The sequence below is a fragment of the Ambystoma mexicanum genome, chromosome 5q (genome assembly GCF_040938575.1).
Source record: "Ambystoma mexicanum isolate Mex_15411 chromosome 5q, UKY_AmexF1_1, whole genome shotgun sequence".
Lineage (NCBI taxonomy): Eukaryota > Metazoa > Chordata > Amphibia > Caudata > Ambystomatidae > Ambystoma > Ambystoma mexicanum.
In genome coordinates, this window is record NC_090933.1 from 455,320,578 (window position 1) to 455,608,935 (window position 288,358).

A 288,358-nucleotide genomic window follows, 5' to 3' on the forward strand; every position below is an offset into this window, starting at 1 on the left:
AGAGGAGTTATTTGAGCAGATTCTAAAAAGCCTTCCGCCGAAGGACAGATCAAGGAAGCCGAATAAAGAACTTCACTTGTTGTACCTGTTGTTATTTTTTCCTATTTCTTCATAGTGATAGTGTCCAACATGTCCTCAGGGCTGAAGCAAATCCGAGGAGTGGATTGGGAGCTTACCTACTTTGAACATGCACAGTAAAGGGGACTCACTGAAGTGTTATTTAATTTGATTTTTCCCATAGTCTAGCAAAGGAACTGTATCCTGAAAACAAGAGACAATTGTTAATCATAAGAGGGGAATACTTGTGGAACACCTGACACTCTCAAACGCAGAACTTGAAAGATGATATTGGGTAAAGGAATACTAACATTGACATTTGGCGAATGATCGAGATGGGGTCCAGAGCAGCAACCTGGTCCTCCCACAAGAAGAGTGTCACCCCCGCTTCTCTGGAAGAAAATGCTGCCGCCTGACTTACAGGGGCATGATCCATGCATCATATTCATCATTATTGGTACACAAAGCGTTCTGATTTCAGTACACCCACCTAATGATGCACACATAGCACCCACCAAAGCCCCCAGACCTTATATGGTCATTCCAGTCCATAGTGGAGTGAATGAACTTGAAATGGATGTGATTAGCAATGATACACACACTCTTGTGGTAACAAATGAAAAGGAAAGCCAGAGACAGGGTCGGCACAGAATGAATGAAGTAACACCACTGACAACTACATCCATGCAAACACTGAAGGCACACGAAAAAGGCCTAGTATCAATGATTGCAGAACCACAAACAAAAGCAGCAGAGAAGAAGAGACTGTCTGCCATAAGAAGCTCCACAGCAGATGTTGTGAGAAAACAAGAGTTAATGCAAAAACCAACAGAGACAGTTATATCAGAAACTCTTAAGAAAGCGAGAGCCAACAATGAGAAACTCTCTACAAAGGGAACTGAAGAACAAAACCACAGAAACTGTATTGCCAAGCATATATATTCCAACGCAAGGGACAATTACCAGTTCTACAATACAACCATACACCAGACCAGTTTTCAGGCTGGTTGGCATGGGCATTTGTAACCAGCAAGAGAAAGATGTATGAAGAGCGGGAAAGATCTGCCAGACTCTTGTCCACTCAAATGACGCAGAGGAGAAGGCCTGCACCATGGACCAGAATACCTGAGACTCCTCCAGCAAGGAAAATCCATACCGATTCTTTTCAGAGATGTAGTCATAGCAAACTGCAGGAAAAAACTAAGAATCAAGAGAAGTATGCATGAAGATGACAATGAACTAAATGACTACCTGGATAGCACAGCACATATAGGTAACAACATTTGGTACCTGCACATGAAGGAGATTGGAAGACGAAATTCCGAAGGGGAATGCTTTGTTTGTGCACTTCTACCATACAGCATGGGAAAATCCAAGATCTTCGTGGCTGTAGAAATTGATGTCCCAACACCACACTGTCTCTCACACGTAACAATGCGCAAGACCAGAGGCCAGTTCATGGGAAGTGATACCTCGTTGATATGGGCAACTGAACTTACCCCGATGAAGATGATTATGTCCAAGACATTAAGACAAGAAACAGAGCTCATACTAAGAATCATGTGATCAGGTACGAGAAGCCTGGAGTTAAAGGAGCAGGAATAAGATGAGAAGTGAACCCGAGACTAAATGTTCAAGGAAAAACTCCAGAAGAGGCTAAAATCTGGAAGAACAGAGGCCAAATGCAGATTTGGGGAACAGTGCTTTCACCAGATGGATGGGAGAAAAGAGTAATTACCTGTAGAGCATGGATTGTCCTCGGAGACTGCAAAGAAGCAATTGAAAATTCACAAAGACTGTGCAAGCCATTTTGGCCGAAACTTGCAAAAATGCTGCCATGGGTCGAAGACAGGGGAGGACCCTTGCAGATAGTGCCACTAGAAAGCCCAAAATTGTGCTTCAGGAATAATGGCACAAGGAAAAGGGGGGAGAATCAGAATTGTGGACACATTTTTGATGCTCCAGGAATGGTGCATGGAACTGTAGTAATTATGGATCATTATTGGGCATGCGGGCCCGAAGCATACATCAGCCGAAAAACTGGGGAGGCATTGGTGATCCCGAAAAGTGCCCTGAACATTGACAGTTTCCCGAAAGCAGATGCTCACCTGATAAAGAAGAGATCCGTGGAACTGATACGAATGAAGAGAGAAAATTACTTCTCTGCTAAATCAGAAGAAGCATTTCATGGCATCCCATATGAACATAGGCTGTTCAGCCTCACCTCATCAGTGTTCACAACGATTTTTATGCCAAGAATCCAAGTTGGAGTAAATACTAAATGGTTGCAGATAACCAGATGAGAGTTACTGCAGACGATCAACACAACCATAAAAGGATTTAACGCAATTAGGGAAGAGTTAAGAGCCACCCGACTGATGACTCTCCAGAACAGATATGTCAGCTATGGATGAAGGAGTTTGTGCAAAAATAGGAGAATCATGTTGCACATTTATACCTTCTCACGATGAGGAAAATAGAACTTTAATAGAAGAATTAGGTATGCTGACAAACCTGCAGAACAAGATGATATACAAAACCGACGAAGTTGATGATGACAGCTGGTTTGGATCACTGTTTTCATGGGTTCCACAATGAATGGCAGACACATTCAAGTTCTTAGGAGCCCTGCTAGTGATGATATTAATAGGATTTTGCGTTATCAATATTGCAATGCCAGAAAACTGTGAAGAAAGCAATAGGGATGAAGATCATGATTGATGTCAAGCCAGGATGGAAGTCCAGAGACCTGACTGATGAATAAATAAGAGACTTTGTGAAGGCCAGCAGGCACGCATAAGAAGGTACAAAGTTTCTCTATCCCAGGAAAAGCAGAAATTATGTGGGATGATGGATTAACTGCAGCTCAAATGGACAATGTCAACTAATGACATGGAATAAAGATGAACATGAAAGGACAGCGGGAAAACTAAAGAGAGTAATGAAGATATGGACTCCAAAAAAGACACTTCTTCAAACCGTCATGTACAGACCCAGAAGATGGAGAAGGAATGAACCCAGATGATGGAGTGAAGATAAACATAGAAGAATCAAGTGAATTGCATCCAAAGAAGGAGGTGAACGTTGTTGATGAATCGTCCAGATGGGGGTAATGTAGAGGAGGTCCCAAATAAAGCATGCACTCTATTCGTCCATTTTGAAGTACCAGGAATGTTCACATGAAAATATGTGCCGTACTTTTAGTGACGTCTACAGTAGTCATATTTGAAGGAAGGGCTTAGACGCCCACCTAACAGTGTTTATCCAATCCCCTCACTCCGTTACCATATACCGATATTGGACCTATATTAAAGTTACCTTTTCCTAACCAATAGAAATATTTATAATCTTTTGAGTGTTACACGTCACTTATGACAAATTTTCAGTATAAACGATGTGCTTTGTATGAAGTTTAGTGGAGTTGAAGTGAGACGGACTATCGTATCACTGCTGATTGCCATGACTCCCCATTTTTTGTACTTGTCATTAAACTGACTCCCTTTGCCAAACCATTGAGTTGTCCTTATTGATTGGTGTTGGAGTAATAAATCTGCACCCCCATCCATCTCAAGGTGCAGCTATCTCATCTTAAAGTACTTTTGGAGCAAACCCCGACTCTATGGGCCGGCCAGGGGTCTCCTTAGTACAGGCGAATTTTAGCTTCTCTGTATCAAGCAAAGAAAGCACACCACTGGGCTTGCAATACCTTTGAATTCTAGTCTCCAATGCCCCTCTCAACACAACCAAACGGTCTATCTGAAATGACCCAGCCAGGGCCACTGAAAATACTTCTGTAACCTCAAATAAAAATTCCATTGTGTCAAAAATTTACAGGAAAAAAACCCATAAATCGAAAACATATAGAAGGCATCAGTTCCTACAGGTGGAGTGGGAGGTTCCCTCTTAGATGCCCCCAAGCCCATCAGCCCTGAATGGTATAGTGCGAGTGACTCAGAAAGGTAGTAGGCCTGCAGCACTTGCAGACAAAAGTAGGGACATACAGACAATGTGAATATAATTGGTATTTATCCCCGGTGACAGCGTGACATACAACAAGAGACACTCGGGGCAACAAGAGTGGATATATTTATGGAGATAAATTGGGCACAGGTAATGGCAAAGGGAGACCAGAAACATTACATCTCTCAAATGCACAAAAACAAAAACTACTTAAGTAGTTCTTGGCTCCTCTTTTCATTTCTAGAGCACGAACGAAGAGACACAGACAAGAACTGCAAGGCTCAGGGTGTTGAATAGCTCAAATCAGTAACTGGGTTCAGAAAAAACACAATTGTTTTTGTTTTTTCCTTTTTTTTATTATTGCAACTCCACATGTGTGCTACGCATAGCATGTAGCAATCTTGGTATACTAGAGTGAGCGCAGAAAAGAAAATACAGGGAGGGAGTAAACCCATACGGCCATCCACAACAGGCAGATGTGGCAAATAATCAACACAGTACACATATCTAGGTCACAACCACAAGAAAAAACTAGGTATACAAGGCGTGTGCAGCAAGCATAGGGTAGTAACTGGAATTCTCATTAGGTAAACCTGCAGGCAAATTTAAAGAGCTCTGGAGTAAATGGAGATGTTCAGTGGTAATGGCATACCACTATGACGTGTGGGGAGGGAGTGGCAACGGCAAACCACGGTGTTAACCACATAAAAACCACTTCAGGAGAGTACACAATGACATTAGCATTTTTTCTACAAATCTATATCCAACTTTATTCCTCACAATAGCACCTTAACTGCATACAGATGCATAACCTCTAAGTGAAAACAGTAGGCATAGACAAAAGCGAAATTTCAGCGCACTTGACCATGTGACTTCTTCTCTTCCCAAGTCACCCAGCCAGAAGACCCAAACATGCAAGCCTAAAAAACACTAAGCAGTATCCCACTTCAATGCAATTAACTGCGACACTCAAAAAGCAAATTCTCAATGGCAGGCATGTCGGGCTGGACTGCCCCTTTTGGGGTGGGGCCAAGCCTGATTTGCATATGGTCTTTCCCTTCTGTAAAGGCTTGGCAGGCGAAGAACGGTGGTCTGGAGGGTTGCCCAGAGCATTGCCAGTGGTAAAGATTAAGTCTAAACCTTCCAGCCATCACCTCTTTGTTTTTGCTATGTCACCCCGAGTGGGATGGGTATGCCCAGACGTGGGTCCCGTGTCTGCTGGGCCTAGAGACCCAAGCTACTCCTCACTGATGAGCCCCAACAAGGGCGAAACATGTTTGGGGATGCTTGTGGTCTCATGCAGAGGGGATGTGGCCTAGCAGTTCGGGCTGGACTGCCCTTTTTGGGGTGGGGCCAAGCCTGATTTGCATATGGTCTTTCCCTTCTGTAAAGGCTTGGCAGGCGAAGAACAGTGGTCTGGAGGGTTGCCCAGAGCATTGCCAGTGGTAAAGATTAAGTCTAAACCTTCCAGCCATCACCTCTTTGTTTTTGCAATGTCACCCCGAGTGGGACGGGTATGCCCAGACGTGGGTCCCATGCCTGCTGGGCCTAGAGACCCAAGCTACTCCTCACTGATGAGCCCCAACAAGGGCGAAACATGTTTGGGGATGCTTGTGGTCTCGTGCAGAGGGGATGTGGCCTAGCAGTTCGGGCTGGACTGCCCCTTTTGGGGTGGGGCCAAGCCTGATTTGCATATGGTCTTTCCCTTCTGTAAAGGCTTGGCAGGCGAAGAATGGTGGTCTGGAGGTTTGCCCAGAGCATTGCCAGTGGTAAAGATTAAGTCTAAACCTTCCAGCCATCACCTCTTTGTTTTTGCTATGTCACCCCGAGTGGGACGGGTATGCCCAGACGTGGGTCCCGTGCCTGCTGGGCCTAGAGACCCAAGCTACTCCTCACTGATGAGCCCCAACAAGGGCGAAACATGTTTGGGGATGCTTGTGGTCTCATGCAGAGGGGATGTGGCCTAGCAGTTCGGGCTGGACTGCCCCTTTTGTGGTGGGGCCAAGCCTGATTTGCATATGGTCTTTCCCTTCTGTAAAGGCTTGGCAGGCGAAGAACGGTGGTCTGGAGGGTTGCCCAGAGCATTGCCAGTGGTAAAGATTAAGTCTAAACCTTCCAGCCATCACCTCTTTGTTTTGGCATGGGACATTGGCATGACCCTTCCCTGCAGCACTAACAAGGCCACTTGCACTCCCTCAAAGGCATGAGGGGCTGGTAGTCAGCACACTATAAAGTAACACCACAAGACAGGGTACAGTACATGTACAGGCAAACACGGAAACACTGATGTAACAGAGCCACAGATAACAGAAATAGCTGCAGCACTTTACATACAATGCAACGAAAAAATACACAGACGAGATGCACATTGGTTACCAGTACGTGACAGAATTAAACTGGAACACGCTCCCTACAGACATTAGAGCCAAACCCGCCTTCTGGTCTTTTAGATCCAAAGTGAAGGACTGGCTATTCACCCAGTAACCTTAGCTCACCACTCATCAGATATGCACCTTGAGCACTTGGGCCAAGCTCTTCTTGTTTGCCCTTAATAACTGTACCTGTACTACTGCTATGTCTATCACCACTGATTTTCAATCTGGGGAGCACTTATTCTCAGCCCAACGTGTCCTGTCGGGTCCGCTCACCTTCCCACTATCTGTCAGGTTGCCAGGCATATAGACCACCCTGTAACCCGGTCCGTTCGCCTGCTGTCGCTATCCCGACCATCTTGTAACCTGGTCTTCACAATTCTTCATTCTTCATCTACTGTAATTTGTACTCCGACCATATTGTAACCTGTTCTTCACAATCCCTTGTTCTTCATCTACTGTACTGTAATTTTAACATGTGTTTCAGGGTTAAGTGCCCAGATACCTCAGAGTTAGGTTGCGCTATACAAATAATAAACTAAACTAAACTAAAGAGCTGAATCCCAGTGCATAAAAACACAATCACAGAGGCTTCTATTTATTGTCTCCATGTTACCTCTCCTGTGGCTTGCATTGCTGGTAAACGCTGCCTACAGCTGAATTTGAGCACCATGTCAAATACAGGAAGAGGTAGCTGGGGCTGGCAGCTTTCTCAAATACAGTGTGTTCAGCGTGAAAATAGGCAAGTGGCCAATGGCGAGCATTGAAGGGCCGCATACAGCAGAAAAGGGAATTGACCGTGGCAGAGGCTGTAACCCTGGCTTCTGACACTGGCAGGCTGCTCCAGGTGCTTTTCTAAGCGCTACAGTGTTGTGTGTAATGGACTGTTTACTTGAAAAAAGTTGTGCCTGATAATCCCACAACTGTCAGCAAGACTGTTGTACTAGACTATCTGTCCTTTGGGTGGTGAACTTTGCATCCTAAAGATCTATCCAAAGTGGCACTTTACTGACTAGGCCCACAGGAAATGCCTGTGTCCCGAGATTCTTTTTTGGAAGGTACCCTGTGCGCAGTCCCTACTCTGGAGCTGGTAAAAAACACATAATAACAATGATCATTAAAACAGCACATATGACAAGAAAACATGGCTGAAGCTAAATACATCACTGCACCCACTGAAGCCAACATAACAAACACCATGCTTCATTACAAAATAAGTGTACCCATGGAGAGCACAATATTCAGAGAGCCATGCACAGAGCTACCATGTCATGCAGGTACTGCAAATGAAGATATACCCTGGCATTGAAAGAACAAAACATAACATGGAGCAAATGCAAAAATAATAAATATGACATGGAGAAAATGCAACATTGTTAACACAATGGCGTGGAGATGATAAAGAAAAAGGATCACAAAGAAAATTCTAAAGAAAAGCAGTTTAATTTACCCACCAGCTGTAATACACAAGTTCACAATCCGTGATGCACTCAGCTTGCTGCAGACCACCAAGGGGACCATCACAAGAAATATCTGGCACCTTTGATGTAACAGCCATGCCCTGCTTGCTACAAAAAATGACCTTTCAGGACCACTGTGGTGTGTCTTGGCAACCTCTCTGGTGGTCTGCAGAAATCAGGAGGCAAACAGGAAATCCGAGTCAAGGCACCATTCTGATGTAGAATTGGTCCACCCCTAGGACCCTGCAGCAAGTAATACTCCAGAGACCGATAGATAAATCAAAGGTTTCTTATTGGAAATTACAATACAGTTATTGCAATAGCGATAGAGAATGACACTTGTGTGGAACAGTTGTCAAATGTAGCTCTGCCCTCATTGGGTCAATGGGCCTCATTACGATCTTGGTGCAAATGGTTTAACGGCACCGTAAAGAGCGTTGGCGCAGTTAAACCATTAGCACCTGATTACAAGGTCCCTTAGCGGGTTGGAGGCTTTAACGCCTGCTTTTTGCACCAATAGCACCATGGTCCAGCGCCTGGGTCGTAATGAGGCCAAATGTCTTTGTTATATAGTAACATCATTAATATCTTGTTACAGTTTCTTAATGATTCCATCACTATTGTAGGCATTTTGTAATAACAGACAGCAGCTTGTTGTTCTAAAGCCTTACGGTTTCAAGCAGGGTACATTACGTCGAAAAATCAGTAAGCAGCTTTAGCAATATCAGTAAGCCGTCTTGGCATCAATGCTCTTATACTCTTTATAAGGTGATATTGTGCACAGCTATGTCTTGCAAGGTGACACTGTGTGTGAGGCTAAGGAGGGGTGTGGACAAGGCAGGGGCCTTTGACCCGAGACAATTTGGAGAGAGTAATGCCTCATGGATCTGGCAAGTTCTAATGTATATGTATATGTCAAGGCCTAATTTATATGTTCAGGCCATAACATGTAGGTCTAGGGCCTTAATGTATAAGTGTGGTTATTGTGATATATAGCAGCAGGTGAATCCTGTCAAGTCAGTTGGGAAAATCAGTTCCGCTCTTGTCTGGGCCATTTGCTCCATATTGAGGAAGGAGCAAATGTTCAAGGGCATTTTTGGAGCAAATCCAGTGGTCAGGTTGTGTTATTTTATATTATCTTATGTTGACAAGGTGGTCTCCAGGACTCACGTGGCTCTGCAAGAAAGTGGATGGGATTGGTTAGTGACGATAGAGTGATAGGATAGTTTCAGAACCAGTAGAAATTGGCATCTGTGGGGGTTGATTGTGTGCACTGGCTTGTTGAATCCATAAGGGTGAGGCCCAATGCCTGGGTTGTTTGTTGTATGTGAATGTCGGTTATGTTGCGTGTGTGTCTGTGTGTTTTATGTGTACATTGGCTGTTATTTAAGATTGTGGTTGTGTGCACTGGCATGTTGTATCCATAGGGTTAAGGTCCAGTGTCTGGGATGTATTGTTGTATGCAAGTACTACTTATGTTGGGAGTGTGCTTGTGTGTAGTTTGAGAAGCCCATAGGGCATGTATTGTGCTTGGGAGGTGTATTAGAGGGGATCGGGAGCGGGGTGGTCAGTACATTGGGTACCCTCAAAGTTCTTCTAGTAGGCTAAACTTCACAATTCTATATGATGTGCCGCGTGACTAATCTTCACAATTCTATCCAAATGTGAGACATGGGTAATCGTCACAATTTTATATCAGTGTGACACATGGCTAATCTTCACAATTCTATCTAATGTGACGCATGGCTAATGTTGACAATTCTATTGAAATGTGAGGCAAGGCTAATCTTCACACTTCTATCTAATGTGACTCATGGCTAATGTTGACAATTCTATTGAAATCTATTGAAATCTGACGCAAGTCTAATCTTCACAGTTATATCTAATGTGACGCTTGGCTAATCTTCACAATTCTATCTACCAGTGACGTATGACTGATCTTCACAATTCTATCTAAATGTGATACATGACTTATCTTCACATATATATCTAGTGTCATGCATGGATGATCTTCATAACACTATGCTTTGTGGCTATAGTTGGTAATATGTCTTGTGCACACATTTCCTCCACCCACTATACATCTAAGTGCAACACCTTTAATGCCCCCAAAGTACACCTGGGATCAACAAATTTCCTTTCCCGCAAAATACTTCTAAATCCATCACAATGTCTGCCCTCTAGCATACATCTAGGTGCAACACATTTACTTCCACGATTCAGTACATTGTTTAACTATGAACTGCAGCACAATGGCTGACTATGGAGGGTAGCACAATTCAACACAACTGCTATCTATGGTGTGCAGCACAGTTCACAATGGTAGTAGTGTAATAGTGGCTGGGTTTTCTGGAGTACCGTAATGGATGTGCTCCCTGCCCGTATCACCTTACGATGGCTCATTATAGGGCGTGGCAGGGTTCAACACAAGCTAACTATGCGGAACACAATGGCTAACTATAGGGCGCAGCACTCTTCAACACAGGGGCCTACCCACAGGGTGCAGCACAGTTCAACACAGTGGCACTGTGCAGTTCAACATAGTGGCTAGCTGTAGGGCTCAGGACAGTTTAATTCAAGTTAATTATGGGGCAGGATACAGTTCAACACAGGCTAGCAATGGGGCTAAAAACAGTTGCTAACTATAGGGCTCAGCAAAGTTCAACGCAAGCTAACTATGGGCTGAAAAACAGTCGCTAACTGTAAGGTACAGCACAGTTCAGCCAGTGGCTGACTATAGGGTGCTGCATGTTGAATACAGTGGTAAACTACAGAGAACAGCAAAATTCAACATAGCAGCTAGCTATAGGGTGTAGCACAGTTCAACATGAGTGCAAAATGGGAATGAATACAATGGCTAACTATAGGGCCCAGCACAATTTGACACAGAGGCTAACTTTAGGGCATTGCACAGATCAAAACTATGGCTAGCTATAGGGTATAGCAAAGTTCGAAACAGTGACTAACTATAGGGTGCAGCACTGTTCAGCCCAATGGCCAACTATGGGGCACAGCAAGGTTTAACACTGAAGGCAATTTTGAGGCGCAGTACCATTCAATATAGTGGCTAGCTCTTGAGCGCTGCACAGTTCAACACAAGCTAAACGTGGGGCGAGAAACATTTCAACATAAGCTAACTATGTGGCTAAACACATTGGGGGTCATTCCGAGGTTGGAGGTAAGGGATTACCGGCGCCTTTAAGGGCACCGATGGCGGTAATCCCTTACCTCCGTATTCCGAGTTCCCTTTGCGGGTCCCTCTTTACCTCCTACTTTTAGCAGGAGTAAATTACGGGACCTGCAAACTGACCTTGAAGTAAATTACTGCACCATAATTTACGGTGCCGTAATTACCTCCTTCCCCATTCCCATTGAGCCCTATGGGGGCAGAAATGGGGATGGGGAAGGGCTATGGTGAATGGGGAATTACCGGTCCATCCAACCTTGGAATGGACCGGAAATTACTCCATTCACCATGCCGGTATTCCATGGAGTAAATAGCTCCATGGTTGCCAACCATGGAGCTGTTTACTCCATGGTGTAGTCCTAACTCGGAATGAGGGCCATTGCGTAACTATAGTGTGTGGAATGGTCAGTGGAAAACCACCTGGAATGCATTTTGGTAGTTCAATGGAAAAACCTAATGTAACTATCTGGAATCAACTTTGGCAGAGCAATGGAAACACACTCAGATTAAACTTTGGGTGAGCAATTGAAAACCACTCAGACTCAACTTTGGCATGGCAATGAAAAAACAATCAGATTCAACTTTGGCACAGCAATTGAAAAACACTCAGATTGTACTTTGGCAGGGCAATTGAACAGGACCAAGAGTTAACTTTCAATAAAAAGGTACACTGAATACCAGGTACTTAATTATGCTATGTGCATGTACGTGTAAAATATTAGGTAGTAAGAGTGATGGGGTTTTAATGGAGTACTGTAATGACTGCACTACCCGCCCACACCACACTTACCTTATTGGTTGCTGTAGATAGTCTGCATAAGGCATCCTAGCCGAACACAGGCAAACCCAGAGTGGAGCTGTTTAGGAGGGAGCTGCCACTTGCCTGTAGTCCTTAGCCAATGCCTGCCTGGGCAGGGCTGCCCAGGAAGGGCCTCTGAAATGCAGCTATTCTGGTCATGTGGGGAACACGGACCAATGAAAACCAAATGGGTGGGCAGAGGGGGACTTGGGAGGGAGGGTCAGAGAAAGGATGAAGGTGGATGGAGAAGGCAGAGGAAGCAGGGAGGGATGGCCACCAGGACAAAAGCTAAGAGACACCTGACTGCCTAAGATAATTGCTAAGGGGTTGGGTGGGGAAAGGAAAAAGACATAAATAAACAAAGGACTACAACACAATGACTCGGCACTCTAGATGCAGACCAGCTCAAAAAACAGATTGGGAATCCAAGGAAAGCACAAAATAAACCCCTCAGAAAGCCAATAACCATCCCAAAAATCAGATGCAAACACCCACACAAGTCACTCAAATGGTAAACAAACCAAGCCAAAAAAACAGTTTGCAAATTAAAGTTAAACACTCGCAAAGCATCGTCCAGCCCTAGGACTGCTTTCCAAGTGGTTCTAGTGAAATATGGCTACAGATTACAGCCAGGAAAGGCATAAGAAGCACGAAGAATTGGCCACCAGGACAAAAGCTAAGAGACACCTGACTGTATGAGATAATTGTTGCGGGATTGGGTGGGGAAAGGAAAAAGCCAGAAACAAACAAAGGATCACAACACAAAAACAGGGCACTCTAGATGCAGAACAGCTAAAAAAACAGATTGGGGTTCGAAGAAAAACAAAAAGTAAACCCCTCAGAAAACCACCAACCAGCCCAAAAAACAGATTCAAACACGCACAAGTCATTCCAAAGGTACCCAGACCAGACCAAAAACCAGATTGCAAATTAAACACTCAAAAGCACCAGCCATGCCCTAGGACTGATTACCAGGTGGTTCTAGTGGAGGAGGGTGACAGACTACCATCAGGAAAGGCAGAGGTATCAAGGAGAGATGGCCGCCAGGACAAAAGCTAAGAGACACCTAAATGGCTGAGCCAATTGCTAAGGGATTGGGTGAGGAATAGAAAAAGACAGAAATAAATGACTACAACACAAAGAAAGGGCACACTAAATGCAGACCATCTCGAAATTCAAGTTGGGAGTCCAAGGAAAGCCAAAATAAAACCCTCAAAAAACCACCAACTAGCCTAAAAAACGGATTCAAACACTCACACAAGTCACTCCAAAGGTACTCAAACCAAGCCAAAAAAGGATTGCAAATTAAAGTAAAACACTCACAGAGCACCGCCCAGGCCCTGGGACTGCTTACCAAGTGATTCTAGTGCAGGATGGCTACAGATTACTGTCAGGAAAGGCAGAGGAAGCAGGGAGAGAGAATCAGTATGTTGAGTTATCGTTGCTCACTTTTCCTGGTCATTCCCCTTTGAATTCTTAATTTAGATTATTTGCATGATTTCCATCCATGTTGCACATATTGTGCTCACATTGTGCACTCCATTACAATAGGGGTGAATCTCTGAGATGTGCACTTCTGTGAATAGGGTGCATCTATTTCTAGCACATTTTTGCCACATCTCAGAATTGACCACTTTTATATTTTTGTTAATCTGGCCCAGTGTTTTTTCTCCATCCATTCATTCAAAGGCTGGTAGAACACTACTGGGCTTGATGCTGGTGCATGCACAGTTGGAAGCAGCCGCTAGGCCATACAGCGACTTACATAGCACTGCGACTATACATCTTGAGGCTATTGATTTGGCTTTTCCTGTTGAAAATGAAGTTGGTGGGTTTTTCCCGAAACTGAAGACTAAGACAAGGGACTGTGACTGTGTCCAGTCCTTGGCTACTCTTGCTTAGAAGAGAAGATTTAATGCCTACACGCATGAATGCCTTTTTACTAGGGCTCTATGTAGCTATTTAGTTAAACTACGTAATCCAGGACTAGTGCGTTTTATAACATGTGTGTGTTTCGTCACCCTTCCTGTGCTCGAATACATGGGCGATTGGAGGGGTTTATCCCTCGAAGATCGAGTGTGTCGCAGTGTGGAAAGGGTGTTGAGACAGCCCGACGTGCCTTAATCAACTGCCCTATACTCGAGCCTGTATACTGCAAAGTCTACAGAAGATTTGCTAACTCCTCTTCTGACCAATTCTTGTCGACGATGTTTGGGGCTGCATCCCTTGTAATCACTGCAGCTGCACACCACATATGGATGCAAGCGAAGGAGTGGCTTGCTTTATCACCTGTATGATTGTTAATTGCTGCTATGTTTTAAGGGGATCATTTTACCTTTTGTGTTTTATGGAATGTTTAAGTACCTCCTTTTTTGTAAATTGTTTTTATTATATGTGTATGTAATGTAATGTATGAGTATTTTGTTGGTGTATAACAGGCTTGTTTAATTGCCAAAAGCACTTATTAAAACAAATAAAAAAGGCTGGCAGATGAGAATGTTATGTGTTTTACGTATTACCCATGTGTTACTCTGGTTTGGACATTTAAGTAATGGGCAAAGATGAATTGAGCATTTCTGGTCTAATGATATATCAAGCAATCTTTTTATTTGTGTATATCATTTAATAGATTGTAGGACATAACACGCCTTAACCCCCATTCCCACCCATGTACATCCTCGCGCCCTTAACAGTTCCGCGCCAACACCAGGTATCAATCCTTTCTCAACTGTTCAGCCCTGTCGCACACCATGACATTTAAATCTGTGCCGTCTAGCTGGTTGACTGAAAAATCGTTTGCAAGTGCCTTGGTTTGAAACAACTTAGTCTCATGGAGCTCAGATGATGTCTCGAGGGGTTCCATCTTGATTCGAATTTTCCCGAGTTGCCTGTAACACGAGCTGGTAGTTTCGCCATGGCAGCAATTTCCCATAACTTATGAAGCTATGACCCATCGACGGTGCATCCCTCTTACCCCACATAGAGGTAATAGTAGGTTTTGCAGCCAGTGTCATGTTCTTTATCACATGTAGCTGGATGCCCATTACCTCCCACGTTTCTAACAGTGAACCCCTTTCCAGTATAGCCTAGGGTCTGAACTATGGTGATACATACACGTGAGTCTCAGGCCTTTACTGCAAGCCACTAGCAGCCTCGTGAATTCACTCTTATTCAGAAGATAGTTGCAGACTATTTTACTCCTCATAGAGGGACCAGTGTGTTTCATTCAAAAACACACACCAAAAAAAGGGAATGTGTCAAGGAGCATGTCCTGACACAGGGATTTCAGAACTGCAGAACAACAACGTGTATTTGTCAAGGAAGTCAACCGTTTCTACAGAATGAGAGGGGTCAGCAAAGGCCAGGAGGTGTCCACCAGGTCAGGGAAATTTAAGTGAACCGGAAGGAGAAAGATGGTGGATAAGGCTATCTTTAGATAGGCAGATAATGGCGGTAAAGTAAATTACGAGAAATCATTGATGTGATGCAAAATGTGATGCCTGGTTTTGCATATGAGATCTTGTGGGAGCTCTTCCTTAAATTAACTACTCCCTAGAAGTTTCCTGCACATCCCAGACATTACAGAGGTTTGTGTAAATGGAAATCTGAGATTGAGCGCATGGTAAACTACGAGGAAAATGTGCGGTGTGCCTTGCAGCAGATATTAACAACCATGCACTTATCTGTATTTACAGGCAAGCATGAAACGTAGCAATAACATGGTTCTGCCAATAATACAATGGAATGCATTAAGCATGAATTTAAGCACATTAGGAATGCACAATCCTCCAGAAAAGAAAGATATTTGACTTTTAACAATTACCTCTTCAACTTTACACACCACGAATATGCATGCAGTGTATCTGTTGATCGTGTTTTGTGCGTCCACAAGCTGGTCAGTCCTTCCAAAAGCACATAAACATGAGTTAACTGCTAATTGCATTCCTTAAAATGTGAGCCCCCGCCTCCCAGATCATAACGTCTAGTTTGGTTGAAAGTACGCTATGATCAAACAGTATGACTGGGATTAATAATACATTATGAGACAATTATTTATTTTTTTTACAGTTTTTGCATGAGGTATCCCTTTTTCTGTCGCATTATACATTAGTAAGGAATGGCAAAGTAGTGTATGACTGCAAATGAAGAATACATCTCGGAAATGAACATATGCAATTATTTTCAGAATCCATGACGTGTCTGCTCCCCGATACAGGTGCTATGTTGCGCATATGTGTGTGTCTGCTTCAAACCTACTTCATCATATTTTGTAAGCAAATGGAAATAGGTTATTGTCCAACATAATATGAATATCTTGCGAATGCCCTACATCAGTGAATAGCATTGCTCATGACGATCTTCGCAAAGTACATTCAGCTAAAACTCCACCATGACACCATGACGTAATTCTGAGTCTTCTAGAATGTATTGATTCTGGATGAGGACATAATGACGCCAAAACATGTTCACATGCCGTACAAATGTTTGCAACAAGCTGGCTTTCATAATGAATACTGAACCTATACTGAATTGCAGCCTAGAATATATTATGTTCACATGGATGTCACCCTGGCCCTATGCATCACATTATTGCCAAGTTTTCTATTACAGACATATATGTTTCTCTAATAAATGCCACCAAGATATTACTTTGCAGAGGATAATCATGTGCACATAATGGCTCATCTTTTCAACGGGGACCTATTTAGATCTGTGGCCCCAGGAGTTACGCTCTGCCACAAAAATATAGATTAGTGTCTCTGAGCTTCTGCTGTGAGATGGGGAAAAACACAAATATCCACAGCATCCAATGAGGGAGCAGAAGGGGGATCGGGAACAACCAACACGCATTCCAGAGTTCAGAAAATATCACAACCCAGAGTCAAAACTACATGAGGGGGGGAGAAGAGACGTTATTGGGGAAATTATACATGGGAGGATCACCGTATTTCAACTGGCTGATGAAGAGGTCACCCAGAGGTACCACTTTGCACACCATATCATATTGGAGATGGTGAGTAATCGAGAGGGAGCCCTCACCTCACCCACAATGCAATCCATGTCATACCACCACTCATCAATGTACTGTTAGCGCTGTATTTCTTTTCACCATTTGCTGTATGGGCGCATTATAATTACCCAATAAATACATACATAAATACAGGCTCCTTCCGGATTACCAGTGGCATCATGGTGATATCATAATCCTCACAGTCACGGGCCCTAAAAAATGGCTTCAACAAGATCCTTACACATGCTACAGTATAAATATAGGCATGCCTCATTATACATGTTTCAGTGCAGGATTGGTGTGGGAATGTCATGCCATAGCAGGGTACTATGCATTTGTCTTGCCATTGTATTACCAATGTGGCCCTAATAACTCTGTGACCATAGAACACTTGTATAGGAATGAGAGGATATTAGGAAGTTGTGGGGTACATTTAAGGCCTAAGGCAGAACCCCCCTACAACATAAACTGCATTTCAGCAGTCACCAAAAATGGCTGTGCTTTGGTATGCTGAGCACATATGAGATGAAAGTTGAACACAGCCACCTCAATAATAGCTGCATTATGTTGTCATTCACATGATTCCAGAGAAAACAACTAAATTCAGCATGGCTGTGCATTGCTGTTCTGTCATTTAAACATTCAAGGCTTCACAAGAATATGACCTGCATTTAAAACGGCATTGCACTGGTGCCACTTTAATTTCAAACATCACACATTTTTGTTTTATTAAAACACAGCCCTTTCCGTGTATTTCATTTTGAACACCATCATATAAGGCCATCCATCCCAGAACGACATTGTTTCATCAGTAAAGTCCATGAAAAGCAAAAGAATCCTGCTTCAAGGCCGCACAGCTTGGATTTACTTTTTTGAAATAAACCAACACACGAAAAGTACTTCAAAGGAAAGATGCGCTCTCTTGCCTTGTGTCAATTACTGAGAAACCATTTTCAAGCATATCGCGGTGTCCAGAAACTGACCAGATCTATAAAAAGCCTTTCAAAAAGTAAATGCAAAGGAAGCTGTGTGTGGGGAAAACACATTTTGTGAAATGATCAGGAGAGAAAAGGTACATGGGTAAAATCCACTTTTGCAAAGCAGAAAATGACATTGGAAAAGCTAAATATGAAATAATACTGTAGCTCGGACAGAAACACAAGTTTACATGTGGGGAGAGGGGCTGCAAAGACACGTGTATTGTTATCTGTTTTCCCCCAGAAGACAAATCATCCTGGCTGACGCCCAGGAATTTCTGTCAAACCAGTTTGGCAGCAAGGCTAATTTAACACCTACCAGTGACTAAGGCTGCAAGGGCATGTGCCCTGTTCTTATGAACCTGACAGTTTGATAATTACAGGTTGTCCCAGACTTCCAAGCAGAGCTTCTCCCAAGGACAAAGGATGGTGGAGTGAAGCCCTGTGTTTTGCCTCGGTAGTGTGATTTCCTCTGCATTCATTCCCAGTATCCACTGGAGGACTTCATTGGGAAGTCATGGAAACCATTCTGCAAGCTCACCCAGGGGAGACAATTTGGATTGTGGGGTGGCAGCACCAACCACATCCTTGGCAAATCCACCTCATTGACAATGCAGGATATTTATACTTGAAGACATTTTTCCCCGCAATCTGAATAAGCAGTAAAGTGATATTGTGACAGTTTTAATGTGATTTTTGGACAAGCACAATAAGACTATGTGCATCTCTATGGCATGTGGTGAGATGAAATGGCGTGAAAAATGCATTTCTGGGTGAAGCAGACATAGCACAGATATTACATTTTGGGAAGCTATGCCAAATACTATTATGCATATGTGTAGCCATTTGCTGAATTTTAGATAAAATGTTTCTCCTGGAAATGGCAAAATGATGCCCATGGACGAGGCAACATCGCACAGAATTGGCTTTCAAACTGGGAACTTCCTTGTGAAATATGGGATCTGCCTATCTGATTTTCATGATGGTGACTATTGTAAATATAAAGTTTTTTTCTATTACCCACGTTTGTGAAAAATAGGCTTGTGAGACAAAGGGAGTCTTAAAAGTACACACACACATAAGGTGAGGTCACTTTCCTGGAACCAATCAGGCTGCAGGGAGGAGGGGAGACCCGTAGCCTGGGCTATCCCTTGCAAGGGGTAAGTCCAGATTACCTCTGCCCAGAATTGTAAAATTCGGTGATGTCACTCTGCCTACATAAGGGGTAGACAGGGAGACACAGATATTCAACATTCAAAATTCACCCTTCAAGATCCTAAGGCCCCAGAACCAGGTCAAGAGGCAGCTGATCCCTTGCAGATCCAGGCAGAATCACCTATTCAGAACCACCTATTCAGAACCACCCACCCAGAACCACATTCATCCCAATAATCCAGGGATAAAGGAGAAAAGGCAGCTGATCCCTTTAGGAGAATCCAGTGACCAGACTCTTTGCCCAGCTGACCTATCCCACTGTCCACAGTGACCAAACTTTGCCCAGCTGTTCCCCACCAGGAGAGCCCATCTTACCCAGTAACCAGATCTCTTGACCCACCTGCCATTGACCAGATCCATGACCCCACCATCTAGAGACCCTGCTAGCTGTCCAAATTACCAAACCCAAGCTTGCATTGTAAGTATCCCATCATCCAGTACCGAAAAACTGCATATCCCGCTCTTTTACCTTGCTTTCTGTTCATACCCTATTCAAATCCCATAAAAACCGTAGTCATTTCCCAAATTGCCAGTATCCTCTGTTCAACCTTTCCTTAGAAGAATCTGTGTTAGTCTATATCTGTTAACATATTTGTTATTTATTTCTTTCAGTTACCTGTGTAAGTCCCTAGTATCATTTGGAATAACTCAATTCATTTCCCTATGAAGAGATTTACAGTGAGTTGGTTGTAATTCGAACTCAACCTCCTCATGACAGGTGCCTTTCTTTAACAATTATAGTCTTTAAAATATAGTTTCAGTAAAACTAATCATTGTGCTTACAAAACCGATTGTATCCGTGTATTTTGCTTTCCTTTCAAAATCCGATTCGCATTGACCCATAAAAAAACCATATCATCCTATAAAGAGTCATCCCTTCCCCTCAGTATCCTATCTGTTCTGTGTCTTTGTTTCCCATCCCAAAACCGATTTATGATTTTGATTGCTAAGCCCATTTTCTTAGCTGTTTGCCAGTTTAAAGCATGTGTGAAATAAGAAATTGCAATTCTGCCTTGTGTGATTGTGTTGCATTGTTTTCCTCCCAAAATCGATCTTTTCACCTGTGTTCACGTTGCTTTAGTGTCCTGCTCAGTAGCATGTAAGCTTCCTTGTCTCTTTAGTGCAGCCACACAAATGTCTGTCATATCTATCCTACCGCAAATGTAAACTGATTACAAGTAACAAGTAAACTATTTTGCTCATTTTGAAGGTTTTCATTTTTCGTTTTTTGCATCCCATTCTGGGGTGGTGGGTTGAATTTAAAAAAACGATTTTCCCTCTTCTTTCTGACTCCTTGCCACTGCTTTCCATCCACACAGAATTTAGTTAACAGGTGTTTGGGGGAGTGTTGCAGGGGGAGTGCATAACCTACGTGTTATCTATGCTTGTGAAGAAAAGTGATTTTATTTCCATTTCTATTTAAGGTTTATGTAGATGATGTCAGAAAGTTGAATTAATTGTATTATAACATTTTGCATTATATTGTCACCAAACAGTGATTGCTGCCCTAAACTTTGTTTTTCTCAGAATTTTATTTAAATTTTAAAAATAAATATTTCTTTGTTACACACCGGCCTGGTACATGGTCCATTGCGACACGGGGTGTTTGTTAAGATGGGTGTGAGACGGGTTGGGTGCCCCTTCAAGAAAGAATCCAGGGTTCAAATAAAAATAAAAAGGCGTGTTTTATTGTGCACCACTTCCGTGTCAGTGGAAGAAGTCTCTGGCCGGAGTGTGCCGTGTCTTAAAATCCATTACAAAGTATACCACTTTCCATTTGGCTAACAATCACACTGCCAGTTTTTAAATGATTATATGAATTAAATAATCCAACTCTACATAAAAACAAATTAGAGACATCAGAGCCATCGCTCTAGGACATTCTTGAATGACATTGCAAAACCTACCACCTGAGACATTTAAATGGTATACACTTAGTCCCATGGGAAGTGATCCACTCTACAAAGTAAACTCTACTTAAAGCTGAAATTGAAAAATGCACATTGTCTTTGTCTCAGACTCCTTATTAAAAACTGTTGGTGAGAGCAAGACTTGCAGCAAGAGGTGAGTTAAGTGAGAGTGAATGACTGGATGAAGTAAAAATCTGTTTAAGGGCAGCGGCACAGGCCCTTGAATGGAGAACATGGCAGGATTGATTCACTGAAGGTTGCCCTTTCCTGATTGTAGGGGACTCAAGGGGTGGATCATCAAAGCTCTCATGCAGGTCACTTATGAGTATTTTAACTTGAGGTCATTATAGCTAACTCCCTCATTATGGCCTTGGTGCATGGTACCGTGCAGAGGACAATGTAGAGACTCATGGGGGAATTGTTGACAACACTAGTAGTGACCAATCTGACTGCTTATACATATGTAAGGCACAACTTCATTGGGCTTCCACTCAAAATCGTGTGCATGGACAGAGAGGTCTGGGAGGTAAGAGGCTGTTCAGGATACAGAAATAGATGGAAAGAGGGTGAGTCAACAGAGAGATGGAATGGAGAGTTTGAAGTGGTGCAAGTGAGGGAGGGTAGGTGGAAGGAGAGAAAAAAGGAGAAAGTAGTGAGCGTTCATATAAAGCTAGTCTGAGAGAGTGAAGGCGTGGTTGAAGAGAACAAAAGGAGCGACAAAGGAGAGGATGGAAAGGTGACAAATCAAGGGAGAGATAAAGTGGAGCAGGACAGAGAGAGATTGAGATTAGGAGATAAACCAAGAAACTGTAATGTTTGCGAAAATTCAGGAGGAGGAGGAAATGGGAGAAAGTGCTCAGAGGAACACACATAGGGCCTCATCACAAGTTGGGCTGTATTCCCGGCTGTAATACCGCGGACTGTAATAGCCCTAGCACCGACTGGTCCGGTGGTATTACCACCGGATCATGGGTTGGGCCTTAACGGTAAATCCCCATTCCTGATTGGGTCCATTGGATCCAATGGGGACTTTTCGGTGCTAATACTGCGGGCTAATACAGCCGACTGTAATACCGCCGAAAACAGGGATTTTCACCTCCAGAAAAAAGCTGCAGGTAAACCAGCCGATTTAGTGCCCAACTCGTGATAGTGCCAGCCCTTAAATGCAGCCGTAATACTGTTACCACCGCATTTAAGGGCTACAGCCCAACTCGTGATGAGGCCCATAGGGGAATTTTTGCGCTCTTACCGCCGGTGGATTTCCTGCCGGCGGTAATAGCGCAATTTTTCGGCGGATTTCCCCCCAGCTCTGAGCTGGGGAGAAATCCGCTGAAGCCCTGATTTGGCAGACCCTTCAATCTAGCGGTAATATCGCAACTGCCGGATTTAAGGGTTACCGCCAAACTCGTGATGAGGTCCAGGGGCTTTTACATTGTGGAGGAAGGAGAGACAATACGGACCAAAATAAAAGAGTTTAATAACAGATGTATTGCACAGACTATTTCATCATCAAACTGCTTAAAATAGGACTGTGTTTGAGCCCTGTTGTTGTTTAATTTATATTTTGCTGATATCATGTCTATACTGATCGAACTTGAAGGTAAGACCTTCCCTCTTCAGATGCGGTACACAAAAATCAAATGGCTTGGGTACTCAGATGAATTAATATTGTTACATTCAACACCTACGATTTCCAGCACTTACTACATGACTCAAGACTATTCTAATGTGAATGGTCTCAAAATAAACTACTCAAAAACAAAAATCACAGTGTTCAATCTACAAAAACGAAAATGATTAATGGCACATCAATGGGACGAATTTGAGCACATGACAGACTACATCTACTTAGGAATACAGGTAGACATAAGACTAAACTGGAGCTCCCATATAAATAGTCTAAAGAGCAGATGCGTCCAACTGACACAAATACTAAGGAAACAACTGAAGCAATATGGTGGATCGACTCGAATGCCATTGATTGAATGTTATGATTACAAAATAACTTCTGTTAGACTGTATGAAAGCGAAGTATAGGCTCGCCATATTTGAAACAAAATATAAAAATTGAAATAAAATGCCTAAAAGAACTACTTGAGCTACCTTCATCCACCGCTTTAGAATATATTGTTTCCGAAATAAGAATTAGATCCATAAAATCTAGCATATATAAGAGACAATTCATCGATCCTACCCCAAAATACAAAAAGTGAGATTTAGGAATGCAAGAGGGAAGATGAACACATTCATCCGCAGGCCACAAACCCTTAAGCTTTCAGTTCATGTTACTAATGTTATTAGCAATATTAATAATTTGATATTTATATAGCGCTTTGATCCACTATTTACATACATTATAATTATTGAATTTAGAATTGAGAAAAAAGACATTCAGTTAATCAATAATACACATTAAGACGTGCAAAAAACAGGCATATATGTAAACTTTATATACAATCATCTATAAAATCCATTTAAAATAGCAATGATAAAATATAAAGTTAATTATCATTATAGGTTAAAGCCAATCATTTGTTGTATTGCTACCAATCAATAGGATCTTATTTCATAGCTTAAAATCCCATTAAAATCCTATTAAAATGGGATATATCTTTATTGTTTCATATTCTGGAAAATAATTTGGGCGAGTGCCTTCTGTCATACAAAATAAGTGGCTCCAGATTTTACAACATATTTGCCCGAAAGAAATTGCAGCCGAGAATTGAATCTCTTGTATAGATATAACAGTAGTTACAAACTTACTATAGCCATAACCATACTCGGTTGTTAATTGTGAACAATGGGTTAGGATGTGTCTGGCGGTCCTCACAGGAAGACAGCACAGTCTTTTCTCTCAGGGGATCTTGGTCCATCGTCCAGTATTCTCAAGGGTCAGAAGAATATTGAATCGTAGATATGTAATAAATCTTCAAATCTCTTTAGAGCAGATTTTAGTGAGATACGAGCGAGGGACACCCAAAGTGAAAGACTGTGTACTGTATTCCTTATACATAGTACAGTTAGACAAATATTCAATGTTCGTAATAGATTCCTGTTCTTTGGCATTCTTTTTAATGAGATTCATTCAATTGAAGTTAGTTAATATTGTATCAGAGTCTATGTTAAGCAATTTCAAGTATTTCCTACACCTTCTTTCAGATCAATCAAGAAAGTATTAGAGCAGTTTCTCTTATATTGATCTGTCAATAACCCATTTATCGAATTTTCTTCTGGCGACGTCAAGATAATATTAAAATATAAAGCTCATTTTTGTATTAATCGTATAGTTTTAATTGATGTAATACCAAGCTCCCCACGCAAAGCAGTCACAGGAACTGACTTTGGAACATTTTACATTGTACGTATAATTGTGGCCTCTAATATAATGATACCTTCTAGCTAAGTTTCAGGTATTGTAGCAAGTGCACAGGTGATACTGGGTATAATGCTACTTGTGTAGACCTTAATGAGGCCCTTAATACTATTGCCACCTTTTTTATACATAATCCTTGTGTGAAGGAGCCATTTTTTCAGCACCTTTAACCGTATATTAGTACGATAAAAATGTGTGCAAGGATTACTTTTGTTTGGTACTCCTAAATAGATATATCTATGAGCCACCTCTAGTTTCTCTCCATTAATATGCCAGGCAACTTTGGATGTTTTCTTCCTTGTTCCAAATATTTATATTTTCGTTTTGAAGCCATTTATTTGGGGATTGTTACTCTGAGTGTGATCTACTAATGCAATGAGTGATCATTGTAGTCCAGTAGGAGTGTGATGGTATTGTCAGCATAGCTAATCCACTGTACTGTTGAGGTTCCTATAACAGGAGGAAAGTTGTGAATACTTCTCATGTGTTGGTCCATATCTGCAACATACAAATTATATAAAGTCACTGCCAGTACACAACCCTGTTTGATACCAATGTTCGTTGGCATTTCTGGTGGGAGTGTGCCACCATTATTTGTTTTTATCCTCACAGTTGTATCAGAGTATAGACATATAATTAAATACAATAGGGTTGGATCAAAACCTAGATTGTCTAACACCAGCTATTGTACCAATACCGCAGCGAGTATATGGAAGACGGTATCCATTAAGGCGACCATATCGAATATACCCTTGAGTTGATGACATCCTACAGGAGGAACCCCCTGAAGGAATATGAGAAAGAGATAGGAAAATGGACTGATGACATCATAAGAAAGAGTGCACAACGTCCTGAAATACTAAATGAACACGATGTATGGATCCTAGAGGAGAAATGATGAAGTAAAGAATCAAGTAAACCTTAAAGTGTAAAAGAATAATATTACACGTTAAAAAGTGCTGCATAAATCAGAAGTATGAAGAATGTACATGTGTTGCGAGGTTTTCAGGCCTGAAGTCAAGAACTGAGAAGTCGAGGTCAGCTATCTACGCTGAAGAGGAACGTGTGTGCAGAGGATGATTCTCCCATTAAGGTGCAAGAAAGAACAAAAAGGAAGGCAAGTCTTCATTCATTTGAAAACATTTAAAAACTTGCAAAATGAACAGAATAATGGTCTCTTGACAAGTGAGTCAAGATCCAGACATAATAGCAAGTGTCCTCACTTCCGTTGCATTCCCAGGGCAAGAATAAACTGCAAGGACAAGTACAAAGAGAATTTCATGGCACAAGGCATGGGTGATGAGAGATGTTAAGCTAATTGGGTGGTAGGGAAGCTTCATGTCCTATCCTATGCACCTGGTTCTAGGCTTGCGTGCTGCTAATTGAACCGAATGTTCCAGCAAGGCACAAGCATGCCAAACCAATTGTATTAGTCCACATAACAAAGGACCTTTTTAGCTTAAGAAACCAATGAAAGACTGTTTTTTTCTTAAATGACACACATGAAGAGGTAGCATAAATTGTCCACATGATATCGGCCAGCCAATAACAAACCTAGCTCCTATATGATTGTATATCTAGATGTGTAGTTTAGCCATTCCCAACCCTTGATAGGTTTTTCATTATTGCCACGTAGCATGACGTCATTCTGACGCACACAGAAGTATGCAATTGTATTTCTTATGGAAATCGCTGAGAATGAGTGTCCGTCCGTTGATGTTCATTGTAAACTGCCTGTTTTGGACAATTGCTAATAAAACAACAACTTCTTGAGTTTGTTCGGTTATTTTGAATCAGAATTAATCTGGTGTAATCCTATCTAGTAATAGATGCACGTTCCAAGGGCCATAAACTCATGTAGTAGCCGTGTGGATGGTTTCAGATCTAAACTAGTTGTACTTCAGAGTTTCATACGATCAGGCATCCTGCAAGAAAAATCAAGACAGTGGTCAGGTCTCTCTTTGAAGAAAACCCTGCTCTGTTTCCACAGGTGCTCTGCAGACAGAAGGCAAAGTGGCCAGATTAGAGAAGGAGTCGATACCAAAGGCCTCAAGTCAATTAAACAGATGTATGTAGACTAAGAGAAAGGGCAATATAAAGGGGAATGATTGTGATATTTTATGAAAATAAGTGGGTAACTGGAAATTTTGTGTGGATAAAGGAATGCCTAAGTCATCCTATTTCAAGGGAAATAGAAGAGGACGTCTCAAATTCCAGTCGGAATATTAATAGAGAGAATATACTATTTTATATTTATTTATTTAGCATTTGTAGCACGCACCAAACCCATAGGTATCTGGGTGCTGGAAAGCAGGTAATACACATTACAGGGTCAGCACATGTAACTATAGAAAACAATGGTTTGGCATAAATAATATTACACATATTTACAGAAATAAGATATTTACATATACATTTTTTCGTTCCCCAGCCTTTGTTCTTTTGAATTTCGGGACAGACAGAAGAAAGGCTGAAGCGGATCATGCGGTCTTGATGTTATCAGTTGGTGTTAACAGGTTGATAAGATATTTAGGAGCTATGTTAATGAGGCATTTGTGGGTGGTTGCCATTGTTTTGAATTTGATCTGGTCCTGAACCGGAAGCTGCACACTTTGCGTCTGATTTCTGAGATATGTTCTCTTCTTGGTATGTTTAGTGCTGCTCGTATGGGGTTGTTTTGAGTGATTTGTAGTTTTTTGATGCTGGTAGTCGCAGTGCCAGCCAGGACGATATTATAATAGTCGAGTTTCGACAGTATGAGGGCTCTTGCTAAGGTTAGGCAGCTGGCTGCAGATAAGTAGGGTCTGAAGGCATTGATGAGTTTGGCTGTGTATGCTGCTCAAAAGATTATGGAATTGACTTGTCCTGAGAAGGTTAAAGAGGAAACAAAGTACACACCCAGCGTTTTAACTTCTTTCGAGACGGTAATGGTATTTCCATCTATTATGAAGTGTTTGTATTTGGGGTCAAGTTTTTTGAGATGTGTTTGGGTGTCTACAAGGGGTAGCTCAGTTTTGTCGTCATTTCGACAAAGTTCATGTTGGGCCATCTAGGATTGGATCATCTGGTAAATGTCATTGAGGATGATGGAGTCAGTGTTGTAGTATCCAGTTAGATGAATTAGAATTTGCGTATCGTCTGCATAGTTTGTGTAGGATACTCCACGTTCATCAAGGCAGTCGAATATCAGCTTGGTGAATATGTTGTAAAGCATTGGTGACACGCAAGATTCTTGAAGAACCCCACATGGAACGGAGTCAGGGTGGCGTTAGCTAGGTTTGAGAAAACTCTCATGGTATGCTCGGAGAGGAATGATCTTATCAAGGCAATGGCATTGGGTGAGAAGTGTGCAGCACTGTCCAGGTGGTGGCATAGTATTTTATGATTTACTAAGTCAAATGCCGCAGAGGGTATAGAAGGAGTAGCATGGCTTTATTTAGAACAATAAAATAGAAAAGGGGAATCAGTAGAAACAGGAAGACACAAAGCATAATTGTGCCTATGTATATCACAAACAACATATTAATACCCACCACTTATGCCATTCTGGAATCTCCTGAGCTTGCTCATTCTCTGAAATCATGTAAACTTCAACATTTCTAATTTTTACTTCCATTTAAGGAAGTGAAAGCACTTTTATTCCGGCAATTGCAATAGATCTGGCAACTGCAGTAATTCCTCTACTGTTGCTACAAGCAGCCTTCTAATGACTGGGCCATTCTTAGGATCATGTAAAAATGGGTGAATATCCATGTTTCTTCTGACCAGAGCAGGATAAGCTTGGAGGATGAATACAAAAACAGCAAGTACGAGTCTGTGAGCATCGCCATCTGACAAGCCCATAGATTGAACCAAACAGGTATTCAGTAAGAAATGAGTCAGGGTATTATTCCCTTTTCCAATTATCAAACTAAAAATCCAAATTAGGCATATTTGTGATACATCAATTTTTTCTAAAGTAAATTTTTTCTGAATTCCTGTGACTACTGGAAAATATTTGCACAACTGCCATAATATCTATAAGGAGTGTCCACGGGGAGTCACAGTCCAAAAGCAAATCTGCATTTTTAATCAACTTGTAACTTTACTGTTCTTCTACCTCGTCATCAATCGAGTCTGCACACAGTGAAATTCTTCTTCTTGTCTTGCTTCTGGATTGATAACTGGGGGTGCTGCTGTCTTGCCGATGTGCAGCTTTACATCGTTTAGATGTATCCAAGCCTGTCTGCCTTGGACTTTTACTGCTGAGCGAGGGACATTTTCTACAACAAAGGACCCATTTAATCTCGGCTCATGCCATTTCCTAGTGAAGTTTCTTATTAGCACAGTATCGCCAAAAAATAGTCTTGGTATTTCAGGAGATCCGGTTGCTGGATGGTTTTCATCTGTGTTCTGAGACCGGCCCCCCTGGTGCTTGAGTTAATCTGAAATGAGAGAGATACTAGCGGTCATACCTGTCAAATATGCATGTAACTCATTTCCTAACATGTATACTGTACTATGGGCATAACTACTAATCCTCAATGGTGGTGTAAGAGGTGTTCTCATTTGTGTGAGGTGGTGGTCTGAACCAGGCTGATTCCTTAGGGCATATAAAGCTAAGGGCAGGCAATATAGCCATCCCTTTTTCAATGTTAATTTGAGTTTGTCAATCCTTTACTGAAGGAGGCCGTTGAGTCTCTCACATTCTCTGTTTGTTTGTGGGTGATAAGCAGAAGAAAACTTGTGCCTTGTGCTCAATAAAAGCCCTATCTGTTTGAATACTTGATTGCCAAAATGAAGCCCATTGTCAAATCTCAGCACTTCACACAAACCCAATCTTTGAAAGACTTTGCACACTAGAAACTTTGCTGTGCAAGTGACTTTGGGGTGTGTACATGGACACACCACCACTATCAGATACCTATATCCACTGCACACCTGCAGCATATCAACATAATCAATATGTAAATGCTGAAAACGACCATTCAGTCAAGGAATAACTCCTCTAATTGTTCACAGTGTATGCCCAGCGGTAAACCTTTGACATATGATACAGTTCACTATGTAAAATGCAACATGTTCTAACAGGTATGGAATAAACCAGTCTTCTGCAATTGTTGCAGCAGGACTTTCCCTAGTTATATGTGCAGGGTAGTGCAGCTGTTCAAGCGCTACCTTTAACAATGCTACTGGCATCACCAGCTTTCCAGTGCTGTCTAGTTGCCACAAGACTTCAGTGGGGGATGACGATCACCCCCTTTAATTCATAATTCCTGCTCTTCCTGTGGTGCACTGTCTTGAATCTCCATTAGTTGTGTTTTCGGCAAATGATTAAACCATTCTTTCACTATCATAATCATGACTACCTTTTCTTTGACATTCAGAGTATCAAATGTTGAAATTTCTGGGGAATATGCAAACCTCTTGGCCTCTGCATCTGCAGCTTAATTACTGCAAGAAATAAAGTCTGTTTGCTTAGTATGAGTGGTGCATTTAATGACCGCTATGGCTACTGGGAGCTGTAGTGCCTTAATAAGCATGTCCAATAAGGCCATCCTTTTCCAAACCGCTAGCCCTACGTGTATGGAAATGTCACATAGGCGGAGTCACTGTACACTGTCAGTTCCGGCCATTCATGTTTCTCAAGCGTGACAATAAGCGCCACTAATTCTTCTGCTTGTGCCGAAAAGTGAGATTGTAGCCTGGTACTTGCTACAGTTTCAAAACTTGTCATTTGCTGTATGCCTTATAACAGCTGCACCAGAATGCCTTTCTCCACCAATTTGATCAATTTTCAGAGAACCATGAATAAAGAGAATGTCCCCTCCCACCAATGTGTTCTCCTTAATACAAGGCATATCATCATAAAATTCAAAATAGTTTGCACTATCATGCACATGCTCACCCTCCGCCACTGGCTCAGCTACAAATGTGGCTGGGTTTGCTATTTTACTGCTAACAATTTTGATCACTGTGTTCAAGATCATTACTTTATAAGCATAAGCTCTCTGAGATGTTAATGTACCCTTGGGTTTCTCTAAAATAGCAAATAAAGCATGCTCCATGAAAAGCGTCATAGAGCAATCCATCACAATACTTGTAGACTTGTCAATTGCAAACGCAGCGGCTGCCAATGACTGTTTGCAAGGAAAGTGTCCCTTCATAACTGGGTTTAACATCCCACTGTTATATACTACAGAATAATACCCCAATGTGCTCCTCTGTGTAAGCACTGCAGTCATGACTGTCCCATCTGTGTGCGAGAATAAGAAAAACTCCTTGGCAAATTGGGGATTCTGAAAACAGGAGCTATACAAATTGCTTTTTTCAACTCTGCAAATCCCTCCTCCATCTCCTCAGTCCATTCTAGTGTAACTTTGTCCATTTCTTCCTTTTTCAAAGCCTGCAAAAGGGGTATTGTACAAAAACTATAATCAAACACCCAGGATCTAACATAATTACACAATCCTGGTTTTGCAGTTTTCATAATAGCCTCTGCTCTTTCAGGTGTCACCCTGTTTTCCCTCATGTGAAATAAACTGTCCTATGTATTACACCTTTTCTTGGCAGTGCTGCAACTTCTCTTTGTCTACCTTGTATCCTTTATCTGCTAGAATAGTCAACAACTGAATCGAATCTTGCCTGCATCTTCTGTCGTGCATTTTCATTTCCCCTCGTACTATGGCTGCATCTAATTCTAAAGGGATAGACTGTCCCCCCTCTTCGTCCATAGGTATCTATGGTCTCAACAAGAATTTGTCAGGTATTCTCATAGTCTTCCCCAGTAAGCCAGGTAACCATTTTAATAGAATGCTCGCCCATAAAGGAAAACCTCTGGCTCAACTAAAAAATCTTGTAGAGCCACTTGTCCTGTGAATGCCATCATAAATTCACTCACATTTTAATAGTGTATGCCAGGAGTGGAACACAGAATACCTTTGTCAGTAAATGAAATCGTCATGTTAAGTTTGGTTATCAAATTTCTTCCCACCCAAAATGTAACTGGTGTCTGCCATAAATACAATAACGGAACAGACATGTCACACTCTCCTATAGAGACTGGTAATTTGTCAGTAAAACAAACTCGACTTGTAGCTCCAGAGAACCCAGGAGCATTCATGGCATTTCTCGATATTGGATATTTTCCCTCTCATAGACATGAGCGTGTAGCCCCAGTGACTACTAAAAAATAAAAAGATTTGCCTCCTATTGTCACATCGAACCTTGGTTCCTCTTGGGGGTCTGGTCTCAAATGTAGTACTGAACACATCAAGTCACTCTGTGAGCTGTCCTATTGCGGGTCCATGCATACCCCTGTACTTGTGAAAGGATTCCCTACAGTGACACCCCCTATTCTAGGTATCAACAATTGTCACGTGTTTGCATACTGATGTGTCTGCATGGGGGTGTGCTGCGACTGTCCTTGTGGTGGATTCATTGGTGGTTGCTGTGCCTGTTGCATTTGCGGTACTTGTGTCTGATATACTGTCTGATCTTGGGCAAACCCTTCCCTAGCTTGTGAGCTATATGATGGAGGATAAGCTGTCCCCCTTCTCGAGAATTGGCCATTCTGTACAGTCCCTGGGCCCCCACACATGTGCACAATGTGGCCTGTCAGCCCACAAATCCAACACACAGGGGGAGGCTGCCTAAGTAATCCCCTTTGGTTAAACCCTCTGTGCGCATTTTGATTCTCATTCTGCGCATTTTGAAATCCACCTGATTATTTTAAAATCTGCCCCTTCCTCTGTAACCCATACCTCTACCATGTGGCATGAACCCATAACCGCCTTGGTCCATTGGGCGCTGATTATTCACCTGAGATACACCCACTGCTTGCTGTATTCCCATTCCTTCTCTGCTTGTCAATACCGCCCCTTCTATGGCGTATGTTGACAATTATTTCTGAACTAATTTGGCTTCTTCATGTTTCCTAGCCTCATCATTCTTCTTTTTTTTCTCTTGTAATAACCGTCAGTGATGCACTATTGTCAGATCTATCTCAGCCCATGGTTTGTCTTCCATCCCAACGTGCTTTTTCATTTTCATCTGTACTTGCTCTGGCAACCCTTTGCATAGAATATGGTAAAATAATGACACTGGTTTTCCCACGGCTCTTTTGTTTCAAGAGTCCAACGCTCTTGAAAGACCTGAATGTAAGCAAAAGGATCCTCATCTTCCTTCATCTCATGTGTCATAATTGCATCCATATCTGTTGTGTCAGGATACTGTAGCCTGAGAGCCCCCCATACATCTGCTCTACAATTATTAAATGGCGCTCCATCGTGCACTGTGTTCTGTGCTGTCACACTTGAATACCATGCTCTCCTCCATATGTCATCAGCTCGTTCTCCAATGATGGCTGCTAAGAGGCCCTTAATGTCCCCTATGGCCAACGTAATTCCTCCTGTCAACTCAGGAGTTTGCATCTTAAATTATCCTTATCCTTCTGGGACCATGTAATATACTGCGGTCTTGCTCCCCCTTTTTCTAATAAGGGAAACTGCGTAAACCCTAACCCGCAGTCAGCTCCCATTGTCGGCCTATCCATAGCAGGAACAATTGTTCCTGACCGTTTCCTCCCTGATAGCGATCTTATCCTACTCACATATGGTGGTGATTCTCCCTTTTCATTATGAGATCCTCCACGGGGACACTTTGGATATGCTATGGGATCTGGTGTCCTATCCTTTGGTTGCTCTAAATCAGACCATCTCACTTCCTTGTCTGCCTGCAACCTTCCCTCAGGAGCAAATCAGAGCACCGAATTGCTAGGCATTTCTACTCTGAACAAGGGTACCACAGCAACCCCATACTCGTGTTTCAGCCTAGTTGGGCATCATCAGTGAAGTGAAGCTGTGCCTCTCTAAGAGCAGTGAACAAAGGGTCCACGTCTGGATTCCCCTGGTAACTTAGGGTGAAACCCAAAGTAACTGTTATGCAAATCAGAGGGGGGTCTGGGAAACTCTCTACCAGCACGAACACAGCCCATTGACTTGTTCTTGGGGGGATGGCCCCTGGGAGAGTCTCAACCTAGTCCAACATTTCATTGGGCTGTGTTAGTGCTGGAAGAGAGATTCCCAGACCCCCCCTTGTTTTCCGTCAGGAGCACATGCACCTCCTCCCTCTTCTCAATGGAAGGATCCTCTTTCCTCATCTGACATATCTAGTCCCCAACTAGTATGTCTCTCGTCCCCTTCACCCTTATCTAAAGTCAGTCTGCTTAAGGATAAGGCCGGATACTCAAGACTGAATGGATTTTCCTCTTTGCTTTGCAATTGAAAAATTGGGAATTGCTCTCCCTTGCCTTTGTTTCCCGATTTGATACTTTCCCTTAATTCCTGATGGGCCTTATCAATCCTATCTCCGATACTTCCTATATCAAAGTTCTCTTCATCTAGTGTTACTCTAGATGTCCCTAACATTGCTTCCTTTAACAGAAGGAATTCTTCTATTCTGTCCCATTGGTCCAATCAGCTCCTTTTGAATGTGATTGCTGTCAAATTCCGATGTCTCCTCTTATGTTCTAATTCTTCATCTAATTATCTTTGCTTTCTCGCTTCCCATCTAACTCTCGCCTCTTCTTGTCATATCTCTTCTGTCCTTATTTATGCTCTTCTTTCTTCCTCTTCCCTCCATCTCTGTATCAATTTGTCTCTTCATTTCTGTGCTTCCTCCTCCTCTCTGTCTTCTTTTCTCTTCTGTCTCTGTCTTCCATTGCTCTCTGTCTATTGTCATACTTTCTTTGCTCCTCTGCTCTTTCTTCTTTCTTTTGTTCTTCCTCTTGATACACCTGTTCTCGCAGCTGTCTACTCTTTCCTTTACACTCATCTTCCTTTAATCTCTTTTCTCTGTCCCTGTCTTTTCTATCTTGTTGGTCCTGGTCTTCATTTTGCCTTACTTCCTCAATGCTTTTCCCACCTAGCTTGAGTAATATCCGTCCTCCCATCCATTCTCTCTGTGCGAGCATTACATCGTCAGCTTTATCCTTTTCTCCTATCCATCTCTTAATCTCCCATTCTATTTCTGTCAATATGTTTGACTGCTCACTCTTCTCTTCTTTGTCTCGTATAATCTTAAAAGTCTCTTCTTTTTTCTTACGCTCCTCCAGACTATCATCACTGCTATACGCAGTTGGTTCTTATATCAGATTACTGTACATTGCCGCCGCTTTTAGTTCCATAAACGGCTTAACCCATTCTTCTTCCGTATTAGCGCCTTTCACTTCAGGCGAGGTAAGGGGAGCAGAAGGCTTGACACCTTCCTCCTTACTCATCACTACTTGGGTGGCCGATCATCTCTCTCTTCATGGTACATTTTCCAGAGCTCTAGCCTTGTCTATAATTACTTGCCTGTGTATGTAGCGTGCAAGTATGTGGTCATGTGTTGCAATAGTATGGTATGGTATGGTAATGTTTATTGATATAGCACCTATACACAGGCGAGTGTTTCAAAGCACTCAAGGAGGCAAGGAACATGGGGAAAAACAACAGTCGCATAGAGCCCTTGCATTTCTGGGATGATAACGGTCTGCACAGGCAGATTAAGTGCAATATTATACATTTAACAGTTTAGATACAGCAAATGTTTTTTCAAGTGCAAATTAAGGGGGGAACACAAGGGAGAACAGACAGAACGATCTTCAGGCAGGGCTGTATACAGATTGTGCAAGTGCGGGAGGGCAAGTGAGGGGCAAGGGAACCAAGTGCGCCCAGTCAGTAAAGACGGGTGAAGTGCGGATAGAGAAGCTCTCAAGGTTTTATTACAAGTGCAGTGGGATGTAGGGCCTTGCAGCAAGTGCAGAAGGACTGGCAGGGGTGCCTGGGACCTCTGAGACTCGGCAGTCAATAATCTGTGTGGAAGAGGGAGAGAAGAGCAGAGAGCTTGGTTAGCAGGTTAGGGTGAGAGAGAAGGAAGAGGAGAAGAGGTCTTGAGGAGTTTCCAGAATTTGAGAATTTCAGGCTCAAGACGGAGGGTGGCAGGGAAGCTGTTACAGAGGGAGGCACCTGCTGAGGAAAGGGATCTCCTTCCAAATCTCTGCTTGAAGAACCGGCTCACCCGCAGAAGATTGGAGGTAGGTGAGCGGAGGGCTCGAAGGGACAGTATTTAGGAAGGCAACGTTGAAGGTAAGTAGGTCCCAGACCCCAGAAAGCCTTGTGGACAATGCAGAGGGTCTTCAATTTGATCCTTGCAGCCACAGAGAGCCAGTGGAGTTATTTCAGCACCAGAGAGATGTGGTCCCTGGGCTTGAGGCCAAGGTTAAGTCTTGCGGTTCTGTTCTAGATGAGTTGCAGGGGGTGCAGGGTGGAAGCAGCGAGCTTGAGGAAGAGGCAATACCGTTTTTGACAGTGATCCCACTTGTGGCCAAGGCATGAACAACTTATCTGCTGTGCCTTTGCTTGGACATATGCTTTGGCAGTGCATTACATAAAAGCATCAATGGGGTGATATCTCCCATTGTGATGATTCTCAATTTCCTGTCAATACTTACCAGACTTTATAAAAATACCTTCACCAAAAACAACAAATATGAGCATGCTCTACAATTGCTGCTCAAGCTTCTACCTTTTCACTGATCTCTGTCTACCTCTGGATTGGTACCAACCGCTTTCCTAGATAGACAATATCACTTTTTAACTTTATCTCAACTTTTTTACAACTTGTTGTAGCTCTTCGACACCTTAATTTAACACAAACACATGAACAGACAAACTAGTCGACTTTTCACATTTAAACAATGGAGATCACCCTTATTTCTTCTCTGCCACTAATCAATACTATAATCATAGAGTTTAGCTTGTCTTCTTATATGGACCTGTCCTACGTATCGAAGAGACTTCAACTGGAGTGTAAGACAAACTCCTCTGAAACCCTTGGGTCAGGCATCTCTGCGCTATCTTTTTCTCTCTCTCTCTCTTCATACAATATTTCCCGTTACTCCTGTTACTTTCACAATTACCACAAACCCGTTCCCTTAATTTGCCATTCCCCTCACACCATTCGTTTGTTTTGGCTCAAGGACCTCCATATCGTCTCCTCCACCAATCCGACCACTTTTGCCGTCTGTCCACAAAGCACCTGTGGCAACCAGGTAGGGATTTTGTCAAAGAGGGACCCTGCCCACCGTCTCGATTTTATTGCAAGTTTTCTATTCTGCCGCTCTCCACAGGGAACCCTAAGATATTCTGTCTGAATGACAGAGGATATCCGATTGTCCGAAATACTGGAGTTTTGACAGGTGGATGGGACTTTTTCTAACCATCCGACAATGCTACCACATGAACAAAAGGTCCTTAATTAGTAACATATCATGGGATGCAGAGTAACTCATACACCAAATAATAAGACCGACTCAGGAAGTTTGGCTAAAGTCTTGTCGGACTGTTTTAACATCAAATGCCTAAAACAGGGAGTTACAAAGGACATCAATGGATGTTCCCTTAAGTTCTCTCACACATTACCCATAAAAAACACAGCTTTACAAAATAGAAAATCTTTTTCCCGCTGCATACATTAAACATTAAAAGTTTAATTTCCTTCTTGTCCATTGATAATGTTTGTTAGAAATAGAGCTTATTACTTCAGTTCATCATTTGAAGCTCTAATCATAGTAAAAATGTTAGAAGCAATTTAAATAATGCCAAAGTGAGCAAAATATAATTCCCCAACAAAAGTTCAGACCACCACTTCCATAGATTGTGAGCCATATTTCGTTGTGATTTCTGACATTAAACTCAATCTAGTATCCTTCATTGCTGCGCAGTATAGTACCAAATGTTTTAATGATTCAAAAGAGTCATCTTCATGACACAATCTAGACACCCCCCCCCCATGCTACTTTTTTGGCTCAATATCTCCCCTGTCAGGAACAGATGCAGGCAGAATCTCATAAATTGATCCCTAAAGTACCAGTTAGGGAATAACACAATATATGTAGGTAATGAGTTCAGCTTTCTTGCTTCCTGGAATAGTTTTCTGTAGAGTTTCAGTGGTTGTCGGTCTTCCTGAGTTGTAATCTAGTCTTGAATATATCCGTTTTTTTTTATACTTTATCTGGATTCTCCCACAACGTTCGATCAGATTCTCCCAAGTCTGCTATAAACTCTTGGCAAATCAGTCTCCATTCAGCCAATGTGATGTTGTTGTTATTTGCAAGTGCTTCTCTTAAAACCACAAAGCTACCTGACTTAGAATCATCGGGACATTTCTTATATATGGAGAGGGATTTCAAGTTTACTACAGTTTTCATAGCTTTGAGTCCTAGTTCCATGCGGATTGCTTGAATCAGAGTGCTCCTTGGTAGATGGAGCACTCTTTCCCAAAAGATTCCCTCAATCCTTGACCAGTTCTCTACCTGAAAGGGGAAAGAGGTTTCCGCTCCATATATTAGGAGGGGTAAAACCTTCATGCGATAGACCGAGATCAGTGGCAACATCAAGAAACCACAGAATCTTTTTACTAGTGTCCTTCCTTGGCTCGCCAGATTTATGGCTTTAGATCTCAGAAGATCTAATCTTGAGATATCCCTTTTGTTTGTGTTCAAACATACTCCCAAACATATCAATGACTTTACCTGCATTATTCTCTTTCGCATTAAATGCCATGCATTAGATTTCTTAGAAGTCTGTCCTGGCCGTGCTTTAAAAGACATAATCCTTGATTTAGATGGGTTGACCTTAAGGTCGTTTGATTCCACATATTTTTGTAATGCTTCAAGTTGCCGCTGTAGGCCCACCAGCATCTGGTCCATAAGAACCACATCATCAGCATATAGTAGGGGGAAAGTATCTGATGTTGGTAAAAGCGTCTTCTATATCAGATATATGCAAGTTCAACAGTTCGGGCGACAGTGGGCATCCTTGATTGAGACCTTTGTTTGTCAGGATCACTTTTGTGAGAAGACCTGATTTATCCATTCTTACACTCATTGAGGTCCCAGAGTAAAGATCTTGAATTACCTCCAGGGCGTTGTTAGGGCATCCCCAATGTTGTTGTTTATTCCATAGTTTCAGATGATTTACAGTGTCAAAGGCCTGTGAGCAGTCTATAAAGGCCATAAAGACCTTTTTTCCTTTGTTTCTCTCAACTTGGGTCTTGAGCACATTGATGATGAAAATGTTAATTGAAGAACCGACAGCCTTGACAAACCCTGCTTGCCATTCATCCCTGTGGCTTAATTCTATGCTCCACTTCCCCAAGATCTTCAATGTGAGTGAAGTGAATACCTTGCCCACCACGGAGAGCAACGCGATTGGCCGGTAAGTGCTGGGGTCCAATCTAGGGCCTGTTTTATAAATTGGAGTAATCACTGGTTTTTTCCAAGATACTGGTATTGCCTGAGATTTCATAATGTAGTCAAATAACGTCATCAGAAATATAGACCAGCGAATGGGATCTTGTTTTAGTAAGAAGTTGGCCATCCCGTTGGGGGGCCGTGGCTGGAGTTGTTGAAATTACTTATGATCTCTTGTACGGCCAAAGTATTGATAGTCCCATGCACTGTTATTTCTTGTCTCAATTGTTGTTTCCGATTGTTCTGGGTCGAAAGGTTTAGAAAAATATGTGACCCATTTTTCCACTGGAATTGGATTTAATACCAGAGCCCCCTGTGGTGCATTCAACCCATTAATCATGGTCCAGATTTCCGCTGTGTTCTTCGACTTTATGTTTGAAAGCATAGCTTCACGTCCACTTGCACAAGCCTTTTTTGATGCAATTTATGCCAGTTTTGATATAGCTGTCTTAATTTATAGTACTTCATTTTTGTCTGTGATGGTGTTTGTTTCTTTGGACTACGTACACATTGGTTTAATCTTTTCTTTTTGTAAAAGATAGCTAGATCAAATATATGATGATGGAAAATGATGGGCTTATTCCCAGTGCCTTTTATGGTTTTGAAGGCTTTAAATAACCTGGAGTAGTCAATCTTTTGGTTGCCACTTTGAGCAGTATTCTGCAATATGGCTGATGTGAGCCTTCCTGTTAAACCCGGTATCTCATTTACTCAGATCCTCAGTCTGTTCCTTCCTGGAGTCACTTCTGGATCACTAGTGTAATAGGGTCCTTTATGGTAATTAGGGAAGGCCCAAGTCATACTCAAAAGATTGTGGTCGCTCAAGGATTTGACCTCAATCAACAATGACTGGACTGCAATAATCAAATTTTGTGACACGCAAATATAATCAATGATTTGACCACCACCTTTCTGGTTGTATTTCCTGGCATGTCTCCCTGTGGACTTACGTTCAAGATCAATATGCCTCTCGAACTGATGACATTTTTCCATAGTTGTCCCCTTTTTCCGGAATCTGTTGTTGTCAATAGGTCATCTTCAATTTCACGTCCAGTTATATCACTGCATTGCGAGTTGAGATCACCATACAAAAAATATGGGGATCTCTCCATTTCTCTCTCACGTTGTCAATCAAGGAGACCACCTGATCTGGAAAACTGTTTGATTCCTGCATTTTTGGATTCCAGTATAAGTTTATGAAGGACACAATCTTCTCTGATTCCTTTCATCCTGGAGGTACTCTACCCACTAAGAGTTGAATATAAGGACTGGGATTAAGCACTTTTAGGAAGCCAACTTGAAATAGATTTTTAATAGCTATCAAGATTTTTACATGGGCCGCCCTCTTGCTTCTTTAATAGTAGGGTTCAGTTAAACAGTGTATCTGTCTAAAATCAGGGGTTCTCTCAGCCTCGTTTCTTGTAGAAAAATGACATCATAACTTCCTCTGGAAATATCTTTGTCCACAAACAGGCGAGAGAACCCCTGGTGTTCCAACTTGCTAGTCTACACTGCTTACTGTCTAGAATTTGTTGGCCTTATGGTTTATTTATCTTTTCAGCCAGTAGTCCTGGCAACCATTTTTAATTCTCATCCCCTCCTTCTTTTTCTTTTGATCTCTTTTCTGACTCTTTATGGCCCTTCCTATCAAATTCCCCAGGTGGCTTTGATCTCCCACCCTTATTTCTATGTATGTACTGCTTTTCTTGTCCTCCACTTCAAACATTAAGGCCTTGGATGATTCTGGCTTTTTTCTTTTTGTTTGTGATGTCCATTGGGTTGCCACGTTATGTTTTGTTATGTCAAATCCCATGAGTCTCAATAGAGATGCCTCTTCCATTAGTAGCTGTGTGGTCAATGGAGTTGACGGGTATAGAATTACCCGGTCCGTCCTTTCTTCTTCAGTGAACTCAATTGTGGTCAGGTCGTCCATTGTCAGCAATCTCAGGGCAGGGACATGGTGAAGTAACCTGATCATATTGGCTCTATTAAAAATTAGGCCGTCCTTCAGAGGGATCAATCTTTCTAATACCAAGCATGAAATAAGTTTGGTGTGTCTTTCATTATTAGTTCTGTAGTTTCTCTCATGTGTTCCATTTTTGCTGGTCTCTCTCCGATCACTTCGTTCTACTGTTCCATTTCTCGATTTAGGAATTTAAACGGGATATCACATAAGAATCCTTCTTGCAGTGAATAAGGCTTTCTTCAAATTGATAGTGGACTTTGAGTAAAGCCGATTTGTCCTTGTTCTTATTCATTCCATTCACTTTAGTTGGAGTTTCGTCTGTATTCTTCCCAGATGACCTCCTGTACTTAACATCCTTGTCCGACCCTTGACTGGGCTCCCTATTCTTCTCCTTTCCATTTTGAACAGGAACTAGCTGATTATCCTGTTGTATAGTATTCAAGGTCAACTGTTTTCCATCACAAACACACAGTCTTCTGCCTCTTAAGATGATGTTTCTCTCATTTGAAGGTTCTAAGATTCCGTCATCTTGCCAACTCCTACACAAATTTGTGTGAGAGTCATGTGATCTTGCAGCTAATGAAAAAGATACCAGTCCAAGCAAACCCAGTTGTTTGAGCACTTTTGGATCTAGTAGCTTTTTAGTCCTTCTTGGCTCTCTCTGTTCAATCCGGTCGTCGTCACTCTCTGAAGATGCAGCATCGTAAATTGGTTCCTCAAATTCAGAGGTTTTTGCCTCTTCCTCCAACATGCTCTGAGACAGTATAAGTTAATAGATCTAGTAAGTCGACTGAAGTTGTATCTTCATTCTCTTCAATAAGCTGCAATTGCCCTTGTTCACTTGCCATTGGTGGTTTGCATAGTGGGATGGTGTTTTCACTCATATTTGATTTTATTATACTCCTAGATGTCATGCCCAGATTTGGTTTTGGCAAAGTCATGTTTTTGATAAACACGTTACTTCCCTTAACCTTTTGTTTTGGTTGAGGGGCTTGATTCTTCGCTTTCTTCAGGTTAGTTAAGGTATCACCTGCCCCTCTTTTATGAGTCACTTTTGCAGTCTGTTTCTTTACTTCTTCAGTGGGGAGTATTAATATGTTTTCTTTTTGTATTAGTTTTGATTTGACAAAGATTTCATACATTTTTTGAGAGGGGTTAGTGTTTACTTTGTTAACATTCATTGCATTGTTATGTGTTTTCGAGTCACCAGCTAATGATACTGAGGACACTGTTGGTACATTGTCCTCTATGACCATGGTTGCCTCCGTAGAACCCTGCCGAATTACTGTCTCCTCTTTGTTAACAATCTGATGAGTCCCAAGATCAGTGTCCATATTCGGTTTTGTTAGAAGATGACAATTCAGGGTTGAATTACTCTAACTAGCCAAATCCGCCGCACTTTCAAAAGGATCATGAGAGCCTCCCTGGGCCTCTGTTTGCATCGCCCTAGAAGCTTGAAGTCTTGTAGACACATCTACCGATGCTTGCAACTCCGTCAGATCACATCCTCTGGACAATCTCCTATTTTGTTTTTCTTTAATTATAGGGTCTAGTATGGTATGTAGTAAGTTCGACACACTCACTGTGCTATAGTCCAAGTTGTTCTGGACAGCTGTGACGAACACCTCAACGTGCACCATCTTCGAATGTAGCATAGCTAACATTGTAGTTGCTCATTGAGCTGATCTCCCATTTGCTCGTACAGTTTCATGAATGGGGCTATTACCGATGTTAAGGTTGAAATAATTAAGAAGTCCAGCTCTCTCAATATTCCTTGTAAGGCACCCGTATGTTCCTTTGGGGTGTTGACTCCATTAATTTCAGTTTGAGTCATTTCAGAAACAGTCTCAGGTTTAGTCCTTATGACCACTTCTATTTCTTCTGAGAGCTCTGTTCTCCCTCTTTTCATGGGTCCTTGATGGGCTCCAGAATGGGGCGTCAACCTGGAGATATTATTCAACTTTACAAATACTTCTCGAATGAGTCCAACTCCATTTCACGTCCATGACTCACCTGCATTAGAGTTAAGCAAGTCATCTGACCCTGGTAGACTCATATTTCCCTCCGACGACTGGGCATTTTTACGGGATGCTCGCAATGGGTAGTCGTCTGCAGTTTCCACCACCAGAGATGTTTTTAAAAGGAGTTGGTCTGACACCTCGATCTCCAAGTGAGCAATCCCTGTACCTACTGGAGAGGTATGTGATTGATCACTTTGATCACTTTGGTTACCCCCACATCCTGCATTCGGCTCCTGATAAAAGAAGCACACTCCATTTGTGTCCTCATGAGGTTTGAGACCTCTTGGTTTCCAGATGTTTCTTTCTTCGTGCATTTTCGACAACTGACACTTAACAGTTCCTTTTTGATGACTGTCCTTTGTAAGGATATTTTTCCGATTACCGTGGTTACAGTTAATCCGCTACTCCGCTGGTCATTTGACATAAATAGATTATGCCATGTGTTGGAGAGCAGTGTACTCATTTTGGTGCTTGTTGTTGTCCAATGGAAGCCTAAGGGATTGATATCCACTCCTTTTTCTTTAAACGGGTGTGGGTGATCTGTATATTCCATATTGGCCGTGCTAACGATGGTAGCAAACCCCTGATTCTTAACTTGGCTGTGGGCTGTGACATTACTAACAGCCTCACTCCCACTGCATTCCGCATTAGCTTCAATATCGTATGAACAAGCATTTATAGCATCTGTTACGTCATTGGGAGCTGGCTCCGTCACATCAGCCAACAGTTCACTCATGATGTTTGATTTTGAAATTGTGTCCTCATTTGATTCCACAGGCTTCGCCACAAGCAGCCCCTCCTTCAGCTGTGGGGTTGGGGATAAATTTGGAGCGAGCGATGCCTGCACCTGCAGGCTATCTATTTAGAGCGTGGTTCGAGCCGCAACAGATACCTCTACTTTCAATGGCTGTGGCGCTCTCTCCCTGCGCCTATCAATATAAGGTGCATCGGTATTACTTTCGCACTGGCCTGATGGTGGTCTCCTGGGCAACGGTGTTACGCCCTGCTTAACGAGGACTTCTTTCAATGAGCTTTCTTTAAATGCCGTTGTACACGTCAGGGACATGGACAGTCCGCAAGACAGCATCACATATCTCGAAAGATGTCGGGGTATCCATCTGGGCTTCTTTTATATGGCTTCCTGCACCAGTGGATTACTTTAAGTGCTCAGATGGTTTAATAACTGACTGGATCACAAAAAATAATGATTTCATCCGATTTTAATGCTCTACAGTTTTTCCAAGCAGTATTAAACTCCTACGGATCCAGTTGAATTTGAATTTTGTGCTTTCTTAGAATGATGACGGCTCACCACTTGGGCCAATCAGGACGGAGTGCGACTTGAGTTACCTAGGCAACTCAGTCCAGGGTGCCTAAATTCCCCTCCATCCCTCCTAAGTACCCCAGACATAGTGGCACCACTTTGGAGGGCTTCTGTGGAGAAGCCCGCCAAAAAGTGGAACAAAGGGCTCGACTTGGGTTGGAGTCACAGAAGAGAACACAAACGCCATTTTAGAATCAAGTTTTGGCAAAAAATACCAACCGGAGAATTAATATTAATTAAATAAACCAGCGGTATGTTCGAGGCTACCGTAAATAATTAAATAAAGACAGTAGCCTAAAACAATGGGAAATCCCATGGGAAAATATTCGCGGTTGAATATAAAAAGTAGTATCCACTGCCACCAGCCAAAACTCGATCAGGGGGGATGGAGACGTGCCCCCCCGACTAACAGACCCTGGGGCAATCGAATTGCCCCAGTCAGTACGTCCACAATATGATGGTTTGTACTGGTTCTGTTCAGAATTTAAGACTAGTAAAGTCAATGGTGACTTTACATGCCCTGGGAGACAGTAGTCAGTCCCAGGGTATGGAGTCTATACTGGGGGGTCACTATGACACCCCTGTGTTACTGCACAGAGGGTGCTGTGTAACACACATCACAAAAACACATGAAACCCTATGGAGTAAAAGACCCCATAGCCCATTAAACACATCTAGATTCAAAGAAACACACTCAAATCATGTCCAAGAGTGAGGGTAAAAGAGTCTCACTCTTGGCAGGAGAAAAAAATAAACCCCAGAAATCCAGCAAAGCTGCTGGGGGACTCACTAGGTTAGGAAATTCAGCCTAAACAGAGAATTCTCCCTAACACTCGCCCCCCCCCCAGACTAAGGGACAGGAGGATTTAATCCACTCCTGGATGAACCTCATACCTCTAGTCGATGACATACATCCTAGAGAGTCCATCAGCATTTTGATGGTGACACCCTGACCTGTGCTCAATGGTGAAATCAAACCCTTGCAGGCAGATTGACCATCTCAATAGTTTTGGATTTTCTCCCTTCATTTGCATTAACCATCTCAAGGGTTGGTGGTCAGTCTGAATGACAAAAGTAGAACCATACAAGTATGGCCTAAACTTCTTCAGTGCCCACACAATAGCAAAGCATTCTCTTTCTATTGTTGCCCACCTTGTCTCAGGATCCTTCATCTTACGGCTGATGAAGCAAATGGGGTGCTCCCTACCCTTCTCATCCAGTTGGCTGAGGACTGCACCTATACCTACATTGGAAGCATCAGTTTGTACAATGAAAGTTTGGTGGTAGTCAGGAGCTCTCAATACTGGAGCTTGGCAAAGAGCTTTCTTCAGTTTTTCAAAGGCCTGATTTGACCTTCTTAGGGAATTTTGGAGAGGAGATTACATTCAGTGGAGAAGCTATGGTCCCATAGTTCTCAATGAAATTCCTGTAGTACCCAGTGAGGCCTAGGAAGGCTCTCACTTGGGTTTGAGTAGTAGGTGTTGTCCAATTTTGCACGGCTTCAATCTTGCTGAGCAATGGCCTTATTTCTCCACCTCCTACCTCATGTCCAAGGTAGACCACCTTACTTTCACCTATCTGGCATTTACTTGCCTTGATAGTCAAATTGGCCTGTCCAAGAGCCTGCAAAACATGTCCTAGGTGGTTCACATGATCCTCCCAGGAGTGGCTGAAGACTGCAATGTCATCCAAGTATGCCATGCAGAAGTCCTCCATCCCAGCTAGAACTTGGTTTACCATCCTTTGGAATGTAGCAGGTGCATTTTTTAATCCAAAAGGCATGACCTTAAACTGGTACAAGCCAACTGGGGTGGAAAATGCAGTTTTCTCCTTGCCATGGTCTCTCAAGGCTATTTGCCAATAGCCTGACATAAGTTCAAATGTGCTGAGGTACTTGGCTGCACCAAGTTAATCTACCAACTCATCTGTTCTTGGTAAAGGGTGGGCATCAGTCTTGGTGACTGCATTAAGAGCTCTATAGTCCACACAGAATATCAAGTCTTTGGACCCTGCCTTTGGTACTAACACAACTGGGCTAGACCATGGACTCATAGAGGGTTCTATTACCCCGAGATCAAGCATCTTCTTGACCTCCCCCTTGATATGGGTTCTCACATTTTCTGACATTCGGTATCCTCTGCTTTTGACTGGCAGACAGTCACCAGTGAGTATCTCGTGCTGTCCCCAAGGGGTCAAGCCTGGTGAGAACAGGGAGGCAAACTGATTTAACATATATTTGCACTCCTCTTGTTGCTCAGGTGTCAGATCTGAAGAGAGATTGACTCCTTCAATTTTTTCATCTAAAGGTACATCTCTGAGGAGATCAGGGAGTGACTCACTCTCTTCTTCCTCTGCTGATGAAGCTAGAAGCAAGGCCCCTACTTCAGGTCTGGAGATGTACGCTTTCAGTCGGTTTGTGTGGAAGACCCTAGGAGCTTCCCTGGGTCTGCCCAGATCCACCAGATAGTTGACCTCTCCAAGTTTCCCCAAAACTTTGAAGGGTCCCATCCATTTGTCTTGCAAGGCCCTCTGCCTTGTTGGGAGCATAACGAGAACTAGCTGGTCTTGAGTGAACTCAACCATGTTAGCCTTTTGATCATGCCAATGCTTGACCAAAGCTTGTCCAGCTTTCAGGTTATCACTAGCCTCTGCCATCATGTGTGACATTCTCCTTCGGAGACCTATCACATAGTCAGTCACTCTGACTGGCTTGAGGGGAGGTGCGCCTTCCAACCCCTCCTTAATCAGGGCCAATGGACCTCTGACCGGATGGCCATAGAGAAGTTCAAAGGGAGAATAACCTACTCCCTCCTGAGGGACTTCTCTATAAGCAAAGAGAAGGCATGGCAGTAGAAGGTCCCATTTTCTTTTCAGGGGTTCCTCTAAAGCACCTATCATGCTCTTCATGGTTCTGTTAAATCTTTCTACCAGCCCATTGGTTTGGGGGTGGTAGGCGGTTGAGAACTTGTAAGTAACTCCACAGGTTTTCCACATGGCTTTCATGTAGTGGGACATAAAGTTTGATCCCCTGTCAGAGATTACTTCCTTAGGAAACCCAATCCTGGTAAAAATACCAAGGAGGGCCTTAGCCACAGCCGGAGCTGTAACAGTTCTCATAGGTATTGCCTCAGGATATCTAGTAGCATGGTCTACTACAACAAGGATAAACCTGTTGCCTGAGGATGTAGGACGATCAAGGGGACCAACAATGTCAATCCCTACCCTCTCAAATGGGACTCCCACAACTGGGAGAGGCACTAATGGTGCCACATTCTTGGCACCAACCTTACCAGAAGTTTGGCAGGTATGGCAGCTCTTGCAGAACTTATCTACTTCGGCCCCCATTTTTGGCCAGTAGAAGTAGAGTGAGAGCCTTTCCTGGTCTTCTTGAAACTCAAGTGACCAGCCAAAGGAATCTCGTGGGCTAAGTGCAAGAACTGTTGTCTGTTTTCTTGAGGTACTACAAGGCGTTTGTAGTCTCCAGGTTCAGACTCAGTTGGTTCACTGTAGAACAGGCCATCTTCCCAGTGCAACCTATACTTCCCAGGCTCTTGCCCATCAGCCTGAGCAGCTGCCTGTTGGCGGAGACCCTCCAGAGTTGGACATTCTCTTTGTCCCTTACGGAAAGCTGCCCTGCTAGGCCCACCTTCTGCCAGTAAAGACTGCAGCTCAGGATGGTCCTCAGGGTCTAGATCTCCAATAAGTTCTGGGCCTCCCACTAGCTCTTCTTCAGAGTCTAGTTCAACCATACAGGGTTGTACCTCCCTCTCAGCCTCAGCTGAAGGGGGAGTTACAGGTGTAACTGTTGGAAGAACTGGAGTGCTTGCTGCTGACTTTTTCCTAGGAGTCTTGGGTTGCCCCTTTGCTCCTGATCTGGTAGTTACTGCAGTGAGTTGCTCCAGTGGAAAAGGAATGATCTCTGTCATCATCTCCTGAGATAACCCTCTCAGGGTTTTCTCTCTTGCAGGTTTCGTGAGCTCCTGTAACCGCTTACTAGGTGGTCTAGGGGTATGTCACACAACTCCAAGAGCTTTCAGGTCATTACCCAACAGAACCCTACGTGGCACTTCACATTGCACACTGACAGGTATTTTTACAGCCATGTCATTACACTGGATGAGAACTGGTAACTGGGGACACATCTGCACAGGCCCTCCAGCTATCTTGGTGAGACATTTGGGTGCCTTAGCAACATCCTCTGCCTTGAAAAAAAGATTCATCCACCACAGTTATGCTGGCCCCAGTGTCTCTAATGGCAGGAGTCTCCTGACCATTTACCTGGACACTGTCTTTATAATACTCTTTAGTATTATCTGGGGTATAATTATACATATCTAAATTCTGTTGTTCCCACAACCCCAGAGAGACTAAAGAAACACTGGCTGAGACTCCAATGGGTTCATCAGCCAGCAGTAGAAAGTTTCCACTTGCCATTGGGACTTCCTCGTCTGGAGCGAAGGCTAAGGAGGCAAGTTGGATCCCTGAAGGTTTACCCTTGCATCTGGGATCTCCTTTCACATGGTCAGTAGAGCCACAAACAAAGCATTTCCCAAATGCCTTCTGGAATGGAGGCTTGTTCTGACCTCCCTCTGGTTTAGCACCAGAGGAGACACTATTCTGCTGTGGTTTCCCTGGTGGCTTACCCTTCTGGTTTTGTTTGGGGCCCTCTTTGGAATTTGCAGTATTAGAATTCTCTTTGGAGTCCTTTTCAGGCTGTTTCCCTTCATCCTTTTTCTGAGTTACCCCAGATTCCTTGTGAGTGGCCCTGTTGGCAACCCACAAGTCAGCAGCCTTAGCTAGTTTTCGGGAATCTAATTCCTTTGAATCAGCCAAGTGCTGTCTGAGCTCAGGAGAGCAGGCATCATAAATTGACTCCAACATAACAAGATTCTTCATACCTTCATAAGTGTTCACTTTGTAACCCTTAATCCATCCCTCTAAGTTTTTCAACCCTTCACTCACCCAGGTAGCCCAAGGGGTACCATCATGCTTTTTGAGGGTTCTAAACCTCTTAAGATACTGGGAAGGGGTATTCCCAACCCTAGCTATCAAAGCTAGTTTCACACATTCATACTCTTTCCTATCCTCCTCCCCCAACTCCATTACCACATCAGTTGCAACAGGGGGAAGCCTAGAGAACAACCAGGTGAGTAAGTAATTTCCTGTGATGTTCTGGAGCCCATGATTATATTCAAACAGAGACAACCAATCCAACACATCCAACTTAGGCTCATACATACCAACCAATTCTTTAGGCATCCGGGGTCTTTTAGGACTGGAACTTCTAGAGGAGCCAGAGAGAGAAGCATTTTCGACAGACAATTTCTTCATTTCTAGCTCATGCTTGAGCTCCATTTCCCTTAGCCTTAGTTCTTGATTCATTTCCTGATCTCTCTGTTCAGCCAGAGTATTCAGTTTCTTGAACTCTAGTTCAAGTTTCATTTTCTCTAATTCGAGATATTGAGGACTTACTGTGGGACTTGGTAAAGGCCCAGTAGGTACAGCAGGTAGGGCAGACAAGGCCTAGGGGGGACAGTCACAGCAGTCTCACCCTCCTCTTCTGACTCTTCCTCAAGATTATCAATATTTGGATCAATATCAATTTCTATACTGTTATCTACATTTTCTGGCATGGTAGGTTCCTCAGACCCATCATCCAGACTTTGGTTAGCTAACAACCTTTCTATTAACTCCATTTTCTGGCCTTTAGTCAGGAGGTTCTTATTCTTACACAATACTCTTAAACAATCAGCAGTTTTTGTAGCAAGGGACTCTTGACTATAAGTTTCCATAGTTGACATGTTAGAAAGATTACTTTTTCAGTGCTAAGCTTTGTGGTTAGTTGTACTAAGGTATCCTCAAGCACTCTAAAGTGTATACTCAATACAAATCCCACCGCTGTACACCAGTGTTAGGCAGAAACCTGTAAAGTTCCCTTAGGGACCACTGCAAAAGATTTAAGACTACAGGTGTTAGCAGTAAACCCACTTGGTAGCAGTCTGTACCACCCAGATTTACCTGGTAGCTGTGGCTGAGCAGTCAGACTTCCCTCAAGAAGAGTTAGGCAGTATGCAAAGTATACTCAAAAGGCACTCAGATACAATAATACAAGCATACACTGACCAGAGCTTTGGTATCAAAGTATATAATTATTTATTTATAAACGCACAGTTGAAACACTTAAGCACTCTTATTGTAAAATATTCTAAACACAGTTACTATTATGATATATAATTTCCCTAATTAGAAAATCACAGTAAGACACCACTTATTTTCATACAAAGGTGAGCGCTTAACTAGATTGCACTCTACTAAGGTTGTGAAAAAGGGAGGGAAAAAGGCAGAATATGCAGGATTACACCACTCTACGGTTCAGAAACACTATTAGCAAGGCAGAGAGCAAAAAGTCACTGGTGAGCCAAAGTCCAAAGGCTGGGCCCACTCTTAGAGAGAGCAGAGCACAAATGCGCCCTAGATCACACAGTTACACTAGGCTTAGAAAGTCTTGCAGAGGGTTCAGAAAAGAGTTTAGAGAGGCTTAGAATAGTTTAGCCAGGGTGTCCCAGGCTAACCCAGGTTCAAAAGCCGGGGGCTAAATCTACCCCGTACAGTCGGTTGCAAGGGAAGCCAGGCGGGACACGGTACCTTAAGTGGGAAGGATCCTCCAGCGGTGGCAGTTGTTCCTGGTAGTGGTTGCAAGTTGCGGCGTAGTCCAGGGGAAGAGAAGATCTCGACGTGGAGGAAAGATGCAGGTCGTTGTACTACCATGGCAGAAACCATCCGTGGAGTTTTCTGGTAAAAGGTGGTACCTTTATCTCGCGGTCTTGGTAAAACGTGGTATCCCGGTTGCCGGGGTGCTTAGCACGGGCAAGGCGGCCACGAAATATGTCGGGAAAGCGAAAAGACGGTGAAACTGGTTATCCCCACCAGTCAAAGGAAGAAGGCTCTCCGGCGGGAGATCTCCTCTGTCGTTGGGAAAAGTGGTGAGATGGTCCAGCAGGGCTCCACCGGTCGTGGTGTCGTGGCAGGTCGGCTCAGCTTCTCCCTCGTCAGATTCTTAGGTCCTGTGGCGACTTCTGAAGTTCCAGTCCCCAAAGCCCTGCTTTTATGCAGCAAACCCCCATTCACTCAGCCTAGCTGTCACTCAAACATGCTAAGTGGTGAGCCGGCCGGCTCACCACTTGGGCCAATCAGGACGGAGTGTGACTTGAGTTGCCGAGGCAACTCAGTCCAGGGTGCCTAAATTCCCCTCCACGCCTCCTAAGTACCCCAGACATAGTGGCACCACTTTGGAGGGCTTCTGTGGAGAAGCCCGCCAAAAAGTGGAACAAAGGGCTCGACTTGGGTTGGAGTCACAGAAGAGAACACAAACGCCATTTTAGAATCAAGTTTTGGCAAAAAATACCAACCGGAGAATTAATATTAATTAAATAAACCGGCGGTATGTTCGAGGCTACCGTAAATAATTAAATAAAGATAGTAACCTAAAACAATGGGAAATCCCATAGGAAAATATTTGCGGTTGAATATAAAAAGTAGTATCCACTACCACCAGCCAAAACTCGATCAGGGGGGATGGAGACGTGCCCCCTCGACTAACAGACCCTGGGGCAATCGAATTGGCCCGGCCAGTACGTCCACAATATGATGGTTTGTACTGGTTCTGTTCAGAATTTAAGACTAGTAAAGTCAATGGTGACTTTACATGCCCTAGGAGACAGTAGTCAGTCCCAGGGTATGGAGTCTATACTGGGGGGTCACTATGACACCCCTGTGTTACTGCACGGAGGGTGCTGTGTAACACACATCACAAAAACACATGAAACCCTATGGAGTAAAAGACCCCATAGCCCATTAAACACATCTAGATTCAAAGAAACACACTCAAATCATGTCCAAGCGTGAGAGTAAAAGAGTCTCACTCTTGGCAGGAGAAAAAAATAAACCCCAAAAATCCAGCAAAGCTGCTGGGGGACTCACTAGGTTAGGAAATTCAGCCTAAACAGAGAATTCTCCCTAACAGGCTGGTCAGTCCACTGGATGGCCCAGGGACACTTCTGAAGGCTTTCGTACAGGATTTGGTGAAGATGCCGAGAATAGTTGTTCCCACTATTCTAAAGGGTCAAAGCGCCAGTACAGGCCTTCACATTTCGAGCAGAGGCAGAGGGGTCTCACAGGACGACAGCAGTGCAGGGTACCAAACCTTCAGCGGGTCACCAGCGATTCCTCGACTCAGCTTCTTAGTTGCAGGATACTTGGCTCCTTATCCTTTGTTCGTGAGAACTCAGGAGATCGACCTGGTAGTGGTGTTTCCAGCCTCCTCTTATCCAGAGTTCCCTTCGCACCAAAACGGAGAGGACCCAATGGGAGATCTGCTCACAACACACTCACACCATACGTGGACTTATCACGGACCACGGTGGTCCCAGGCATTCAAGACACTCTAGATTCTCTGGCACCCAGGGTGTGTATTGGGAACAGACATCCCAGCCCACATCCTGGAGGAACACACAAGGCATGCAGAAGCCCGCGAAAGCATTGTGTTTTGCGGGAAAGTGCATGACCAAATAAGGACTGCCACGGGTCGGATCGACCTGGGGGAAGGTGAAGGGGCAAGACGGTCAGCAGACAGGACAAAGAACCTCATGGCATGGCCATTTTGGAGGCCAGGCCACCCATTTGGGCCAAACGCGGGAAGCACGGTTAACATGGCAGAAAGTGGTTCAAAACACAAAGAAACGATAGCTGCCACCAGTCCCGTCCGTGACACACTTGCACATTTCATGATAAGTCCAGCGAGAGTTTCTAGGGCCAGTGGAATGACTAGAGACCCAAGAGCGCGGTAATGTAAGTTACGGTGCTCTCTTGTTTCATGTTGCTCAAAAGCTGCAACATGAGGAAAGGACTAAGGGAAACAAAGTCTCTGGGTACTGACTGTTTTAAGGGCAAGTCAGTTTCCCCATATGAATGGAGCGAAAGCCCAGAGGAGTGCAGCGGAAGACTGCGCTTCTCCGGCAAAGTCTAGATCAGGGTGTACAACAACAGCAAAAAGTTTGGGGGTTGCCACATGGAAGGAAAAATACCTACAATCATGAAATCTTTCCTAACAATGATGGATAGAGAACCCAACAGTAAATTCTCTCCATTATGGCTAAATCAGATGTCAGGGATCAAGAAAGTAAATGAAGATGCCATTGCTGATAAAATGCTGGAAACTCAGAGCAAGAATAAGGAAAACCACGACAAAAGGGTCAGTTTAAAAAAAGCAGTGGACAGATATCATATTGGAGATATGGTAAAAGTGAGATGGAGAAGGCAAATTAACAAAGGAGTGTAGAAATTCTTTGATCCTTTGAAGGTGATCAAGTGTTTTACGAGTGCGGTAAGGGTGGACGATGGCATAATGTGGAATTTAAATATAGTGGTGAAATGTGTACATGGAAATGTGGTTAAGGAAAAGAAGAGATTGTAGGATCATTGGGATTAGTGGATGTTGAAGGATGTGGGAGAGAGTAATTTGATGTGTTTATTTGTAAAGCTCACCAAGCCCTCGGGCATCTGGGTGCATTTCTTAATGTTACACATCTAGGTTCCATAAATACATTTCTTGCAGAATTACAGAGGATATGCATTTAACATTGAACATGTTTACATGGATGCAAGCTGGTACCGAATGTAGCAAGTAGGGTGTGAGCAGCGTCTAGGATGGTAGAGCTATTGTTCTTGCGCTAGGAGCTAGATTTTGACTTTGCTTCCGAAGGAATGGTAGGATGGTTCAGATATGAGTGCCATGGGTAGTTTTCCATAGTTTTGTGGCGAGCACAGGGAAGCTGCTACCCCCGCCTTCTGAGCTTAAACCTCAGGAGCTTGAGGCAGTGTTCCTGAGCAGCTCTGACGGGACAGTCAGAAATGTTGCCTGATCATAGATTGGACAGGTAACTTGGAGCAAGGTTTGCAAGGCATTTATGCATGAGTTATAGTGATTTAGCAGCGATTCTTTGGTTGACCAATAGCCAGTTTAGGTTATGTCTCGTTTCTGAGATATGTTATTCATTGCTGCACTGATGGCATTGTTTTGTAGTACTTGCATCTTGTTTGTATTTTGTTGGCTCGTCCCTCGATAAAGCGCATTGCAATAGTCTAGTTTAGACAGGACTAATGCTCTGGCTATGGTGGTGCAATTGAACGTGGTTAAGAAGGGTGTACATGCAGTAATTAGTTTACACGTATAGGCCGTTGAGGAGGTTATTGCGTTGGTTTGTCTGTCTAAGGTATGGGTGGAGTCTATGTACATGCCAAGAGTTTTCACAACCTTAGAGACATTGATGGGGGGGCATCTATGGTGAGGGAGTCGAACTTGGCATCTGTGTTGTGATCCAAGGAGAAGTATCTCTGTCTTATTGTCCTTAGAACAGAGCCCATGTTGCGCCATCCAGGCATGAATGACCAGGTAAATGTCATAGAGTGCTATAGAATCTGCTTTGTGGACTCCAGTGATGGGGATGAGTATTTGGGTGTCATCTGCATAGTTTGTGTAGGTGACACCCACATAATCAAGGTCATCTTGCTGAACACATTGTAAAGAGTTGGAGACACACATGAACCTTGGGGGACTCTGCAAAAGACTGGTGCGTGTTCGGCAGAGGCTGACGGAAAAAAGACCCTTACTGATCTGTTCTATAGAAATTATAGGATCTAAGTACTGGCTTTCTTTGAAAAGTGTGCTGCCGAGATAAGATGGTTGCATAGGACTTGGTGATTTCCCAAGTCAAATGCTGCCGACAAATCAAGCAGTAAGAGGAGGGCCAGTTCGCTGTTGTCTTATTTCTTCTAGTTGTGTTTTCAAGTGAATGAAGGCCAACTCTGTCCCGTGCCTTGGTCTAAGGCCTGATTGCCTGAGGCCGAGGAGGTTATTTGTTTCTAAGTGCTCCTGAATCTGCAGGCATGCTGCTCTATCCAGGATTTTCAGTAGAAAGGGGACAGTAGTGATGGGTCTATAATTGGTGGGGATACTAGGGTCAAGTGAAGGTTTCTTAAGTAATGGAAGAACTCAAGCATCTTTTAGGTTGTTAGGGATGATGATTGTGCTAAATGAGGGGTTGATTATTGAGGTGCTAAATGGAGCCAGATCCTTAGTTGCCTTCTTGATGAAAGTGTCATGGAAGGTGTCTCCCTGGCAATTAGATGGTTGAAGTTTCTGAATTATGTTTTCTACCTCTTTAGTGGAGAGTGGGAGAAGTCGAAAGGCTTGCAGGTATTCTTAGGTGCGGTTGGTGTGGTGATTTTAGGAATGACGAGGAAGAGGTTTTTTTAATTAAATTTTACTTGGAGCAGAGTGATTTTATCTTGGATCGCTTTTTGAATGTTGGAGCACCATTTGATGTCTTTAACATAGGTGTGGGGCTGAGCTGACAGGAATTCTAATTCTTTGAGTATATTGAAGAGTTCTTTGGTACTCGATTTGGCTTGTATGATCCGGTTGTTGTACGTGCCTTTTTAGCATTTACGATCGCCTCTTTGTAGTTGAGGGATGATATCAGAAGGCTGTCCTTATTAGTTGCTATGAGGAGGCTCTTCCAGAGTAATGATGGAGGAATAAAAGTTATGAATGGAGTTGTGGATGGTGCGACTAGAGGTATGGAGAGGGAAAAGGGTGTAGATATGAGTAGAGATATGAGAATTCGGAAAATACCATAAACATTTCAAGAATATTTAGTTTATAAGAAGTGTTGCAGTTACTGTCTTTGGGAAATGCTGAACAAATTTTAAGAATATGTAGTTGACAAAATGAATGATGCAAGTCATTGTTGTATTAGTTATAATCTTTTATTATGTTGTTTCATTTTGTTATCTTTTTATTTTTAAACCTTGTTTGGGGGGATGTGCAATGTTGTAATATTCTGATTTCATGCATGAAGAATTGAATCAGAATATGGAAATAGAATGGAGTATGGTAAGGGTTCCTGGGGGGAACAGTTGGAGAGAAGAGAGAAGAAGTTGCACCGCTTCTAGTGGAAATGGAGTGGTGTACGAGGGGCCATTTAAGAGATACTATCCAAATAGAAAAGTAGTGAATTGTATACTTGCCTGGACCTTCATATTTCACCAGGCCTATCCTACAATGGGAGAACTGTTTTAGTGCACTAAAACAGTGTCCTGCTGCAGGTGGTGGCGAGACCACATCACTACCGTGGTGGGCAGAGCGCCCAACCAATCACACTGGGACCATTCGAAAAGGAAATTGGAAATATGAGCAGCTTCCAAGTGGTATATCCCATGTACGGCATAAGGGAAGTCGAGAAGGGGAGACCAACAAGCATGCAGAATGAAAGAGTCATTGAGAATGAAAGCAGCTTCCCAATCACCCACTCCACATCTGGCAGAAGGACAGCCTGAGACACGTGTGCAAAGAAGAGAAGGAAAAAGAAACCCTGTACTGGAGAAGAACACCTGAGCAAACGCAGGAGCCTGCAACATTCCCCAGCCTGCAGAGAGTTAAAGGGGAGAATGGGAGAAGCGGGAGTGTCACAGGGCAATGGAAGATGAGAAAATGATCTTGTCCCAGTATTCACAAAGAGTTACTTAATATAATGTAATTGGCTGTATGAAGAAGAGAAGGAGGGGATTGAATAATCCTGGATGGAAAGTCGATGGTGGTTCCAAACCAAAACCCAGTAACAAAGGGAAAATACTATGCCACAATTTCTAATCTGTGAAGCTTGTTGCACAGATAAGAAACTGTGACATAAAGTCTGGTAACAGAGGAGGACAGACATGTTAGTCAAGTACAGAAAGTGGCAATAAAGAGAGAATCCATAAGTGGGGAAATATCAAGTGGGCAGAAACCACAACCAAGCTGAGAGAGCCTGGATCAACAGACTTTGGAAGGTCTAAAACCTCCAACCAACAAGTGACAAAGTATCACGAGGAAGGTTAGCCTTAATATTTTGTTAAAGAGAATATCAAATCCAAGACCATTGTAGAGGAATTACAAGAGTTAATTCAAGAAAATAAGGGAGCTTATTGGTGAAAATTCAGCTAGATAAATAACAACCAAAATAAAGACATTGATATAAAGAAGCTGTTGTACAAGACTGTACATCAGGAGAAACAAGCCAATCCCCTGGAACTGTTTAAGTCTCGTTTCTTAGTGATAGGGTCAGGGTAGCACTAGATTTGTAAGAGGACTGTTCTTTCTATGGGACTTCCTGATGATAGACAAGCCCCTTTATTTGCTTCAGATAGGTAGGGTACCCCCTTTAGAATAGGGAAAGCTAGGCCATTCTCTTATCATTTAAAACAAATGTAATTTGGAAATGTCCTCCAAGGGTTTGACTCCTTCCTCTGACCCACCACCTATGGTGTCAAATGTGGGATGCTAAAGTCTTGACATAGAGTCAGAGCCCACAATCTCAAAAGTATATGGCAACAGCTATCGCTGGCTCCCACCAATAGGAATGTTGGGAATAAAATCTTCTTTAGGACTAAAATCCCACACTGTCTGTGCTGAACCTTTAACAACCACGGCCCTCAACTTCAAACTACCCGATGACTAAGACCATGAGAAAATGTTAGAATATAAATCCCAATTTGTCCTCTTCAGTTAACTCCAACATCAAAATGAGTATTCTTGAGTACATCCTAGAGTGACTAGTAGAACATCAGGTCCAAGTGGATATGCGACTCCAAGAAGGGCTTGACCAAGTATGAATTGAGCCCTCCCACCGAAAAGTACCTGATAGGGTACCCAAACTCTATCAGGAAGAGAAAGATTTGGGGGCATTTTATTTAAACCTTGTAACGATAGCCACCCAGTTGAACTGGAACCACGGTTAAAAAGTCTGTTATCTGACACCCTTACTAAAATGAGACTTACAAGCCTCATATCAAAATATTTATCCTTTGGGGACTACCACTTTTCCTGAGATAAAGACGGCCTTGTTAGAACTGGAGGGACAAACTTACACTTTTTACCAGCAAATATTTCAGGGCATTCATGTAGTACCCAATGAAAGTCCCTCGGAATTAGCAGGCCGGGTGCAAAGTTTTCTTACCCAGTTGCTGAGAAGGAAAACCCTATCAGAGGTCTTGGAGATCCTGGCTCTGGAAAAATATATTAGTGCCCTTCCCCTATCTCTGAAAAGAGGCATATTACAACAGCCTTATCCTTAGCTCAAGTCTACCATTCAGGTTGCCCAAAACCACTCGGCGAGGGTCAAATATTTAAAACACCTATGGAAAATGGTAGTATTAAAGAGGGATATAAGATCATATCCCAAATTCGTATCAGCAGAGAAAGTTCAGGGAATCGAGAAAACACCTTTCTGAGAAAACATAGAAAATATGGAAACCCCTAAATGAAACCCTTTTCTGACAATAACCAATACCCGACCAACTCCGAGTGAAGAAATAGGGTGAATAAAAAACATATTCCCATCTTCCTCCCTTTGTTTTTCATTTGCAGAAATGGGACATCTCTACAGGTTCTATCCTAAATGCACCCGAGAAGAACCTATGGAGGTTGGGTAGTTAGTGGCAGAACAATAGGATAAGGAGGCCCAGGAGACAGAGGACGTCCCTGTTAGGACAGAGATATATTATTGTACCTGTCAATCTTTTCAGACTCATGTACACATAAATGGAGTATGGGCTAAAGCCCTCCTAGAATGAGGCAGTTGACAAACCACAGTAAGAGCCAATCTCATGTACCCGAAAGATATCTATGGTAATCCACAAGTTAGATTAGCATGCATACATGGGGTTGTGCAAACTGATCCTAAGGTCCCTCTTTTATTGAGTGTCAGAGGTCAACCCATGACCATGAAGATTGCCATCGTACCTGGCCTTCTTGAAGAGGTAATCATTGGCATGGACTTCCCGACCTTTGCAGAACTATTAGGTCCTCCTTTGGCCCAGGACAAGAACACCCAGTACTCTCCTTTAAAATCTTGGCAAAGCTCTGTGGACCTCCTGGTTACTTCCATCTGGAAACTGGAAGAGACCATGGGGCTCATTACAAGTTTGCAGGTAAAATGCTGATAATTCCATCTTTGGAAGGGCAATGGATTAACCGGCATTGGCATCAATTTGCCAGTATTACTGGCAGAAATGTGCTATTAATACCGATACCAGCCCCCAAACTGCCAGAATTACCAGCGCTGGATTTTCTGGCAAAGGAATTAGCATCATCGCCGGAGTGCCACAGCATACACTTGACCCTGCAGCACATGCAGAGCCAGGGATATGACCCAACAGGCAAAGAGCCCCATAGTGAAGAGGAACCACATGTGACTATAGAACACTGGCAGGGTGCATCACTGGGTGTTTGGTGAGGGGGGGTTTGGGGAGGCTTGGAGAGTAGGGTGTTTGTTGAGGGGGTCAGGGAAGAGGTTTTCAGAAGGACATATATTTGGGCAGGGTAGTGGGGGGTGTTTGGGAAGAGGTGGTGTTTGGGGTTGCCACTGTTCATGTTTGAATACAAAACATTTCACTTGAAGAAATGACTCGACATTCCTTTTTTCAAACAAGTGTCTACTGTGATGGTGCATGATATTCACAAAGGTGCAATGGGTGTGCAGATTGGAGGGTGAACTTCAAAAAAGTTCCTAAGCAGTTGTCAATGGCTAATCTGTGCATGCATGCTCCATTTCACATCGTGCCACACTGTTCCACGTCCCAATCCTTGAATGCGTATTGAAAAATACCAAGGGGTTGTCCAATCTGACATATTAATACTTGCACACATTACACAGCCAACACATATTGCATTTTGGCAACTGATTGTGAGGGCACCATGCCATGGGGGTGTGAACTGGGCCTGTTCATTTCCACCCTGCGATGTACCTGATGGGAGTCTGGGTCACATATGAAGGTGTTCTGTGTGGCATCCATGATGGTGTGTGTCATTACTTATGAACACAGTGCATGCCAGGTCTGATGGCAGGTTAGTGACCCTCAGTATTGGATTGGCAGTGTCTCATCCCATGTATGGAGGTGTAATTGGGTGGCGATACTTACGGCATTGCCAAGTTCAATATTGTTGTTCTTGTGCCCTGCACCTTGTCATGGCCTGTGTCCCAGAGCTTACGCCAGGTGTGTGTGGGCTTGGACAGCCTATTCTGGCTATGTGCATGGCATTGTATAGACAAAGGTATATGTGCATCACTGTAATGTGTTGTTCCATGTGACTGTACATAGAGCTTGGTCTTAGTTGTTGTTGCTTTCAGTCATCTGTAGGCTTGACAGAGGGCTATTAGCATGCCCGTGGACGTATGTTTGATTCCAGTCAGTGGCCAATCACTTCCAATGAAAGGGATGTTGCATTCTGGTACCTGTAGTGCATTGCATGTCATTGTCCTGTTGGGGTTAGATAAGCCCGGTCAGTGACTGATGCATCCCCAGTCATGTGATACTTCTGTCATTTGAGGGGTGCTCTTGGGGGTTCTACATTCACAGGCACCACTTCAGATATGGATTTGTGACATTGTTGTCCCCCCACATTTGCCTGACAGTCATGCTGAAAAATAGATGGGATTGTACATCTACTCACCCAGCATCCAGGTCCTTCGTTCTCTGTGATGCTCCATGTAGGCAGGCAGTGTGCAGTTAGTATCTGCCTGTTAGTGAGGGCCCAGGGTGTGGACCTTGTGCGAGGGATCACTGCATGCCTCTGCCTCACCACCTGTATCCTCGTCTTCCTCATCTTCATCCTCCTTCTCTACCTGGCCTCTTGTTGACTCTGCTTGCACTCTAGCCCCTGCAGCAGAGGATTAGCATGCAGCACCTCCAGCTCCATGCTTGCATCAATGACTGTCAGCATGGTTGTTGTGGGAAGTGTTTTGGTGGAAGGTGTGGCCCTTTTGCACTCTTCCTGTGTGATCTAGGTGCACCTGGGTGTATTAGGTGCACCTGTGGTTTTATTTCCTTCCCCTGTGTCCATTTACCAGCTGCTCTGAAGTGTTGTTTTCTCCACCTTGGTTTTGCTGGTATTACTGGTAAATATCAGCCAGTATTACTGGCAAATCCATTCTCGTAATATGTTGGTGATACCATTGTGCTGGGATTACTGGTGCAGGTTTCTTTCCCATCTGGTATTATCATTGCAGTATTATCCATGCCGCTAATTACAGATGAGGCAATACCAGTGCAGGTAATTTTGGCAACCTTGTACTTGGCCAGAACGGTAAAAGTGCTGGTTAACGGTATTACCAGCACTTTTACAGAATACATATCTTCAGACCATGGGAAAACTTCAAAGACAGCCCAAAACAGGCCATACCTTCAACACGGAGATGGGTAAGCCACCAACGTAAGGGAAAGGGTATGTGATAAATCAAAGGCATTCATCCCTTCTCCCCAAGGGGGAGCCTTCCCCTTTAAGTGTAGGGGTTGAGCCCACTCTGCAAGACTCTCCCTAGCGGTCTTGGCAAGTGGGACCTCACTGGGAGGGACTCCTCCTTAGGGGGCAAGAACTGCGATTCCTGTGAGGAACTCTCTAAGCTACACAGCCTAATAGTATACATGGAACTAATTGCTACAACGACTACTGTACCATTTACCTGTTTGGCTGAGGGTAATGCTGGAACCTACAAGCATAAAGAAGGAAATGAGAATATCTCTCTAAGAGGTCATTCATTAACTGGGACGAGTGGAGAAAGTTGGAGAAGCAGAGAGTATCCTACACTGGGAGGGACCCTGACCTGAGCATGCCTGAACAAGGCGGACGAGAGAACAGTTGAGGAGTCCGCGACTTTCATAGCGTGTCTGAATGCCCAGGTGAGACACCGGAAACCGGGTGCATCCATCAACGGGAGGAAAACAGAGTCCTGTTGCAGCTGGTGGCGAGACCATGGGCCTCATTCCGAGGTTCGTGTTAAATATCTGACTTTACCGGCATGGCGGAAATACCGTATCCGCGTTGGTAGCAGGGCGTAATTAGCACCATATTCCGACCTCACGGGCATGACCTTTCCGCCAATCCGGTAAACCCCATAGCGCCATACCGGTAAAGGGCGCGTCAAACCCCTTACCGACAACAACCGAGACGAACTAACACCATCGCCCTCCACGTAGTGCGTAAATAGCGGTGCCCGTAATTAACGATGACCGTAAATTACGGGCACCAGTAAAAACCGGAGACGGAAATTACATCATCGAACAGGAACGGGAAGCATCCATTGCAATCCTCTCCATACAGGACTCGTGGGCATATCGTGATAGGCAAAATAGACTCCAGAGACCAGCATCATGCCAAAAGCATTGAAAAAGGGTGCTGCGCGCATCAGGAAGGAGAAATTCACCCAGGATGAGCTCCAGGTACTCGTAGATACTCTGCATGAACATGCTGAGATTGTTTTCAGCAGCGACATGCGCAGGCCCACCATCCTCAGGAAGAAGGAGATATGGGAGCTGGTCTCGCAGAGGGTGAGTGCTGTCGGAAACACCCCCCGCAGCACGACGCATTGCCGCAAACGCTGGGATGACCTCCGTCTGAGGGTGCGGGCCATCCTCTCAGCAAACCGCAATCTGGCACTAGAGACAGGAGGAGGCCCAGCCTCACCCATAAAAATGATGCCCTGGGAGGAAACATGTGCGGAGATGATGGGCACAGAAGCCATCGAAGGTGTCGCGATATGGATTGCGGTGATCCTTCATCAGCTGACGCAGGTGAGTGCCATGAGTGTAAACAGTACATGCATCCCTAATGCAGTCATCGCCAAGGGCTGGTCAAGCAGTCAAATCATGTTTGGGTAAACCCCGCCCCCCCTCCAATGATGCCGTAACAACTGGGACCCAGGATGATGTCAGGTACAAGGCTGACACCCATATTGTGCATGCCACACAAAAAGCTGGTCAATGTCAGTCACCACAGTACTCCGCCAACATGGGTGGAGTGACCCTGCCGACAGTATGCTTTTCCCATCCAAGCAAAGATCACAGTCCCACTCAGCACCCAAATGTCACCAAAACGCTGCTATCCCATCGTAATACCTTTATCTGGAAGTAATTCTGACCCCCAGATCATTGCTCATGCCGTCTCTCTCTTGCCCCCCACAGGCACCGGTCATGAAAGTGAGGACCAGGAAGGGCCCCGGACAAGTACCTCCCGGGGCACAGGCAGGGGACAGCGCACACCTGCAAGCAGGAAGAAGGCACATTCCACACCACCTGCCCCAGCAACCCCCATGGAGGGTACACAACCCCCATCCACGGCCCTGGACATGCCTGCAGTTCTGCGGGACACATGCCCCACGCTGCACCATGAGGAATCGAGTGCATCAGGGGAGAATGCTGCCATGTGCATCCTCGATGTGCCAGGCAGCACATCACCAAACACCATTGACAACGTGGAGGAGCCCAATGACTATGTACAGATCCCAGACACTCCCTCGTACAGCCAGGTTGCCCATAGCGACCCTGGGTCGAGTGACGGCCCAGGGCTCACAGGCGAAGGGGATACACCTGTCTGTCATGAACCCACTTCCCCTGCAGGAAGTCCTGAAAGTCCTGCAGGCACAACAACACGAACCCTGCCGACCACATCGCCCACATCAGCTGCAGAAACAGTGCGCTGCCAGCACCTCACGGGCATGATAGAGGAGTTTCTCCGGGACAACCGGGAATCAGGGTTGGTGCTTCATAATGACCTTCAGGCTCTGGGCGAGATCATCAGTACCAGCACAAACCGCATCTGTGAGATGCTTGGCAGGATTGCCGATGCCCTGGAGGCAGCACCCCCCAGACCACAGCCCCAGCAGGAGGTGCCACCCTCCCAGAGCTCCTCCACGCAGACCAGCCCGGTCCGTAGGTCACTGTGCATGATACGCCGGAATGGAAGGGATGCCCCAGGCTCTGGCAGTGCCCATTGACCGTGCAGCCACACACATGTGGCCAATGCTGCACTGATGGGAACATTGTGGGGTTGTTGTGGGGGGAGGGTGAGGGGGTTGAGGGTGTGTGTGGGAGTTGGGGGGGAGTAGGAGGGGGGTGAGGGTGTGTGTGGGAGTTGGGGGGGAGAGGGAAGGGGGTGAGGGTGTGTGTGGGAGTTGGGGGAGGGGGAGGGGAGGGGGAGGAGGATGAGGGTGTGTGTGGGAGTTGGGGGGGAGGGTGAGGGGGTTGAGGGTGTGTGTGGGAGTTGGGGGGGAGGGGGAGGGGGGTGAGGGTGAAGGATCCGTTGTACACGTTTGGACATCATCATACAATACACAGTTTGGTCTATCCTACAATACAGAGTGGACATTCATTATTGTGCATGTGTCTTTTAATGTCTCACAGTGCATGTAGTACATGTATCCCCACACCCAGTGCCCAATGCCCTGTCATCCTCACCCCCTCAGCTGACCTGTGATTCGATCAATGCTTGTCGCACGGAACGTCCCTCCCGTGCATCGGCACCGTGTTGCTGTTCTGCCATTCCTTCCTCCACCTCCTCCTCCTACTCATCTGGTGGTAGCAGTCCCACGTCAGGGGGCAGTGGCACGTTCCGACGGATGCACATGTTGTGCAGCATTACACATGCCATGGTGATCTTGGACACCTTCTCGTGGCTGTAGATGAGGGCCCCACCTGACCGACTGAGGCAACGGAATCGTGCCTTCAGAAGGCCGAAGGCCTGCTCTATGACCACCCGTGTACGGGTATGAGATCTATTATAGTCCTCCTCGTGCCTGTTTTGGGGGTTGCGAACCGGGGTCATGAGCCACGGTTTCAAAGGGTAGCCAGCATCACCTGCATGAGAGTGGAATGAAGGTAAGTGTTAGTACATTCATGGTGGAGAACTGTGCTAGTCTTACATTGCAGCGGGTGATGACTGGCCATGCACACATGTCCCTGGATACAGTCAACCCATTACTGGTCCGGCCATGTGTGCTGGTTAATGGAATAATGGAGGGGGTAGCTTCTCCCTGATGGGTCATGGTGCGCACTCATGTCTTGTTGCATGTGCATCGTTAATGCATGCAGCAGTGTTGGACTGCATTAGTTGATGACTTGCGTAAGACCTGCTGTAAGGGTGTGTTGGTAGTAGTTGGTAGCATACCCTTCATTCAGCACTGATCCCTATCATGGGGATTTGCAGCTATCCTATGGATGTGCCGAACCAGTCACACGCAGTAGGATCCCTGTTAGACTAACCTCTATGCACTCCCATGGATGACTGTCCTTTGTGTTGAGATGCAGGAGTCAGCGACATGGTGCTATTGCACTGCATGGTGCACGATGACCTTACGGTGTGTAAGGTCCACCGATGTGTGGTGCATGTGTCGTGGTCTTTGGCCAGGGTAACTGTTTGTCAGGTACCATTAGGTGTTGGCTCGTATTCACAACTGTGTGGTTGGGTGGTAATGTGGCGTACCACTTGTCATTGGGCACAGTGTTCTGTGAGGTGCACAATGTACAATGGCGTTGACATTCCCTCCCGGGTGGAGTATGCACCCCCCCCCCCCAATTTCCCTCCCGGGTGGAGTATGCATCTCCCCCACCCCCTTTCACAGTGGGGTATGCTGAAAACCTACTCAGAGCCCCAATGCACTGCCATGGCCCATTACGGTTACTCACCAAGCAGCCAGGTACGTTGTCCGGCATGTCGGTCCATGTAGCGTGGTAGTGTTGAGTTCCGCAGGACCAAGGAGTCATGAGTTGATCCGGGGTACCGAGCATTGCATTGTGTGATGGCTTTACTGGCATTACACACCATCTGGACGTTGATGGAGTGGTATTGCTTGCGGTTGCGATACGGCACCTCCATGGCATGAGGAACCACCAATTATACGTGGGTGCAGTCGAGGGCACCTATGCAATTTGGCATGCCTGCAAGTGCATGGAAGGCAGCTTTGGTATCATATATCTCCTGTGGAGTCCGGGGGAGGCATATGTAGTCCCTTCTGTGCTTGAGGAGGGCATCCAGCACTTGGTTGAGTATCCGGGAAAATATAGGCTGTGAAATGCCATGCATGTGCCCCACTGGATGCTGGTAGGTGCCTGTGGCAAGGAAGTGGAGCACGGACACTACCTTTAGTAGAGGGGGGATGGCAGTGCTGATTTCTATGAGACTCACTATGTCGGTATGTATCAGGGCCACTATGGTGGTTATGGTGTCCCAGTCAAGCCGGTACAGGGTGTGGATCTGCTCTGGTGTGAGGTTGAAGGGGGTGGCTCTGATGCGGGGAATTGGGGGCTGCCGGCGTGGTAATGGTGGCTGCACCGGTAGGGCATGCTGGCCCTGTCTCACCCTCCTTCTCCTCCTGTGTATCCTCTGTGGTGGGGGCTGTGGTTGCTGTGGTTGCTGTTGTTGCTGTTGTTGTAGTTGCTGCCTTGCAAGCAGGGCCTCCAGCTCCAGGAATGCTGCTACAATTGGTATCATCTTGGTGTGGGAGGGGGTGTTGTGTGTGGGTGTGCTCCTTTTGTGCTGTGCCAGACTCTATTGCCTCCACCTGTGCTGATTGGGTGCACCTGTTCCTCTTCCAAACACTGATCAGGGTTGTTAACACCTTCCCCGCGATGCCGGTATTAACGCTATGGCGGTAAGGTACTTTGCGCCCTTGTGGAGGTCGTTATTTCCGTGTTCGCTTTGCTTGGAATCGGAGATGGTTTACGCCTTCCCGTTATTTCCGCGATGGTGTGTCGGGCGCACAACACTGGTCCGCTATTTACGCCAGCGTAGTTTACGGTGACGTAAATAACGGTGTGGCGGGTCAGAATGGCCCGTAACGGTAAAGGAAGTCGTTATTCCTTTACCGGCCTCGTTTATCCCTTAACGCTGGACTCGGAATGACCCCCCATGTCTCTAGCACGGTGGACAGGGTGCCCAAACAAAAATGCCAAGACCATCCGAAAAGGTAACTACAAGCATGAGCTTCTTGCAAGAGGTAAAACCCATGTACATCGGATGGGAAGCCAAGAATGAGAGACCATTGAGCATGCAGAACAAAAGATTAATTGGGAGTGTGAGAAGCTTTGAAATCGCCCACTCTGTGTATGGCAAGAGAAACACATGAAATGAGGACAGTACGGTTGGGAGAGACACGCTGAACATGACAGAAGTCACACAGACACTGCATCAAGCCAATAAGAGCCCCAGAGCCCCGGCGAGCCAAAGAGAGATGAAGGGAATCCTGGAACTGACTAGAGGGCTGCAGCCAAGACCCTAAAGGAATTTGTGTGGCTGAGCATATGGTTGGGAGTCCCCAGAGGGTACAAGGAACCCTAAAGGCAACAATGCACATGGAAAGAAGGGAAAAGAGAATAACCCCTAAGCGACATTAAGAGAAACATTATCAGGACACTATGACAAGGAGAATAGGGTCTCAGACCCTTACACGAAAAGGACATATCACGTAACAAGCGTCCTTAATCTTCTTTGTGACTGTACTTGCAGGGAAGGCAACCCAGGGCTGTCAAATAATAGAGGGGTATGTGAAGAAAACTGTGAGAGTAATTCCTTTGAATGCAGTGCATGGCAGTGGAGTAAACCAAGTCTGTGTTTAATACTGAGAAACCTGGTAGAAAAGGGAACCAGGTCTGCAAACCACGGTCAGAGAACTACCACAGTTTGGAGAAGCATCGAAACTCCTCTTCTCATCATTGTGCTTGATAGAAGGGACCCAGGTCTGCCAACCAGGCTCAGAGACCCACCACCATTTGGAAGAGCACCCAAACCACTCTTCTTCATCACAGTACCTGGTAGAAGGGAGCCAGGTATGCCACACGGGGTCTGGGACCCCCAGAGACAGAGAAGAAGCCTAAGAATGGTTAGTTGGGGAGGAGAGGCCCTGCATTATAATGGATCATTTATGTTGCCATCATTTATACCAATTATTGTTTAAAATAATCTACTATACATACAATATTTGAATTTATACAGCATTAGAGGGATATGGAGTATTTGTGAAAAGATGGGGTATGAGCCGTGTCTAAAAAATTAAGCCCCTAATTGCCCAGAAAATATTAACAAACAACATATATCTACATTAGTTAAAACTACAAAAACATATAAAAAAAACAGTATTTAATGGAAACACTACATTTGCAAAGCGTCAAAACACATTTGAACCATTTTATTTATCATTTTAAGGGTCTTTGTTGGGTCTTCATCCCAAGATCATAAACACATGAATATGCCATAATTTCTAACATCAATTCAGTTCATTAACCATTAATGAGATGTGTTGATCCATTTTTTAAACCAATTGCACAGGAAACACTGAGTTGTGTGCCAGATACAATGCACATGTTTAAAATTATAAAAAATACACCTTTTAATACCAGGAGCGATCTATTAATCTCCTTGGACGTGGAAGCATTATAAAAGAATATTCTGTGAATCGATTAATTTGAAATATTGAAGGATGCATTAGACAAATGCATCAAACCACATAGAGTACAAACTGAATTTCTAATTCATCACTCTCAAATGATATTAACAAATCATTATTTCTGTTCAAAGATCAATACATTTGGCAAATCAAAGGCATGAGCATGGGGTCAGCATTTTCTCCAAATGTTCCCAATTAATGCATGGCCGATTATGAGGATAAATTGGTGTATGCTGATATTTATTCCTTTAAGAAGTATATACTAAAATGACATTGTTTAATCAATCAAATATTCATAATTTGGCATGGCAATACATTTAAATTAATGAATTTCAAAAAGTGGCTACAAGATGAAAACATGCTAATCAAATTCATGTTTTGGACTTGATGGTACAAGATCATCAAATGCCCTTTTGCACAGCTATATGTCAACATAATAAAAATAACAACAAAACGGATAGGAGAACAATGTTTAAGTCTTAAAAGTGGAAATATTACAAAACCTCTGGTGCAACACTAAATTGACGAAAAATATACTGCTGAATCAACACAATCCTCATTGAAATAATTAAGCCTATTATGAGAAGAGGTAATAGCCATTCTACTAGACAAAGAACAAACATATATATACTGTCTTCAGACCACCAATATAAGTCTGAAAGAACAGATCCAATGGTTCACTTTAGCTACTTTTAAATGAAGCCCATACATTGTTGGTTTCAGTCTATTTTTAGATTTGAATCGTGTACAAATTCAACCACAGTATTGCCAAAGTTAAATTGTATATCAGTTCAAAAGGCTTCATTCGACACAATGTCACCCAGCCACAATTACATATCCAAAAACACAAATTTGCCATTTTTAAGTAACACGAGTGTGCAGCAATTTCAATACATTCATCAATTTCCATATCTCTCTGTTCCCAACAGACTCTCCGCAGTCCAATCAATTGTTATATCAAGACTGGACGATGCTAACCCCCTCTACTTCGGAGTCCACGCTTACCAACTGAATAAACTTCAAATAGCACAAAACGCTGCCGCCAAACTGCTACTATAGCTCGGCCCAAAAGACCACATCTCCCTAGCCCTTAAAACTCCACAATGGCTTCCAGTGGCCCGAAGGGTGACTTTCAAAACCTTATGCATTTCTCATCGAGCAGTGTATAAACCGGACCTCAATATCTTCAAGACAAGCTTAAACCCTATCACCCTCCACGTACTCTTAGATCAAGCTCAGCCGGCCTTCTAGTCATACCTAAAACAAACTCAGTCAGGTTAGGCGGATCATCATTCTCAGCCTTAGCCCCCGCGCTGTGGAATGCACTCCCTCTCCACATCCGCCTAACTGAAAATCTAATGTCTTTCTGCAAACTACTGAAAACTTGACTCTTCCCCTAAAACCAACCCCACGCAAACTAACCCAAACTGTACAACAGCATCTCAATGACACCAACCCAACAAACTACTAGATCTTGAACAACAATAAGACAAATAACAATGCAACATCAAGATCCATGCGAGAAAGCGACAACTAATAACCGTTAATGTAAACAAAAAGGACAAACAGAATAGAACGAGTGAAGTAGATCAAAGCAGTGAAGTGGATAAAAATAATAAATCGTACGAAAACAGTAATGAGGTTTAAATTAATGAGTATGTTGTGCGGATGAGTGTGTTGAGCGGATAGGGTGTAGAACAGATGAATGTATAGAATGGACGAGTTTGTAGAGCGGATGAGTGCGTAAGTGCAGAGGAGTGTGTAGAACGCAGGAGTGCATAGAGCAAATTAATGTGCAGAGGGGACGAGTATAGAGCGGATGAGTAAGTAGAGCAGATGAGTGTGTAGGGCGGATGAGTGCGTAAGTGGGGAGGAGTGTGGAGAACGCAGGAGTGCATAGAACAGATGAATGTGCAGGGCAAATGAGTGTATAGAGCAGATGAGTGTATAGAGTGGACGAGTGTATAGGGCAGATAAGTGTATAGAGCAGATAAGTGTTTTGAGAGGACGAGTGCATAGAGCGGATGAGTGCGTATGAGCGAACGACTTGGTAGAGCAGATGAGTGCATATAGCAGATGAGTGCATGAAAAGAATGAGTGCATAGAGCGAAAGAGTGCCAGGAACGGAAGAGTGCATGGAGCGATGGGTACGCAGAATGGATGTGTGCGCAGAACATGATAGGTGCGCAGAGAGTGATTGGGGCGCAGAGAGTGATAGGTGCGCAGAGTGGAAGAGTGCGCAGAGCGGAAAAATGCACAGAGCAGAAGAGTGCACGGAGCGGAAGAGTGCGCAAAGCAAAGGAGTGTGTAGAACAGAGGAGTGAGTAAGAACGGAGGAGTGTGTAGAGTGGATTAATGCGTTGAACATATTAGTGGGTAGAGCAGATGAGTGTATGGAGCAGACGAGTGCGTAAGAGCGAATGAATGCGTGAGAGTGGAGGGGTGCGTGAGAGCGGAGGGGTGCATGAGAGCAGGTGAGCGCATAGAGCAGATGAGTGCGTAGAGCGGATGAGTGCGTAGAGCAGATCAATGCATAGTGCATGCAGAGAGGATGAGTACTTAGAGCGGCTGAGTGCCTAGAGCAGATGAGTGCCTAGAGCGGATGAGTGCATAGAGCGGAGGAGTGCGTAGAGCGGATGACTACTTAGGGCCGTTGAGTGCCTATAGCGGACAGAACGGGTGAAGTTTGTGGAAGGAATGGGTGACGTATGTAGATAGAACAAGTGATGTATGTTGATGGAACGGGTGAAGTATGTGGATGGAACGGGTGATGTATGTGGATGGAACGAGTGACGTATGCGGGTGAAACAGGTGAAATATGTGGATGGAAGGGTGAAATATGTGGATAGAACAAATTAAGTATGTGGAAGGTACTGGTGTAATATGTGAAAGGTACCAGGAAGTATCTGGATGGTACAGGTGAAATATGAGGATCGAGTGCATAAAACAACTGGAGTGGAGCGGACTGTAGTGCGTGGAGCGGACCAGAGTGTGTGGAGCAGACTGGGGTGTGTGGAGCGGACTGGAGTGCGTGGAGCGGACTCGAGTGCATGGAGTGGACTCGAGGGCATGGAGCGGACTGGAGGGCATGGAGCGAACTGGAGTGCATAGAATTGCGTGACTTACCTGGAATGGTTTGAAATGCATGGAACGTTTGATGAGCATGTAACCCACCATCTCACATCACCACGCTTACTCTCTTCTTTACACCACCATTCAACTAGAACACAGAGATACTATGACACCAATCGGTATAACTGTTCTCATACCAACATCTGCCTCATACTCCACATCACTCTAACTAAACACTGCTGGTTACTCACCCCCCAGCCAGGCGTTCTCCTCAGGCCTAACGCAGCCACAATCGGTCTGGATAAATCCTGCCAGAACTAACACATACTCTTGACCTCTCAACCACCACACCTACCGCTAAGAAGCAGCTTTTACACGAATACTGCACCAGCTACACACATATCCGGTGCTCACACGCACCTTTGACTCTCTCTACTCTCCCTACTGACCTGAACTTCGGTTCCCAAGGGCGTTGAACCTACCAGCGCCTTCAGACCATACCAATAGTATATAAGGCACTATATGACTACAAAATAACATAACATAACATAACAATACTAGAAATAAAAATTTCTAAAAGATCTATTTGAACCATATTAATAGTACTGTCAGTGTCTTATAAAATCTTATAAAAGGCCACCTTACAGGTTCACATTGAGCCATTATGAGGCATTAGTCATTCCCCTGTTACATGCTTTTAACACTTTCCCCCTCACTCTCCAGGCTTCAGTCAAATAAGTGGCAACACAGTAAACCACTATTGTCACGTCACATTTTTTCGTAAGAAGAGGAGCGCATAGTCTACAGTCCGTATGCCATTTTCAATCAATAGGGGGATCAAGAACCTCCTTCTGGGAGCTTGGTAACCAATACAAAAAAAGAGAAAATGAGATACGGTCTCCTCCGCTCCCAAACACATGGGGAATATGCCGCTCCCATTTGGGGCCCACTTTTTAGTAATGCTAGCCAGGTTTAAATTAAAGATTCTAAACCTTATGTAAAGGTTACACGAGTATTATGGTTTAATCATACCTAAATAACTCTCAAAACTAGGTCTTGTCTTGCCTGCTAGATATGTGGGGCACCCTGAGAGTAGCCGGCCCTCAATTGCCAATTCAACCTCCAACACAGATCTAGCAAGGTTCCTAGCTTCCAAGCAGTGTGCTTTGTTAATGGCCTGGGGTTTTAGCCATAGATCAGAGAGGCCCAGTTGTCCCAAAGTTTGTTTTACATGGTTGAACCATGGCAGTGATTTACCTCCTTTTGCCTCCAGAATATAGAGGACATCATCTTGGTAGTTTCTTAACTCATTTGGTGACCAGAGCCTCAACCACAAAAGTGCTGGCCTAACGTTTGCCTCTCTCTGAATCAGTCTCAATCCCAATTCCATGTAGAGGGTAGCAGTTGGTGAGGTTCTGGGGAGTCCCAATATGGCTCGCTCCACCACCCCTAGTTTGTTACAGTCACCACTACTACAGACCTCAGCACCATATTTGAGGTTTCTTGATGAAAGTAATAATCGTCACAGTTTTGAATTATAGATGTAGTGAAGCAGTTAATAAAGAGTAACCGAGATGCCTGCATTGCGAGCTTAATGCAGCAACTACACTACTCAGCTAGACTAAGTCCAATGGTTAACATGTGAAAGGAAGCGCCCCCAATTTCAGCACGATCCTCCCCGCAATGAGAGACAATAAGGGACTCTCCCGTAGTGGGAATAAGACCAAGACAGAGTGCGGGTGAGCGTAAGTGGGAGTTTATCCAAAGAATAGGGCATGCAAAGAACTCTGCAACCTCCGAGAGCGCTCTGTCTGACAATAGCAAAGACAGGCGTATTTCTAATACAAAAAACGTCATCAGAACCTACACACTATAGGGGGCACAAGTTAATTGGGATTGGGTGGCGTCGACTAACTATAGGTGTTGCTGCAGCGTGGTTGGTCTTGGCGTGAGGACGTCACTGGTCAGCCTCGTGGGTTGGGTTGGGCCTGGCAGGCCAGCTTGAGGTCATCCGAGCGGTGTTGGTATGCTGGGGCAGCCTGTGACAAAGATGAATACCTTTCCTGACTCGTTTGCCCTAGGCCATGCACACTGCAGTTATTCAAGAAACGACATCTAAGTTCATCAATAAATCGCTCAGCAGTTTGTCTTATAAAATAAACGCAACACATGAGGAATGCACCTCGTGAGAGGTCCGGTGGTTGTCGGTTGGGGTGAGATTTACCTGTGTCCTATTGACCGGTATTTTAGGTCGAGGGGCTGGGCTCTGGGGCCTGAGCCGAATGATACATGTCTGTCTGCCGCGTTAGAAGTTATTATATAAATGGGTCTCTGTGTCTTGTCCCAGTGATGGGGGTCGTCTTTGCACGGGGTCATGATTCTTGGGGTGGTCTAGGGGGGGTTGTGGAATTTACGAGAGGGTGCTGGTAGATCAGTGGATTTAAACGTGGGTTTATTACCGTGCTGTAAATAACACAGGTGGCGGGCTGTGGCCTTGGGTGCGGTACCGGGGCCTCTGACTCTCTGAAGCGGCTCCAGCTTGGTTGGGGGAGGTGAGGGAGCGCGGCACAGGCCTTAGCTTCTTTATCTGGCAGGCTTGGTAGGGTGGGAGGGAGAATGGCCTTGCATATATTCACAAAGGTTTTTTCCTCGTGCGTTGCTAACTTTTGAATGCAGAACTTTTATAATGTTCCGCCTTATTTTGATGTTATTTAAACACACATATATATTTCAATTTCGTTACACATTTCTTTAATACAGTCGGTCCGAGTACCTTTTCGTTACCTAACATTATATTTACTACATGGTGTGATTATTTTATGTACATTAGACGTTACACGAGGTAGTTCTAGGTTATGGCCTACAGAAATTGATGCTCGCTGCTTTAGGTGATTAAGAAAACATATATGAGTTCAGGTTTCTACATAAAATTGTAAGAACACTTATACAGATAAAGGCTATACATTTGGTCGACATCTTTCTCTGTGGTTATAGCAGCACTAGTCCAGACCTGGGGTGGTATCATGTAACGTTACATCTTTATGGTTTATTCACAGTTTACAGGATCTGTTTAAACAGAGGTAGTTCGTTGATACCAATACTTGAATTATTTTCTACTTTCTTCAGATAGTGATGCTTCAGCTTTTTTCCCGTCACCCCGGCCTCGCGGACCAGGTCATGCGGGGTGCAATATTACATTGTGAACGATAAAATGTTACAGTGTTAGCATCTCGGGTTAGCTCATACCCGACTTTCTCATGGGAACGCGCTCGCAGCGGATCTACCAGGGCTACTGCGGCGGCGGAGATGCATGAAAGGCCCTCCAAAGGTGGGGGCCTCGTTACAGTGTGCTGAACTCACGCCATGTTTGCTAAACAAGATGGCTTCTAGGCCTAACTGAATTTTGGTATATGCAGGGAACGGATATGTGTGGGCAATGTCGTCGGCGGGTGACCCCTCCTCCACCTGGGCCCGGGTGGCATGAGGGGACGGCCACCGAGTCATGGTCCTCACCTGGGGAGAAGGCTGCAGGTGAGGAGGGCCTCGCGGCCAGTCCTCCCCTACATTTCCCCCCTTTCGTTACTAAAGTAACGAATTCTTTAGCTCTTCTAATCTTCTACATTCTTGCTCCTCTATCACTGCGTCATCCCATGCGGGTGTTCCTTTTCTAGGCATCCAGGCTCTGCATACCCCCCTCAAGCTCTCACCTCTCCTAGCATACTCATCTGGTGTACATGTTAAATATATACAGTCATCAGTTTCTTCCAAGTCTACCCAGACCTCCTCATACCATTCCAGTTCCACGTCTCGGGGTTCTTTGATAGTGGTGTGCCATAGTTTATCTACTATGTACTTATCACGGCACATAGGCACTAACTGGTATCTGGGAGTGTTATCTGTTCCTGTCTGTACATGTACTTCTTGTGTCGCCTTAATCGTACCACCAGAGTTGCCCATTGTCACCATCATCATTGCACCGTTAGGGACTGCGTTAGCACAACATCGGAGGCCCACCTGGCACAGGCAGAACACCACGAGGAGGACCACCACAACTGGTATCAAGAACTTCATCGCCATTCCAAGCCATGAGGGAACCCAGGAGAAGATATTGTCGAACCATGAGCTATCTTTAGCCCCACCTTCCAGCTTCATCTTCTCTCCCAGGTTATGTACTGCTTCAATGACGTGGGACAGGGACCCATTTTCTGCGTCTTCAGAAGGTACGAACGTGCAGCACGCACTTCCTATTTTTCGGCAAACACCTCCATCGATCGCTGTTAGCAGGTCCAGAACATACCTGTTCTGCATGGTCATTAGTCGCAGAGCTCGTAGTTCCACCTTTATTATGTTGAACCCTTCTTCAGTGTCATTGGCCAGCTGAATCAGTTCCCACCGTGTGATCTGGAGCCATTTTGCATTTGCTCTTGCTTGGACACTTGAAACTAGTGAAGCAAAAAATGTTTCCACGGAGCTGAACAGGCGATACCTGTCTGGGATCTGTGCCAATAAATCGGATGATGCTTGTGATATGTAGTTTGATGCTCGCTTGTTCCGTGATAGCTCCTCTTCTTTCCCTCCGGAGGACAGGACATAGAGGTGCGCTTCTGCAGTGGGAGACGTCGCATCCTTGTTCACGTTTCCTTGCGTCCTTTTATTTTCGTCGACGTGACTTTCTGGAATCACCATTAGGGCCGAATGCAAAGTGGCCATTGAGCAGCTGCCACTCCATGCCTGGGGAAGGTGCAAGTAAGCCTGATTCCCGCATACCCAGTATGTGTCCATTAGTGCTGCTGTTCCTTTTTTCATGTCTGGGATGGTGAGAGTTTTGTTACAGTTTTTATTCGTTCCCATTGCCACTTTTCCTTCTCCCTTGAAACATAGTTCGTTTTGTATTTCACTTTGTAGCTTGAAGGGTTTCTCCATCGCTGTTACCCATGTTAGTTTAGAGATGTGTTCTTTCCATATTGGTAAGCACGTTTTTTCCATCCACCGCAGCTTGTCTGGTTGGACACCTCTCAGTGCTTCCGCTTTGCACAGTACTTCTTCATCTTTCCATTTGTTTTCGGAAAACAGCGTCCCTTGTATTGCAAAGAAAGGTTCTTTAAGACAGACCACTCCAGACGCTTTTGAATAGCACGTTTTGTTGTCCTGTATCATTTTGAAAGAGACATCGTGTGCTTGGAAGGTGTTCTTTATTCTACACAGTGTGAGATGAAGGAGACATTGGGCATCCACAATGGGCAATTCTCTTGGCAACAACACTTTGGGTGTACCTGATGCATGGGGGATGAGCGAACAGACATAGCAGCTTTCATTGGTTGTCTGTTTAGCTGTTGTACTCATATCTGCATACCATTTATTTGCTTGGTGGGGGTGTCGTGGGTCTTCCATCTTGTCTAATCCTAACCCATAATACTCATCATACCCCCTCCTGCTTGTCTCTCTTCTTCGCCTACTTCTCTCCCCCCTCCTATACCTTTTAGTTTCGATAGGTGAAATAATAGGCCCCCCTCTCTCATTCCCACCCCCCTTTTCCAATTCCTCATATAGGAGCTTGTGTTCTGTCATCGTAATTACTTTTCCATTTTCCTCAATAAACAACAAATCGCTGTTTTGTATCGGGGCGGGAAGGGTAGTGGGGCTGTTATATATTTCAGGTAGGGGCATTGTGTCATTTTCCATATCTTTATATCTTGATTGTGACGGGGCAGCAGTGGGTGGTGCAGTGTAGTAACCCCATACAAGGCGTGATCCATCCCAGACCAAAAAATCACCTTCTTTAATATTCATACTTGTAATTGAATTCGTGGCAGGGGCAAGGGTGGTGTTACTCCCCCCTCCCCCCTCGTTCATCTCGGTAGAGATGAACGCTATGACCCAATATGTCACTAGGCAAAATATTGAGATGAAGAACACAATAACACACATTGATAAACCACATTCGTATGAATATGTCAATCTATCTACTAACATTTCTCTAAATCTAACAAATCTATTAGTTGCAGGCTGCCCATTCGATGCCATAGTAAATCCTGTTTGAAACATAAAAGTGCATTAAGTACAAGCATGTAAACATTTATAACGTTGTGACATTTTTTCGACAAAGTATGGGAGTGGGTGAGGGAGGGGGTGTGTCCACAGACAAGGTAACTTTACAATCATTACTATCCGTACATTATTTCATATATAAAGAGGAAAGTCGAGAGAGAAAAAAAAACTTCTCCAAAACCAAAAAAAAACCACAAAAACCTTCAAAAGTTGTAAAAAATTATATGTATATATACACATATTTATTTCAGTACACTTGTCGTGCGCCAGTCGCGTTCAAGGTTCATCACTTAATGCACACAAAATTCCCATCATTCATTCTGCACAACTTCATTGTCCGCAGTTGCCTGTGCCTCGTCCTGTACCTCACCTTCCACGGCGCTATAGGCTCTGCGTACGTCTGTCAAATGTACCCAGTATCGTAGGCCCTTCACCTTTACTGCTGTGGGTGTGCAAAACACTACCTCATAAGGGCCATGGAAACGTGGCGCATTCCACCTTCGCACAAAACTTCTGACATATATGAGGTCACCAGGCATTAGTTGTAATGGTTTTTCAGGCAGTGTCTCTGTTTCTGTTGTGTTCCCCTCCTCTCTTGTAGAGGGGGGGGCTAGTTGCTTCGCAATTACGCGCGCTGCCCGTGTCAGTTTTTTCAAGTACTCTGTGAACTCCTCTCCCAATATCGCTGCACTTCTGTGTGCATCAGAACGTTCACGGAGAGGCGAATGCGCTGTGTGCATTCTCCTTCCCGTGACGATCTCATGCGGGGACAAATGGTGGTCTTTACTTGGCTGATTTCGTAACTCAAACAGGGCCAAAGGCAGGCAGTACATCCAGGTCTTTTTAAGGGAAAAACACAATTTTGACAATCTGCTTTTTAACAGACCGTTCATCTTTTCCACTACGCCATTACTTTGAGGATGATAAATCGAACATAATTTGTGCTTTATTCCCAGTAGCGTAGTCACTTCCTTGAATAGTTCATTAACAAAATGCGTGCCGTTGTCTGAGCGAATAACTTCGCAAATCCCCCAGCGCGGGAACACTTCCCGCACTAGGAACTTCGCGGCGCCCTTCGCATCAGGGCGCGCACAGGGGCCTGCCTCCACCCACCTCGAAAATGGACATACAACCACAATCATGTAGCGAGCCCCGTTACATCTTTCTCCCATGTCTACATAATCAATGTGGAGCTCTCTGAATGGGCCATTTGGTTTTGGTATCGTTCCTCTCAGTGTGCGCAATGTCATACCTGAGTTGTAAATCTGACATGTCGTGCATTCTAAAGCCAGCCTTGTGATGTGTTCATGGAGGCAAGGTGCAAACCAATCTTCTTGTATGTCCGCCATTATGTGTTGCTTTGCGTTATGTGCGGGAAAGTGTAGTTGTTGAAATGCTATTTCTAACAATGTAACTGGCATTACCGCTTTTCCTGAACTTTTTTGTCGCCACAATAAATCAGTCGGCGATTTGCTGCATCCCCTCTTAGTCCACAGCAATTTTTCTTCTGCACTAGCTCCCTCTTGCAGCTCTATTATTTCCTGTGTGGGCATCATGTTGTATCCTGTGGGGACCTCTTGGCTTGCTGTGTGGTGCAACATGTACTCTCCTACTTCACCTTTCTGTAAATACGAAGCTTCTTTGGCAGCGGCGTCTGCTGCCGCGTTCCCCAAGATATAAAATCTGTATTTGTGGTGTGGGCTTGGCATTTTACGATGGCCACTGCCGTGGGGTCTTGCAGGGCCTCAATCAGTTCTTTCAATAATTCTGCATGCTGAACCGGTGTTCCATCTGCTCGTCGAAACCCTCTCCGCCCCCACCGTGCCAACCCGCCGTGTACTGTTGTTGTCATGTATGCTGAGTCGGTATATATTGTCACTGCGCACCCCTTGGCGGCATGTAATGCTTCTATTAGCGCTATTAGTTCTGCTGCTTGGGCTGAATAGTGTGATGGGAGGCGGTGTTGCACTAGTGTCTCGTATTCATCTTCCTCTAATCGTACAACTGCCATACCCACATGTTTCTCTCCTGTCTCCATGTCTATTGATGCTGACCCGTCCACGAAATACACCTCTCCCTCGTTCAGGGCATTCTCAAAAATCACTTGATCCTGACCTTCGTCACCTGTGTACGTAGCGCAGTTGTGGTTCTGCATGTCCTCTACGGTGCACGCCTCTGTGATGAATGTGGCCGGGTTCACTGTTTTACATCTTACTATGTGGATGTTTGCGCTGGACAGTATTATTTCATATGCCGTGGCGCGCTGTGTCGTCAATGTGCTCTTTGATCGCTCTAATATTGCAAATAGTGAGTGTTCCACAAACAGTGTCACAGGACAGCCCATCACTATCGTGGCACTTTTCTCAATCGCGAACGCGGCTGCAGCTAGGGATTGCTCGCACGCGAAATGACCTTGCATTACTGCGTCTAGGGTGCCACTATAGTAAGCCAGTGGTTTGTGCCCTAACGATGTCTTTTGTGTCAGTACTGCTGTCATCAGTGTTCCTTTGCAGTGTGAAAATAAGAAGAATTCGCGCCCATAATCTGGATTTGCCAGTACTGGAGCGCTTGATATCAGCTCTTTTAGTGAGTTAAATGCTGTGTTCATCTCTTCTGTCCATTCTATGTGTTTGTTTTCCTGCTGTGCCTCTTTTAGTGCCTGTAACAAGGGCCTTGTGTATGCTGCATAATCCAATATCCATGCTCGGCAATAGTTGCACATACCCAGAAATTTCTGCATCTCTTTTACTGTTTTGGGCTCCCCAACTGCTCTAATCGCCTGTGCCCTGTCTGGTATGATCCGCTTGCCATCCTTTGATATCAGCTGTCCCAAGTATAGGACCTCTGTCAGACAGTATTGTAACTTCCCCTTGTCCACCTTGTACCCTTTATTGGCCAATAATGTCAGGAGTGTTATTGAGTCCCTTCTACACTCTTCCTCAGTTTGTGCACAGATCAATAAATCATCAACGTACTGAATCACTGTGCTTTCTACAGACAAATTCCCCAGATCTTCATGTAGTACCCTGTTGAATATGCTTGGGCTCTCGCAATATCCTTGTGGTAGTCTGCAGTGTTCGAACCTCCTCCCCCCTAGTGTTAACGCTGTTAAGTACCTGCTCTCTTCTGCTAAGGGAATCGAGAAAAATGCATTTTTTAAGTCAATAACTGTGAAGTGGGATGCCGTTTTCGGAATGTTGCACAGTATTGTCGCCGGGTTCGGGACTAAAGGGAACTCCTTCTGAATCACATCATTGAGTGGGCGTAAATCTTGTATCATCCTCCATGAACCTCCCTTCGCCTTTTTAATCGGGTAAATGCATGTGTTGCATGGGGAGTTTGAGGGCACTATTATTCCTTGTGCTAGCAGTGCATCTAGTGTCTCTCTGATCCCTTCTTCTGCTTCGCGTGACAATGGATATTGTTTTACCCGGGGTAGAATTGCTCCCGGTTTCAGTTTTATTACCACAGGCTGAACCCCATGTAATAACCCCACATCATGGGGGCCATTTGTCCATATGTTAGTGGGTACTAACCTCATGTCGTCATCAAAAAATGCATGTGGCGCTCCTACTACTGCCATTAATTCAACTTGAGTTTTTCTGGCTGTAACTACAATGTCACACGGCATTGCTAGTTCCATCACTATTTCGCCATCTGTCTCAGTGTCAGAAAATAGCTCCTCGTCCGAGAGCTCCCTCAGTGGGATATTTGCATTTGTACACAGTACTGTCCGCCACTCACATCCTTCCATGTCAACGCCAATCACACATATTCTGTTTGCTGACACGTGTACTGCGTGTAAATCCAACGATAGCACTGACCCGGGAGCAGTGTCGGGGCTTGCTATGGGGCGGAAGAGGAATTCGGCTGGAATCCTCCAATCCATCCTTTTTAGTTCTGGTACTATGAGAGCCAATGTTCTCATGCCCTCAACAAACATCTCCTCGTTTCTTGGTAACCCTCTGATCTCTTGCATGATTGTGTGGCCGTGTATTACTGCTAATATGCGGAGGGGGCATATGCCTGGCGTCGAACATACGATACCGCTCCCTGTGAATGATATTGTCATATTTAGTTTGCTTAAGAGATCTCTCCCCAGCAAATTGATGGGAGAGTGTTCATAGTACAGTAAGGGTGCTTTCACTGTTTTACCCCCCACTGTCACATCCAATGCCTCTGTGTAAGGAACTTCAATTACAGCCCCAGAGAACCCCTGCGTCTCTAACGTTCTATTAGATAACGGGAACCGGCCCTCTCTAATGCATGATTTCTCCGCTCCCGAATCCACCATGAATATGAACTGCTTGTCTCCTATCTGCGCTCCTATCAATGGTTCCTCTGATGCATTGTGGGTCGTAGATAGTACTGGACACGCAAGTGCTCTCTGTGGGCTGTCCTATGCGGGGTGTCTCATTGCCCCCCCTTGATCAAAAATGTTCCCCGAAACTACTGACACCCCGCTGTAAGGTGCGGGAGCAGGCGCTCCGTTAGCTACTGTGGCGAAAGTGTTACCTGGCGTGTATTGCATATTGTCATTATTCTGTGGGTGGTTTTGTGTTCTGTACTGATGTCCGTGTAGTTGTGCATTACTTCTTTGTCCTACATTTTCTGGTTGTTGGTATTGTCCCATGGGGAGGCCGTAGGGGCTTCCTGGGTGGGGGTGACCGTACTGTTCTGTCTCCTGGAACCCGTTGTTTTGTCTGCTCCTGCACTCTCTTGAGTAGTGCCCCCATCTCCCACAATTCCAGCAGCTCCCCTGTGGACCTCTGGGACCCTGCCACCCATTTCCTCCCATTCCTCCATACCCTTGTCCTCCTCTTCGGCCCCTGTACCCACCTCTTCCCCCTCTTGGGGCCCACTCTTGCCACGTTGGACCTCCGTTCTGCTCCTGCTCAGTCCACTGTCGTTGTCCTTGTCCTGCCCAATTTGCTGCTATTCTTCCTTGTATTGCTATTTGCCCCTCCTCTCCTTCGTCTCCCTCCCTCATGAGTGGGAGCCCTGCTACCGCTGCTGCAACCTTCACCAGTTTTGATTGTACCAACTTCGCCTCGTCTGCCAACCTTTTCTGTGCTACTTCCCTCTCTCTCTCTTTGATCCTTTTGCAATGGTGCACTATTATACTTTGGATCTCTGGCCACCCCTTTGCCTCAACGCCCGCTATTTTATCGAGTGCCTTCTGCACCTCTTTTGGGAGCCCTCTCTTAATGATAAAATAAAATAGAGATGTGGATTGGTGCCAGGGCGTGCCCGTTTCCGCTCTCCACATCTCCTGCACCCGGAGAATGTAATCCATAGCATCCTCCCCGTCATTCATTGTACATTGCATTACTGACTGTAAATCAGGGGTATCTGGGAATGTCTCCCGCAGTGCGTCCCACACCCTTGCTCGTACTGTATTAAAGGAAGCCCCATCATGGCGATCGCAGTCCAACGTCACGGCCGGGAAACCAGCCTTAGCCCATACTCTGTCCGCTTGATCTCCTACTGCGGTTACTAGTAGGCTTTTCACATCGCCTACTGCCAACGGTATGCCGGCGGTATGTTTCTCAAATGCATATATCCACTTGCTCGCCCCTCCTGACAGCTGGGGCAATAATTTCATTAAATTAGCCTTATCCATCTGAGCCCATGGTATATAGTTTGGTCTCCCCCCCCCTCTGTGTATCAATGGAAGTTGTAACTTCCCTTTTGCGGTTGCACCCTCCCTTTCCTTAGTCGCTGCTGACTCCAATGACGCCATCTTCCCCACCCTATTTCTTAGTCGTCCCATCCATTCGTCGTCTATAGTCCCTAGCGAACATGCACCGTCCACCTCCTCGCTTTCCCCTCCTACTGCCATACTCAACCTATCACTCTCATCCAACCCTCCTCTGACATCACATAACAAGTCCTCTCTGATCCCTCTCTCTCGTGATACATCACCAATGCTCCCTTCTACTGCTCCTACCTCTATTATTCGTGTCGGCTCTTCCTCAATTCTGTACAGTATTTCCCCCTTTTTCCATCCTTCCTCAATTTGTCTACTTTCGCTCGACGCTCTAGACGTGCGTCCTGATTGTGTAGGGGCGCACGCCGTGCGCTCACATATGTCTTTTATTCTTGAGAGTTCATCCCATGCCACAGTAAGCCTCGACTCTAAGTCACTCGTTAACTTCTCTATATCCACCCTCTGTGTGCTTCCCTGGGCGCGCTCTCTGGTGCTTTCGTATGGCGGGGGGGCTGTTGGTCTTTGTGGTGTACCAGTTGTGGGGGGAGGCACATAAGTAGGGTCGCTATATCCTGCTGCGGGGGCTGGTTTAGGCAATATCGGGTACAAACTAATCACCTCCGCAGGTTGTTCTGTACGTAGCTGTTCCTTTTCCTCTCTTGGAATCATCAGTGGATTATCTGTGGTGGAAGGTAGATCAATATTTGGTGCCGGAGCTTTGGGTGGGGCTACTTCCTCAAACAATCTCCAGAGGTCTAATATCTCCTTCCTATTTTGCCATTGTTTCCCCTTATACTTGAGGCTAATGCATGCTCGTACCATATCAAGAACGCTTTTGTCAAAAGACCCTCCCTCGGGCCAAATCTGGGGCAGACCCTCCCCTTTCAATTCTGTTACCCATTGATCGTGATATTTATTTATTCGTTCAGCGTATCCCGGTAAGCTCTTACAAATGTGTGACAAGGGAGTTTCGGCCCCCATCCTCTAAATCACTAACACAGCCGTGTCCACCTTCTTTACTTTTAGTTAGGTGTAGATATGTGTATGTATACCTTTATGGCACAGACAAGAGCGGACGTCTCAAAAATTATCACCCAATTTTATTCACTGCGCAAATCCTTTCTCACTCACCATAGCTCATCTCCTTCCCATTCCCATACACTCTCATGTGATTCCGCTTGCAACTGATCAAGTACTAGTTATGGTCAACACTCTCTGGCGCCACCTCGCGGTCAACCGGTCGTCTCCAACACTCACACGGTGCGCGCACCCTTCACAATGCTTTTCCACTCACACCTCGTCTTTTTTTTTCCTCCCTTTCCTCCCTGGCCAGCTGTCCCTGTTTTTCTGCTAAGGTTACTATATTCACGTCTGTACGTGCCACTACTTAATCCCCTCTCCTACAAATGTGCTCCCTATTTTATAGTTCTTCTACGAGTATATTTACCTTGTACCCTTTTCGCTTTCTCCCCCTGCCCCGTGGAATGGAAAAAAGAAATAGAGAGAGTAGCAATCACTAAAAAATATTCCCGGTGTCTCCCTTTGCCAGACACCAATAACTTATTTCTTACTTCTTCATATATTCCCAGTACTAATTTAGATAGCACTATGCGGCGCCGCCTTCCACCCCCTTTCGGAGCTAGGTTTCCGTCACTTCTACCACTTCACTTATTTCTTACTCCTAATGGCCATATGCAAAGAAAAGATAAAGAAAGTTTCAAGACCCGTCTTTAGTAGACCCCCGTTATTCTTCTCCTCTACCTGTCCCCGTTCTTCTGTTCACAATTTCCCCTCCCTTCCCCTTTACGATCGCTCGCACTCAGTACTCACGTGCCCGTCTTGAACCGATAGTCTCCGAAACTGGGTCCGTCCAGGCAGTGTCACCGGTAACTCAACGGTCAGCCCCTGGCTCCGGCGAGCGGCACTCAAAGGGGATTTTTTTCCAATCGGGATCCCGTACCCTTTCTCATTGAGTGCGCACTTCTTATTGTGCCGGTCGCCGTTGGCGGGCAGCCTCCCGGAGCCGGCTCACCGTGCGTATCCCTTCTCGACCGGAGATTCTCGTGCCACAAGGGGGTCGTTAAAAAGGAGTTAGGAAAAATAATTTGGAGATATCACGCTATCGGGGTCACCACTGAAAGGAAGCGCCCCCAATTTCAGCACGATCCTCCCCGCAATGAGAGACAATAAGGGACTCTCCCGTAGTGGGAATAAGACCAAGACAGAGTGCGGGTGAGCGTAAGTGGGAGTTTATCCAAAGAATAGGGCATGCAAAGAACTCTGCAACCTCCGAGAGCGCTCTGTCTGACAATAGCAAAGACAGGCGTATTTCTAATACAAAAAACGTCATCAGAACCTACACACTATAGGGGGCACAAGTTAATTGGGATTGGGTGGCGTCGACTAACTATAGGTGTTGCTGCAGCGTGGTTGGTCTTGGCGTGAGGACGTCACTGGTCAGCCTCGTGGGTTGGGTTGGGCCTGGCAGGCCAGCTTGAGGTCATCCGAGCGGTGTTGGTATGCTGGGGCAGCCTGTGACAAAGATGAATACCTTTCCTGACTCGTTTGCCCTAGGCCATGCACACTGCAGTTATTCAAGAAACAACATCTAAGTTCATCAATAAATCGCTCAGCAGTTTGTCTTATAAAATAAACGCAACACATGAGGAATGCACCTCGTGAGAGGTCCGGTGGTTGTCGGTTGGGGTGAGATTTACCTGTGTCCTATTGACCGGTATTTTAGGTCGAGGGGCTGGGCTCTGGGGCCTGAGCCGAATGATACATGTCTGTCTGCCGCGTTAGAAGTTATTATATAAATGGGTCTCTGTGTCTTGTCCCAGTGATGGGGGTCGTCTTTGCACGGGGTCATGATTCTTGGGGTGGTCTAGGGGGGGTTGTGGAATTTACGAGAGGGTGCTGGTAGATCAGTGGATTTAAACGTGGGTTTATTACCGTGCTGTAAATAACACAGGTGGCGGGCTGTGGCCTTGGGTGCGGTACCGGGGCCTCTGACTCTCTGAAGCGGCTCCAGCTTGGTTGGGGGAGGTGAGGGAGCGCGGCACAGGCCTTAGCTTCTTTATCTGGCAGGCTTGGTAGGGTGGGAGGGAGAATGGCCTTGCATATATTCACAAAGGTTTTTTCCTCGTGCGTTGCTAACTTTTGAATGCAGAACTTTTATAATGTTCCGCCTTATTTTGATGTTATTTAAACACACATATATATTTCAATTTCGTTACACATTTCTTTAATACAGTCGGTCCGAGTACCTTTTCGTTACCTAACATTATATTTACTACATGGTGTGATTATTTTATGTACATTAGACGTTACACGAGGTAGTTCTAGGTTATGGCCTACAGAAATTGATGCTCGCTGCTTTAGAAAACATATATGAGTTCAGGTTTCTACATAAAATTGTAAGAACACTTATACAGATAAAGGCTATACATTTGGTCGACATCTTTCTCTGTGGTTATAGCAGCACTAGTCCAGACCTGGGGTGGTATCATGTAACGTTACATCTTTATGGTTTATTCACAGTTTACAGGATCTGTTTAAACAGAGGTAGTTCGTTGATACCAATACTTGAATTATTTTCTACTTTCTTCAGATAGTGATGCTTCAGCTTTTTTCCCGTCACCCCGGCCTCGCGGACCAGGTCATGCGGGGTGCAATATTACATTGTGAACGATAAAATGTTACAGTGTTAGCATCTCGGGTTAGCTCATACCCGACTTTCTCATGGGAACGCGCTCGCAACGGATCTACCAGGGCTACTGCGGCGGCGGAGATGCATGAAAGGCCCTCCAAAGGTGGGGGCCTCGTTACAGTGTGCTGAACTCACGCCATGTTTGCTAAACAAGATGGCTTGTAGGCCTAACTGAATTTTGGTATATGCAGGGAACGGATATGTGTGGGCAATGTCGTCGGCGGGTGACCCCTCCTCCACCTGGGCCCGGGTGGCATGAGGGGACGGCCACCGAGTCATGGTCCTCACCTGGGGAGAAGGCTGCAGGTGAGGAGGGCCTCGCGGCCAGTCCTCCCCTACACATGTAAGGTTCAACTGAAAATAAACACATGCCTATAAGTATAAGTGAACATGTTACTTATGAGAAAATTGCTAGGTAATGCGGAGGAAAATGTTGGGTTCATGATTACCAGCATCAAGAACAAACACAACATGCCACACATAAATATTGCAGCACGGATAGCTTGTGAAAGCACATTTTCTTTCTTGTATCGGCTCCAGTTAAATTAAAACTCGCCATTTGAAAACATATCCTATATTGGAATCTATGAGGCTTTGCCATTTTCTTTCCCAAATGGTAACATTGCTTATTTTCCTTTCACCATTTGTACCTCTTTCTTTTACCACAGAATGTGGGGGGAGAACCTCTGCAGCCTCCCTTTGGGTCCACACCATCCTCTATTTTCTGTAAGGGTGCAGAAATAAGACTCAGACACAGAGGGGTCATTGGGGTTGGTATACATGTTTATTCAAGTGAGAAAATGAAAAGAAAAACCTATCTTGCTCTAGCTCTAAGAGGGATTCCACTGCCTCAACCAGAATTACTAATGTCATAGCCAGGATGCCAAAATCAAGAGTCTACAGTCCTATGTTAGAATCTAAATAATATCTTCCTAGTCCAGAAGAATGACTCCCTTTCTGTCTCTGTGACTGAGTACATTCTCCGCACAATGGTCTGGGTTATGGAACAAATTAAGGCCAGTGCCCTTCATGGCAATGGGTTGGGTCGTATGTCATGCTATAAAAGATCGGTGAAGTTAACTACCTCATTGGTATGAAGACCCCAAGGTAGACACACTGGGCCTCATTACGACCCAGGCGGTAAGTTACCGCCTGGGCCGTGACTTTACCACCATGGCGTAAACTACATTTACGCCATGGTGGTTGGCGGACTTACCGCCCCATTCCGACCTTGGCGGGGCGGTAAGTCCCCAATCCCCATTTACCCTTCCCCATTCCCATTTTTGCCCCATAGGGCATAATGGGAGTGGGGAAGGCGTTAATTACGCCACCGTAAATTACGGTGGCGTAATTAACTCCATGGTCCCTTAGCGCCATGGATTTTAACACCCGCTAAAATCGGGTGTTAAAACCTCCATGGCGCTAGGGGAACTCGTAATTGGCGGTAAGGGGTCGGCGCAGCTAACGCTGGCGTTAACCCCTTACCGCCAGGGTCGTAATGAGGCCTACTGGGTCTTCCACACTAATCGGCTGAAGCTCCAGTGCAGCCAGGATCACTTAGTGAAGGGTCTGGTCACTCATGCTGAGACCAAGGACTCCCCTCCCAAGTCCACTCATGGGTCTCTAGAGGGAGTTCAAATCTCCCCAGAACTTACTGAGCAGCAAATGAGACACTGCGAGCTGCTAATAGGCCACTTTACAGGTCTGCTCTCCCTGACTCCAGGAAAGACTGATTGGCGCATCCATGACATCGATACTGGAGACAGAAAGGCAATGAAGAACAGAATTTATCGGATGTCTGACAAGGTCAAGAATACCATTAAGGAGGAAGTCTCCTAATTGTTTGACTTTGGGGTTACTGAGCCATCCCTCAGCCCCTGGCCCAGCCCAGTGGTACTGTGCCTAAAACATCTAGTAGCAAAAAGACAGAAGGCCAGTTTTGTGTGGGCTTCTGAGGACTAACTTCTATCACCAAGACAGTAGCAGGTGAACTCATTGACAGATTAGGAGCTTCCAGTGCTTTTGACTTCACAGAAGGGTAGTGGCAGGTTGGTATAACTGATCCAGCAAAGAAGGGGTCAGAGCTCCCCTCTCCAGAACGGCACTATCAGTTCATGGTTATGCAACTGTGGTTAAACAATGTCCCAGCCAACTTTCAGTGGATGGTTAACCAGGTATTGTCAGGACTGGAGAAGTTCAGTGTTGCCTAGCTTGATGACTTTGCAGTGTTCAGTCATCTTTGAGAGAACCACCTATCCCATCTGAGACAGGAGCTAAAGGCATGCAGAAGGTTGGATTGACTATCAAGGCCTACAAGTGCCAGATGGTGCAGGGAAATGTATCTTACCTAGAACAGCAACTGGGTAGCAGTAAGAAGCAGCCTCACCAGGACAAAGTCCAGGCAGTGGTGTATTGGGACATCCCCACTATCCAGACTCAAGTGAGAGCCCTCCTTGACCTCAAGGGTTATTATAGGCCTTTTGTCAAGGGGTATGGAATGCTTGCCCTTCGCCTGAATGGAGTCACCTCCAAAACGTTGCAGAAGAAGTTCACTTTAACCCCCATATGTCAGATATCCTTCCAGAGCTTGAGGGATGGCCTGTGCAAAGCTGATTCCCCAAGATCTCAGAATACAGACAGGAATTCATAATACGGGCAGATGCCTGTGGATTCGGAATTGAGGCATTGCTAGCACAGCTGAACTCTGAGGAGGTAGAACACACTTGAGAATACCATAGCAGGCGCTTGACCTAGCGAAAACACGACTGGGCCACAATTGAAAAAGATGCATTTGCAGACGTTTTGGCAGTATGCAAGGTGAAAGCCTAAATTTTTGACTCTCACTTCACTGTCCAGACAGACCACCAATATGTCAGATGGCTTAAGGTCATGCAGTGAGGGAATCCCAAGTTATTGCTTTGGGCCTTATCCAAAACAAACCTGGATCACAGAACATTGCCATCTGGCAAGGGTGTAGAGTCCTGGCTTTTTAATATTTATTTAAACATAAAATATTTCTGGTAATTATCTCTCTAATAAAGAGGTGTGCTGACCAGACACTATCTCCACAAAATTCCATTCCAAATCCATACTGCACACCCCTCCCCAGCTTCATAATCATCTTGATCTTCAGCCCCTTCTCTCAGGACACCCATCTTCACACCCATTCACAAATGGCATAGCCTCACACCAGGGTGCTGCATAACAAAAGGCCCTTTCATTATCTTGTAATCGGAAGGGTAGGATATTAGATAAGAGAGAGGGAATCCTTACAGATGGTGGAAGGTTTCAACCTCCTGTTTCTCTCTGCCTCTGTCTTACTGACCTCCTGTAGTGCAAAGCACTTTGGGTGTGATGTCAGGAGGCGAGGTCCACTTGGTACAAGGACAGAGATTGGACCCCTAAAACAGGCAAGCTTTAGTACAATCACTTGATACTTTTTGTCTTTTGAAGAAGGAGTCTCCCACTCATTCTCAGATTCACTTTGGAACATACACATAAGGAAGAAGTTTTGTGACCTCTGTTTGGAGAGTTGACTTCCCATAGTCCTTCACCAGTGAGGTAAAGACTGAGGGTCCAAGGCAGAGGTGAGCTCTGCTCCCTACCCATCCCCAGGGCACAATGGGGGTGATCCTGCTGCTGGAAAAAGACCTGCATCTCTTCCAGTCACACTGTTGTCCAGACCCTAATCCTGGTGAAGGACTCCCAGCAGTGTGCACCAACATTACTTGTACTGATAGCCCGACAACAAGGATTACACTTGCCCCTTAGACCTCTGAGAGGGACTCAAAGCACCTGAGAGCCAAGCCAGTAATGATTCTTGCATATCCTGCTGTTGAAACACTGCAAACCTTAATTTGAGCGTATTCAACTTGATTAAACCATCTTGATCCTCAGTAGGTTCGGTTGGCACGCACCTGCTCTTTGAACCGCTGATCTGAATGTTCAAACCTGTTCACCACCTCTCTGTGCTATCTGAGCATGTTGTTGCCTCGGCTTGAACTAAAAGCTCTTTGTGGCATAAGCCCCCTTGAACCACTGCTCAACCCACCTCCATGTTCAATACTGATCATCACCGCCAGTCAAAAGGATCCTGTTGGTTAATTGAGTCCCAACCATTGGACAGCACATCCAACCACTCAAACCGAGCTGCACTTCCAGTCTCCAGCATCTTTGCTGTCTAATCAACTCTCACACCGACCCTGTTGGCTCTCACGATCTACAGTCCCTCGAGCACTTCATCGAACCAATCATGTAGAGCAGTGCATCCAGTCACCAGCATTCTCCTAGTCAAATGACTGTCAAACCAACCCTTGTGGCCCTCATGATCGAGTCTTCTTCATGCATCGCCTTCGAACCTGAAGGAGTTCCTTTTCGATCCCTGCTAGTCAATGATCCCCATCTAGACCAATGTGATGTCTGCTGTCATGATGCCCGCTCCCGGGGAGCCGGTTCAAGCCCGTGTCCCCGAAAGCGGACATCCAGTCCCCAAGGAAGGACCCAGCAACCCCATATAGGGGCCCTTTGGACAATTGTCCTGGCGCCTATGGCGCCAGGCTCATTAAAGACATCAGTCCTGGCGCCATAGGCGCCAGGCTCATTATGGGAATGCTTGGGTGCACTTACCTGATGCAGACCATGCTGCAGGATCCCGGCCTCCTTGAGGCCTGAAAGGAACTACTTTACCTGTGGGACTAATTTACCATCCGGGCGTGGTCGGGGAAGGATACATACCTGATTGGAGGAAAGATACATACCTGGAACTTCTTCCAAGGCTATTTAAACCCCACCCGAACAGCCACACGTGCTTCGCGTTGTTCTGCATCTAGCAGCTGGACGCTCACCGTGTCTGCTCCTGCATCCTGACTTCGGCCACGCCTGCCAGCATCCTGGATCACCTGCAAAGGAAGAGAAGAAGAGAACAGAAGAAGGAAAAGTCCTTACCTGCTAAATCCGCATCCCGGAGACATCTCGCCGACAATCCTGAAAAGGAAGACTTTAATTTAAAAGCTCATCGCGTCAATCGCTGCAGCGCCGCATTCCACTCACCTTTACAGGGCGCCTCCATGTTCAGCAGCGATCATCCAGATTCGCAGTCACGCCACAGCGCCTAGGGAGAAAAAGACCAGAACAAAAGGTGAGAGAGAGAAGGGGAATAAGGAAAGCTAAATCTCCATGTTAAGACTTACCTATTGATTCATTCCCTCTTCATTTCGGGTCCGCGCCGCATCCTGGCATTTCCGGACCCCGGCCCCTAAGGGGAAAAAAAGACATCAGCGTTAATGAGCGAATGAAAAGACATTACCAAAAAACGCTCATTAAAGACTTACCTGATTTCTACAAGGATTTCACCTCTCATCTCGGGTCGGTGCCTGTTCCCCGGCTTTCCGTACCCCGGCCCCTATGGGGAAAAAGACACTAGCATTAGTACATTAATGCATGGCACAAGGGGAACCTCTTATCAAAAAAACGTACTTGGAAGCCAAGCAAGTTTGGTTCTCACCAATCCGAAAATCCAGTGAAGTAACTGGATACCAACGCGCCCCTGCATCAGAAGCAGGATGGAGAGCTCGTCCTTCCAGACCCTAAGGTGAGACGCTACGAGAAATTACAGAAAGGTTTCAAGGAGGGTGAGAGGGGAAAGTGGGAGGCCGATTGCATTACCCCGCAGACAGTTAATCCCCTATTTTCGCCTACAGAAGGATACTTCTGCGAGCCAGACAAGCCAGATTTGGGGGCCCGGTCCAGTCCGTCTTCCGAACCCTGTGCATCACCTTAGAAGAGGTCACAGCAGCGCGAACCAGGCCAGCGCCTCCGTGGGAGTCAGGTGAGCGTAACATCTGCATACAAACTGGATCAAACAGCACAGACAGTGCCAAGAAGGTACTATCGGCCCATAACTACCCCTCTGGGCCATTTTGGATCCTAGAGACTGGTCAAAACACTTGCGCATATTTTAACTCAAAGACATACCATGTGGTCATTGATATGCCTTTCACCTCTGCATTCTTGCCAAGAATGCTTCATTCTCTTTTTCCTTGCTTATTCTCCGGAGAGGTTGGTTTTGTCCAGTATTTCGTCTTAGTTTTCTTGCAGATGGTGTGTTACTTAAAGTATATATATATATTTTGTAATGAAACTTCATTGGCCATTCCCTTTATTTTGGACTGTTATACTTTGCTGTTTGGGTTGATACTGAAATACATTCACACCTCTCTTGAGAGTATAGCCTTCCCTCGGACCAAGTTACCACAAAAAGCAAAGGAGGTATATCTTTTAACTGTGTCTGTTTTACCTTTATAATTGGCATTGCTGTTGGTTTGTAGAAGTGTGTGGGCTGAGTCTGTGGTTTATCACTACTCACCCCTATACTACTGCAGAGCAGAAGTCATTTCATCACAGTTGGTTCTCCCAGTTGCAAGCTCATGACACCACTTTTATTTTATTTTCTTGGGGTGTAAGCTTTTGGGGTCTTTGTTGTTGCAGCAGGCTAATGTCCTGTGTTGGGTTTTTGATATTAGAGAAAAGGGGGAACGTATTTCCTTAGAGGTTTAGCAGTGCCCATAGATGTTGTCATAGTCTATTTATTGGTATTGTCCCTTAATTTAATGAGATTGTTTGTACTTGGATGGTAGGACGCTAGCATGGCAGTTCCTTAAGGTATGTCAGTGTATGGTAGTGTTGTCAGTGTAAGGTTGTGTGTCTAGTTTTGTGTGTCTAGTTTCAATTGGTTACGAATTGGAAAACAGGTTTTTCGATTTTTCCTGAATTTCAAATGGTCCTGTAAGATGTGGCTTTCCATTGGAAGCATGTTGCACAGTTTGTTAACTGCAGTGGACAAGGGGAGCTTCTGTGTCTTTTTTTGCAGACTCTCCTGGTTTCTATTGGCATGTCATTTCTGGATCTTAGGTCTGTTGTTTGTTGGTAAATAAGATGTTCCTTACATGGCCAGGGTGCATAGCACCTTTGACATCTTTTAACTGGTGATATGTGGTATGTGTTCCCTCCTGTTAAGTCTTTGGCCCTTCCTCTAATGATTATTAGGAACCACTCGGACCCAGGCATGAAATTGAGCCAGCAGCAATGCTGACACTCCTGAACACCGTATTATACTGTAAGTAACACGTCCTGCTGAAATCTCTAAATGCATAGCAATGTTTCAATCAATTATGTATACATGCTGTGGTAATACCTATCTTTCTCCAAATTAATTGGTAACAGCAGGAAAAGAGGTAGAGGGAGAGTGTTAATAGCTATATGGGCCATCATGGAGTTTATTGAATCAGTGATATGATATAATATGATATGATAGTTTATTTATATAGCACCTAGACACATTGGCCCTCATTACGAGTTTGGCGGTAACCATGCCGCCAATGGCGGCATGGCTGCCGCCGAAATTGCATAGGGGTCCGGGTCCTCGTAATGAGGACTTACCGAGCCATTCTGATTTCGGAAGGCCCGGTAATTCCTCCCTCCAAGGACCCGGACACAGTCCTTCCCCATTCCAATTTCAGCCCCCATAGGGCTGAATAGGAATGGGAGAGGGAGCAAACAATGGGTCATTACGAGTCATTGCTCCCTCTTCCCCTCCCGGGACCCGGTAAGCACGCCTGGTTTTCCCACGCGTGCTTACCGTGTCCCGCGTGGGAACTCGTAATGCGGCGGTACGGAGAGAATGGCGCCGGAACATTTTACGGTGCCGTTCACTCCGTAACGCTACGGTTGTAATGAGGCCAATGTGTTTCAAAGCACTTCAAGGCAAAGGAGGGAACAAAGGAAAATACAATGACATTCTTACAGGCCATGAACAGTAAGGATGTGAAATTAACTATCGTACTTGGCCTGATGACATTTCAGATAGTGCAAGAGCTAAGACATAGTTAAGGAAGGGATGGGGAGAGTCGAAAGAAAATGGAAACAGACAGGCTACTACCGTACTAGGCCTGACAACTTTTCTGTTCGAGCCGGAGAAAACAAAAGGTGAGGTAGAGGGGTGCAGAAAGGGAGGGGAGGAACAAAATAAGTGACTATTGTACTAGGCCTGGTGACATTTCAGATAGTGCTGGGGGGGGAACAAGTAAGGGTAGGGGGAGGAGACAGATGAGGTTGCTATCATACTAAGTCCAAGGACAATTCTGATAGAGTAAGTGAATAGAAAAAAGTAAGGGGAGGAGATAGGAAAAGGGAGAAAGGGAGAGGAAGATGGAAAAAGAGCTGCAACCAGGAAAGCACCAGGTGGGCAGGGCTTGCTAAGTGGGGAAAAGGAGTGGCAACCAGGAGGGCAGCAGGTAGACGGTCCTTAGGCCAGGTGACCAAGATCCTCTTGCACCTGCTCCCCATCTTCAAAGGATAAGAGGCTGGAGGGCTCCTTAAGTTTGGGAAAAGAGCAGCAACCAGGAAGGGACCAGGTGTCAGTGTTACGCTCACCTGACTCCCACTGAGGTGCTGGCCTGGTTCGCGCTGCTGTGACCTCTTCTAAGGTGATGCGCAGGGTTCGGAAGATGGACTGGACCGGGCCCCCAAATCTGGCTTGTCTGGCTCGCAGAAGTATCCCTCTGTAGGCGAAAATAGGGGATTAACTGTCTGCGGGGTAATGCAATCGGCCTCCCACTTTCCCCTCTCACCCGCCTTGAAACCCCTTCTGTGATTTCTCATAGCGTCTCACCTTAGGGTCTGGAAGGACGAGCTCCCCATCCTGCTTCTGATGCAGGGGCGCGTTGGTATCCAGTTACTTCACTGGATTTTCAGATTGGTGAGAACCAAACTTGCTTGGTTTCCAGGTAAGTTTTTTGATAAGAGGTTCCCCTTGTGTCCATGCATTAATGTACTAATGCTAGTGTCTTTTTCCCCATAGGGGCCGGGGTACGGAATGCCGGGGGACAGGCACCGACCCGAGATGAGAGGTGAAATCCTTGTAGAAATCAGGTAAGTCTTTAATGACCGTTTTTTGGTAATGTCTTTTCATTCGCTCATTAACGCTGATGTCTCTTTTTCTCCTTAGGGGCCGGGGTCCGGAAATGCCAGGATGCGGCGCAGACCCGAAATGAAGAGGGAATGAATCAAGAAGTAAGTCTTAACATGGAGATTTAACTTTCCTTATTTCCTTCTCTCTCTCACCTTTTGTTCTGGTCTTTTTCTCCCTAGGCGCTGGGGCGTGACTGCGAATGCGGATGATTGCTGCTGAACATGGAGGCGCCCTGTAAAGGTGAGTGGAATGGGGCGCTGCAGCGATCAACGCGATGAGCTTTTAAATTAAAGTCTTCCTTTTCAGGATTGTCGGAGAGATGTCTCCGGGATGTGGATTTAGCAGGTAACGTCTCTTCCTTCTTCTGTTCTCTTCTTCTCTTCCTTTGCAGGTGATCCAGGATGCTGGCAGGCCTTGCAGAAGTCAGGATGCAGGAGCAGACACGGTGAGCGTCCAGCTGCTAGATGCAGAACAACGCGAAGCACGTGTGGCTGTTCGGGTGGGGTTGAAATAGCCTTGTAAGAAGTTCCAGGTATGTATCCTTCCTCCAATCAGGTATGTATCCTTCCCCGACCACGCCCGGATGGTAAATTAGTCCCACAGGTAAAGTAGTTCCTTTCAGGCCTCAAGGAGGCCGGGATCCTGCAGCATGGTCTGCATCAGGTAAGTGCACCCAAGCATTCCCATAATGAGCCTGGCGCCTATGGCGCCAGGACTGATGTCTTTTATGAGCCTGGCACCATAGGCGCCAAGACACTGTCCAAAGGGCCCCTATATGGGGTTGCTGGGTCCTTCCTTGGGGACTGGATGTCTGCTTTCGGGGACACCGGGCTTGAACCGGCTCCCCGGGAGCGGGCATCATGACAGCACTCCCCCCAAGGCCCCTCCCAAGGTTGTTCCCTCCGGGGGTTTTGGTTTGTCTGGGAAGAGTCGGTGGAATTTCCTGACTAATCGAGGTGCATGCACATGGTCGCTGGGTTCCCACGACCTCTCCTGAGGTCCGTACCCCTTCCAATCAATTAGGTAGAACAGTTTTGACCTAAACATTTTTGAGTCTAAAATGTTCTTCACTTCGAATTCGGGCTCCCCATCTAGTAGAATAGGTTCTGGAGGTTTGAGTAGTCGGGTTCCGGGTACCAATGGTTTCAGAAGTGACACATGAAAAACAGGGTGAATTTGCATACTAGCTGGTAAATCAAGTTTAACAGCCACTGGGTTAATTATTGCCGTAATAGAATAAGGTCCCAGATATTTTGGGTTAAAAGTTCGAGGCCCTTTGAGTGGTAAATGTCTGGTAGCTAACCACACTTGATCCCCAATCTGATACGGAGGTGCTTCACTCCGATGTAGATCAGCATTCTCCTTGTATTTTCTCTTGGCTTGTTGTAAATGCGTAGTTGCCTCTTTGAAGGCTTGGGTAATTGTAGAATGCAGATGTTCTACTGCAGGCATTCCGAGGTTCTGAGGTGAGTCAAGGTTTGAGGTTCGAGGGTGATGCCCAAACAAAGTATAAAAAGGACTGTGGCCAGTTCCAGAGTGTACCGAATTATTATATGCATATTCGGCTATCCAAAGAATGTCTTTCCAGTTGCTTTCAGATTGCTATAACATACACCGTAAGTAATGTTTAAGGGTCTGATTTGTCCTCTCGGTCTGACCATCGGTCTGAGGGTGGTGACTGGTCGATAATCTTACGTCGATCTGCGCCATTTGACAACATTGGCGCCAGAAGTGGGAAATGAATTTACTTCCCCGGTCAGAGATTAGTAAAGATGGGAATCCATGTAGCCGAACAATATTTTCGAGGAATTCTTTGGCTAGGACAGAAGCTGAAGGTAAACCTTTCAAAGGAATAAAGTGGGCCATTTTGGAAAACAAATCCACAATTACCAGAATAGTATTGTACCCCGAACAAGGAGGCAGGTCCGTGATAAAATCCATTGATTGGGTGTGCCAGGGTGCTGGTGGTATGTCTAGAGGTTGAAGGAGACCGGCTGGTCTTTTCTTTTGACTTTTATTTTGGGCGCAAACACCACAGGACATCACAAAAGATTTAACATCTTTTCGCCAAGAGGGCCACCAAAATTGTCGTTTCACCTTTTCCTCTGTCTTGGCAATACCGGGGTGTCCCTCTATTAATGTATCATGATAACCGGAAATAACTAGTTCGTGTAATTCCTTATGTGGCAGGAATAAGCGTCCTTGGAAATAAGGTAAACCATTATCTGTGGTAAAGTCTGATCCCTTTTGTATCCATTCCTGTAAGGTTGTAGGGTCCAGGAGTTGTTTCACACTGGCTTGAATGTCTTCAAGCATCTGGAACAAAGTCATACCTAGAATCCTCTGTTCGGGAATTATTGGTACTGGTTCTGAGTTTGTATCAGATTCTCCCATTCCAATTCGGGATAAGGCGTCTGCTTTGCCATTCTTGCAGCCAGGTCAATAGGTAATCACGAAATCAAATTCAGCGAAAAACAAAGCCCATCGGAGCTGCCGTGATGACTGAGCCTTGGCGGTTTTCAAATACTGTAAATTCCGGTGATCAGTGATCACTGTGATGGTATGTCGAGCGCTAAGCAGATAATGCCGCCAAGGCTTTAAAAGCGGATTTAATGGCTAACAGTTCTTTATCCGTGATGGCATAATTAACCTCGGGTGCCGAGAATTTTCTGGACCAAAATGCTACGGGATGCAGTTGGTTGGTTTCGGGATCTCTTTGAGACAGGACAGCTCCCATGGCTAGGCTAGATGCGTCAGTCTCGACGACATAAGGGAGATCTGGACGCGGGTGTTTCAATATAGGTGCGGAGATAAATTTAGCTTTTAAATCCTGAAAGGCCTGCACGGCTTCTTCAGACCATTCAAAACGTTTATTTTTCCTCAAGAGTGCAGTAATGGGTTGTACCACGCGTGAAAATTCCGGGATAAACCTGCGATAGAAATTGGCAAAGCCGAGCATGCTTTGAACCCTTTTTACAGAGCTAGGTGATGGCCATTTCAGGATGGCATCCACTTTTCTTGAATCCATTCGGACTCCTTTGGGTGTCAGGATGAAACCTAGAAACTCGACTTCTGTGGTATGGAAAACACATTTCTCCAATTTAGCAAATAGTTTGTGTTGGCGCAGTTTTTCAAGTACTGCCCCGACGTGTTTTCTGTGATCAGATTCCGAAGAGGAGTACACCAGAATGTCATCGATATATACGACAACACAAACATCGATGAGTTCCCGAAGGACATCCTTCATGAAGTATTGGAAGGCAGCCGGCGCGTTACACAATCCGAAAGGCATCACCTGATACTCGAATAATCCGTATTTAGTACAGAAGGCAGTTTTCCATTCATCGCCTTCTTTAACTCGTACCAGATGATAAGCCCCCCGGAGATCTAACTTGGTGTATATGCAAGCGTCCTTCACCTGGTCAAGGAGTTCAGGGATCAGAGGCAGAGGATAACGGTTTTTAACCGTTATCTGGTTCAATGCGCGGTAATCGATACAAGTTCTAAGGTCGCCTTCTTTTTTGGGCACGAAGAACAAAGCCGAGGATGCCGGGGACTTTGACGGGCGAATAAAACCATTAGCTAGGTATTGATCCAAATATTGTCTCAAATGCAGATTCTCAGGTTCGGTAAGGGCATAAATCCTGCTACAAGGGGGTTGTGCACCGGGCACCAGATCGATTTGGCAATCGTACGACCTGTGAGGAGGTAACGTGTTGGCCTGTTCCTTTTGGAAGACGTCCTGAAAGTCTTGGTATTCCGGAGGTAGTTGCATGGAGGCAGAGGTTACAGATGCTAGATTAATCTTCAGGTTTTCTGGGTAGCAGGTGTGTGTACAATCCGGGAAGGTTATTCTCTTAGCTCGCCAATCAATTCGAGGATTATGTGTCTCTAACCAAGGGATTCCAAGAATAACCTGAAACTGTGGAGCCTTGATTACATCAAACACAACACCCTCCCGATGGCCGTCGGGACCAATAAGAGTCACCTCAGTAGTGGAATGTGTAACCGGTCCAGAGGCAATTTCAGTTCCATCGACTGTGGTGATGACATCTTTGCTGGTTTTAGGACGGAGAGGGAGGTTAATCCTAGAGACCAATTCACGATCCACATAGTTTTCAATAGCCCCACTATCGATGTATGCCTTTATTGCATGCAACCGCTTAGGCTGTTCTGGATCTACGAGAACCATTGGCACAATGAAATGCGAAGTCTGAGAGTTAGTTTTCAAGCTCGGCAAGCGGACCCCTACACTTGTCGGGCGGAGTCGTTTCCCGATACAGAGTCTTCATGGTTTTTATCAGCGGCTCCTACCGCCTTTCGGGGCGGTTTTGCCAGGCAATCTCGTAGAAAGTGTCCAGAATTCCCACAATAAAGACATAATTTTAACTGTCACCTCCTTTCACATTCCTTTTGAGTTAAGGGTCCTTTAACCCCTCCAATTTGCATAGGCTCAGAGACATCAACTCCTTTGGGATTAGCATGGGTCTTGACCAACACCCGGGTCTCAAACCTGGACCGATCTGCTTTTCTGTTTTGAAGTCTGTGATCCAATTGGACCACTAAGTCTATATACTCGGTGCATTCTTGGGGCGGATTTACAACTTGGGCCAAGACATCTTTAAGTTCTCCGCGAAGGCCTCAATAAAACCACGTGACTCTTTTATCCTCTGGCCATCCCGTTTCCACAATTAGTCTATTAAAGGTTGCAATATAGGATAGGTGGTCCTGATTGCCCTGTCGCAGGGATAGAAGTTCGTCATCCAGAGCCTGCCCCTGAGAGTGTCGAGCAAATAACCTTTCCATGCTTGCTTGAAACCTTTGAAAATCACAGAGAATCGGGTCATCTTGAGTAACCAGTGGAACTGACCAATCGGCAGCGCAGCCGCTGAGATATGACAATACAAAGACTACCTTGGTCTGATCATTAGTGAAGGCCCCAGGTCTGCATAGGAAGTGCAAACGACACTGATTCATGAATACGGTGAATCGTTTGGGGTCCCCAGCAAAGCGTTCGGGTGGGGCCAGCGGCATGTTTCCAGGTAGATTAATCTGCACAGGGTTACTGGAAACCACAGGAGCGGGGTTCCCTCCGGAACCGGGTAGAGGAGTTTGCCCAGCTTGACCTTGCAAAAGCTGTCTGGCCAGGTCATCAGTTCTTTCCTTTGATATTATTAATTCCCTCCTGAGGGCATTAGTCTCTTGACGAGCGGCATGTACTTCGGCCCGTATTTCCCCAGTAATTAGGCCAACTGATCAGTCTCAGCACTTTCCATAGCGCCTGGGTGGGAATTTGTAGGAAGGCTTTGCGTTCTGTTACGCTCACCTGACTCCCACGGAGGCGCTGGCCTGGTTCGCGCTGCTGTGACCTCTTCTAAGGTGATGCGCAGGGTTCGGAAGACGGACTGGACCGGGCCCCCAAATCTGGCTTGTCTGGCTCGCAGAAGTATCCTTCTGTAGGCGAAAATAGGGGATTAACTGTCTGCGGGGTAATGCAATCGGCCTCCCACTTTCCCCTCTCACCCTCCTTGAAACCCCTTCTGTGATTTCTCGTAGCATCTCACCTTAGGGTCTGGAAGGACGAGCTCTCCATCCTGCTTCTGATGCAGGGGCGCGTTGGTATCGTTACTTCACTGGATTTTCAGATTGGTGAGAACCAAACTTGCTTGGCTTCCAGGTAAGTTTTTTGATAAGAGGTTCCCCTTGTGTCCATGCATTAATGTACTAATGCTAGTGTCTTTTTCCCCATAGGGGCCGGGGTACGGAATGCCGGGGAACAGGCACCGACCCGAGATGAGAGGTGAAATCCTTGTAGAAATCAGGTAAGTCTTTAATGAGCGTTTTTTGGTAATGTCTTTTCATTCGCTCATTAACGCTGATGTCTCTTTTTCCCCTTAGGGGCCGGGGTTCGGAAATGCCAGGATGCGGCGCGGACCCGAAATGAAGAGGGAATGAATCAAGAGGTAAGTCTTAACATGGAGATTTAGCTTTCCTTATTCCCTTCTCTCTCTCACCTTTTGTTCTGGTCTTTTTCTCCCTAGGCGCTGGGGCGTGACTGCGAATCCGGATGATCGCTGCTGAACATGGAGGCGCCCTGTAAAGGTGAGTGGAATGGAGCGCTGCAGCGATCGACGCGATGAGCTTTTTTAAACTAAAGTCTTCCTTTTCAGGATTGTCGGAGAGATGTCTCCGGGATGTGGATTTAGCAGGTAATGACTCTTCCTTCTTCTGTTCTCTTCTTCTCTTCCTTTGCAGGTGATCCAGGATGCTGGCAGGCGTGGCAGAAGTCAGGATGCAGGAGCAGACCCGGTGAGCGTCCAGCTGCTAGAAGCAGAACAACGCGAAGCACGTGTGGCTGTTCGGGTGGGGTTTAAATAGCCTTGGAAGAAGTTACAGGTATGTATCCTTCCTCCAATTAGGTATGTATCCTTCCCCGACCACGCCCGGATGGTAAATTAGTCCCACAGGTAAAGTAGTTCCTTTCAGGCCTCAAGGAGGCCGGGATCCTGCAGCATGGTCTGCATCAGGTAAGTGCACCCAAGCATTCCCATAATGAGCCTGGCACCTATGGCGCCAGGACTGATGTCTTTTATGAGCCTGGCACCATAGGCGCCAGGACACTGTCCAAAGGGCCCCTATATGGGGTTGCTGGGTCCTTCCTTGGGGACTGGATGTCTGCTTTCGGGGACGCCGGGCTTGAACCGGCTCCCCGGGAGCGGGCATCATGACAGCCGGGGCTTGATGGGTGGGGAAAAAGAGCAGCAACCAGGAAGGCACCAGGTGGGTGGGGCTTAATAACTGGGGAAAAAGAGCGGCAACCAGGAAGGCACCAAGTGGACGGGGCTTAGGCCAGGTGACCAAGATCCACTTGCACCTGCACCCCATCTGCAAAGGAAAAGAGGCTGCTAAGGCCAGGAAGTCACCAGGTGAGCAGAGCTAAGGCTGGAGGGCTCCTTAAGGAGGGAAAAAGAGCGGCAAACAGGAAGGTACCAGGTGGGTGGGGCTTTCTAAGTGGGGAAAAAGAGTGGCAACCATGAAGGCATCAGGTGGGCGGGGCTACGGTCAAAAGCAGCAACCGGGAAGGCACCAGGTGGGCGGGGCTAAGGCCAAAAGAGTGGCAACCAGGAAGGCACCAGGTGGGCGGGACTTAGGGCAGGTGACCTAGATCCAATTGCACCTGCTCCAAATCTGCAAAGGAAAAGAGGCTGGAGGGCTTCTTGAGTAGGGAAAAATAGCGGCAAACAGGAAGGCACCAGGTGGGCGGGACTATGGTCAAAAAAGCAGCAACCACGAAGGCACCAAGTGTGGGGGGATAAGGCCAAAATAGTGGCAAATAGGAAGGCATCTGGTGGGCGGGATTTAGGGCAAGTGATCTAGATCCACTGCACCTGCTCCCCAGCTGCAAAGGAAAAGAGGCTGGAGAGCTGCTTAAGTAGGAAAAAAGAGCAGAAACCAGGAAGGCACCAAGGGGCAGGGCCAAGGCCAAAAGAGTGGCAACCAGGAAGGCAGCAGGTGGGCGTGGCTATGGCCAAAAGAGCAGCAACCAGGAAGGCACGAGGTGGGCAGAGCTAAGGCCAAAAGAGTGCCCATCAGGAAGACATCAGGTGGGCAGGGCTTAGGCCAGGTGACATAGATCCACCTGCACCTGCTCCCCATCTGCAAAGGAAAAGAGGCTGAAGGGCTGCTTAGGTAGGGAAAAAGAGCGGCAACCAAGAAGGCACCAGGTAGGTGGGGGTAAGGCCAAAAGAGCAGCAACCAGGAAGGCACCAGGTGGGTGCGGCTAAGGCCAAAAGAGCAGCAACCAGGAAGGCATCAGCTGGGCAGGGCTTAGGCCAGGCAACCTAGATCCACTTGGACCTGCTCCCCATCTGCAAAGGAAAAGTGGCTGAAGGCCTGCTTAAGCAGGGAAAAAGATCAGCAACCAGAAAGGCACCAGGTGAGCGGGGCTAAGGCCAAAGGAATGGCAACCAGGAAGGCACCAGATGGGCAGGGATAAGGCCAAGAGAGCGGCAGACATAGAGAAATAGAGATTTATGGTAGCTGTAGTCAGTGGCTTTTCACTTTATTTATTCATGGTGCTTTTGATTAAAGAAAAAAAGTGAAACGCATAAAAGGAACCCTCCGTGCAACACCATAGAATACATTTGAGGTGTGGCCCTCACAAAATTGTGTCAATTACCACTTTGGCATTTCCATCAAGAGGAACAGGTTTATTGGATTGGTGAACCCAAACAGTATGGTATCCCTCTGACAAAAAGTGGTGTGCTGACACTGCACAACAACAACTAGCAAGAGTTCTGACTGGAACAAGTGAATGCACATGGATGTTAATCAGGACCATCTCCATGCTCAGTTCCGGCTCCAATATTTAGCCACATTCTTAAGAGCAGCTCCACCTCTTCTTTTTCTATGAATGTGTGTGTCAATGGCCTTGCAATCCTATAATGATATGGTTTGCCTCTGTTCTGAAAGGTTAGATGCCTACTTTCTCCTCCAAGCAAAGTTGCATACTCCAGATGGAGCATTGTCAATCAATACGCATGTGCTGGATCTTCAATTAGCTCCTGGGATATTCACTAGAGAACAATCCCTGACCAATGTGCAAATTATATTAGTGAATAGAGGGGATGCACACTGTGCACACAGTGGCCTTCACCGTGCATGCCAATTGCGAGTGAGCAGATCTGAAACATATTTGAATTGGTCTCAATGGGCCAGATTCTCAGAAAGTAACGCAATTGAAAGGAGAGCAGAGAATGTGCTCGTTACATTTTAGTTACTTTCAGAAATACTCAGGTCACCTTATTCTCAAAGATGTCCTGTCAGAGGTCGAAGTGGGCGGGAGTGGTCGGGAGCGATGCTCCCATACTTTTTATTTTGAAGTTTTGCCGTTTCTATACTTTTACTTTAAAAGGAAACCTTTCTAGAGTGCTTTAGTTTTAAAATAAAAGTGTATGAAGAAGTTGCAGCTTGGACTTCAGTGCACTGCACTGCAAATTCCCATAAAAACCAGGTTTGTTTGTTTGGGGGTTTGTATTGTGTGTGGGGGGGGGCAGAGATGGGGTTTGTGGGGAGCGGGGCCAACGAGTAGGGAACATAGTTCCACTACTTCTTTTCGTACACTTCGACCACTGTGTCCTGTGCATTTCTGGAGGCGCTGGACAGTGGTGCAGAGTTGACACCAATGTATGCCAGGCTCCCGGCACGTCACTGAGACAGGATCTTACAGGGCCTGTCTCCTTCAACTGTTCGTACAAAAAAGAAACCACATTTGCATCCACGGTTACACTTCAATAAAAAAAAAATTAAAAAATCATGCCAGGGTTAGAGATGACTCTCGTTTCTGGGCATTTTAAAGGGCATCCCCTTTGTGAATTCGAACTGTGCTTTAAAATGCCCAGACAATTCTCTTTATTTGCTGAAATGGGGAGCTGGGCTGCTACTTTCTATGACGCCAGTGAGGAGATGCTCGAGTGCATCTCCTCACTTGTGACACAAAGTTTTGAGAATCTGGCTCAGTGTGTTTAGTTTTCTGTGTTTTCTTTACCACAGTGTATGGCAAATTGTATAATTCTAGAGTAATATCACTATTGTATGCTCATCCTCACAGTACATGTTAACTTAAAAATCCTTCAAAAATAACGCTTTCAGAATTGGAAATTAATGTAGAATTGACGCTCAGCGGACACCTTTCACCCCGCAATTACACTGAAACAATGACAGGTGCATACATCAACAGACGCTTTTCAAGTTCACTGCCACTAATGGCTGTACCAAGAAAACATAATGATTCTATAACATAGACCCAAAACAGATGAATGTAAAATAGTTCCAGGTCTTGTTCAGCGTTCTCGCTTAACAGCTGTTCCCCTGTAATTCTACAATGAAATGGCGGTAGTAATCGCTGAAATGCTGCCAGATACGGGGTGAGGGCGCACATCTGAAACCGTCCCACTCAGCAAAGTATGATTGGCAGTCGCGGTCTCGGGACACCACTGATGAGCACCGCCCACACAAACGGTGCAGCCGACTGATCTGATGACTGACATTGCTGCGTCACTTCTCATTAGGGAAGGCCTCTCATTGTCCCAGCTCACGTGATGAGGGCACATACCATGCCCCTTTATTGCGTGCTTGCGCAGTACGTGCGCCTATATGAGCTTACCGTTTCATTTCACCTACTGTGACAAGACCACACAGACCAAGAAGAATACAAACCCACGACTACACAGTCAACCCGAGAAGATGGAGTAATGAGGCTCAAGCCTCGGTATCCAAAATTCACCACTGATGGATAAAAATCTATCAGCAAGAAGAAGAACAAGCTCGGGTCACTCACCACGTCCATTGCCAAGATTGAGTGCCGCACGTGGTTGCAGCTAATTTACCGACTACGTGCATTTTCCCCACAAGTGTTAAGAATATACTTTTCGCTTAGGCGTATGTCCAAAGGGAAACATTAGTGCAATTTAACGACTTTCTCTAAACAATTACTAAAATATAAACCTAATGACTCCATGCAATGCAGGCTCTCAGTAACTATAAGAATCCACGTCTAATATATGTCAGCCAACAAAACGATCTCAGCAATCAGCTAATCAGCTGCAGCTTTGTCTAAAAAATCTGTTTTGACTTTGTGTGTGTACTACACATGCGTGTACCAGTAGTTGAAGTGGGCGGGAATGATTGGGGGCGGTGCTCCTCTATTTTTTTTATTAAGTTTTACTGTTCCTATACTTTTATTTTTAAAAGAAACCGTTCCGGAATTATTGCGTTTTAAAATAAAAGTGTAGGAAGAAGTTGAAACTTGCACTTTCAGTGCACTGGACTGAACGTTCCCTTAAACGGCAGGTACATGTGTTTGAGGGTTTGCATTGTGCGTGGGAGGGGATGTGGTGATGGAGTTTGTGGAGAGCGAGGGGCAGGCTACTAGGGAATATACTTCCACTACGATTGTATACGCAAGGCATGTGTGAAAGAAAATAGTTTTGGAGGGGGACACACATTGTGTGGGAGTACAAAACGTCCTCCCAACTTTGGCATCATTGGATTTGCCAGATTCAAAATGCAATAAGGCTTTTCATGTCTCTCAGCTTGGCTTCCAGACAGAAGGAAACGGTGGCTCTGCATGGCATGGCACAAATGACACCTGACACAAAAGGATCTCTTTACAAACCCCTTGCAGTTTCATAAGGGGAGCTGAATTTTCTCCTATTTGTAATTTTTCTGCCATGGTACATTTGCTCTCAGATGTAGCCAAGTCCCTGCCGCCACATTTTCCACATTTGCATGGCTGAGTGCAGATTGGCAGGGTGAAAGGCAGCGTACACACGTGTATGTCGCCTTCTGCCCTGCACTTTTGAACTCCGCCATGCAAAGCGAGTAAACACTGCCTGGCATGCTCACAGCTTGTACTTTTAATTGTGAACCTTGCTTACTATGTGCGCAGAAAGCTTCCTTCACAACAAGTAAACTCTGCCCGACACGCAAGCATGTTTGCAATAGATCCATAATGGGTCTTCCTGCTTTATGCTCCTGCATAAAACTGGCAGATCCCATAGGGATCTCCAGCATTTGCCGGGGCATTAAAATTCATACCGGCGCAAATGCTTGAACATTTGAATGGCGGTGAGGAAGGAAGGTGGCAGACACCCAAGTTGCGCTTCGTCCCTCTTCTCCGCCAGATAAATGATTGAAAATGATGCGTGACGTTAATGGAAGGTGTATAAGCCTTACTCAAGGCTTTTACGTCTTCCATTACCATTTTACCCCTATGTAACATGATCTGCAGGGTGGTTTTCACCAGTCTTTGACATGATCAAATGGAACAAATTCCTTCACAAGCAATTGCTGGAGGGACACAGAAATCTCTATAATTAACAGTTATCCTCAGTATTCTGGACACATATGTGACACATTTTTAAAGAACCTACACAGAGTCCTTTTACCAATACAACGATATTGAAGGTACCAAACAAGCTTACTGTCCATTTGTGTTGAATTTTCATAAGTTTAAGCCATCAGTACAAAGCAGTCTGTACCACACAGATTCACTTGGTAGCTGTGGCTGAGCAGTCAGACTTCCCTCAAGAAGAGTTAGGCAGTATGTGGAGTATACAAAATAGGGCAATTTACACAGTAGAACAAGCAGACACGGAACAGAGCTTGGGTGTAAAGATATATAGTTATTTATTTATAAAAACACATCTATGAAAAACACTCTGGCACTAATACGGCAAACAACTTCAATTACAATTACTATAAGTATCTCACTCCTCTAACAATATTTCGACAAGTCTAGGTTCAACGGCACCACTTATTTGCAGACAGAGGTGAATGCTTCAACCTAGATGGCACTCTAATATTCGTTAGAACGGGAGAGAAAAGGCAGGGTATGAAACCAACTCGGTACCAACTCTTTTACGAAGCAAATGCAGGGCAAGTAAGGCAGGGTCTACTGTGGATCACAAAGTTCAGAGGCCAGGCCCACTCGGAGAGGGGCAAGGCTATATGTCCCAAAAAGTATCACAGTGGAAATGCACTTCGAGTCTTTGTAGCAATTTGTCACAGAAAGGTTGGACCAGTTTAGAACAAAAAGTTAAGAAGGTCTGCAGGTGACCCAATGGGAAGGTAAGGATTTAAGACACCTCACGCTAACCGTCACAAGGGAAGCCAGGTGGACACGGTACCTTGTAAGTGAAGAGACAGTTCCGGCGGGGGCAGTTGTTCCTGGTGGTGGATGCAAGTCGGGGCGTTGCCAAGAGATGAGATGATCTCGTTGTCGAAGGAAAGTTGAAGATCGTTGCACCACCAGGGAAGAGACGAGCTGCGGAGTGCTCCGTCACAAGGCACCACCTTTTGGTCGCGGTATGGGCTAGTGGCTATCCGGTTGCCGGGGTGCTCAGCATGGGCAATTCGACCACTACACCCTGGAAGCGAAGAAAAAGCAAAGGGACTGGTTGTTCCTACCAGTCAGGGGAAGAAGACTCTCCAGCCGGAAGATCTCCTCTGTCTTTGGGAAGTGGTGAGTCGGTTCAGCAGGGCTCCACCGGAGGTGTCATCGTTGCAGGTCGGCTCAGCTTTACCCTCGACGGATTCTTAGGTCCTGTGGCGACTTCTGAAGATCCAGTCCCAAAAGCCCTGCTTTTATGCAGAAAACCCCCATTCATTCAGCCTCGCTGTCAATCAAAACACGCTAAGTGGTGAGCGGGGAGGCTCACCACTTGGGCCAATCACACCAGAGTGCGACTTGAGTTGGCAAGGCAACTCAGTCCAGGGTGCCTAAACCCCCTCCCACACCCCCTGTGGTAGCCAGACAGAATGGCACCATTCTGGAGGGCCTCTGTGTAGAAGCCTGCCAAAAGTGGAACAAAGGGCTCAACCTTTGGTTCGGAGTTACAGAGGTGAACACAGACGCCATTTTAAAAACCGAGTTCTGGCAGAAAATACCGACCGGTAGATTTATTTAAGACAAATAAACCGGCGGTATGTTAGAGACTAACGGGAAAAAGTATTAGCCTCCAACAATGGGAAGAATCCCATAGAGTTATATTCGGGGTCGAATATAACAAGTAGTTTCCACTGCCACCAGCCAAAACTCGACGAGGGGGGACGGGACAGTGCCCCCTCGAATAACAGACCCAGGGGTAATCGAATTACCCCTACTAGTACGTCCACAATAGGATGGTTTGTACTAGTTCTGTTAGTAAATTTAGGTCTAGTAAAGCCAATGGTGACTTTACATGCCCTGGGAGACAGTAGTCAGTCCCAGGGTATGGAGTCTATGGTGGGGATCCTCTAGGACGCCCCAGTGTTACGGCACGGAGGGTGCGGTGTAACACACATAGAAAAAGATATGAGACCCTATGGAGTAAAAGACCCCATGGCCCATAGAACACATTGACATTCAAAGGAATTACCCACATTCATGTCCAAGAGTGGGCGAAAAGAGTCTCACTCTTGGCAGGATGGACAAAAACAAACTCCAGAAATCCAGCAAAGCTGCTGGGGGACTCACTAGGTTAGGAAATTCAGCCTAAACAGAGAATTCTCCCGAACAATAACTAAAATCAGCCTGGTGAGTTCGAAATGCAAAGCTTTATGGATAAGAATGCAGAGATCTCAGCAGTTTCTGCTTTGATTCATTTGTCCTTTACAGGCAACACAATGCTTTTCATTTTTATTCAAATAATGAAAGGTTTTTATGAGGCCTTGCATGATATTAGCATGTAGGAAATTAGTCATCATATCACATTTAAAAAAAACGCTTCATGAAATATTCAAACTGCTTTTAAGCGCTGCAATAGTATGAGTAACCATCAGTCACTTTAATGATACTCTACCCAAACTGAAGGATGAAGGACCGATTCACTGATGCCTTGTCTCAATCCTCCCCAAATCCAGTGTGAAACTCACTCAGCATCCATTTGGAAGTCAACATATTAAACCCTATGCAAGAGCAGTATGGACAACTGCTTCATAGATGTGTACGTTCTACTAATGTGTATGTCTAGTGAAGGTGTGATCCTCGCTTCGTCATCAGCGTCAGTGAGGTGTCTGATGCAGTAAGGTTTCCAAAGAGCGCTTGGAGAAAGGCGACTCACTTCAGGGAGGAACAGTCCAGTTCTTAAGGGACCGCATACCACATGTGTTGCTGATAACTAGCCCTGAACACTTGTGGTACCTCCATCCACTTATGCTGGATTTGCAAGTATCAGATGGGCAACAGTCTTTGTCTGCCACACAGAGCCTCTTTCTAGTCTAATAAAGACATTTGGTGTTGACAAAATAGGATGGCAGGGATCATGTGTTTAGGAAGGATGCAGCCTGGCTGATGCGCATTCATCTGCTTTTCTTCTTTTATGGCTCCAGACTCGTCTTTACGCGTGTCATGATTCCCACAGAGTATAGGCGAATTTCCCAAGGTTACTCCTGAAATTGTGAGGTGAGTGGGTACTGCTCTATCAAATCATAGAGTTGCAGCCATCAAACAGTTGGTGGCCCCTGAATCAATGGATGCTGCCGCATTCAAAACATTCTGGGGCATCGTAAGGGGCTTTTGCTCAGGTGTACATTCAAAGTCAGTTACAGACCCCATTCAAGCAACCGACCACATCAGGCAACTGCGGCCCTCACTCACTGAGGCAAGTAGAAGCCAAGACCATAAACAGCAACATGTGTGCCCCACTCACGGTTGGGGGACACAACTTTAGGCTGTTAGACTCTGTACTGGATTTACCGGAGGCTGTACGCCATGGAAATCAGACACGAAGGGCTGTCACCAACAAGTGAAGCTCAGACAGACAAAACAGAATATCTGCTGGGGACCCTAATCTTGCACGTTTTAAGACATGTGCAGGGACACATTTAGAGCTGCTCCCATGAGGAAGCATGTAATACGCACCGAACAAGGAAAAGCCAATGGCCTTTTAGTCTCAAAGGGAAACGTGGGTCTTACGTTTTTCAGATGCAGTAGATACGCTCTCTAATACTATTTGTAAGTTTGAACTTTGATCTTTTTACCTAATGGGTAACCATAAACATAATGAAACTGAATACTCACATTCTGTCACTCATGTTTGATTGTATACCTGAGTTAGCCCCCACAACTTCCCCGTACCATGAGGCGAGGCTCTGCCAGAATGTGCATTCATATGTATTATGTCACAAATGTTTGCTTGCATACCTGAAGTAGCCTCTCGTACCATGAGGCAAGGCTTTACTGGAGTGTGCTCTCAAGGTATAGCCTTATATTTGTAACCCTTTGCGTGGTTTTGCACTTGCGGACTATGCTATTGTACTTTCTGTAACTAGCGCCTAGATGCCCCCGGGCTTTGTGCGCTGCTATAAAAGTAAAAATAAATAAATAAATGAAAAAATACAAATATAGCAACTGCAAGAACAAGAACCAAGAATTGTCTCAATGTGCAATTAGTGCATTTTCAGAAGATTTTTCTCAGCGTGAATATCAGCAAGGTGAGCTTTCCACAGCTGTGGTCCATCAGCCGCAAACCCAAGGAGGCCTTTGAATCCGTGGAATGTTCTATTGATTTGGCATGGAGTTTGGTGGACAGATCAGAGGAATAATCTGGGTTTAGTGTCCACTTTACAAAGAGGTATTGCTGATCTTTCTACAAAGACCTTTGTGGGTGAAGACTGTTGTCAAAATCTGCTTGCACATCGAATGGGAGGAAAGCGTTTTTCCTAGAGCAGACTCCATATCCTTTCATTCCTAACGTCACCTGTGTGTGAAGAGAGTATGGAATGGCTAAACGCCAATGAGCTGCATGCATATGATCCCTGAGGGCACGTGTGCTTATTAGTCTGACCTCTGAATCTTAGGCTGAAATCATAATTGCAGAGATGTCTAATGGCTCACGATCCTACGTTTTCTTAGAAGTTGCAAATTAAGCCTAATGAAAAACGAATGTTGGTAAGAAAGAGCAGTCACAATAGCTCCAGAGTAACAAAATTGAGAAATAGCTGTGAAGAGCAAGTGATAGAGTGATGGAATATAGCAATGATTAGTGTAAAATGAGTCATATTTTTAAGCATTTCCAGCTTACCACTTCATGGCTGGTCAGATAGCACAGCGAGTAGAGCACTCGCTTCACTTTGACATTTGTACAGAGCCTATAGATGCAAGTTCGAATCCTGGCATGGCTTTCATCCTTCCAAGGCCGATAAATGAGCACCACACATGTGGATAATAATAAGCAGCGCTCTGATGCCTGAGTGGTCACAGCACTATATTAATGCAAATTATTATTATTATGAATATTCAGAAACATGAGCAAATTCGAGAAAATGCCATGAATAAGTTTAACAGCCCACAGACAAAGTTATTGAGCGCACATTGGAAAATATACACTGATTACCAGTGCATCTGCAACCCGAGGTGATTTCAATTGTTATACAGTTCTCCACAGTACTGCCAACCTTGGAAAAACACACCAAGTCCAGACCATCAATGACACTCGATTGTAAACTATAAAGAAAGGACAGCACATCTCTCTGGTGGCAAATCCCACCTGGACTCACGCTGAGTCGCTACATTACTGACACGAGACATGGAAGAACAGAAAAGAAAGAAGTAAAACATACATTTAATACAGAAAAATGAAAGGTAAAAAAAAAGATCCATTTTAAAGTCCATTAAGGTCTTGTCCCAGCACAGACCAGAGCCAAGGTGTAATATTGTGGCTGGCTGTCTCTCGTGGCATTCCACCTTTCCTTTCCATTACCCTCACCTCAGGTTGACCTCTCCCTGTTCCTTTTTCTTTTGCCCACCCTTAAATTTCTTCCTAGCCCCTGAATTAACTTTAAGCCGTATGTTTAGCATCCATTGGAGCCGGTTTCTTTGTCTCCTTTCAGTATTTTGATTATTTATTAGCTAATAGTGTGTTTGCAAAACTAAAAAGACGTAATGCAAGATGCAATCTGAATTCGAAGCCACCTTACATATTGACAATTAATGTATTCTGTAACACAAACATGTGCTTCAGTGCATGTAAAAGTGACCATAACATCCCTTAACAATATTTTTTCACTGAATTCGACAGGTTTTTATTAGTGCAACTTAACCATAACATCCCTTTAACAAAGTGTTTTCACTGAATATATAAAGGGACGTTATGGTTAAGTTGCGCTACTAAAAACACCTATGAAATTCATTGAAAAAACGTTGTTAAAGGGACGTTATGGTTCCAAGTAAAACCGAAAACCCCCTGATATTCGCCAGTTATGGTAAGCTAAGCAACCATAACTTGTGCCACCACCGTGCACTGCTAAGACTAACACACAGGACATCAAAGATGACATCACACATGTCATTGATGACATCACTGATGACATCACATGTCTGGCTCCCTCTTTTTTCCTTTACTGATATATCTAGGCCAGTAATAGGAACAAAAAATTCAAAAAGTACTATATTTGTAGACTTATACTTCAAATATGTTCTTACTTTAATTCATCTAGGGTCCACTCACAGCATATGAAACATACATAGGGGAAAACATAGAGTTGGAAGACAACAATGCTTTCTATGTATGAAGATGATTAGTAAGGTTATCAACACTTTTGTATAGGTCTGCTGTTTTTTTATTACTGTACTTTCCCTGGATATGCTCATAATTGTACACATTGCACTTACACTACTTTCCTTAGGGCCTAGTCACAATATGTGATAGTTATGCATAGGGAAGTAGTAGCTTTGAAGCAGAGCAATCATTTCTGTGCATGAAAGTATCAGTTAGGTTATGTAGATTGTCGGGTAATACTGCTGTTTTTTTGTTTACTTCACTTTCACTGTATATGCTCATATTTGTATGTGTTGTTGTCTGTTTGTGTTTTGTGTGCAATAATGCAGTAATGTAGTAAGTGGGTTTTAGTAGGTACTTATTAAATGTTTCACAGTATGCAAAAATCTAATAAGACAGCATTTATAATTTTAGTATTCAACATGGCAAGATTATTAATATTGCATATCCATCATGTCTGCCGCACACTATGCCTATGTTACTACATGTGTACCTTAATATATTGGAAACAACTTCATAATACAATGCTATTTGGATTAATGCATTGCTTAATGCACTACCTACCTCATGATATTTATTCCAATGATCCTTGACACTTTTTTATTAACATTACAATAAGAATCCCTTGTACATAATTTTCATGAAAAGTAAATGCACATGTGATGTCATCAGTGATTTCATAAATGACATTTGTGCTGTCATCTTTGATGTACTGGCTGTTAGTCTTAGCAGTGCACGGTGGTGGCGCAAGTTATGGTTGCTTAGCTTACCATAACTGGCGAATTTTTTGGTTTTAATTGGAACCATAACATCCATAAAGTTTTTACCCTGAATTTCATAGGTTTTTTAGCAGAACTTAGCCATAACGTCCCCTTAACAAAGTTTTTTCATTGAATTTCATAGGTTTTTATTAATGCAACTTAACCATAACGTCCCATTAACAAAGTTTTTTCACTGAATTTCATAGATTTTTATGAGTCCAACTTAACCATAACATCCCTTTAACCAAGTTTTTTTCATTGAATTTCATAGGTTTTTATTAGTGCAACTTAACCATTACGTCCCCTTAACAAAGTTTTTTCATTGAATTTCATAGGTTTTTATTAGTGCAAATGAACCATAACGTCTACGAACATCTGACTTCATTGCGGAGCTTCCGGACAGTGCCAGATGACCATATGCTAGTGTGCGGCATGATGACGTGTCCGAGAACCCGTCCGCACTTCACGATAAGATCCGTGCTTTGCAGACATTTCGGAACTGCATTTTCTACCGATCTAGGAATTTTCAACTTCAAAATTTCCCTTGCACAGCTCCAACACCTATTCCTACTCATCCATTAACAATCTAGTACACAGTACATACTTTTAGCAAAACTGCTATTTATCTTAAAATGAAATCAGCTAATGCCATCCCTCCTCCCCAAGAGACACCACCACTGCTGTAATCAAGGAGCATGAGAAACACTGCTCCCTAACTTAGAAATAACACATGTGCAAAAATTTCCCCTGTCCACTTGCCCCTCCATATTAGTGTTTGGTGCCTCTTCCCTCATTTCCCTCCCCACCTTTCGTTCTAAGCTCTCCTGCCAAAAAAGAAAATACATCCAAAAACAATAAAATAAATGTTCCTTTATGAACCACCTTTCACAGTTAAAAAATAGAACTAAAAAAAGAACATGTATAGACTCCATCTACTTTATATTTCTCAGTAAAGTACATAGGCTCAATAAGATTTTCCAACATTTCCATTTGAATTTTGTGTTATGCTAATGGTGATATTCCCGTTCCAGGGACTTGAATGGTGGATACCGGCATGGCAGCCCAAGTTATCAGCCCAAGCAAAGCGAGGGTGGATAACAAGGTCTCCGGACCATTATCCCCCCATTCCAGCTCCTGTAATGGGGGATGAAGGCCATTAGCACCCTAGGTTCCCAAAGCGGGAACCCGGGAGGCTAAAAAAAGGATTTTTTTTCCTACACCGGGGCGCCTTCCCCAAGATGGCCACCATGGAAAGGGAAGTGGGGCTCAGTACAGGGACACTCTTCATTTTCCATGGCAGCCTGCAGAAAGCAAAAAGAGAACCCTAGGGCCACATTACCACAAGCACATTTTTCTTCCCTTTCAAACCTATCCCAAATTCGAATAACTTTACCACAAAGCCAGTCCCATGTGGACATGGCCACTTTAACCCCATGTGATGTCCCTCTTGGTCATGGCCAGTAGCCGTATTGTCCAGATCAATACCTTATTCCATGACCCGGACAATCTGGCCACTGCCCATGGCCACAGGCTACACCTCAGTCACCAAAGGTATATCACAATGTTTTGTACCTACACTGTGACATTTTTTGTAGCTACATTATGACACTTGTCAAAAAATAAAACACTGGCACATTTGCAAAACCATGCTTTCAGGTCCTTGTCAATGCTCCTTACACAAGTTGGATGGAAATCCACCCATGTTTTATTTTTTCAAAAGTGTTAAATGTATGCACATACAATAGTCATATAACCTAGCCCCCACTTGACAAAATCCATTCAGACTTTACAAAAACATTTATTTCTAGATCTATAATCTTTTTGCAAACCTTTGTATAGATTTGTCAAATGGCACCACATGTATAAGCCTTTACAATATTTTGGGCCCCCCCTCTAATTTTACCCCCTCTTGACAAAATTCCACCAAACTTTGCCATAAAATTTATATCTAGATCTATAATCTTTTTGCAAAGCTTTGTGTAGATTTGTCAAATGACACCACATGTATAAGCCTTTACAATATTTTGGGACACCCTCTAATTTTGCCCCCTCTTGACAAAATCTGACCAAACTTCACAAAAACATTTATATCGAAATCTATTATCAGTTTGCCAAATTAAGTGTAGATTCGTCAAATGGCACCTCATTTATAAGCCTTTACATTATTTTGGGACCCCCCGCTAATTTTGTCCCCTCTTGACAGAATCCAACCAAACTTTGCCAACTCATTCGGAATCAAGTCAGGAAATAATTGCAAGTTTTTATGCAGTTTCGTTAAGTGGCGTTAAAATTAAAAGCCTTCCAGAACTGCTTTTCACCAACCCTGTAATGCATAGGTGTCTGTGAACTTCACAGGACTGTTTGCGCACTTTTATGGCGAAAAACACCTGTTTCTTTTGCTTCTTGTAGCCATATCCCATCCTATCCTCATCACCCTCAAATCCCCAGAGAATATTTGATAAGCTTGACGAGTGCAATGTTGTGTTTTTAAATATGTTTTTACCGCGATGTCCGTGGTCAGCGGCTGAAGTCTGTGAATCTAAGATGGCTGGCGTTTCCAAAAATCTGATGCACTTAACGCTTTTCACCATCCAATTAGTGGGCGCGTCCGATGTCCGTGGACAGCACGTTGCTTTCTAAGCCAATCATAGTCTAGTCTGCGGACCCAACAGGGAAATGAGTCAGTGGACCGGACACAGATATCACTAATTTTTGTGGACCTACTTTTTGGTCGTTTTAAAAATATCTACTGGATGGATTTCCACCAAATTTACAAAAGCACACTTTCGGACCAAACCGCAGCTCCAGCTGCAAATTTGGTGAAAATCAATCCAGCGGTTTGGGCTGTAGGCCTGAGCAAGGTTTTTCTCCATTCAGTCTATGGAAAAAAAGAAATTTTGGGAGCCCCCTATAACGTTGACCCCCTGGACGAAACCTCACCGAACTAAAATAAATTCAGAGCGGGCCATATACTTTTTTTTGCAAAGTTTGGTGAGGATTCGTCCACGGGGAGCGAAGTTATTAGCCACCCAAAAAGTGGTCTTCCTATGGGTTTAGCAACTTAACTATAACTAAACGGCTGCTACTGTGGGCCGTATATATATACATATGTAACTCGTTGGAAGCATTTAGTCTTTTTATGAGAAGGAGGGTGTGGATGTAAGGAGTGATGTGGCTGAAGAGTATGCACAATAAATCAAGAATTAAGATGGTACATTTTATGAGGAGGAGAAGCTGCCCATTTTCTGAACATGTGATTTCCGGAGAAGCCACGTTTGTAAATTCAGCTGGTGATACATTCCTCATATGTATGCAGATGTTCTGAAGGGATGCAGTCATGTTGGTATTTCAGTTGCATCAGAAAGGTAAGAGGGGGTGAATGTGGGCAGTTAGGCCGGCAAAGGCAGATAAGGAGAAAAGCAAGATGAAGAGGTGGTGGGGCGGGTTCTTGTGGGGATCACCTCAACAAAGATATAAAGCATAAAATGAGGAAGTAAGCAAGTGGGCTGTGTGAGATAGCAAATGGTTTGGGCCTTCAATGCACTAGGCATACAGATGGGGATAGACAGAAATTGGGAGTGTGTGACCCTGGCATAAAAGGCAAGCAGCAGAAAAGGGCTGCAACCAAATGGGCACACAAATGGGATAGACCAGATATATTAAAAGTGTGTCAGGAAAGGTGGATTCGGGAGAAGTAAAAGCCATAAACGTGCCATAGAACAAAGAGGGATGTAGCATAGTCCTCTCCATAGTATTCTCGCCTCCTTACTACTCAAAAAAAATATGGCCATCGGATGTCTTCAACCCACTCTGGAAAATGTTCAACTCTATTGTTCTCTCCTCCCAAGTAGTCATAAAACGATGATGCACTGAGCACAACAATGAGATCTTCTCCCATCCAGTAGTCATTTCAGCAAATGTCAGGTGCATGTATGTCATGCAAGGTGGTCACTGAGATTCCCTCCTCTTTAGTTGCAACAAAAGTATAGTACACTCAGAAGCAGCCACTGAAAGTAATCTCCTGCCTTCAATCACCTGGGATTTTCAAAATAATTACAAACATATCTTATTTATACATCATCAATGAGTACCTGTGAAAGGAAATAGAACTTACATTAGTCATAAGTGAAGTTCAACACCTTATTTAATTCGGTCAGGAGAGTTGTTGTAACAGCTACAATTACTATTGGAATTGAACAAGAATTGTTAAGGTAGTCTTCAAGGGCCGCTCATCCAAAATGGGCAAGCAGGTGCTAACCCACTAGTACCCTCACCCATTATGAGGAGCCACAGTTAACCCACCAAAGGAAACATGGTTTCCCTTTGACAGTTTATGTTCCTCAGGGTGCATGTTCAATAGAGCATGGAAGGCTGGGGATGATTTGCTTTTGTCTGCCTTGTACGGCCCATTGGGGAACCAGGCTGTAGAACTGTATGTCTGATTGTGCAATGGTGTGCTTTGGTGCCTACCCACACCTTAAGACTGAATAGGGTGCTGACAATGCAGCGTTCCAGTTCCTGCACACGTGCAGGAACCTGGAAGCATTATGTGCTTCCTGGTTCTTATTCTTGTGCAAAGTTGCCAGAGGGCCCTTATCACAGGAGATAGTGTTTGGAAGGATCAGAATCCAGACAGGGGCTAAGGAATGTGTGTATGTATATAGCACCTTGAGACCATACCAATAGTGAAATGCGCTATGAAACTGACCATTACATTACATATGTGTGTAAATGAGTGCTACACTGGCTGCACTGAAATGCCAGTCTAGCCACATAAGAACGGCAAGCATGATACGTTTTATTACCTGGCTAGACTGGCATTTTGATGTAGCCAGTCTCACAATGTCTTACTGTGACATGACATATTTTACTGGGAAGCAATGATAAAACAAGCATGATAAGTAGTATTATGTGTCTAGACTGGCATTTTGGTGTAGCCATTCTAGTCATTTCTTACTCTGGCATATTTTATTTTTATTGTACATTTTTGATACTGTATCATAGATGCCCAGTAAAAAATGACATACCACAGTAAGAAATGCCTATACTGGTTGCACCAGAAGGCAAAGCTAGTCATGTAATAACAGTTATCATGCTTGCTGTATCATTCAAAATATTCACGATGAGAGAGGTCCACCCAAACCTTGGTTGGTTCAGACTCCCTCCCTTTGCACAGTCACTCTCACAAATGTGTGGGATCTATGTACACCCCTCAAATTAAAGAAATCACCAGCTGTCACTGGTTGTCTAAAATATGAATCTCAGCATCTGACCATTTAATGTATCACAAAATGAGGATTGTAGTAACAGACCCCAGATTACTAAATGTGACAATTTTGAGTGGCTTTTCAAATTGATTATCACAAGTGTTTGTTACTTATAACTTGGTTCCAATTAATTGTTAACAGGAAACTTTTGCTTCCTCGGAAGTGACAATTATTAGTTTCATATTGATTCACATATTTTTACATGTGGTTAGTCAATAATTAACTTTTTACACCATAACATGCATCAAAACAATCTCAATCTTATAAGGAAAACAATATACATCATCACAGATAAAATACATTACACAGAATACGATTCATAAAGATAATACACAGTTCCAGTTTCTATATATTTAATGTTCGGTAACCAGTCCTCTATTAGTGCGCATCATTCTTTGTCTCATAGTGGTGAACACCTGACTAAATAACATACATCAAAACAAGATATTTGTTCGAATTATGAAACAGACTTCAGGCCCATCCATGATACACAATAATTTGGCCCATACAAAGAGCCAAACTCTCATCACAGCACGTGTCAAAGAAAAACTGTAGCCAGATACACATCTTAACCAAAATGCATCCTCAAAAATATTATTGATATCATTCACATGAGGTTCGTAATATATTGCATGTGTTGAACATCACTTTTTTCGGCTATAAAACCATAAAAACAGCAGCACAATACCTGTTGCACATACAGTTATTAAAGAATAAAAAGTTCAACCATGCCATATCATGTACATTAAAACCAAATCCAGCGTTAATGAGTTCATACAACGAATAACGTTATTACAACAATCTAAAATTGCTTGATCGTCTTACCCAAGCTTGAAAGAAATACTTCGAGATAAAATACACTGCATTGAAATCATGTGTAGTTTTACAAAAAAGTACAGTTACAATTGCCAGTGTAACATTCCGAGACCTAAAGAATGGCAGAAAATAGTGTTCCCTCAAGTCCTTGTAACGTGCATGGTCGTTTCCTGACGGAATCCAAAGACCTTACATTGACAGGCATTAAGACTGGGCAATTTCTCTGTAAATGAGGCCACCTTTAGTGAATAATTGTGCAACTGGGTACACAAGGGACAACATGATATAAATAAGGTTCAAAGCACACCTAGCTTTCAACTGCATATACAAGAGGTCAGTGCTCAGTTTAATGCATGCCATTGTTTTATGGCACTGTTTTTATTTACCAGCTCCTTTACACCTGAGGTCAGACTTGCAGGGCTTGACCAGCAAATAGCCATGTTCAAACCCGCTAGTCTGTTACGGAAATGCCTGAGCAAGGGCAAGGAGACCAATCCTGGTACATTCAACAGGCTAATTAATGCATCTCTATATTTATAGTCCAGTATAGCAAAGGTTGATTTGACAGTACCACAGATATTGGTTTAAAATAATTTTCCCACAACAGGCGTGCCATGGGTGCTCCGGTGGTTTGCATAAGAAGTGCTCCTAATAATGTGTTGTCAACTACATTTAAAGGGGAACTAAAATAGTGCCACCACAACTCAGCCCCCGAGTTGCCACAGCCTTTAGGTGCTGAGTCGATGATGTAAGATCCTCAGAGGACATGATCCCCAAGTAGTCGTATGAGCTCACTTTTTCCAGAGCACAGCCCACATTTACAATCTTCAATTTAATTTTCTTACAAGAGTTTTGTCCAAATGCCATCACTTTCTTTTTCTCAGAGTTAAGCACCATAGACAGTTCCTAACATTTTCCAACAAATAATTGCAGATTGTGTGTTAGCCCCATAGGGATGGTTGATAGTAGCACTGAATCATCTCCGTAGAATAACACGGGCAACCTGTCATGGCCCAGTTTGGGTGTGTCAAGGCTACTTACAAAAAGGTCCTCAATAATTACATTAATACATATGCAGAACGAGAGGGGGCCAACACACACCCTTTGTGAAACCCCCTCTCTACTGCAAAGGATTCCCTTGCCTCCCCTCCTACACCCCACCTTACAGATGTTCTGTCTCAAAGGGCGCTAGATCAGTCTCACTCTGGTCTATTATGCATAGATTACTAAAATGTATGAACCATTCAATTGGGGATATGGCTGGATACTGACCTCATTGGATTCAGTTATCTTCCTCCTATGCTATTCCAAAAATTGATCTGATCACCATTAACACAGCAGGACAACAATTCATCCAATTTACCTTTTACAAAATCTGCTTTCTTTACAGCCAGAACGTCCTTATGTTTGGCCTGCACATTTTTCGGATGGGTTAATATATTACATAAATAGGCCACAGTGATCTGCATGACATTATCATATGTCTAATAGTTTCCACCCAGTTATTGTCCCTGCACAATCTGCTTACGCGTTACTTCACAGGCGTCCCCTCCCAACCCCTTGTAGTGGGCAAAACGTTCAATGTGTCAACCTGAATAACAGAAATGTTCTTCTTAACGAGGGTTAGGGAAACTGATAAAGATACCACTGGGGTTTCTTGTATGGGAAAAACATTATAGAGAAAGTACTTAAAGATTTAAGTCTACCTATATGTTCACGATTCATTGTACAATCCCATTTATCTACACAACGTATAAAGGGCTACAATAATAACACAGGGCCAATCAGAACTCCAAGCAATTCACTCAAAATAAATGCACGTTAGTTCCGTGAAATTCTTTGAGGGCTGTTAAAGCTTGTGGATATCTCACGTTTGTCTTGGAAGCAAGACAGTGCAGAACAACACAGGTTTGAAACCTGGTCTCGCACTTAGAAACTGTTCTCTGGTATAAAAGAACAATTAGAATGACTTCTCAATACTGATAAAACCAAACCCTCACCAGCACAAAGGATTTTAATGTACACATTACCCCTATTAATCCTATTCAGATTTCCTATAGATGTCACGTCCAACTCTAGCCTTATGCCTTGAAAAGGGGTAGCATTGGAGAGGCCAGAGTTTTTTTGCCATAAAAATCCTTCCAATTTATCAGCCCATTCATCACAATTAGAATAGGAGGTTTCTAAGGTATTAATCATGCTGCTCGAAGACTGGTCTTTGCCTATATATCTGGATCATCCCAAAGAGACTATATCCCAAGTTTCTAGCAACAAATTTCTCAATAGCCATCATAATCAAAAATGCCTTCAACTTTCTCTTATGTAATAATCCTACATCACCTCTATCTACACCGATAACGTACCACAGTTAGCAATAATTATCAGTCTTCTCCAATACACTTTCCTGAGTGTGAATATGCTCACTAACGTAGTTCGATTTACCAAATTGCATACATTTCTTTTCCATTATATATTCACAGTTAAGCCGGTCTTTTAGCATAATCGAATAGTGCTTGTGCAATTCTGCTCATACCCACGAAGGTAATAACGAAAATGACTTGATCCACCACGTAGACGAGCGATGCAATTTTCGTCAGGCCCAGCCTAAGGAGGAAACTATTTGTTTCCTGTAAAGCATTTACAATGCCTGCCAAGAATATATTAAATAAGTAGGGGGCCAGCACACACCCATGTTTCACCCCCCCTCCCAATATGAACTGATACAATTGTTGACAAGCTTATAATAAATCCGTAGGTGCTCTTAGCTTCACTTATTTATTCCACAATTCATCTCTGTCAATCGTGCCACATGCTGTCACAAAGTCAACAAATTGTATATACCGAGGGTAATTATTCGTACTCCCTGCTTCTGTATCAAGGAATTCATAATCAGAATATTATAAGAGGTAGACAGGCCTTTATGAAAGTAATTCAAGACTTGTTTTTCAACTGCCCATCTGGTCAATTGTTGAGAACACACAAGGCAAAGATTTTGCTGGCCCTGTCCTGTGATGACAATAACCTGTAATTCTCAGGATTATCACCTTTACCCTGTTTAAATACAGAGGTCAGATGGGTGACATGCCAAGAATCTGGTATAGCCCCCTGATATAAACTTTATTAACCAAGTCCAACAGTATATTGGTCCACATTATCGGATTCACCCTCAAGACTACATTCGAAACACAATCAGGGCCTGGTGCACCTGATTGCTTGAGTTTCAGTATAATGGTGAAAATATCCTCTTGCTCAAAATTGATAGCTGAATGGGGCCTTGGGAATAGTATTTTCCCAATCTGCTTGAAATGTATTCCATATAAATGTATACCATGTATCATCCTTAACGCCAATTACCAGGGAGTGATTAACATCAATTTGAAGTACACAATTAAAAGTAGCCCATAGTTCCTTAGTGTCCCTGGAGTTAAGCGCAGCATACATCCTTTGCCAGGTCTTATTGTCAGAAAATGCATTATAGTATCTAAGCCAATTTCTAGATTTGTTTTTAACCCTCTTGCTTTCCTTACTTTTTATGGCCGTATCACCAATGTTAATATTAATGTATCGCAATTCTTGCCGCATTTGTTTTTTCTCCCAGCATATTCTTTTATTATAAGGGTGAGAGGATATTTTACCATTCTTTACAAACCTACAACTACCCATCTGCAAAAAACGAGCTGTAATAGCCGATATTCAGTCCACAATCTTATCTGATGTAGTCAAAGATTTATATTCATCATTCACTGTGAGCATAAAGCTAGAGATGTCTTCCAGTTTATGGTCAGACCAACCCAGCCTATTCAACCCACTGTTAATAAGGACCTCTCCAACATTATCCATAGATTTCATTTGGAACCAATCAGCCTTAAATTGGATAGTTAAAAAAAATACCATGATCACTGTATTCTGTAAAACAAGAACTCATATTGTCCACATTCTGGATTACCTCTTCACATCCATATAAATAATCAATGGTAGAAGACTTAGTCCCACACCTTCAGATTTGCGCAGGAGGTATGTCTCCCTCCACTGTGCCATTCATCATTTGTAGTTCTACATCATAACAGAATTCTACCCAGGAGATTTAATTTCGTTCCTATTCACATGCTTCAAATGTGGTACTTGATCAGCCCCACCTTTAACAGCTTCATAATTAACAGAATGGACCTCATTCCGAGAGGGGCGGTAAGGGATAACGGGCACCGGTAAGGAGACCGGTGCCAGTAATCCCTTACCACCCTACTATGAGTTCCCTTAGCGGGTCCCTCCTTTAATGCCTGGTCTGACCAGGCGTTATGGACAGGACCCGTTAAGGGAAATCAGGGCCAATAACGGTACCGCAAAATGAGGTACCGTTATTAGATTCTTCCCCCTTCCCATTGAGGCTCAAATGGGAATGGGGAATGGTTTGTTCAATGGGGACTTACCGGTCCCGCAACGGTCGGACTATACCGGTAAGCCCCCCTTGAACAAGACCAGTGCGGGTACCGTTATTGGAGGCAGTCAAGGTGCAAATAGTGCCATGACTACTTCCAATCTCGGAATGAGGCCCAATGTGGGTTAAAATCACCTCCAAACACTATTCCGGCTTCAGGGTTCAGGATTATCCACAAAGATATTAAATCATAAATGTACACCTGTACAACTTCTATGCATTCTCAATTAGGAGGGTCATGCACATGTATAACTAAAATGTATGTGTCTGCCACAACTTCAATTTCAACTGCTAAGACATTAGGATTAATGCCATCACCCATTTCTTCATAACATTTAAGGCGGTTAGCACTCACAATTAAAAGACCACCATAACAGCGGCCTAGCCAACCCTTCCTAGATCATTTACTAAAACACGTATACCCATGAAATGTAGCCGCCCCCAAAAGACAAGTCTCTTGAAGCATAGAAATGTCTGCATTAAGCAGTATGTTGGAGCCATCCTTTATAAATAGATGAGTTTGGCCCAGGCTAGATGAGTATGGTGGCAGGAAAGAGACTAGTCATTCCCAATGTATTTTACAAACAGATTCATTAATTAATTGGTAGTACTTATTATCTACATACACTTTCTTAAGGGCATCCTGCTTCGCCTCCCTGATTTCAACACTTGGTATGTCACTTGGTATGTCATCTCCCCATTTTAATATTAATTCAGCATTCTCACGAACAAGAGATGCAACTTCAGATGTATATCAATGGACTTTATTTACAGGGAAGGGTAGCCCTTCCAGGCTTCAACAAAGTCAAAGTCCAGAGTTTTTAATACTCGTGAGGTCAGAAAATTGCTGAACAATTCTAATATACCCCCACGATTCACAGGAGACTTTACCATATCAAACAGATGGGTGATCATAATTGATGTTAATGTTTTGAGTTCCTGAGTCGGCCGTGACTCTGCTCTACCTACTACACTTTTGGCCCCAGTCTATCCCTGACAGAACATCAGAGGGGCATGACTCAATAGATTCCAACTCATCCAAAAATTCAACTTCAAGAACCTCACCAAGGTTGTTGTTAATTAAGGTCGGTGGACAATCTCTAATTATTACCTGTTTAGTGGATTTGTTTTCCATTCTATCTGCCTAAGAGCCAGTAAGTCAAATTTCCCATGTTCATTTTTGCTCTTTTAAGGCACTCACCAGCCTTCTTACTGACCCTTTTATATGTTATCAGTGATCCTTGATTACTTTCTGCGTAGCATCAATAGCAATTATGGAAGGAGCTCACTGTTCAGTGGGCTTATTCCCGGTTTTAAGCTTTTGAACCTTTTTCAATGTACACCTTTCTTTCCTTGATAGGAAAAAGTTGAACGCTGATTTCTCTTGTTTGGTGTTAGCTTCCTGTGCATTTGGTTAGTCAGTTTTCATAGATTCAATGTTTCTACATTCGTTACCTCCAGTTAAACTTTATCTTCCATGACCATTTGTTCTCTCTCAGCCACTGGCATATTGACTTTCCTAGACTGACAGCTGGTATTAGATTTATTTGATCTACTTCGTAAGTTTTCATTCAGCTCTCCCATTATAACTGAGTGCTTGTGTAACTTGGTTTGAATGTGCTTACAAAGTTTCAGCAATTTTTTTCAGAGCAAAATTAGTAACCTCATTATGCACTAGGTTCTTGCCAGTACCCACCGTTAAACAGGTCACTTCAGATATTGGCTGATTCTAAGTGTAGTTGTATTACCCACCACACCCAGTGACTCCTCCTATGCTAAACCTACCAGTCTTGGTGTTCCTAATAACCTCACGGAAGACAAAGGGAGCCCCTGAGATCTTCTTAATGCTTGTTCCTCTCGAATAGTAGGAGTCACAATGTGTTTGACAGACTCACTAGCCAGTTATTGAACTTCTGATGGTAGGGAGCAACAAAGATTCAATAACAAATTATTATAGTTAATTCCAGCTAAAACTCTACTTCCACAGACCCTTTGTTGTTTTTTGAAGTGTTCAAATCACTAGGTATAGCTTGTATAATGTCTGTGGGATCTTTAAAATAGTTTGTAATTTTCCAATTTTTTTTATTTTTATTTTTTATTTTTTATTTTGTGTTTATCAAATTTCTTTGATTTTACAAAAAGCTGCTCGGTCTGTGCAGGAAAGATCTTTGTCTTTTGTTTTGGGAGTGAGTTACTCTGCAAGTAAAAACGTTTGATTTACAGATGCTTGGAGGTTATCTTCTTTGAGGCATTTTGCCAAGGATAAACCTATGATCTTTGCTGCTGCAATCGTCCAAGATGTTTTGTTACCACTTATGAGTCGGTTCCACCAGACTTCTTCTTCTCGTAAAACAGAGGGCTTTAGTAGCGGGAGTAAAAAGGCTTGCTTTAGGTCGATTGTTTTTGTGCAGAATATTAAAAGATGGCGTATTGTTTCGGTTTGTGTGGGATCTTTGCACAGTCTGCAAGTACTCACGTTGGAATGACCTCTCAATGCTCTAATTTCGTTTGTTGGTAAGAGGTTTAGTCGTGCCCTTAAAAACAGATGTCTTGTTGTTTTGTCAGGAAATCTTCTCAAGATTAGTGGGTGATCGTTTAGTTTTTTTTGTGTTGCGGCAAATGGGCGAACAGTTTATTTGTTGTTGCTTTTTCTTGCGTGAGTATCCAGTCTTGTAGATCCATTTTCTTTTTGATTTTGTTGGGGGTGAGGAAAAGTTCTTCTTTGGTGAAACCGAGTTCTATCAGAGTATTTTCCTTTTTTTCGCCCAGGCGGATAACGATTTGCAGTTTCCTCTTTGAATTTCTTGATTGATTAGTTTGTACTGACTTGGAGTGTCTGGCATGATTATTTTCCTGTTTAGCAACCTTTCATTTGCATCCACTGTCGCTTTCAATGAAGTTAGTCCTAGTTCTCTTTGGATTGCCGCTATCGCTGTTGATTTTGGGAATTGCATTACTTCTCGCCAAAAGTAGCCCTCCAACTTGTCCCAGATGGTTTTTGGGATTGTCAGGAAGGCTTCCCCACCATATGTCAGCGCTGGAACCACTTTGCCCTTGAAAAACTTTATGATAGGGAGCAAAGAGAAGCGGCCAGATTTCCTGTCCATTGCTCGACCCTGAGCTGTTAGTTTTCTGGTCTTTTCCCAAAGATTGTGTTGCATTCTTACTTCGTTGCCGGAGCTGTCAATGAGTACTCCAAGATATTTGAACTCTTTTACCACTTCAATTTTGGTGTTCTCGATTGACCAGTGGAATGTTTTTTTTCTAGCAGTTGATTTTTCGAGGATCAGAATTTTTGTTTTCTCCTTGTTTATTTCGAGGTTGTTTTCTGAAATATAGTTTGCTAAGTTGTTTAGTTGGCGTTGCAGCCCAACAGGGGTTTGATCAAGGAGTATAATTTCATCTGCGTAGAGAAGCCTTGGAGTTAGGATATCACCCAGTTTTGGTGCGATGGTTCTGAGATCTTTACCGGAGTCTTTGTAATCCCCAATGAAAGCCGTAAAAAGTGCTGGAGCCAACGGGCATCCTTGCTTTACGCCTCTGCTGATTGTGATCTCTTTTGATAGAGTTCCAGCGTGGTTTAGTTTTACCCTCATTGATGTGTCTTGATGCAGTGCCTTTATAGGCTCTAGTAATTGAGCTGGGCATTTCCATTGTTCCAGTTTGGCCCATAGCCTGCTTCGGTCGATTTTGTCAAAAGCCTGTGTTAAGTCCACAAAGGCTATGAAGACCTTACGTTGCTGTGCTCGAGTTTTGTTCTTTATGATATTGAGTATCATGATGTTTACTTGTGTGCCAGTGTTCTTCATAAAGCCTGATTGGAGGGGATCCTAGCTGGGTGAGGTTGAAGCCCACCTTTGGAAGCCTTTTAGCAACAGTGAGCCAAAGATTTTCCCGATGGTATCTAAAAGTGCTATTGGGCGGTAGTTAGTGGGATCAGTTCTGTCGCCCTTTTTGAAGATCGGGAGTACCGTGGCCTTTGTCCATGAGCGGGGTATCAATTTTGAGGTTGTTACCGTTTCGAAAACTCGGCCCATTCTTTTGGGTTGTTTTTTAAGTCTACATTTGTTATTCCATCTGGTCCTGGCGCACGACTACGCTTTAGTTTGCGGATTGCATCTTCTATATCTTCAATGTCGGAGATGTCTTCCCAATTTGAATTGTCGTTAGCAGTGTTTAGGGGTTGTAGTCCGTTGGGGTTTTGGAATAGGGTGGAAAAGTGGGTGGTCCATCTTTCTTCACTCACTGTGTTGGCTAGGTTGTTGGCCTGGTTGCTGTCTATCTTTTTTATGAGTGACCAGAAATCTCTGGAGTTTCTTCCCATTACCTTTTTGAGCATTTCTTCGGAGTCTTGTTGGTATAGTAGAATGCGGTAAGATTTTAACCAAGCTTTATATTTTGCTGTTTCTTAGTTTTTTTTCCATAAGTATCGATCTTGATTTTGCTGCAAAGCGTTTTAGTTTCCTTAGTGCACGGCGGTTGAGTACCAATAGTTTATCGTACTTATGATGTCTTTGGGGGTTGTCTTTTTTCTGACCCGTTATGGGGTTTGTCTGGTATTGAATTAACAGGGGTTGGTAGTCTGGTTCAGTTTTACAGTGATTAGGCTCTTTGTCAAGTTTCTTTTTGTAGTTTTGTGCCAGATCTTTTATCCTTTCAGCGTTCAGTCTTAGGCGATTGCCTTGGGTTGTTACTTCCACTTCTTCCGACATTACGTGTTTGACTGGGCGTTGTGTGGTCCATGATATTAGAAGGATGTTATGAACGCTTTCCTCTGTGCATAGGACCTCAAATGAGGTTAAGAGTTCTAACATACCTTCTGAAGCGAATATAAAGTCGATTGTTCCCGCTTGAGATGCGCTTTCCCAAGTTTGAATTAGGGGTTTTGTTGTTGACAGCAATGCCGTGTTGTGGAGGTTTCTGGAGTCCATTAATTTTAGCCATTTTTTGCCTCTTGAGTCTCCTCTTGTCTCGCAGTTGGGTACTGTTGGGTAAGAGCTTTTATGGGGACATTTAGTGTTCAGGTCTCCGCAGATAATTAATTTGGTGGTTTCGGAAGTTTTTTTGGGTCTCGTCTATTTCTGTTTCAATTATACGAAGAAAATCGTCATCTGAGATTTTGCCTGGGTTCCAGTACGTTGTTATTATTACGATCGGGGTTTCCCAGCTTTTGTTCGTGATCGTGTTTTGTCAGGTCCACTTCACCTTAATTGATAGATGGTTCTGTGAGGAAGATAGCTCTTTGTCTATTTTCAGACCGCTTCCTGTTCGAACTGCGATCAGGAGGCCTCCAGATGGACGGCCCGGTTTTCCTCTTACGGCTTTTGAGGTTGTCAGTTCGTAGCCGTCTGAAGCTGGCGAGGTTGTAAGCCAGGTTTCTTGTAGTGCTAGAATGTCAAAGTCTCCTAGATTAGTTTTTCCTGTTTTCATCAGGTGTTTGAATCCTCGGGTGTTCCACGATGCCATTTTCAAAGTTGTTGTCGTTGAGAGCAGGTTTGTTGTTTTTCCTAAGGGTGAATCTTTCTCTGCTCTCGTTGGTCGTTGCTATTTAGTAGGCCTGTTTGGGGTTGTTTTAGGAAACCAGGACTATAGCTGTTTTATTGATCCAAGGGAGAGTCTGGTTGTCCTTTTCTGTTCTTTGTCTTTAAGGTTGATTCTTGGTGTTGGGAGCTTTTCTGCTGTCGTTTTGTTGCCAGCGTCGTTGTTTATCTTTCTGGGTTCTTTCTGTTTCAGTTGATGGGGTATTTCTTTCTCGCCTTCTCGACTGGTTTTCAGCGTTAGATGACAGGTTTTTTGCGGGGTGTTTCCGGTGGTGTTATCACCTTTTCTGTTAGCTCCGAGGAGGTGCGACTGGAAGTTGTCCGGGCTGGACTGGATCTGCCGGTTGGGTGTTTGGTTGTTGGTCCAGTATTCCGTCAGGAGATAGCCTATTTGTCGTAGATCTGTGTCGGTTTCTTTAGGCTGGGTGATTCTTGCATTCTTTTTTATGTGTATGTATGCTTTTGCTTTGCGGGCTTTGTGGTATGGTTCTACTAGAGGGATGTCTTCTGGTTTCAGGTGTCTAAGGGACTTGATGTTTCTGAAAATTTTCATTATCGTTCCTCTATTTAGAGTTACTGCTTCAGAGTTGTGATCTGTTTGTTCCATTTTGAGGATTATTGTTTGGCGGTTTTCATCATTCTTTTTCTTTAATGCGCGGGAGGTCCATTCTTTTCTGGGCTTATTCCAAGGGGCCTTTTTTCCTGATCAGGATCGGCTTATTGGTCTGCGTCGAGGGGTTCTTTCCTTTGACCTCCTGGTTTTATTTCTTTCAATGTTGGGGGTGTCTTTGTTGTTGACGTTGCATCTTTCATCCAAGAATAGGGCTTGACTTTTTTGGGATACTGGCAGTGTTGGCTTTGGTTGGGAGGAGAGGTTCGGTCCTTTCGGATATCTTAAGTTCACTCTGGGGGTGTTGCGATGTGGTGTTGCGCTTTTTCGTCTTCTTTTTGTTTGTTGCTTTGATTTTGGTGGGGTCGAGTCGATGCTGATTGTTGAGACCTCTTCATCATCTTGATCTGGCGTTAAGTGTATGGACAGGTTCATTAAGTTTGTATCCGCCAAGAAGTCTTCCGTTGTTCTTGGCGATTTTTGAATAGATTGTTGTCCCAGTTGATGAGTGGGGAGTGATTTTGGTTGCTGGTTAGTAGAAGTAGTTTGTTTTGGAAGAAGTATTTTGTCTGGTCTGCCGCGATCGGTAGTTGAATCTTTGGTCATTGTGCCATTTTCTGCCAGTGTATTTTTTTCTGAGAATTGGGTCGGTAGATCTGTTGTTGTGTTGAGTTGGTTGGGTGACTGATTCTTCTTGCGTGTTTCTTTTCCTTTGGTTCCCAGGATTTTCTTTATTTTGGGCTCTTCTGGTAGTCTGCTTCGGAAACCGAAGATCTGGGCGCATAGTGGTTGCTCTGTTTGCGTTTCTGCAGTCGAGTACTGTTTTTGTTCTCCCTTTTTAGCTCTCGAAGTATGGTCTTTAGTTTTTATTTCTTGTTCCTTGGCCGTGATGAAGCCTTCTAGAAAGATTAGTTTTGCATGCATGAGAGCAATTAGGGTTGTGTTGTCTTTTAGCGTGTCATTCAGGGTCTCGTAAAGTTTGCCGAAAGGAGCTAGAGCTATGGTTATCGCTGACATTATGGTCATAATGTCTGGTTTCCTTGACGCGGCTTCTGTTGTTTGAGGGAGGCTTGTTCTGCCGGGTCTAGCTGGTGATGTTTGGGGCTGTTCAGATCTTGATCTTTCTTGTGTCTGATTGTGTGGCAGGTAACTTCCTCTTTGGTCCCTTGTTAGGGTGTTTGTTCTCATGGGTCTGGGCGTTAGCAAAATTTCCCAGTCTGCTCCGACTGCTGGAGCTGGTGGGTCTTGTCTTTGATCAATGATTTTATTTGTTGCTGTTTTGGGAGTTTGGGATTCCGGCGGCTTGGTTTGGGATCCAATGTTTGTTTCTGCTTCTGAGTGGGTTCCATTGGCTTGGGAGGGTGCATCTTCGTCCAGCTGTGACTTGGTTTCCTTTTGATGCAGAGGGTCGATAGAGTGCTGTGGGTGTTCATCTATGATTGCCGCTTTTGGTGGTGGTTTGTCCATGAGTTTGCCAATTGGCGTTGTCGCATCATGTGTTATGCTGTTGAAGTTTTGACTAGGCTGATCACCTTGTTTGGCGATGTCTAACGTTTTTTCCTCTAAGTCTAGGGCCTTGGATGTCGTTTTGCGAGCTTTAGTTGTCGGCATTGGGTCAGTTAGGGCCTCCAGTATCTCGTCGTCAGTTAATTCATTGAGAATATCGTGTTTACGTTTCCCCTGTCTGGAGAAAAAGTCTTTCAGGGAATTGCAGAAGGTGGCTTTTAGTAGTGCTTCATTTGTGGGGTCCTGTTTCCCTTTTATCGTTTTTTGCTGATTGCGGTTTTTGTTAGTTTTTCTTTTTGTCTGGCAGCCATTAGCCTGCTTGGTTTTCTGTGTTTTTTGAGCAGGCTGTGTCAGACATTTTTTTTTCTTGTTAGTTTCTGTGCCGGGTGCTGAGTCTGTTTCAGGTGTGACTTTTTTGCCTGGAGCGAACTCTTCCCAAACACTGTTTGGTTGAGTTCCGTCGATTGCCTCTAGGGGCGCTCTTCCAGACTGCGGGGGTGTTGGAGCGAGGGGCCGGGGAGGCGTGCTGTGATTCTCCCAGCCCTCAGCTCCTGCTGCTTCCTCCGCGGTCTCCGACACGTGAATCATAGCTGCGACAGTGCTGCGAGACGGTCTCTCCGCGGGAGCTGGAGCTGCCGGCGACCTGGTCGAAAGCCTCGGCGTTCGTCCTTCGGAGGTGGTGCTGGGAGCCGGTGAGATTTCTCGGTTTCCTGCGGTGCTCGTGTTATTGTTGTGAGTGGGCTCATCCGCGGTTGCTCCCCCCGCTGGGGCGAAGCCCCTCACAGCCTGTCCTCCGACCTGCTGCAATGGGCTGCTCTCGGCGGGGGGGAGTTGGCGCGAGGTTGGGTCTTCGTTCGGCTCCGCATTTGATTCTTTTGTGATTTGCGGCTGAGAGGCCGAATTATGGTGCGTTGTCACGCCGGCTTTGGTCGCAGGCGACGACTGAATGCTTTGAAAGTCTTTAGCCAATGACATGGCTTTTTTTGGTGCTGCAGGGTTAAAGATGCAGTTTGAGCGACCGCTGGGAGTCCCGCTTGGGGTGGTTGAGAGTAGGGGGGGGGGATTTAGGGCCAGGATTTGCTTGAACTGGTAAGCGTGCTTTAGGTGCTTGTTTTGTGGCTGGTTGGTTTGTTGATTGTGAGGTTTGAAGTATTGGTGGAGCCGGGCCCGTACTCCTCAGATATCTTTTTTCCGGTTCTTCGAACTCTGTTGTTGGTCTCCCCTGCGAAGATTGCGTGGGGTACGCGGGTTCTGAGTTCATTTCTTTTGCAGCCTGACAGCCTTTCAGTCCTGACAAGGACTGCAAAGACTGCTCAACTCTGCTCGAACTCCGAGACCGCTCCGCGGTGCTGGGTAAGTTTTTGTAGGTCCTCCCACAAAATGGTGGCTGTAGAATGGAGCACAGAGAGAGAGGCAGCCTGGGTGTCTCCTGCAAAGACTGCTCAACTCTGCTCGAACACAATTGGGACATCTTGACATTCAATGCTTATTTCCTCAACTCATTCATTAGTGACTTTAGTAACTTTATGCGTTTTCATTTTCTCTGCCATACTGCCACCAGACTTGGCAGATTTGTTTACTGATACACAGGCTGTATTTTTTCTTACCTTCAGAAGTAGACATAACCAACTTAAAGTGGCCCAACTTCACTCACTGTAAAGCTAAAAAAATCTTTAAACAGCCTATTTCATGTTAGGGTGCTTCTCTCCGCTCCACACTAAACTGCCAAACTGTGCAGCACTTGCCAAACACACTTTTCCAAAAGCGCACATACAAAAGCACGCTGCACACAGTTTAAATCTTCTTCCCAGAACATAGGCAGAGTCACAGGTCGCACCAATGAGGGAGCAGCAGCTAATCCACAGAAAGGTTAAAGAGTGTCCTGCCAAACTGTGCAGAACTTGCCAAAAGCACTTTTCCAATACACATGTAGTCCCAGGATGTCCCTCGCCTAAACACCTGGATCCCCTCTACCCCTTGTATTTTGTGTAGGATTAGAGATTAATTTAAGATTGTGCAGTGGTTTGTATAAGTTTGTGATATGAAAGTATAGGAGATGACCTTTTTGTGAAGCTTAATATGTGCTAATATATAAACTGAAGTTGTGAAAGAGTTGTATTGCCTTCCAATATTCTGAGTATGGTATCAGCTCCTCTCAGGAAAAGGGAGAGTAAAAGAAGGAGGTGTAAGAGATAGAATGTCATGAGAACATACTCATTTGATCTTTTCTTGATAATTCTCAGGATATTTTCTCTCTTACACCACCCGCTTTTGACCTCCTTTTTAATGAGGGGAGCAGGCACCATAATGAGAGGTAAGAGGATGAGGCAGTTATGAGAACACAAAAGAGTGAGAGAGACAAAGAGGGAGAGCGAGAGACAGAGAGTGATATAGAGAGATAGAGAGAGATAGAGAGAGAGAGAGAGAGAGAGAGAGAGAGCGAGAGAGAGAAACATAGTGAGAGAAAGAGAAAGAGAGCCAGTTGATGAGAAATCGATGGGGTCTGATAGAAAAGGATGTTTGAGAGAAGGGCAAGTCGGAAAGGAGAGAGTGCTAGAGAGCTGGGCAAAGGGGAATCATTTCTCAAAGAGAAAAAAAGGTGTGTGTGAGAAAAGGCTGTATGGAAAGAGGGTTTAATATGTGAGTTTTTGAGGGAATAGATATGGGAGTGCAAAGGAAGACACGTTCCCTTTTGTGTGAAATGGTGCACAGAATCGCATACTGCAAGCAGTGAAGTGAAGTGCAAATAATTGCAGTGAGTGAGTACAACTGCCATGGTAGGACTACACACTTTAGACAATATCACCTTCCACATTTTCTGGAGAATGATTATTTTTCATCTCAGTATACCAGATTTTATTAAATAAATCTGTGTCTCCGATCATCAGCTTGTAACACTGGTTTAATACAATGTCTTGCTGTTGCTCTCCATGCATTCACAACCCCACACATTCACATATTCCTAGCTAGTAAACTAATGTGATAATAACTGCTTCATATGCCCATTGTAAGACCTAGATACGCAACCTCATATGCTTCAACCATCAAATAATCAGATAGGGCTCATATTCCAATCAGGGCCTCATATGCCATGATGAGTTGTACATGCCTAGATGCAACCTGACATACCCTAGAGAAGCATGATAATGTCTGCCTTCATCCTTTGAATGTCCATATTGTGCAGAGATGGTCTCATATGTTCATGTTTCCAACAAATGTACTGATTCAGGGTCATATGCCAAGGTTCAGCCCTCTATATCCAGAAATTGACGTTATGGCTGGTGACCAATGTTACCTGTAATCACCTGACTAACAAGGTCAACCACTTTGTGAGTATGCAAAGTTAGTGAGCTATCTTCTCCAAAGAGCTTGGATGGGGATATCCAACCACTGCAGTTCTTTACAATTCTTTAAAAATCAGTGTACAAAGTTTACCTTTCAACACTGTTTACAAACACATAAGCTAAACATGATGTTATATTTGATTATATAGCAAGCTCCTCAACCAGTCCAATACTTCAAGATCTGACATACAAATCCACCAAAAGTAATCCACTGCAGAGAAAAGAAGTGTGTTCCCATTATAAATAGTAGGTTTAGTATCCATTTCTCAACACTGCTCAGACACAATACAGACAGTGGTTCATTCTATTGGAGAAAGAAAATCCCCCATGTGCATTTGTCTCATGTTTATTACAAAATAAAAATATTGCATATTACTGATGTGGCTGTCAATTAAACCCAGACAGGATGCAATATTTGAGGAAGCACAAATGGTAACTAAACAGACATATCCGATAACACACCAGTAGGAGTTAATGTGCTACTTTAATGAAGTAATTCAAGGTCAAGGAGAACATGTCTCTCATAATTTATATAAGAACAATAATTTCTTCAGAATATCTGCACCACAGAATATGATGATCAGAATGCTTGGTCCTCTGCTTACTAGCCACGATTCGTTGTCCTGTCAGTTATGACAACACTTACCCAAAACAGATTTACAGCTAAAAGGCATTTTACCATCCATTTTACTCCCTAAAAACAGCAAACTGATTGCAGCACATACACTGAACATATAGGAATCTACCCCCTGTTTCTAGCCACACAGATTCACTGATATTTTTGGGAATCAGTGACCAGCAGAGCAATGACATAGAAGGAACTTTAATAATATTAATGCTCAATATCAACAATTCTAAGGGGAAAGATAAGGTATCCCTACTGGCAAAGCTATTTTTATCTTTTTACTCCCTGAACAAACACTTGTTTGCAAGTAGGAGTGAAATCTTATCGGAGCTGTGCTTATAATCCTGACATAGGAAGTGAAATCACAGGGCACATAAAACAGCTTATAGTTTTCATCACCACAGTTTAGATAAAATGCAACAAACCTGTGCCAAGCATTCTTCTGGAGCCCTCTTGAAGAAAATCACATATATTTGCCTTTTAAGTTAAAAGCAGCAAAGCTCATAGGTACAACATATTGAGTGCCTTCTACTTTAACTAGGGACCCCTATTCTGCAATTCACTGTTATCATTTAAACTAGGTGCATTGGGATGCTAGAGTCGATGAACGCACAAGACATGATTATATTGAAAAGCCCTCAGCAGCGGAGCATAGAAAGAAACAGACGGTGCTGTTTACTAGACTGTTACTGGAGTTTCCTATGCTTTAGTAAACAAACAGCCCATTTCCTTCATTGTACTGCACTGCCAAATCGTCTGACTTGGTTTTTGGAAGTAGCCCATTTGTTTTTCTATACCCCAAAAAAGTGATCGGCTGTGCCCTTGTTTGTTTGTTTGTTTATTTATTTATATTGCGCCCTGCGACCCAAAAGTATCTGGGTGCATTACAAGGATATGCATTTTCTTAGTTACACACAGTAGTTATATAGTACATGGTACAGGAATACACGGATACATTGAGGAACACGATACATTATTAACACTGGGCAAATACAGTCAGTTGAGCAGTAGCCAAACATGTTACATTATTTACACATTGGGCAAATACAGTAAGTCAAGCAGTAGCAAAATATACAATTAGAAATTACAGGCAGTAAAGATAATGCCGAAATGCTATACATGGAACAAGTTGGATAGGGTCTTTTAAAGACTAGTAGGGTGCATAATTAGAGATCAGCCAGCTTTTCATGTCTTTCCTGAATTTATAGAAGGACTGGTTAGATCTTAGTGAAGAAGGTAGGGAGTTCCAGATTTGAGAAGCCAAAACTGGGAAGCTTTTTTTGAGTTTGTACCTATGCACTTGTAGGCAGCTGGAGTTGGATGACCTGGTAAGTCGGGCATGATGGATTTTGGTGAATTTTCTCAGTCACGTATTGAGGGGCTGCATTGTTACGGCATTTATAAGTCAAGGATGCAGTTTTCAGTTGTATTCTCTCCTTGATGGGGAGCCAATTATTGTCACATCTAAATACAGAAATATGTTGTCTGTGAGGTATGCTCAGGGCAGCTCTAAGCCAGTACCCAGACAGGTGTCTGTAAAAAAGTGAAGAACTGGAGCAATTAAACACTCACTGATGTTTTTGCCCCACTCACTAGCGACGATTTCAGCCCGGCCACTGGCCGAAAGGCCGAGGGGCCAATCCGACCCTGCCCCGGGAAGTAAATTCCTCCCAGTCTTCACATACCAATCCTGTCACCCTCTCTACACAGACTTCCCACCAGACTCTCCCAGAACACCTGCACCTCACCCAGCCCCCAAACAGACCCCTCCTCCTCGAGGCCTTCCTTCTGCCTCTCACAGTCCCTCCTCTCAACCACTCAGCCATTTCCCATCCTTTGCCTCCCTAAGCTCTGTTGGGCTATCCTAGCAACAACCGTCAATTTGCTAACCTGCTGAGCCTCACACACACCATGGGCCCCACAGAACCACCTACAATGCAAACACTGCACTACCTGGGCACTTTCCTCACTGCACACATCACCCCATCTCTCTTTCAGACCCATGACATCTCCTTCAAATACACCCATATGGCTTCCCCTAAATCACCCAAACCAGTGATATCCCTCTTCAGCCTATCATACAACATATCAGTCACTGACACCAGACACTCCACCCTTGCTCCTCTTCAAGTCAGCCCACTGACCCTGTCACCAACCTATTAAGACATTCACCTGCCCTCTCCCTTGCAGTAGGAGGTCAGCATGACTTTATCAGTCGCTGCCCTGCACACCCTCCCTCCCCTCTCCCCTCCTCTGTTTCCATACCACTTCCTACCCCTCAGAACAGGGATTCCACCCCGCAACTCACGCACACAATCCCACCCCCATTAACCACCACATCAGCTAACACCCATAGGACCCTAACCTCACAGGCTCTCTTCTCACATGCACCAACAATACATTCATCCTCCCTCACCACTCACCACTTCCCAGAAAAGAGACAATAGGATAACCCTTAGAAGCCCCTCACCTCCCAAAAACTACCAGACCCTACTCCGCGCCACCCACTCAACTCCTCCTTCTCTACAAACCCCTATCACCCACAGGACTACTCTGAATGGATCTCAGCTCCAGCCCTCACCTACCCTCTCATCTGCACCACCTTTGCACCCTGCACTTTAGGCAGCCATCTCCATCCCCCTAAACCTGCCCTTCTCACAGCAAACACCCATCCTAGCAGTGGACCAAAATGCACAGGTAGCATGGCTCAGTGGCAATGCGCTTGTGTTGGAGACAAGACGACACAGAGCAACACAGGCTCGAATCCTGGGTCTGCGCTTAGAAACCTCTTCAGTATTAAGCGTGTTACAAATAACCAATTATAATTATAATTATATGCATCGTAATCAATGCCAGATCTGTTGTAAAAATCAGCACAACATTTACGACTTGATATTCTCTGAAGCCCTGACCCTCTTTTCTTCACAGAAACCTGGTTCTCACAGGATTTACGGCCCATCATGCACAAGGCCTTCCCTGCAGGCTACACACTTATTGTGCATAGCAGAACTTGCAGGGCAGCTGTATTTGCAATCCTCTACAAATCCCACCTCTCCATTTCACACTCTGAGGAACAAGCCTGCAACTCAGGTTGCAAATCCCTCCTAGTGAAATTTGGAATCACCCCTACTCTTACCCTCCGATTCGTACTAATTTACAGACCTCTGGACTACAACAGAAATGTTGCTGAAAACCTCTGCGAGTGGCCATCATGGTTACCCACCCATCGCTCACCATGCTAGGGGATTTCAATACATTATTTGACATCCTACATAACCCCATGAAAAAACCTTTCCTGGACAGCCAGGAATCCCTCCACCTGGCTCAACTGGTAAAAACCCAACTCAATCTGCAGGCCACACCCTATACACACTCTTCAGCTCTTCTGAACTGGTCTCCACTCTCCCACCTCGGCCAATTATCTGGATGGACCAATCAGCCATTTTTTTCACCCTCTCAACAGCAGATCCTCCAGACCCCTCTAATAACTTAGGATGCTCCTCCTGCTTCCTGCAATGGAACTAGGGCAAAGTAACCCTGGACTTGGCTGACCCCCTGCTTGTTTCCCTACCCTCACTCCTATTACAGTCGGTTCAGCTGTCCATCAGCCATGTTGGCAAATGGCTTTCTGAAGCGCTTAGCCCTCTCACCCCTATCAGACCCTCCTTCAACAGACAAGGCCACTCCCCCATAGGGTTCACCCCAGCTCTCAAATATCTCAAATACCAAAACCACAACCTGGAATGCAGATGGCATTTGGCCCCTTTACCATAGAATAGAACTTCATACAGACAACAAATGAAAGCCTACAGGGCATAAATTCTATAGGGCCAAATTACTGGAATAGAATCATCGATTCCCGTAACACCTGCAGGGAACACCACAAGATCATCTCTGAATTCATGGCCACACTTTGCAACTCCCCTCCCCATCAATCTCCAAGCACTCTGTGACGCTCTCTCTAACCACTTCCACAACATAGCCATGGAAAGAAAGTTCACCATTGGCTCTAAATTAGTGTTGCTCCCACCCCACTCCCTTCCATCCATGTCCAAGATCTCAACCCCCAACACTTTCTTCCCACTCTTCTCTTCCTTCTCTCCCATCTCCCATCCTGAATTTCTTAAGCTACTAGCCAACAGCCATCCCTCGGGATCCTCGGAGATCCATGCCCTCCTTCTCTTCTAAAATAAATCATTTCCTCAAACTGTGCTGTTCTGGCAGCATTACAAGAATGATCATTATTACATATCTCACTTCAAGCACATCCCCAGCTGATTTCAAGACATCCCACATCAAACCCCTGTTCAAAAAAACATTCTCTTGGCCCCATTCTGCTGGCCAACTACAGACCTATCTCAAATGACCATTTATTTGCCAAACGTATTCACTGAACAGTTTACACCCAGCTATGCCTCTTCACAGAGCCTAACTTCCTCTTCGACACCGCACTCCATCTTCAGACGGTACGAGGAACTGAATCTTGCATAATCACCATCTGGGATGATCTCAAAAGAACCTCAGATTCCGAAGATTGTGCCACACCAATCCTTATTGACCTCTGGGTGGCACTCCAAACCATTGACCACCGCACCATCACAGACAGACTCCAGGGATGCAGCATTAAAGTGGATCTCCTCCTTCCTCTCCAACAGATCCCAAATAACAGAGTTAACTCCCTTATCATCAACTCTGTGCCCTCTCACCAATAGTGTACCACAGGGCTGTTATCTCTCACCCCTGCTTTTTAACATCTACCTGAGCACCTTCCCCGCTGTCATCCATTCACACTATCAAAGCACATCAACTCTGTCAAAATCCTTCTATCTACATATTCTCTGACGCATCTTCCTCTACCTTACTCACCCACACAGATCCGCCGCAATCACGACCATCATCCTCTCTCGTCTAGACTACGCCAACTCCCTATATGTGGGCGCACCTACATCGCAACTTAGAAAACTCCAACTGGTCCAAAATACTGCTGCTAGACTCCTTCTTGCCCTAGGCCCCAGAGATCAAATCACACCCATCATCTGTGTCCTTCACTGGCTCCTGGTCAGGAGACGGTCCACCTTCAAGGCTATGTGCATCACCAAACAAGCCCTGCATAACTCAGGCCCCTGAATATCTACAACAAAAGCTCACCCCATGCAGACCCAAGAGAAACCTGAGATAAGGCAGAGCTCTGATCCTTGTCATTCCTTTTGCCAAATCAATCAGAATAGTGGGATCTTCCTTCTAGTCCAAACACCCACCATATGGAACTCTATCACTTTTAGTAAATGCCACATAGAGAATCACTTCACCTTCTGGAAGGCATTCAAGACCTAGCTCTTCCCCTCTGCATCATGACTGACCTAATCCACCCCTTGGGTGAACATTCACCCCCAGACAGGTAGGTGGGGCATTGATGAGTCACATGAGGAGACAATAAGACAGTACTGAGTATGCACAGAAAGGATTCCGGTCCATCAGTAGGATAGGATCTAAAAACCCTCATCGCATCTCCAAATCAGCCATGACTCACTGGTACTAATCACAGTCCATCTCAATGGAAGATAGCCATATTCCTCAGAGGGTATGGCCAGAGACCCACATAGACCTTCAATTATCCACTACTCAAACCCATATCGCACATCACCTCTGCCACTAGAATTCAGCTAAGTCTCATGAAATAATTCATTTTAGCTGGGCACATAATCAGTTTCCTTTACTCAAATGCTCTCCCAACAGCCCATTATAGCACCCATCCACGTGTCAGTTGACCATGGGTCACTAGCAGGGACTTCGCCACCCCAACCTACCTTCTTACTGGATTAAATGCACACACGCATTCTAAAATCCACTTACCAATTCTCATACCTCAGACTTTGGTCCTTCAAGGGCATTCACCCACAGTGATTTGGGGCCATACCAATGGCAATAGGCAATATTCAAATACCAAATAACATAACATACCCCACACTTATTTTGTTGGGTAGAATTATACAAACCTCACTGATGATCCCCAACAAGGGTGAAACACGTGTATGGGGTTGCTGGTGGTACTCTCGTTCAGGTTGGAATTGCCATTGCATTTCAGTGCTGGACTGCCCCTGGGCAGGACAAAGACTGATATGCAAATGGATTATTTCCCATCTGTGAAAGGCACAGTGAGTAAAAGCAGTGGCTGCGAACTCTCAAGTGGTTAATAACCACTGAACAGGTTATCAGGCCTTGTTCTGTCGAGAGAGGGGCGCCCGCTACCTTTGCAAACTAAATTTCAAGGAACCTAAGATTGGTAACCCTAGGTCTCCTGGGGGCAACCAGACGTGGTCTCCCGCTCACTGTTCTTAGAGAGGCATCAGCTTCACCTCACTGATGATCCCCAACAAGGGTGAAACACGTGTATGGGGTTGCTGGTGGTACTCTCGTTCAGGTTGGAATTGCCATTGCATTTCGGTGCTGGACTGCCCCTGGGCAGGACAAAGACTGATATGCAAATGGATTATTTCCCATCTGTGAAAGGCACAGTGAGTAAAAGCAGTGGCTGCGAACTCTCAAGTGGTTAATAACAAATGAACAGGTTATCAGGCCTTGTTCTGTCGAGAGAGGGGCGCCCGCTACCTTTGCAAACTAGAATTATACAAATGCTCAGTGAAACTGTTTTTGTAAAGCCGTGAGTTACCATATACTTTTTTATGGTCTATACCCAATGGAACTCTGAAAACCTCGAAAGGATTTAGATTGTGTGAAAAGCATTCTAGCTGTCTAAATATACTTTGCCCTGATGCTATATACAAATAATGCCAGGCATAATTCATACAGCTTATTCCTTTGCAGGCCAAGCAAATGATATTGTGATCTTGATCTAAAGTAGGAGACTCCGAGCATGACATGTGCCCAGTCAAAATTTGAACATGCAAATTCATATTTGAATTTTTAAATGCATTAACCTACAAGGAGACTGCTTCAAAGTGCTTGTGTGCAGATGTACAAAGAATAGGAAATATGAGATGAATGTAAACAATGAGGCAGCATGCTCACTTACAGACAGTATATGATATTTGAGCTGATAGTTGGGTTACATAGTGTATGTGATGTTTTTGCTAAGACACCATGAGTAACAGAAATGCTCGTGCTTGAACATTATTCATATTATAACAAACACAAAACAAGTGGATGTAAGTATAAGTCTGAAAACTTTTTGCAGGAGCAAAGTAGGTAGAGTCAAGGTTGTCCCGAAATATCTTAATGTGGACTTTGGCAGAAGTTAGAGTCATAAGGTATAATTGTGGTACAGTCAAGCATAGGAGTCAAGGGTGCGGGGGAAGATCATTTGGTTAATGTGCGCAGGTATATTGTGGTTAGATCTTCTGTTCATGGGCCACTTTTTCATATATGTTTTATCCTCTTGCGGGTATATTCTGTTTTTAGGGTTTCATTTTATTTATTGTTTTTCCACAAATACAAAAAAAACACATAACAAAACAAAACCGGAGTCCGAAACTGCAAGAGCAACGCTGCTTTACAACATTATTCTGAAGTATATATAGACAGAATTGTTATGGTATCATTCCGACCACCCAAAGCCTACTAAAGCATTTAACAACTATTGAACATAGCTCACCCAATTCTCAGGCGGTCTCGTATGTGCTGGCAAAGTTCAGATAAAGGCTGTTTACAGGTCATGGTGGCAATATGCCACGTCCTCCCATGTTTACATGCCAGGTTGGGACCCCTCCCCCATGACATTGCAATCCTCCTACGAGCCAGTGCAAGCAGGAGACCTGTGAGTCACTGGGTTGCCAATGGTAGGTTCCTCGTGTTCCCCAATAGTACCAGCATAGGATCAAATTCAAGCTCTTCACCCAAAATAAGCGAGACCCTGAGCACCACCTCATCCCAGAACTTGTATATAACCGGACAGGACCATTCCAGATGTAAAAAGTCACTGTGGCTATTCCCGCATTTTGAACATTCATCCGGGGTGTCTACAAATTGTCTATGCATTTTCACCGGTGTATGATGCACCAATTTTACAAAGTTAAAATGAATCAATTGCAATCTTGAGTTAAAAAAGACCTGTGTCTGCAGTGCCCCATAATTCCAGTCTTCTTCAGGAATTAGTCTGCACAGTGACCTCTACCACCTCCGTTTGGGGCCATCCCCCACCCATGGGATCTCTTCCATAATAGCATGGTATAAATTGGAAACCAGCAAAACAAAACCGTGTGTTGCCATATGCTAGCCCTGATGTGCACTCCTCTGGGGACTACTAGTCCCAAAAACAACACTATGGTCGGCAATCTAAGTGCCCAAGGGTGGGGGAGCCTACTTGAAGACCTTGAAAATCAATACATTCACAGACCTTAAATTGGGTAATAGCAGAGTAAATTCAAATTCACTAATTCATGAGTTTTGTTGAATTGTTCAGAGCTCAGATGAGGTCCGACAAGACGATCTTAGTGTATAGAGGCAATTGCATCAATGTAGAAGTAAGCAAAAGGTTCAAACTTTATCCCATCAACGTTAGGAGACTATCCGTATACCACTTATATGTAGTATTGATAAGCATACAAGCAATCATAACCATCTTCAAGACAATCATCAATTTATTGGACATAAATTGTCTATTGTGTAGCAGTTCATATTGCAAACAAATAACACGAAATGAAAGGGATGAACTCTAACATCCATATGTTATCCCATTGAACAATTTACATTTACAATATTCACAAATAACTGTATGATTATACACAGTAGATAGGCACACAAATCCAAAATAGCTCCTTTCAGATTGGTGTTCGGCCAACGCGTTTCAGATTCCAAACAATCCTTCTTCAGGGACAGGTTGCTATGTGTTACTATTGCTTATAGTGTTTCAATCATAGGCACCTGAGGGGTACAGACAATACTTATAAGTGTGGGCCCTGGAGTTCATAATGTGGTAATACCATTGTGTGTATCTAACAAATGCATAGTACTAACCTTCAAGCATGTACAGAAGTACTGCAGGAAATGTCCTACCTAATGAGTAAGGATAGATGCCATTTAAAACAAGTCCCAACAATTTGAGGTGTTTACATGTCATGGTGAGTGCATGGCATTGAGCGGTATACAAATTGGGTGATAAAACACTGAACCCACCCACGATTACAGCAACAGAGTTTGTGTGGTGAGACGTCTTCAGGATACTGTGTTGAAATGCGGGATGGCGAGAAAACAAATAATCGGAGGCCAGAGTCAGACTTAAAGGTTACTGATAGCATGGTGTCATTCTGACATTCTACAGTGAATCTGTGTTACAGAATATATGCAGTGGTTGTCTAATTTTTGATAGGACCCCATGAGATCCTTGCAAAAGCTTAAAATAGGTTGCTCAGCCAAGTGAACTGGCGTGACAGGCATATAAAAGCCGCGTTTTTCTAGAGAAACCTCTGGATATTGATCACAAATCTCGGCGTCCGTACGAGAAAACTGGGAAGTTAAGGTGCATCTACACAGTTCTCTACAGTTAATCTTGGGTTGCATACTTCATGCCTGTATAGGTACGAGCTTACCTGCATAATGCATACGAAAGGGAACCGCCGTACGCCAGAGGGGCGCGGGGCTGGACAGCAATAGTTATACATGTTGTCATGGAGACCACGCGCGTGCGCAATGGACCTGATCTGGGTTACCTCCATCTTGGTGTGGGAGCTGGAGTTTCTCCACGTTACTGTGTTGCTATGGAAACTGATGAAGCATACAAGATTGGGTGAAATCCTCATTCTCGTTTACTATCACGTTAATGTCTTAAAGACAGTTGGTAAGGAAGAAAGTGGTATATGTAAGAGATGAAAATGTTCCGTTTTCAGACTGTTTTTGGGAATGTTCTGCTGGGACATACGAGTGGACATCTACTGCTTGTCACTATCCGTGGGCAGTTGTCACAGCTGTTCTGGATCAAGGGAAAAAACTCTCAAGTATATACTTGCTAAACATGTTAATAGGGATGAAACACAAATACATGATGTGGTCCGAGGAGGGGACCCAAAATTAGGGTAGCACTGCGGGCACCGGGGGAGGATAGCAGGACAGGGTCTGCTGGGGCCCCTGTGCCGCCCAAATTAAGGTCACCAAGGGAAGAGGCCACAAACCGGAGACAATCCGTAAGTCGCCACTGTCCCAATGGTGAAATTATATAAAGTATCAGGTTGTGATTCAACATGTTGTGAAACTATGGAGGAATCAACAGCGTACTAATCTCAGTTCAAAAACCCAGCGTCAAAGCCAAGAAATCACCCTCTCAGTCATACAGCATCAAGTTAGATTCAGGCTCTCTGGGCCAATCCCGCATGCAGTCTAAGGCTGTGTTTCAACGTATTGTGTAATCCTTACTTCTACAGCTGGGTGAGTTCAGTTTTTTATCACCCAATTTGTATACCGCTCAATGCCATGTGCTCACCATGACATGTAAACACCTCTAATTGTTGGGACCTGTTTTAAATGGCATCTATCCTCACTCAAAAGGTAGGACCTTTCCTGTGGGACTTCTGTACCAGCTGGAAGGTTAGTGCTATGCATTTGTTAGATACACGCAATGGTATTACCACATTATGAACTCCAGTGCCCACACTTATAATCTTTGTCTATACCCCTCAGGTGTCTACGATTGAAACACTATGAGCAATAGGAACACATAGCCCCCTGGCCCTGAAGAAGGATTGTTAGGAATCTGAAACGCGTTGGCTATACACCAATCAGAAAGGAGCTATTTCGGATTGTTTGCCTATCTACTGTGTATAATCATACAGTTATTTGTGAATATTGTAAATAAAAAATGTTCAATGGGATAGCCTATGGATGTTAGAGTTCATCCCTTTCATTTCATGTTATTTGTTTTCGATATGAACCGCTACACAATAGACAATGTATGTCTAATAAATTGATGATTGTCTTAAAGATGCTTATGATTGCTTTTATGCTTATCAGTACTACATATAAGTGGTATACTGATATTCTCCTAACGTTGATGGGATAAAGTTTGAACCTTTTGCTTACTTCTACATTGATGAAATTGCCTCTATAGACTAAGATCTTCTTGTCGGACCTCATCTGAGCTCTGAACAATTCAACACAACTTGTGAATTTTTGAATTTGAATATACTCTGCTATTACCCAATTAAAGGTTTGTGAATGTATTGAATTTCAAGGTCTTCAAGTAGGCTCCCTCACCCTTGGGCACCTAGATTCTTGACCATAGTATTGTTTTTGGGACTAGTAGTCCCCAGAGGAGTGCACATCAGGGCTCACGTATGGCAACATACGGTTTTGTTTTGCTTACATTTTGCTGTACCGAGTGGCCTCGAGACATTCTCCTTGCTGCACATGAAATTGACCTAACTGATACTAATATATTAGCACTATAGCTTTACAGAACTCCTTTATGTTATTGACCTGTTAGTGCCCCCACTCCCTCACTATAAATTGGAAAGCAGCCTGGCTGTTCCCTGCAATTGTATCATCCTGTGCATCAGCTTCCAAGTGGCTGGCTATTTGGGGAACGATTGGAACATGGACTTCAGAGTGTTTGCACTCGGAAATACATAAGCATATCCAACACCAATGCCCCTCCAGGGATGTCATTTAGGGGTCAACAGAGGTCGCAGTTGCGACCTCTGAGGTCTCCCTTGCGACCTCTGGGCTCTCCCTTTTTTTGTTTGGTAATGCAAACTCTTGGGCTGTGGTCAGCACCATGTGGCTCTTTACTTCTGGAATGGCTGGCTTTCTTGTTCAGGCCCCTTAAAATAAAAAAAAAAGAAGAAAAATAAGAACACGAGTGCCACAAGTCTAACACTTTCAGCACTGACACTAAATAAGAAAGAATAGGAATACCAAATAATGTGTCTTTCTGGAATTCTATACAATAAATGATAGACTCATTAAAGGTTTATTTCAGGCACACTTCAGGGGGTGAGTCACTGATTTAGCCTGTTCTTAAACACCTCAACTCAGCCTTTCATCCTTCTGAGGTCGGTAAATGAGTACCAACACAGGTTGGGTGATATTGGGTTTATATTTTTTTCTATTTAAAGCGCTAAAGTGTAAGTGCTATATAATAAAACATCGTTATCATTTGGTTATGGATGTCTGCTTGCATTCACAGTAATTTGGTATTATGCACCTATAAACACTGATCTTGATGATACATATGGCAATCCATTCTTGCATGAAATGTACATCACATTATAGTGATACCGTAACCATATTTATCGTAGTGTACAATGCTATGTGATGCCACTTCTTGTTTTGTCGTGTATAACTGGGGGGATGGTAGCCGCCGAAAGAATTAAACCATTCTTAAATTGTAGAATGTTGTATTGTTTAGAAGGGAATTGTGGTGGTGTTAAAGATAATCACCCTATTCCCAGCATGCGAGTATTTCAAATTATGCTCACATTTAAAGGAAATAACAGAATATATCTGAATAAATCATAACAACTGTTGTAAACCCCTTAATTCAGGTGACATGTGTTTATTTACATGTATTGTCAATAGGTGAAAGGTCGTGTTCCATCACTTTCCGCGATATCACTTTGGGGTGTGGTCAAATGACATCACTTCCTGTGATGTGATCAGGGCTCAAGGGTCGTGTGATGTCACTTCCGCTACCCCTGGCATTTTGGTGAAATGACATCCCTGTGCCCCCCCCCATTTCCTTCATCTGGGCCAGTGAAATTAATATGTCTTCTTCAAAAAACTCTCAGAAGGTTTGAATACCAAGTTTCTCCACCCACTGAATATATGCTCTCTCCCCAATAATCTCCATGTCCGCCACGTGACTAACAGGAAGGAGGGGAATGTAAACAGATTCTATACCTGCTCTATGGCCACTCTCCGCCAGACCACGCAGGTGATGTAAACTATATGCATAGACCCTGGTCCTGCTCTGGGCACACCTAGAATACGTGAACGCAGGAGGCCCGGCGATGTCAACGCCCTCTCCAGCTGAACATGCAGTCTAATGAATTGTGTTGGATAACAAAATTCTAAAAAAACGTGCCTGTACCACCCAACAATACTGTTCCAGATCTGCGAGTGCCAACCCCCCTTTACCATATGGCTGAACCAGTGTAGAGTACGCTACCCTGGCCTGTTTCCCTGCCCATAACAGGTCAGTGATAATCCAGCATAATTTAAGAAATAAAGTTGACGTGAGAATTAACGGAATGTTGAGAAAAAGGTATAACAGTTTAGGACAATATGATCATCTTCATGATTGCCATTCGTCCCAATGTAAGGGGAAGGGTGTGCCAATGCATCACCAATTCCTGAATGGAGCTCAGTGCTCTAGCATAATTGTCCTGAAACAAGTCAGCCAGGTCCTGCGCAAGAGTAATCCCAGGTATTTAGCACCCATGTTCTCCAAGGCAAGCCCATACCCCTTGTCAAATGCAGAGGTGCCGTCTATAAGTGGATATGCCACTGATTTGCTCCAATTCAAACCGTAATCCCGAGAACTCCCCGAACCTCAACACCTCCTACATCACTGGCGATAAGTTATCAGCCAGATCACTGATGAACAACACCACATCGTCAGCATACAATGGGATTATCAACTGATGCAGGCCAACCATAATCCCCTCTGAATATGCTGATCTTGCAATATTGACACCAAGGGTTCCATAGCCAATACAAAAAGGAGGGGAGACAGGGGGCAACCCTGCCTGGTCCCCCACCCCATTATCACCGGCTCAGACTGGGATTGCTCCACTCTTATTTTTGCTTCTGGTGCCATGTAGAGAAGTGAGATTAATGAAACAAAATATTTACCCACGCCAAGCTTTCTAAGGACTGCAAAGAGATAAGGCCTCTGGACCAATTCAAATGCCTTTTCAGCGTCGTGTAGCACAGCCATTACCTTCTCCTCAGTTAACAGTGCTGAAAGAATCCCAAAGAAACAGCAAAGACCAAAGGTTGTACTCTCCCAGTAATAACCCAGACTGGTCTGCTAGTACCAGCTCCGGCATCAGCAGGAGCCTACAGAAAGCAGGATCCTCGCAAAGATCTTATTATCAACATTTATGAAGGAGATCAGCCGGTATGAGGTGCATTCCTCAGGCGGTTTTCCCCAGCTTGTGCAACAGGATAATGAAAGCTTCACAGAGCGCGGCGGGCAAAGAGCCAAACCTCACCGAATCAGTATACATGCACAGTAATAGCAGAACTTAAATGTCTGCAAATGTTTTATAGAACTGCCCGGTCAGACCGTCTGGATGAGGGGCCTTAGATACCAGAAGTTCTTTGATAGCAGTCAGAATTTCTTCTGTCATTATTTCCCCATTAGGGCCATCTCTGAGTGGCAATCGCAGCCAGTACAACCCCACTGCCTCCAGGTATATCTGCAAACTAACCGCATCTTGTTGACACCTGAAGGTATAGAGGCACTCATAGAATGCCTGAAACACAGATGGAACTTCATTGTCTGCATAATGAGATGCCCTTGGACCTTTATACATTTTATGATAATAATATAATAATAATAATAATAATAATAATAATAATAATAATAATAATAATAATAATAATAATAATAATCCCTGATCACCCCAACCTGTGGGGGATTTCTCTCAGCAGCCAGTTTTCTAGCCAAGAGGGTGGCAGGTTTCTGTCCCTCGTCATATTGTCGCACATGCCTGTTCCGACCCAAAAATGTAGCCTCCCACTCGCATTATCCTGAAACTTTGTTAATTCAGCCCTGAATGCTGGCAGTGTACTGGGGGTAGCCAAAGTAACATAGTCACCTTCCAGCACTTTCAACTTTGTCTCATTGACAGCAAGCTTCCTCCTGATAGTCCTAAGCATACCGTTCTGTTTTGCCATACAAATGCCCCTGATATAGTCTTTAAAGATTTTCCATATTACTCCTTGTGACCATACCGAGCCATCATTACGCAAATAAAAGGCCATGATTTCTTCCTGAATCTCTTAGCAAAATACTGCGTCCGACACTGTGTCGGACTTAAAATGCCTGGTACAGCCTCCTATTCTCCCCATCCCGTGCCACACTGTAATATAATGGGTGAGGGGTCAGACAAAGTCCTTGGTAGGATGGTACACTCACACAGGGAAATCCACCCACCCCTTGAGACACTAACACTGGTAGTGTCTAGAGTGTCTAGATCTTGAGTTGGCTTTACAGTGTGGTCAGCCTGCTTGCCAAAGCTGTTGTATTATCTTCTACACCTGATACTCTGTGCTCTACTTCGTTTAGGTGGTCACTATGCAAATCCAGACGATGTTGTAACATATCCACCTTAGATGAGAGAGAGTCCATTTTGCCATCTAGGCTTCCTATCCCAGCCTTCAACTGCAGATGAATTGTCTTGATATCCTGATCCATTGCCTGCGGCCCCTCATTCAAACCAGTTTCTGCTGTATCTTGTTCCATGTGCGGAGTCTGAGACCTCAGGGTCTTGGCTGCTGAGCCCACCTCAAAGGAGAGCTTCTTCTAAAATGTGTCCATTTTCCCTATGCTGGCACCAGGCAGATGAGTCTGCAGGCCTCGACCGGGCGAACCCCCAAAAGCAGCCTAACAACAGGAGACCAAGGCTATACACTTGCAAGCAACCTCTATCTCCACAATATTCATCTGATCCTCAGAAGACTCCCGTCACAGTCAGCCTGTATTCCGGATTCTGGACCGGAGCCAGTCACCCACACCCCTGATCCAAAGCCCCTGGGAGTAACTACCAGCAAGACAGCTGGGTATGAACTATGTCCCAGAGCATGGTCGGGGAGCCATCCAGCAGCCCACACAACAGTTCCAACAGGGCTCCTCCAGACACTGGAGACTGAGCCTGCACTCCCTGATCCTGCACGGCACCACACAGGCCAGTCCATAATCCAAAGCCAGAGTTCACCCAACTCTGCATTAGGCCAGAGAACGCAACCGGTGTCACTCCTGCACCCTCAGGGCTGCAGTATCCACCTTCCGGCTACTATCGGCCAAGCCACTAACTCTAACCTCAGATCCTGCTACCGGCTGCCTAGAATCTCCTCCCCCTTTGCTCCAACTCCAGATAATGTACAGCCACAAACTGGTCTCCCACCGTCCCCGCTCTGGGACTGCCAGATGGCCAGATGGCTAACAGCAGCTCCCAGCAATTTGGAGCACGAGTTCGGGCACCATTCACCCACAATTCAGGACTCTTACTGCCCGGCCCAACGACCATGCTGCTTCTGTCAGAGCAGTGTAGCTGCACCACACCGCTGTCCACAGTACATCAGCTCCCTTGAAGCCTCACCACACGATTCTCCACCGGCTGACACTGCCTGAGGTCCCTTCCAAGATGACTGCAATGGCCACACACTGCCGGGATTCTGGATTTTCAGCGGTTGGTAGATGAGCTCATGAAGAGACCACCATACAGGATCTGGATATGTAGCAACACCTCTTGAAGGTCACACTTGCATAGTAGAGTAATGTCAATAGACTAGACCAGAATTTCAAGACTAGTTAGTAGAATTTAGCTTCATTTTGATAGAAAGCAAATGTTAGATACTTGCTGTGGCTTATGCCTTATTAAATATTTTTGAATAGGTGGGAATTGGGTGTGTGTGCTGCTACAAGTCTTCTGAGTGGCTCCCAGATCAAAGCTGGGCCATCACGCATGCAGATGGCTTAGAAGGAACCTTGCCAGGTGTTACCCAGTGCAAAGTTGCTATGCCTTTAAGAAGACCCACGTGTGTAGTACAACATGTTGGCCGGAAAGGAGGAGGAGGGGAAGTGCACTGGGGTTAGGTTTCAGTTTTGCTGTAAGAGAATAAAGAAGCAGTTCAACATCCGCCCAGGCTCTGTGTTTTATTGCAAAAGCACATATTCCTAGTGGCTAACCCCGGGGACTCCCTTGCAACCCAGGTTTCAGTCTCATATGCCCAAAACATATTTCCAGAGATTACCTCATATTTCCATGATTGCCTCATGTCCCAAGGTCCAACCTCTAAACTATCAATAGACCGCTATGTGTGCCCAGATATTAGCCTCACATGCTAAAGGCCTGTCTATATGCTTGAAATGCCCAGTTTATTCCTGTGTGTCCAGGTTCAGCCTCAGATGTTTTCCAATGGTTGTGGCTAAACTTGTCAGAATCAGACTAATAATGACAATAATGGTAAACTTGCAGTATTTAAAAAACAGTGTTGTTTCTTAATCCGTTTACAAATTGATGTTTTTACAGAATTGTTTGAGTCACCTCACGAGTTCAAATTCTCCTATAGTCAGCGCATAGAAACCCTAAAATCCGCGTCTACAGGTACGCTATAAATGACTTATCATATCAATACAGCAGACAATACCGGTAAGCACTCAATCGGGATCCGAACCTGTGTAGCACTGAGTTGTCATGTTTCCCTTAAAAAACCCGTTGCACCTGAGCTCACCTGCAGGCATAACCGAAATTTTGCGTTTTCCAGATAAATCCAAACATAGAATGGAACAGATTCTAACCTATGCTACCTAACCCAGGTGGCATGCATGCCGACTGGTCCATCTTCCCCAGTCGTGAAACTGCATTCTGAAACATAGCTCACTTTTTCCAGAATGGAATGCAGTCATTTCAGCGAAATGTAATTGTAAAAACTCCCGTCACGTTGTACATCCCTAAATATACCGTATATCTTCACATCTTAATCATACGTATGGAATTCTAGTGTAATACGTGTGGAGAATGAGTCGAGGGGTTGCCTTCTGGTTGGCTGCTCATCCTCCTCCTCCACGCAAGGTTAACTTTGCTGCAGGTTTTCAGGGAGATCATTTGGAAGCAGAGGCGCAAAATGTAAACAAATGAAAACCACCAGGCACTGTGTTTCTTTTGTGTACTTTGCACCCACATTACACAGACACGCCTGCGCAAGCACAGACACAAACACGCATAGTGGCGAAAGCTCAATTAAAAGAGAAAAAAAGCAGTAATTTTTAAAAATATGTTTTTATATAACATTATGTCAGTCGTGGCAAATAAAAAATGGCAGACGGTCTGTGTTTTCAGCGAACTGATAATGCGCCATTCTTGTTGACATGATTTTTATTGGAAAGATTTATCATCCCAGGTGCTGCCTGGCTCTGTGCAGTGCAGATTTCACAGTCATTATGAGCTGCAACCCACCAGAGGCCTGATTCACTGAAGCATATGCCTCTACCCGGCTCACAATACAGGTTTTAACTCCGCCATTACAGCCCAGGCAGGACTGCATTAAAGAACAACTGGGAGCCAGACACACAACACCTTTCATCCGGATCCATTCGGGACGCAGGCAATCCCGGTGGCCTCCAGAGCGATGAATAATGCATGCATGTCATACTGAAAGCACGAGCACGGGCAGGCGCAAATGATAGGGTTTACTCCTTTCATTCAGAAGGGTGGATATTACAGAAGCAGTTATTATATCTACTGAAATCATATTTCTCTGTGATCACATACAATTTTGCCATCCTTGGATTACTTTCATGTTGTACTACTGACCAGATGTTAACGCCATGGGGTACTGCACAACAATATGTGCGCGGATATGGAGCGTGCCCACAGAACCGGCTATATATATATATATATATATATATATATATATATATATATATATATACATATAAATGCAGCAACCTTTTGATTTTTGATTTTACAATGTTTATTGAAAAGTGCATACACATGTTGTTTGTGAAAGGGTGCATGCGCTCGGGGGGTGGGGGGGGCAGGAACCCTAACTGCTGGTCTGCTCTATGGGTGGATGGTTTTAGTTGCTGGCATAGTTTATTAGACTGATTCTGCCCCTTCTGTGTGAGTCACCCTCTTTAGCTCAATTAGGTAGGACATGCTCTGATCTGGTGGCATTCTTAGGAGTTAAGATGGTTACAAGTTTGACATACTGTTACTGGGTGTTTTACCACTATGCCAAATTATGTGTTTCATTTTCTAAACATATTTTTCTGCATGACTTTGTGTGGCAGATTTTACTGCCACGCAAAAGCAGTTCTACATGATGTAATTACCAAACCCCCATGAGTTCCTATGCTGCTCCAAAATGGGGACAATTATATGTTGTGCATGACTTGTAATCATGCAAACCTACTAGGCTACCTGGTAACAATCTCATCTGGTAACAGTAAATGAGTTCAGAGGTATTACAAAATGTAATACCGCCAAACCGGTAATCAGGCCCAAGTGCACTGTAGGGTAGATTTCTCTATTCCATGTGCACACAGGGTACCAACACCAAATGGGTTCAGTATTAGTTGGTCCATGTACACCATGTTCGAATGGACTACCATTTTGGCTTCCAGAATGAGGCAAGGCCATCACTGATTGATGTTCAAGCTTAATGTGGAGACAATGGATGTGCCCTGATCCTCCTTTGGCGAGCCTAATAGGCTCCTCCCTGTCTTTGTCAGTTTCCTGATTCCACCACCGGTACTCTTGTCTTGAGTCATGGTGCCCTGGGGTACAGTAACTCGTACCCATTACTTCAGACTTTGGAGTTTTCACAGCATGCCCCAGTTTCCCCAAGGAGCAGCTATTGATGGGCGTCTTCCCTGCTCTTACCCTGCTCTATTCAAGTCTTCTTCAAATGTACTCCTTGCAACACTCACATGCTTCTAACGCACCTTGTGCCTTGCATTGAGTCCCGATCCAACCTCTCCAGCCCCACTCAATCCAACAGGCTTAACGTGAGGTGAGCTTGCTTAGGATATTTGCAATTTGCACGATTGGTTGTGTTTGTTCCAAGTGCTTTATCCGTGGTGAAAAATGACGAAGGATTGGGCTAAATTTGTGGGTTCCTTCCTTGCAGGTACACCCAGAGAGTTGAGGTTGCTGAGGCTATTTACTCACCAGACCCTTCACCGTCTCCTCCATGATCGATCTGCTGGCAAGAGGATGTACAAGTGAAGGTGCCGCTCCCTGGATCTTGTGAACATTCTGTAACAAACAGCCATATGCCTCCCACTGGTTGTCTTTCTCTATCACTATTTCCCGTTATACATGAGAGTTATACGTGAATAGAGCCTGTTGTAAATTAATTGGGTTGACTGTTATGTGTGCTATAGTGTCAACCATACATAGGTTCCTTAAAGGGTTATGATCACATGGTGTCCATCAGTGACAAAACCATTCCTCCCACTCCAGGCATCCAGGGGGTAAACAGAAGATCCTATACACTCCAACCTTGTGCACAGCATCATGACCTGAGTGCCAGCCCCTTGCAACATTAACCATCACACCAAAGAAAAGGCAGGGCCTTTTATCACAGGAGCCAGTGATAAGGCTGTGTCCATAGTGATGACAAGGTTTTGAATATTGGCTACTGGGATAGTACATGATACAAACGTATATGGGCAGAACATAGAACTCATTAGGCTAAGGGTTGTATTTACAGTTAACACCTCTCATTTAATTGAGTTAATCATGAGCGAGTTAGCAGATATCCAGTTATTTATAAACATTAGTCAATCTCTTAGGTGACTAGACTTTAAATAGTGGAGGACAGATAATTTTATCATGCTCATTGAATTGGAAGCTTAGTTAAGAAAGAATAATCAACTGTTTCTAATTGAGTCAGCTAGCTCTCTAGTATCTATGTTGAAGATAAGTGGTGGCACGGCAGAACCCTGTGGAGCACCACATCTCAGGAACTATGATGGTCCTGAGGTGGAGGTGGTCCGAGGTGCCATAGGCCACTGATATGGTGAGCAATATCAGTGGTCTGCACCCCTCTGCCATCAACAGCCTGCCACAGCAGGTCTAAGATGGTAGTGGTGGCAGATTGAATGATCCTGCCAAGAAATAAAATGGTCTGAGATGGATCTAATATAATACTGTCTTACATGGAATATTGAATTTGGCACATCAGGGTGTGGTCAAGCGCTGTGTGGGATGGCCGCCTGATCTTTGCACTCCCTCTCTGGCTAATGTTTTATGGACTTTATGCAGTGGTATTACATTAATGCAGCACTAGAGTGGTCTCTTGGTGTGTCCCTGGAGGTTCGTGGTGGCAACACAGAAGAAGTAGAGGCTGATCCCCCTTCTCTGACATCTCTGAGGCATCCGTGGTCAAGACCTTATTAGTGCAGTACCGTGACTGAGGAAGCTGACGCCTCCAGTCAGCTGTTTCGGATTCTACGCGACACGAGGTGCGGTTATAAAAAGGAGGTACCGTTTCCTCCAAAACACAGGCTCCCATTATAAACGGAGCCTGAAAATCACTTTAAAACAAAAAGGTACAGTTTTCTAACTCACATTTATAGCAATTTCTTTTGATATTTTTCACAATTTCAAGGAAATATGCCCATACTTGATCCAAAACCTCTGCTTCTCCTATATTTCAATGATTATTCTCCACAATTCTTATCATTCATTTTTATATTATCAAAGCAACATGGTATCAATGGCACGTGTAAACTAAACATACTTAAAGGTACTGCATCAATTACATATGCTGGTATCTCATTGAGTGGGTCACTGTTTTGTTATGCAGTAGCTTCCGCACTTTGGTTTACATTACTTAATAAAATAACATTCACTTTGTGTAGTCAACACGTATCTCATATTACTTAAGTCAAAACCAATAACATGGACTTGCACAGTTAATACATATGAAATAATACATAAATACAGTCAACCACATTATACAGTCCTAAAAGCTTTGGATAAGTTACAGTGCTGAAGTGTTGTGAGCCTTACAATTGATTTAAATATGGCGTCAAAGAAGTACCACCCTCACCGTCTAACACTCTCGAAAGACAGAAACCTGACTCACCCACTCCAAAAGAAGATGCCTTAGATCCAGCAATGCAGACTATTCTAACATAAATTAGGGCCTTAAAGCCCTTCATGAAGGTCACCAATGATAAACTGTAACAACTGGACAATACGTGGTCTTTCTTTGAGTAAAGACTGATAGAGGTGGTGCAACGAGTATGTGATACTGAGGACGTCACTAGCAGAGTAGCCACATTGAAGGCCACAGTTAAAACTCTACAAAAGCAATAGGAACATTGTGGAAATAGAAATAGAAGAAATAACCGTATTGATTTATTTTAATTCTTTTAAGACTCCACACGCTCGTAGGCCTTGGGGCACAAGCAACTTGTGCATTGTGGGCCTTCCAGAAGGGATTGAAAAAGATAACCCCATCCTGTTCCTCAACACCTTGCTTCCAGAGCTCCTGGATATTCCTGGATCTTCCAAAATCAGTGCAACTTAATATCCAGAGGGCACATCGGGCTGGCCCAATCAATTCAATGCGTAGTTCTAACGTTCCATCTAGAACTCTTATCTTTTCTCTCTGGATTCTACTCACATCCATCTTATATTGCTTAAAGTGAAACAAATTGAGCAGCTTGTTTGGGATGGCAACAAGATATATATATCCCAGGTTGTGTCCAATGCAACGGCTGCCAGGAGAAAATAACTACTCACTTTTAGACCTGCTCTGAAGCAACTAAATGCAAGATACAGCATCATCCATCCTGCTATCCTCAAGGTCACCCTCAATGGTCACACTGCTACATTTGAGAATCAAACAGATCAAAGACGCTTTATTCAAATCCACACAATGGAAGAAATGGACACGTCAAGGCCAGCTAGTCAAATAGTCTTATAAGATTTAATGTTTTATGCTTCTGATATCCTTGGCCAGAGTGGGGTGCGGTCTTGGGCATTCCCTTAATTGGCTCTCTGCCCCTTTTCCAATACTGTTAACATGATGTTGGAGTGGCTGTTTCCTTTTATCCTTGATCTTATTGCAATGGTTTTTTATATTTGGTTAGTTAGGTTATTCATGTTGACTTTGTCTATCCCTCTTCCTTTTGTGTCTCGGCTTTCATGTTATTATCACTTTTGTGGGAAAATCAATATATCTATAATAAGTAGTTTTCTAACTATATCTGTCATCACAATATCATGCTAATAATTACAACAGTGATATATGTTTTTGATGTTGGACATTGTTGGTTTTGAGGTTCATCTCAATCTAAAACATGCTGTGTAATATAACCTCTTGGAATGTTAAATGTTTACACAACCTTATTAAGAGACAAAAGGTGTCATCCCACCTTAATAGAACAAAACCATTGATCGCTGGTATCCAAGAAACACACCTATTACTGACTGAAGCTGCCAAACCTAAGCAGCTTTAGGTGTTCATGTTTATTCAAGTGCGGCTAATGGCAAAAAGAATGGGGTGGATACGCTTATCAATAAAGCATTCAAGTGTAACATTGTAGGTGCCGACTCTGATAACATGGGAAGGTGGGTGTTAGTTAAGATAGTAGTTGAAACCATGTTAGGGAGAATTTTCATTTCGGTGCCATTTCCCTTTAACCTTAGAGACACCCAGCTCTTTTGCTGGACTCAGGGCATTTAATATTTTACTTCTGAGTGAGTGGGACCTTTTTCTCACACACTCATGTGTTTTCCTGACTATGATTTTCTATATTCCTTAATATTTTTGGAAGTCTGTTAAACTCCATAGGCATCTGCTTTTGCATTGTTCCACACAGCACCTTTTGTGCAGTGCCACTGAGAAGTCCCCTGGACTTCTCTTAATGTTTAACTACATTTTCTTGGGTGAACTACTGTTCCCTAGAATAGTAAGATGACCCCTGTCTTACTTACCTTAACTTTATGGGTCAAGCACACACCGCCCTATGTGGAGTGCTGCAGGGTTACATAGTAATTGCTTTAACCCGTTCCTCATGTAACATTTTGTTACACTAACTTTCCTGAATGACTGGTGGCAGTGGTTTCATTACTTACTACCAAGTGACATGTATCTGCAGGCTGATAACTCAGCTGCAGTGCTGCACCCAAGGGTGACCATTTTCTCAAAATGACCCGGTCTTATTTTTTCGCCATTTCTTGTTAGTTCTTTTCTTCTGGGCTTTTTCTCTGTTGTTTGCCTCAGGTGTGAGTCATTTGTGTGTTTTACCTTTGGCAGGATTAAGCCCTGAAGCCCGCTCAGGCTCCAGTGTGTCTGGAAAGGCAGGAAGTAAGGGAGGGTCCTGAAACTTCCCTGTCCTTTGTCCCTAGGTGTGCCTGAGTGAAACCAGTCAATTGGCAGGCTGTCCGTCCTGGAGGACAGCCACCCTGCTGTGTGATTGACAGCCTAGGGCTGGGACTGCATGGGAACTTGCATAAAAGCGAGGTTTTTGGAACTAAGCACAGAATCAACCACTGGAGGACAACATCGGAAGCAGAAGGTGAGAGAGGATGCCAGCAGCACCCTCCAGGACCACGAAGTGCACAGCGATGCCCTGCAGCTGTGATGACCCCATTTTCGGGTCGACAGGGAAGACCCGTTAACGATGACTTCCTCCCTTTGGCTGGTGGGACTAACTAGACTCAAGACAAACTCTATTTTGGTGCAACCCTTGACTGGCTGTGACTTTCTAAGGATGCAGAAGCCAAATACCTGGGGTACCTCGACCACTTGTGAGTGTATTGTCTACTGAAGTCTGCATCCAGCCAGATCTTTGTGGGCATCTAGAGGACCCTACAGAAGCAAGGAATCTGCATCCAGAGTCCTCTCACCTGAGTCCATGACCGAGGGATCAAGGGAATCCTAACCTGAGCTTTTTGTTCTACTTGGGCGCAGAGAAAAGGGTACCAAAATCACAAAGAGCAGCTGAATTTATGGAAATCCATTGATGCCGAGTCCTTCTCTCGAGTGCTGCCACAGGAGCCCTGCAGATCTCCTCCCTTTCGTCACCACCTCCATGGACCAGGAACAAGTGTCTACTGCATTGCATGGTGAAGACAGTGAAGACAACCAGCTGGAACAACTTCTTAATTTCAAAGGTACTGTGGGGCTTGGTTTTTTTTTGTATCCTTTTGCCATTTGGGCTGCTTCCTATCTTTGGGAGTGCAATTTAACCCTACACTAAGTTGACCTCACCTTGCCTGCATCAGCCTTTACAGCATGTGCTTTCTAAAGGGGACTCCTCTTGAGTTGCTGTGATTTCTCTTTGAAACACTGACTATTTAAGAACATATTTCTAAGACGAAGAGCATCATAACTTTGACTTTGTCCATTGGCTTTGGCTGTCCTGGCTCCCTAAAGGCCTCCTTCTAAACATATTGGCTGTGGCAGTGCTTCTTCCCTCGCATGTTTTAAATGTTGAACACTTTTTTGCTGGGATAATAGGCTGCCTGCATCCCTTTGAGAGAATCTAACTGTTCCTATAACCCGTCAGTCTGTTCTGATCTAACCCTAACTTTTCCTTCCTTGGAAACTCAATATTGCAAAGGTGATACTATATAAATGCTATACTAACCTCGAATGATGTCACCTCTGGGTGCTGGAACATGTGTAACATATGAATGAATTACTCACTGTAAGAGGATTCAATTCAGCACTACAGCCAAGTCAACGCCTAGTCTAGAATACTGAATGAAAACCCTTATTGATATATCTTTATGTCCAGTTCATGCGTTCTGGATGACTACCCCTATATAACACCCCTCCCTTGGAATCCCCCTGACCCCACTGAGCCAAGAAGTAGTTCTGTTTTGCAAGTTTAAAGGTTTATTTGATAACTTAAACAATATATATTATATCACGCTTTATAATAAATTAATAATTGGATATAACACTTAATCTGGTATGATAAAGATTAACAACGGAGAATCTGGCACTAGCACACTTCTTGATAATCACTAAGGAGTTGACATGAAATGGATAAGATAGCAACAATACTTTTATGGTTTCAAATGGATGCAATGTGGAATGAAATGCAGTAAAGAAAATAACTTGATAGGATTTCAGCAAAGATAATGTAATCACTTTCTTGTACAATTCACCCCCCCCCCTTTTATGCAATGCAAGGAAATGGAAGGACGGCACACAGTTCTCAGAAATGCAATTAAATGTGATTCAGTTCACCCCAGCAAGCTTAGACTACAGAAGTTGGAAACACAGGCCCAAATGCTTTTAAATGTTCTGGAAATGAAGAAAAAAAAATATGCTAAAATGCTTTTAATTCCCTCTAGAGGTTCAGGGTGAGGATTAGTTGGTTTAAATTAGTTGCAGGCTTACTTTAGCAAGGATCTAGGGTGTAACTAGCAGGTTAAACGAATTTTTGGCAAATGGAAGGCAAGCAGCAGCAGATTTTTACACGTGAAGAAATTTGCAAATCGCGGTAAAATTCGCAGGTGCGCCGGGCGCGATTACAGAGGAACTACAAGGACTATCACGATCGTTTTGGGGTCATAGGAAAGCCTAGGATCTCAGCTTCCAGATGAAAGTTACTGCAAGTCTCTAGCACAAACGGTCACGGAGATATGAGCGATTAAATAAAGGTCGTTTTTCAGATTTGAAATGTTAAAGTTCAAAAAGACAAGTGCAGCTTGCAACTAGAAAATGACAAGTGACAGCTTTACTCAAGTTAAAATAGCTTGCATTAGATTATTTTAACTAAGAGATTGGGTTCTGCACAGTTTTGCTATGTACTCACAATATATTTAGAAATATGCCTTGCCACGGATCTGGTCAGGTTTTGGACTGGACTCCGGTTCAGCTCTCTGCACTTCACAGTGATCTGGGTCAGCTCTCTCTGGTTCTGCTAACAGGTCAGCTCTACTCTGCTGGTCTGGGTCTCTAGTTCTGGATAGATTGAAGTCTCTAGTTTGGCTCTCTGGAGGTTTGATGGAGGCAAGGTATGGATTTTCCCGGCAGAGCTTCCAGCTGCAAATGGATTTGAAGTCCCTATCTGTCCTGTCTGTCTGCTTTTATGTGTTTTCAAAATGGGTGTGTGTGAGCAGCATCACTAGCCAGCCCCTCTCCACTTGTCATTGGCCAAGCTTTCATTTCTCCCCTGATTGGGGGAGCTAAGTTGTGTCAGAGTGATGTCATTTTACAGCCTGCAGAAAGTCCACTCCTCCTGTCAACTTGCACACAAATCTAGATTTGAACCAAATACATATTTGCAGAGGTACATATTGTTTTAAAATCATATGCACCCATCATGCATTACAGGAGGTATACCCTGTTCAAACTCTGCTCTTCCTGGGGGCTTGCATTCAGAAATGGCAATATTTTGCACTTTTTAACTGGTTTGCAATACCGGACATTACCCCAAATTTACACACATGTGCGCAAGGAGTATGGACATTAGTTGATGAAGTGGCAGATTTTTCACATGCACACATTTTGAGTAATATCCTCTTTTCCGCTAAAACTCCCCTGAACATGCCACCGGTTCTAAAAACCTCTTAAAATGTGGGCAGAAAAATCACAAGAATTATGGTATCATTTATGAAATTTTCACATGTCCGCTCTATGAATGATCCATCTTTTTAGAGTTATGTTCTGGCCCCAAAGGGGTGTGGTTTTCCTCCAGCACAAGGTTGAATTTCTGGTTTTTCCAGTTCTGCCAAGCCAGCTTGCTCTCACAGGCAGTGCCCCTCCCCTGTGCTTCCAGGAGAAATCTCCATTTACGACTCCCGCCATAAAACATTTGCCTGAGTCAAGACAGGGCTTTGTTCAATTTCCTGCAGAGCCCAGGTAATTCAATCAGGGAAGTGTCATATCCCTTTTGGTGTGAGCAGCAAAAGGGCAGCTAGGCCTGGGAACACAGCTGTGACTCAAGTTTCACTCCTGATGGGGTAGTTGCCAGGCAAATTGGAATCTCTTTAAGCCAGTTTTTAGCTACATGTCATTTCTGTTCCCCAGTTTCTGCATTCAAATAAACTAACAATTTCACATATGCAGCTAGAATGCTGATTCTAAGTTTAAAACTATGACATTTAAACAATTGCAACCTATGTGACACTCAAAAGTAGGTCACTCATTTCTTTTAAACATTTAGATTTTTAATGTCTTTCAGTCCAAATTTACTTAAACTGCTGAAATCCACAGCTCAGCCAGTCTTGTTATAAACCTTCAAGTCACTTCAGAATATAACTTTACATTGGATCCACCTCTCAGTAAGTGTTTCTTTGGCATGTTTTGGGTTCATTTATTCAGTTTTCTACAAAAAAGTAAAATCTGGTGGTTTTAAAACGCCGGCTTTTGGATAGTGGTGAGTACTGGTACTGCACCCCTTTTTGGGATTTAAGAAAATGAATTCTCCACAGTTATGGGTTTGCTTTTGGCAATCAGCATTGCCACTCCCAATGGTTTCAGACTACTGTGTGGGTAGTCCAATGGTGGTTTTAGGCAGTGTCCTTCTGTGCCCATAACATCGGCAAAAATGAGTGGCAGCCTATTCTTCATGCATTTCCCTGTGCATTTTCTGGGAAGCTCTGGCCATCATGATGTTTTCCATGTCAGTACTGCACAGTTTTGAGGTAGGGCTCGGATGCATGGGTAAATACATCCCACATCACCTGCTTTATTATTCACTTTTTTAATTGAATCTTAATTTGAGATTAATGTTACAGCTAATTACTGCTCTTTAAAGAATGCTTTAAATATTGTTGTGTATAAATAAATAATTAATTGTATAACTTCAAGTGTGTAAGTATCTAATTGGATACTTGTATTTACTGATTTCATCCTACAGCTCTACAGTTCACATTGCCCACTTAAAATGCGCCTGGCTGCTCAGTCACACTACCAACTTGTGTAGTACAGGCCTATATTAAAAGGTTGGTTAGCTTAGACCAAAAGATAAGTCTTGTGTTGTCCAACACCAGTTGGACTGCACTAATTCTTACATAACAATCCATTGAATATACGATTCTCAATGGTTGTGGTCCCACCTCTTCTGATCCTTCTTTTTGGTTGGAACTAAGAAATTACATAATTCGCTCCAATCCTCATAATCTAATTATCTGCGGTGACTGAAACAAGACTATAGATCCCTTTCTTGACAGAAAATCTAATGTATGCTTCAAAAGCACCAGATCCCATAAACAATAGTTAAACTTTGTATCGGAATTAGGCTTCATTGATGTATGGCGTATGACTCATCCTTCTAATTCAGAGTTCACCTTTTTCTACAAGTGTCACAGTTCTTTTTCTAGAATTACCGTGGCCATGTAGTTATGGTTAAGTTGCTGTTTTCATAGGAAGAGCACTTTTTGGGCGGCTTATAACTTCGCTCCCCCTGGACGAATCCTCAAGAAACTTTGGAAAAAAAGTATATGGCCCACTCCGAATTTCTTTGCTAGGTTTGGTGAGGTTTGGTCCAGGTGGGGCAAAGTTATAGGGGGGCTCCCAAAGCTTCTTTTTTTCCCATAGACATAAGGGGAAAAAGCTTTGCTCACGCCTACAGCCCAAACCGCTGCACGGATTTACACCAAATTCGTGGCGGGAGTGGCGGCTTGGTCCCGAAAGCATGCTTTTTTTTATTTGGTGTAAATCCGTCCAGTAGTTTTTTTTAAAAATGACAAAAATGTAAGTGAAAAAAATTAGTGATATCTATGTCCGTTTCGCGGACAGACTTCCCTGTTTGCTCCGCGGACAGGACAGGGATTGGGCAAGCGCTTGCGTGATGTCCGCGGACATGTGATGCGTTCTCCCATTGGCTGCGGTGAAGCGCGAAGTGCGTCATATTTTCAGTGACGCCCGCCATTTTAGTTTATCGTTCGCATTGAGAGGCAACAGAGACCCTGCATACAACCCGTCCCGGGCTGCTGCAGACTGCCAGGAGACACGCCATTGCCACACGGTGGTCTGCGGAGGGCCGAGGAGAGGATATCACGTTCCCCTCCAGCACCCGCTCATGTGCCGTGTCTCCCTCCTGTTCCCCCCACCCCCCGCTCATGGCCCGTGTCTCTCTCTTGTACTCTGCCACCCCCCGCTCATGCCCCGTATCTCCCTCCTTTTCCCCACACCTCTGCTCATGCCCCATGTCTCCTCTGTTCCCCCCAAACCCCGCTCATGCCCCATGTCTCCCTCCTGTTCCCCGCATCCCCCGCTCATGCCCCGTGTCTCCCCTGCTCCCCCACCCCCCGCTCATGCCCCGTGTCTCCCTCCTTTTCCCCCCACGCCCCGCTCATGCCCATTTTCTCCCCTGTTCCACCCCACCCCCCGGCCATTCCCCGTGTCTCCCTCCTTTTCCCCCTCACCCCCGGCTCATGCCCCGTGGCTCCCCTGTTACCGCCCACACCCCGCTCATGCCCTGTGTCTCCCTCCTTTCCCCCCTGCCCCCTGCTCATGCCCCGTGTCTCCCCTGTTCCCCCCACCCCCGCTCATGCCCCGAGTCTCCCTCCTTTTCCCCCCACCCCCTGCTCATGCCCCGTGTCTCCCTCCTTTTCCCCCCCACCCCCGCTCATGCCCCTTGTCTCCCCTGTTCCCCCCACCCCCTCCTCATGCCCGTGTCTCCCTCCCATTCCCCCCGACTCCCCATTCATGCCCCGTGTCTCCCTCCCGTTCCCCCCACCTGCCGCTCATGTCCCGTGTCTTCCCTGTGCCCCCAACCCCCCGCTCATGCCCCGTGTCTCCCCTGTTCCCCCCCACCCCCCCTCATGCCCTGTGTCTCCCTCCTTTAACCCCCCACCCCCGCTCATGCCCCGTGTCTCCCTCCTTTTCCCCCCCACCCCCACTCATGCCCCTTGTCTCCCCTGTTCCCCCCCACCCCCCGCTCATGCCCCGTGTATCCCTCCCGTTCCCCCCACCCCCCGCTCATGCCCTGTGTCTCCCCTGTTCCCCCCACCCCCACGCTCATGCCCTGTGTCTTCCCTGTTTCCACCACCTCCTGCTCATGCCCCGTGTCTCCCTCCTTTCCCCCCCACCCCCGCTCATGCCCCATGTCTCCCCTGTTCCCCCCACCCCCCGCTCATGCCCGTGTCTACCTCCCATTCCCCACACCCCTGCTCATGCCCCGTGTCTCCCTCCTTTTACCCCCCACCCCTGTTCATGCCCCATGTATCCCCTCTTCCCCCCACCCCCACGCTCATGCCCTGTGTCTTCCCTGTTTCCACCACCTCCTGCTCATGCCCGTGTCTCCCTCCCGTTCCCCTCCACCCCCGCTCATGCCCCGTGTCTCCCCTGTTTCCACACCCTCGCTCATGCCCATTGTCTCCCTCCTTTTACCCCCCACCCCTGTTCATGCCCCATGTATCCCCTGTTCCCCCCACCCCCCCTCATGCCCCGTGTCTCCCCTGTTCCATCCACCCCCCGCTCATGCCCGTGTCTCCCTCCCGTTCCCCTCCACCACGGCTCATGCCCCGTGTCTCCCCTGTTTCCACCACCTCCTGCTCATGCCCCGTGTCTCCCCCCTTTCCCCCCACCCCCGCTCATGCCCCATGTCTCCTTCCTTTTCCTCCCCACCCACCGCTCATGCCCCGTGACTCCCTCCTTTTCCCCTCCAGCCGCTGCTCATGCCCCTTGTCTCCCTCCTTTCCCCCCCAACCCCCGCTCATGCCCCGTGTCTCCCCTGTTCCCCCCCGCTCATGCCCAGTGTCTCCTTCCTTTTCCTCCCCACCCACCGCTCATGCCCCGTGACTCCCTCCTTTTCCCCTCCAGCCGCCGCTCATGCCCCTTTTCTCCCCTGTTCCCCCCCACCCCCCGCTCATGCCCCATGTCTCCCACACATCCCCCAGCCCCCGCTCAAGCCCCGTATCTCCCCTGTTCCCCCCACCCCCGCTCAAGTCCTGTGTCTCCCCTGTTCCCCCCACCCCCGCTCATGACCCGTGTCTCCTTTCCGTTCCCACCAACCTCTGCTCAAGTCCCATATCTCCCCTGTTCCCCCCAACCCCCGCTCATGCCCTGTGTCTCCCCTGTTCCCACCCACACCCCGCTCATGCCCCGTGTCTCGCTTGCATTCCCCCCACCACCCACTCATGCTCCATGTCTCCCCTGTTCCCCTCACCCCCCACTTATGCCCTGTGTCTCCCTCCATTTCCCCATCCCCCGCTCATGCCCTGTGTCTCCCCTGTTCCCCCCACCCTCGCTCATGCACTGTCTCCCTCCTTTCCCCCCACCCCCGCTCATGCCCCGTGTCTCCCTCCTTTTCCCCCCCACCCCCTGCTCATGCCCCGTGTCTCCCCTGTTCCCCCCCGCCCCGCTCATGCCCCGTGTCTCCTTCCTTTTCCTCCCCACCCACCGCTCATGCCCCGTGAATCCCTACTTTTCCCCTCCAGCCGCCGCTCATGCCCCTTGTCTCCCTCCTTTTCCCCCCATCCCCTGCTCATGCCCCGTGTCTCCCCTGTTCCCCCCCGCACCCTGCTCATGCCCCGTGTCTCCTTCCTTTTCCTCCCCACCCACCGCTCATGCCCCGTGACTCCCTCCTTTTCCTCTCCAGCCGCCGCTCATGTCCCTTGTCTCCCTCCTTCCCCCCAACCCCCGCTCATGCCCCGTGTCTCCCTGCTTTCTCCCCACCCCCGCTCATGCCCGTGTCTCCCCTCTTCCCGCTCATTCCCCTTGTCTCCCTCCAGTTCTCCCCTACCCCCCGCTCATGCCCCGTGTCTACCTCCCGTTGCCCCCCCACCCCCGCTCATGCCCTGTGTCTCCCTCCTTTTCCCCCACACCCCCGGTCATTCCCGATGTCTCCCCATTCACCCCATCCCCCGCTCATGCCCCGTGTCTCCCTCCCATTCCCCCCACCCCCCGCTCATGCCCTGTGTCTCCCCTGTTCCCCCAAACCCCCGCTCATGCCCTGTGTCTCCCTCCTATTCCTCCCCGACCCCCCACTCATGCCCCGTGTCTCCCTCCAGTTCCCCCCACCCCGCTCATGCCCCGTGTCTCCCCTGTTCCCCCCACCCCCCGATCATGCCCCGTGTCTAACTCTTGTTTCCCCCACCCCCGCTCATGCCCCGTGTCTCCCTCCCGTTCCCCCCGACCCCCGCTCATGCCCCGTGTCTACCTCCCATTGCCCCCCACCCCCCGCTCATGCCCTTGTCTCCCTCCTTTCCCCCCAACCCCCGCTCATGCCACGTTTCTCCCCTGTTCCCTCCACCCCCGCTCATGCCCCGTGTCTCCCCTGTTCCCGCTCATTCCCCTTGTCTCCCTCCGGTTCCCCCCTACCCCCCGCTCATGCCCCGTTTCTACCTCCTGTTGCCCCCCACCCCCGCTCATGCCCTGTGTCTCCCTCCTTTTCCCCCACACCCCTGCTCATTCCCGATGTCTCCCTGTCTCCCCATCCCCCGCTCATGCCCCGTGTCTCCCTCCCGTTCCCCCCACCCCCCGCTCATGCCCCGTGTCTCCCTGCTTTTCCCCCACCCCCTGCTCATGCCCTGTGTCTCCCCTGTTCCCGCTCATGCCCCGTGTCTCCCTCCCGTTCCCCCCACCCCCGCTCATGCCCCGTGTCTACCTCCCGTTGCCCCCCGCTCATGCCCCGTGTCTCCCTCCTTTTCCCCCACAACCCACGCTCATGCCCCGTGTCTCCCCTGTTCCCTCCACCCCCCGCTCATGCCCCGTGTCTCCCTGCTTTTCCCCCACCCCCTGCTCATGCCCCGTGTCTCCCCTGTTCCCGCTCATGCCCCGTGTCTCCCTCCCGTTCCCCCCCACCCCCGCTCATGCCCCGTGTCTACCTCCCGTTGCCCCCCGCTCATGCCCTGTGTCTCCCTCCTTTTCCCCCACACCCCCCGCTCATTCCAGATGTCTCCCCTGTTCACCCCCACCCCCCGCTCATGCCCCATGTCTACCTACCATTCCCCCCACCCCCCGCTCATCCCCTGTGTCTCCCCTGTTCCCCCCACGCCCCACTCATGCCCCGTGTCTCCCTCCTTTTCCCCATCCCTCGCTCATGCCCCATGTCTCCCCTGTTCCCCCCCACCCCCTGCTCCTGCCCCGTGTCTCCCTCCTTTTCCCCCACCCCCTGCTCATGCCCCATGTCCCCACTGTTCCCCCCACTCCCCGCTCATGCCCCGTGTCTCCCTCCTTCCCCTCCCACCCCTGCTCATGCCCCGTGTCTCCCTCCTTTCCCACCCCTCATGCCCCTTGTCTCCCCTGTTCCTCCCACCCCCGCTCATACCCCGTGTCTCCCCTCTTCCCCCCCACCCCCCGCTCATGCCCTGTGTCTACCTCTCGTTCCTCCCACCCCCGCTCATGCCCCGTGTCTCCTTCCTTTCCTCCCCCACCCCCCGCTCATGCCCCGTGTCTCCCCTGTTCCCCCACACCCCCCGCTCATGCCCTGTGTCTACCTCCCGTTACCCCCCCGCTCATGCACCGTGTCTCCCCTGTTCCCCCCACCCCCCCACTCATGCCCTGTGTCTCTCTCTTGTTCCCCACACCCCCCGCTCATGCCCCGTGTCTCCCTCCTTTTCCCCCCCACCCCCGCTAATGCCCCGTGGCTCCCCTGTTCTCCCCAGCCCCAGCTCATGCCCCCTGTCTCCCTCCTTTCACCCCATCCCCCCGCTCATGCCCAGTGTCTCCCCTGTTAAACCGAACCCCCCGCTCATGTCCCATGTCTCCCTCCCATCCCCCCCACCCCTGCTCAAGCCCCGTATCTCCCCTGTTCCCCCCACCCCCGCTCATGTCCTGTGTCTCCCCTGTTCCCCCCACTCCTGCTCATGACCCGTGTCTCCTTTCCGTTCCCCCCCACCCCCCGCTCAAGTCCCATATCTCCCCTGTTCCCCCCAACCCCCGCTCATGCCCTGTGTCTCCCCTGTTCCCCCCCAGCCCCGCTCATGCCCCGTGTCTACCTCCCGTTCCCCCCGACCCCCCGCTCATGCCCCGTGTCTCACTTGCGTTCCCCCCACCACCCGCTCATGCTCCATGTCTCCCCTGTTCCCCCCACCCCCCACTCATGCCCCGTGTCTCCCTCCTTTTCCCCCATCCCCCGCTCATGCCCCGTGTCTCCCCTGTTCCCCCCACCCCCCGCTCATACCCTGTGTCTATCTCTCGTTCCCCCCACCCCACGCTCATGCCCCGTGTCTCCCTCCTTTTCCCCCCATCCCCGCTGATGCTTCATGCTCCGTGTCTCCCCTGTTCCCCCCCACCCCCCGCTCATGCCCTGTGTCTACCTCCCGTTCCCCCAAACCCCCGCTCATGCCCTGTGTCTCCCTCCCGTTCCCCCACCCCTCGCTCATGCCCCTTGTCTCCCCTGTTCCCCCCACCCCCTGCTCATGCCCCGTGTCTCCCTCCCGTTCCCGCCCGCCCCCACTCATGCCCCATGTCTCCCCTGTTCCCCCACCCCCGCTCATGCCCTGTGTCTCCCTCCTTTTGCCCCCACCTCGCTCATGCCCCGTGTCTCCCTCCTTTCCCCCCCCACCCTCGCTCATGCCCCGTGTCTCCCCTGTTCCCCCCCACCCTCTGCTCATGCCCCGTGTCTCCCCTGTTCCCCCCACCCCCCGCTCATGCCCTGTGTCTCCCTCCCGTTCCCCCACCCCCCGCTCATGCCCCTTGTCTCCCCTGTTCCCCCCACCCCCTGCTCATGCCCCGTGTCTCCCTCCCGTTCCCCCCCGCCCCCACTAATGCCCCGTGTCTCCCCTGTTCCCCCCACCCACCACTCATGCCCTTTGTCTCTCTCTTGTTCCCCCCATCCCCCGCTCATGCCCCGTGTCTCCCTCCTTTTCCCCCAGACCCCCTGCTAATGCCCCGTGTCTCCCCTGGTCCCCCCACCCCCCGCTCATGCCCCGTGTCTCCCTCCCATCCCCCCCACCTCCGCTCACGCCCTGTATCTCCCCTGTTCCCCCCCACCCCCCGCTCATGCCCTGTGTCTCCCCTGTTCCCCCCACCCCGCTCATGCCCTGTGTCTCCCTTCTGTTCCCCCCCACCCCTGCTCAAGTCCCATATCTCCCCTGTTCCCCCCAACCCCCGCTCATGCCCCGTGTCTCCCATGTTCCCCCCCAGCCCCCGCTCATGCCCCGTGTCTACCTCCCGTTCCTCCCCACCCCCCGCTCATGCCCTGTGTCTCGCTTGCGTTCCCCCCACCACCCACTCATGCCCTGTGTCTCACCTGTTCCGCCCCAACCCCCATTGATGCCCCGTGTCTACCTCCAATTCCCCCCACCCGCCTGCTCATGCCCCATGTCTCCCCTGTACCCTCCCACCCCCCACTCATGCCCCGTGTCTCCCCTGTTCCCCCCACCCCCGCTCATGCCCCGTGTCTCCCTCCTTTTCTCCTTTTCCCCCCACCCCCGCTCATGCCCCGTGTCTCCCACCTTTCCCCCCCAACTCCCGCTCAAGCCCCGGGTCTCCCCGGTTCCCCCCAACTCCCGCTCATGCCCTGTGTCTACCTCCTGTTCCCCCCACCCCCCACTCATGCCCCGTTTCTACCTCCTTTTCCCCCCACCCCCGCTCATGCCCCTTGTCTCCCCTGTTCCCCCCACTCATGCCCCATGTCTCCCTCCTTTTCCCCCATCCCCCGCTCATGCCCCATGTCTCCCCTCTTCCCCCACCCCCGCTCATGCCCTGTGTCTCCCTCCTTTCGCCCCCACACCCGCTCATGCCCCGTGTCTACCTCCTTTTCCCCCCCAACCCCCGCTCATGCCCCGTGTCTCCCCTGTTCCCCCACCCTCTGCTCATGCCCCGTGTCTCCCCTGTTCCCCCCACCCCCGCTCATGCCCCGTGTCTCCCTCCTTTTCCCATCCACCCACCGCTCATGCCCCGTGACTCCCTCCTCCCCCCCACCTGCCGCTCATGCCCCTTGTCTCCCCTGTTCCCCCCAACCCCCACTCATGCCCTGTGTCTTCCTCCTATTCCCCCCCACCCCCGCTCATGCCCCGTGTCTCCCTCCCATTCCCCCATCCCTGCTCATGCCCCGTGTCTCCCCTGTTCCCCCCCACACCCCCGCTCATGCCCCGTGTCTCTCTCTTGTTCCCCCACCCGCTCATGCCCTTTGTCTCCCTCCTTTTCCCCCCAACCCCCACTCATGCCCCGTGTCTCCCCTGTTCCCTCCACCCTCCGCTCATGCCCCGTGTCTCCCCTGTTCACCCCCACCCCCCGCTCATGCCCCGTGTCTCCCTCCCATTCCCCGCCACCCCCCGCTCATGCCCTGTGTCTCCCCAGATCCCCCACCCCCTGCTCATGCCTTGTGTCTCCCTCCTTTTTCCCCATCCCCTGCTCATGCCCCGTGTTACCCCTGTTCCCCCCACCCCCTGCTCATTCCCCGTGTCTCCCTCCTTTTCCCCCTCACCCCCGCTCATGCCCCGTGTCTCCCCTGTTACCCCCCACACTCTGCTCATGCCCTGTGTCTCCCTCCTTCCCCCCGCTCATTCCCCGTGTCTCCCCTGTTCCCCCCACCACCCGCTGATTCCCCGAGTCTCCCTCCTTTTCCTCCCACCCCCCACTCATGCCCGGTGTCTCCCTCCTTTTCCCCCCCACTCCCCATTCATGCCCCGTGTCTCCCTCCTTTTCCCCCATCCCCTGCTCATGCCCCGTGTCTCCCCTGTTCCCCCCCACCCACCCTCATTCCCTGTGTCTCCCTCCTTTTCTCCCTCACCCCCGCTCATGCCCCGTGTCTCCCCTGTTACCCCCCACACCCTGCTCATGCCCTGTGTCTCCCTCCTTTCCCCCCCACCCCCCGCTCATGCCCCGTGTCTCCCCTGTTCCCCCCACCACCCACTCATGCCCCGAGTCTCCCTCCTTTTCCCCCCACCCCCCGCTCATGCCCCGTGTCTCCCTCCTTTTCCCCCCACTCCCCATTCATGCCCCGTGTCTCCCTCCCATTCCCCCCACCCCCCGCTCATGCCCCTTGTCTCCCCTGTTCCCCCACCCCAGCTCATGCCCCGTGTCTCCCCTGTTCCCCCCCACCCCCGCTCATGCCCTGTGTCTCCCTCCTTTAATCCCCCACCCCCCGCTCATGCCCCGTGTCTCCCTCCTTTTCCCCCCACCCCCACTCATGCCCCTTGTCTCCCTTGTTCCCCCAACCCCCCGCTCATGCCCCGTGTCTCCCTCCCATTCCCCCCCACCCCCCGCTCATGCCCCGTGTCTCCCCTGTCCCACCACCCTCGCTCATGCCCCGTGTCTCCCACCTTTCACCCCCCACCCCCCATTCATGCCCCATGTCTCCCTTGTTCCCCCCACCCCTGCTCATGCCCTGTGTCTCCCTCCTTCCCCCCACTCATTCCCCGTGTCTCCCGTTCCCCCCACCACCCGCTCATACCCCGAGTCTCCCTCCTTTTCCCCCCACCCCCCGCTCATGCCCGGTGTCTCCCTCCTTTTCCCCCCACTCCCCATTCATGCCCCGTGTCTCCCTCCCATTCCCCCCCACTCCCCGCTCATGCCCCGTGTCTCCCCGGTTCCCACACCCCCTGCTCATGCCCTGTGTCTCCCTCCTTTTCCCCCATCCCCTGCTCATGCCCGGTGTCTCCCCTGTTCCCCCCCACCCCCGCTCATTCCCCGTGTCTCCCTCCTTTTCCCCCTCACCCCCGCTCATGCCCCGTGTCTCCCCTGTTACCCCCCACACCTCGCTCATGCCCTGTGTCTTCCTCCTTTTGCCCCCCACCCCCCGCTCATGTCCCGTGTCTCCCCTGTTCCCCCCACCACCCACTCATGCCCCGAGTCTCCCTCCTTTTCCCCCCACCCCCGCTCATGCCCCGTGTCTCCCTCCTTTTCCCCCCCACTCCCCATTCATGCCCCGTGTCTCCCTCCCATTCCCCCCACCCCCCGCTCATGCCCTGTGTCTCCCCTGTTCCCCCACCCCCGCTCATGCCCTGTGTCTCCCTCCTTTAATCCCCCACCCCCCGCTCATGCCCCGTGTCTCCCTCCTTTTCCCCCCACCCCCACTCATGCCCCTTGTCTCCCTTGTTCCCCCCCACCCCCCGCTCATGCCCCGTGTATCCCTCCCATTCCCACCCACCCCCCGCTCATGCCCTGTGTCTCCCCTGTTCCCCCCACCCCCGCGCACATGCCCCATGTCTCCCCTGTCCCCCCTCCATCGCTCATGCCCCGTGTCTCCCTCCTTTTACCCCCCACCCCCATTCTTGCCCCATGTCTCCCCTGTTCCCCACACCCCCCACTCATGCCCCTTGTCTCCCCTGTTCTATCCACCCCCTGCTCATGCCCGTGTCTCCCTCCCGTTCCCCTCCAACCCCCGCTCATGCTCTGTGTCTCCCCTGTTCCCACCACCTCCTGCTCATGCCCCGTGTCTCCCTCCTTTCCCACCCACCCCCACTCATGCCCCATGTCTCCCCTGTTCACCCCACCCCCGCTCATGCCCTGTGTCTCCCTCCCATTTCCCCCCAACCCTCCGCTCATGCCCCGTGTCTACCTCCCATTCCCCCCACCCCGCTCATGCCCCGTGTCTCCCTCCTTTCCCCCGTCACCACCCGCTCATGCCCCGTGTCTCGCCTGTTCACCCCCCCCGCTCTTGCCTGTGTCTCTCTCCCGTTCCCCCCATCCCCGCTCATGCTCCATGTCTCCCCTGTTCCCCCCACTCATGCCCCGTGTCTCCCTCCTTTTCCCCATCCCCCGCTCATGCCCCGTGTCTCCCCTGTTCCCCCCACCCCTGCTCATGCCCTGTGTCTCCCTCCTTTCCACCCCACCCCCTGCTCATGCCCTGTGTCTCCCTCCTTTTCCCCCCATCCCCCGCTCATGCCCTGTGTCTCCCCTGTTCCCCCCCACCCCCTGCTCATGCCCCGTGTCTCCCCTGTTCCCCCAACCCCCGCTCATACCCTGTGTCTCCCTCCTATTCCCCCCCGACCCCCCGCTCATGCCCCGTGTCTCCCTTCCGTTCCCCCACCCCCTGCTCATGCCCTGTGTCTCCCCTGTTGACCCCCACCCCCCTCTCATGCCCCGTGTCTCTCTCTTGTTCCCCCCACCCACGCTCATGCCCTGTGTCTCCCTCCTTTTCCCCATCCCCCGCTCATGCCCCGTGTCTCCCCTGTTGACTCCCACCCCCCCGCTCATGCCCCGTGTCTCTCTCTTGTTCCCCCAACCCCGCTCATGCCCTGTGTCTCCCTCCTTTTCCCCCCAACCCCCACTCATGCCCCGTGTCTCCCCTGTTCCTCCACCCCCTGCTCATGCCCTGTGTCTCCCTGCTTTTCCCCCACCCCCCCTCATGCCCCGTGTCTCCCCTGTTCCCACTCATGCCCCGTGTCTCCCTCCCGTTCCACCCCACCCCCCGCTCATGCCGCATGTCTCCCTCCCATTCCCCTCACCCCCCGCTCATGCCCCGTGTCTCCCCTGTTCCCCCCACACCCCACTCATGCCGCGTGTCTCCCTCCTTTTCCCCCCATCACCCGCTCATGCCCCATGTCTCACCTTTTCCCCCCCACCCCCTGCTCATGCCCCGTGTCTCCCTCCTTTTCCCCCACCCCCTGCTTATGCCCCGTGCCTCCACTGTTCCCTCCACTCCCCACTCATGCCCAGTGTCTCCCTCCTTTCCCCCCCACCCCAGCTCATGCCCCGTGTCTCCCTCCTTTTCCCCCCCACCCCCCACTCATGCCCCTTGTCTCCCCTGTTCCCCCCACCCCCCGCTCATGCCCTGTGTCTACCTCTCGTTCCCCCATCCCCCGCTCATGCCCCATGTCTCCCTCCTTTTCCCCCCCACCCCCCGCTCATGCCTCGTGTCTCCCCTGTTCCCCCCACCCCCTGCTCATGCCCTGTGTCTACCTCCCACTCCCCCCACCTCACGCTCATGCCCTGTGTCTCCCTCCTGTTCCCACACCCCCCGCTCATGCCCCTTGTCTCCCCTGCTCCCCCCACCCCCGCTCAAGCCCCGTATCTCCCCTGTCCCCCCCACCCCCCGCTCATGTCCTGTGTCTCCCCTGTTCCCCCCACTCCTTCTCATGACCCGTGTCTCCTTTCCGTTCCTCCCCACCCCCCGCTCAAGTCCCATATCTCCCCTGTTCCCCCCAACCCCCGCTCATGCCCTGTGTCTCCCCTGTTCCCCCCGCTCATGCCCCGTGTCTACCTCCCGTTCCCCCCGACCCCCCGCTCATGCCCCGTGTCTCACTTGCGTTCCCCCCACCACCCGCTCATGCTCCATGTCTCCCCAGTTACCCCCACCCCCCACTCATGCCCCGTGTCTCCCTCCTTTTCCCCCATCCCCACTCATGCCCCGTGTCTCCCCTGTTCCCCCCACCCCCCGCTCATGCCCTGTGTCTACCTCTCGTTCCCCCCACCCCACGCTCATGCCCCATGTCTCCCTCCTTTTCCCCCCATCCCCGCTCATGCTTCATTCTCCGTGTCTCCCCTGTTCCCCCCACCCCCCGCTCATGCCCTGTGTCTACCTCCCGTTCCCCCAACCCCCCGCTCATGCCCTGTGTCTCCCTCCCATTCCCCCACCCCCCGCTCATGCCCCTTGTCTCCCCTGTTCCCCCCACCCCCTGCTCATGCCCTGTGTCCCCCTCCCGTTCCCGCCCGCCCCCACTCATGCCCCATGTCTCCCCTGTTCCCCCACCCCCGCTCATGCCCTGTGTCTCCCTCCTTTCGCCCCCACCCCCGCTCATGCCCCGTGTCTCCCTCCTTTTCCCCCCCACCTCCGCTCATGCCCCGTGTCTCCCCTGTTCCCCCCCACCCTCTGCTCATGCCCCGTGTCTCCCCTGTTCCCCCCACTCCCCGCTCATGCCCTGTGTCTCCCTCCGTTTCCCCACCCCCCGCTCATGCCCCTTGTCTCCCCTGTTCCCCCCACCCCCTGCTCATGCCCCGTGTCTCCCTCCCGTTCCCCCCCGCCCCCACTCATGCCCCGTGTCTCCCCTGTTCCCCCCACCCACCACTCATGCCCTGTGTCTCTCTCTTGTTCCCCCCATCCCCCGCTCATGCCCCGTGTCTCCCTCCTTTTCCCCCAGACCCCCTGCTAATGCCCCGTGTCTCCCCTGGTCCCCCCACCCCCCGCTCATGCACCGTGTCTCCCTCCCATCCCCCCCACCTCCGCTCACGCCCTGTATCTCCCCTGTTCCCCCCCACCCCCCGCTCATGCCCTGTGTCTCCCCTGTTCCCCCCACCCCGCTCATGCCCTGTGTCTCCCTTCTGTTCCCCCCCACCCCTGCTCAAGTCCCATATCTCCCCTGTTCCCCCCAACCCCCGCTCATGCCCCGTGTCTCCCATGTTCCCCCCCAGCCCCTGCTCATGCCCCGTGTCTACCTCCCGTTCCTCCCCAACCCCCGCTCATGCCCCGTGTCTCCCATGTTCCCCCCCAGCCCCTGCTCATGCCCCGTGTCTACCTCCCGTTCCTCCCCACCCCCCACTCATGCCCCGTGTCTCACCTGTTCCGCCCCAACCCCCGTTGATGCCCCGTGTCTACCTCCCATTCCCCCCACCCGCCCGCTCATGCCCCATGTCTCCCCTGTACCCCCCACCCCCCACTCATGCCCCGTGTCTCCCCTGTTCCCCCCAACCCCGCTCATGCCCCGTGTCTCCCTCATTTTCTCCTTTTCCCCCCACCCCGCTCATGCCCCGTGTCTCCCACCTTTCCCCCCCAACTCCCGCTCAAGCCCCGGGTATCCCCGGTTCCCCCCAACTCCCGCTCATGCCCTGTGTCTACCTCCTGTTCCCCCCACCCCCCACTCATGCCCCGTTTCTACCTCCTTTTCCCCCCACCCCCGCTCATGCCCCTTGTCTCCCCTGTTCCCCCCACTCATGCCCCATGTCTCCCTCCTTTTCCCCCATCCCCCGCTCATGCCCCATGTCTCCCCTGTTCCCCCACCCCCCGCTCATGCCCCGTGTCTCCCCTGTTCCCCCACCCCCACTCATGCCCCGTGTCTCCCCTGTTCCCCCCACCCCCGCTCATGCCCTGTGTCTCCCTCCTTTAATCCCCCACCCCCCGCTCATGCCCCATGTCTCCCCTGTTCCCCCCACCCCTGCTCATTCCCTGTGTCTCCCTCCTTTTCCCCCTCACCCCCCGCTCATGCCCCGTGTCTCCCCTGTTACCCCCCAAACCCCGCTCATGCCCTGTGTCTCCCTCCTTCCCCCCACACATTCCCCATGTCTCCCCTGTTCCCCCCACCACCCGCTCATGCCCCGAGTCTCCCTCCTTTTCCCTCCACCCCCCGCTCATGCCCGGTGTCTCCCTCCTTTTCCCCCCCACTCCCCATTCATGCCCCGTGTCTCCCCTGTTACCCCCCAAACCCCGCTCATGCCCTGTGTCTCCCTCCTTCCCCCCACACATTCCCCATGTCTCCCCTGTTCCCCCCACCACCCGCTCATGCCCCGAGTCTCCCTCCCATCCCCCCCACCCCCCGCTCATGCCCCGTGTCTCCCCGGTTCCCACACCCCCTGCTCATGCCCTGTGGCTCCCTCCTTTTCCCCCATCCCCTGCTCATACCCGGTGTCTCCCCTGTTCCCCCCCACCCCCCGCTCATTCCCCGTGTCTCCCTCCTTTTCCCCCTCACCCCCCGCTCATGCCCCGTGTCTCCCCTGTTACCCCCCACACCTCGCTCATGCCCTGTGTCTTCCTCCTTTTGCCCCCCACCCCCGCTCATGTCCCGTGTCTCCCCTGTTCCCCCCACCACCCACTCATGCCCCGAGTCTCCCTCCTTTTCCCCCCACCCCCCGCTCATGCCCCGTGTCTCCCTCCTTTTCCCCCCCACTCCCCATTCATACCCCATGTCTCCCTCCCATTCCCTCCACCCCCCGCTCATGCCCTGTGTCTCCCCTGTTCCCCCACCCCCGCTCATGCCCCGTGTCTCCCCTGTTTACCACCCCCCCCATGCCCTGTGTCTCCCTCCGTTAATCCCCCACCCCCCGCTCATGCCCCGTGTCTCCCTCCTTTTCCCCCCACCCCCACTCATGCCCCTTGTCTCCCTTGTTCCCCCCCACCCCCCGCTCATGCCCCGTGTCTCCCCTGTTCCCCCCACCCCCGCGCACATGCCCCATGTCTCCCCTGTCCCCCCACCATCGCTCATGCCCCGTGTCTCCCTCCTTTTACCCCCCACCCCCCATTCTTGCCCCATGTCTCCCCTGTTCCCCACACCCCCCACTCATGCCCCTTGTCTCCCCTGTTCTATCCACCCCCTGCTCATGCCCGTGTCTCCCTCCCGTTCCCCTCCAACCCCGCTCATGCTCTGTGTCTCCCCTGTTCCCACCACCTCCTGCTCATGCCCCGTGTCTCCCTCCTTTCCCACCCACCCCCACTCATGCCCCATGTCTCCCCTGTTCACCCCACCCCCGCTCATGCCCTGTGTCTCCCTCCCATTTCCCCCCAACCCTCCGCTCATGCCCCGTGTCTACCTCCCATTCCCCCCACCCCTGCTCATGCCCTGTGTCTCCCTCCTTTTCCCTGTCACCACCCGCTCATGCCCCGTGTCTTGCCTGTTCACCCCCCTGCTCTTGCCTGTGTCTCTCTCCCGTTCCCCCCATCCCCGCTCATGCTCCATGTCTCCCCTGTTCCCCCCACTCATGCCCCGTGTCTCCCTCCTTTTCCCCATCCCATGCCCCGTGTCTCCCCTGTTCCCCCCACCCCTGCTCATGCCCTGTGTCTCCCTCCTTTCCCCCCCACCCCCTGCTCATGCCCTGTGTCTCCCTCCTTTTCCCCCCATCCCCCGCTCATGCCCCGTGTCTCCCCTGTTCCCCCCCACCCCCTGCTCATGCCCCGTGTCTCCCCTGTTCCCCCAACCCCCGCTCATACCCTGTGTCTCCCTCCTATTCCCCCCCGACCCCCTGCTCATGCCCTGTGTCTCCCTTCCGTTCCCCCACCGCCCGCTCATGCCCTGTGTCTCCCCTGTTGACCCCCACCCCCCTCTCATGCCCCGTGTCTCTCTCTTGTTCCCCCCACCCCCGCTCATGCCCTGTGTCTCCCTCCTTTTCCCCCTCCAACCCCCACTCATGCCCCGTGTCTCCCCTGTTCCCCCACCCCCTGCTCATGCCCCATGTCTCCCCTGTTCCCACTCATGCCCCGTGTCTCCCTCCCGTTCCACCCCACCCCCCGCTTATGCCCCGTGTCTCCCTCCCATCCCCCCCACCCCCCGCTCATGCCCCGTGTGTCTCCCCTGTTCCCCCCACACCCCACTCATGCCGCGTGGCTCCCTCCTTTTCCCCCATCCCCCGCTCATGCCCCATGTCTCACCTTTTCCCCCCACCCCCTGCTCATGCCCCGTGTCTCCCTCCTTTTCCCCCACCCCCTGCTCATGCCCCGTGCCTCCACTGTTCCCCCCACTCATGCCCAGTGTCTCCCTCCTTTCCCCCCCACCCCAGCTCATGCCCCGTGTCTCCCTCCTTTTCCCCCCCACTCCCCACTCATGCCCCTTGTCTCCCCTGTTCCCCCCACCCCCCGCTCATGCCCCATGTCTCCCCTGTTCCCCCCACCCCCCGCTCATGCCCTGTGTCTACCTCTCGTTCCCCCATCCCCCGCTCATGCCCCATGTCTCCCTCCTTTTCCCCCCCACCCCCCGCTCATGCCTTGTGTCTCCCCTGTTCCCCCCACCCCCCGCTCATGCCCTGTGTCCACCTCCCATTCCCCCAACCTCACGCTCATGCCCTGTGTCTCCCTCCCGTTCCCACCCCCCCGCTCATGCCTCTTGTCTCCCCTGCTCCCCCCACCCCCTGCTCATGCCCCGTGTCTCCCTCCCGTTCCCCCCCACCCCCGCTCATGCCCTGTGTCTCCCCTGTTCCCCCCACACCCCACCACTCATGCCCTGTGTCTCTCTCTTGTTCCCCCACCCCCCGCTCATGCCTGTGTCTCCCTCCTTTCCCCCCACCCCCCGCTAATGCCCCATGTCTCCCCTGTTCTCCCCAGCCCCTACTCATGCCCCGTGTCTCCCCTGTTCCCCCCACCCCCCGCTCAATCCCCATATCTCCCCTGTTCCCCCCACCCCCCGCTCATGCCCTGTGTCTCCCCTGTTCCCCCCACCCCCGCTCATGCCCCGTGTCTCCCTTCCGTTCCTCCCCACCCCCTGCTCAAGCCCCATATCTCCCCTGTTCCCCCCAACCCCCGCTCATGCCCCGTGTCTCCCCTGTTCCCCCCAGCCCCTGCTCATGCCCCGTGTCTCGCTTGCGTTCCCCCCCCACAGCCCGCTCATGCCCTGTGTCTCACCTGTTCTGCCCCAATCCCCACTGATGCCCCGTGTCTACCTCCCATTCCCCCCACCCGCCCGCTCATGCCCCATGTCTCCCCTGTACCCCCCAACTCCCACTCATGCCCCGTGTCTCCCCTGTTCCCCCCACCCCCCGCTCATGCCCTGTGTCTCCCTCCTTTTCTCCTTTTCCCCCCACCCCCCGCTCATGCCCCGTGTCTCCCTCCTTTCCCCCCCAACTCCCGCTCATGCCCTGTGTCTCTCCTGTTCCCCCCACCCCCCACTGATGCCCCATGTCTCCCTCCTTTTCCCCATCCCCCGCTCATGCCCCATGTCTCCCCTGTTCCCCCCACCCCCGCTCATGCCCTGTGTCTCCCTCCTTTTCCCCCCCACCCCCCGCTCATGCCCTTTGTCTCCCCTGTTCCCCCCACCACCGCTCATGCCCCGTGTCTCCCATGTTCCCCCCCACCCCCCGCTCATGCCCTGTGTCTACCTCTCGTTCCCCCCACCCCCGCTCATGCCCCGTGTCTCCTTCCTTTCCTCCCCCACCCCCCGCTCATGCCCTGTGTCTCCCCTGTTCCCCCACCCCCCCGCTCATGCCCTGTGTTTACCTCCTGTTACCCCCACCCCCGCTCATGCCTCATGTCTCCCCTGTTCCCCCACTCCCCCACTCATGCCCTGTGTCTCTCTCTTGTTCTCCCCACCCCCGCTCATGCCCCGTGTCTCCCTCCTTTTCCCCCCCACCCCCGCTAATGCCCCGTGTCTCCCCTGTTCTCCCCAGCCCCAGCTCATGCCCCCTGTCTCCCTCCTTTCACCCCACCCCCCCGCTCATGCCCAGTGTCTCCCTTGTTCCCCCCCACCCCCCGCTCATGCCCCGTGTCTCCCTCCCATCCTACCCAACCCCCGCTCAAGCCCCGTTTCTCCCTGTTCCCCCCCACCCCCCGCTCATGTCCTGTGTCTCCCCTGTTCCCCCACCCCTGCTCATGACCCGTGTCTCCTTTCCGTTCCCCCCCACCCCCCGCTCAAGTCCCATATCTCCCCTGTTCCCCCAACCCCCGCTCATGCCCTGTGTCTCCCCTGTTCCCCCCCAGCCCCCGCTCATGCCCCGTGTCTACCTTCCGTTCCCCCCCACCCCCGCTCATGCCCCGTGTCTCACTTGCGTTCCCCCCACCACACGCTCATGCTCCATGTCTCCCGTGTTCCCCCCAGCCCCCACTCATGCCCCGTGTCTCCCTCCTTTTCCCCCATCCCCCGCTCATGCCCCGTGTCTCCCCTGTTACCCCCACCCTCGCTCATGCCCTGTGTCTCCCTCCTTTACCCCCACCCCCCGCTCATGCCCCGTGTCTCCCTCCTTTTCCCCCCCACCCCCCACTCATGCCCCATGTCTCCCCTGTTCCCTCCTGCCCCCGCTCATGCCCCGTGTCTCCTTCCTTTTCCTCCCCACCCACCGCTCATGCCCCGTGACTCCCTCCTTTTCCCCTCCAGCCGCCGCTCATGCCCCTTGTCTCTCTCCTTTTCCCCCCAACCCCCACTCATGCCCCGTGTCTCCCCTGTTCCCTCCACCCCCCGCTCATGCCCAGTGTCTCCCTGCTTTCCCCCCCACCCCTGCTCATGCCCCATGTCTCCCCTTTTCCCGCTCATTCCCCGTGTCTCTCTCCCGTTCCCTCCTACCCCCCGCTCATGCCCCGTGTCTACCTCCCGTTGCCCCCCACCCCCACTCATGCCCTGTGTCTCCCTCCTTTTCCCCCACACCCCCGCTCATTCCCGATGTCTCCCCTGTTCACCCCATCCCCCGCTCATGCCCCGTGTCTCCCTCCCATTCCTCCCACCCCCCGCTCATGCTCCGTGTCTCCCCTGTTCCCCCCCACCCCCCGCTCATGCCCTGTGTCTACCTCCAGTTCCCCCCACCCCCCGCTCATGCCCTGTGTCTCCCTCCCGTTCCCCCACCCCCCGCTCATGCCCCTTGTCTCCCCTGTTCCCCCCAACCCCTGCTCATGCCCTGTGTCTCCCTCCCGTTCCGCCCGCCCCCACTCATGCCCCGTGTCTCCCCTGTTCCCCCACCCCGCCACTCATGCCCTGTGTCTCTCTCTTGTTCCCCCATCACCCGCTCATGCCCCGTGTCTCCCTCCTTTTCCACCAGAACCCCTGCTAATTCTCCGTGTCTCCCCTGGTCCCCCCACCCCCGCTCATGCCCTGTGTCTCCCTCCTATCCCCCCCACCCCGCGCTCATGCCCTGTATCTCCCCTGTTCCCCGCCACCCCCACTCATGCCCTGTGTCTCCCCTGTTCCCCCCACCCCGCTCATGCCCTGTGTCTCCCTTCCGTTCCCCCCACCCCGCTCAAGTCCCATATCTCCCCTGTTCCCCTCAACCACCGCTCATGCCCCGTGTCTCCCCTGTTCCCCCCCAGCCCCCGCTCATGCCCCGTGTCTACCTCCCGTACCTCCCCATCCCCCGCTCATGCCCTGTTTCTCGCTTGCGTTCCCCCCACCACCCACTCATGCCCCGTGTCTCACCTGTTCTGCCCCAACCCCCGCTGATGCCCCGTGTCTACCTCCCATTCACCCCACCCGCCCGCTCATGCCCCATGTCTCCCCTGTACCCCCCCGCCCCCCACTCATGCCCCGTGTCTCCCCTGTTCCCCCCACCCCCGCTCATGCCCCGTGTCTCCCTCCTTTTCTCCTTTTCCCCCCACCCCCCGCTCATGCCCCGTGTCTCCCACCTTTCCCCCCCAACTCCCGCTCAAGCCCTGGGTCTCCCAAGTTCCCCCCAACTCCCGCTCATGCCCTGTGTCTACCTCCTGTTCCCCCCACCCCCCACTCATGCCCCGTTTCGACCTCCTTTTCCCCACCACCCCCGCTCATGCCCCGTGTCTCCCCTGTTCCCCCCACCCTCTGCTCATGCCCCATGTCTCCCCTGTTCCCCCCCACCCCCCGCTCATGCCCCGTGTCTCCCTCCTCTTCCCATCCACCCACCGCTCATGCCCCGTGACTCCCTCCTTCCCCCCCACCTGCCGCTCATGCCCCTTGTCTCCCCTGTTCCCCCCAATGCCCACTCATGCCCTGGGTCTTCCTCCTATTCCCCCCCACCCCCCTCTTATGCCCCGTGTCTCCCTCCCGTTCCCCATCCCTGCTCATGCCCCGTGTCTCCTCTGTTCCCCCCACCCCCCCGCTCATGGCCCGTGTCTCTCTCTTGTTCCCCCACCCCACTCATGCCCTTTGTCTCCCTCCTTTTCCCCCCCAACCCCCACTCAGGCCCCGTGTCTCCCCTGTTCCCTCCACCCCCCGCTCATGCCCCGTGTCTCCCCTGTTCACCCCCACCCCCCGCTCATACCCCGTGTCTCCCTCCCATTCCCCCCCACCCCCCGCTCATGCCCCGTGTCTCCCCGGTTCCCCCACCCCCTGCTCATGCCCTGTGTCTCCCTCCTTTTCCCCCATCCCCTGCTCATGCCCCATGTCTCCCCTGTTCCCCCACCCCATGCTCATTCCCCGTGTCTCCCTCCTTTTCCCCATCACCCCCCGCTCATGCCCCGTGTCTCCCCTGTTACCCCCCACCCCTCGCTCATGCCCTGTGTCTCCCTCCTTCACCCCGGCTCATTCCCCGTGTCTCCCCTGTTCCCCCCACCCCCCTCTCATGCCCCGTGTCTCCCTCCCATTCCCCCATCCCTGCTCATGCCCCGTGTCTCCTCTGTTCCCCCCACCCCCTCCGCTCATGCCCCGTGTCTCTCTCTTGTTCCCCCCACCCCGCTCATGCCCTTTGTCTCCCTCCTTTTCCCCCCCAACCCTCACTCATGCCCCAAGTCTCCCCTGTTCCCTCCACCCCCCGCTCATGGCCCGTGTCTCCCCTGTTCACCCCCACCCCCCGCTCATGCCCTGTGTCTCCCTTTCATTCCCCCCCACCCCCCGCTCATGCCCCGTGTCTCCCCGGTTCTCCCACCCCCTGCTCATGCCCTGTGTCTCCCTCCTTTTCCCCCATCCCCTGCTCATGCCCCATGTCTCCCCTGTTCCCCCACCCCCTGCTCATTCCCCGTGTCTCCCTCCTTTTCCCCCTCACCCCCCGCTCGTGCCCCATGTCTCCCCTGTTACCCCCCACCCCTCGCTCATGCCCTGTGTCTCCCTCCTTCACCCCAGCTCATGCCCCGTGTCTCCCCTGTTCCCCCCACCCCCGCTCATGCCCCGAGTCTCCCTCCTTTTCCCCCCACCCCCCACTCATGCCCGGTGTCTCCCTCCTTTCCCCCCCCACTCCCCATTCATGCACCGTGCCTCCCTCCCATTCCCCCCCACCCCCCGCTCATGCCCGTGTCTCCCCGGTTCCCCCACCCGCTGCTGATGCCCTGTGTCCCCCTCCTTTTTCCCCATCCCCTGCTCATGCCCCGTGTCTCCCCTGTTCCCCCCCACCCCCCGCTCATTCCCCGTGTCTCCCTCCTTTTCCCCCCCACCCCCTGCTCTTGCCCCGTGTCTCCCCTGTTCCCCCCACCACCCACTCATGCCCCGAGTCTCCCTCCTTTTCCCCCCACCCCCCGCTCATGCCCCGTGTCTCCCTCCTTTTCCCCCCACTCCCCATTCATGCCCCGTGTCTCCCTCCCATTCCCCCCACCCCCCGCTCATGCCCTGTGTCTCCCCTGTTCCCCCCCACCCCCGCTCATGCCCTGTGTCTCCCTCCTTTAATCCCCCGCCCCCCGCTCATGCCCCGTGTCTCCCTCCTTTTCACCCCACCCCCACTCATGCCCCTTGTCTCCCTTGTTCCCCCAACCCCCCGCTCATGCCCCGTGTCTCCCTCCCGTTCCCCCCCACCCCCCGCTCATGCCCCGTGTATCCCTCCCATTCCCCCCCATCCCCCGCTCATGCCCCGTGTGTCCCCTGTTCCCCACACCCCCACGCACATGCCCCGTGTCTCCCCTGTCCCCCCACCCTCGCTCATCCCCCATGTCTCCCTCCTTTTACCCCCCACCCCCCATTCATGTCCCATGTCTCCCCTGTTCCCCAAACCCCCCACTCATGCCCCGTGTCTCCCCTGTTCTATCCACCCCTGCTCATGCCCGTGTCTCCCTCCCGTTCCCCTCCACCCCCCGCTCATGCCCTGTGTCTCCCCTGTTCCCACCACCTCCTGCTCATGCCCCGTGTCTCCCTCCTTTCCCACCCACCCCCGCTCATGCCCGATGTCTCCCCTGTTCCCCCCACCCCTGCTCATGCCCCGTGTCTCCCTCCTTTTCCCCACTCACCACCCGCTCATGCCCTGTGTCTCCCCTGTTCCCACCACCTCCTGCTCATGCCCTGTGTCTCCCTCCCATTTCCCCCCAACCCCCCGCTCATGCCCCGTGTCTACCTCCCATTCCCCCCACCCCTGCTCATGCCCCGTGTCTCCCTCCTTTTCCCTCCTCACCACCCGCTCATGCCCTGTGTCTCCCCTGTTCACCCCCACCCCCCGCTCATGCCTGTGTCTCCCTCCCGTTCCCCCATCCCCGCTCATGCTCCATGTCTCCCCTGTTTTCCCCACCCCCCACTCATGCCCCGTGTCTCCCTCCTTTTCCCCATCCCACGCTCATGCCCCGTGTCTCCCCTGTTCCCCCCACCCCCGCTCATGCCCTGTGTCTCCCTCCTTCCCCCCCACCCCCTGCTCATGCCCCGTGTCTCCCTCCTTTTCCCCATCCCCTGCTCATGCCCCGTGTCTCCCCTGTTCCCCCCCACCCTCTGCTCATGCCCCGTGTCTCCCCTGTTCCCCCCACCCCCCCTCATGCCCCGTGTCTCCGTCCTTTTCCCCTCCACCCGCCGCTCATGCCCCTTGTCTCCCCTGTTCCCCCCAACCCCGCTCATGCCCTGTATCTCCCTCCTAATCCCCCCGACCCCCGCTCATGCCCCGTGTCTCCCTGCTTTTCCCCCACCCCCCGCTCATGCCCCGTGTCTCCCCTGTTCCCTCTCATGCCCTGTGTCTCCCTCCCATTCCACCCCACCCCCCGCTCATGCCCCGTTTCTACCTCCCATTGCCCCCCAACCCCGCTCATGCCCCGTGTCTCCCTCCTTTTCCCCCACACCCCCCGCTCATTCCCGATGTCTCCCCTGTTCACCCCCACCCCCCGCTCATGCCCCGTGTCTCCCTCCCATTCCCCCCACGCCCCGCTCATGCCCCGTGTCTCCCCTGTTCCCCCCACGCCCCACTCATGCCGCGTGTCTCCCTCCTTTTCCCCCCATCCCCCGCTCATGCCCCATGTCTCCCCTGTTCCCCCCACCCCCTGCTCATGCCCCGTGTCTCCCTACTTTTCCCCCCCACCCCCCGCTCATGCCTCGTGTCTCCCCTGTGTCCCCCACCCCCCGCTCATGCCCTGTGTCTACCTCCCATCCCCCCTCCTCCAGCTCATGCCCTGTGTCTCCCTCCCGTTCCCACACCCCCCACTCATGCCCCTTGTCTCCCCTGTTCCCCCACCCCCTGCTCATGCCCCGTGTCTCCCTCCCGTTCCCCCCCACCCGCGCTCATGCCCCGTGTCTCCCCTGTTCCGCCCAGACCCCCCCCACTCATGCCCTGTGTCTCTCTCTTGTTCACCCCACCCCCGCTCATGCCCCGTGTCTCCCTCCTTTCCCCCCACCCCCCGCTAATGCCCCGTGTCTCCCCTGTTCGCCCCAGCCCCTACTCATGCCCCGTGTCTCCCCTGTTCCCCCCACCCCCCGCTCACGCCCTGTGTCTCCCTCCCATCCCCACCACCCCCCGCTCAAGCCCCGTATCTCCCCTGTTCCCCCCACCCCCCGCTCATGCCCTGTGTCTTCCCTGTTCCCCCCACCCCCGATCATGCCCCATGTCTCCCTTCCGTTCCCCCCCGCCCCCTGCTCAAGCCCCATATCTCCCCTGTTCCCCCCAACCCCCGCTCATGCCCCGTGTCTCCCCTGTTCACCCCCAGCCCCCGCTCATGCCCCGTGTCTCGCTTGCTTTCCCCCCCACCCTCCCGCTCATGCCCTTTGTCTCACCTGTTCTGCCCCAACCCCCGCTGATGCCCCGTGTCTACCTCCCATTACTCCCACCCACCCGCTCATGCCCCGTGTCTCCCCTGTACCCCCCCAACCCCCACTCATGCCCCGTGTCTCCCCTGTTCCCCCACTCCCCGCTCATGCACTGTCTCTCCCTCCTTTTCTCCTTTTCCCCCCACCCCCCGCTCATGCCCCGTGTCTCCCTCCTTCCCCCCCAACTCCCGCTCATGCCCCATGTCTCTCCTGTTCCCCCCACCGCCCACTCATGCTCCATGTCTCCCTCCTTTTCTCCATCCCCTGCTCATGCCCCATGTCTCCCCTGTTCCCCCACCCCCGCTCATGCCCTGTGTCTCCCTCCATTCCCCCCACCCCCTGCTCATGCCCCGTGTCTCCCTCCTTTTCCCCCCCACCCCCCGCTCATGCCCCGTGTCTCCCCTGTTCCCCGCAACCCCTGCTCATGCCCCGTGTTTCCCCTGTTCCCCCCCCCCTCTCATGCCCCGTGTCTCCCTCCTTTTCACCCCCACCCACCGCTCATGCCCCGTGACTCCCTCCTTTCCCCCCCAACCGCCGCTCATGCCCCTTGTCTCCCCTATTCCCCCCCACCCCCCGCTCATGCCCTGTGTCGCCCCTGTTCCCCCCACCCCCTGCTCATGCCCCGTGTCTCCCCTGTTCCCCCCCACCCCCCGCTCATGCCCTGTGTCTCTCTCTTGTTCCCCCCCCACCCCCGCTCATGCCCTTTGTCTCCCTCCTTTCCCCCCTCAACCCCCGCTCATGCCCCGTGTCTCCCCTGTTCCCCCCACCCCCGCTCATGCCCTGTGACTCCCTGGTTCCCGCTCATGCCCCGTGTCTCCCTCCCGTTCCCGCCACCCCCCGCTCATGCCCCGTGTCTACCTCCCGTTGCCCCCAATCCCCGCTCATGCCCCGTGTCTCCCCTCCTTTTCCCGCACAACCCCCGCTCCTTCCCCGATGTATCCCCTGTTCACCCCAGCCCCCCGCTCATGCCATGTGTCTCTCCTGTTCCCCCAAGGAACCACTCATGCCCCGTGTCTCCCCCCTTTCCCCCTCATCCCCCGCTCATGCCCCATGTCTCCCCTGTTCCCCCCACCCCCTGCTCATGCCCCGTGTCTCCCTCCTTTTTCCCCACCCCCTGCTCATGTCTGTGTCTCCACTGTTCCCCCCCACTCCCGGCTCATGCCCCGTGTCTCCCTCCTTACCCCCCCACCCCCCCACTCATGCAAGGTGTCTCCCCTGTTCTCCCCACCCCCTGCTCATGCCCCGTGTCTCCCTCCTTCCCCCCCACCCCGGCTCATGCCCCGTGTCTCCCTCCTTTCCCCCCCACCCCCCACTCATGCCCCATGTCTCCCCTGTTCCCCCCACCCCCCGCTCATGCCCCGTCTCCCCTGTTCCTCCCCACCCCCCGCTCATGCCCTGTGTCTACCTCTCGTTCCCCCCACCCCTCGCTCATGCCCCGTGTCTCCCTCCTTTTCCCCCTACTCATGCCCCGTGTCTCCCCTGTTCCCCCCACCCCCCCACTCATGCCCTGTGTCTACCTCTCGTTCCCCCCCACTCCCCGCTCATGCCCCGTGTCTCCCTCCTTTTCCCCCTACTCATGCCCCGTGTCTCCCCAGTTCCCCCCACCCCTGCTCATGCCCTGTCTCTACTCCCGCTCCCCCCACCCCCCGCTCATGCCCCGTGTCTCCCTCCTTCCCCCCCCCCCGCTAATGCCCTGTGTCTCCCCTGTTCTCCCCAGCCCCCGCTCATGCCCAATGTCTCCCTCCTTTCCCCCCACCCCCGCTCATGCCCTGTGTCTCCCCTGTTCCTCCCCACCCCCCGCTCATGCCCCGTGTCTCCCTCCCGTCCCCTCCACCCCCGCTCAAGCCCGTATCTCCCCTGTTCCCCCACCCCCTGCTCATGCCCTGTGTCTCCCCTGTTCCCCCACCCCCGCTCATGCCCCGTGTCTCCCTTCCGTTCCCCCCACCCCCGCTCAAGCCCCATATCTCCCCTGTTCCCCCAACACCCGGCCATGCCCCGTGTCTCCCCTGTTCCCCCCAGCCCCCGCTCATGCCCTGTGTCTACCTCTCGTTCCCCCCACCTCCCGCTCATGCCCTGTGTCTTCCTCCCGTTCCCACACCCCCCGCTCAGGCCCCTTGTCTCCCCTGTTCCCCCCACCCCCTGCTCATGCCCGTGTCTCCCTCCCATTCCCCCCCACCCCCGCTCATGCCCTGTGTCTCCCCTGTTCCCCCCACACCCCCCCACTCATGCCCTGTGTCTCTCTCTTGTTCCCCCCACCCCCCTCTCATGCCCCGTGACTCCCTCCTTTCCCCCCACCCCCTGCTAATGCCCCGTGTCTCCCCTGTTCTCCCCAGCCCCTACTCATGCCCCGTGTCTCCCCTGTTCCCCCCACCCCCCGCTCATGCCCCGTGTCTCCCTCCCATCCCCCCACCCCCGCTCCAGCCCTGTATCTCCCCTGTCCCCCCTCACCCCCCGCTCATGCCCTGTGTCTCCCCTGTTCCCCCCACCCCCGCTCATGCCCCGTGTCTCCCTTCCGTTCCCCCCCCACCCCCCGCTCAAGCCCCATATCTCCCCTGTTCCCCCAACCCCTGCTCATGCCGTGTGTCTCCCCTGTTCCCCCCCAGCCCCCGCTCATGCCCCGTGTCTCGCTTGCGTTCACCCCACCGCCCGCTCATGCCCCGTGTCTCACCTGTTCTGCCCGAACCCCCGCTGATGCCCCGTGTCTAGCTCCCATTCCCCCCACCCACCCGCTCATGCCCCATGTCTCCCCTGTACCCCCTCAACTCACACTCATGCCCTGTGTCTCCCCTGTTCCCCCCACCCCCCGCTCATGCCCTGTGTCTCCCTCCCTTTCTCCTTTTCCCCCACCCCCTGCTCATGCCCCCTGTCTCCCTCCTTTCCCCCCAACTCCCGCTCATGCCCCGTGACTCTCCTGTTCCCCCCAACCCCCACTCATGCCCCATGTCTCCCTCCTTTTCCCCATCCCCAGCTCATGCCCCATGTTTCCCCTGTTCCCCCCCACCCCCCGCTCATGCCCCGTGTCTCCCTACTTTTCACCCCAACCTCCCGCTCGTGCCCTGTGTCTTCCTCCTATTCCCCCCACCCCCCGCTCATGCCCCATGTCGCCCCTGTTCCCCCCACCCCCTGCTCATGCCCCGTGTCTCCCCTTTTCCGCCAACCCCCCACTCATGCCCCGTGTCTCCCCTGTTCCCCCCCACCCCCCGCTCATGCCCCGTGTCTCTCTCTTGTTCCCCCCACCCCCGCTCATGCCCTTTGTCTCCCTCCTTTTCCCCACAAACCCCCGCTCATGCCCCGTGTCTCCCCTGTTCCCCCCACCCCCGCCCATGCCCTGTGACTCCCCGGTTCCCGCTCATGCCCCGTGTCTCCCTCCCATTTCCCCACCCCCCGCTCTTGCCCCGTGTCTACCTCCCGTTGCCCCCCAATCCCCTCTCATGCCCCGTGTCTCCCTCCTTTTCCCCCACAACCCCCGCTCCTTCCCGATGTCTCCCCTGTTCACCCCCGCCCCCCGCTCATGCCCCGTGTCTCCCCTGTTCCTCCCACGCCCCACTCATGCCCCGTGTCTCCCTCCTTTTCTCCTCATCCGGCGCTCATGCCCCATGTCTCCCCTGTTCCCCCCACTCCCTGCTCATGCCCCGTGTCTCCCTCCTTTTTCCCCACCCCCCGCTCATGCCCGTGTCTCCACTGTTCCCCCCCCACTCCCGGCTCATGCCCCGTGTCTCCCTTCTTACCCCCCCACCCCCTGCTCATGCAGGGTGTCTCCCCTGTTCCCCCCACCCCCCGCTCATGCCCCGTGTCTCCCTCCTTCCCCCACCCCTGCTCATGCCCCGTGTCTCGCTCCTTTCCCCCCCACCCCCCGCTCATGCCCCATGTCTCCCCTGTTCCCCCCACACCCCGGTCATGCCCGTGTCTCCCCTTATCCCCCCACCCCCGCTCATGCCCTGTGTCTCCCTCCTTTCCCCCCCACCCCCCGCTCATGCCCCATGTCTCCCCTGTTCCCCCCACACCCCGGTCATGCCCGTGTCTCCCCTTATCCCCCCACCCCCCGCTCATGCCCTGTCTCTACCTCCCGCTCCCCCCACCTCCCGCTCATGCCCTGTGTCTCTCTCCCGTTCCCCCACCCCCCGCTCATGCCCCTTGTCTCCCCTGTTCCCCCATCCCCTGCTCATGCCCCGTGTCTCCCTCCCGTTCCCCCCCACCCCCGCTCATGCCCCGTGTCTCCCCTGTTCTCCCCTGCCCCCGCTCATGCCCCGTGTCTCCCTCCTTTCAACCCACCCCATGCTCATGCCCCGTGTCTCCCTCCCATCCCCCCACCCCCTGCTCAAGCCCCATATCTCCCCTGTTCCCCCCACCCCCGCTCATGCCCCGTGTCTCCCTTCTGTTCCCCCCCACCCCCGCTCAAGCCCCATATCTCCCCTGTTCCCGCCTACCCCCGCTCATGCCCCGTGTCTCCCCTGTTCCCCCCACGCCCCACTCATGCCCGGTGTCTCGCTTGCGTTCCACCCCACCACCCGCTCATGCCCCGTGTCTCACCTGTTCCGCCCCAACCCCTGCTGATGCCCCGTGTCTACCTCCCATTCCTCCCACTCACCCGCTCATGCCCCATGTCTCCCCTGTACCCCCCAACCCCCACTCATGCCCTGTGTCTCCCCTGTTCCCCCCACCCCCCGCTCATGCCCTGTGTCTCCCTCCTTTTCTCCTTTTTCCCCCACCCCCCGCTCATGCCCCGTGCCCCCCTCCTTCCCCCCCAACTCCCGCTCATGCCCCGTGTCACTCCTGTTCCCCCCCACTCATGCCCCATGTCTCCCTCCTTTTCCCCATCCCCTGCTCATGCCCTGTGTCTCCCTCCTTTCCCCCCCACCCCCGTCTCATGCCCCGTGTCTCCCCTGTTCCCCCCACCCCCTGCTCATGCCCCCTGTCTCCCCTGTTCCCCCCACCCCCTGCTCATGCCCCGTGTCTCCCTCCTTTCCCCCCCACCCACCGCTCATGCACCATGACTCCCTCCTTTACCCCCCAACCGCAGCTCATGCCCCTTGTCTCCCCTGTTCCCCCAACCCCCGCTCATGCCTTGTGTCTTCCTCCTATTCCCCCCGACCCCCTGCTCATGCCCCGTGTCTCCCTCCCGTTCCCCCCACCCCCGCTCATGCCCCGTCTCCCACCTGTTCCCCCCACCCCCCCCGCTCATGCCCCGTGTCTCTCTCTTGCTCCCCCCGACCCCCGCTCATGCCCAGTGTCTCCCCGGGTCCCGCTCATGCCCGTGTCTCCCTCCCGTTCCCCCCACCCCCCGCTCATGCCCCGTGTCTACCTCCCGTTGCCCCCCAATCCCCGCTCTTGCCCAGTGTCTCCCTCCTTTTCACCCTCAACCCCCGCTCCTTCCCGATGTCTCCCCTGTTCACCCCCACCCCCCGCTCATGCCCCGTGTCTCCCTCCCGTTCCCCCCACCCCCTGCTCATGCCCCGTGTCTCCCCTGTTCCCCCCACGCCCCACTCATGCCCCGTGTCTCCCTCCTTTTCCCCTCATCCCCCGCTCATGCCCTATGTCTCCCCTGTTCCCCCCACCCCCTGCTCATGCCCCGTGTCTCCATTCTTTTCCCCCACTCCCCGCTCATGCCCCGTGTCTCCCTCCTTTCCCCCCCTACCCCCCGCTCATGCAGGGTGTCTCACCTGTTCCCCCCACCCCCCGCTCATGCCCCGTGTCTCCCTCCTTCCCCCCCACCCCTGCTCATGCCCCGTGTCTCCCGCCTTTCCCCCACTCCACTCTCATGCCCCATGTCTCCCCTGTTCCCCCCAACCCCCGCTCATGCCCCGTGTCTCCCCTGTTTCCCCCCACCCCCCGCTCATGCCCTGTCTCTACCTCCCGCTCCCCCCACCCCCCGCTCATGCCCTGTGTCTCCCTCCCATTCCCCCCAGACCCCTGCTCATGCCCCTTGTCTCCCCTGTTCCCCCCACCCCCCACTCATGCCCTGCGTCTCTCTCTCTTGTTCCCCCCACCCCCTACTCATGCCCCGTGTCTCCCTCCTTTTCTCCCCACCCCCCGCTAATGCCCTGTGTCTACCCTGTTCTCCCCAGCCCCCGCTCATGCCCGTGTCTCCCTCCTTTCACCCCACACCCGCTCATGCCCTGTGTCTCCCCTGTTCCTCCCCACCCCCTGCTCATGCCCCGTGTCTCCCTCCCATCCCTCGCACCCCTGCTCAAGCCCCGTATCTCCCCTGTTCCCCCCCACCCCCACTCATGCCCTGTGTCTCCCCTGTTCCCCCCACCCCCGCTCATGCCCCGTGTCTCCCTTCTGTTCCCCCCACCCCGCTCAAGCCCCATATCTCCCCTGTTCCCCCAATCCCCGCTCATGCCCCGTGTCTCCCCTGTTCCCCCCCAGCCCCCGCTCATGCCCCGTGTCTACCTCCCGTTCCCCCCACCCCTCACTCATGCCCTGTGTCTCGCTTGGGTTCCCCCCACCGCCCGCTCATGGCCCATGTCTCCCCTGTACCCCCCCACCCCCCACTCATGCCCCATGTCTCCCCTGTTCCCCCCACCCCCGCTCATGCCCCGTGTCTCCCTCCTTTTCCCCCCACCCCCGCTCATGCCCTGTGTCTCCCTCCTTTCCCCCCAACTCCCGCTCATGCCCCGTGTCTCCCTCCTTTTCCCCCCACCACCGCTCATGCCCCTTGTCTCCCCTGTTCACCGCATCCCCCGCTCATGCCCCGTGTCTCCCTCCCGTTCCCCCCACTCCCGCTCATGCCCTGTGTCTCCTCTGTTCCCCCACGCCCCACTCATGCCCCATGTCTCCCTCCTTTTCCCCTCATCCCCTGCTCATGCCCCATGTCTCCCCTGTACCCCCACCCCCTGCCCTGTGTCTCCCTCCTTTTTCCCACCCCCTGCTCATGCCCGTGTCTCCACTGTTCCCCCCCACTCCCCTGCTCATGCCCCGTGTCTCCCTACTTTCCCCCCAACCCCCGCTCATGCCCCGTGTCTCCCCTGTTTCCCCCCACCCCCGCTCATGCCCCGTGTCTCCCTCCTTTTCCCCCCCACCCCCTACTCATGCCCTGTGTCTCCCCTGTTCCCTGCCACCCCCGCTCATGCCCGGTCTCTACCTCCCGCTCCCCCCACCCCCCGCTCATGCCCTGTGTCTCCCTCCCATTCCCCCCAGACCCCCGCTCATGCCCCGTGTCTCCCCTGTTCCCCCCACCCCCCCACTCATGCCCTGCATCTCTCTCTCTTGTTCCCCCCACCCCCCACTCATGCCCCGTGTCTCCCTCCTTTTCCCCCCACCCCCCGCTAATGCCCTGTGTCTCCCCTGTTCTCCCCAGCCCCGCTCATGCACCGTGTCTCCCTCCTTTCACCCCACCCCCGCTTATGCCCTGTGCCTCCCCTGTTCCCCCCCACCCCCTGCTCATGCCCCGTGCCTCCCTCCCATCCCCCAAACCCCCACTCAAGCCCCGTATCTCCCCTGTTCCCCCCCACCCCCCGCTCATGCCCTGTGTCTCCCCTGTTCCCCCCACCCCCGCTCATGCCCCATATCTCCCCTGTTCCCCCAACGCCTGCTCATGCCCCGTGTCTCCCCTGTTCCCCCCCAGCCCCCGCTCATGCCCCGTGTCTACCTCCCGTTCCCCCCCACCCCTCACTCATGCCCTGTGTCTCGCTTGCGTTCCCCCCACCGCCCGCTCATGCCCCGTGTCTCTCCTGTTCTGCCCCAACCCCTGCTGATGCCCAATGTGTACCTCCCATTCCACCCCACCGCCCGCTCATGGCCCATGTCTCCCCTGTACCCCCCCACCCCCCACTCATGCCCCATGTCTCCCCTGTTCCCCCCACCCCCAATCATGCCCCGTGTCTCCTTCCTTTTCTCCTTTTCCCCCCACCCCCGCTCATGCCCTGTGTCTCCCTCCTTTCCCCCCAACTCCCGCTCATGCCCCGTGTCTCCCCTGTTCCCCCCACCCCCCGCTCATGCCCTGTGTCTACCTCCTGTTCCCCCCACTCTTGCCCCATTTCTCCCTCCTTTTCCCCCACCACCGCTTATGCCCCGTATCTCCCCTGTTTCCCCCCACACCCCGCTCATGCCCTGTGTCTCCCTCCAGTTCCCCCCACTCCCGCTCATGCCCTGTGTCTCCTCTGTTCCCCCCACGCCCCACTCATGCCCCGTGTCTCCCTCCTTTTCACCTCATCCCCTGCTCATGCCCCATGTCTCCCCTGTTCCCCCCACCCCCTGCTCCTGCCCCCTGTCTCCCTCCTTTTCCCCACCCCCTGCTCATGCCCGTGTCTCCACTGTTCCCCCCCACTCCCCGCTCATGCCACGCGTCTCCCTCCTTTCCCCCCCACCCCCCGCTCATGCCCCATGTCTCCCCTGTTCCCCCCACCACCCGCTCATACCCCATGACTCCCCTGTTTCCCCCCACTCCCGCTCATGCCCTGTGTCTACCTCTCGTTAACCCCCACCCCCGCTCTTGCCCCGTGTCTCCCTCCTTTTCCCCCCACCCCCTACTCATGCCCCGTGTCTCCCCTGTTCCCCCCCACTCCCCGCTCATGCCCTGTCTCTACCTCCCGCTCCCCCCACCCCCGCTCATGCCCCGTGTCTCACTCCTTCCCCCCCACTCCCCGCTCATGCCACGCGTCTCCCTCCTTTCCCTCCCACCCCCCGCTCATGCCCCATGTCTCCCCTGTTCCCCCCACCCCCCGCTCATGCCCCGTGTCTCCCCTGTTTCCCCCCACATCCCGCTCATGCCCTGTGTCTACCTCTCGTTCCCCCCACCCCCTGCTCATGCCCCGTGTCTCCTTCCTTTTCCCCCCACCCCCTACTCATGCCCCGTGTCTCCCCTGTTCCCCCCCACCCCCCGCTCATGCCCTGTCTCTACCTCCCGCTCCCCCCACCCCCCGCTCATGCCCTGTGTCTCCTTCCTTTTCCCCCCAACCCCGCTGATGCCCCATGTCTCCCCTGTTCCCCCCACCCCCCCACTCATGCCCTGCGTCTCTCTCTTGTTCCCCCCACCCCTCGCTCATGCCCTGTGTCTCCCTCCTTTTCCCCCCACCCCCCGCTCATACCCAGTGTCTCCCTCCTTTCACCCCACCCCCCGCTCATGCCCTGTGTCTCCCCTGTTCCCCCCCACCCCCCGCTCATGCCCCGTGTCTCCCTCCCGTCCCCCCCACCCCCGCTCAAGCCCCATATCTCCCCTGTTCCCCCAACCCCGTGTCTCCCCTGTTCCCCCCAGCCCCTGCTCATGCCCCGTGTCGACCTCCCGTTCCCCCCCACCCCCCGCTCATGCCCTGTGTCTCGCTTGCGTTCCCCCCACCGCCCGCTCATGCCCCATGTCTCACCTGTTCCGCCCCAACCCTCGCTCATGCCCCGTGTCTCCCCTGTACCCCTCCACCCCCCACTCATGCCCCATGTCTCCCCTGTTACCCCCACCCCCGCTCATGCCCCGTGTCTCCCTCCTTTTCTCCTTTTCCCCCCACCCCCCGCTCATTCCCTGTGTCTCCCTCCTTTCCCCCCCAACTCCCGCTCATGCCCTGTGTCTCCCCTGTTCCCCCCGCTCATGCCCTGTGTCTACCTCCTGTTCCCCCACCCCCCACTCTTGCCCCGTTTCTCCCTCCTTTTCCCCCCACCACCGCTCATGCCCCTTGTCTCCCCTGTTCCCCCCACCCCCTGCTCATGCCCCATGTCTCCCTCCCGTTCCCCCCCACCCTCCGCTCATGCCCCGTGTCTCCCTCCTTTTCCCCCCACCCCCGCTCATGCCCTGTGTCTCCCTCCTTTTCCCCCCACCCCCCGTTCATGCCCCGTGTCTCCCCTGTTCCCCCCACCCCCTCTCATGCCCCGTGTCTCCCTCCTTTCCCCCCACCCCCTGCTCATGCCCCGTGTCTCCCCTGTTCCCCCCCAACCCCCGCTCATGCCCCGTGTCTCTCTCTTGTTCCCCTCCACCCCCGCTCATGCCCCATGTCTCTCTCCTTTTCCCCCCACCCCTGCTCATGCCCGTGTCTCCCCTGTTCCCCCCACACCCGCTCATGCCCCGTGTTTCCCTCCTTTCCCCCCCCACCTCCCGCTCATGCCCCGATTCTCCCCTGTTCCCCCCACCCCCGCTCATGCCCCGTGTCTCCCTCCCGTTCCCCTCCACACCCGCTCATGCCCTGTGTCTACCTCCTGTTCCCCCCACCCACGCTCATGCTCTGTGTCTCCCTCCTTTTCCCCCCACCCCCTGCTCATGCCCCGTGCCTCCCCTGTACCCCCCCACCCCGGCTCATGCCCCGTGTCTCCCTCCTTTTCCCCCCACCCCCGCTCATGCCCTGTGTCTCTCCTGTCACCCCCGACCCCCGCTCATGCCCCGTGTCTCCCTCCTTTATCCTCCATCCCCCACTCATGCCCCGTGTCTTCCCTGTTCCCCCCACCCCCGCTCATGCCCCGTGTCTCCCTCCTTTTCCCCCCACCCCCGCTCATGCCCTGTGTCTCCCTCCTTTCCCCCCAACTCCCGCTCATGCCCCGTGTCTCCCTCCTTTTCCCCCCACCACCGCTCATGCCCCTTGTCTCCCCTGTTCCCCCCATCCCCCGCTCATGCCCCGTGTATCCCTCCCGTTCCCCCCACTCCCGCTCATGCCCTGTGTCTCCTCTGTTCCCCCACGCCCCACTCATGCCCCGTGTCTCCCTCCTTTTCCCCTCATCCCCTGCTCATGCCCCATGTCTCCCCTGTACCCCCACCCCCTGCCCTGTGTCTCCCTCCTTTTCCCCACCCCCTGCTCATGCCCGTGTCTCCACTGTTCCCCCCCACTCCCAGCTCATGCCCCGTGTCTCCCTCCTTTTCCCCCCCACCCCCTACTCATGCCCTGTGTCTCCCCTGTTCCCTGCCACCCCCGCTCATGCCCTGTCTCTACCTCCCGCTCCCCCCACCCCCCGCTCATGCCCTGTGTCTCCCTCCCATTCCCCCCAGACCCCCGCTCATGCCCCGTGTCTCCCCTGTTCCCCCCACCCCCCCACTCATGCCCTGCGTCTCTCTCTCTTGTTCCCCCCACCCCCCACTCATGCCCCGTGTCTCCCTCCTTTTCCCCCCACCCCCCGCTAATGCCCTGTGTCTCCCCTGTTCTCCCCAGCCCCGCTCATGCACCGTGTCTCCCTCCTTTCACCCCACCCCCGCTTATGCCCTGTGTCTCCCCTGTTCCCCCCCACCCCCTGCTCATGCCCCGTGCCTCCTTCCCATCCCCCACACCCCCACTCAAGCCCCGTATCTCCCCTGTTCCACCCCACCCCCCGCTCATGCCCTGTGTCTCCCCTGTTCCCCGCACCCCCGCTCATGCCCCATATCTCCCCTGTTCCCCCAACCCCAGCTCATGCCCCGTGTCTCCCCCGTTCCCCCCCACCCCTCACTCATGCCCTGTGTCTCGCTTGCGTTCCCCCCACCGCCCGCTCATGCCCCGTGTCTCTCCTGTTCTGCCCCAACCCCTGCTGATGCCCCATGTCTACCTCCCATTCCACCCCACCGCCCGCTCATGGCCCATGTCTCCCCTGTACCCCCCCACCCCCCACTCATGCCCCATGTCTCCCCTGTTCCCCCCACCCCCACTCATGCCCCGTGTCTCCTTCCTTTTCTCCTTTTCCCCCCACCCCCACTCATGCCCTGTGTCTCCCTCCTTTCCCCCCAACTCCCGCTCATGCCCCGTGTCTCCCCTGTTCCCCCCACCCCCCGCTCATGCCCTGTGTCTACCTCCTGTTCCCCCCACTCTTGCCCCATTTCTCCCTCCTTTTCCCCCACCACCGCTCATGCCCCGTATCTCCCCTGTTCCCCCCCACACCCCGCTCATGCCCTGTGTCTCCCTCCAGTTCCCCCACTCCCGCTCATGCCCTGTGTCTCCTCTGTTCCCCCCACGCCCCACTCATGCCCCGTGTCTCCCTCCTTTTCACCTCATCCCCTGCTCATGCCCCATGTCTCCCCTGTTCCCCCCCACTCCCCGCTCATGCCCCGCGTCTCCCTCCTTTCCCCCCCACCCCCCGCTCATGCCCCATGTCTCCCCTGTTCCCCCCACCACCCGCTCATACCCCGTGACTCCCCTGTTTCCCCCACCCCCCGCTCATGCCCTGTGTCTACCTCTCGTTAACCCCCACCCCCGCTCTTGCCCCGTGTCTCCCTCCTTTTCCCCCCACCCCCTACTCATGCCCCGTGTCTCCCCTGTTCCCCCCCACTCCCCGCTCATGCCCTGTCTCTACCTCCCGCTCCCCCCACCCCCGCTCATGCCCCGTGTCTCCCTCCTTCCCCCCCACCCCTGCTCATGCCCCGTGTCTCCCTCCTTTCCCTCCCACCCCCCGCTCATGCCCCATGTCTCCCCTGTTCCCCCCACCCCCCGCTCATGCCCCGTGTCTCCCCTGTTTCCCCCACATCCCGCTCATGCCCTGTGTCTACCTCTCGTTCCCCCACCCCCTGCTCATGCCCCGTGTCTCCTTCCTTTTCCCCCCACCCCCTACTCATGCCCCGTGTCTCTCCTGTTCCCCCCCACCCCCCGCTCATGCCCTGTCTCTACCTCCCGCTCCCCCCACCCCCCGCTCATGCCCTGTGTCTCCTTCCTTTTCCCCCCACCCCCGCTGATGCCCCATGTCTCCCCTGTTCCCCCCACCCCCCACTCATGCCCTGCGTCTCTCTCTTGTTCCCCCCACCCCTCGCTCATGCCCTGTGTCTCCCTCCTTTTCCCCCCACCCCCCGCTAATGCCCTGTGTCTCCCCTGTTCTCCCCAGCCCCCGCTCATGCCCAGTGTCTCCCTCCTTTCACCCCACCCCCCGCTCATGCCCTGTCTCTACCTCCCGCTCCCCCCACCCCCCGCTCATGCCCTGTGTCTCCCTCCCATTCCCCCCAGACCCCCGCTCATGCCCCGTGTCTCCCCTGTTCCCCCCACCCCCCCACTCATGCCCTGCGTCTCTCTCTCTTGTTCCCCCCACCCCCCACTCATGCCCCGTGTCTCCCTCCTTTTCCCCCCACCCCCCGCTAATGCCCTGTGTCTCCCCTGTTCTCCCCAGCCCCGCTCATGCACCGTGTCTCCCTCCTTTCACCCCACCCCCGCTTATGCCCTGTGTCTCCCCTGTTCCCCCCCACCCCCTGCTCATGCCCCGTGCCTCCTTCCCATCCCCCACACCCCCACTCAAGCCCCGTATCTCCCCTGTTCCACCCCACCCCCCGCTCATGCCCTGTGTCTCCCCTGTTCCCCGCACCCCCGCTCATGCCCCATATCTCCCCTGTTCCCCCAACCCCAGCTCATGCCCCGTGTCTCCCCCGTTCCCCCCCACCCCTCACTCATGCCCTGTGTCTCGCTTGCGTTCCCCCCACCGCCCGCTCATGCCCCGTGTCTCTCCTGTTCTGCCCCAACCCCTGCTGATGCCCCATGTCTACCTCCCATTCCACCCCACCGCCCGCTCATGGCCCATGTCTCCCCTGTACCCCCCCACCCCCCACTCATGCCCCATGTCTCCCCTGTTCCCCCCACCCCCACTCATGCCCCGTGTCTCCTTCCTTTTCTCCTTTTCCCCCCACCCCCACTCATGCCCTGTGTCTCCCTCCTTTCCCCCCAACTCCCGCTCATGCCCCGTGTCTCCCCTGTTCCCCCCACCCCCCGCTCATGCCCTGTGTCTACCTCCTGTTCCCCCCACTCTTGCCCCATTTCTCCCTCCTTTTCCCCCACCACCGCTCATGCCCCGTATCTCCCCTGTTCCCCCCCACACCCCGCTCATGCCCTGTGTCTCCCTCCAGTTCCCCCACTCCCGCTCATGCCCTGTGTCTCCTCTGTTCCCCCCACGCCCCACTCATGCCCCGTGTCTCCCTCCTTTTCACCTCATCCCCTGCTCATGCCCCATGTCTCCCCTGTTCCCCCCCACTCCCCGCTCATGCCCCGCGTCTCCCTCCTTTCCCCCCCACCCCCCGCTCATGCCCCATGTCTCCCCTGTTCCCCCCACCACCCGCTCATACCCCGTGACTCCCCTGTTTCCCCCACCCCCCGCTCATGCCCTGTGTCTACCTCTCGTTAACCCCCACCCCCGCTCTTGCCCCGTGTCTCCCTCCTTTTCCCCCCACCCCCTACTCATGCCCCGTGTCTCCCCTGTTCCCCCCCACTCCCCGCTCATGCCCTGTCTCTACCTCCCGCTCCCCCCACCCCCGCTCATGCCCCGTGTCTCCCTCCTTCCCCCCCACCCCTGCTCATGCCCCGTGTCTCCCTCCTTTCCCTCCCACCCCCCGCTCATGCCCCATGTCTCCCCTGTTCCCCCCACCCCCCGCTCATGCCCCGTGTCTCCCCTGTTTCCCCCACATCCCGCTCATGCCCTGTGTCTACCTCTCGTTCCCCCACCCCCTGCTCATGCCCCGTGTCTCCTTCCTTTTCCCCCCACCCCCTACTCATGCCCCGTGTCTCTCCTGTTCCCCCCCACCCCCCGCTCATGCCCTGTCTCTACCTCCCGCTCCCCCCACCCCCCGCTCATGCCCTGTGTCTCCTTCCTTTTCCCCCCACCCCCGCTGATGCCCCATGTCTCCCCTGTTCCCCCCACCCCCCACTCATGCCCTGCGTCTCTCTCTTGTTCCCCCCACCCCTCGCTCATGCCCTGTGTCTCCCTCCTTTTCCCCCCACCCCCCGCTAATGCCCTGTGTCTCCCCTGTTCTCCCCAGCCCCCGCTCATGCCCAGTGTCTCCCTCCTTTCACCCCACCCCCCGCTCATGCCCTGTGTCTCCCCTGTTCCCCCACCACCCGCTCATGCCCCGTGTCTCCCTCCCGTCCCCCCCACCCCCGCTCAAGCCCCATATCTCCCCTGTTCCCCCAACCCCGTGTCTCCCCTGTTCCCCCAGCCCCTGCTCATGCCCCGTGTCGACCTCCCGTTCTCCCCCACCCCCCGCTCATGCCCTGTGTCTCGCTTGCGTTCCCCCCACCGCCCGCTCATGCCCCATGTCTCACCTGTTCCGCCCCAACCCTCGCTCATGCCCCGTGTCTCCCCTGTACCCCCCCACCCCCCACTCATGCCCCATGTCTCCCCTGTTACCCCCACCCCCGCTCATGCCCCGTGTCTCCCTCCTTTTCTCCTTTTCCCCCCACCCCCCGCTCATGCCCTGTGTCTCCCTCCTTTCCCCCCCAACTCCCGCTCATGCCCTGTGTCTCCCCTGTTCCCCCCGCTCATGCCCTGTGTCTACCTCCTGTTCCCCCACCCCCCACTCTTGCCCCGTTTCTCCCTCCTTTTCCCCCCACCACCGCTCATGCCCCTTGTCTCCCCTGTTCCCCCCACCCCCTGCTCATGCCCCATGTCTCCCTCCCGTTCCCCCCACCCTCCGCTCATGCCCCGTGTCTCCCTCCTTTTCCCCCCACCCCCGCTCATGCCCTGTGTCTCCCTCCTTTTCCCCCCACCCCCCGTTCATGCCCCGTGTCTCCCCTGTTCCCCCCACCCCCTCTCATTCCCCGTGTCTCCCTCCTTTCCCCCCACCCCCTGCTCATGCCCCGTGTCTCCCCTGTTCCCCCCAACCCCCGCTCATGCCCCGTGTCTCTCTCTTGTTCCCCTCCACCCCCGCTCATGCCCCATGTCTCTCTCCTTTTCCCCCCACCCCTGCTCATGCCCCGTGTCTCCCCTGTTCCCCCCACCCCCGCTCATGCCGCGTGTTTCCCTCCTTTTCCCCCCCACCCCCCGCTCATGCCCCGTTTCTCCCCTGTTCCCCCCACCCCCGCTCATGCCCCGTGTCTCCCTCCCGTTCCCCTCCACACCCGCTCATGCCCTGTGTCTACCTCCTGTTCCCCCCACCCACGCTCATGCTCTGTGTCTCCCTCCTTTTCCCCCCACCCCCTGCTCATGCCCCGTGCCTCCCCTGTTCCCCCCCACCCCGGCTCATGCCCCGTGTCTCCCTCCTTTTCCCCCCACCCCCGCTCATGCCCTGTGTCTCTCCTGTCACCCCCGACCCCCGCTCATGCCCCGTGTCTCCCTCCTTTATCCTCCATCCCCCACTCATGCCCCGTGTCTTCCCTGTTCCCCCTCACCCCCCGCTCATGCCCCTTGTGTCTCCCCTGTTCCCCCCACCCCCACTCATGCCCCGTGTTTCCCTCCTTTCCCCCCCACCCCCGCTCATGCCCCGTGTCTCCCCTGTCCCCCCAACCCCTCTCATACCCCGTGTCTCCCTCCTTTCCCCACCAACCCCCGCTCATGCCCCATATCTCCCCCCTGTTCCCCCCACCCCCTGCTCATGCCCCGTGTCTCCCTTCCGTTCCCCTCCACCCCCGCTCATGCGGTTTGGGAAGAAAAATCTTTTTTTACCACCCGGGGATCCCACTTTGAGAACCTAGGATGCTAGTGGTCTTCATCTATTCAAAAGGATGTTATGGTTACGCTGCACTAATAAAAACCTATGAAATTCAGTTAAAAAAAAATGTGTTAAAGGGACGTTATGGTTAAGTTGCACTAATAAAAACCTATGAAATTCAATGAAAAAACTTTGTTAAAGGGACGTTATGGTAAAGTTGCACTAATAAAAACCTATGAAATTCAATGAAAAAACTTTGTTAAAGGGACTTTATGGTAAAGTTGCACTAATAAAAACCTATGAAATTAAGTAAAAAAACATTATTAAAGGGACGTTATGGTTCCAAGAAAAACCGAAAACCCCCTGAAATTCGCCAGTTATGGTAAGCTAAGCAACCACAACTCGCGGCAACACCGTGCATTGCTAAGACTAACACCCAAGACATCAAAGATGACATCACAAATGTTGTTAGAGACACTGTTCACATATCTATCTCATTTCCATATACTCACGTTCTCAACTCTGACCTTTCCATTACTTTTGTAGAATCTGAACATTTCGATGAACTTTTATTGCTCCACAATCCTTTTTTTATCCTGATTACATCCCCTTCCCTTCTTTCCTTTCCACCTTTGTCATGTTTGAGCTTGTCAAAATATTCATTGCATTTCATTTGTGTCATTTCTTTCTTCTTTCTCAACTCCAGTTCATCAATAGCCCTTGCAGGGATCATGTTATTCAACCACACAATATTTAGAATATAATTTACCTCACTTCCTCTCATGTGTCTGAATAGTGAAACTCCTGTCCCATCTGAGGCAGATCTCACATCCAACAAAACCTTTGCTTTGGTTTTAATTATTTCTTCAAATGTCTTGTTCTATACTTGCAATAATCACCTGGTTGAATCTTTCTACAAGACCAATGCTCGGCGAGTGATACGCTGCAGCTATTTCCATTTGATCCCCTTGCTCTTAGCATAGTCACCTTATAAAGCTCACCTAAATTGTACACCATTGTCACTCACAATTTCCCTCTCTTCTAAACACAGAATCTAGAAATTCTATTATAAACCTGCCTATTACATCATGAGTTATTTTTTATTCTGTCCACTTTTAATAACAGTCTACTATAACAATTGGAAAAATCTTCCTTCCCTTTACCAACTCCCAGGGGCCCATTATGTCAATACACAAATGTTTTGTAGAGGAGCCACGTGCCTCTTCAGGAAGTCCTGCCGCCATTTTTCCTATATGTTGGCAACCGGAAATTGTGACATGCGCAACGCCAGTGATGGTACCTAAACCACAGAGAGTCCTTGAAACAAGGTATCCATAGAGAAAACCCTACATGGTGTACCCTCGAAGAAATGACAGTCTTCTGAAGGAAGTTCCGGAAGAAGTGTGAAGATGAGTGAAAGAGAAGAATGGCGACATCACATGAAGCAGAGATGACACACCCAGAAGAAGATGCCAATAAAGAGAAGACATAGACCTTATAGGATCTGATGGCGAGGTAAATAATTGAGCAACATTTCACATGCGAAACGAAGATTGCACATGCAGAGAGCACTGGAGAAAATGCAAAGCCATTTTATAATTGTACAGATGCAGTAACACAAGTAGACTAAGTAATCATAAGACTGGCTATACATAGTGAATAGACTGTAGGCGATGAGGCCAATATATATATATATATATATAGTTTTACAAAGGTAGCGGGCGCCCCTCTCTCGCAAGTGGATATTTTCCATCTGTGAAAGGCACAGTGAGTAAAAGCAGTGGCTGCGAACTCTCAAGTGGTTAATAACCACTGAACAGGTTATCAGGCCTTGTTCTGTCGAGAGAGGGGCGCCCGCTACCTTTGCAAACTATATATATATATATGTGTGTATAGAATCTGGATGTTCCACTATGCATTTTAGAAAATTTGAACCCTGTGAACAGAAGGGCTGAAAGTGTGGCACAGTAGACTAGAACAGCTGATGGCGAAGCAAGATTCCAGAAGGCTTGTCTGGTCCAGTGTAAAGGGTTGGGGCAGCCAAGAACCTGGTCCTCCACTCAAGGAGATACAATGAACTTGAGAAGCAAGGCAGGCTCCTCTTGAGGTGTAATGGAAAAATACTTGAAGTGTCAGGTTTTATTCATTTAATCATATTAAATACAACAAAAGAGCTCTGAACACAGTCTCCTGTCACATGGCCAGATGAAAATAGACTTTGGGCAAGATACGCCAAGACCAGAAGATAAGGCCATGCTCACACTCCCTCCAGCACCTGGGGTACCAGCTTGTGTGCTTCTAGCAAGTGGAATATTCCAGAAGGGTACAAGCATGCCAACCAATTGTAGAGGGCCACGTAGCAAAGAGCCCTATAGTTTGAAAGCTAATGAAACGTTGTATATTTTTATGACACGGAAGATGACTTGCACTATGGGTGGGTTTAGCTGTCTACCTAATTGTAGAGACCCAATCACAACCCATCCCTATGTAGAAAGTATACTTAGGTGTTCCCCGTAGACCAACCACAATCTATCATAAATTTCCTTATTTTTCCTTGAAGTGTGACGTCAGTAATGACGAGTTCTTGTTATAAAGCTGTGTTTTTTCATGTCAATCATTGAGAGAATGCTTCTGCGGTGTCTGTTGATGCCCATTGTACTCTCTGTTTAAGATTTGCATTTTTTTTTTAAAGCGCTCACTCAGCCCTGGGGCATCGAGTTGCTGTTACAGGAATTTGTCTTAGTTGCATATTTATAACGTGCCCCCAAGGATCAAACGTTTTTTGCTTCATGTCATCTTGTTTTCAAGGTGAGCAAGTTGCTGCTGAGCTATCCTGCTGGGATAATTGTTAATAAAACCGTGAGTCGGTCTGATTATTAGTGTGAGAGTAAGATCTGCATCCACATCCATCCATAGAGTGCTAACTCATTTTAAAGCACCTACGGGCTCAGTTTCCAAGACCCTGCCAGCATAGTTAACTGGGAAAGAGGTTGTTTATAGGTTTTTTCCCTTTATTCGAATGTAAAGATATCCAACACTCTCTTACTTTGTGTTCAATCATGACATCCATACCTGGTCAACAGTATTTCTCCCATGCTTTCCTCTTTGTGCATGTAATGCATTGGGGTAACCCAATGGTCTTGGAAGCCAGACAACACAAAGAGGCACAGGCTCAAAACCTGCTTCCACACTTAGAGACTGCTCCCCATTATTAAGCATGTTATAAAAGATTAATTAATTAATGAATTAATTAATTCATTGATGCCTGGATAACCTTTGCGTTCATTGTGCAATCAAAATGCCTATTATAGTGAGTACCTTGCTTTTCACCTGTAAGAATCACCCCTTCCTCTCTTGATACTTCTTAATTTACTTCCCAAAAGGTCTTCAATTCATCCATTCACTTTCTCTCTCTGGCCGTTACTGCACTCAACACCTCATCATCATTACATTCTTCTATCAATGTACTATGTGTAATGATATTATCACTTGGATCTACATATCCAACTACAGATTCTTCTTCTTCACCCTTCTTCACATGCTCACCATCTGTTGAAAGTGGTAACCTGTAAAATGTTCGACCTTATTTTTTGTACCTGTGACATATGTCACTTTGCAAGCATATTTTATCAGCCTTAATGATAAGCAAGATATTCTGCAGGTCTCCCTGCAGGTAACCCTCGATAATCCTTGTACTGTTGATACTTCAACTAGCATTTTGTGATCCATGCAAATAGTTACAGGTCTTCCCCATATGTGCGTCCTAAAGTGTGCAACTCCCCATATACATGCTCGTAGTTCTCGATCAGTTACTGAATACCTTGCCTCTGCCTTGCTGACTGCTCTTCTCCTTGATCTAATTGTTATAAAAACAAAACTGCTCCTAATCCCTTCGTGTTAGCATCCACAGTTACTATTGATAATAATATTGTGAAATACCCTCCGAAACTAGAGTCATTGTAAATATCATCCTTTACTCTGTGAACATCATTTCCACACTCCTCATTCCATTCAAACACCACTTGTTTCTTTGTCAGTTCTCCTAAGGGTTGGGTGATTTCTGCAAACCCATTCACAAATTGTACTGTAAAATTCTGCCAATCTCAAAAACAATTGAATGTCTTCTATGGTGGAAGGAGTAGATGCTCTGCTTACTGCCTTCATGGTGTCTTTGTTAGGTTTCTAAGCACATCCATTGATTACATTTCGTAGATAGTCCACATCTGATCTTCTTAAAACAAACGTGCTCAATTAAATGGTTATCCCGCTTTTCCTGGTAGTTCTAGGACCCCAACCAACCTTTCATCATGTTCCATTTGGTACTTGCCACACACCAATATATCTGGATATACCAAAACTCCCAGTACTTCCTTTCAATAGATGAGTCATGAACCTTTAAAAAAATGCTGGTGCTGACCCAAGTCCAAAAGGCATCCTATGGTATCAGAAAATTACAAATGGGCATATAAATTAAGTCAAATGTCTGCTGTCTACAGTGTTGTGGGCAGATGACAAATCTAGTGTGGTAAGCACTTCAGCCCCTATGACATATTATAACATTTCAGAAACTGAAGTGGACATGTGTCCGCATGCCACCACATGCCTGCCACTGCTTTACAGATTCCAAACATCTCGGTTCACCAGCACTGCCTAGGGAACTACATCACCCACAATCATCGGCGCACACACATGCGCAGTCATCGCATTGCGCTGGTTTTATTGGCTCTTCTAACATCCGTGATAGAGCTACCAGTAAGCCAGTCCTCAATAATGTTCCCGGTGTACAAAAGGTTTGCATTTACTGCGATCCATCAATCGCATTGCTTCCACCAAGCCCCTTTCTACAAGCAACCATGCTCTTAGCAAAGGACTCACGCCCAACATTTCCGCCCCCCCCCCCAGCGCACAGAACACTCCGACGCGAGCGTGCACTGCAGCATTAGTATGCTTCCCCTCTAGCTCACTCTGCAGTACATATAACGACGTCACAGATGGTATCCCTAGAGCAAGCATGCCTCACCTCTCACTCAGATTGCCTCCTCCCTCCATTCAATACACGAACGCAGTGAACCAACTGGCTGTGCCAATCCCACTCGTGGAACTACATCCCCACAATCCACGGCTCCCGATCATACGCACTTACTGCAGAGCAAGTACTCTGCCGTACCCGGCATTTGTGGCCAGTTTCAAACCGCAGCTCTAACATTGATTCTACATGTTTATCAACAGCGCACAGCTTGCCCATCAAAGTGCCCATCCTTCCTTTTAACATCCCACACTGCTCTCAGCACAGGCAGTCTGTCAGAGAGCCTATATGACTCCCCACAATACCGCTGCTAACTATATGCAAAGCTCCTATCGGCTGATAGCTGCACCTCTGACCTCAATAGCCAGCAGTACAGCTTTTAGGAACAGGAGACTACGATCCCGGTTTCGTAGCAATCCGCTAAAGACAGGACCTCATTGCCTGAAGTGGTGTACCGCACACTTTCCATGCGCGCTCACTCCAACGTACCCTGCCCACATGCTGCCACCCCCAACAAATGCTAAGCCCCGCTCACACAAGTGCTATCACAGCACATCCTGCCGCTTTCAACACCCATTTTGCCATCTGCTGCCCAGTTCACTTAGCCACAAGCTGCACAGGCCCTGCCCTCAACACGGCTCTAACGCCACTGGAAAATCCTAAACAGAATACCCCAATCTGCCATATCTCCTCCAGCACTTCCCTGAAGGCCAACCAACAGCATACCCCTTCTACACCACTCCTCCACAGGACCAATCCTTCCTACCGCTCCCAAACCGCCATCTACCATAACCTCCCATCCACCTCTTGGAAAACCGCTAACACTCCATCTATTTGCCTGACTAACAGACCTCTACCGAGACACCTACAACCATCACTACGCACTCCCCTAGCACCCACCAAGCAGGACTCATCCCCAGGCCCACTCAACCCCACCATTCCTATTGAGCCCGCTCACTGATGGCCCACACACTGCATATTAACAACCTTATCATCAATCATAAGCTAGACACCTTAGCCATCACTGAGACCTGGCTGCATGAGGCAAGTGGCCCAGCCCTACCTTTAGCAGTACCATCTGGGTACTCCATCTTCCGGAATGACAGACCCACCCTTAGAGGTGGTGGCATTGCTGTAATAGCCAGAGAGTCACTGCACTGCAGAAAGTGCAACACCTCCATCAAAGGCAATACCAACCTGCTTTTACTTAAACTTTCACCATCACCCACTTGCACCATCACCCTGCACCTCATTTACCGCCCCCTGGACACCAGGCTGACCCTAAACTTCTAGTAGAACCTGCTTTACATTCTCCAGGATAATCGAAAAGCCTCCTCAAGAATCATCCTGCTTGGACATCTCAATCTAGGTCTTCATGACTTAAATGATCCCCAAGCAAGCTCACTTTCCAATGCCCTTGATGCACTAGGCTTCTATCAGCGAAGCACTACTTTACTTTACTTGACTTTACTTTACTTTAAAACATTTATATAGCACGGCCATGGACCCTAAGGCGTGAGGGCTCTACAAGACAACATAAAGACACATCAAAAATAAAAAACATAAAAGCATAAAATCATGAGCGAGAGTCAGTCGAGACTAATAATTATAGACAGAGGATTAAAAAGAGCTTTGTTAAAAAGATGGGTCTTTAGCCTCTTCTTGAGTGACTCAATGCCTCTCATCTCCAGGGGAAGAGAATTCCAGACAATGGGCCCAAAGGAAAAGAAGGCTGAGTTGGCTACTTTTACGGCACGGCATTTAGGAACAACCAACAGCTGTTGGTTATTTGATCTTAGGGCTCAAATATTAGATCTCATAGGCAGGAGCTGTTGTAGGTAGTCGGGCATCTTGCCTTGTTTACATTTTTGAATTATGGTTAGAGTCCTGAACACAATCCTAGACTCCTTGGGGAGCCAGTGCATGGTGCGTCTCGCAGAAGTGACATGATCTCTCCGTTTCAGTTTCATGACTACTCTGACCGCCCCACTTTGACACATTTGCAGTTTGTTACACTCAGTCTTGTCTATGCCCATTAGTAGACTAGAGGAATAGTCGATTTTTGACCCAATTATTCCACTTATGATAGTCTTTGCATTTTCCTGAGATATAAGGGGTCTTAGATGAGCTAGTCATTTTATGTAATAGGCACATGAGGAGACTACACTGCTAACATGTTGCTTCATGGACAATCTTTGGTCAAAAGTGACCTCAAGTGTTTTCACTTTTTTTAGAGGAATGATAGCATCTTCACCCAGCTGAAAACTCTCATAACTTGAGCCAAGTTTATTTAGAGTATGAGAGGATCCAATCACAAGAAGCTCAGTCTTAGATTTGTTAAGTGCTAATATGTTATGGACCATCCAAGTTTCAATTATGGAGAAGACTTTTTTAATGGCCAATTCATCCCTGGTGTGTGAGCCAGATAACAGGATGACACATTGAGTGTCGTCTGCGTATTTTGTGAATATTATATTCTCATGGTCTAGCATAGCAAATAGCGGGGCGTTGAAGATATTGTAGAAACAAGGGGAGGAACAAGCTTCCCACGGCACCCCACATAGGATCGTAACAGAATCAGATTCTGCCATGCCACAGAACACCCTACTGTCCAGGTTATTAATAAAGGAAGCGACCCACTTGGCTGCAATGGGTGAAAAGTTTGCAACCTCATGCAACCTGCTGGACATAATATCATGGTCCACCAGGTCGAAAGCTGTAGCGAGATCAAGCAACATAAGTAATGAAGCCTCATAATGTTCCACTTTGGACAATAACTTAGATTTAAGTTCCAAAAGGGCAGTCTCTGTGCCAAAGCCAACCCGGAACCCAGATTGGTGGTTATTCAGAATGGGATATGTCTTTAGATGGTCTAAGATTTGTATGTAAGCCACGCGATCAAGAATCTTAAGTAAGAATGCAATGTTAATTATTGGTCTACGGTTATTTGGTAGATCGACTGAGAGGCCGGGTTTTTTTAGATAGGCATCACCCAAGCCTTCTTAAGATCCTGGGGTACAGACCCTGTGGAAATAGATGCATTAATACATTTGCAAATTGAGGTGATTAGAGTGGGGGGAGCATGTCTTAATCAGCATAGTGGTGGATATATAATTCTTACATTTAGTGGGCTTAAGTTGTTTGACGATAGTTTCCAAATCCTCTTCCGTAATAGGAGAGAAATTAAAAATAGGAACACGTGGGGATCTTTGGAAAGACCATTTTGATGGCTTGAGCTTCATACATTTTAAGGTATTGCTTTTTTCCATGATGTTTTCTTTGATGGTATGCAGTTTTTTATGCATAGCGTGTTGCATTACATTGCACCATGTAGTATTATCAGTAATAGATCTCTGTGGTGTTGAGTGATTGGTGCCTTTTTGTTCTTTTAAGATACAGAAGAGTTCTTTAGTGTCTAATCCCACCCATAGCAAAGGACACATTCTAGATTGGATTGCAGACCACAATTGCAGCGTGTCCACCAGCGCTAACAAACCCTGTGCCTGGTCTGACCACCACATCATTCACTTCTCCATCCCACAGCCATCTAAACCCAAAACCACACCTCTCCCACCAGCTGTTATATGAAGCTCACCAGAGACAACATCCTGCCACTCTTCAATGCTCCAGGCCTCCAACCCCCCTTTGCTTCCAACCCAAATTCATTAGTGGACACATTTACCGGCATCCTGTGTAGCATGGTGAACACCATAGCACCCCTTACCCTGTATAAATCCAAAGCAGTTAGACACTCTAACTCTTGGTTTACCCTCGAACTCTTGGAACTACGCTGACAGAAATGACAGGCCCAGCTAACCTAGTTAAAGGATACCATTGACTCCCTAAGAAAGGAGTTCAACAACATATCAAGACTCTACTAATCGGCCACTATCGCAGCCAAATCAAACTCCTTCCTTCTAGAATTAGCAACACAAACTCTGATGTAAACCAACATTTTCAGAGAACTTGAATCTCCATTCCCACCCCCCACCACCCTCACCAAAGACATAACATCCAGGCAGCACTACTAGGTAAAATCGATACCGTGAACTTGAAAATCCTCTCTCAACAAGCGTCCTTCACCCAACTCCCTACAACTACTAGTATCAGCTGCACCTTTCCCTCTTCTCCCCACCCAGTTCTTCTTCAGAGACCTCTCTGTAAGTGATGCCCTGTCTCACTCATTAAAGACTGCGCCAATGTGCTTGCCCCAGTTATCACAGCCTTCATAAATGCATCCTTTGCAAAAAGCACCGTTCCAGCCAATCGAAAAAAGAAGCCTGGGTCCTCCCTCTCCTAAAAAAAAACATTAGACCCAACCATTCCATCAAATTAAAAGTCAATCACCACTGTCCTCTTCCTTCTAAAAATCCTAGACCGCGCAGCCAACCTGCAAGTTCAGTAATTTCTGGAGGACAACAAAATACTAGGCATGCATCAATCTGGCTTTCGTCCAGGGCATGGGATGGAATCTGCCTTCACGACCTAAAGAATCAGCCAGATGAGATCAGGGATGAAGTGAACACCACTCTGCTCCTCCTCCTAGACCTATCTGCAGCATTTGACTTGGTGAACCACCAAATCCTTTGCCACCACCTCACCATGTACGCCAACTTCTGTCCACCCGCCACTGCCTGGATTGCCTCCTTCCTGGAAGGTAGGGTCATGAGGGTCTTTTCAGAGATGGCTAACACCTCACCCTCATCATTACCTGTGGCGTCCCTCAAGGGTCATCCATTGCCCTGACCCTGTAAAACATCTTTACCAGGCCACTCTTCAACATCCCGGACTCCCTCGGCATAGCCTACACCAACTATGCCGATTATACTCAAATCCTTTTCCCACTCTCTGGCAACTACTCTGACGACTCTGCCACACTTAACAACATGTACTCAACTATACAGGCTTGGATGGCAACTAATCACCTATGCCTCAATAGACAAGACAGAAATACGAATTGTCAGTTCACCAAATGCCCTTAAATCTCTTAACAATGGTTACATTGACTTCCAGCTGGACAATTGCAAAAGTCCTTTCTCTACCTCTGTAAAAACACTTGGAGTGTACCTCAATGCCTCACTCACTATGTCGAGACAACTATGTGCCATTGCATCATCGGCAGCCTACGTCACCAAGGTCCTTAAGGGAACCAGACCTTTCCCCACCAAAAATAACTGCCTCACTATTGCCCGTGCCATCATCGGCTCCAAGATTGACTATTGCAATGTTTTATTAATAGGCACCTACTCTGGAAACATTCAGAAACTGCAAGTGGCCCAAAACAATGCCTTGGGAGCAGCCCTCCACATCCCGAAAAAGGAACCTTTCTCCAAAGCCAAAAGAGAAGCACAGTGGCTCCCCATCAATGAGCGTATCTCCTTTAAAATGCTCTCCATTACCCATAAGCGCCTATCCAATACAGCGCCCCAATACCTCATCCAAAGTTTCACCAAAGCTCACCCCACAACACCCACAAGGACTCCTTGCACTGATCAACTTGTCATTTGCAAAGTCAAGAGATGCAAAGCTAGAGGCTCAAGCTTCCCCTGCCTTGCGGCCAAACTCTGGAATGACCTCCCACCCACCCTGAGGGCTGAGAAATCCTACTGGATCTTTTGGAAAGCTCTCAAAACTCAGCTGTTCGCCTAAACCCACAACACCACCAACTCACTGCCTCCACTCGTCAAATAGGATTGCCAGCTCCCCACATTATATCTCTAACATATTTGGTATTGCCTCTCAATTTAATAATTGTGCTACACCTGTAACAAACACCCATGTTACCCCTGTTGTTGCTTGGCAATTCCTCTCAATCATGCAATTTGCATGACAACTGTAACTGCACCTAGGCCACCTTTCGCAATGATGTATTGTGCTATATCAGTAACTCTGCCTGTACTAGCATTTTTGTTGCCTGGTAATGGATGTCAATCTTGTAATTGCACTACAGCTACACATGCAACTGGGACCTAGGCTACCTTAGGTCTTTATGCCCAAAATCCACAATCGTTTGATTAAGTTTGCTCTCGACATGCACCTGCAACAGCGCCTCAATGCCTCTGGGTTGTATGTGTGCTTTACAAATTAAATAAATAAATACACAAATAAATGTTTTTGTTCCAGAGGTTTGATTTTTTCTGTTTCACAAGTCTTTGAAATTCTTTTTCTACCCTTTCTATAGCTGCTAGTGGGATTACATACATGCATTGCACCTTCTTTAAACATATCTTATGAGAATATCCTGCATGTTTCCAATACCAATCCATAATATTTCAGGGAATTGTGCTTGTTTGCTTGCGGGTATGATTCACAATACTTGTTCCGTGCTGTTCGAATCTAATGTTATGTTCTGTGCTGCTTGGTCTCTCTTTCCTATTATGTTGACCCCCTTTTATTCCATGCGTACCTTTACTGGTTCATTTCTGCATTTGAATTCTACTTCTGACATATACAAAATCCTAATATTTGAGTTTTTAAGCCTCCACCAGTATTTTTTTTACTTTATTTTCCACCTTTTTCTCTGTTATTCTTTCCACTTATACATAGTTATAACTCTGTATGGTGAGCAATTGCCCACCATCATTTCAAGCCAACATCCTGCTACTTGAAGTCTGCAACTTTACCATCTCAATTCATCATTCTTAAAGCGGCTCCTTATGCTCATCACCTGCTCTTCCTATGATTCTTTACTCTCTTGACCACATACAATTAGTTTATTTTTCTTCCTACATAGTACTGCAAAATGTCCTTTTTTCTCCACAATGTGCGCACTTCTGATTGAGAGCAAGACACTGTTGTGAGTTCACATAATGACCAGATCTACCCCATCTGAAACGTTTGTTTCTCTCAGGATTCGGTATCACAAAAGGTGGTCTCTCATATCACTCGAATGTCATCTGTGGACATGCTTTTGTTTTGCTTTGTCTGTGCTGCAGATTCCTTTGTTTTCTTTCAGCTTGACTACATTGATGGAAAGGTTAACGACATTGACAGTTAGTGCTTCTTCTTCCACGTTCTTCTCCTTTTCAATGTCATTTGTTTCTTCTAATAGATAAGCTCCACACATCCACAAGAGTTCTTGCACAACTGAGTTATGCATATTCATCTGGACAATTTGGTTCCAAACGTACGTAGTATTACTACCGTCTTTAGCACTGATACAAAGTCTTCCACTCCTTCATCCACTCTTTGTTTTCTTGGGCAGAATCTGTTAATTGCAACATTTACCTTCGGGGAATAATATGTATCTAGCTGGGTCAATGCAATGCCATATACACTCATGACACATTGCCTATTTCTTCTGCTTACAGTAGTGGCATTTCCCTATGTTTCCCTGTCCTTTTAGGCCTAATACATGTAACCAGTTTTTTTCTGTAATATTTGCATTTTGCACTGCTATGTAGTTTTCCCAATAGTCTCTCCATTCCTACCATGGAATTGGTGGCTCTCCTGGAGTGCTTAAAACACCCTGGGACGGGTGAACTGCAATGTTTTGCAGGATTGAGTGTTGAAAGTCTGTAAGCTTCCTTTTTCCTATTAATGTAGCTAGATGATGCTGCTATGTCATTGTATTTGTAATTTACCATAAACAAAACAGTTTATAATACTTCCTTACTTTTCAAGCAGATGGTGCTTGCTGCGTATTCTTCTTTCGTTAACTTGGTGGGGAGCTTCCTGTGTAGAAGCATGGTTACTTTCCTTCAGCCAGATTTTCGCTAAGTGTTGAGAGGTCAAGCACCACAAGAGGAAGAGGCGCCAGTAAGCAGAAGTATTTTTTCAAACAATTTACAGAAATTTCCACACCGGCTATGCTACGCCACACTGCATCCTCCTGGCTTCTTATCTCCTCCAATCGTCCTCTTGCCTCCCTCATGCCCTCCAGAAGTGCTGGGCACCCGGAAGAAGGCGCAAGCCTTCTCCCTGATGTCCAGCATCTCCTGTGACACTCACGAGAGGTTGCCACTTCTGACCATTGTCCGCCGCGAGCTCAGCGGCGCCGGAGGCCCTGGGGAAACAGACACTTCCTTCGGGACACCCAGGAACACCACAGCCTACAGCTACACACTGGCCGGTCACCAAATGACCAGTAAGAAAGAACATTGATTACTAGCCTGAAGATGTTTTATTAGATTACACCAGAGAGAGGGATTGGTTTCACGTAACCTCATATATGGATTCCCCACTTAAACCTCTTTTTGAACATAAATAAAGAGATAAAGTGAATCTTTGAGCCACATAATTACTGTCCATCCACCACAGATGACATTTCCCAAACTCAACTAGTGCACTTGTTCCACTGTGCCCTGCCTGAGTATGCATCCAAGCTTTGAAGTACCTACTGCATAATATCAGTTTGCTGATCATGCCTGCATGCCTGCCTGCATTACTCAATTTTAAGATGTTCTTATTGATAACATTCTTCCACAATAAAAACAAATATTTCGTAAAATTACCTTAAAAAAAGGAGCAGATTGATGATGAGGCTTAAAGCAAGCATTCTTGAAGACCACCTGCCCGGGCAAGGGTCCGGGAGAATGGCTATGTGCCCGAGAAATGGTATGCCTGTGTACTTTGTGTACAAGGCATGCATGTGCAGATGCTCTGACCCCAATTGAATGATATGGTGACACTTAGCTGCAAAGCAAAAGTCAACATGTTATAAAGCTGCACTGTTCGGGCTTCAGGAATATTTAGGGGCAACATAATGGTGATATCTGTCAATGGAAAGGCCATATTGCACAAATAAAAAGAGTGATGTGTCGAAATGTTATGCTCAATTACTGTGTATAATTATGGGTGTCATTTATATTCCGTGAAAGAACAACCGGTGACAGGAAGGCAAACCAGCTTGACACCTCATCTGGTTGAAAAGGGTGCCTGATTTATCACTGTTGTTAATTCTTGCTTGTGAGTTGATTCTGATATACAGGCATAGACAGTAGCTTGGCCCACAACATGACAAAATGGAGGGGCATCTTTGCGGCTTTACTCTTTGAATGATATGTACTAGGATGAAAGGCTCATCAACAACAGCAAGCTTTGTTGTTTCTCCAGGATACCAAAATACCAGTCTTCTTGCACCTATGGACGTAAGCCACATTTCAATCCATTGCACGTTTCATGAGAGACTGAAACTCCACTTTGCCCCCACCATTAACACTTAAAACATCATATGCACTCTGCCTGTGGTACCAAATCCGTCTGATGGAGTCAAGAAGAATCAGAGCGGTAAACACTATCTCCATTAGCTACCCTTGGCTCTCCGTTGAGGTAACTCGACTCAACCCAAGATGTAAGCACATCAGTGGATGCGTTATCACAGCCCATGGCTGACAATGATGAAGCGCAAACCGACTACACCATGCACACCCCAGGGTTTTCAGCTTCATTACAGAAGAGCACATCTTCCAGCAGTGCTGCAGAGAGCAATAGTGAAATCCCCACCTTTTTCCGGGTAGGAAAAGTGTAGGTATTTGCAACAGGGTTTACATGGTTTGATTTGGTTTGGTTTATTTACGTATAATGTGCTCCTCACCTGTAGGTATCTGGGTGCAGTACAAGATAATGCAATTTCTTAGTTACACAGGCAGAAATGAAATAAACTGTACAATAAAGTATCTTAGTTACACAGGTACAAGTAAACTATACAATGAAATATCTAACAAGATGTACGAAAGCAGTTTCAAAATTGTTCACGGCTAGTTACAGCAAAAGCAAGGCATTACAGAGTAGCATAGGTAAGAACAATGGGAGCAGAACAATATTACATATATACCTGGTAAAGGCTGGTGCACTAGTAAGGGTCACTGTTGAGTATAAGTCAGTTCTTCATATTGTGTCTGAAGCTAGAGAGGGATTGAATGGTTCTGAAGTTGGAGGGGAGAGAGTTCCAGAGTTGGGCGGCCAAGCCAGGGAATCTATTACCTCCTGCTTTTTGGAGTTTATATCTGGGAACTTGTAGATAACCCAAACTGGCTGATCTGGTGAGTCTGGCGTATTGTTTTGGGGCAAACTTATCAGAAAGATATTGTGGCATTCCGTTATTGAGGCATTTGTTAGCAAGGGATGTGGTTTTAGGTTGAATTCTTTCTTTAATAGAGAGCCAGTTGTGTGGTCTCTTCCTATGGAGGAGATATGTTGTTTGCGCAGAATGCTCAAGGCTGTCCTAAGAGTGTTATTGTGCAGAATCTGCAGTTTTTTCATGATGTATTTGTTAGCCCCAAGATATAGTCCGTTGCAATAGTTAATTTTAGATAATATTACGGCTCTGGCCAGAGTGATACAGCTATTCGTGGGGAGGAAGGGTTTGCATGTCAGTGGTGTTCTGCTATGTTGAGCATGATGCTGCGTGCACAGTGTGAGAGACAACGGCAGGATGCAATCTGCAACTGCATATCCGATCTGGCAGCCACCCAAAAGGACAGTGGGACCCTAATTTCCCCTTTTCATTTTTCACTCTTGGGGCATCCTGTTTACGGTGCCAACTACCGGCCGGTACATCAGCAAAGGTCCTGGATGCCTATGTACAGATTTTTACAAAACAAAGCATGCACGCAGGCAATAGGAATCCCTCCTATGCATGGGGGATGCTATATTGCAAATGCGGAGCATCAGTACATAATGAATGGCCGCAATGATAGTGGGTGTGCATTCAGTATTACACAACGACCGTCACTGAAATATGCAGCAATGGCAGGCGATGCAGCGTTTGGCCCGGAGGAACATATATGGTGGTCAGCCCCCAGCTGTGTTGAGTTATGCAGGAAATAAACATGATGAATCAAAAGGGTCAAGGAAGTATACATTACATTTCAGGGAAGGGATGATGTAGGAATAGTGAAAGAATAGTAAGTTAATGCCACTAAAAGAGTGAGTGAGTGTGACAATTGAGCAACTGAAGGATAACATTCTTATTATGTTGAATGGTTCATGAATAGTTAGGGCTATTGAATTATTTTCGATTTAGAAATTCAGTATACAATATGGATTTGATTTATAATGGTCCTGAATTAGCTATTACTGATTTGTGGGAACATTTTCCAAGAGCAAGAATGGGCATTGCTCAGACAGCACACATAAACCTGATCTGAATTAGATGGTCAGCCTGAAGGACAACATAGAATGTACTGAGGATGTAGTTATCTGCAATCATTCAAGCACAGACACGTGGCAGAGAATATCTGAAGGGGGCTCAGTGGTGCATCCTGGAAATGAAGAAGTAAGATCAAAGTGGGACAAATGATGCCAGATGTAGTTGAAGTTGACACCCCCAAACATGTGCCAAGATGCACTGGTCAGTTATTTCAGGAACCCATCTCTGGAGTACATTTATCTTCACTGGAAGCACATTGCAGCAGGTGTCAGAAGAAAACTCCATTATCTCAATTAAGCGAAGCAAATGTTCACAAGAGAAGAAACATGTAGATGATAAGAATTCAATGCGTTTTAAAAGCTCTAATTGAGCTGCACAGTTCTTCGGTGTTATCCATTGCGAATGATGAACAAACGTAGAGGGGGTGACTGCAGCATGCACCCAATTTATTCTGAGCTGGTTTCCATTTTTGGGCTTTTCTTCAGACAGTGCTGCCAAATCACAAAGTCCTGTTCAGTGCTTGGCATAGCACACACTTGGCCATTGTCAAAATCCAGCTCCAACCTTTCTCTCTTTGCGGTTATTAAATCCAGCAACTAGAAGAAGCTCTTTTGATGACCTACTCAGAGAAATCTTATGTTTAGCAGGTGAATACTTCCCTCCCTCTCAAATAGAACACATGGCATGCTGTGGCTTACAAGAACTGATTTGCAGAGTTTACCGAGGGACACTTATCCTTACTCTCACCTATGCCGATGTAACCCTTTTTTGGAACATTTGAAAGCAATATCAAGAGAATGAAGGTGCACTGCAAGGCACTTCCACTGCATCATCTACTGCCCTGGTGGGCTGACTGAATATGAAGGCACATGGCTGAGAATTTCACTATAGAGCACGGATGCAGTCTGGGGCTCAGTGTACACAGAGCACAGGTGTCACATAGTATAGTGTAACTATACATTTAGAGGGAAATCCAAAGTACACCAAATCAATAGTGAAATCCCCACCTTTTTCCGGGTAGGAAAAGTGTAGGTATTTAGTGAAGGTTGATGGATTATGTAAAAAAACAGTTCAAAGAATCTACTGAAGTTAAACAAAATATGTCAAACATTTATTAAAAAATGATTCTTAAAAAAATATTTTTACAATAGACGAATCATCAATAAATGTTAATATATTGATACAGAAAAGAAAAACATTATAAAACATAGTTGGTGACTGTTTGTATCCTTTTGATGGTAGTCTAATAGTGGAGAGTTGAAAAATTAACCAAGAGAAAAAAAAGGAAAACATCTTAGTTTTCAATCACGTTGTAAATAATGTACAATCTAATTTCTATATGCAACCTGTTATCAAGAACGTATACAAGGTATGACTCTCCGACACAGCATAGTGTAACATGCATTAAATACAACACAAGTGCATGACTTTTTTTTCAATGGCTATTACAGTCAGAAAACAACCCTTCCCTGTTTTAATCTAAGAAACATATCTGTACATGTTGGCGTGTTAACACATAAACAGACACAATACACTACATCTACAGAACAAAACCAACTTCTTATTGGTATGTTTAGTTCAGTTAATCACCAAAGATAATGGTGTTGATATATTGCATTGGTCTAACTGAACGTATTATGCAGAGACAGAAGAAAGCATTAGCTTTTAAAAATTCAACAGATGTTATAGAGTGAAATGATTATTAGAAACAGCCACAACACAGATCATTCTCAAAATGAAGAGAAAAAAAGAACATTTTACTATTCATTGGCTGATGGAACAGTATTCAGAAAATGTGGGTCTGGAATTGCTATCTTCTCTAAAAGGTCATAACACTTCTGTCTGAAAGCAGGGAACACAATACAAATTCTGAAAACTACATTTAACAAAAAAACAAAAAAACAAATGCTTTTCACATGCAACCATTAAGTTGGGCCAAAACATGTGGGCCCTACTAGTCTGCTGACATTATTTTAAAATGTTATGTTATTGGGACTTGTACTGTGCACCACTGCCATTTCTCATAGTCTCCAAGTGCTCCAGTGTGTCTGAAAATGAGGGGGTTTGCGGTGGTTATTTAGTTAGTAGGATTGAGAGCGACACGCGCAAGAGAGCTTTGAAGTGCTTTGGGTACCTTCAGTTAGGAAATAAATGGTCTATGTAGGCTTGTATGGTTTTAGTTGATTGGCATTGTGTGTTGTTTTGTGTGTGGTTGTATGCAGGTGTTTCATGTATATTTTGGGTTTTGTGGACTGTTGGTAGAGTGTCTATAGTTTGGGTGTTTTGTGGTGAAGGTCAGGGTTGGAAGGTGGGTTTGCAGAGTGTTAGAGAGTTATTAGCAGGGTTGGTCGAGGGTTGTCTGGGTTGTTTTGCATTGGCTTAACCCTTTGGCTTATTTTCTTCTTCTTTGGTTTAGCTTCTGATATTTCTTTGGGTGGTCCAGATTTTGTAGTGTTATCTTTCATTGCAGTGGTAGGGTCTCTCTCGCTTGGGATTTCTTCAGCTTGGTGTGTTAAAAAGCCGTGTTTTTAATAGATTCCTGAATTGCAGGTGATCTTCTGCTGTTCGTATTTCCTTTGGGAGTGTGTTGCATAGTTTCACCGCCATACAGGAGAATGCTGATCCCACACATTTTTGATTTGAATATTGTTTTGGTTTGAGGCGGATGTTGTTTATGGAACTTAGTGTTGAAGTTGGCTTGCAGATGGTGATTTATTTCCTGTATGAATTCTGCCCCATGTCTCTCTAAGTGTTATGCAGAGAGTTTTGAAGAAGATTTGTTTTTTTGACTGGTATCCAATGCAGTATTCTTAGTGCTGGTGTAATGTGTTCTCTCCTAATGAGTCTAAGGAGTAGTCTTGTTGCTGCATTCGGAATTTGCAAATGTTATGTGTTTGAAAGTGAGATAAGGAAGTATCTTCTTTATCTTGTGCAGGTGGAAGAAGCAGTTCTCTATTACTGTGTTGACTTGTGGTTCTAGTGTTAGTTTGTTGTCCATTAGGATTCCAAGTTTTTGACCACTTCAGATGGTTCTGGTTGGCTTTCTAGCTGCAATGGCCCACCATAACAGGCATATTGATGTGAGAGGTTTGAAAACACACTATTGGGAAACAGAGTTAGTATTGCATTTTTCTCATATAGACTCTAAAATGTGTTTTGTAGCCTCTCTGTGGTATCCGGACAGTGTAGTGATTCTACTACATATCCCAAGGTGTCCTTTAAAATGAACCACTAAAAAATACGCTCTCAAGATTTTACTGGTGCAGTCTTCATTGTTACCTTAGTATGCCTCAAGCTTCACAATGGTTCTTGGCTTGCATAATGTGTATCAAATGCAAAATATGTTGCCATTTTGAACTGTTATTGAACACTGTCTCATGATCCGTAATGGGTGCCACGTATTTGACCTTAGAAATACAAGATTTCGGTTATTGGTACCCTGTGCCCCTCACACATTATGGGTCATGAAAAGTACTGGAGGGGTGTCTCCTGACTGGACGTGGGCTCAAAGGTGTCCATGGTGTCAGAATACCAATATTTATGTTCAGACCACTGTCTTTTAGGTTAGGCATCTTCACTTAAGCTCCCATGTCCTTCTGGGTGTGGTATTTTAGAGGCCACATTTTAAAACCATCAAAGATAGATCCTGCAATGAAAGATCACCCCGTGTGACATGTATTTCCATTGGTGTTTCTGTTTTGTGGTTTAAGATGGTGCATGTATGTAGGTGCATCCTTTCATGCAGCTCTTTCCAGGTATCCCCCACATGATTCCCTTGCATGCATTTTTGGCTAAGGATGAGGTACACATCTTTGGATGATCTGCATTTGTATGTCTCCTGTGTCTTTATTGTTCGGTTAATCAGTGTTCTTTTGGCAGATGTGGTGCAGATGTGTTGGCATGTATTGCATGTTCTGATGTTGCAAGGGTACACTACAGGTCCTTTTGGTCTTAATCTAGTGGAAATGTACACGTGGGCAGAGACTGTGCTAGCTTTCTCAGTTGCTTGTATGCAATCAGGGGAGCTTCTTTGAAGATGTCTTTCTGCGCATCAGCCCTGCTAAAAATTGGTTGTAGGACCTTAATGATCCTATTCAGTTGTGTTAGTACTCAATTGTAGCCAACCAAACCAATGGTATTCATTCTGTCTCTCTGCTGTCCCTGTATTGTAGTAGGTTGGCTCTGGGTATTTTCACTGAACAATGAAATTCCCGTCAATTTTTCTGGATGATTGATGATTTTATAAGAAAGATGGGCAGAGTGTGGCAAATTGGTTGTCCTGTGCCTTCTGTTGCAGGTTATGCATTGGTATCTGATGGCCTGGCTTTAGAAAACAGAACTTTGTGTCTGCCTATGGTAGATATGTACGCTATGCTGGTATGTGTTCCTGTTAGTGGGGTGTTTGTGTACTGCTGTTTCTTGGTGGCAGTTCCTTCCAACAAAGATGGTTGTATCCAGGAAATATATGCTCTTCTTGCAGCCTTCCATGCAGCCATACATTGTTGAAAGCCATTTAGTTATTCATGGAATTATTTAAGAGAGTCTTCAGCTTGTGTCCTAATCAAGAAGATGCCGTCAATGTAACACAGGTATGTTAATGGTTTCAAGGATTGTTGTTGTAACACCTGTTATAGGACCGCCATTAAAAGGTTAGCAAAGAGAGCTGTCAATTCTGTGACCATGGCCATTCTGATCTTTTGTAGAAAGTATCTTCCATTGAAGCAGAATTTGATGTGTGTGAGAATGAATCTCATGAGAACCATGATAGTTGTGGTTGGGTGACTATCTTGGTGTTCATATTTTTTAGGAGTTTCTGGCATGACTCAATTCCATCTTCAGATGGACTGTTGGAATAAAGTGAGGTGACATCCAATGTAGTGAGTGGGGCATCCGGTGGTACATAGTCTATCTTCTGAGGAAGTGTGTTGTGTCCTGTACAAAGCTTCCTGTGTCAGTTACCAGAGGTTTTAGAAAGGATGCAGCCAGGATGTTCTATCTTGCAGATCTTTGGCAGAAAATAAAAGGTCCCAGGAGTCAAACTGTTCGGTATCAGATTTTGAAGATCTTGATAGGGTCTGCCCCTGCTTTGCATAACATGCGATGGATGTGATGTATTGCATTGAATAAACTGTACCCACCTCTTCCGGGGTGGGAACTTGTTGCACCAAGAGCTGTTTGTGTGCGTGTGTCTTTGCCCGGGGCTCCCCCAGTGCCTACAACCTATGGTAACGAGTTGGCTGAGCAGGCTGGATCTGGCCCCGCCCCTGGGAAACCCTGCTGCATGTCATGCACACTGATAGACATGAAGGCACCTGTGCTTGGTGTGGCAGCGTGCTGTGCGCTGCATTTGTCACGGCATGGCTGCACAAGCATCGGCCTGATCTCCACTTATTTTGGGCGGATCTAGTCTTCTGACAGGAGAGGACTGGCTGCTGTAGAGATATTTGTGGTGTCTGTCCTTCCCCCGCATCATTTCAAATAAAGAAACAAAAAGAAAAAAGGGGGCTGTGGAACTCTGAGGGAGCAGAGATTGAAGTTGCTTGCTGTGCGAGGCAGATTAACTTTCGACATTTGAGTCTACTTTCTGCTGACTGGTGGTGGATCAGTTATGGTAACTGGCAAAAGAGTGCTTGTGCAACATTGGTGTCCAACATGCCAAGACAGAGGAGTGATGTGGGAGCAGGTGAGGATGATGGTGATAATGGCGTGCCATCATCCATGGACAAGTAGAGTCCAGGGCATCAGTCTAGCATTGGACATGAACAACTGCCCAAACTATTTCATAACAACCCAGTTCCAGAATGTGTCATTGTCGGCTCGCTTGCGATGCTAGAACTGCACTGGACTCATTGGTGTTAGCGTCTGGACCTGTTTTTTGCTGCCTCCGATGACTGCCATGAGGACACCAAAAGATCCATGCTTTTGTTTTATGCAAGGAGTAAAGTTCATCATCTGTCGAAAACACTCCCTCAGTATGATGGGTCATATGCAGATACAAAGTCGGCTCTGACAAATTACTTTACTCCAACAGTCAATGTAGATTATGAATGCATCCAGTTACAACAGGTGCAGTGAGGGCCAAATTAATTGTTGAAAGTGTTCTACACCAGGCTGCATCATCTGGCCTCCACGTCTGCCTTCCAGATTAAGATGAGGGAAAAAATAGGACAAGTCCTTCAGAAGTGTCACTCTTCGCAATTGCGAAAGCAGATCCTCAAAGAACCAGGACTGACTTTGGTGAGCATAGGCTGCATGAGCAGGCAAATATGAGAGCGATGCATATAACTTTCTAGTAGGGAATGACTCAAAGAGACAGAGTAATGAGTTGTCGATGTTGAGGTGTATGTTGTTTACTGTGGAGGGGTTGTGTCTTTTAGTGGTTGTTGGTAAGGGATGTGATATGGTCTGCCACTACATTTCATAATGTGGTTTGGGAATTATGTATTGCATTGAATAACTTGTACCCACCTCTTCAGGGGCTTTCACTTGTCACACCTATGGCTGTGTGTGTGCTTGTGTCTTTGCTCTGGCAACCCCCAAGACCTACAACAGAGGTGTTCCTCTGTGCTGCTTGGCAAGAATGTGATGATGTGTTCCAGAGTTTTTTTTTTTTATCAAAGTGGGGTCATCATTAAATACCTGGTAATAATTTGTGTCAAGAGGATGTCAGTATGTTTCCATTGTGTTTTCTGTGTATCCAGGACAACAACTGCACCACTCGTTGTCATCTGGTTTTATTATAATTTCCTTGTTTGCTTGGAGTGTTCTTATTGCCTTTCTCTCTTAGGGGATGCGGTTCTGTTTAGTCACCGCTGTTTGTTGCGTATGTTAGATCCTATGAGTTTTCTGAGACAGTCGATATAGGGTTTAAGTTTTAAGCTATCACATATGGTGGTGTCCAGTTTGAGCACTTTTTTTGCGGCATAATAATCTGGGGCAGTCCTCTGTTCTTTATTTGGCTCCTGGAGGTAGTTTTAGAGGCACAATTTTGTCTAGATCCTGGTTGTGGCAGAAGATCATGCCCTTGAAGGGTACAGGCTGTTCAGCATATATAAGTGCATGCCCAGGGAAGTCATGGCAGACAGTTGATTGGTGCTGAGGTCTCCAATTGGGTGGTCAGCATTGGTCCTGTTTGATACTTGAGTGGTGAGGAGATGTCACATCGTTTTCCTCAGTGTTGGTCTTGTTCGGTGTGAGGATCACTGTTGCAGGGAGAGCTGTGACCTTTCCCCATCCCCAAACTGTACCTTGTGCCATTCCTTGTAGGTCCTGGAATTTCCCATTCTTCCAAATAAGTAAACAATTCAGTGTTTATTGATCGTTTTTTTAGCTAATGTTTGAGTTGTGGTTCTGGTCCATTTATTTGCTCTCTCAGCCTTGCTGTGAGGTTATTCAATTCCATCGTCAGTCTTGGAGCTGATATGATGCATGAGATTATAACCTATTTTCTCTGAGGTTTTCCTGCATTCCACATTGTATAGATTGCTATTCGTAGTCATCGGTGGGTTTACGATCCAGAGTCAATTTGGTATCAGATTTAGTTTTTTGCATGCAGTCAGGAAACAGATGTGCCACTGTCTCTTGCACAATACAGTATCCATTTTGTACTGCAAAGAAAAATGGAACACCGGGTTAGTCCAGTTTTGAAATCACACAAGATGAGGTTTTGATACCTTTTTTGGGACTGACCTCGCATACTATGCAGAGATGAAACAGAGCATTAGCTTTCAAAGTCCTACAGACTACTTTATCAGATGTTGCAGAGTGAAATGATTAGTACAAGAAAGCCACAGCACAGATCATTCAAAAAACAAAGAGAAAAAAAACAGTTCAAACTACATTGGCTGGAGGAACAACATGCATGGAATGTGAGTCTGGAGTTGCTGACTTATCAAAAAGGCCATAAACCTCTGGGAAGCAGGGAACACATTATGGTTTGAAAACAATACATATTCTGAGAGTTGCATTTAACACAAAGAGAAAAAAAAAACGTATCCTGTTCACATGTAACTGGTAGGTTAGGCCGAGGCAGACTTATGGTGTTATAATAAAAGGCGTACTGAAGTGAGAGTTGTCAAAACACATCATTGGGAAACAGGGTCAGTGTTTCACAATCCTCACATAAAGTCAGAAATGTTTTTTGCCGCCTCTATATAGTGCCATGACATTCTAGTAATGCCAATGCAGTTGCCAGAGTTTCCGGTCTGGTATACAATTGGGCACTATAGAAAATGCTCTCACGCTTTAAATGGTGCAGTCTCCAGTGCTACCCCACTATCTCAAGTTTCACAATGGTTTCCTGCCTTGCATAGAGTTTGTCAAATGCTTAAAGGTCACGATTGTCATTGTCAGTGTCCTGTGCCACTCACACATATTGGTCCTGAAAAGTAGTGTCTGACAGATGTTGTTTTGAAATGGTACTGGAGGGGTGTCATCTGACTTCGCTTTCTGGCTATGACTTCTGACATACAACCGCAGAACATGCAGTGTTGTATACCAAATCCAATGCAAAAGATACCTGCAAAGAATTGCATGAATGGATGAACATACATAGATACAGCACCTCAAACTACACAACAGAAACACCAGTGGGTCGACGTTTCACACAGGATGGTCATTCATTGCAGGATCTGTTGTCTGAAATACCACACACAGAAGTACATGTGAGCTTAAGGACCTGAAGATGCTTAACCTAAAAGACGGAGATCTGAACTTAGACATTGTTTTTATGATACGCTATTGCCTTTTTTGAGGCCACGCCCAGCAAAGCAATCCCATCCACAAAGTCAGAAGGCACTCCTCCAGTATCATTTCTCAACAGCACATTCCTTTTTTAAATTCCTTTTGATATTGATCTGTGCTGTGGCCTTCTGTTACTCATCATTTCACTCTGCAACATCTGGTGTAGAATTCTGTGGTACTTTGAAAGCTAACACTTTATTCCCTCCATGCATAGTACTTTCGGTAAATCCAATACAAGGTATCAAAACCAGCATCTTGTGTAGGTTAAGGTTCACAAGCCACTGCACACTCTTATAGCTGATCATTTTTGCTTAAAGCCAGAATATCACAAACATGTATTTGTGTGACTTCTTGTTCTGGAACAAATGGTAATACAAAAGGTAGTGATAACTATGTGAATTCAGAAGCTTAATTATGCATTCACTGTGGTGCTGTACTGTAGAAGGATGCCTCCTCAAATTTATTGCACAACTGAATTGCTTTTGTTTGGTAGTGTGCACATAATTTGCTGTCACGGAGCTTGGCATTGAATTAACACAACTTCGCAGCTGGTAACTAGCAGAATTATCTCCTGTTCTCTTCATATCTTATGAGCTAATTATTCACAATTTACATCTCTCAAGCAGCCATCCACAACTGTTTGCACTTAGCCCAGGATGAATCGTAAAACACATTAGGAATGACATATGTGCACTTCAGTGCACACAGATCCCTAAGAAAACAACAATTCAATTTCCTTTTGTCAATTAACATGTGGGATGTGTGATTCTTCGCTTCCCACAGATTCAAAACACACTGTCATACACGTTTCGAAGTTAACAAGAATCAAGCGCCTGCAGAGGAAAGAAAGGATACGAAAATGTTGCTTCTTTTTATGAAAATGTTTAAAAAAAATAGCGGTTAAAGGAATAATAAAATATATCTATATAAAGAACGTCAAATGTGCTTGTCCACATCCGACAGACATGCTAAATGTCTTGATCGTTTCCATGGCCTTTCCATAGACAACATAAATCACTTTATCAAGAAAAATAAAACAAAATGCCTGCTTTGCCTATCAAGATATTTGGCATTAATATGGGGCAGGCCTTTCATGATTTCAACCTAGTTGTTATCTCCCCTTTAGAGAACCACTAGCCCCCACAGATCTCTATAACCTCTACACCTCAACCGTGAGCCCTGGATTATCACCAGTATCTCTGAAAAAAAAAACGGTTGTGCCACTTTACCTCTGCCAATGGCACACATCTTGCACCCCTCCACTTCTTGCATTATAGAAAAAGGCCCTCCTTGAACCCACAACAATGCTGGACACTGCCAATACCAACCATGTTACTCTTTTTTTATACTCTTGCTGTCAAACTCCTGTCTAACCACCAAGCCCTCACACACTGCCGTGTTCCCTGTCAGCTAATGATTTGCCCTATACTTCTTAGATAATAGCTCCATAATCTGTGACACCCTTTTCAACCACATCTCCTTTCACTCTCACACCTTGTTCTGCCCACAGCAGTCACAATGACCCCTTCTATCATTAGCACCTTCCACCCACTTCTCCTATCAAACTGGCTACCATAATCTGGGTAGTCAAACTTTGGTTGCCTCAATAACCTGCTCCCATCTATCATCCCTCTCAAACCTCTCCCATCCTAAGGAAGCCATCTACTGCCCCTAGCTGCCCTACCAACTAACAGCATTTCTTATGTTGGGATGCAAGTGCAATTTCCAAGACAGGCAAAGAGATTTAGGTTGTGCAAAAAATATTAACAGGCAGTCCTCGTTGGGCATGGCAGAGTGTGCAGGTATCCATTTGTATTTAACTTTGATACATCTTAGAAACAACATATAGCCACATGGAAGGAGCAGCAATGTATGTGTGTTGCAAATAGAGAGGTTACAGTTAAGGTGATGCATTTTGCATTAAGCAGTAGTATAGAGTGTTATGTTTTTAAGAGATGTGCGAGTAGGTAGTTGACTCAGGTAGGTGTGTGACATAGAGTCTTTGCTCTCAGCCTTGCTGTTTATGTTCACTGGGCTGTATCAAGCACTTTTCTCAGGAGAGTTATTTTAGCTGGAGCACCCCTCAAATTTTTTTATGAAAAAAGTTTCTTTACCTACACTGTTAGATAGGGTGAGGAGTGAATTACATATAGGGATAGTTAGATTTCTCCCTCTCCCTCCTTGTGATGCTGGGACAATATGGAGTCCACTGATATGTGCAATTGACGGTATGATTTTTTTCTCTTTCGAGCTATATTTTTCTCCCTTAGAAACTCTTTTGTACAGGCGAGTTATCAATGCCATATCATATCATGCATCTTATCTTTCTTTCGAGCAATATCTTAATGAGGTTCCACTTTCCATGCCCTTCAGCCATTGTCAGCAACCATGACCTTCAGCTGTGGCCACTGTCCAACTTGCAATTAGGATAAAGAACAATGTCCATGTTAACATGACTGGTGGTCATAGCCTCCTGCTTTTGCCAATGTCCACACTGCCGCAATTGGGCTGGATGACCATGCTATGGCAGTGTCCCATATCCCCCTCACCAGTAAATAACAGAACCCACTTGCCATGGTATTCAGCCATGGCCAGTGGCAATGAGCTTCAGGCATGGCCACTGCTCCCATTGCCACAAATTATCTAAAAGGCCATGGTACCATTTAGCATGGAACAAACCTGCAATCACCACAGTGGTGCCTTGTCTTCCTGTGAAAAAAATGAATGTGATACGTAATTACCACGATAATGCACAAACGCTCAAAAATTAAAAAGTGTCCGTCATCACCCCGACCCCCACTGCCTCTCTCCATGTGCAGCCCTCCTCCTCTTTAGGTCCCACAACTGTTTATTTGCCACCTGGCCCCCTCCTCTTATCCAATTTCCCCTGCTTTTTATTCATGACACACTGACCATGTCTTTGTATGTTCCCACAGGAATCCAGCGGGATTACTGTGGTAAAATGAACATTATCTGATTGGAAATGGTCTCTCCAGTCCACCCCAAAGTGGTCACTAAACTATTTGTCCCTTTCTCGGCACCCCATCACTACCCTAGGTTGAAACCGCTGTTTTCCCTCTTCCAAATATCATGAGTCCTTTTCATTTTCAACTTCCTGCAGGAATAGCATGGGAATCACTCACACTGAAGAAAACAAATTTTGGTTTTTCATTTCTGAAAAGCCTCAGTGCTGCTGCACCGTTGGAGATAATAATAATTATTTGGTACCAGCTGCAACCCATTATCGATCAATTTGTTTTTAAAACTTCTGGACACCACAGCAAAAAAGGAATATCTGCAATGCTTTCTGCACGACTTGTTTCTTATTTGGTGCAAATCTGTCCCGGGTTTTAGCAGTGAGCGTATTCAATGTGGAAGCACATTTTTCTCTATGGGATAATGAAGCAGGCCAAAAATAGTGTTTTGTTCTTTGCCTAATATATTTTGACCATTTCTTGAATTTTCCTCTACATTGCGAGTTTGAAGTGCCCCGGGGTAAGCATTTTAATTTGAAATATTCATCCTGACCTGTCCAGCGAGTGAAAGGTTGTTAGCAATACAATAAAAGTTTTATAAAAATCAATGCTATTTGGTGTTATCTTAACAAAAGGGTGGCGAGCGCTTGATTCGTATCAACCGAAAAGATTTCCTCTTAAAAGAAAGGTAATGGAAAGTAGGAAAATGTATGTAACTATCGTTGACAACAGAAGTTATAAAGCATTTGTTCTTTTAACCCCGTTTGCATGGTCCTAAATGAAATGCATATTCCAATTTTGCAAAAATATATCTCAGCATGTGCTTTTTACCTCCTGGCAGATCAATTCTGGCGTGCTCGTTAGCAGGAGCAACCTTCCCTTTTACCTGGCCCTGAACAACAGAGATGGAATTGATGACCTGCAGAGCGAAATACTTCTCACGGAGACAGGTGTTTAAAAACATAGTTTCCCTGTGAGAATATATGTGGAGTGACCTTGATCTGAACGGATGGTTTGAAGTTTAGATAGCATATCACCAAAGGATAAACATTCTCCCTCGGCAACATTTATGATGAAGGTTTTAAATGTATTATGTTTATGACTACATCGTTCATGTATAGTGCATTCTCCTTTGTGTGGTGGATTTCAAACAATAACATTTTTAAATTTAAAAATGGAAATATCTTCTGTAGCAGGGATAGATTCTTATAAGGTTTCTTCAAACGTGTGATTGCGTCTCACAACGCCCCAATGCCCTCGGGATGGTCCGTGCTTTATAAATGAAATAAATAAATAAATAAATCTCTATCCCGCATTGCAGTTCTAATCAAAATGTACCAGTTAAAGGAGCAACATGCAATCTCGATGGTTGCGTGTAAGTGGGGCTTGGTCTTTGTTTGAAATCCAGAACATGCAGTGGACTTTGGGCAATCATGCTACTAGTGTGGCTCATTGTGGAGTGAAAACGAGGCTAGGCTTCCCTCAATAAGGGGGGGGGCAGCCATTGGGGGTCTTCAGTCTTTATCCCTCCTACCATAAGAGGGCCAGTGTCTTTGTGGTGACCTACAACATGTTTTGTCTCCACCTTTTTATTCTTGAAAACCAATTACAGATGTCAAATACACTGGAAAGAAAACTGAAAACTATAATTGTTTTGCCTGGGCAGCAGCCTGGGGATCTACAGGCGGAGGGGCTCTATAGGGCACCATTTTGGCTTTTAAAATATAAAATCTGCCCACATTCTAAAGGAGGACGGTTGCCAAAGTTGCACTTCGCCTGTTGCTTGCTCTGGTCCTGCTTACAGTCTCGCCTTCACATTGTATCAGTTACACTCAAGATGTGATGGGAGGGGACAGGGAAAGGTATTGTGAATTGGAACACCGCAGTGAAATGCTTGAAAGAGAGACAGTAATAGCCAAAACCTACTGACACATATCACAGAGCAAAAATAAAAATATAGCGGTCTAATTTATTATCAAGGGATAACCAAGTCATCGCAACCAGACGAACGCCTTGTACGAGACTCCATCAGCCTTCTTGGAGGTGTATGCTGGGCCTGCGCAGCCACCCAAAAAGGGGGTGGAACACGTGGAATGAGGAAGGTCAAGTGAAAATGTGGGCATTACAAGGGACGTGCCAACCTCAAACAATCGCACCACCCATTTGCACGCAAAACAAACATATTAATGGAATTGCACAGGGCAGGCCGGCATGTGAAAAAGCATGCAAAAATCCTGAAACACCTACGCCACGCAATATGAGGTGTAAATCGGCAACGCGCACACTAACAAATGCATAAAAAGCATGCGTGATCCACAAACGCACTGACACAGCCACGATGAATGCACCATTTGTTGCAGCAGTCATCCAGGGACACCGCAGGAGGAGGAGGATGGCCAGGGCCTGGATCCTCCACCCAAGGACCGGTCTTTTTGGGATGCCTCATGACCAGGTCTACAGCAGGTATAGGTTGCCCCCCATATAATCCTCGACCTGCACACTGAGTCAGAAGATGACCTCACATCACCCACCATGTGCTCCCAAGCACTGAGCCCCTTGCAAAAGGTGCTCAAGCCCAAGTTAAAAACACATCAAGAAGTACACTGCCTTGATTGGAGATGAACAATTACATGCACTACACCACAGTAGGTGCAGCCATAGATGAATTCACAGAGGGAGGTAACACAGTGACATGAATAAAACTTACAAAACAAATCCCATCATGGTAGCATGCAAAGCACATGTAAGTAAAGTTACACCTGCAGCAAACATAGTGACCAATGATGCATGCTCAACATGCAAGACAGTGCTCATGCTTACCCACTGATTGCACCGGCATGGTGTGAAACCCACATCACCTTCACCAGGAACTGTGTCTCCAAATGAGTGACAGGAGGGACAGTGCCTGGTGGAGGGCATGGGGAGCATGGACGTCAAAGGGTGCAGGATGTCTTCCCAGGGCAGCAGTAACTGCCAGATCACGGATTACTAAAACAACATGGGAGAACACATTACAACAGGCATAGTTAAGTACCATTCACACAGCACACGTGTGTGAGGAAACACTGAACCCATAGTTACCTGCACATTCCATCCTGTGCACCACCATGCAAACATGCAAGTTTACCTCACTATGCATGCCTGCATGTCCACCACTGCAAATGTCATGGCCTTGAGAGGTTAACAGCACAACTCCAGGAATAAATAAGTCAAATAATAAAAATAAAACCTGGAAAGGGCTACTCAAAAATAAAATTCCAACATCTGGGCCTGGGGTCAAAGTATAAAAAATGTACCCAAAAATCAAAAATGTCCATTATGGACCAGGGAGTAGGGGATCCACACAGGAGGTGGGAGGGGCAGGGTGCATGTCAGCTTCGACATGGGTGGATGTTAAAAAAAAGAATAATACAAAAAATCCCCTCCATGGACTCATGGACCGCACGGCTATCGTGGACCAGTAAGCATCTCTCTGCTGGCAACACCATCCTGCGTTTAATCAGGAGGTGGAAGTGTTGCTGGAGGCTCACAACGCAGTGCCCTTGCCTGGTCCTCAGTGGCAGCGGCCATATGCGACACTGATCAATGCACCAACAGACTGAGGGCTTGGAGGGTACTACGCACAACCTCATGGGTTGCACAGAGTTCCTCCGCGATTGTCTGCCTCAATGATAACATATCCTGGTGGAACTGTCTTCTGCTGTCTGCCTCTTCCTCACGGATTGCAGCTCTGTGGGCTAACAACTCACGCCTCAGGGCTTCCCTGTGTGCCCGACCCCCGGCAAGCAGGGATGACTGCAGACAATGCAGACCTGCCCATCAGCCCCTGATGTTGGCCTCCATGCGCAGCCTGTGGGAGCAGCATGTGGACCATATGACATGCAGCTGCTGCACAACCTGTTTTTCTGGGGGGATCATGGAACTGGCCACCATATCCATCCCCTCAGCCAAACTCTCATAGTCAGCACCCTGTCAGTGTGTGGAACACAACATCTGCTGCTCCTATACTTTCTGCCCAGCCTGCACCCATCCCCCACGTGTGCGTGGCCCACGCTTGCCTGATCCGAGGGAGCATGGTCCTTGCTATGATGCCACTGTCTCTGGCTGCAGGACTGCAACCCTCCATTGGACATCTGCCCCAGGACCAGAAACCAATACATGGGAGTGTGGCCTTGCAGCCGTAACTCCACAGATGGGCGTGCCACCACTGACCGGCCTTGTGAAGACACCTGACCCCCTGCAGACTCATGGGCCCATTGGTGCACTCACCTCCCCCAGCATTGAGGACTGCACATTCGGTGAGCATCAGAGCTACTGGAGTCCAAAGAGTCAGAATTGTCTGCAGAATGGCTCAGGGTGGTTTGTAGCACTAGTGGAGTTTAACGGCCTGCTATGCCCCATCTTCCACTGGTAGTCTGAAGCGCCTCCTCTTCCTCCTCCTCTGCATCTGGTGTCTCCTCATCTGCACATTGACAGAAAAAGACATGTGGAGTCATGTGCAACGTGTCTACAGTAAATATGTGTATCACATTGCTGTCATGCAACAAAATTCTGGGCATGTCACCATAAGAAATACAGCAACCACACACTATGTACAACAAGCTATCTGATCATGGCATATGCAGACTGGCAACACTATTCCTTGCTCAGCATAATGCTGCCAGTGGACACATTGCCAACAAACAAAGTCATTAAGCACATTATAGCCCACGGGACAACTAACAGTTGACTAATACCAGTGAAATGGCCATGGCCATGTGGCTCTGTGACGTGCAATTACATCACATGGCAACAGGCAGACACATATATCCACATCCAAGTCCACATCCATCACATGCCACACCAGTGTTGACCTGGTACAGGGACTGTGCTCATTGGGAACATGCCGTAAGTGTGTGAAAAAGGAAACCGTACCAGTTGATGTATGGCTGTAACAGTACCACCTAGCCAAGGTCTGTGAAGTGGAGAGTGTAAGTCAATTGAGTTACATATATAGGAACAATGTACAGTGACCAACAAGAGCGAGAGGGGCATGCAGTGTGGGCCGAGTGTGGGAGGGTAACAAGGATCAGGCCTCACAACAATTTGCCCCAGGAGTCACTGCCATTGGGGATGCAGGAATGTGCACATTCCAGACATATGCACACTCACTCAGAGCACGCCGTAAGGCATGTTGGTTGTCATCGTGTATGTTCTATGTAACATGGAAGCACCTATGTACATGTGTGAAAAGAGAATCTATACCCTGCAGGGCATGAAGTGTAACTTGTATTTCAGACGCACACACATGTCTAGCAGAACAGAGTCACTGACATTAAGGATGAAGCTAAGAAGAGTGCATGTTGTGCTATCATGTTGCAGATGTTGTGGGGGTATTCTAGTGGGGATAAGTACTGTCACATGGCCATGTTCAACTGATGTACAACACATGAGTTGTATCCACTCATGTGTACACTGGACAGGAGTCAATACACCACAACATGGTTCACCCAGGGCAGTCCTTCCAATGCAGCCAGATATGCACCATAATTATATATCTTGGTGATCCTTTACTACACATACTCAGGATGCACAATGTTGGTCACTAACTGGACATGTCCTCAAAGTTTTCCAGGCCTCCCATGCCTTGCACCTGCTCCAGTAGAATTAATTGGCTCATAGCCTCTTCATGGTCAGTCAACTCCTCCTCCTCTGGTGCCCCCCTCCAGTTGCCAGAGCAGAGGCTAGGTTGGCTCTCAGCTTGGACTTGGTGTGACAGGTGAGGTCATTCCAGAGCTTCACTACCTGTGCAGTAGTGCATTTTTCAAACAAAAGGGTGTTGATCTCATCAATGACATGCTTCCAATGCACCATACAATAAGCAGGTGTATGTGTGCTCCCCAGTTGGTGGCACATGTCACAGTAGTGAATGGCCACCTAATCTATGAGGATCTTGCGCTCTTCATCATGGAAGTTGCTCTTCCTCAACATGCCAGTGTCCTGTGACGTTTCATGGGGTTGAGCCTGATCCTGCTGGGCAGGCTTTGCCTTCTTGCCACGAGGTTGGGTTGCAACCCCTGTGTGGCTGGGACCACTCTGGGGTCCAGATGCAGGACCATAAGTTGCCCGTGACATGTAATTATCCCCTGGGGCTGGTGCAGCTGCTTCTGCAGCACATCCCTTACCCTTTTGTGCTTGGGCAGCTGCTTCCGCAGGATATCCTTGGACTCTTGGGGCTGGGACAGCTGCTTCCGCAGTACGTCCCTGAACCCTTCGTGCTGCGACAGCTGCTTCCGCAGGACGTCTCTGAACCCTTGGAGTTGGGACAGCTGATTCCGCAGGATGTCGCTGACCCCGGCCACATCTGCCCCCTTTCCCTCTTAGGTCCATTCCACAAATTTTCCAGGTGTAAGGGAAAAATGGAAGGCACACCAATCAATTGTCCTGGACAATTTGAGTGAGGGGGCATTCTATGTGATGGAAGACATAGTTCTGAGGTCCAGCCAGGCTCAAATGTACCCAAGTTCGAAAAATACAGTGTGCATAAAGCACATGCACCCCCAAAAAATAATAGATGCATGTGCGAGACCAGGATAGCTTCCGGAAAAAGAAAAATGTGGTACACGATATGCAGTGGCACCAAGCAACACAACAAATGTGTATGCGAACCCCGGAAAGCTACCTGAAAAGTAAAAATAGAAGTATGCGATACACAGAGGCACCCAGAGTTGAGAAATATGTGTACATGACTCACCGGTAGCCTCACAAAAGTAGATGCGTGTATGCACAGAGGCAAATCCCCACCAAAATAAGATGCTTGTACGGTCCCTGAAGTGAACGGATTGCGTGGCACCCCAAAATACGCAGTACTCTATTCGTCCGTCTCCTCCCTTGGCATGCACATTCGGCGTTGCTCTACATGTACTAATGTGTCCCTGAATATGGCACGCTGAACGTCTGTGTGCAGCGCATGTCACGCAAATTACCCGCTGAGGGCTTTTCCTCAGATTTCACGTGTCCACACTTTCTACATTTTTTACGCGCATAGTCACTCTGTTCATATCTGCCAGCATTGATATACATGGAAGACCTACGCTCCTGCCTCCATGCCATTTAAATATCTCCACCTGCCCTGTGCTGCATCTAACTATTCCATCTGCTGCTCCCTGTCCAGTGTCTGTGCCCGCTACCCACCCACACTGCGCTTGGAGTGCCTCCTGTCCAGCCATTGCCTATGCTCCGGTCTTTAGCTCTGTGACCACCTCAGATGCTGCATTGGACTCCCACTGTGCCACTCCACCACCAATGCTCCACAGCCCAGCTCCAGGACTAACTTGTCCACCCACACCTGTCTGGTGGGGGTTGCCATGTCTGCACCCTCATCATCAGACCAGTGTGGCAACCCCTTGGCAGCAAGGCAGATGGCTGTCAACTTCAGCACCAGGGAAGTTGACATTCTGGTGGCGAAGGTCCTGAAGCATTAAGATGCCCTCTTCAAACCTGTGATGCAACGCGGCAAGGAAGGACGTCAGCAGATCTGGGATGGGATCATGGCTGCCATCAACATGGAAGGGGTGGCAGTCTGCTCCTTCAGGACTGTGCACAAGCGCTGCAAGGATCTTAAATCCAGGACCCACAGCAAGGCACTGCGATTCATCCAGGACGGGGCTACCGCAGAGGTGCAACTTGTGCGCAGGTGCCGGATGTCGTGGAACCACATGCAGGTCCTGGAGAGGTTTTCCCGTCACTGCACACCCATGCCTGTGAATTATGGGAACATCTGGAGTCGACTGGTAAGTAGCCATGTGGTGCACTTATGTACGGTGCATGCATGTTGTGCATGTGCCAGCATGTTGGCAGTGACCCCTTTAGGCTTGCAGGAAGTATGCTTCTGAGACAGATGTCTACATGCATGTCCCCGACATCGCTCTCCATGTGTGCATTGAGACATGTCTTGAATTTAAATGTGCTCTTACGTGCATTTAGTGTTGTAGTGTTGTCTTGCAAGCCGTGCACATGCAATGTTGCTTGTGTCTACAACATTCCAGGATGGAAAGTGTGCCAATTGAGGTTGTGTTGCCCACGTCATGTGTATGTGCAACTGATGCATGTGTGTATGCATACGCAATCAATTGGTTGTGACAGTGGCATGTAGTTTGATATGATCGTGTGGAGTAATGGCCAGACAGGTGTCTGCATCAAAGTGGATTGCATTTCCTTGTGTGTGGAGGTTTGTGTTTTTTCCCTTGACAAGTTATGCTCCTGTGAATGTTGTCACTCTGGCTTTGGTGCAGTAAACTGATGTTTCTGTTCTGTGTCTCCTTTTCCACAGTTGCATCTGATGAAGAGGGTGGAAGCAATGCTGTGGAGCAGGGATCCAGAGATGCCTCCACCAGGCAGAAGCACAGGCCACAGTCACGCACTCATAAAAGCTCATCTTCGGGGAGCGATGATGCTGTGGCACCGCCGGCGACATCGGGCATGGCTGATGGGGTGAACTCCTCAGCAGCGGTGGGGCCAGGTGATGCCACACAGGGGCATCCATGGCGGAAGACACCCCAGAGTCATCCAGGTTGGCGGAGGGGGAGGTGGAGGAGGTGGCCGTTGAAGCACAGCCCATGGGGTCAGGTGGGGGTTTTGACGTGGGCATGCGTACTGCAGTCTTGGCCCAGGGGAATGAGGCTGTGCAGGCCACCATGGAGGTGCCTGCACAAAATCCATTCCTTGGGCCATCAACTGCAGCATTGTGTGTCTGCCAGGTTCCCTACACCCAGACCCATCCCCTATTGTCGGCTGGTGTGTCCACCCACACCGACACCCGATTACCATGTGATGTGTACAGCCGGGATTATGTGCTACCCCTGCTGGCTGGATTGACGAGGCAGCCAGGTGTCATTCATGATGATGTACATGCTACTCCCATTCTACTTGCACAACATTACAGTGAGCTATACCGGCTTCAACATTCCTGTTCCGTGTTGTACTCCGTGGGATGTTCCCATATGTGATCACCTCCTAAAATTCCTCCTCTGTGAGGCATTCGTCCTCCAGCGTGCCTTCTGGCCCAGGTACCAGCAGGACACCCTCTACACCAGTCCCACCACCAATGCCCCGTCTGGTGAAGTTCACATCCCTGCCCACATTGGGCGTCCAAGGCACAGCAGCTGAGGTGGCCACTGTGTCTACACCGACAGGGGCCCAGGCATTGGCGGGACAGCAGGTACCTGTGAGCATTGCAGGTGCTATACACCCCCAGATATCATAATCAGCTTGGTCGGCATACCTACGTAGCAGGCACTGGGCACTGGAGCAGCAGCGGGAAATAAGGAGGTGATTTTACACAGGGCAGAAGACCCAAAGGAGGCAGATGGCACGAGTGAGGCAGGGGGCACACATCAGGCACAGATTATCTTCCATTTTCAGACGTTATGAAAGGCAAATTGTGGCAGAGAGGCAGCAGGAACAGGAAGCAGGAGTGGTGATGGCCAGGGCTGGGATTGCACTGCATCGTGCAAGGAGGTGGGCTGCCATCCTGGAGGCAACTTGCAGGTAGGCAAAGGTGATATAGACACGAATGCTCGAGGACCTGCTAACTCAGCAGGCAAGAACGGAGGCTTGCCTGAGGGGGAGACGTGGTGTTGGACCCAGCCCTGAGAGAAAGGCTGATTAAGATCTGGAAGGAGGACTAGCCGCTGCCTATGTAAATAGTTATTAAGATGTAGGTTTCCTTTTTTATTTATTGTTTTTCCCTGACTCGCCAGACTTTCCTTCCCAGTTTTTCATGTATATAGTTAGTTAGGTATAGGTTTTTTTATTTCTTTTCTTTTTTCCTCAGGACTGCTTTCAACTTCCTTCCCTGTTTTTACTGTAAATGTTTTCATATGCTTTTAGCTGTGCAGCATTACTGTGTGTTTGCCTTCGGTGAGGTTGAGGTGGTGGTAGGTGGGCTCAGTGTGGTGGTGTTCCATGGTCACAATAAGGGCACTTTTGTTTGTCATTGCTGTGTTAAACCCAGGTCATGCGGACACGCCCACCAGCATGTGCAGACACACACTGCCTTCTCTCATGTGTTGCTCCACCTCGGTCACTGGAATGCAGTAGTGAACCATGTTTGCTCTTTGAGAGTGGCATCACAATTCTCCGGTCTCTGTGACTAATGCACTCCTTGACTGCCCTCCCATCACCCATGCATGGCCTTGTCATGTTATTGTTCCCTGTCAGGTAATTTGATACACCTTCCACCCAGGTCACTGATGCTCAGGCGGTGACGCACATGGGCATTGTTTGTATATTTTTCATTTGTATCAGTATATTTACTTCTGTTGTTGGCACACATTCAGTTAGTGTGCGTTGATGCCTTGGCAATGTGCCATGGCCAACTTGCACATGCCACTTGCCATTGCATGCACTCATCACATGTGTATGGGGTGAGTTGGTTGAAGTCTTGAGGGATGTTTCAGCAGATGCTCCAGTCATGTATGGATCCCCGGTGCTTCCAGTTGATAATGTTTGCACCTGACATATTAGTGTTACAGTTCATGTAGCTGGCAGACCACGGAGGTTCAGGTAAGATGCAGACATGCATTGCACTGGTATTGTGGAAGACTCTCAGTGGGCTGTCTGGGTGGTGTTCAGTCTGGAGGGGGCTGCCTGCGGGGGTGTCCAATCTGGAGTGGGATGCATGGGGTGGTGTCCAGTCTGGAGGGGGCTGCCTGGTGGGGGGTGTCCAGTCTGGAGTAGGATGCTTGGGGGGTGTCTAGTCTGGAGTGGGATGCCTTTGAGCTGTCCTGTCTGGGGGGGCTGCCTGGGGGGGTGTCCACTCTGGAGGGGGTGTACAGCCTTGAGTGGAATGCCTTGGGTGATGTCCAGTCTGGAGTGGGATGCCTGGGGGCTGTCCAGTCTAAGAGGGCTGCCTGGGGGGATGTCTAGTCTGGAGGGGGTGTCCAGTCTGTAGAGGGTTTCCAGTCTGGAGCGGGTTGCCTTGGGAGGTGTCCAGTCCGGAGGGGGCTGCCTGGGGGGTTGTCCAGTCTGGAGGGGGTGTCCAGTCTTGAGTGGGATGCCTGTGGGGTGTCCAGTCTGAGGGGGGGTGCAGTCCGGAGGGGGATTCCTGGGGGGTGTCCAGTCGGGAGGGGGATGCCTGGGGGGTGTCCAGTCTGGAGGGGGCTGCCTGGGGGGGGTCCAATCTGGAGGGTGTTAGGCAAATTTTGAATGCAGTACCCTCTGGGAACACTACAAAGAACAATGACTACAGGTATAGGCAACCCAACCTTTGGTATAAGCTTGTACTACACAGTTTTGGTAGCGTGTTGAGCAGCCAGGCCTATCTCAAGAGGGGAAATGTGAGCTGTAGTGATGTTACACAAAGATTCACAGTTACAGGTATTCAAATAAACTCTTACACTCAAGGTTTCTTGCATAAACAATTAATAATGCATTTATCAGTCCGTTATAAAGCCTTCTTCAGAAGGGGGCAATAGAATAGTAACACACAAATGTACTTCAATACTGTACACTCTGAGTTTCTGGATCAGACGAGGCCCTTTTGGGATGGCCCACAGACACAACCTACAACCACAGGTGACTTCAGTAACAAGGGTGCAGTGCACATTCCTACCTTACTGTTGGCATACAGAATACTCTCAATAGTTTGTAACAGGCAAAGGTTATTAGAATACAAGAAATACAAATGTTCTTAAGCAGTGCAGATACTTTCAGATAGCAAGAGAAGAGTCATTCAATTCAATAGGCTAAGCCAAAGTCAATGGGCAAAAGTCTTTCTATAGGATGCAGCACTTCAGGTAAGTAAATGTAAAAGTCTTTGCACAAGTTCTTAGGTGTCTTTGATAAAAAGAAGAATCAATGGTAGGGCCACAAGCTGATTAGACTAGTGAGTTGTAGAAGCTACAATCACTTCCACAGTATGAGGTAAGTTCTCTTAGGCTAGTGTTTCAGTACCTTAGTACAGAAGACAAAGATGTAGCTGAAGTCTTCTGTTCCTGTACAGCTTTCACTGTTCCTGTGCCTCAGTCGTGGGGACAAGAGGGAGGACGTTGGGGGACTCCTGCACTTTATTGGCACTGTCAAAGCTGGCAACCGGCAAACTTTTTACTTTCAGTGGCTGTTTCGTGTTTCAGCTCCTTGAGGTTCAGCAAATAGCAATAAGCGCGGTTCCTGGCTGTCAAGGTGGACTTTCCTCACAGCTGAGGTCCCGCACTGAATGGAGGGGGGTCAAGCTTGGTCAGTACTGCTTTGTGGGAGTCTGGAGGTTCTTCCAAAAGCTTTAGGCCAGCTTACGAGCAACGCAAACAATCTGGTGTCCCCCTCCCTGGCTCTATGGTTTCCTGCAGCAACTCTGAGGAAATTCAACCAGCTCCTAGATGGGTGTCCAGGTGGCTTACTTGGGAGTTGATTGGTTCCACCAACTCAAAGGGAGAAGTCGTCCTTGCAGGACTTCTGTATCGATGCAAAATTGGCGATCCGGACCACCAGCAGGGCTGCACTGGGCAGACCAACGGTCCAGGAGTTGCAGCAGCCATCCTCTTCAAGCTCTTCTTCGGTTCCTTCGTCCAGTGGTCGACTCTGCCTTCCAAGCCAAGAGACTCGCCTTTTATTCAGTTCTCTCCCATTTATTGCTGCCTAACTGCCATTCACCCAGCAGGCTGGCTGTCCTTGCCTGACAGTCAGTCAGCCAATCGTCCCAGAGTGCATTTGGGTCTCATAGGAGACTAAGCACAGGGAGTTTTGGGCACCTCCCTCACTTCCTGCCTACCCCGGACACTCTAGAGCCAGAGGCGGGTTTCACTCCTGAAGCCCGCCAAAGGCGAATGAACAGAGAGGCTAAACATGGTTTGGCGCACAGAGAAAAACTCGAGAAGGACCTTTCCACAAAGAAATGGTGAAAAAAGAAGACCGGAGACAATTTTAACAAAGGAAGCTCAGTGCCATTTTGAAAAACATGGCTCCCGTGATTTAACGTTACTGGAGTTGCGAACAGTTTGCGGTTGGGGTAAATCATGGTAGTTCATTGTAAAACCACTGCCACCAGCCATTCTGAGAGGAAAGGATGACATGTGAATGCTACATGAGTAACTAGACATAGGGGATACTAAGTTACCCCCCAAGCACTGTATTGTAAAATAGGGTGTACTGGGTCTAGAATGTTACAGGACTAAGTGAAGTCAATTTCACTCCACTGCTCTGGGAAACAGTAGTTGATCCCAGAGAAGGTATTTAAGCCTTGGGAAATCTGAAAGCCTTCTCTGGGTCACATCACTGAAGGTACTTTGTGACACAATTGTAAAAGATGATGCCTATGCAGTTGGTTAGACTCCATAACCAAAAAGAAACACAGTGTATAAAATCACATTAAAATACATGAGAGTGGGAAAAGGGTCCCACTCTCTCCAGGTTAAAAAAAATCAATTCCTCAAAATCCAGCAAAGTTGCTGGGGGGTCTCTAAGGTCGAGGGAATTAGCACATTTCTCCGTAACAGATGGGGCTACCTGGGGGTGTCCAGTCTGGAGTGGGGTGCATGGGGGTGTCTAATCTTATTTTGGATGCCTGGGGGGCCCTGTCTGGAGTGGGATTCCTGGTGGGGTCCAGTATGTATGGGGCTGCCTGGGGGTTCCAGTCTGTAGGGCGCTGCCTGAGGGTGTCTAGTCTGTAGGGGGTGTCCAGTCTGGAGAGGGAATCCTGGGGGAGTGTCCAGTCTGGTGTGGGGTGCCAGGGCAGGTGTCCAATCTGGAGTGGGATGCCTGCGGGCGGTATCCAGTCTGGAAGTGGCTGCCTGGGGTGGCGTCCAGTCTGGAGTGGGATGCTTAGGGGGGGGTGTCCAGTCGGGAGGAGGTTTCCAGTATTGAGTTGGATGCCTGGGGGGTGTCCATTCTGAAGGGGGTGCCCAGTCAGGAGGGGGCCGCCTGGGGGTGTCCAGTCTCAAAAAGTGAAACAGGTTAAGACAAAACTAATTGAAAAAGGAAAATTGAAACCAGAGAAAAATTTTGAGGAAAAACAACATGCAAACTAAAAAACCCATTCTGTTGATTGGAAACTACTTCTTAGACAGTTTTTTGTTGATTTGGTGAAACAAGTATTTGAGTCATGTGGTGCTTCCAAAGAAATGAAGGGTCATGACAATTCATGTTTTTCCCTTTCCTGCAGCAGGATTTGTCAAGATTCTCTTTAATAGTTGTATACGCAGGTCAAGTGAAATTGTTGGCATGGCCTGCTTGGGAAACTTTACTCCACATTTCAGGGTTTTACTGCAGCTGTTCTAATGTTCATTTAACTCTGTTGTTTGCTTGGGCACCTTCACTTGTGGTTCCAGGATGCGTCGTGATTTCTCTTTTTATAGATGTTTAAGTGGAACTTTCATATGTTTGGAAACTTTCACCCCAGGTTAAAAGATGCAACTTAATGTATCTTTCTCATAATGTCCACTTGGCAATGTTGTCTGCTTGGGATCCTTCACTTCAGATGTCATGGAATAATGTGTGGTTTCTCTCTCTCTCGCAGACTTTTCTGAAAAGAAGAATATATGTGGTAATTTGCTTTTCAAAGAAGAAATGTGTTCCAACATAAACTTTTTAAAGGCCGAGACGCAGAAGCTACAAGGGATCCGAGGAAGACACATGCAATTATTTATTCATAAGCACGGTTATGCCGCAGATGAAAACAAGGCATTGACCAATTAGCACAAACAACAGCAATTTAATCTTCTTGCAGAAAAAGTGCAAATGGTGTTATAAAACTAACACATACACTCTCTCCCCTGAGGCCTCGACTCCCTCCTAGACATTCAGGCATAATAATGGGTAATAAAGAAGTACAGACTAATACTTTGCTTGGTTCCAGAATGTTCTGACAGGGCTCCTTGTTTGGGGTTATGTCGATTGGCACTACACCACTGGTAGAAGGTAACCCCCTGTAAAATCTTAGCACAAGGAGGGAGCACTTTTAGTATGGATTATGCAGTACAAAATGCTTACATCTTTATCTTGAAGATGAGTGACATATCCTTGAAGGTAGTGCCATATTGGCAGATCTTGTGAATAATCCCCTTACTCTATGGTAGGCTCCACATTTCCTCTGTATGTGATGGAGCACTATGACACCATTAAGTCTGTAATATTCCTTTTCTCTAACCATAGTTTACAAAGTTAAGTAATACTTAAATGTGGTCAAGGTGCGGGGTAAAATAGACTGTCCTGGCACATGGACAGTTGGAATACTGGTAAAGGAGGGAGTTCACTAAATGGGGAACTCCCATCCCCTACACACTATTTTAGGCTACATCGCCAAAATATTAAAACCTTCCTATTTCAAGAGAACAGTGTCTGTCTACTTGAAAATTATTAGCAAAGTGGTTTAACATCTTTAAGCATGAAATGTCCATACATCCCTTTAGATTGGTCAATTCACATGTGATTTTTAATAGAAAAGGTTAAACATAATCAATCATCAAAAGGGGAGGGGTTTCGTCCCAACACGTTTCAAGGGGGTCTCTATCCATCAGGGGGATTCCTCTTACAATATTTCTGCAAACAAATGAAAGATCAATGTAAAAATTCTATCCATGTTATGTAACATAGTTGAATTCATAAACATTGACGGTGTGGGACATACTGATTCCTTTACCTCTATAAACCATGTAGTTCTCTGGTATCTAGAGTAAGTAAGTGATGTATTCCACAAGCACAGCTGCTATTCCGTTTCCTAGTGAATGGAAAATATTCCTAATTAGTGTAATGCACTCATATGGTATAGTATTGCCTGGTCCTATGTGGTGTACTAGATTTCTGCTATTCAAGTTAAATACACTCCAATTACAGTGGTCTGGTGTATACATGCAGAGTAATCATAATGACAACGAATTCCATGTATGTGAAAACATCTGATGAACACTAGTTACATCGTGTTAAGTTAGCCCATTCATCCTTGTACTTCACATGTATTAGTCGTTCCACAGCAGTGTTACAAGATAAAACCTTGTGATGTCGTTTCCTCCTCCATAGAATCTACAATCTATTGTAATGTGCAACTAACTGCCCAAGTGCTCCCTATTAGAGGAATGGGCCTAGATAAAAGTCTTCCTCATCCCTAAGGGGGATATCGCATCCAACTCGTGTATCGAAAATAACTCTTCCTGAGCCAGTCTTTTACCAATGTCACCTCCCCTGCAGAGAGGGTGAATAATTTCTAGGACTACACATTTCATCTGAGATATTGTGTGTCTGTTCTCCTGAAAATGTCTATTCACTGGTGATCTTTTGTTGCCGTTCCTTATGTTAGAATTGTGTTCATTCCATCTTTCCTTGGCTTTCCTGATGGTTTGGCCTGCAAAGTACTTGCCACATGGACACTTCAAGGCATAAAAGACATTTTTGCTGTTGCTTGTTGAGAAATCACAAAGCTGGATTTGTTTGCCTGTTTTGGATGTCTAATGTGATCCCCTTTGCAGACATTAGAACAGTGTTGGCAATTTAAACAAGAAAAGGTTCCTAGTTTGGATTTATGCAGAAGCCTCTGTGTTGCTTCTTTTGATCTCTCTGCTCTTGGGCGGTTCAGGAAATAGTTTATTCAGCATCGGGTCCAATTTGACTAATTTCCAATTCCTCTTCATAATCATGCTTATTTTGTAACTCTGTGCAGAATATTTCAGTGTGTCAATAAGTCTGCCACTCTCTTCCTTGGGATTTGGTTTCTGTAAATGTTGTCTTTGAAGTGTCTCTGCTCTTGCCACTGCGCTTCTCAGAACCTCTGTGGGGTAACCCCTTTCTCTAAACCTTTTTGTCATTAAATCATATTCCTTTTGGAGTGTTGCTGTGCTGGATACTATCCACTTTAATTGGAGAAATTGGTTGTATACACATTTTCCTTGAGATGAGCTGGATGAAAGCTACTGCAGTGTAGTGCATTATGAACGTCTGTGGATTTTCTATAGATGCACCGATGTTATTTCTGTAGTATAAAAGTCCTCTCAAAATGGAACATGAATTTATTTGCACATGTGTGTGTTACTGATGAGCCCATCAATGTTGTGATCTGTAAATGGAACCTCCGCTCATACCTTAAATAGTTATTGTAAAGAATGAGATTTATCAGCTCTATGACAAAGACTGTATGGATCTGTACCTCATCTTTACTGGCACCATGGTTTGGCAATATAAAGAGATAACACCAGATCTTACATACCATGTATGTCATTCATTATAGATCATAAGAATTCCCATAGTGAATGTAAGAGGATTCAATTCAACACTACAGCTAAATCAATGCCTAGTCTGGGATACTGAATGGAAACCCTTATTGATATATCTTTATGTCTAGTTAATGAGTTCTGGATGACTACCCCTATATAACACCCCTATCTTAGAATCCCCCTGACCCCACTGAGCCAAGAAGTAGTTCTGTTTTGCAAGTTTAAAAGGTTTATTTGAGAAATAAAACAAAATATAGATACCACACTTTTAAAATAAATTAATAATCGACATCGCCCTTATAAATATAATGTTAATCAACAATGGGTAATCTGACACTAGCACACTTCTTTATAATCAATGAGGAGTTAGTATAGGATGGATCAAGTAGCGAAAATACTTTTATGGTTTCAAGGGAAAAGCAATGAGGAATAAAATGCAGTACAGAAATACTTGATATGATTTTAGCAAAAGATAAGATAATCACTTTTTCTCTGGCAATTCACCCCTCTCCCCTATGCAATGTAAGAAATGGAAGCAGATGGAAAGAGGAGCACACAGTTCTCAGGAATGCAATCAAATACAATACGAAATTCAATTCCCACCCCAGCAAGCTTAGAGAAAACAGGTATGAGTTTTAAAACACAGGCCCAAGTGCTTTGAATGTGGTGGCAGTGAAGTGACAAATATGCTGAAAATGCTTTTAATTCCCTTTAGGAGGTTCAGGGTGAGTGAGAGATACTTGGGATGAGCTCAGGCTCACTTTAGCAATGCTCTATGAGTTATTACCAGGTTGCAAATGGATTTTATCAAAAGAAAGAATGGAGCTGTCATCTTGACAAGTGGAGAAATTGAGCCAAAATCGCAATTCGTGATTACGGCAAAAGTATAAGGAGTAGCAAGTTCGTTGGAAAGCCTAGATTCTAAGCTTTCAGAGGAAAGTTAAATGTCGTTCCTATGACAAATGGTTCCGGAGATATGAACGATTTTGTAAAGGTTGTTTTTCGGATTTAAAGTAAAACTAAAAATGACAGGTGACAGCTTGCAGCTGCAGAATTGACAGGTGACAGTTGTGCAGCTTTAAAAATGACAGATGACACGATTTCTAGGATGCTGTTCTACTTAGGTTAAAATAGTTTGGATTAGATTATTTTAACTAAGAGATTGGTTCTGCACAGTTCTGCTAGGTACTCACAATATAAATTAGAAATAGGCCTCGCCACGGATCTGGTCAGGTTTTGGATTGGACTCCGGTTCAGGTCTCGGCACTTCACAGTGATCTGGGTCAGCTCTCTGGTTCTGCTCACAGCAGTCTGGGTCACTCTGGATCTCTGGCCTCTGGTTCTGGATACTGCTCTGCTTTCTCTGGGTACAGCACTGCTTCTGGATCTTTCTGGCACAGGGTTTCAGGCCAGAATCAACAGCTCAGCCCGGCTGTGAATAGTCTGCAAATGATTTTGGGCCTGCTGACAAATACTTTTGCTTGCAGTGGGCCTTCTTGGTTCAAAGTTCTGTAGTCTCTGTTTAGCTTGGAAGTCTAAGTGTAGGATCTCTGGATGTGAAGTCGTCGGTCAGCATGCTCCGCAGCAAATGGAATTGAATGTCTCTACCTGTCCCAGCAGTCTCTTTTTATGTGTTTTGGAAAGTGGGTGTGTGCGTTGGTCATAACTAAACCTGCCCCTCTCACTTGTCATTGGCCCAATTCTCCCCTCTCCCATGATTGGGGGAAGGAAATGTGAGTCAGAGTGAGGCTGTAGGTTTTATGGTCAGAGGAACCTCCCTTTGTCAGATTGCACACAAATCTATTTCTGACCCAAATACATATTTATCTATGCACCATTTTTCTAATATTATAGATCCAGTTAACATATTTTCTGTAGCACCAAACCATCCGATCCCTGTCTTTGTACGATGTCATGTCCACTGATGAGAGAATTCTCCCCTTTTCATCCCGATAACAACCTCTAAACCTTTCCAGATTTTACACAAATGTGCACCAGGAATATGGGTTACAATTGATAAAGTGTCAGATTTTTAACATGCATACATTTGAAGTGAGACCCTATTTTCGGCTAGCAACCCCCCAGAATACACCACAGGGTCCTAACGCCCCTTAAAATGTTCACAGAAAAATCACAAAAATAATGATATTACTTATATAATTCTGACAAGTCCGCACTATGAGTTATCTATCTTTTTAAAATTATGCTCTGGTGAAAAAGAGGTGTGGTTTCCCACATCACAGGGTGGAATAACTGGTTTATCCACTTCCCCCAAGCTCAGCTGCTAGCAGAGGCACTGCCCCTCCCAGTTTCCCCTAAGAGGAAGCCACTTTTATGACGCCCCCAATATAACATTTGCCTGAGTCCAGGACAGGCCTTTGTGCAACTCCCTGTAGTCCCGAGCTGCAACTCCCCTTTCAATCAACAGGGCCATGTGACCTCAGGATGCAGCCAGGCCTGGCAGGGAACACAGCTGTTGATCCAGTTTCAACTCCTGTCGGGGGTAGTTGTCAGGCAGAATCCAGTTTCATTAAGCCAGGTTTCAGCTAAATGTCACTTTTTGTTCCCAGTTTTCTACATTCAAATCAAACTGACAATTGTTACCTATACATTAAATAATTACTTCCCTCAAGTCATTTCAGAATATAGTTTTACATTGTATCCACCTCTTAGCAAGTCTTTCCTTGGTCTGGTTTTGTTTCATTTGTTCAGTTTTACACAAAAGTCTGGAGGTTTTAAAATGCCGGCTTTCTGATAGTGGTGAGTACTGGTAATGCAACCATTTTTGGGATTAAGAAAATTAATTCCCCACAGTTCTGGGTTGCTTTTGGCAATCAGCATTGCCATTCCCAATGGTTTCAGGCTACTGTGTGTGTAGCCCAATGGTGGTTTTAGGCAGTGCCCTCCTGTGCTCACAACATAGGCATAAATGGGTGGCAGCCTATTCTTCATGTTTTCCCTGTGCACTCTCTGGGGAGTTCTGGCCATCATGATGTTTTCCATGCCAGTACTGCACAGTTTTATTGTAGGGCTTGGATGCATGGGTAAAAACATCCCACATGAGGAAAACAACAGAAGAACTTCTCTGACTGTCCCACCTATAATCCTAACCTACAAGCCGGGTGAGCATTCATAAGCAACATATGAGATGTTATAGATTCAGTCAGCCATATAGTACCACACATACCTAGGAACCCTTTTCTGCACAGATGTTCAAGAAATAAAGGAGATCAGTCTGGTAGCTTCTACAGCAGCTCAAGTAAAGTAGTCAGAAAGGATTTATATACTCATATTTGAACAACAATATTACTATACCAAATGAGTGCACTACATTAATTAGGAATATTTTCCATTCATTAGGAAACGAAATAGCAGCTGTGATTGTGGAATATGTCACTTACTTACTCTAGATACCAGAGAACTACATGATTTAAAGGGTTACAGGAAGCAATATGTTCCAAACCGTCAATGTTTATGAATTCAACTATGTTACATATCATGGATACAATTTTGATATTGGTCTTTAATTTGTTTGTAGAAATATTGTAAGAAGAATCCCCCTGATGAAGAGAGAACCTCCCGAAACACCTTGGGACCAACTCCCCCCCTCCTCCTATTGATGATTGATTATGTTTAAACTTTTTATAAAAAATAACTTGTGAATTGACCAATCTGAAGGAATGTATGGAAATTGGTATTTGATGCTTAAAGATCTTAACCACTTTGATAATACTTATCAAGTTGATTGATTGCAGATAGACACTATTCTTTTGAAAAGGAAGATCTACATTTTTTGTCGAATTAGCACGCGAATTATACATTTTCTCTGTACATATTTCAGACTTGAGACAGAGATATCTATGCTGTTCATGAAGCGCATTCAAACAGCTGTGTTTGGCCAAAAGGCATTTTCCTTCAAAGAACAACGTGCAGCGTTAGCTTATGCTTTGGGTTATTCACAGTGGCCACAATATTCTCCAAATAGTAGCCGCTCAGTACGTGGAGCTGCACTGTGAGTGCACGCTCCATGTAGAAATTGGTTCCTGTGTGCTGCAAACCTAACATGCGGGGCACAGCAACCTATTTCTGGATGATGCATGCACTCACAGTGCAGCTCCATGTACTGAGCTGCGACTGTTTGTTTAAATATACTGTCAACAAAAACACTGCATTTTATCGTGCCATGGTTGACAGTATATTGAAGCAAAACATAAATATCTCGCCATACGGGTCCCTGCAATCTGTTGGCTGCAGCCAACACAGCGCTCCAAAAAGGGAGCTGCGCCAAATTGGGACAATTCAAACATGGGCATTTCCCACATTTGCATTTTTAATGGAGTTTTTGTTTCAAAGTGTTAGTTCTTTCAGCTTTAACTAATTGGTCTCGAAAGATTCTCCCCTGTTTGTATGTAATCATTGGGGGTTTCAGAAATAAGCATGACGACTGTGGATCGAGTTGAACAATCTTCCAATTTTTCTTAAGAACTCTGAAAATGTGAATTAAATTGGGAATAGGAATGAATCATTCTTGGATTTAGGTGTTAGTCGATTTTGTCAGCTCTTATTGGATTGTGGATATCTTCTAGAATGAAAACGTGTGTACATTATCACACTCTCCTTAATGAATGTTTACTTATCTGAAAGTATTCTCCTCCATCTGGAGAACCGACTGTCTGGTAGATTATGTTTTAGGTATTTAGGGTGGAAACTTAGACAATGGAGGGTGTTCTTAACATCTATTGGCTTTCTGTATATATTTAGAGTTATGCCATGTTTTGCTAAGGTGATCTCAATTTAAAAAAAGAGAAGATTGCGGGACTTGGAGCAAACACATTTTTAGAGGGCTCCTGGGATGCACCAGGGATCAGTAAAAATACTGATTAATAGCTCCCCCCAGAGTCGGCTTGTTTAAGCAGAATGTGAAGGGAGCGTTCCAGGAATGTTGGGGAAGACTCCACCGGGCTCCTGAAGTGACTTTCTAGGCTGGTAGGAGTAGGTTTCATCATTGAAGATGCATACAAGATCATCGCCAGGGATTGAATACGACTCAGAGCCAGCGAGCCAGCAAGAAAAGGATTGTGGGTGCCTCTAATGGTTGGGACGAAAGATGGGCTGGGAAATTCTGTCCCCAGTGAATGTTTATTCTTTCCCTACCGTCAAGGATGGCTTGATGGGCGAATTGATAGAGGTGACCTTTGAGTATGAATCAGAAATGATATGATATGATATGGCATTGGTAACGTGCCTCTACACAAGTGTTTAAAGGCGCAATGAGGCAAGGAAGGGGGAACAGAGGGAGGACAGACAACCATGTTACTAGGCCAAGTGACATTGACATCGCGCAAGTGCAGGGCAAGGGGGAGGGGAAAAGTGCCAGGGAAAGGGGAGGGGGCAGTGCTGTACATGTGATCAAAACAATAACAAGAAGTGCGGCCAGCAAGTGGTAGGTGCAAGGGTAAGTACAGACAGCAGGTGTCCAAAAGTACGGGTAGGAGGACCTTAGGGTTACAGATACAGACCCAAGTGCAAGGGTTGCCCGGAGGCAGTGCAGGTGTGCAACTGGGCGGGCATGGACCTGGGCCCAAATCAGAGGGTAGTCAGGTGACCAGTGCAGTATCAGACAGGAAATTAGCAGCTGAAAGGAAGAGAGAAGGCAGAAGCAAAGAGCAAGGTCTTTGTTTGCTTGCGGAACCAAAGATGGTTCTCCTCATATTTCAGAGAGGCAGGAAGACTATTACAGAAGGAATCCCCAGCCGAAGAAAGAGATCTACCACCAACTGGTTGCTTGGAGAAGCGACTGACCCTGAGGGAGTTGGTGGTGGAGGAGCGAAGAGCTTGAGTAGGAAGGTATTTACGAAGAGAGAGTTGGAGGTATTGAGGACCCAGGCCCCAGCAGGCCTTGTGGACAATACAGAGGGTCTGGAACATAATCCTTGCAGCCACTTTGAGCTAATGCAGATATTTCAGTGCTGGAGAGATGCGATCCATGGGCCTGAGGCCAAGGACACGTCTCACAGTCCCATTCTGGATGAGTTGCAGAGGGCGTAGAGTAGAAGCAGGCAGATTTAGAAAGAGGCTTTTGCAGTAGTCCAGCCTAGAGATAACCAGAGCACTAGAGACAGCGATCATCTGGGGGAAGGAGAGGAAAGGAAGAATACCTCAGAGGAGGTGTAGTTGGTAGTTTGACTTCTTAGAGACATCAGAGATGTGAGGAGAAAAGGAGGGTGTGGAGTCGAAGATGACCCTGAGGTTCTTAGCCTCACTGGTGGGTGCAGGAAGAAGGCCAAGCGAGGCCCGCCAGAGAGTGACAGGAAAGGAGGGTGCTGGTGTTCTGATGAGGAGAATCTCCGTCCTACTGGCACTAAGCCAGAGATCATTGGCAGCACACCACTTCTGGATAGCAGACAGACAGAGATGAGAGAAGGAGAAGAGGTGGAAGAGGGGAGCCTGAAAATGAGCTGAGTGGCATCTGCACAGCACTGAAAGTTGGAGCAGAGAGCGGTAATGTGGTGGTTGAGAGGTGCCAGGTATTGGTTGAACAGCCAGAGAGAGAGTTTAGACCCCTGAGTAACACCACAGTTAGAGAGTGAGATAGAGTTAAAGAAGGACCCAAGTTGGACCTGGGAGGGTCGATCAGAGAGGTACGAGGCCAGCCAGGCCAGGGCCTGATCGGTGATACGCAGGTTATCATGGAGACGATTGAGCAGGATGGCATGGTTGACTGGGTCAAAGGCAGAAGAGAGATTGAGTAAGATGAGGACAGAGGAGAGATTACAATCAAGGTTAGAGAGCAGGTCATCACGGATGTTCAGGAGAGCAGTTTCCATGCTTCTGGCTGCTCTAAAGCCAGACTGATGGTCATGGAGACAACCAACAGATTCAGGGCCTCATTACGAGGTTGGTGATAAAGGAACAATGATGCCGGTAAAGGAATACCGGCATCAAATACCTCTATGGGCTATTCTGACCAGCCCGACCGCTATTCATGGCATCGTACTTTACGATGCCATTAATAGCGGTCTGGGCGCGGGCACGCGACCCGCAATGCAGGTAATAGCGACATGCCGTAAAGTGGAGGAGATCACAAGGTAAGCGGACATGCAAACAACGGCTTCATGAAGGCGTTAAAAGTGCCTACTGGCATGCCGTAAATACCTTAATCGCCGAACTACCGTAAAATGCCATGTGCAGTGATCCCAAATGCCACAGGTGGACACATTCAGCACAGGTGGAGGCCATGGAGTTTGCCCCACTACAAAATGAGCACACCCACACACCACAACCCTTACCACACCAAGATCAATACAATAGCAGCATCAAAACTACAGATGGAGGACATGCATGCATTGCAACACCAGCAACAACACCAACGACAACAGCAGGCACCACAGAGGAGATGCAGCAAGAGAAGGAGGGCGAGACAGGCCCTGCATGCCCCACCATGAAGCCCCCAATCACAAACATCAAAGACAGTCCCTCCAACCCAACCCCGCAGCACAACCACACCCCATACCGTCTGGACAGGGACACCATCAACACCATTGTGGACATGATACACAACTGTCAGCCCCCTTGAAATATGCACCGCCATCCCCCCTCTACTGAAGGTACTGTTGGTGCTCCACGTCAAGCACACAACGGAATACAAATATCTACCACAGTCTCTCCAGGAGATACTAGAAACAAAAGGTGCCCTCAATGCTATGGAGGTGGTTTAACGCAATCACAAACTATACCACCACAAGCAGGTGGAGATGAAAGGTGATGCAAGCAAGATCATCACACATTGTGGTGCAGATTATCCCGGATCAACCACAGGAATGCTGCATGTTACCATGGGAAAAAGAATCGTAGAATGCCAAAAATTGCAGAGGCTACTGCCAACGCTCACCATCTGAAAATCCTACACAACACAACCAATCACCAAAATCACACAAACACAGCAATATGTGTACACAATGCATGAGCTACAATACGGCAGAGCAAACCGTGTACCATTGTGAAGATGTAACCCACACCATTATTCCATGGCACAGGACACATTGAGGGCCCAATAATAGCTTGCATACAACCAAGGACATGTGCATGTGACCAATGATAATCTGCCGGCATGTGTGACTAGTACAGCTGTCCATCATTATTCTCATGACATTTACCTTTAATTGCCTCGCATGCAGGTGATAGTGGCTATCCCTTGAAGCCGTGGCTCCTCACCCCTGTCCGTAACCCACAGAACAGGCATGACGAGGAATGCAATTGTTCCCATTCCCGTACCCATGTGGACATCGAGCAGACCTTTGGCCTGTTGAAGGCACAATTTCACTGCCTCAGCCGGTCGGGTGTGGCACTCCGCTACAGGCATGAGAAGGTGGCCAAGATCAACATGGCATGTGTCGAGCTGCACGATATGTGCATCTGCCGGAACGTGCCCCTGCCCCCTGACATTGAACTGCTATCACCTGGTGATGAGGAAGGGGAGGAAGAAGACGTGGCTGGACATCATCGCGTTGGCGATGCACAGGAGGCCCGTACTGTGTGCAAGTTCGTGATTGCACAATATTTGTGACACACTTGGCAGCAGAGGGTGACATGATGGTTGGACAGAGGGCACTGGGTGTGGGGCTACATCTGCACCATGCACTGTAACTGAATAATTGATGCATGTGCATTGATGAATGTCCACTCAGGTATTTGTTTTTCACACAACCGGTGTATTAAATGTAACAAAGTAAACTTAATTTACAAAACCCTCAACCACCTTCACCCCCCTCCCCACCCGCCACTACTCCCCCACACACCCCTCCTCCCCCCACAACTCCCCCACACACCCTCATCCCCTCCCGCTGCCCCCACAACTCCCCCACACAAGTGCCATTGAGTCCCCGAAGCCTACATGAGGCTGCAATAACAATTACTCAGCACTCCCTGACCCAGGGGGCGGCATGTCTTGTTGCCACTGTGTATGGGCCGACCTGCGGAGCGGGCTCATTTGTGTGGAACTGCAGGATGCCAGCTGAGGTTGTGTGGCGGGATGCCCTGCCTCCATGGCATCCGCAATGGGCCCTAACACCTGCCGGAGGGCTGAGACCTCCTCGCAGAGGCGGCTGGTGTTGTCCAAGAAAGATCTCACCATGTAGGCAGTGTTGTCCGTAATGGACTGGCCTAGTGCAGCTAACTCCTTAAGCCACTCCTCCCTGGTCTGACGGTTGTCCTGTACAAACTCACGGATGAGTGCAGTGAGCAGGTCAGCCCGCTGTGGGCCTGGGGGTGCACGTGTGGATGTATTGGGCACTTGGTTGTCATGCCCAGCCTGCTCAGCCGCCCCAACACTGAAAACTGGACTGAGATTTCCCTCTGTGTGGTCACGGTCAGACTGCTCTGGGGTGGTGGTGTTCCCGGTATCGAACGATGATACTTGGGGGAATGCAAATTGAGTTGGTGTATGGACCACATCCATTAGATCGTCCTCCATGGTGCCCCAGATGTCCTCCGGGGTGTCATCCACAGTCAGGGGTGCCGTGGCTGCTACCTCCTCAGCCACACTCGACTCCTCCGAATGTGGTGTCTAACATGTGTTATTGAGCTGACCAGTGGTGGTGGTGCTGTGCCCTCCACGGGCCTTGGTCGCACAGGTGCAATGTGTACCTCCAGTGGCTTGGATGCTGGAACACGGTGCCCCCTGGCTTGTCCCCTGGAGGTTGACGGCTGGTTGCTGTCCTCCTGGGACCTCTTCCAGGGTGAGGCCTGTGCAGGGGTAGCGTCCTGCCCATCGCTGTCATGGTCAGTGCCTGTGGGGGTGGAAGAGAGGGGTGGCATGAGTGATGTTTTGATAGGCATCATACATACATTTGGACAATTGCTCATCCACACAATTGGGGGTAATAGGCATTTGTGTTTGGAAGGGCACGTCATTTGATAGATGGGTGGTAAATGCAGGCATATGTCGGCATCACTCATGTTGGCCAAGAACAGTGTTGTCTGACATGCATACTATTTTGCTCATGCACGCAGTGTGCCTTGTGGAATTTCCTACTTTGTGTGGTATGTGTCATGTACGATATTGCCTTGCATCAGGCATCAGCATGTGTCTGTGATGGTTTGGCCTACTTTACGGGGGGTGTGTGTGTGTGGGTGACCACGGCGTAACTCTTCGGACTGACATTGGGGTTGACTTTCGTCAGATTTGGCATAGCAGTGTTTACTTTGGACACTCACCTCTATCGCCCGATGTTGTGGCGCCACACTCCATCTCCCCTAAACCTTCGATGGACTCCTTCCCAATCATGCCTGCGCATATGTCTTCCCACGGGTTGAGCTTCATGGGGGAACTCGGACCTCCTCCTGTTCCCATGGCCTGGCTGCGATTGACGGATAGGATGTTGCGCACCCTTAGGCACAGGTCGTCCCATCACTTATGGCAGTCTTTCACTGTGCGTGGTGTGTTGCCCACAGCACTAACCTTCTGGGCAACAAGTGCCCAGATGTCTTTTTTCTGTAGCACTGCCTCTCTCCTCATGTTGCTGGAGAAGACTGTGGCTGCATGCTGGTGCATAGTGTCCACAAGCATCTGGAGCTCATCCTCATTAAATCGTTCCTTTCTCAGCCAGACAGCTCCCTTCTTCCGGGCCTTAGGCATTGCGGTCTTGGAGGAGTAAGTTTTCTAACGATCAGCAGTGTCCCAGGGGTCCTGTGTGCTGAGGATGGCAATGGATTGTGTTTTTAAAGATGGCCGCCTTGCTCCTTCCCGTTCCTGTGCGATGACGCTACTTCCGGTTCCGCTTATTAGTGTTGACCGTAAATAGCAGTGACCACTATTTACATTCACCACTAATGACGCATCGGACAAAGTCGGTAGTGCTATCTGCGCTACGCTTGATGCCGGTAAAGGCTTTTTGGGAGCCTTTTGCAGCATGGCGCTAGATACCTTACCAGCATGGCGTAAAGCTTGTGCCCGTAAAGTCGTAATAGTCCTCTATTAGCAGACTGGTGCCAGCACAGACACGCTATTTGTGCCATGCCGGTAAGGGACACTACTTACCTCCAAACGTGGAATGAGGCCCTCAGTGTGAAGATTAAGCTGGGGGATGGCCAGCTATTCCAGGAGTTTGTCCAGGAAAAATGTGATGGAGATCGGGCGATAGTTAGCCAGGCAGGAGGGGTCGACTAGGGTTTCTTGAGAAGATGGTGCACAAGAGAGTGCTTCTGAGGGTAAGGGAAGGCTTCAGTGGTGAAGGAGTGGTTGCAGAAGTCAGCCAGGGCAGAAGCGAGGGAGTTAATGCTGTCCTTGAAGGTTTTGGAAAGAACAGGGAAGAGACTATTTTGGCAAGACTTTCACAGATATCGTACTTGTCTAGAAACCTTGTCAGGGGAGAACAGAGGAAAGGAAGAGAAAGCGGGAGGAGAGGCAGCCACAGGGGGGCTGGAGGTAGAGGAGAGAGTAGAGGGAGGAGGAAGACAAAATGAGAGGGTAGACAGGATGTCATGGGTTTTAGAGATGAAACGAGAAGCCAGTGCACTGCAAAGGGCCTGGGAGGGGATAGGAGAGGTAGAGACTGCAGCAGATTTGACCAGCTAAAGAATTCTGCAGAGTTGTTAGATGCCACAGAGACATAGGCTTGGATGTGGGCTCTCTTCTTAGTGTGGACAGAGAGCTGGTATTGCCTTTGGAGCATGTGGCAGGCCAGTTTGTCAGAGGATGCACAAGAAGCTAACCATTTCCTCACAACAACCCTGCACTTGTGTTTAAGTGTGACGAGGTCAGAGCCATACCAGGAGTTGGACTTGGCTTTGGGCTTCAAGCGGATCCTCATGACAGAGGCAAGAAAATCAAGAGTATCAGAGTTAAAGAGTGGAGCATGGAAAGGGCTGTGTCAGGATGTGAGTCAGCCAGAGGGCGGGTGGGGGGGAGAAAGTAGTGGCGAAAGCCTCAACTGAAACATGCTTCAAGGGTCGAATGACCGAGAAGGTAGGTGGCAGTGCTGGAGATTGCTTGGCCAGAGGGGTAGAGAGGGAGAGATGGGAGGAAAGGAGAAAGTGATCACTCCAGGATAGAGGAGTGGTGAGGGGGATAGAGAAGGGGAGGCCTGAGGAGTTCAGAACATCCAGAGGGTACCCTGCACAGTGAGTCAGGCCAGGAGGGAGAATAGAAAGAGAGAAAGAGTGGCAGAGGTCGCCAAAGAGTCCAGAGGAGGGACAGGAAGCATCCAGGTGGATGTTAAAGTCTCCAAGAAGGAGGAGTTGAATGGTCAATGCCATGAGGGAGGAGGAGAGGTCCGCCCACTCAGAGATGAAAGAGGCAATCTGACCAGGTGGCCGATAGATAGTGGCCATAGTAAGAGAGGGGCCAGCAGAGAGAGAGCCTGCAGACAAGGCATTCGAAAGAGGAGTAGGCCTGCATAGGAATGACAGATGCAGGAATCCACTCCGGGAAGATCAAGACTACACCCACTCCAGAACGGTTGGATCTGGGTGCGGAGAAGATCTTGTAGCCTTCAGGGAGGAGAGTGTCAAAGCTTGTGACAGAGCTGGCTGTGAACCATGTCTCAGTGAGACCGAGGACATCGAGATCAAGTTCTTCCAGGAGGTGGCAAATGTCAGAGCAGTGTTTGACAGCTAAGCGAGAGTTGAGAGTGGCAATATGGAGAAGGCTGCCAACCTTGAAAGACTTCCAGGGATGGGTACAAAACAGAGGTACACCCTGTGGAGGTGTAGAAGGAGCCCGAGGGGGGCAGAAGAGGAAGGAGGAGAGGGCAAGGTAGCCAAGGAGGAGCCAGAGAGGGGAGGCAAGAAAGCCAAAGAAGGGAAGAAGGCAGAGCAGGAGAAGAAAGGAAATTGATGAGGTGTGGGGAGCGTCTATCAAAGAGGAGATAGGGGAATAATAGAGGGAAGTTCAATGACACAGTGCATGCAGACAACGATAGGATGACCAGGGCTCTAGCCAGGGGCTCACACGCAACCAGGTTTCACCAGTGGGTGGTGACATTAGGCCTGATAGATGTCTGCAGGGCAATGCATCCTTCAGCAAGCTGTTTCTCATTTAATTTGAGAGCTCATGGATCCCTGACTAGTATTGAATATATTTTCACTAGGATTGACAACCTTCACAGGGTGTGGAAAGCGGAATACCTACCGAGGGGCATCTCTGATCACTCATGCTCCTGTTGGAGTGGGGTATAGAGAGGAAGAAACTGCAGAGGATGTGGCAGTTAAACTCATACCACCAGCATGGAAGACCTTCAAGCAGCCCAAGATAAACACAGGGTCTTATCACTTGATGAAGCAAAATGCTCATTTTGTCTGATTTGGAGGGGGGGTGTATGAACAGGGCGACACTGTTGTTGTGGATGGTTATGGAAGAGATTAGTGATAGATGGATTATGGGAAGCAATAGGGATCCTCAGGGCGAGAGACCAAGATATGGTGAATACCTTTGCAGACTTCTATGTGAAACTATATTGCATGGGCCAGGATGGGGTGAGACTCAGGTGAGGGCATATGTGGAGGCCCTTCCCTTAAAGAGACAGTTGGCAGAACAGAGGCTGACCTAACCCTAATCAGAGATCACGAAGAATACACACCAATTGCAAACAGGAAAACCCTCCCTCCAGAACTCTGGAAACTACTCGGGGGGGAAAGATAAATAGCTGCATGTCAACGTTGTTACAGAGTATAAGGGATAAGGCTGGCCTTCCACTGACCTCAGGGAATAGGTCATAACAGTGAATTTCAACAAGTCGAAAGCCAAGGAGTCTTGTGAGTCATGCAGACTCATCTCCCTCCTCAACAAGGAAGTCAAGATTCTGGCCAAGACATTGGTCAACAGTTTGTTTATAGTCCTACCTCATTTGGTCACTGAGACCAAAATGGTTTTAAGCAAGGTCAATTGAAGCACCTCAACCTGCATCTCAACTTGCATCGTCTGTTTGGCGTAGTCATTACAGTGGCTTGGCTACCTCGTAGAAATAATGCAACACTGTACCGGCATTTCTACAAAGTATTTGGTTTATAGTCATAATGTATAAAAAAAAAAAATTCGACTTACAAAAATGTAGAAAAAAAAATGTAGAAAACAATAATGTCGAAAACCTATACATATGATGAAAAGAGTCAATTTTTAGAAAAAAAAATGTTGAAAAAAAATGTCAATTAGCACTATCAATAAATAAATAAAAAAGAAGAGTATCATTTACTTGGGGGGGGGTCCCCCCAAACCGACATTTTGACTTTCTACATTATTGCATTCTTCATTATGACTGACCACCAAAGTATTTAACTTGATCAAATGGACGTATCTGTGGGAGTCATGGAAAAGATGGCCATGATTTTATTGGGTGGGTAATGCTTCTATATGAAGTTCTAGTTGCAAGGGTAAGGGTGAATGGGTGTCTCTAGGGTCTCTTTTCCCTGCAACATAGGACATGGCGGGGTTGACCTCCCTCTCTCACCACTCTTGTTCACTCTCCTAATTGAGCCATTGGCAGATGTGGTAAGAGGGGATAGGCTGTTCATAAGTCTCAAGTAGCCAGCTAGCCATGTCGATAAGGCATCCCTGTTCCCAGAGGATATTCTGCTATATGTGAGCAACCCTGAGACCTACATACCAAAGGCGAGGGAGTTGTTCAGGAATTTGGCTGCTGCAGTGGACTACAAGATGGTAAGGAAAAGTTGTTATATTATGTTCTAATAGGAGAAATGGAGGAACATGCTCTGTGGGGAGATGAAGGGCTTGATTCCCACCAGAGAGGCTTCCCAATGCTGAGGGGCGGAAAATAGAAAGAGTTTTTCTAGCTCAATTGGGACCTGGTGGTAGCCAGCTTCCTCACGGATGTCGAGAGGTGGGTGGATCTTCTGATGTCACTCCTTAGTTGGGTGGCTCTCTTCAAGATGAATGCATTTCCCAAATTCCTATATATTATATTATTCAATCCACTTTGTTCAAGATACAATGGACAAACTTTTTTCAATTGGACAGAGGCTTTAGGAAGCTGCTGTGGGGCTTTGCTACCACCAGCATAGCCCTGTAAACATGAATGAATATGAGAGGATGGGCTGAATCTGTCAAAATTTCAGAATTATTTTTGGCATACTCAGTCTGTGGCTAAGAATGATTGGTCCTTTTTGGAGGGTGCAACCCTGTCATTAACCTTGAGATATCTGGAATGGAGAGGCTTACACCTGACCAGTGTCAATATCGCAGATGATGCCCTATGTACTTTCCCCCAAAATGGGGAGTTTGATGGTAAAGCTCTGGCATATACTGATGAGGAAAACCAGGGTAGGTGACAAATTGGCGCCAGACCAGCCACTATGGGGAAGTAGGCTACATCCCGAGCATGGACTAAAAATGGGGTACAGGCGGTGGGGGATGTGTGGAAAGTGGGGGCCATAAGGCCATTCCAAGAGCTGAAGGATACACATGGTTTACCTTCCACCATGCTTTTTCCACCATGCTTTTTCAAGATATCCGGCTGACATATGCTATTGGTCTGTGATTTAGGGATGGATCAGAGGTTCCTTAGGACTCTCCTCTACTGAGTTGGTTGACCCTGAAATGTTGGAGACCAAGTGAATCTCTACAGTCTATAGATGGTTAGCCAGTATGACAATTAAACCTCTTATGAGGCTGAGGGAAAGATGGGTGATGGATGTGGGTCCCCTTGAGGATGGAGATTGGGAGAGCATCCTAGAGACCACTAAAGTGAAAGCCATCAACTCAAAGTTAAGGGCCATTCACTGCAAGATGTTGCATAGAGTCTACTACAGCCCACACGTGTCACTTAAAATGGGTAGAACAGAGAACGAGTGTGTCCCAAATGTAAGGTAGAAGCTGGGATGTTCTTTCACATATTCTGGATGTGGCCTAAGATATATTGGTTCTCGGGGGAGGTGATGCAAGTGGTAAATGTATCAGCAGACAACAACTTGGCTTTGGATCTGTCGCTGTGTCTGCACACAGAATGAGTTTGGTGAGACTGGTACTGACTTTGTCCAAAAGGAGAATTGCAAAAATGTGCAAACGTGGGAGGACGGGATGAATAGGTATATGGGCTGAGAGAAATTGGTTTATAAGAACAAAGGATGCCCACAGAAACATGAGAAGGTGTGGGTGGAAATGGTTGAATGCAGGTTAAACGGTGAAGAACCGAGATGGAGTATTGCAGGAGATAAGGAGTGTGTCGGAGGGGAGAAGGGAACCCAGATTCCAGTTGTGGGGGGAAGCAGAGGAGCGGCTTGAGTAGAGAGGAGGGAGAAGGGATGGAGGTTGTGGGAGGGGAAAGGGGAGTTGTTGTACCTGTGGTTTCTTTCTGGTGTTTCAAACTCAACATGCAAATTGTTATAGAAAGAAAAAGTGAATCTTGTGTTTACCAATTACCACATAAACTACAACAATTTTACTATCTTAACTTCACCAGTCAGGTGTGCACGAAAACCCTGATTGTTTCAGATTACAAGAACGGTATTTGGGTAAAGAATATCATTACTAATATCATTACTAAAGGATCTCCAGTATTGACTCACTGTAAACTATGTGAAATGCAACAGACATCTTTTACATTTCTTACTGGGAAGAAATTAGTATGTAAGGCTGACGGAACTGTGACTAATCAACTTTCGGGCACCAGTGCTCCAGGGATGAATATCGGTTTTGAAACCATCAATCAACCCCACACCTCTAGTACACCAGAAGGGATCTGAACCAATTGGAACACAAGTCAATTATAAACTTCCTTGTCCATTTTTGGTAACGTGGATGGAATGGCAGGCTCATCTCCGCAAGTTTGTGGATTGTTGGTTAGTTGCAACACAGCGAAAATACAATTGTAACCCAATTTTAAAAGGGACTGTCCAGTCAAGATTATATAAAAGTATCTACTTTATTATTATCATGACAGACAGTTCTAGCACACTACAAAATCCAACACATACTCTAAAGGAATACAGAGGATGGACAGTTTTACGAAGGAAAGGGATGTACTCTGGATACTGACATGAGGTTAGTCAGTAAAGCAATCAGTCTTAACTGTTGAAGGCTATTTCGTTTCAGCACCAAGGGAGCATGGGGTTGTAAATGTCACTACGGACATTTAGAGAAGGACCAGGGGGTCAGAACCACAATGTACATGGTGCTTGAGATGTTCTTTATGTTCGACAGTGTCAAGTCGGTTCCAGGATGCTTTGCAGCTCCTGCAACAGAGTTCAAGATGGGAGACTGCTGCGGGTATCAGGTGGCAGGCAGTTAGGCAAACAAGGCTGAACGGATGGCTGCAGGAGGGCCTACAAAACATATACTCCTAAGCCCCACCCATATTCCTATCTGTTGTAGATCAAATATCTGTCTAGTGAACTGAACCCTATGTGGCTCTTGATCAAAGTGCAGGCCTCCTTGAAGTCTGTGATGAGAGCAGACTTTCTGTCTCCCTCAAATCACATACTTTTCTCTCTGAAAAAATAGTGGACCCAGACACGCCATTCAATGTCCTTCCTACAGAGGGCTGGGAAATAGCTTCAAGTTTACAAATTGCATATCAAAGAGGTATTAGTTTTCCTGCCCATTGTTAAGTTCTGTAACAAGGCCTATTTGCAGGCCTGCTTCAATTAACTCTCATCAGTATGCACCGCCACCACACAGAACTTAGACAATAGCACAGGCAGACCCATGGAGCCTTTGATATTTAATTAGGCTGGCCATAGGAGGAGGAAGGTGTTGCCCTTCTCCTCTGGATGTTTTTGTGCACCCCTCGCTATCACCTGTCAAATAAATGTGACAGCGAGGACTGCGCCTGTAGGCTGTGTCCCTCAGAGTACACTGGACTATGTGTTAGTTGTGCAGCGAGCATTAGAAAATGTGTGCAGATTAGTCCACACATTTTCGGAGGTTAATGTCTCCTCATTCATTTTCATTTTCAAAAAAATCAAGAAAGCTCAGGGGAGCGCACACTCCCAGTGCGGATCGTCGAATCCCTCACAGGAACCACTAGTAAAGCTTAGCATTAGTTCAGGGTAGAACATAATCTTAGGCAGTTAACTTTCCAAGAAAGCAATCTGTCAGTTTTGTCATGATGTGCTCTGTGAAGAGTACCACAGTACAAGATTAATGTTCGATATGAGCACTTGAGCTCCTTCTCTACCTCTGCTTTCCTCCTAGCATGCCCCCTTGCCAGTTGTAGTTTCCCCAGTTTTATGAAGAAGCCCACGAGAGCAGGGCCATGTTGACTAAAAGGTGAAATGAGCTGATGAACTGTCACTTCACAAAATGAGAATGGGTCAGTTTTTGTTCACGGGAGGTTCGATTCAGAATATGGTCAGTCACCACCAAAGGACTGATAGACAAGAGACGAAGGCTAAGACAATAACTATTTTAGATATCCATGAGGAAAGAAAATGTAAGGTGTGGTGTATATTGTGCAATCCACTCCCGTCATGATGAAGGCCAGAGCATGAAAAAGACGCATTTAAAGGCTCACAAATTCCAGCTAAAACACGTGTTGACTATATAGATTCATCAAGAAATACACACACTGTGAAAGGATACTTAGGCGTACTCTAATTAGTAAATACATGTTGTTAGTCTGTAGCCCTGATGTATAGAAATTGCCTGTGTATTAGATGCAATTGGATTTTGTTTGTGTGGTTATGCATGGGTGTGTATGATTAGTATGCTATGTATGTACTTTATTCAGTTATGTGGGGGTTATACATTTTTTATACTGTTAATCATTTGCAACAAAGATAAAATAATAATTATTTATTTTCATTATTGGAGGTGTATGACTAATTATATTACGGTCAGCTCTGTCAGTTACTTAAGGTCTTGATCTTTGTTTATTTTGAATCATTATTATCATCCAGGTGGACAAGACCACACCAGGCAACCTTATATTGTGCAGTAGTGGGGGGCTTCTCAACCTAAGTCACGTCTGTCAGGTTTGGCACAGGGGGTGGTCCCTTTAAATAATTTCCATGTCCTTGGATGCAGCAATAACAATGGCTACTCCATGCTGAGGGGAGAACAGGTAATTAGATTGCTGGTGCCCACAGCAGTGACTGGAGGCCACGTAAGGCCCGTAGTGGATATGGGTGCTCTCCTGCCTTTCAGGGGAGCACCAATATCCAGTGGAGGTATCAGGGCTCAGACAATGGTTCAATCTTTTTTTTAGAGTAAAGGATCTCTCACACTGTCACATGCAAGATTTCTTTACTCTACTTTGTTTGTTCCATTTTGAAGGAAGGATCTTGGTGCGGCTTATCGCACCTGACATCCTTATATTTTATGCATTTATTTTTACCCTGCATCAGTTTATTTATTTGTTTTTGCCCAAAAGGGGATCAGAATTAATTATCTGCATTTACATTACATTTTGGTCATTGCAGTTGTGTGTACAATATGGTAGTTATATATTGCAAATAAAATATACCTGTATTTTTTCGTTCAATATCTAGATCAACATTGCGTGGCTTCATCTGATTGCAATTTTCTTCATTGATTGATTTACTCTTGTGTTTATTTAACTTTTCCATTCAGAGTTAATCAATTTGACTCATACAAATTAATATTTTAAATGAGTTCCCTTTAACTGGTTTGTTGATCACTATATATCCGTTCAGAGGTAGGACATAAGAGGGATCTTCCGTAAGTTTTATTATGCTTAGTACTATGAAGGCATCAGGAAGTAAACACAGACAACTGAGGAAGGTTTGGGCGACAAACTTTTATTAAAATCACAATGAGGTTGGGATAAGGCCTAACGTGCCCTATGCTAAAATGGGATTTCCCTATGTTACTGAAACTAATGGTAGTCTGTGTGAGGAAGTTCACAGTAAATGTCTGTCTGTGTCCAAAACGTATACCTGCCCTCACATCTATTTGTTCAAAGTGTGTAGGGATGTCAGCATCAAATGAAAAAGTGTTCAAACAAAGGTTCACAGCTTCTTCCAGCTCTTGGTTCGGAAAAGGAGGTCCCCCTTCCCCTTGCCTCCAAATTGTTCACTTTCAATCAAAAAGGGGCTCCCTTCCCCAAGATTTCAAATTTCTCATTGATTTCACAACAACACGATTCCTCTGGATTCTTTCCAATCAACCATAAACTTATAGATGTGTTGAGTGGCTTCTTTAAGTTGGGTGTATTTGGTCTAGGCACAGTTGTTGGACCGTGCGGTCCACCCAATACAGGTCACGCAAGCGACACACCTTATTGGCTTCACTTCCACAGTTACACTGCCTCTGCTTCAGCTCAACAGTGGTATTGGACTTATATTCTTGCAGTCCTTTTCAGTACTTGTTTTGCCACCATTCACTTGCTGGATTATCAAACCTTCTCATATCTTTGCCACAGTTTTAACTTTCAACTTGTACAGTTCCTCTTTCTTTATGTCTCTTGCAAATGCTTGTTTTCTCTTAGATTCTACAATTCACAGTTCATTTGATTCCTTATGAAAGGGAAATGAAGGATATTATGTCTCATCCAAAGGTGCCTCATCCCCACTCCCCAAGTCTTCTCCTCCCAGGTGATCCTCCCTCGCAGATCCACCCCCAGGGTCAGGATCCAAATGTGACAACCTTTCCTTGGCTAGCTGTGAGGAATATGTTTTGGGTAAAGAAGTCAGGACGCCTTCAGATTCCTCACAGTACACAGGTGATCCTATAAAAGGGTATCCCATTATCAGGGCTACACAATTAAGAGCCAATTAGGAAGAAGTTCCAGAACACATATGCCTACACATAGAAACAAGAAAAACTATCAGATAGAAATAGAAACAGGGGATACCTTAACTCATGGGGAATGGGAGTGAACAGGATCATCCGAACATTCACAGTTCCTTATATTCTTTACCAATGTTTGCTTTTGTTAGTTTACATGATTCACAGTTCCTTTGTATCAGGGAATGCTTTTCTATGCTTTGCATTCAACTGGCATTCAATCATTGTTCGTTATTCAAAGCTTCAGACCATTCCTATCATAAACAACGTAACTGCAAATTCCCAGTTCACTCTCCAGCTGGAAATGTGCACCCTGTTCACAGGCTTCTCATTCACTTTAAAGTTCAATGGTTTTCTGGCCCTCCTGCGGCCTTCCTAATTTCAGTAAAGTTTGGTATCCCAAACAGCATCATTCATTCATTTCAACCTTCATGTTATCGCAGTCATCACTCATCTGTACTTTACCTTTGGACCAGTAATTCCATTGCCGCGGCTGTCTGCCAATCACTCGTGAGCGCTCTTACCGGTATTCACAATGAGGATTGCACCGAAGTGTCCCGGAGTCACTCAGCCTGACTTGACTCACCTGGTTTGCTGTCTTGATGTGCTCTCCATCACTTCATTCTGCACTTCATGGCTAATGCTGCTCCCGTCTCAGCATGCCTCTCTTCCAGGGTCTCCGACATCTCAGATTACTGGAGAGGGAGTCCTCTTGAATCTAGGAGATCGGCAGCCCAACCCTGCCACCGGAGACCTTACAAAAAAAAGCCACAATCTGCTTCCGCTACAACAACTATGCAGCACCATGGACAAACGTCTCCCTGCCTTCACCTCTGGCTTCTCTGTCTGCAAGCCTTCCAAATGCAATCTCTTTAGACTTACCTGAGCAGGCCATTTATGGGCAATTGCTTTAAGTGTAGAACGGTCTTGGTACTTGGCATCCCTCTCCCTCCTTCCAGTACCAGAGTGGTGTTTGTGTATGTCTGCGTCAATAAAGGAGTAATGTATGTTTCTATGTGGTTTCTTCCTCTTCTCAGTATCATACTAGTATGCATTGGGAGATGGTTTTCAAATAAAATAGGGAAGGGAATTGATAATATCCCATAAAAGCCTGGGGGATATTTGATTTCTTATGAAAGATGGACCACAGCGTGTGCAGTTGCCCATTTCACAGACCATTTCTACAGTGCTTTGGACTCTGTTCGAGTCTTTCTACTGTGTTCTTTATAGAAGGAGGAGGCGGGCTAGCCTTTATAACGTTGCTGACTGGCGTAGCACAGCGTGTGCAGTTGCCCATTTCACGGACCATTCCTATGGTGCTTTGGACTCTATTTGAGTATTTCTACTGTGTTCTACTCAGAAGGAGGAGGCGGTTTAGCCTTTATAATGTTGCTGGCGGGTGGAGTGCAGCGCTGTGCTGCAGTGTGTTGTCTTGTTGTCGGGGTGGAGGCGTGGCCACTCAGCAGTCTATGCAGCCTGCGAGCGGAAAAGAGGTAAGGCATTTTCTGTGCAGTTCCAGTGAAGTTCATAGCCCGGTACTTGGCTCGCATCTTTCAGTTATGCCGTCTTGAAAGAAAATATTTTCCTACTACAACCACACGCCATATGCCTGCCACATAGTATATGACTGGATTAAGGCCTGCTTATATTTTATGTGTGATCCCTAAATACTGGTCTACTTTAAGGTGGCCTGTTATACGAGCTGCACATTACGTCAGAGGGACAGAACCCCAACAGGGTATTTGTATGGGTGCATTGAAATTGTGTGGTAGCCACCCAGTGGCAAGGATATAATTGAAATGAAACCCAAGTCCTGCTTGCGAAGAGGATTACACAGTGAGATGAATATAAAAGGAAAATGTTCAAGGAGTCCCAAGTTAACAAATAAATGTGTAAGGATTGGCACAAAACCCAAAAAAGGGAAAAAATAAGTTGGACCTTGTGGAGTGATGAAGCAGGGGGATCAACCATTGATCTCAGGTTACTTCTCAAGGAGTGGCAACACTGCTGTTAGCGGTCAACAATCTATTTGCTCTCAAAACAAGGAGCCGGTTGAATTAGTCATCACAAGTCCTTTGTGTTTATTTAATGCATCAATGAAGTCTTCACAAGATCCTCTACTTTCATGGTCACAACACTCATTGGCCAATAACGGCTCATTGATGTATTTGTGCCAAAACATTATGTGCAAATCATTGGGAATGCAACCTCAAGAGAAGAATGCCTCTGCATTTTCTCGTTTGTCAGCCAGTCCAAATATTGAAGCATTGGTTACAATTAGGGACGCACCAGGGCCAGAGAGTAGTTCTTGCAACACCCACTCCTCACTACTGAGGGACACTGAAACCGGGAATAATCAGTGTGACTTGCTAGCTATCAGAACTCCTAGCTAAAGTGGAGGCAGTGTTTTCATTGTGTTCAGTAGTTGCTTCTGACCAACGGATCCTTCAAACAATGATGTGTCATATAACAGAGCCCAGTGGACCTGAGCGTGTACCTGGAAATGCTCTTGGGCCTATTGCACCTCTTCCACTGATGACTGAGGCAAACTAAAGAAGCTGCACATAGTAGCAGACCTTTGCCTAGAATGCTAGAGAAATATCTGGCATGTTTTATGGAGGCCAAACCTGTGGTTACAATAGATGGCACAGCAGATTTTACAGAGATGCCTAATGGCGTGGATGCCTCCTGGCGGTCGCAAAATTCAGTAAACTTTGCTGCAGTGTCAGAGGAGGATGCCCTTGAGGCATTATGTTCAGACATTTTGATGATGAAAGCACACCCCTCAGAATTTGAGCCCGATCAGGACAAGGATTTGAGTCTTGGTAAAGGGAAGGGGTCCACTACTCTAGGGCAGCAAATTACTGAACCTAGAGGCCTGCCACCCATAGGTGGTACATTGAAAACAATAAAGTACCAACAGGATTACGAGATCATTGGCCGACGGTTCAAGACACACAGCGTCATTGCTTGGCCCGCTTGATAAATGGTCGTGCTCTGGACTTACCAAAACTAGGACTACTGCAGTCGCAGAGCCCCAGATGGCTCCCTAGCCACAGCCACAAAGGGCAGAATTCTCAAGGAAATGTTCCCAATGCAGTTAAAACCTAGTGCTCTGGCCACCAGCCGGAGCATGGTAACTAAAGAGAGGTTGGTAGAGTATTGCAGTAAGGATATTCCTATGTCTTAGTTCGGACCTGGTGGTCTGGTGGAGGGAACCATGCCCCATCTATCAATTGGGAGAATCTGGTTCTATGTCTTCCAGCTTCGTTCCCATCAAGAAAGATTATGTGACGGGTGGCTCCAGTGTACCCAATGAGAGTAGCACTGTGCCACATTTCATGTTGGGGGCTTTGATAGTATTGGACAAGATTGACACTTCAGATACAAGCCCATTTTTTAACAGATCTGCCTTGTTGAGACTCTGGGCGACTATGCCCTGGCTGTCTGCCATCTCCTCTGAAGACATATTGAAAATTAAGCTCCTGAAGTGGGGGAGTAAGACTAATTGGCTGTTGATTGAATTTGCAACCCCCTCTGTAGTATCACTATTATGTGCCAGTGCTAATGTCTTATTATCACTGGGTTTGAAAGTCACAGTTTGCCAGCATAAGAAACGTCCCACTCAGTTCTATCAAGCTTATAATTTAGCCCCAAGGAATAATGACGGGCCCCAGTTGAAAGACCCACCTAGAGAGGTGCTAACAACGTATAGGAGTAGTTGAGTTTTGGATCCGGAATACGAAGCGATCACATGGGGTGGATGCCCAGAGGCTACAGACCCTGCTCGGTGCAATGTTGGGGCCTATTGACAAATTAACATTGTGTCTTGGAACACACATGTTTTTAGCCATTTAAAAAGTAAAAAAAGGTTCTATAGCCACCCTGATGCAATTTGATTTTTTATGTTGAAGGAAACTTGGTTTGATAGTTCCCTTCAAGTTGGGGGATGTTATATTTAGCAGATTATGGCAAAAAAAGGGCTAAACGGTAGGCCATTTGGGGGTCTTATAACTGGAATTAACCACCGCTTTTGCGCACGCATGTTGGTGGGCACTTTGGCTGAGTGTAATGTAATGGCAGTTGAAGTGTGGCAGGAGGGGAGTGCTAGCGATTGGAAAATCCTGTTGATTAATGTATATATACCTCCTAGCATAAAAAGAGTATAATGATCCACGCGCCTGGAAATCATAAGGGCAAGGAATGGGTTGACTTTTTGCATCAATGGAACCTGCTTATGATAAATGGTAGATTCTATGGAGATACATACTCCTGGGAATTACACTTGACGGGGCAATGAGGGTGAAGCTACTCTAGAGTACTATTTTCGGAAGCAACGCTTGTCTCCTTGTGACAAAGGAACTAAGAGTTGTTCTGATAGAATATAGTGATCATGAGCATATTAATTTGCAGCAAACTAGTCAAATTGACAGTGTGTGTAGGAACGTGCAGATTAATCATGCCAGTAACCGCATCTCTTGAACCGGAAGTTGTTTAAGTAAAATGGACGTTTGGCTCTCTGATCTGCAAGACTACGATTTTATTGCTCTGGGTTATAGGAACAGCAACGAGATTGAGAGATGGATTAGCTCATTTACTATTGAAGTCGCTGTAGAAGGAGATAAATCCCAGAGCACAACCTGTGACAAATTGTTACAGGTATTTATTGTTGCCATCAGAGATGCAAAGTGAGCCATGCAGAAAGAAATACTAATGGCACGTAGCTGTGGTTTTGCTACCCAGTTAGTAGGTAAGCGAGTATATACTATCAAGAAACAGTACCAGAGCTGGCTCCAGAGGTGGAAGCATTTACCCTTAATGCCAATTGGCAAAGAAAATGTGCTCCCCTTATTAGTGCTGACCATAGGAATATCTGCAATATGTCGGGTAAGGCTAAGGGGGACCGAAGCAAACGCTTAATAAACCCTATTAGTGAAACCGACTGGGTGGATCATATTCAAAAGCAAGGGGGTGTGAGTATCGTGACTTCTCAGCCAGTATACATGGATGGTGGATGGCCACTGAACTTTGCTGAAGAAGATATTTATCAGATTATCATCAAACTTAAAAATTCAAGGGCGTCTGACCCTAATGGACCGGCCAATTCAGTTTTAAAACAGAACCCTGCTATATGGGCGCTTATATTAAGAATCTTATTTGGCAAAGTCTGCCTGACACAGCAAATACCGTTGTCATGGCAGCAGTCTATTCGGCTTCCAGTTTACAAGAGGGGTGATCGGCTGCAGCCTGAAAACTACAGGCTCCACACTTTGCTGGACGCTACAGTGAAGAATTTCTCACCTCCTTTTGAGGGAGCTTCAGACCAGGGCTGAAGAGTTTAATATATTAATATATTACACCCTTTCCAGAAAAGGTTTAGACCCGGTTGTGATACCATTCATAATTTAAGAATATTGGACTCATTAATAAAAGGGCCACAGGTATCCGAAGAGTGTACACTATATCTGATGTTTGTCGACTTTACAGCGGCATTTGACAGAGTCAATAAGAATCTGTTGTGGGATAAATTGCTAGGTTGTGGCTGTCCAAACTGGATAGTCAATGGGTTAAAAGGGCTACATATGAATACCTAGACCCGGATTCGCATGAATGATGAAGGAGGTCTATTTACGCCAATCCATGTATGTCGTGGGGTGAAACAGGGGTGCACACTTGCCCACCTGTATTTTGATAAATTGTGGATCCTACCCTAAGGTTGGTGGCAGTAGTGTCCCTTGCATGATGTGTGCCGATTATTTGTTAATGATGAATTATACCTATATGAGAGCCAAAGCCATGCTTGAATCATTGATCGAATTGCGGCAGCCAATGAGATGTGCATACATTTAGGCAAAACTAAGATTATGGCTATTTCATCAAAGAAAGTGAAATTGCTTGATTTTCAGACAACCCTTGGAAAGGTTTATTACGTAGTATCATATCCCAACCTGGGGCTTGAGATGAGCAGTAGCAGGGTCTATGCCCACATAGTGGCATTTAAGAAAACCAAGGCTATCCGCATGACACAGCTAATATGTAATTTTGCTAAAAATACTGTCTGATTTTCATTAGAGGGAATTATTATCCTCTATGAGCAATGCTTTTTCCCGATAGTGCTATATGGGTTGGAGGCATTGGCTATGAAAGACTTACGTTGGCTGTGTCATATTGAAGGTGCTTTTTGAAAGCTTATATTAAGGCTGAGCAAATCAGCCCATATGGAATATTTAAGACTAGAAATGTTTATTAGAAGAGGCCTGTTACATATGAAAATCAATGCACACTCTAAATGTAAATTGCTCGCACTTTTGGCTATAGATGTAATCTCTGAATCTCGGCGGGACACAGACCAGTTTGAAGTCTTGGTGGGTGGCATGTATACGGATATAGGCTGGTACCCTGAATTTGCTAGACGGAATAACTACCAGACTCTGAAATGTAATCTTAAACAGAGTGAAGCAATGGGACTGGGTTGGTAATTATACCCATTTAGCGACGCTTAGCAGCCATGTGTATGTATCTAGAGTGGTGCATACATATTTTAAATCCCAGAAATACTTGAGGCAATGCCCGAATTTATCGGTGCAGAGCTTTCGATTAAGAATACGTACAAATCATTTACCAACATAATTGACTGTGGGGACTCATTTGGGGATTCCCCTTAAAAATAGATGTTGCCGTCTATGTAAAAAACCTGGTATATTAGAGACGGCAAAACATCTCTTCACATAATGTTCGGTATTAAGCTCTGAATATATGAATACTTTAGGTCATATGGTGTATCGTTATGACTTTATAAAGGATGATACATTCTGCGACTATTGTCTTAATACGGATACTGAAAGTATGCACATCGTATTGTACTGACTTGGATCACTAAAAGAAACCAATTGTCAAGCGTTAAGTAACACTGACAACTGAAGGCAGCCTGTCATTTTTATTGAGATACCCTTGATTTAGGGGGATTTTTAGCTAATTATTAGTTTGAACTTGCTTGATATTATTTTATTGAAAATTGTTATATCATAAGCTACTTCTGTTTGCTCGGGTTGAACTTTAAATATTAGATCCTTTGATTTGGAATATGGTAGCTTGCTAAGGGATCTGCCGCTAGTTGGGCTAGCCTCTGGTGTCAGTGGTCCAATCTGCTGATACATATAGAATACATTGAACTAAGGCCTTGCATGATGGAATTAACGGTATACAAATTGTATAGCCCATAATCACTGGAAAGCTGACGAAAACCTGAATTTTGAATGGTAACTGTTGCTGATCACTAAATTTAAACATTTTAAATTATGATTGTACTGTAAATGGTTAATATGTTATGAAATGTAATGTAATTAATTGTTTTAAATTTGTGATGATAATATTTTCTAAACGTTCTTTTAGAACTATACACAAATAAATAAAATAAATAAATAAAATAGCACATATTTTTTCTGAAGTGAACGGATTCATGTAAGTCAGCATAGTTTATCTGAAGGTCTCTTAAGGATAGTGCCTTCCCTGCTTAAAATGCTGATTGGGATTGATTTGTACTTGCAATGTAGGGCAGAACATGGGAGTGGAACTCACGGACACTGAAGAATTTGAAGACATTGACATTACAAAACCAGTAATGAGAGATCCTGGGAATTATACTAAAAGTGTGCCCTTCTTATAATGTCTCACTGAGACAAGTTTCTATATTATCAAAGGGCATGATGCCCAGATTTCCCTCAGAAGAAAGCTAACAGCAATTGGAAGTGTTCTATTCTGATACATTTCCCTATTGTTCCTGTGAATGAGTGGCAAAGGATGAAATCACTTTACAACTTTGAACAATAGTGACTGCAGTCTTCTTTACCTTATCTTGGAAGTTGACCTCTGGAATATTCCAAATACTTCTGATAATGTATTCAATTCAGGCTAAATAACAACAAATGCAGAATCCAAAATCAGGATATAAACGTTTTTTTGTAATTATTATTATTTTTCAGTTGAAAAAACACAACATTTAATAAGACAAAAACTCAAACATTACATCTTTAAAAGATTGCAAAAAATTGTATACATGAAAATGGAGAGAAAATAATCAAACATAAAAAGAGTAATGAAAAAAGTAAATTATTTGCATAACACTATAAAAGTACAAGTTAAGAAAATACAACAACTATGAAAGAGAATATGTTTAGGGTACAATCTATTATATCCTACATAACAACCAACTAAAAAGTAAACATTGCATTTCATATCTTATTTTCTATGTTCAATTTTATTTTTTTAAATGTCAAGAGTACCAGACATTTGCCTTCAAATCCCAGGTGTCTCATCCAAACTGATCACTTGAATAAAGCCAGATGTACCTATGACAACAGCTGTAGTTTTACCCGCTAAGCATCTGTTCCAGAATTCATCTCTGTCCGCTAGTGTAAAAGCACGGATCACTTTATTTAAATAGAGTTCCCGAAGAGCCCTCCGCTCAGGTCAATCCTTCACCCATTGCTTGGTGGAATCAATGACATCTTCATTTTTACAGAACCTACAGAATCTATCAGTTGGTGAAACCTTGCCATATCTAATTAGCATATGTTTGGATTTTAACAGATTCCATCGAAAGCGAGTAAAGTTATTTCAGGTCACCTTATCAGGATAAAAACTAAGAAATTGAGCTAAGGCTCCTTTCCTTTTGTATTCTGCTCTCAAATGTGCACAAGAAGGGTAACAATGAAGTTGATCAATAGTCAAGGTCCAATCATACTGACAAAGCAGCGTTTTCACCCTCTCAGGAGAGTCGGTCAGATCTTTGACCGTACAACTTATATTTTCCAGTATCGTAGAAAATAAATTTCTTATCGCTCTCATATACAAAAAGAGAATTTTCAGTTGGGATCAACATTTTCTGCAAGAGAGAAAGAATTTTCCAACAGGCAGGCGATTGAAGAGAGGAGACACCCTGTCCTTACCTCACAACCACTCCTGGCAGACTTAGAGGAAGTCTCAATACAGTTTTCCAAATCCTCCCCTCCATAGTATGCAAATACTTTAAAAGCGAGAAAGGATGGCTCTCAATACTATACAGTAATTTGGGCAAAATGTTTGCCTCATAGTACCGAATGACTCGTTTAAGTGAGAATTTACCGAATTTTGCTTTGATCATTTCTTTTTGGGGGATTGACTTTGAGATTAAATTGTTCAACCCCTCCAGGCTATTACACAAGGTTGGTCTTGCAAACACTGGGAATCCCAAACAAACAAATGATTCTGTGCAGTGGATCGGTGTTGTACCTATTTACCATTTGAAATGACTTTGCTTCGTATTGTTAGAAAATCTGATTATTTTAGATTGAGCAGGGTTAACAAAAAGCCCATGAATGTTCAAATAGGCTACAAATGATGAAATCAGATGCTGAAGGCCTATTCTAGTGATATCAAATGTAATATCAAATGCAAAAGAGCGTAAGAGAGCCATAGAAGGTGGAGATTCAGAACATTTGTACACATTGAATAAGCACGGAACAACCTTGCAGCCTTGTCTGACACCTTTTGCAGTGGGGATCTCTCTTGATAGCATTCAGTAGTTATTCAATTAGACTTTAATGGTGGTTTTATGATGAAGAGCAATTAATAGGTTGAGAATCCCTGTAGGGATTCCACAGCTTGCCAATTTCTTCCAGAGCAATTCTTGATAAATTGCGTCAAAAGCTGCCATAAAGTTGAGAGAGGCACCATAGACAACGGTATTCTTTCAGTTCAGCGCAAGATCCTGAATTACATTGATCACTAATCCATTGAGTGAAGTCCCCATATTTCACCTAAAGCCAGTTTGCCATTTAGAGATTTTCATCTTCTCAACTAGCCATGATTCCAGATGGTAAAGCACAATTGAAGCAAATATTTTACTGTCCGCATCAAGCAACACTATCAGGCGAATATTTGCCGGGATGGCTCTTTCCCCTCTTCTAAATATTGGAACAATGTGGGACATTGACCCCGTAGATGGAAATGTTTGTGGTGCAAGCATGTTTCTAAATAAGACAGATAGTACAGTGGCCCATGATTTCCTGTCTGTCTCGAGCACAGTTTACACAGGCATCCAGTACCGGTGCCCTTGAGGAACTGATCTAATTAATAACACTTAGTATCATTTCTTCACCAAAGTCTAATTGCGAGACCGATCTAGCATCCCATAACGGCAAGGCCTTTTCCACTCTTGAGTTTCCCGGTGTCGAAAAAGTCTGACCAAAATAGGAGACCCAATCTGATTCAGAAACTCCATTTATTTGGTGCAGGGAGTGTGAAGCTTCACTGGTGTTCATTATTTGCCAAAATGCTTGAGAGTTCCTGTCCTTCAAACAAAGGAGCATTGCTTCTCCATCCCATTGCTCACAAGAGGCTTTAGATTGCCTCACCCAATTTCGATAACCTCGATGAATTCTACTTCTTTCTTCCATATGTAGTGCAAGTCTTTTTGTTTTACATTTTTTTCAATTGGTTGAGCTTCTTCCACAACTCCCTTTTACGCTCAGTCACTTCTCGATTATGAGAATGCCTATGGCTGGTTTTATTTCCCTCTGGCGGCCTCAACAGTGTAGCAGCACCATATTTTTTTTAAAAATGGAGTTGAAGGTTTTACATTTCCTTGCAAAATCTGTTTATAGTCGCCCAGAAGAGAATTAGCCGTATCCACTTTACTCTTGTTCCAAAGAACTTGGGAACGTGCGATATTAACAATCAGGTCCGGGGCACATTGAGGTTTTGTAGCATTATCTTCCAGATTGTGATGGAAAATTCCTGGGATCATAATTAGAATTTAGCTTCAATTAGAACATGTTCACTAGAATTGGTGAAAGTGACCAACAATTGAGTACAATGGGCGCGAAGGCCGTCATCCACAAAGATATAATCCAGTGTTGAGCTTCAAGTGCTGTTATTCCATGTATGGCTACTAGGGGCCTTAGAACACAAGGGCCCTCATTACGACCCTTGCGGAATTCGACCAACCGGACCGCCATAGCGTAAATAGCGTTTCCGCCATTGCACGACGGAGCAAAGTGCGGCTCATTCCGACCCATCGGGCACGAGCACCACGCCATGGCGGAAGTGCAAAGTCCGCGATGGCGGAAATGACCCCAAAACGGCCCACACCGCCGCCGTACGGCGCCCTAGGTGCAATTCCGCCACCCATTTTAGCGGTCACCGCAATGAGCGGCAACCGGAAAGTACGGTGACCGGAAATATACGGAAACGGAAGTAAAAACATGGTCCCGGAAGGGGAAACATCACGCCGTACACCTATAAAAACACTATTTCCACACAACCATTAAAAACACTACCCTGAGACACATCCTAACCCGTCAGCCACCCTAGTGAAACCAAGAACAATGGGAAAACCAGCAAAGAAAGCGTGCGACCGCAAGCGGCAGGTCCACTTCTCCCGTGAGGAACTCACCGTGCTCACAGAGACCCTCCATGAGAATGCTGCCGCCGTCTTCTCCACGCAAATGACCAGGACGGCACTTGCGAACAAGAAGGTCATATGGGCCCTGGTGGCACAGCGGGTAACTGCGGTGGGGACCGCACCCCGCAACCCACAGCAATGCAGAAAGCGATGGGACGACCTGCGGATCCGCGTCCGTAGCATACCTTCTGCCAACCACAACATTGCCACAGCTACCGGTGGGGGATGAGAATCACCCATCAAGTTGACCCCCTGGGAAGAAATCAGTGCCTCCACCATTGGAATGGAGAGAATAGAGGGAGTCGGATGGATGGAGAAAGGAGTGCAGACAACCGAAGAATCAGGTAGGTTCCCCGAATAAAACAATGCCAAAACCACAATGTCCAATCATGTGAAGTACCACGTGTCCACATAGTGCAACAGTAACACATGTCCAGGAGAACGGCCACATGCATAGGCCTGATAGCACACTTTAAAAGTCACATTAAATACATAAATAATTAAAAATCCTAAAAACACCCTCTACACGTGCAGCAGGCACACCCTAACTGCAGGCTGTAAAACAACTGCACCCTCACTCCACACACAAATGAAACCACCTCCAAGGCCCCAACCCAAATCACCCTCAGGTACCACCCCAATGCATGTGATACATTGCCATTCCAATTTCCACAGACCCATTAATAACGCTCGCCCTCCTTTACTCCACCACAGGGTCCGATTCAAACGACGAGCTCCAGGACACCCCTACCAGCACACCTGCAAAGAGGGCCAAGACCAACGGCCAAAGACTCTCCACCTCAGCTGCACGCATCAAGACACGGCATCAGCACAAATCGAGTGGCAGCACACAGGAGGGGACTTCAACAGGCACCCCAGCAGCCAGCATGGCCACACCACCACCACCACCACAGGCCCCCCCAATGGATGCCACAGAAGGCACTGCTTCTGGTGTCAGCAGCACCATAGGTGACACTGCATTAATGGCAGCATGCTCCGACACAGGGGATGTCGAAGTTAGATCCATCCATGACCTGTCTCAATCCCCCTGTCTGTTTCATCCCGTACACCATGAGGATACCACGCAGGGGCACCCACAAGACGACGACTGGCCATCCCCCACAAGCCCTGTGGCAAGGCAACATGAGGTGACCAGCCCCTCTGTGACACCACCGCAAATGGCCATGGCCCAGCAGAGGCAACAGTCCCTCGACCAGGTGATCGTGCAACAGCAGCAACTGGCCACGCTCCTCAAGGACCATGCTGATGAATGTGGGGGTACTAAGGCAGCCATAGAAAACATCAACTGAGACACTTAGGGCAGTAATGGAGAGAAGTACAGAGACACTAAGGGCACAAATGGAGAGAAGCACCGAGAGCCTGAGAGTACAAATGGAGATAAGCACCGAGAGCCTGAGAGTACAAATGGAGAGAAGCACCGAGAGCCTGAGGGGGGAACTGCATGCGACGTCCAAAGACGTATGTGCTGAACTTGCCGCTGTGCGCCGTGTGCTCACTGAGCTCTCACAAACCCTCAGGGACATGCATGGACGTGAGCAGGCAGAGACATCATCTGTTGCAAGTTCCGTCCAGGGCAGCCCCCAACGTAGATCTGGGAGGAACCTGCGCTCCACAGGCAGGGGTGCCCCTGATACCCGGAGAGGGGGCTTGCAATAGCGACTGCCCACTGACAATGAGCATCTTTGGACACTGGTGTTCGGGGGGGGAGGTAGGAGGGTGGAGGGGGTGTGTTGGGCTTACGTGGGTGGCGGGTCGATAGGGTGTTCAACATGATATCACATATGCCATGAACAATGCACAATCATACAATGAGATGCGTGGACATTGATCTTTGTGTACGAGGCCATTATAGGCGTACAGTCCATATTGTGCATGTTCCAGACACACACAGTGCCACAAGTCCCGTGTCCATGTATCAGCCACCAGGCGTGAGTGCTAGAAGCATGCATCTATGATATGCTGACGAATGTCACGGCCCTCCTGTGCCTCGCAGACTCCTTGAGGTGCTGCCACATCCCCACCCTCATCATGACCATCTTCAGGTGCTTGCGGTTCTGCGTCAGGGGGCATGGGCACATTTCTACGTACGCACATGTTGTGTAGCATGACACATGCCATGACCATCTTTGCAACCTTCTCATGTCGGTACAGGAGTGCCCCGCCAGACCTGCTGAGGCAGCGGAAACGAGTCTTCAGTAGGCCGAATGCCTGTTCAATGACTACACGGGTACGTGAGTGGGCATGGTTGTAGTCCTCTTCATGCTGGTCCCGTGGGTTGCGGACTGGTGTAAGGAGCCATCTCTTCAGTGGATACCCGGCATCACCTGTATGTGGACAATGAAGGTATTTAGAGGAATGCCATTGCTACGTACGCACCCCCCCCCTTCCTGCCAGGTCATTGCCGCATCACATACCCCACACTATCATGCTTGAAATGAGACTCACCGAGTAGCCAGGATCTATTCCCTGCGTGTCGGTCCATGTAGCGTGGTATAGTAGAGTTCCTCAAGACCATGGAATCATGGGTGGATCCTGGGAATCGGGCACAACAATGTGTAATGATCCTGTTGGAGTCACACACCATTTGTACATTCAGGGAATTAAATTGTTTTCGGTTGCGGTACTGGGCCTCCATGGCATGTGGGACTACCAATTCCACATGGGTGCAGTCGATGGCACCAATGCAACCCGGTATGCCGCCAAGTGCATGGAATCCCACTTTTGCGTTCGTAATTTCCTGCTCCGAGCGTGGTAGAGAGATGTAGTCGTCTGCGTGCAGCAGGAGGGCATCGAGCACTTGCAATAGTGTCCGTGAGAACAGTGGCTGTGAAATGCCATGCAACTGTCCGACTGTGTGCTGGTAGGTGCCTGTGGCCAGGAAGTGTAGTACAGACACCACCTTCAGTAGGGGTGGGATGGCGGTTGGGCTATCTATCATGCTGACAAGGTCAGCCTGTGTCATGTCCACAATGGCGGTTATGGTGTCCCGGTCCAAACGGTAGAGGGTGTGGATCTGCTCATCAGTGAGGTTGAACGGATGTGCTCGGAGGTGTGGGATAGCGGGCTGCCTGCGTGGTGGTAGTGGCTGTGCTGGCGGCCCTTGCTGGCCCTGCCTTGCCCTCCTCCTCCTCCTCCTCCTGCGTCTCCTCCGTGCGGCCGGTTGTAGTCGGTGTTCGTCTTATTCTTGAAGTTGGAGTACTTGCAGTGCTATCAGGTCCCCCAGGGCCAACATGGCTAGTCCTGCCGGTAGCATTTCGGAGTGGGCGTGGTTGTGGGAGGGGGTTGGGTGTGCAATTTATGTGTTTCCAGGCTGTATGGCCTCCACCTGTGGTGATTCATTCCACCTGTGCAAGCTGCTCTCCCCTTTGGGCGAGCACGTCCCGCACACAACGCTGCAATTCGACGAGTGGCATCTTGCCATTACAATCATGTATTTGTACCCGATGGCAGTGTAACATTGGTTGATATGTTCATTCTGCTTTGGTCCCATTGTTTCACATACTATCTTTGCAGTCGCGAACAGACTTGTGAAGGGTCAGTGGAACGTAGTACTCGAGTAACGGTGGACCCTCATGCAACACTGCACCGAGGTTCACCGACGGGCGGGGCGTCCCATTTGTGAGTGAAGGCAGTTGCCATTTTCACACACAGCCGCACTAGATGGATTAATTAGTGATTTCAAGCGGCCACAGATGCCTTTTCGACGTGATGTTGCAAATGAGGAATTCGAAGGACGGCGCTTTCGGTTTTCAGCTAGCGGCGAGGAGATGCCCACAGGTCTGACTGCGAATATAACGTTCTATTGTTCAATGTCCTTGGGACAGGGGCCATGGCGAGGATGCAATGATTGATATGAATAGTATGGGATGCGCAATAGCGAAGTGGGCGATGAGGCCGGACGTTCCCAATTACATGTTGCTTCACAACACTGGAATTACGGGCTGGGGGAACAGTGGATTTTGCAGGCTGCATTACGCACAGACTCAATGGAAGTTTCACATGTCATGTGAGTATGGAAGCAGGCGTTTGTGATAGTGTTTTCTCCTCAATATAGATAGTTATGATTCGCTAGTGGTTTTTGGTTGGTGATGATCCTTTGGAGTGGGCTAGCATGCATATGACTGTGGATTTGGTGTGATCATTGAAGTGAGTAATTCAAATGTAGTTCTGATGGCCATTTTATTCTTTTTCATTTCGTTTGGGTGACAGGTATCTCCTCCCCTTTTGCCACTGCCATCTGTATGCCACTCCTGCAGATGGATTTTACTCCCGACACCTGCTGCTTCGTGTTAATCAGTGGTGCAGCATTACGATCTTATGGGACGATCGCCAATGGGCCACATGCCCTTACGCAGTACTAGTGGCTAGGAGCAACATTTCGGCCTTTCAGCTGGACTAGTGCCTCCCTATTGGGACGGCCCTGCGGGTCGAGGCGCTTCCATGTTGCCTTTTCGTACGTGAATGTAGCCCCGGTGTGCCATGAGGGTACAGGGCGTCACACAAGAAGTAGCTGGTCATTTATTGCGGATGCAGCCCACAATGGTGAAATGTATTTTGGGGTTCATGGCCTGATGGCCGTATGGCCTTGGTGAATTTGTTGTGCATTAAATTCCTATTCTGATATGAATCGTGTAGCGTTCTTCTTTGCAGGTGATGTGTCATATTCCTATTTGGGGAGCGATGTAATGTGAGGAGATCTGCATTGGGTTCCAGCTTCGGAGTATAGTTGCGTGGTACTGTGCTGGGCGCGTTTGCCTACGAAGCCCAGTGAGGTCAGGGATGAGGGCTGCCAATGTGACTGTTTTGATGATGTGATGCTCAGGGGCGGGGGAATGGCTTTTGTGTAACAGATGCCGGTCAGCCAGTTGGATTGGTGGTATGATGTGATTATCAGAATATGGCTGGTCACAGGTGCCTGTGTTTGCGTGCGTTTCTTGGAGGGAGACTGAGGTCATGTCCATTTGTGTGGCTTCTGTATTCGTGCCATCTGTGCCCTGCAACTTCCATTGGCCCCTCTTGAGATTCATTTGTTCGTTGGCAGGCATGGATGACTTGTACATTTCACTGGTTGCATTGTGTGGCTTCATTGAACCTACGGGGAGTTGTACAATGTGGCCAGGGAGCGGTGTACAGGCACTCAGTAGGGCCGTTTACGGTTGGTTCGCGATGCCGTACTTCTCACCATGGCGGAATGGTACTTTCCGCCGTGCTTGATGGCGTTAGGTGCATGTCCGCTGGGGTCAGAATTCGCGTACCGTTGCGCCATGGTGGTAATTGCGGTTTGGCATGGCGCGCGCGCGCGTACTTGGTGCAGTTAGCGTTGGCGTTCACTGCGGTGTCGCTAATGGCATCGTACTTTGCGGTGGCGGGTCATAATCGCACCGAGCGCTATTCGATGGCGGTATTGCATTTCCGCCATCGTTTTTCCATTTCCGCAAGGATCGTAATGAGGGCCAAGGCCTCATACAGAGATCATAGCCTCAAACCCTCTATGGTTGCCAGCCGTCGATAACTATTCCTCTTCTTGTTATCATTGATATTTGCGACACACGCCATATCAAGTTCTTTAGA